The following is a 288,358-nucleotide window of genomic DNA, read 5'->3' as shown; positions in this document are numbered from 1 at the left end:
ATGCCGCCTGTTGCTGACATGTGAAAATTAACCAAATAGGTTCAGTGTTTATAGAAAATAAAACTGGGGAACAGTTATGTTATGTGCGTGAACATAGTGTAACACTGGGTATAAGTTTGCACTGTGTTTCTGAAACTTTTGCAACTACTGCGCTACATTTTTCTTTTCCAAATGGGATTGCAGTACACATTTTAAAAGCTAATGGTCACTGTTGTACATATTTTACATACAGTATATCCCCCATTCAAATGTTCCCTTGTGGCTGTAATTAAAGTTAGGGTGACCCTGCTTGTGTGGGTGTGTGAGAGTGGGGCAGCATGTGTCCTCTGATTGGTCCAGTCATCAATGTTTATTTAATTGAATCTAGAGGAAGCAGATGTTCATGTCCAGCAAACAGTCATCCCTTACAATTAGCTTACGCTCTTTTACTTCCTCTGGTGTTTTGTTCCTTCCACTAGCTGATACGTTATCTCAGTGTGTGTGTGTGTACTTGTATTTGTTACCTCTTTAGGACCTTTTCTGGCATAAACACTGACCTTGTCAGGGCCTGTAGTCCTCATGGAGACCAAAACCTGGTCCTAATGAGACAGAACCTCATTTCTAATGAAATGGTATAGGTTTAGGGCTAAGTTTTGAATTGTGGTTAGATTAAGGCTAGTGTAACCCTAACTGGTTAAGGGATGATGCTTATAGGTCCTAAGAAGAATAGCTGCAAACCTGCATGTGTCTGTGTCTGTGTCTAAAAGCCAGATCATGTCATCAACATCTCCAAGACTGATCTGTTACAGACTGTGACACACTTAAGATGTGGCATTTTGTTTGTTGAGCAGATGCCGCTTTATCAGTCATCTAAAATGATCACTCTTTCTCATTTTAGTGTCACATATCCACCATCACCCACACACACAGGACACAAGTGTTTATTATTAGCAGCATTATACTTGATGACTTTCTACGGACTATATTTCTCCCCAAACTCGTCGAAGTGAGGACAAGCACAGCGTCCTCACCTTGGGGTATTGTCCTAATTTCTGCTGACCTTGTGAGGAAGTTTCAGCTCAATAAGGATAGTGAACTATTCCATTCAGTCCTCAAACTCTCTCTTTAAGCATGTCATTGTGTCAGTGAAGCCAGGCTGGCCATTCAAGGACTTTACTGCATTTTGAGAACTATATCTATGTATAAATGTGTTTGAAAATTGAAAGAAAAAAAAAACTGACTAGTCATGAAGAACGTTGTGTTTTCTTTGGTCACTGTATTTCTATGAAGTTTTCAGTGTGATCTCTACAGTAGAGATGACTAGATTTTCTAGACCAGATGCCCTCCCTGGCGCAATCTATCCGGTTTGGGACTGGCCGTAGGAGTACACACTGGATGTGGTGCCTTCCAGTGACGGGTGAATTTAGAGTGTCCAATTAACCCAATCAATAGAGAACAATGGGGATTGGGTATCTTACCCAATCATTTTGACCATTTATTTGCATTTATCAGTTAGAACTTACATTTCTGGCATCTCCACCTTTTTAGTGATTCTCACTTCTACTTCTTATGTCAGATCCTGTTGTGTCAAGCACTCACAGGGAAGCCATTTATTAAATGATCTAATTCTGCTATGCTACATGCTGATATGCCTCCTTTCAGCGTCTCAGTATTAGGTATTTTCCAGTTGATATTGTCGAAACCCAAAACAACTTTAGCTGGTGGGTAATTGGTAGCATATCAAGCATAACTCCATGTCTTTGTACCACTAACTTCAATCTTCTTTCAGCTGACAGAGTATAAATTTAGTCTCCGTGATAGTCTAAAACTGGTCTGGATTTCTCCACATTTTGGGTTTGGTTTTGGGTCCAATTGAACATAAATAGGCAATAGTAATTCACCTACCAACCATATTATCTCGGTGTGTTATGGCGCTTTTCCACTGCACAGTTCCAGAACGACTCGACTCAGCTTTATTTTGAGATAATAATAAATGTGCGTGTCTTCATGTGCGTTTGAAGAATCAAACCAAACAAAAAAATAGTTACGTACACTGCCACTGCACATTCTGTTTATATGTTGTTTGTACCGATGCAAATAAATGGTGAACATGTAATTACTGTGTGGGCAATTATTATTCAAAAAGAAAACTAATCACTAATGGGTTAAAAATGATATACATATTTAAGAAAGGGATACCCCCAGTGACAAGTATTTGTACTTTCAGTACTTTCAGTGTAATTATCGTGGTATTTTGTAAAAAAAAAACATGCCAAGACTATTTCTTCAAGTTCTGCCTCAGAAATAACTCACATATCTCAAATGTCAATACTTTTTTTCACTTCAGCACCACGGACAGCGGCCTGTTTGTGCTCAGCTCAGAAAAAATGCTATTAATAAAAAAATATATTGAATCAAATCAGCAGACCATACTCCACTGGAGCATGTATTCATGGGTATTTTCTTGGTCATGCATTAATCTACAAACCAGAGATTTCTGACCAAATTTGTTGAAATGCATGCCAAAATATTCTAAAATGCTGGTATATGTCTCACTATAGTCACTTATTTTTATTAGGTTGTTTTGACTACTTCTGTAAATTATTGTTTAATATATTCTCTTCCATCTGTTCCATCTCTAATTTTTCCCTCCCCTGCCCACTTTTTCTTTCTCTCTTTTCTTTCTTTTTACACTATCACACAAAGACGTCAGTTGTGTATTTTTGACTAATCCCATAAATTATCCTTTCATCACAAAGACAAAATGACAAAGACATGTGCTCAATATTTAATTTCCAAATGCATTTAACTGCACACGTCCTCTCTGTCATCGAGTGGTTATCAGGTCTGGAAAAGTACAGACCATAAAGCTCGTGCGTCTTGCATGTGTTTATGAAATGTGATGCAGTATTAGTTGATATTGAAGGGCAGCGTGTTTGGAAATGTCCTACATCAGTAATAACCTTGTTTAAAAAGGACAGTGTTTGTTTGGACTCGCGTGGTGTGTGTGTGTGTGTGTGTGTGTGTGCATGCGTGCGTAAATGAGGCGGGCACGCCCAAACCATGCTGTTTAATGACGCCCTTTCGTTGCTTCTTGTTTATAGTCTGTGCGTCCTGTGAAAATCGGAGGACATGAGACAGTAAAAAGTACCCGGCGGAGGCGCGCCGTGGGCGGGTGGAAGGCCTGTTTATAAACCCACATCTCTCTTCGTGGGCGGGAACAGCAACAGTAGGGAGTGAAAGTAAAGCGCAAGGAGAGAGAGAGGAAGACGGCGGAGGAGAAGAGGCTGTGGCGGCTGCTGTGGTTGACCGGGGTTCGCGGAGGGGCCGCGGCGGCCGCCCCTGTATGCGTCTGCAGCCGCGCATGGACGACCACCTCAGCCTCCTGCAATCACCCCCGCCGAGCGCCACCAAAACCCGGGGCGACAACCTGGTGAACCACGGATACACGGAGACAGAGGCGGACGTGATGACTGTCGTGGCGTGTGACAACATGCTGGAAGAATCGGCGGCTCTGCCGGGCCACCACTCTCTGGACCGATACGAACCGGACCACGAATGTTGCGAGCGGGTGGTCATCAACATTTCAGGTTTACGCTTCGAGACGCAGCTGAAGACTCTCTCCCAGTTTCCAGAGACGCTGCTGGGAGACCCCAAAAAGAGGATGAGGTACTTTGACCCCCTTAGAAATGAGTACTTTTTTGATCGGAACCGACCCAGCTTTGACGCCATCCTCTACTACTACCAGTCCGGTGGGCGCATCAGAAGACCTGTGAATGTGCCCATTGACATTTTCTCCGAGGAGATCCGCTTCTATGAGCTGGGTGAGGAGGCGATGGAGAAGTTCAGGGAGGACGAAGGCTTCATCAAGGAGGAGGAGCGGCCGCTGCCCGAGAATGAATTTCAAAGACAGGTTTGGCTGCTGTTTGAATACCCGGAGAGCTCGGGACCCGCCCGGGGAATCGCAATAGTGTCTGTTCTGGTCATCCTCATCTCCATTGTCATCTTCTGCTTAGAGACTTTGCCGGAGTTCAGGGACGAAAACAGGGATCCGATCACCGTCGAGCCCGTGATTAACGGCACACTCCCGTATTTCATCAGCCCCTTCTCTGACCCCTTCTTTGTTGTAGAGACGTTGTGCATCATCTGGTTCTCCTTCGAGCTTCTCGTGCGCTTTTTCGCGTGCCCGAGCAAAGCCACGTTCTCCCAAAACATCATGAACATCATAGACATTGTGGCCATCATTCCCTATTTCATCACCCTGGGCACGGAGCTGGCAGAGCGGCAGGGCAACGGGCAGCAGGCCATGTCATTGGCCATCCTGCGCGTAATCAGGCTCGTTAGGGTGTTTCGCATTTTCAAACTCTCACGCCACTCCAAGGGGCTTCAGATTTTGGGACAGACCCTCAAGGCCAGTATGCGTGAATTGGGTCTGCTCATATTCTTCTTGTTCATCGGTGTCATTCTCTTCTCCAGTGCTGTTTATTTCGCTGAGGCAGATGACCCAGAGTCCGGTTTCAACAGCATCCCAGACGCGTTCTGGTGGGCTGTGGTCACCATGACCACTGTGGGTTATGGGGACATGCACCCGGTGACAATCGGAGGAAAGATTGTTGGGTCTTTGTGCGCAATAGCCGGTGTCCTGACCATTGCTTTGCCCGTGCCTGTCATTGTCTCCAACTTCAATTACTTCTACCACCGAGAGACTGATGGCGAGGAGCAGGCTCAGTACCTGCACGTGGGCAGCTGCCAGCCTCTCGCGGACACGGAGGACCTGATGAAGACGCGCTCCTCTTCCTCACTCAGCAAAAGCGAGTACATGGTGATAGAGGAGCACGGCATCAACAGCGCGTTCAAGCAGCAGCAGCAGCAGCCAAACTTCCCCACCAACACCAGCGCCGCGCAGAACAACACGCAGAACTGTGTCAATATTAACAAAAAGATTTTCACCGAGGTGTAGCCAGTTTTAGAGTCACGAGGGGCCTGATGTGTCAACACACAGCTGTGTGTGCGTGCGTGCGTGAGTGTGTGGACGTAGATGAGATGAAGAAAGGAATAGACAGAGCAAAGGTGCTTCATGCTCCATGTCATTCATTTATTTCAGTGATCAGAAGTCATAAACATGTTCTGGTTCCATTCGCACTTGGAGAGGAAATGCTCCTGAAAGTTTTTAGGCCAAATATTCCTCCCCTGCTGAGGAGGGAACTTCACCTGTTGGGCGTTTATTGTGCAGTGTTATCATCCCAACAGGTGTAAAGACATAGACGCTTTGTTATGTGACAAATGTAGAGACACTCACGTTGTATTAACATGCGTTATCAGTCGTGATTCATCAGTCCAGTCATAGCCTATGTACAATAAAAAACAGTAATCATTTTTAAATATGTGTCTGTGTGTTTAAACACATATGTAATGTCAGACTATATAATCAATAGAGCGTTCTATATATGCCTTTATTGTGCGTTTAAGTCTCTAGTCCAGATTCTGCTGTATTTAAAAACAAAAGTAACCCTTATATCACCCTGAAAGTCAGCTGACCTTATTTAATGGCGCCATGTAAACAACAGAAAGGGGGGGGGGGCAGCCAGTGTTTCATCTGTCTGTCTGTGTGCGTGTGTGAAAGAGAGAGCGAGAGAGAGAGAGAGAGGGGGGAAGAAAGAGATCAAAGATGGAGCACACCTCTCTTTGGATGCCTCAAATATAGACCGCTGTGATGCAGTCTCCATGGCGACGGTCGTTGCCTCGGTAACCCCCCCAGTCATGTTACCATGGCGCCTCTTGTTTCCACAGTAACCTCCCAGATGGCACTGATGGTGCGTATTTAGTCTCCAAAAAGACGGTGGTGGAATTATGTTTTGATGGAGTAAAAACCAAAAAATATGAAAGAAAAACCGCCTCACGCACCCAGCAGACGCCACTGTCACTGATCTGCGAGCTCGCTCTATGACGTCATCATAACAAACAAAAACAAATTAGAGTGAAGTGGTTAGTGGTTACAAATTGACTTCATGGACTTCCACCCAAAAGAGAAAGTTGGTGGGAAAGCACAGCGCAACAAACAGGGAGCCAGCGTGTGAGGAATTATGAATGGACTTGGACCACGTGTGCGTCTGGATGACCTAAATGCGCTACCGCGGGTACTCACCAGAGGCCGCTGTTCTCCCACTGATGAAACGGGTAAGTTGAGGTCGTTGTCCCGTGTTTTTGTCAAACACCATTTGCCAAACCTTTGTTCCCATACGGTAAAATATGTAGAGTGAATGAGAGAGAGAGAGAGAGATTTATATAATCTGCATAATTTCCATATTGGTTTGTTTATTTGTTTTTAATCACCTGATTTATGTGTTTTATTGACTCAAGAAAAAAATAGGAAGTTTAGAAAATGACACTCCATGGAAATGTCAAGATATCTTCAAAACAGTTGATGATAATTGATTTAATTCCTTACACAAATGCAGATATTATATCTGTATCGTGACATGAGATAAGATATATTCATCATATCGTGATAAGGTATCTGTGAGGCATTTTCCTGGTTTTAAATGCTAATAATCATTATATTTATCACATATAATATATTATATATGTTATATATTTATTACATTTGAGTTTATATATACTGTATATTGATTAAAAAATAAACAGAATCAACAAAATTATACTTACAATTACTACTTTTTTTTTATTAAAACCTCTTTAATTTTATTTACACTTTATTAACACAAACATCTCCAAAGAAAACATTTCCAGAGTCCAGAGAAACAACCTCCCTGCAGCATATGGAGATTTATAAGCCATATCACCCAACCTTACAGAAATAATGATTTAATTTATATCATGATGTATATCGATATCAAATGATGTAAAAATGTAAAATAAATTTCCCATATTGTCCAGCCCTATTACATTTCCATATTTAAAATGAGCATTAGGTAAAAACAAATATGACCTACAGTGACATATATGTATAAAACATAGACAAACATATAATATACAGGTTTTAGGCCACCATTAGATTTGTTGTTTTAGCACTGCTATAATGAACATAAAGTGTAATTATTTCACAATCACTATATTAGAACATATCCAGAAAATATGGGGAATCTACGCAGTTTTTAAGTAAGACATTTTTTAGAAGATAAAAACCCCAGCTTCTACAGGTTAAGGTGTCAATTATTTAGTGTGACCTACCCTTACACTTGAACAACAGCACAACCCTGGCTTTCTTAAACCTTTACCAGACAAAGGACTATATTTGGTAACTTCTGCAGACATCCAAAACAGTTCTGAAAGGCAAGAAGTACGGTCATGCGCCTCAGTCTTCTCCTGCATCTACGGTTATATCTCAGAAACTAATAATGGTAAGGTGATGTTGGAGCAGGGAAACCATATATTGTATGTTCATGGAGCTTAATTTTCTACATGAAAATAACACATTTTGGAAAGAAAAGTTCTCAATCCTGCAAGTAGTTCAATGAGTGTCCTGTAAGGGTTGAAAAAAAAGAAAGACAAAAAAAAAATGATATTCCTAGTAAAACCTGTTTTCTACTAATTCATGTTGACAAATATCTGCTGTCAAAAAGGTTTATTACACCAGATTTATTCAAGACATGCTTGGTCATCATCATTATTATTATTATTATTATTATTATTAGTGTTATCATTATTATTATTGAGTTAAATTCTTTGACAGTTTGCTATAAGACCAACTTCCAGTCACATCATTCCAATCTAAATGCCAATGATCACAGAATTGGTCCAACATGACAGCAACAAACCTGGTAGTGCCCTCAGTATTATACGCACATATACATATACATAGAGTGATATAATGTTTTATTTACACAATAACAATCTGTCACTATATAGGTGACATTTATGGCAGTATCTCTCTAGAAGAGGGCATGTACATTTCAGAATGGGTAGAAAAGTCAGGAAATGTCATTTAATCATTCACGTGATAGAAAGATATCTTTAAAAAAAAAATAAATAAATAAATAAATAAAAATAAAGTGATGCATCAAGACTAAATGACCTCGACGAGTATGTTGGTGCTCCTGCTGTGCAGCGCTGGTTGTCTTTCACCTTCAGGTGACTTTGTCTCGATATGAAATGAACCAGGGCAGCGTGCTCGTCAAGCCCGTCTCAGGGCTGCCACCACGTGGCCATTGGAAGTGCAATGACAGCAAAACCATGCAACCATCCTGTTGTGCTATACATTTGACAAAAAAAATTTTTTAGGGCAACTAGTGGAACTAATGATTATTATCATAATGTATTAATCAGTCTAAATTTTAAATGAGTTCTGTCGTTGAAACAGCTTCCTACAGATGTGTGTGCAGAGTGTTGTTCATCTCTGACTGTGATGAAAATTAAGCTTTAATGTCTCTTACACATGTTGTGTTGTGGACTAATACGTGTGTACCTTTTCTGTTACGGTTGAGTAGTAATTACATGACAGTCTCATTAGCTGTGGGACCCTAAAGGCAAAGTGGGAGGTCCCACAGAATGATTTCTTCATTGATTATTTGCTCCTCTGTTGACCCCTGACCTTGACTTCATGTTTTGTTTTGTATTTTCAGTGAAGGTCTCCATATTTGTCATCAGTTAAAGGCCTGTTTATTTCTTCTTAAAAGTCCCATTAAAGAGAAACACGCGTCTATTGATCAGTGACTGAGATATTTTACCAAGGAAAAAGGAGCAACTAATTTTTCCTCTCATAAGACGGGTCAGTCTGGGAGATGAGCAGAGTCATCATGTTAACGTAAAGTGCATCACCCAGACGATGAAAACATCATCTCTCGCACAATAGGAAGGTGAAATAGTTAGATAAGTAAATAAATTAAACGTTGCAGTATAAAAAGGAAACAGCATTGCACTTAAATGATAAGAAATATTGCACTGAAAGACAAATTGTAATTGTGTGGCTGACCATTTCAGCTGCTCTGCTTTATCATTCCGATGGTAAAAGCTGTTTTTGTGTCTATTTGTCTGTGATTTGAAGCTTCTATATCCATAAAGGAGCAGTCCTTTATGATTTTTCTGGCTCTGCAGCCTACCCCTCAGTCGGCCACGAGGAGAAACACTGACGACTAAAAAAAAAAACTGATAAATAACCTGAATTCAGCAGATGTAAATGATGAATTGACAGGCAATAGTGATACTGTAAGTGTAAACAAAAAACAAAAAAACAAGCAGTATTTACACAAGGTACACATAAAGTACAGAAGAGCAACAAACAAAACTTAGTAACCACACTTGGTCTGTATCTGCACACCTATCTGTCAAGAGTTTACGTGATTGATTTGAAGCTGATCTTAAAAACTGTGGAGAATTCTGTTTTGATACATAACTCTTCTCTACATTATGTTAGGCACCTAATTACATTTCTTCTATCAGACTATAATAGATTTTCCTCTTTGAAAAAAAAATATAAAAAAAAATATTCTCAAATTTATAAAAAAATTTCTTGTTTTAACAAAAAAGAATCTGCCAATGGGGTCAGTCTGTACTAACCTGCTCCTCCTTTTCTTTCCCTCAGGTGAAAGTTGTTCCTTCATTCTGCCCAGAGCTCCTGGACACCCTGACAACCCCAATTCCATGACCCCTCCCATTTATAGGTAAATAGAAAAGTAACATTCACTGATTTTCTCATTTAAACAATACCATTAACCGCAACTGACCTTTCTTCTCTGTAGGGGCTCAGTGACTCTGGTCTTCCTGTCGGCCTGAAAGTTGAGCTGAGATAAAACTCCCTCTGCCCACATTCTCCTCATCTTCCTTAAACTTCAAACAAGTGGTACAAACTGTTTTTGCCCTCCTTCCCCAGTGGACGGCACTTCAATCCAGATTGGAAGAAAAATGCACAATATATATATATATATATATATAAAAATACATATATATGTATATAAAAGAAGTATGTGTAACATATTCCACTTATAGTTTTGTGGCTGCAATTTACGACTGATTGTAATCTTTAGTTACATACTGTTGTAATCATGATAGAATCCAATATTGGGAGAACTGTGTGTTGCAGACATTTCCTCGTACGACTTTAAAATTCAAACTATGATGGGGCCTCAGGAAACATGTTTTGCAAAGTACATTTAAATCCTGAACTTAGCAGAATTTCTACATGCTGTTACTCAAGTGTCTGGCAAATAATGGACAGTAATTGTAGTGTAGTTACAGTAATTGCCTCGAGTCAAAAGTCATAAAGAAAGAAAGAAACTGAAGCCAACCATGATTTGCTGATACAAAACTGTGACACAAATCAAAGACTGTTAGCCATATGCCTTTGTTAGCTCTGTGTGCTATGTGAAACACACACACACACACAGACACACACACACACACACATAAGCGCGCTGGTTGCTGCTATTCCCCTGACCTACACACGGAGAACTAAACCAAGGGTACACACACACAGACACACAAACAACAAACGTCACTGGATGGCTCGCTTTTATCCCAGAGTGCACTGGTGTTTTTTTGGGATGGGGCTGATTGTTGTCAGGGGAAGACTGTGTGTGCCAGTATTTGTTGTATGTTGATTTGTGCTGTCTTTAACATGACCCATATAAACAGATTATTACAAGGTGCAGTGTCTTTATTTATGAGGAGCTTCAGTCTGCTTTTACTCAGTTACTGAAAGAATAGTACTCGATTACGGAGATACAGACCCGGCTATCTATAATGATGACAAATATGACTAGACAGGGCTAAAACATTATAAAGGATTGTCAGTAAATAGGGCCACACGGTGGTGTAGTGGTTAGCACTCTCGCCTTGCAGCGAGAAGACCCGGGTTCGAGCCCCGGTTGGAACAAGGGCCTTTCTGCATGGAGTTTGCATGTTCTCCCCGTGTGTGCGTGGGTTCTCTCCGGGTTCTCCGGCTTCCTCCCACAGTCCAAAAACATGCAATGTGGGGATAGGTAAATTGGACACTCTAAATTGACCATAGGAGTGAGTGTGAGAGTGAATGGTTGTTTGTCTCTATCTGTGTGTGTTAATTCACTTGAAAATGCTGCCTTTTTCAGAGAAAAAAAAATCAATTTATTACATTTACTGTTATTTATGGACAGGGAAATAAGATCAGTGCACGTTTTGCACATAAGAGGAAAAAGATACATGTATATATACATATACTGAAATATTCATTATTTAAGCTGAAGCCGGAGACAGGTTCAGGTCCCCTGTCTACAGTATGACAAGGCCAATATACAGAAGCACATTCACACCTCAGGTCAATTAACATTCACTATCATTAAAGTTTGTAGTGATCTATATGGGGCAATAGTGGCTTATAGGCCTAATACATACGTAAACAGGACTCTCCCTAAACAATATGCCATTGTTTCAAGATATGTCCTAACGCCCAAAATGACACTAAATGCTGTAGCACATATATGCCAGGCCCGTACGTGGCGCTGTAACGCGGTTACAGAAATACACCAAAAATGGAGAAGATGATGGTGAGCAGGCGCGTAAAGCGTGCGAGCTGTGTGCAAACTTTTATTAAACGAGTATACGACTAAGGGAAGAAAATAAGTTGTCACAAAGAGAACAGGCCAAACAAACTCCAAACACAAGACAAGAACACGCACGGATGGTGTTTTGAGATTTCCCCTCTCTGGCACCTGTTTCCAAAAAAAAAAAAAAGCATTTCACTGCTCCCAAAACGCTGTTTCCACTTGGGTAAAATGGCAGGATCAATTGCCACTATAGTGCACACTTGCTTCTCAGATGCGCTGTATGAATGTGTGAAACTTTGCGTCACGTCTGTGTCATTAAGTTCCCATATTTAAGGTCATGTCCCTTAAGTTAAATTCTGTCATTTCCTGCTTTAATTTGAAATTCACATCTTGTTTCATTTCAGGTGTCTTCACTTCCTACCCTGCTGTGTTTCCCGCCCCTTTGATTACCTGCACCTTCCCTAATATTTTCCACCTGTGTCTAATTGTCTCCTCTCACCTAGTGTGAATATATATACCTGTCCTTCCTGAAGGATCGCTGCCATGTGTGTGTCCTCTGTGTCAAGCATTTTTCTTTCAGCCTCTTCTTAGTATTTGACACGTTGAGTGGTCGTCAAGTATAGGAAAGTGCTATATAAATGTTGACCATTTACTATTTCATCAGTTGGATCACCCAAACGATGGATTTATAGAGAGACTGAGGTAAAAGATGCAAATCAGTAATCATTTAGGGCTATGGTGTTTGTTGATTTAGTAACTTCACCAGGTTTAAAAGTCCTAGATATACCCTCAAATTGTAGGGGCTGTAGGGCCAATGTGTTTTTTATTGTATCAGTGTTTTATCCACATGGAAACTGTGTTTTTGGGAGCACTGAAACACTATTGTTTGTGGGGAAAATCTCAAAAAGCACCTTGAGTTTCTATGTAGACAGTCGATGATGTTATAATCCCTATACTGTCACTATCTTCATTGTTGTCGCTGTCCTCTTCTTGTGTTTGGAGATTGTTTGGTCCGTTCTCTTTATGATAACATTTCTTTTCTTTCCTTAGTTGCCCTGACTTTCTTCATTCTGTCTATGTCTTCTGTGATTGTAAACATTGTAATGTAACTCATTGGAATAAAGCTTTATATAAAAGAAAATGTGCACACCACGCGCATGCTTTATGTTCATGCTCAATGTCTTCCTCTGTGCTTTTTTCATTAAAAACAGCGTACACAGCTGCAGATACCCTTCCATCTCTCATCAGATAGCTTTAGATATCTAGGGATTGACATTACCCATTCATTTCAGGAGCTACATAAACACAACTTTGTTAAACTGCTAACCAAGGTGAAAGCGGACCTACAAAAATGGACCGGGTTACAACTCTCATTGACTGGCAGAGTGCAAACCATAAAAACGAACATCTTGCCGAGGATTTCGTTTGGTGTTGTTAGTACTTTTCTTTTCCTCATGATGTTGACAGTTGATGTTCTGATTTTGTGAATGTTGCCATTATGTGTCCCTGAGTATGTACAGTATTTGTTTTTTTTGCTGTGCTTGTCAAAGCACTTTGTAAATTTGTGTTTTTAAAAACTTCCATATTAATTATCACCAGTTTGAATTCTGATTATCAGATTATACCACATTGCTGCAGAGTTGGCTTCTGCCTGCCTGAATTGACATAGTCCTTAAAGAGAACTGAAGAGCGAGCTCAGTGAAAAACTATTTGCCCCCCCAGAGCCAAGGAGGTAAATATTAACATTGTAACTAAGGTTTACAACCATTCAGTTGTCACACTGTGTATGAGGAAGTGTGCTTTATTGTTCCAGTAAAGCCCACCAACACGCTAATAATGCCATCTACCCAGGGTAGACAGTGTTTTTTTTTCTGTTATGTTGGCCTGATATTGTATTGTTTCTACATCCAATTTCCTGTTGGCGATATCAGTGAAAGGTACAGCGCTGTCTTTGGGATCACTAAACTACAGATGATGTCATCAAAGCTCACAGCCAGCCATGGCACTACAACATGAAATCTCCATAGCAACAAGGGAGGGTTGCTGGTGAGATAGAGCGTATAGTCTCAAAGAGGAGATTTGGCTCTCTGCAGGTACACTGGAGAGATCACCACTCAAATGGCCTGCAGCATTTATCTGCACCCCGTTGGCAATGTGTTTAAATGTCTGTTATGTGTGCCAAATAGTATCCAGCAGTGCATCAGTTTAGTATAGACTCCCTTCAGACAGCATGTCTAAATACGTACTCGAAAATGCAAACATAGCATCCAAGAGCCACAAGGAGATTGCATTGCACTTGCACACATGCAATACAGTAGATGTATTATTGGACTTAAGCTGATGCCTGTTGTTTTGTCTGAACACAACTAATTAGAATACAATCTAATTCTTTAATGTCATAGCACAGGGTGCAACAAATTGGTTGACAGTCCCCACGGTGCATACATAAATAAACAGCTATAAAATGTAAAAAAAAATAAGTTCAGCCATCAGCATATCCGTTTAGCCATACTATACATACAGACATAATCTCCCCCACCTCCTCCCCCATAGCCACTCTCACATACACACACACACTCCCACAGGCATATGTAAACAATGAGGTAGCATATGTTTTGGTCTGTGCATGTGTAACCGGGTGGTTATTGGCTGTATAAATGTATATATTGTATTTCCCTTCTGTGTCTTTTAGTTATGTTGCAGCAGGTCTGGCGATTGCAGCAGATGTGTGTCACGCCCCTTACCGGCACCTGTAGTGCAGCCGCGTCATGGGCTGCTAATGCAGACCTGTTCATATAAGTCCCGTGGTTGTTCAGTCTCTCTCTCTCCTCTGCCAAGTATGTGCCATGTGTTCGCTCTCCAGGTTGGCGTGTATGCCGTGATGGTGTGTGTGTGTGTCCCCTTCCGGTTAGCCACCGCTGCCGCCGCTAGCTTCTGACGGCTTCAGTATTTATTGGTGCAGGCTGCAGCCCGCCATGCAGCCTGCCTGGCGTTAGGTTGCTGTAGTTGCCCTGCCTTGCCTCTTGCCTTTATCTCCACGTTTTGTTTCTTTTTGTTGCCTTGCTCATAGTTGCTCTGCCCTCGTCAGTTAGACGCTCGTTTTAAAGTAGTGTATTGTAGTTCAAGACTGACTGACCGCGACTCCTTAGTGGGGGGGTGGGAAGTAGCACAGCTTTGAGGACCTGCAAAAGTTATGCATGTAGCATTATGGTTTTGTTTTCTTTTGTGTTGGTTTGAGTTTGTTTGATATTTTGTTTGGTTTCTTTTCTCTTTGTTTGCTGTGCAGGACCTCAGCTTAGTTATTTCCTCAGTCTCAACTTAAGCTGAGTCTGTGGTACAGATTAATGTTGTGCTCTTTGGAAATAAAAATAACTATAATTGTTTTTTACAGTAGATAAGTAACTTAAATAAATTAATGTTTCTATTTGTGACTAAAATAAAACTTGTTAAACTTTCTATAAACCGTGCCTGTATTCATTTGTGTACCGACCTGTGCTCTGAGAAAGTAAAGTTTGAAAAAGAGTAAATTCTTTAGGTGCAAGTCCTAAGGTGGCGTTGTTGGTGTAACTCCCTAGATCATCCTTTTGTTTATCGCCCCCACCACACATGCATGCATACATTCAGCGACACAGTCCTGATACAGTAGTGCAAACTGTTGCAGACAGTGTGTTGTTAAAGTGACTGGCAGTGTTCAATTTACATATACAGTGGGGTACACAGACTTTGACAGTTTGACAGTTTAATGTAAAATAATTCCCAGTTTGAAAGATTATATTTTATTTTAAAGCAATTCTTTTTCTTCTCTCTACAACAATCAGCCGACATTATATAACTCTCTAGTCACCAATACCACTATCTTCTGACTGAGTACAAGGACGATTACTTACATTTGATAAGAACATTTTTTATCAAATTTTATTTGCCTTAAAATAAAATATTAAACATTTACAGTCCCCTCCAAAAGTATTGGAAGAGTGTTCTCTTGGATGCACACTAACACACACACACTGGTACACAAAGGGTTGATGCTGCGAGTCATTTCCTGTTTTGCTGTCAAAACAAGCGGACAGATGGTGAAGAGGGTGATAAATGAGAAAAGAGAGCATCAGACAGAGAGATTGTTATGCTGCTGTGCTTAATGCTTTATTCTGCAAATCATGATATTAATGTTGCATCTGTGCAGTTTGTCCAGAATTTGAAGTTGTCTGAATCTAGGATTTTTTGAAATAGATCCATATTGTCATGTCAGCTGCAAACAAACTTTTTGTCTGTTGTAATGCTGTTATAAAGACGTCCCATCATAGTAACTGCTCAAGTCAAACACCAATGCCATGGCATTTGGCTATAGTAGCTGCTAAGTGCTGTGAGTTCTCCTAACAGGAAGGGCATGAAAATAAACCAGTAAAAACCAGTGCCCCCCTTCAGTGCGATAAAAGCACATTTTCAAAATGCAAATCATCAAGCCACTTGACAGCAAATTCTATTGGCAAATGAAGAATTAACACAGTCAGAAGTTTTTGTGATCCCACTATTTCAAGATGGCTGCATCTCACTACATTCATGTTGTTTTATGGCTTCATTTCCTCTTTACTGCTGTGACACAGTGTGTTGTAATGATTTTGTGAGGCCACACTGTCAGAAATAGGGGTATATTTCAAGTCCATTTATGTATCACAATTTACAATCTATGCTGATATAACCCCTATTCTAGGTATTGTAGCGACCCAGTTGCTGAGTAACACAGGGCTGGTCATCTCTCAGCCAATCAGGGGAGCGCATGTTGCATGGCGAGTCCCTGGACCGGGTCACAGGCTCTTCATTGTTCTTCTCCCTGGACTGCTGATATCACCAGGTACCATTTTCCCCCAAAGCAAGACCCAAAACAGCTTTCTTTGCTGGGCGTGGATTGTGGCAGTTCAGACTCCTCCCCTTCAGACTCTGTAATGCCCCAACCAGCTTTTCCAGGCTTATGGACCATGTGCTCAGCAATGTGCCCCTCAAACAGTGCCTGGTATACATCTTGTTAACATCTTGGCACATGGGAGCTCCTTCAACTCCACCTTAGACTCCCTGAGAATGGCACCCTTTAAAGTGTCATTTCATGCAGAAGGGGGTGAGCTTTCTGGTTACCTCTGGTTACCTGGGGGGGACAGGATAAAGTTCAGGCAGAGATGGAATGGCCCATGTCTGCCAATCAGAAGCAACGCAGCTGAAGAGCTTCCTGGGGCTTGCCTTCTATTATAGGAGGTTTTTTCAAGGCACCCCTTTTTTGGTTACTGCAGAAAAGATTAGACTTTATATAGACTTTACATGGACTAACATGTGTCAGGAAGCTTTCAAAGGCCTAAAAAAAGCTCCCTGCTGTTCATCGTAGACACCGATGCCAGTAGCGCAGGTGCTGGTGGTGTGCCCTCCCAACAAGGTCCTACTACAGCCGGCCTTTCAGCAAAGCAGATAAACGCTATGGTGTGAAACGCAGGGAGCTCTTGGCTTCTGTCAATCAGACACTTGAAGTACTACCTCTATTGCCCCCCCTTTGTGCTGCGTTTGTACTACGCTGCCTTGCAATGGTTCCTTCAGGGAACCCGGAAGGGCAGGTAGCCAAATGGATTGAAGCTACAGGTACCAGTCATGCCAACACTGACAACCTCTCTTGCCACCCCTGGGCTGCAGATGGCTGAAAATACTGCGGGAGGAGGGAGTGGAAACAGCAACAGGAACAATATCCAGACCTGGAGTCAGTGAGGCAGTTGGTGAGGGGCACAATAGCACCCTGCAAAGTGGCACTAATTACCAAACGACTATGGACTATGTTTAAAACTTTGCGCCTGTGCCAGGGGGTTCTACAGAGGGTTTGTCACAGATGTGACCCCTATATGGCACACAAAGGCCCCTCTTATGGCTCTCATGCACCCCTACTGTAGGCCCATGGAAAGAGTGATTAGATACGGTGGGCCCCTTTCCTCGCTCTGACAGGGGGAACCATTACATCCTAACCACATTCATTACAATCATCACCCTCATTTCCTCAAAAGGAATACATATCATCGAGCTGTAATGCACGTCTGTAGAACGTACATGTAAGTGAGCACTGTTCTGAAACGTGAGCTCACATGTCTATGCGGTTTGCAGAACATGTGATCCTGACGATTATGTTGTTTCACTGTGACCGAGAGTATATTTCCTCCTCATCCTTGCATAATGTCAGACTCCCTCATATTATTATGTTCTGGTGTCATGTTTTGTCTTCCCAAGCAATGTATGTATGCATCTGAGCATGGCTCGGACACAGTGTTATCACACGAGACACGCTATGGACAAAATGGTAGCAGAAGCCTGTGGCTGCCAGACGGTGGTGGTGTACATTAACTCTTGATTTGATTGAACTGACTAGACAGGTAGCACTTAACTGTTGCCTGCAGAGTGGGAAAGACACATTCAGTGGACATTTTAAGCTCAGCATATACTATACCTAATCAGTCTTACATACATACATACTGTATATGTATCTACTCATGCACTATCTATATTAATATAAACAAACCCATGTGTGTACGTCCTATAGCAAGCCACAGCCACAGTTATGCCATTGATTTTTCCTTGTTTTCCACTGTGGAGAAAACATCAGAAAGTGAAACTACATCCAGAATCAATACCACAGTACTCAACTCTGAAGGTGGGGACATACATCTAAGAGTGAAGCAGCTATCATCATCATCATCATCTGGCTGTTCTCAGCAGGTAGGTGCATGCTTCCAAGGTCAGTCTCTAAATATAGGGGGACCCCAGATGGAGACACATAACAAGTGAGAGGTGAAAGGCAGACTATGTGGGGGGAAAAAAGAGGATTGAAGGTCAAAATAAGCGGTGGAATGATATGTTACATGCCACAATTAATTATGAGTGGATGGACTTGTTATGGTCATAGTGAAATTAAAGGTTATGTAGCAAAAGGCAAAAGAGCGTGTATGTTTTCATGTTTGACATAGGGCTGAGAAACAAATAAAGAAATACAACTACAAGGTCATGAAATGACTGGAAAGACACAAATCTCCTTCGTGTGGCACATCAAAATAAATCACTACAACTGTATGCTGGCGAGCTAGACAGGATTTTCAAGTCATTCCCAACTACCCTGATAATAAAACTTCCCACGACCCCCTTACTCTAAGTGCTTGTAATCAATAGCCCCAATGTAATTGTATATTGCCCCATCCCAACTTTTTTGTATATAAACTGCATATGGATTCTACTTGTTTATCAAGGTAGGGTCAGTTTTTCTCTCTCTGCCTAAAATATGGATATAATATAGATTCTATAACTTGTATACTTGTGTGTGTGTGTGTGTCTATCACCTGCTGCAGCACCCACAGAGGTCATTCAGAGCGACACTCCTCCCCTGCAGTCTGCTGCCAAAAGTTGGATCCACGCCCTCTCTTCTCCTTCACCCATCTGCCTCTTTCTCTCCTCCTCCTCCTCCTCCCCCTCTTACTTTCACTCCACTGTGCCCTACTGCATAGAAAAGGGTGGGGATATTTAGGTGTACAAGTCTGCTGAGTCACTCACTGACACACACACACACATATTGTTATCTGTCACATCTTAACAGTGCTGTTGTGGATGGACTGCACCGAAATGATGTGTGTGTGTGACTCCTGCATAACCTGGATGGAATACAAATGCTTCACATGAATGCCAAATTAAATTAAAACAGAAAACAAAAAAAAAAGTGTTAAATGGTGTCAACATTGCTCAGGCATGGTTGATGCAATGATGACGTGGGATCAGTAGTTGGAAAGAATTCTTAAGTTTCTCTCTTAGGTTCCAGTTGGTCAAAACAGAATCAATGCTCCCACTTTGCTGAGATTTGGCTTAACCTGAAGGTGAGAGGGGAACCAGAGACAGAACTAAGATAGTTGGAGAATAAATGGCCTTGAAACCTGTGAGCAAAGTGTTTGCCAGTAATATAAAACTCTAATAAAAACTTAAGCCAGAAACTAAGCTTGTTGATATTTAGATAAGGTTGGGAGGAATGTAGATTTATGGATAACCATTCATAATCAATACTAGGAGAATATTTGTTTCTTTAAAAAAAACTTGACTGCATCAAACTATTAGGGATGTAACAATTCATCACTGTATCATTGATTTATAAATTACTAAAAATAAATATCAATTTACAGTACTTTGTCAATGAGCCCTTATTTTTGAGTTAAAGCCATGACTGGAGGACCACATGGAGACATAGTGGCTGACACTGTTGCCTCACAGCGGGAGGGTCGCTGGTTCAAATCCTGGTTCAACTGAGGGCTTTTTTACAGTCCAAAAACGCTCTAAATTGACTGTAGGTGTGAATGGTTGTGTGTCTCAGCTGGGATTGGCACCACGACCCTCATGTGGAGGATAAAGAGGTAGACAATGAGTGAATGAGCCAAGACAGGACTCACATAAAATCATGTTTTAGCTTTTTCTGTACAAAAATAGGATTTGTTTTGTTGCCCATTTAATTGATGTCATATTACATTGTGATGAAACACTGTAAGTCATTGTCTGTAGTGGAAGTGTGAAGCTTGGCAGCAGTTTCTCAATTTTTCTCAATGACTTGCTTGCCAACTTGCTATGTTGCAGCTATAGGTCCATTCATTTACGGAAGAATTACTGTGTTCTTTTAGTCTGGATGAACCCAACGATTTGATTTTGCTGTGCAGAGACGTCTGGCGAGGACGCAATTTTGGCCAAATCCAGAATCTCCTTAATGACAGAGAAACAACGTCTTGCAGATACAACCAACATTGCGACCACCGATGAGCACCGATGTTGCTTAGGTGAGATGCAGTCTGGCAGGCTCAGCAAAAGTCATTAGACGCCATAACTAGACAGACATCACTCATAGAAAACTACATCAAGCACATGTGTTGACACATTTCCCTTCGCTCTGCATTCATCATCCAAATCATTGGTTTGATTGGTTGTAGGTATATCCAATTGCGTACAGAGGCATTTTCATACACATCTACATCATCAACTTGGTCACGCCTCTTGCTAAGGTCACTACATCCTTTCCAGACTCAGACTCAATGCAGCCTGGCCGTAGCCAGGCTAGTGTGGTTTAGGTTATCCCCCTAATACCAGCTGATTGAGGTGAGGGAAAAGATCATGGAAAAGGTAAAAAACAACAACAACGCAGAATTTCAAAATGTATGAATGGTGCATGCAAGGGGTAAATGCAAAATAATACATTACATCATCACGACTCACCCCTCCCCCATGTCTAATAACCGCAATCCCTTATCCAATCCTCTAAGTGCCTTATTTTCCATCCAGCTGTTTTATATATAATTGCCTTGAATGTTGTGGTGGATGATAAATTGTTGCACTATTGACACCAAGCACTGCATACTGGTGGTTGGGCTCTTAGCCGCCCTGCATTTAGAAATGGGGCTTCTTCATTTACATTTTATGGACGGCAGGGATTTGAGAGTTCCTGGCCATCAATCTGCCTGCTCATGTTCAACATGAGAGACGGTCAGCCACAGAGTGGAGAACAGTTGCAGAGTGAGTGTAGAGAGTGTCTTATAGTGGTCTGTTATAATGTCTGCAATTCCATGTCATCATCATCATCATCATCATCATCAATATTTGACATATTAATTGAACAAGTGTTGCATATCAAGTTGAACCTGTGCTTGGCAGAGCAAGGACAAAGCATGGGGGAGGACATGTGGTATTTCTCTTGTATTCTCCAGGGAGTATAATGGAGTCTCTTTTTTTTTTCTCTTTCATTTGCAATTCCCATCTCAGCCTGCAGACATATCTGGGCTTTCACCTGGCCCACTTTCAACTTCTAACCAGTAGAAGGAAAGAGGCCAGGGAAGACTGTCTGCAAGAGACATTCACTGCAATGGTTAATTTTGACCGTAAAATCCATGGACTTATGAATTTCATCTCATTAGAAGTTGCATTAAGAGCTGTTAAGAGCCTAAGTGTGTCTGCGTGTCCTTAATGGGTGGGTGCAGTTATAAGTGATGCAGTATGATGGTCTGCAAATGATCTGATCAGCAACTCAACAAACTATATTTGTTCTGTTTACAGTGGGGTACGTCTACATTCCTGTCCTGTACAACCCTGTGTTCTGTGAGGTGACGTTGTTGTTTTTATAAGTGGTTTAAGAAAACTTAAGTTTCCTCTCAGAAATTTTACATAAACATAACAGCAAGGTGCAGTAATGAACATAACCTAATCCCTTCTCCAATGTTCAAATTTCAAATGCTCTTGTATCAACACATATCCATAAATCACCATTAAATATTGTTTATACCTTTTTGAACTCTGCACTAATGTAGTGTAGCATTTAGTGGTCAATATGTGGTTTTTCAACCGAATGGTTGTGGGTTCGATTACTGGCTTGCTTTGGGCAAGACACTTAACTGGTTGCCCCTGATGGCATGGCATGGAAAAGTTTTGAATAAACTCTCACAAGTCAATGAAAGTGGTGATCATACAGCACTTTTATTCGTTCAGATGTTTAGTGTGGAGGATATGATGAGGTCTTGAGGTATTCCTGGGGCTATTTTAGCAGAAATCAAAGTCGCTATCCATCTAAATAATACCAATGTTGTATAATTGACACGCCATGGTTCTATAGAAGCCTGACATGGACAAACCATAATGGCCGTTGCACTTGGAGGTTCTGATTCACCTGACATTACACTGACACACTCACCTCTGTTACGGCCTCCCTTAGACAATATGGACCTGGCTCAATAGGAGACCGAACAATGAAGGACGCCACAAGTTTACCCAATTAATAATTCATCGTTTATTACTTTATTAACTCATCATTTCAAAACCAAAGTAAACAAAAATTGGAAGATCTCGGCAAAAGTAACAAAAGGTGGGTAGTTCTGGACCAGCCAAGAGAAAAATAGATAAAATAACCTAAATAACTAAAATAACCAAACCATCTGAGGAGGGAGAAAAAAAACAAAGAGCCCTCCAGCTGGCAACCCATTCTCCGTCCACTCTCTCTCTTTCCTCCTCCATTTAAACTTCACTCCGATGTTGCCTTCTCCCTTGAAATGAAATGAAGCACAGATGAGTGGAGAGGAAAGAGAGAGAGAGGAAAGAGAGATATTTCAATAAGCCGCACATAACAGCCTCATTAGAATAAAGGGACTATACCGGCACTTATTTTTACACACTTCGATTCCCAGTCTTGCAGCTTTACGTGTGGAGTTTTGCATGTTCTCCCTCCCACCATCAAAAACATGGATGAATATTAGAATGTTAGACACAGTCAGTCAGTTTGGTTGCTTGTGGCTTAGTCGCAGTGGCTCTGATCGACCCTCCATCTGACCTCCCAATTTCAGTTGACAATAAAGATGCTGTCCTTTATTTTCAACAAGAGATCTGCTGTCTGTCATGTCACGGAGTGGAAGGAGAGGAAAACACACAGCTACATACCATAAATACAGAGGTCCGTTGTTGCTGTGAGGCTGCAGAGTGGAAAATGACTTCAGGAGTGCTGTTCAAAGGCCTGATGACCCATGACACTTGTGACCACTATCCACTGACACCACACACAACTGAATGTGTCATAAGGAGAGGGTGGTCTCTGAAGTGAATGCTGCATTTTAGGCTTGGGATTCAAATATATCCATAGCAGAAGTTCAAATTGTTCACATTTTCTATTTTATAGAATAAAGTGTTTATATTTTATCTGTGGGTAATAGTGGGTATATTTATACTTTTGACTGTGTCCGCTTTAGGGATGGATGCTCTGTTCCTTGAATTTCATACTGTACCTACTGTTGACAATAAATGATCATAGTACCACTTCCTATTGTAGAAAGTTAAAAAAATATACAATTGTTATACATTTTTACAGACTATGACAGTTTTTTCTACATTTTCTACAAAACATTCAACATTAACTCTTGTTAAGACTTTGATTTGTCCTTATTTTTAGTCTCTAGAGCATCCACTAACCAGCGTATGACCAGCATAGGATTCTGATTGATGCTGGTTAACCTGCCCATGCTGGACCAGCATCATAACATGATGCTGGTCACCATGTGCTGGTGACCAGCTATGATGGCCACTGCTGGTTTTTCTAACAGCGCATCAGGACTGCTGGTGCTGAAAAGGTCAGTGTTAATGACCAGTAAAGGTCCTGGACCAATTCACACAAGTTCACACAAAAACACACGGCGATACTTGCCCTTTAATGTGGAGCGGCGCGAGGACAGGAATGCCAGGAAAGGGGGGGGCGTGCGTCGCGCAGGATGGGGCGAGGCGCGCGCGAGATGCTGTTGGTATGCGCTGCGATGTCCAACTGCAGCCCACGCATCCCCGAACTGTGCTGAATTACGGTGAAATAGAAAAGACGTGGGAAGAGATCGGCAGCTCAGGCACACGCGTGTCGTGATGAGATGACACGGCCAACTGGACACACTGCGTGGTCACTGCAGGGACGTGAGGGGGAAAATAACAGACATGAAGGGAATGGACTCGCGACCTAAAGACACCTTTTAAGAGGAAGACGAAGAGAATGAGGGTGAATTCCTGCATGTCATTATCTGAAATGATGCTGTGTAATCCCACAGATGAGATGATGTTATGCCGCTGCTTTGTTTAATGCATAGAGTCTTAACTGTGGCTGTCCTTCATTCCACTCAGCAAAGGGACCGCAAAACGGCTTTTACATGAGTATGTCTGACACCTGCCTCTCCAAACTAACTCAATCGCGCTTGTCAATCAAACGGCACAATTGTCATTTGTATAATGTGTCAACATCCCCGTGCATGAACTTGGTTGTTTTATCAGAAATCTTGGAGAAAAAAAGGATATGTTAAAAACAACAACAACAACAACAACACACACACATTTAAAGGACTGTGATATTTGATGGAACATCAGCATCCAGTAGTAAACCCACTAATGGGCATCACTGGTGTGTTATTGTGGGTATTCCCAGTAAAGAAAAAGATGGTGGATTATATATGAGAAGAGAGATTAATGAGGTAAACAACAAATGTGGACGCGTCTGTGGATCAAACAGGTGATTTCTATTTAGAATGATTCTGAAATAGTGACAATATCGCCTCCCACACCTCCCACAGCCTCCGTCCTGAGTACAAGTGGCTGTAAACCATTTAACGAACATGCCTCCACCACCACCTGTACCAACTTCAGCCACAATAAGCTTCTAGCATCTGTCTGCAACACGCAGACAGGGACAGCATGTATCCGCTGAGGCTAAACAGGGAGGTAACTCCTGCATCCTCACACCTTGTCCCCCTTCTCCCACTCCCCAATGCTGCAGGCTGCCGATTTAGAGCTTCTGGTGATACATGACAGACAGAGACAGAGAGACACAGAGAGAGACAGAGGGGGAGAGAGAGAGAGAGAGAGAGAAGGAGAGAGACTGCTGTGACTGTGGATATGGAAAATTGAGCTGGGTCCAGACACACATCACCAGAGGAAAGACTGTAAACATGCCTCACAAGTGGCAGTGGCAGTAGGTGGGAGAACTTGCTGATGTTTATCCAGATATTTGCTCCTTTGATTACACCTCTGTGGCTGTGTCTCCAAAGTAAAAGCCAATACTCCTGTGCATACACTGTAGCTTTTATGCAGTGGTCTGGGAAGTTTCAAGGTTACTGCTCTGCAGAGCTCTGCAGAGATGTACGCTATTCGAATAGACTGACCATAATATGATCTGCTATGTTCACAGGGTAACTCAAAATAGGATACACATTTTAATAATTATTACAAAATCGCTGCAGCAATCCACAGGCTCATGTTTCTGGGGGGGAAATGACATAAACATAAGGACTGAGCAACGTGTCTACTCCAGTGTGGGCTTGGGAGTCGGAGAGAACGTTGACCAAACCCGACCCGAACCTGACACCTGTCCTGTTTTTTTGTCCAAGTCTTACAAATACCTGACATCGTTGATATCATTGACGTCATTGATTTACATCATCCAAACGTTGTGGTTTATTTTGAATTGTTGTGGAGGAAAATGATAGCATCTACCGGGTTTAGCAGCTTCCATAGTGTTTGTAACGTCTGGGGCTGCTTGAGCCAGTTGTGTGGGGAGGAGAGGGCAGGGACAGTGTGATGTACGGATAAACTTGGCCAGACGTCTGTCACCTGATGTCCAGCGCGTATTCTGCAGTCTGATTATTTCTCTTTTTGTGTCTTCCGGTGGAAACACTGATGTTGTTAATACATGTCGCTCAATTTGTGGTCGTCTTCTGTCCAGATGTCCGTCGGCATCCCCTCGACATTCACCTGAGCAAAAGTGACGTTTAGCTGCTAATTAACTGCTTGCATGTCTCTGTGTCCAGCGAAAGGCACCGCCTCGACACAGACGCGGGTCATTGTACTACATCTTTTGCTGACACAGGTTCATATGCAGCACCAGTATTATTTAGCTCTTGAGCTGTCCTGCAATGGAATGTAAGCCTCATTATTATCTCTGCCAAAAATCTTGTATAATGGGCAAAACTGTAAAAAAGAAAAAAAGAAGAAAAACCATATCCGTCATTGGTTTTGAATAAAATGGGGCAATTTGTTATGATGTGTATCTCAGTGACATCTTAACAGATCAGGATGCATTTTCTCATGCTTATGTAAAAAGGTAATATCTATAAGCAGGTACATTTCTATACAGATTGTGGATCCAGTGAAGATGTAATCATTCCTGTGCTCTCTGAGTGCTGGGCTTTTCTGTGGTCTGCTGTGTTATTGAGGGGATAACAACAAAACCAGTTGTTAGCTGTTGGTGGAGCGAAGTGAGCGAGCTCAGATCTGGGGGGTGACAAATTCTTTGAGGTACTGGGGGCGTTGCCATGGATGCACTGGAATGTGAGGAGGGAGTCTTTATATTCGACCCGGGCAGAGATGGGAAGCCAGTGTAGTGAGTGGAGAATGGGTGTGATGTGTTTGTGTTTACGTACTCTCAGCAGGATCCTAGCGGCACTGTTTTGAACGTGTTGTAGTTTTTGGATGCTCTTGCTGGGAATCCCACTGAGAAGTGCGTTACAGTAATCCAGTCTGCAGGAGACAAAGGCGTGGACGAGATTCTTAGCATCTCTTAAGGTAAGAGTGGGACGGAGTCTGGCTATATTTCTGAGGTGGTAAAATTATATTTTGCAGAGGTGTGGGCCTCAAAGGTTAGATGGGGGTCAAACCTGACACCGAGGTTGGTAACTGTTGATGATAGAGGGATGTCCTTGCCGGAGAAAGTCATACAGGTTATGGCGGAGTTTTGGATCTGATGAGGGTAACCAGTGCGGATGGCTTCAGTTTTGGAACTGTTCAGCTGGAGAAAGTTATGCCTCATCCACGTCCTAATCTCCTCCAGACATGCAGTGAGCCTGGATAGATGTGATGTTGCTGATGGTGTTGAGGGGGCGTCCGTCCTCATGTATAGTGTGTGTCATCTGCGTAGCAGTGGAATGATATCACAAAGTGACTTCTGACTTTTCCAAGAGGGAGCGTGTAGAGCTTGAACAGGATGGGTCCGAGGACTGATCCTTGTGGAAACGAAGCACCTGGTTAGCACCAGGGAAAATATTGTGAATTTTCCTTACAGCGTCACAGAGTAATTAAAAAAAAAAAGCATCACAGGGTTGAAACATACAAATGTTCATTACAGCTGGCAGGATGGTTAAATTTCATCTGTGTCCTGTACTCCTTTCATCATATACACACAGACTCTTGACCCTGTGGATATTGACCCATGTATTATTGGTGTTTATTGTCTGACTCTCTTATACACTTGTTTTAGATTTCCTTGCATAAAAAATCACCAGCAGGGACCTGTATCAGAGCTCTACTGTGATCTGATTGGTCAAAACATCCCATTATGCAACAATGTGATTGGACGTTTCTTCTTTATCTGTTGGATGGAATATATTCTCGTTTTGCTCTTTTGTATGTTTCAACACTGCATCACCTCCTTTGCGTGTGAACCAGCTATCTCTCAGTCAGGGTTAATTCAAAGTGCCACAGACTATAGACTGGAGGCGTGTGGTTACAGGGATGACTGAAACCCTTTGCCAAAGCGTGTGACTTTTTAAAATAATGTGAGCGATAATTATGACCTGTCGTGGTTGTACCCCAGCATTTGCCCTGTGTCAGCTGGAATTGGCTCCAGTGACCCGTGGCCTTCATGCGGAGGATAAAACGCTAGACAACTGATGGATGGGTGAACAACAATTATCACGTATGTCAAGTGTCAGAGTAAATCAGGGTTTCTCAAAAACAATGTAGTGACACTGGCAAGTTAAATCTCTTTAGAGAGCTGTTTCTGTATTAAAATTACTTATTATATTATATATAGAGGGATAGCAGCAAAAGTTAAACCCTTTAACACCTAAACCTCAAAATGTATGGCTGGACTTTTTTTATTTTTTTCGTTATTTTAACCATAAAAGGGCCAGAAAATGCTTTTGCCCATTTTTTCACAATAACTTTCAATATCTGGCAGTTATTTACAACTTAATAGAATATTTTAACATGTGATGCAGTAACAATTTAAAATAAAGAAAAATAAAGTTTTATTTAAAAAAAACAAAAACACTTTTGTGTTACATGAACACCATATTTTACGTGTTCAATTTGAAATTTGAACAGTATAAAACATAAAATAACATTTGTTTGAGTGTTTCGTGTGGTAATTACTGTAATAACCACATGTCGGCTTTGACTTCTCAGCTTCCGGAAACCATTGGAATTTTTTTGCTGTCTGCGATACACTCGGTGTTCAAGGGTTGAAGGGTTAAAGGGACGGTCTACAAGGTAGACAGCGTCAAAACATCCCATAGAGCATATTCGAGGGACAGCTCGTTTGGAAATAAAGTGAGAGAGACAAAGTTGAAATGGTTGGTCATGTGCAGAGGAGGGATAGTGATTATAATGGACAAATGGTGTGGAAGATTGAGGTGTTGTGAAGAAGGACACGAGGACACAGATGGTGCAAGAGAGGAGGACACAAGGGCGAGGGCAGAATGGAGTCGGATGATCTGCTGTGGCGACCCCTAAGGGGATAAGCTGAAAGAAGAAGATATATTTATAATATTCGATATTTGGTACCATTTAGCTCATGAGTCATGATGATGACACACTGCCATATTTACCTTTTTATCTCACTCCTATATACTGATGAACTATTCATATGATCCGTGACTTGACGAAGGTGTGCATGTTTAAGGGAGGGAATGGTGATCATATCACACATACACAGAAAGAGGAAAGACATCAAAAAGATGATATGGAGCACTCAGCATATAATCAGATTTGTTTGTTGTAACTGCTCCCTGTGAGAGCTGATACAGTATTACTGGCTAGCATATTGATCCTGCACTCTGCTCAAATGAGGGAGAACCCATAACCTAATACACATAGACACAATGGAGCCAATGCAATGGTTCAGCCACTCCTGCTTGTCTCAACTGCCCTGAATGTGCATGAATGTTTTACAAGGAGGCTTTGAAATCAAGGGCAATGCAGGGAATTACTGGTGGGTTTTTGTCGGCGGTGAAAGATGTTTTTTTTTTTTTTTTTTTCTCACACATAATACAAAAAAAGGGTCAAATGGGTTAGGGTTTTGATTGTTATCACAGTATTCAAACACACGTTTCTGACGACGTTTCCTAAGTCTGTATTGTGTATTCCTATTACTGCATGATTTAGTTAGGTAGTTTATTAATAATAATGAATAATGTCTTCGAATAATTATTGCAGCCCTAAAATTAGCAGCAACTTGTTACGGTGTACAAATAAGATTAAGACCCTCAAAATGTGCGTATGGTGATTTTATATAGTAAATACAAAAGTGAACACACTGTAATAACTTTAATCTCACACCTTTGCTCTCTGCCCTGTCCTGCAGCTCCTCACTGGTACGTCTGCCAGCAGCTGAATCCACAAGTGTGAAGTGTTTTTATTCCCTCCTGCCCGACGTGGCCCCACCCTGTCTGAAAGCTGCAGGTCCCATTTTCCTCCAGCATGACGGTTGCTACCGGTGACCCCACGGATGAAGCAGCGGCACATCCGGGACAGCCTCATGAACATTATGATCCAGAGCCAGACCACGAGTGCTGCGAGAGAGTCGTCATCAACATCTCAGGCTTGCGCTTTGAGACACAGCTCAAGACCCTCTCTCAGTTTCCGCAGACACTACTCGGCGATCCCAAAAAAAGGATGAGATATTTTGATCCTCTGCGGAATGAATACTTTTTTGACCGAAATCGTCCCAGTTTTGATGCTATTCTGTATTATTACCAATCAGGAGGGAGGCTGCGTCGGCCTGTTAATGTGACCCTGGACATTTTTTCCGAGGAGATACGCTTTTATGAATTAGGTGAGGAGGCTATGGAGATCTTCAGAGAGGACGAAGGTTTCATAAAGGAAGAGGAACGACCTCTGCCAGAGAATGAATTTCAGAGACAAGTGTGGCTGCTGTTTGAGTATCCAGAGAGCTCAGGTCCCGCTCGTATCATTGCCATCATTTCTGTCATGGTGATTCTTATCTCTATTGTCAGCTTCTGCCTGGAGACACTGCCAGTTTTCCGAAACGATGATGAGGAAATGTACAAATATGCACACCAGTCTATGTACAACATCACCTCTACCTATGACAGCTCTCCATATTTTACAGATCCCTTCTTCATTGTGGAGACCCTCTGTATCATCTGGTTCTCATTTGAGTTCCTAGTCAGGTTCTTTGCCTGCCCCAGTAAAGCAGGATTTTTTGGCAACATTATGAATATCATTGATATTGTGGCAATCATCCCTTACTTCATCACACTGGGCACTGAGCTGGCAGAGAGGCCAGAGGACAGCCAAGCAGGACAGCAAGCTATGTCTTTAGCTATTCTCCGTGTCATCCGTCTAGTCAGAGTGTTCCGTATATTCAAACTCTCACGTCACTCCAAGGGGCTCCAGATCTTGGGACAGACTCTGAAGGCCAGTATGCGTGAGCTTGGACTCCTCATCTTCTTCTTGTTTATTGGTGTGATCCTCTTCTCCAGTGCTGTCTACTTTGCCGAAGCAGACGAGCCAGAGTCCCAGTTCTCCAGCATTCCCGAGGCCTTTTGGTGGGCTGTGGTTTCCATGACCACTGTAGGCTATGGAGACATGGTCCCAGTAACTATCGGTGGAAAGATTGTGGGGTCTCTCTGCGCAATCGCTGGTGTGCTGACTATTGCCCTGCCTGTACCTGTAATCGTGTCTAACTTCAACTACTTCTACCACAGAGAGACGGAGGGTGAGGAACAGGCACAGTATCTGAATGTCCCAAGCGTGCCTAAAGCCAGCTCAGCTGACGACCTGAAGAAGAGCGGCCGGAGTGGCAGTGGCTCCACACTCAGCAAATCTGACTATGTAGAGATCCAAGAGGCGGTGAACCACAGCACCGAGGACTTCAGACCAGAGAGCATGAAAACTGGAAACTGTACCCTGGCCAACACTAATTACGTAAATATCACTAAGAAGCGTACAGATGTATAATGTGAGCTGGTAGTGATAGTAAACTTCAACTGGGTCTACAGGGACTACAGGGACTACCTGGGGTGACTAATGTATGGTGCCCAGGATGAGAATCCACAGCAGATGAGTGAGATTCTCTCAGAGAAAAGGCCAAGAGAAAGACCTCACATTCTCCTAATATCCTATGGACCTATCATTGCATATTATAGAACTACTCCCTGTCTTCTTTAGGACATAGTCAGTGTGTGCATGTAGTTAATCTTTAACTATACAACAGTAGTCGTCCTGCTTGCAAAAGTAGCCAAATAGTAGCCTAACCAATACTAATCAATATTAACAGTGTAATGGGACCATACGTTTATACATTGTTGCTCAAGCTGCCGTTGGGTGAAGTTGCAAGATAGCAATAATCATGTAGATCAATGTAACTTTTCATTTTAAAAGCACTTTGTTAACTTGTGATTAAAACAAAAAATAAATAAATAAAAAAATGTATTATCAGCATTCATGGGCAACTGTAATCAGCTGCTCTAACTGCCAAGGTCCAGACTCAGAGAAAAAACTAAATCAAAGACCACAGCTGTTCTGTCAGGGGAAAACATTCATTGTGACCCGTGTGCACTAGCTTTACTCCCTGGGCCTGCTAGATATTTTCTAGTACAAGCTAGTGTCCTCTGTCGAGACCAACAGATATGACACTCTGTAGTTGTGGACCACAAGAGCACATCACCCCTTTTCCTGCCATTTTACAGAGTAGAGTGGATTTTATTGTAGAATACGCACTCACCGAGACTCTGCCTTTTTCCAATAACTGGAGGCTACAGCAGGTGGACAGAGGAAATGTCCCTCTAAACAGAGTGAATGTCCTATTTTTTGCTGTATGTTCATTTGTATGTTTTTTTTAAAGTAACATGATGAATGTGTGCTTCTAGCTTACATTTGTATGATCAACCACCCGTTATAGACCTTAACTTCTTAACTGTACCTTCAAGTGTCTTGTCCGCTGCCACCTGCTCCACTGTAATAGCAACAGCATTAATGTCACGATTGTTGACTTCATAGCATTCCATGTGTGTAGAAATAGATCTGATGAGATTAAGTAGCATATCTAGGGGGGGGAGTTTTGATCACTGTTGTTCTCTGAAGCAACGTTTCAGGTTTTCTGTTGCAGAATCGGATGCACAGCTGTACGTTTTCTTGACCATACAAATCTCACATGAGCGATCAAAGAGAATCACTGAAGCCTGTCATGAGCTCTCTGTCATAGACTCCTCGCTAAAGCTAGGGTTGGCAATTTGTCTCTGAAACACTTGTTTGTTCAAATCCTCTTCCGTTTGCACTATAACCTGATGAGAGTGGGTGGGATGCATTGGTTGCATTTTTGTAAAATGAAGCCTTTCCAGTCTTACAAACTATTGGTTTAACAATTTTAAAGTGTGGGCTTTTCCAGACTTCTCATTTATAGCTTTAAAAATCCAGTAAGATCAGTAAACGTCTCCTTGCCTCTGGTTCAAGTAATTCAAGATATTGCTGTTGGATTTAAGTGTATTAAATGTTGCTAGCTGAACTATTAGGTCACCAAAGACACCTGGAATATAGAGAACGTGTCCTTTATTACCATACAAAAGATTATCTTCTGCTATTGTAGTGATGCATGCCCTGTGAGGTTCATCATAGCATGCATTAGTATGAACAATACATAATCAAAAGGCAAATTTACTCCAATATATCCTTCTATTTGTAGAGGTACTGGCTCTATGTGCAATCTATGAAACCAAGTGGTCTTTGCTTGTGGAGTATGAGTGATGCTTTGTGTATGCATCTTTCTGCCAGTGCTATCGCAACCTATGTTAAGTATTTACCCAGAGAGGTTGTGTGTCCATGAGAAGGTCTGTAAACTGTCTCTAACAAAAGGATTTAGGATTTCTGAAGTGTGGATTTATGAGGTACTGGCACATTGTCAGAGCTCACTGCACTGCGAGTGCTCCCTTCGCCTTGAATTAAACAGACATGCTGCCAGTGAAAACAGGGCTGCTAATGTGGACACATGGAAAAACAGATTTAAGTCAAAGGGCACACGTGATAAAATATTAGTATATGTTTCCCACTTTATCTCATTATTAGCCTTTCCCAACTGGAAACTGAAGTTGGTGTTGCTTTGCAACTCACTTCCCTTACCATGCATAGAAGAAAATCAGTGATTTTACATCAGCACTTGGATCAACAACACATGAGTGCCAAACTCATGTGTTGTTGATCAAAGTGCTGCCTCCATCAACAAGCTTCAAAGTTTTGTGACTTCATTCATTTAGATTTATCTAAGTAACGCAAACTTACCAAATGAGGCAGCAGTAGACCAGCAGCTTTTGTGTCCCTCCAAGCTAAAAACATTGATTTGATACAGGAGAGTTTCCAAAGCAAAACAAACTGAAGGTTCCAGTTGGAAAAAGGCTGCCTAACAGTGAGATAATGTAATTCCAGCCAATGCCAAAATGTGGGCTGAGACCTGAGTTAGGGCAAGGAGAAGTTGTCTAGTAGTGACATCTGACACCAAGTTGCAGATGTCTAGCCTATCAATGCCTCACACCATCCATCAAGAAAGAAGGGGAGGAGACTGGGACAATGAGCCTCAATAACAAATCAAATTGGTTTCGGGGTTTAGTCAAGATAGCGTGCACTTAAGCAAGTGTAGATTTTATTAGGTGAGCTTTTTGTGTGCACGTATTCATTGACGTGTGCTTGCCTAATTCTTCGCTGAGGGGATGCACACGGTGCACTCAGTAGCTCACAACCACACATGATAAACATAAACTATGATTTTTAAAGGAAACGAGGAAGGTTTTGACAGGCTTGTGTCTTGCTCTTCTCGGCTGTAAAGTCCTCATATTCTCATGTATGTCTCAGAGTGAAAGCACAACAGTGGCTACTCCTGTGTGTGCTGCCAAACCCAGTGGACTATTCAAGCAGTTGTTCCATCTGACATTGTGCTCAACCAAGTGCATCATCACGCTCCAAGGGACTGCTGGAGTGTCTGTCTCTGACATATATGTCCATCACGCTAAGTGTTGTCTCTGATTGTGCGCAGAGTGTCTATAAGAGACCAAGAGAGACAGATGGACAGAGAGAGAGAGAGAGAGAGAGAGAGAGAGAGCTTTTAGACAGAAGCGGAGAGTGTGTAGCTTTTAAATACAATGTGGTAGCAGTTCTACAACACTCTCCTTGACTCCATGCCGGAGTGACTATTGAGCTTCTCCACCTTTACAGGCTGTTTACACACTATATACACTGAACACATGCATGTAGTATATTAAATAGAAACTAAAGGAATATGTTGCCACGCTCACTTGAGTTGAAGAGAGGAAAGAGAGGAACGATTGGGGAAGAACAACACGATGATGAAAGTGAGGTAAACACTGCCCAGACCCTCTGATGTATTTATGTATTTCTCCACACTGTACTGGAACACCTTAATGTGACTTAATGTGATTGAAGGCCTCACATGGACTGCTCTGTTTCCCTCTCGTTAGCAAGCACACAACTGATGTGACATGGTCTGTCAACACAGACAGAAACCATTGAGACACCACATGGGGATCTGTACCAAGAAAACACACAATTGCTGTATAATTTACAAACAGAGACAAGAAGTCACATGGCACACACACTGGACTTTGGGACAGCTGCTGTACACACATGTACACACAATACCTGCCAATGTACACCTGCTAAATGCTGTCAGGACAGAGATGCACCCGTCAAAATTCAGTACCCAAACAAAAACTGAATGGACTGAGAATGCATGTAAAACAATAGATGTACAAGTTACAGCTGCTGCCATTGATGTCATAAACTGCCTGAAGCTTCAGCTTTAACACACTCTTGCCATGACGTACAGACTCTCGCGCCCGCAGGGAATCCGTGTGTGCTAAATGAAATAATGCAAGAAATTAGGTTTCATAGGAGGTGAATTAGCTTTTAGGTTTGTGTGCTAAAGAGAAAGGATGGATGTGTATGAAGGAAATAACATTTCTGAGAACTTTTACCTTTATGTTATGTTTGTCATTCATTTATTGTTTGTTTATTAACCATGTTTTCATACTTGAAAGTTATTATCAGCTCATATCAGTGAGGTCTGACTGAAACACATGAGTAGGCCTTGGTCAATTGGCTCCTTTCTTTATTGTCTGAACACATACTGCATTTAATTTGCCTTCTTCAGCCATTTTTCTGATTGTTTCTAGCTCCTTCATTGTGTTGTGTTGTCATGGCTGGATTCTGCTCTAACTTTATGTATGAAAACCTTTTTTGTTTGTTTATTTGTTTTTGTACTGTTGTAAGTTAAATGCTTAACCAAGATGCATTCTGTCTGTTGTTACATAAAAGGGAAATGGATCTGGACACTTGACATTAGAAAATGTCATGAAAGAGACACTTTTGTCATTGAAAATCATTGTAAAAATATAAATAATAGTATGATGATTAAAACAATAACAACATCTTTACAATAACCTTACGTGTCTGTTTTGCTTCTTGTCATTTTTGGAACGTAACATTATGGTTGTTGCGTAGTACCCTGCCACGGGGGCGTTACCTTGGTTGTGGGATGTCAGCTACAGGAGCTCTATTAAATATTTCATACATTTGTATGACTGAATTTGCAACTATCTAAACAAAGCAAACATAAGATGGTGTCTGTGAGGGAGATCTCATACCAGAATGAATGAAGATTTGGCCACTTGATGATCCATGCTGCGCAGTATAAATGGATGGGAGCATCACTGTAGCAGCCCCTCTCATGTGCATTACAGCAGGTGTATTTGAATCGACCCCTGGATGGTTTTGTGTCCTGCTTCTCGCTTTGCACTTTGTGGTTTACTGAGAAAGCAAAGTGGTCTATTTATAAAAGCAGTGAGCTCCTGTAAAGTGTGTCAAGAGAAAGAATAAAAAAGACAGAGGAAAGCAACACGTTCTTCCTCTGTGGCTCAAGAGTGTGGCAAGTACAAACAGTTAACACTACAACTCATTTGCCTCTCCCCTCCTTGGGGTGATCATGACATCGCAGTCATGTTCAGTAGATGATGTCATTCTTCTCCCAGACATGTCTGAGCAGGAGTATAATGCTCTCTTTATTATGACGAGCGTCTAAAGATGGGGATGAAACAGGCTTCCAGATAAAAGAGTGGCCTTGTCCACAGACAAAAGCAAATGGATTCATACCTGTCATAGTAACATTTCTAATGTGACATTTCACAAGTTGTATGAGGCCATTGTTGTCACTGGACAGAAGCATTTCAAAGGTCACAGGCAAAAGTGACCCTGGGGCCCTACACCAAAACAGAAGTGACGGGAACTATTGGCTGTATTCTCCACTGCTCAGACATGTCTGAGAGAAGAATGACATCATTAACTGTACATGACTGCGACACATTACTAGAAACCCTGAATAGACCACCATGCTAACCACAGATTGTAACCCCTAATGGCTGTTGTTCATGCAGCAACAGTTTATTCATTTATTTATTTGTAACCTTTATTTAAACTAAGAAATATATTGAGGAGCAACCTCATTTACAATAGCCGAGACAAAACACAAAACATAGTATATATATATATATATAACGTAATCGTTAGCCATTACTAACTAATACAGGTCAAATTCAACAGAGGGCACCATTGTCCCATTTAGTGGGATTTAACGCAAACCTATACAACTATGTTTCATTTGTATCACCTCATACATGTTCGTAGCTTTGTGTGTACTCACACTAAGTTGACGGTGGATCAGTGGTAGAGCAAATCGTCTTTCAGCTGAACGGATTTCGATTTGATTCCTGGCTTCGCTGGGCTACATGCGTGCTTGGGCTTTACCCCGCGTTTCACCTGACAACCCTGGAGAATTGTGTCAATGGGTATGAAAATAATATGCTGCATGTAGATGGGCTGCATGACTGTGTGAGTGAATGGGTGTGAATGGGTAAATGGCAAAACTGCAGTGTAAAGCAGCTTTGAGTAGTCATCAAGTCTAGAAAAGCGCTAAATAAATACAGACCATTTACCAGCTGCACGTCTGCCGTGTTCTTGCACTGTGTCTGTCTTGTCTCCACACACCACAAATTTGATTATGACTTCACTTTTTGATTTATCTCTGACAGAAAAGCTAATTCAATTCAATTTTATTTCTATAGCCCAACATCACAAACACAATTCGCCTCGAAGAGCTTTACAGTCTGCACAGCAAGTGACACCCTCTGTCTTTAGACCCTCACATAAAGTAAGGGAGAAACTCAGGAAGAGCCACAGAGGAGGGAAACCTTTCCCAGGATGGACAGACGAAGTTCAATAGATTGCAGACAAAGCATCACATTTACAAAGAGAAGAAATATAATAGACCACAAGTATTTCACAAATCAAAAACATTCATGGCATCTCATCCAGGGTGTGACATGTGCTATCGCCATCTGGGATTGGTTGCAGCTCCTCATGAGACCCCCCCGAAAAGGACAGGGCATGAATGAAGGATGAATGAGGAAAATATTAACGTTAGTGATCAGTAGCTATATATAGTAATCAGTATAGTTGCAATATTTGAGCTGCAGTGTTGAAGCTCTGGAATCACGAATACCTGGGAAATAAGAAAAGAGAGAGATATAGAGAGGAAGAGCACAAACAAGGGGGTGAGAGAAAACAAAGTTATGATAAAGCGCAGAGAAGAGGAGGTGAGATGGGGAAGGAGAGAGAGAGAGAGAGAGAGAGAGACAGATGGGTGAGAGCTGAGGCACAAGCAGGCCTCCATTTTCTGACCGGAGTGGTCTCTTTACAGGGAGCCATTGTAAAGAGCTCAGCGCTGGAGTGATGAGATCTCTTTTCCTGGTTCCTGTCAGTTCCCCATGCCACTGCATTTTGAACCAACTGAAGAGTCCTCAGAGACATTTTACAGATTTATAACTTGATTACTGTCATACAACGTCACGGAAATGTACAACTGTGTGACAACTGCATAACAATTTAGATTGTGTTTTTTAATAAAAATGACCTACAGGAAGCATGTGTGAGGTTAAAAAGTATCGGTCTGAGAACCGACCCCTGTGGAACTCCATGTTTAGCTTCCACACTGGGAACTCTCCGATAAGTAAGATTTAAACCAGTTTAATGCAGTTCCATTGATCCCAATAACACGCTCCAGCCTCTGTAATAAACTTTTATGGTCAACAGTGTCAAATGCAGCACTCAGGTCTGTGATTTTGTTTACTCAGACAGGGAGAGCGAGAGAGCGCACAGCTGCTAAAATAGTTTAAGAGATAATATTTATGTTTTTCATGTATTCAGATTCAGCTATTAAATTCAGATATTAAACCTAGACTGAGAGGTGTCAGTTTGATGTAATCACGGTGGCAGGATGTCAATATCATTATCAACAGATCTTGTCTCTTTCTATTTTGGCTGGGAACCATGCACTGTATGTCACACGGGGGAAAAAGGCGAGACACTGAAACTCAGCAGTGACACACAGTATAGTGAAAAGTTACACACAAGTTCTCCCTCCCGTTTTCTCTGACATTTTTGATTGACGTGACCGGTTCGTTTTTGAACGTCACATGTGGCACTGGTGAATGGCTCACATGCTGTGAACATTTACCGCTGCAGTGTGAGCTGATTTATAACCTAATACACTCACCAGTTAACGGCCTGTCAACATGAACTTTCTTTATAGAGCACCATCTTCCACAGGGGAAAACCTGGGAAACATATTATTGTGAACACATCTTCACACACATTTTCATGAATGTGTGTGTGGAGGAGGGGAAGCCCTTCCTTTATCACTGCCGCTTCAGTGGAAGCACCTCACCTGTTCTATTTATAGCAGTGGATTTCCCTTTGGTTTACAGGGAGAGCCTCCTCCTCCTAGTTTCAAAGAGTTTAACAGCCAGTGAGTTGTGTTTATTTCATAATGTGTCTTAGTTATACGCTCGGAAAACAAAGAATCCTATTTTTTAATGATGCAGACTGTGCATACATCACATGCAGCTGCTGGAATTTTAAAAAGATGAGGAGGTGGACGAGGAACACCACTGGGGAGCCTCAGTCTGTCAATGGTTTTAACGAGCTGAATTGATCCATGGGTTTGGCCTACATTCAGTCGGCTGGCTGTAAGTAAAGATGCATGATGGAGAACAAAGCCAGCACTGCTAGCTCCTTAAAGTGATTTTTTTTTTAGCACAAATCCGTCAGCTGTGTATGAAATAATTATACTGTGTCTTCATTAGATCATTTCAAGACATTGTTTGTAGACATAGAATTTTGCAGTTTGATGAATAAATGATTTCATCTTCTTGTTGTCTTGATTACATGCATATAGAGCATAATAATAGCACAGCATTTCCCCATCTACAAAACAAAAACAAGGCACACCCTAAAAGCTTGTCTTTTCTTGTCTATAAGTAGGTTAGAGTCAGCATAAATCACATAACATGGAATCCATTAAAAAAGGGTATTTTTGTATAACACAAGAGGTTTGTCCTCTCCATCAAGATAGATAAGATAAGATAGCCTTTATTGTCATTGTACTAAAAGCCATACAATTAAATTATGGGTTGTTACAACTGAAGTAGCATTTGAATAATATCAATTAGATAATAAAAAAGAATAAATAATTAAGTAAACATGTCATGTGACAAGGAAGCTTGCTATTTTTATAATATACTGTACAAATTCATAAAATTCAAAATATAGGACAGTTCAGGGTCAACAGACACAGGACCTGGATGCTAGTAAAAGTGTATTTTAGAAAATATCTATATTTACATCGAATATGAGAAACACAGTGATCCAAAATAAAAGCAAACACCTTCATTTCACAAGTCAAACATATAAGATTACTTCTGTGCACACTTCTCTCTGACATCTGGGAACCCTGCTTGGTGGAGCTGCCGAAAGAACATACATGCACATAATATTGGACAAAACTACAAAATACAGCAGGCACACAACGATTCAAAAATAAAATACTGTATTATTATATTTTCCAAATACTAATATTACTTATTTAGTCTACAGCTGAAACTCATTGGTGTGTGCACAACCTCTATGAATGTAAATACAACAAAACAATATCAGCTCCTATCTAAATGTAACATCATCTTACTATCGAATGCAATCATTTTAAACAGTAAGTGCTTTAATTAAAAATCATCCATATGTTAGTATTTACCTAATTTCAATATAATTTCTGGTTTTATTATTAATAGATTAATGTATGGTTTTTAGTGTGAACTATACACTATTTTGTATGAAAACAAATGTGTTTACTTACATTTTTGCTGAAATATCTTCATGGATATTGTTATTGCAGCATCACGATGGAATATTGTGAAGCACTCTGAGGCAGGAAGTGACCTTGTCAAGTTGTGCACACCATAGCACTCAACCATTTGAAAGCATTGAGAACATACACAGCTTTTACATTTCAAAGATCAATTAACACCAATGACTAAATGGAGAACAAAAAAAAGATACATTAAAATAAGATTAAGCTCAAGTGTGGCAATGAAAGCTTGTGACTTTGTGTCTATTGTGTGTTTATTTGTGTGATTTTAAGTCCGGGCAAATAAAAAAAAAAAATTTAAGTAGGCAACACGCATGAAGAAAACCAATCTGTGGCAGCACCTCGCGTTATGTTTTCTGATGATGTCATATAATACAATATACAGTATTTTTTACAGTATTTAAGTAAGTGCAAAAATACAGGACATTGAAGTATTTTCATCATCCCAAAAAAATACAAATTATAGAATGAGATTTTGTGTTTTAAATACATATTTTAAATACATTATCTGTAATACCCCCCATCCCTATACATGCATGAGGACTCCTCCCTGAACGGCTGTCTTCCCTTTTTGGTCTTCATGGAACTTTCCATTGAAAAAAGACTTACTGTTAACCCTAATCTGCCACCTAGTGTCCATGAGAAGACATTACTCTAAGCTGGAATCATTTTCTCACCTAGTTTGTCTCCATTTGTCACAGACATGATGTCAGGGGCTTAAAATATCTCCACTGGATAAATAATTAATGAGAGGAAAATTTGAAGAGTTTCTGTTTCCTTGCTATTCTCTCATCTTGTATTTTGTGTCCTTTGTTTTATTTTGCAGTTGTGAATTTAGACTTTTGTTTGCTTTGTTGTCCGAATGGCTTGGATCTATTAAAAACAAACAAACAAAAAAAAGGGACCACACTCTACCACTAGTTGGTAGTGTACTGATCAAGTGTGCATCAGAAGTGGAACACATGATGAGTGGTTGACTGAAAAGCATTAGCAGTCAACAGCCACCTAACATTAACGCAGGAGCCCTTTGACTTATCATACTCCATCTGCCTGCTTGCACAATCATCAAATCTGTTATGTAGTATCCGAGACCATTCTCTTGAACGGGAACATTAGTTCATATTGGATGTGAAGAAGAATCAGATATTGGAATGTAATTATAATAAAATAAAAACGTAATTATTAAGCCTATCGGTGGTGGGTCAAAATATTGATTTGATGATATGTCATCATCCTTTCTCGTGCAATATGATCGATATTCTAATAAACAAATTAAGGCGCTCTAAAGTACACAGTGTCTCTTGTCGTAACATAAACATAAAAACATAAATAATTAGATAACTTTAGATATATAAATAAAAATCTACAGAAACATGGCATATCATGTCACAAGGAATATTTGAGTGTAAAACATATACAGTATAATCAAATCTGAACTTGTAGTTGACATTATCAAGATAAAGATAACAGTCCATTGCAGGGCCAGCATACAGAGACAAACAACCATTCACTCTCACACTCAACTTAGAGTGTCTAATTAACTTCTGCATATTGTCAGGACCAGTAGTCCTCATATACAGTACTTGGTCTTAATGAGACCTCTGAACCTCATCTCTGATGAACTCATTATGTTTATTTGAAGTGTGATTAGGTATTCACTGATTATGGCTTTGTTTAGACTGTCCAAATGAATGGAAGTCAATGCAATGTCTTGAGAAAGATAACTCGTGAAAACTATGTTTTACTGCAAAAGATTAGTCTGAAAACCTTTAGCTAGTGATACTTTTTATGCAGGAGTTAGGCTGGTGCTTAACATACTAGACTGAGTAAATATAATTAGTTACTTAACTGTAAGTAACATCAGTAATTGTGAATTAGGATCAAGGTCAATCTCGTGGCTTTAATGCCTTTAAGCCAATCTTTGATGTTTTGATTTGTCTCTGAATGTTCAGAAAATGAAAGAGAGCAAGAAGTAAGTGCAATATGTTTTACCAACTACTCCACTATCACCACCAACGTAACCAAAAACCAAGCCTGGCCTCATTTCTTCTGTTGTCCTTGAGGATTTCGGAAGTGGAGAAAAACAACAGCGAACAACGAGTAAGAAACCATATAGAGAGAGAGAGAGAAGGGAGCTAGAGCAGCAAGTACGATTTTCAAAAACTGTCACATTTCTGTTGCTTCTTTCAACTGCAGTGAGGTCACTCAGTGTCTTTTGGGGGACTAAAATAATGTAGGGCAGATACATTCAAAATTCAGAGAAAATCTAGATATTTTCCTAAAACAGTTCAGATCATCACAGGTTCAGATCATTCCTCATGTATTTTGACCTTTGCATGCATCATGTATTGCAATCTGCTCATATGATAAATGTGCTGTGGCAGGTAAATCTAGTGTTTCCTTTAAAATGCAGTGAAGTTGTAAAGTCTTGTTAAGTTTTTCTTTATAAATACAGCACTGTGCATACATTTCAGGCACCACCAGCTCTGTTGTTTTTTCTGTCTGTCAAATTCTGTGATCATTGGACTTAAAGCTGGTCTTATATATTAGCAAGCTGTCAATGAGTTTAACTCATGCAACATGTGTATGTAATGCTCAGGCATGTCTTGAATAAACCTGGCGTAATAGTTTTTTACAGCAGATATTTCTTTAAATGAAACAGTAGGACAAACACAGGATTTACGCTAAATACTTGACACCTGTTGTTTTTTTGTTTTTTTTTCTGAATTTTTTTTTTGTTTGTTTTTTTAACACCAAAAAACTGCATACATATTTTCTGGATGTGTTCCAGTAAAGTGAAATAGAAATAATTCTCCTCTATTGTCGTTATATAGCATTGCTAAAACAACACATCTAATGGTGGCCAAAACTTTTGCACAGCACTGTATGTCACAAAACCATCTTCCCATCAATGTCACAGGACTTCAGACATAGAGATCATGAGCCACTTCAGGAGAGACAGTGGAGACCGAGCAGCAAACGCCTTCCAGTTTGGTTCAGTGTTTCAGTGCATTATCGAGGAGATGGATCAAGAAGATCTGATAGATGTAGCCCACGCTGCTCTCAATCAAATGCTGGCAGCTCCACCCAACCCTCTCCGTGCTGTCCCTGCAGTAGAGTTTGAATTTAACAACACCGCTCAGCCAGTGAATGAAGACCTGAATGGAGTTTATGATAGCTACCTTCCCATGGAGGCAGCTACACTTGGCTTTGAGCATCCTTTTACAGCTGCAGCAACACTAAGTGTTGAACAGCCTGTTCCCAACAGCTACTATCTAAATACCATGTCAGATGACCTATACAACCATGGCCAGGTAAGATAACAAGTGTCGGGTACAGATAGATTCATAAGAGATGTATCAGCAGATACTTGTTACCATAATGCTGGAAGCTTTAGGTCAACACAAGCGCAGCAAAAGACTGATGTTATTCTGGACCCACTGTATTTTCTCAACAGTTGCTGAATCTAATGAGTTGAGCAACATTATTGTAAAGCTCTGTTTATTAATGACCTTACTGCCCACAAATATAATTCAATGAAGCAGTTAAACTGCATTGAAGAAGTATATAGCAAATAGTAAATATGCTGTACTCTTCACCTCCACTCACTTTCATAAATACAGCAGATAAATACAAACCCTACCTTTCCCGGAAGGCCACCCATCCTTAGACTCATGAGGCTAGGATTATGGAATATCCCCATTACCTGTTTATTCTGATTTTTTTTGTTTATGTGAAATTGTATTGGGCAACTGACTAAATTATGAATCCAGTGGTGTTTTTGAAAATATGTTATTGGAGTTTACATGACTGATCAATCGTCTATGTCTCTCACTGATGCAGCACCTTCCATATCAGTGGCCTGAATATGACGCTCCTCCAGCAGCCATCAGAGCTCCTCCACTCTCGGTAAGACTCTGTTCAAACAATTCACTTGCAAATGAATTATAAGTTGCTTCATTCAGCAAACGAGCTACATTTACAACCATGTATAACAGAAACATCCACCACTTATAATATGCTGACATAGGGGTAAAGACGGAGTACATCCTGAACAGGTGGCCAGTCCATTGCAGGGCTCACACACTAATGCAAAGTCCACACATAAAGGCCCTCAAACTGGGACTTGTACCCTTGTGAGTCTCTGCACACGGTGAAGAAAGAGGAAACACTGACACCTGGTGAGCAGATGAAACAGATGATGCGGTTTATCTTATCAGCTGTTTTGTGTCTTCAGAATCTGCCGTCAGTGATGCCGCAAGGTCAGGAGCAGAACATGAAATCTGTTGGGATGGTGTAAGTAACAAGAAACAGAAATTTAAACACAAACACAACTATGAGCAAATGGTTGGATCGTCATACACATTTTTTCTGTTAACAGTGTGTGTGTGTTTGTTTGTATGTGTGTGTTTACTTTCTTTCTTTTATTTGTATTTATTTTTTATTTTTGTTTCTTTCATAAAAAGTGTTGAGAAATAAAATGCTGATATGTTCTCTAAATTCAGCTTTACTAATGATTCTAAGTGCTCGACAGTTACCCCACACATCAACACAAAAGCTAAAATAGTATAATTGAACATTACAACATTGTCATTGTTTTGAAATGAAAAAACATGCTTAACTTTGTACCAAATAAGAATACACTTCAAAAAATTTTTTTTTAACATATGATAAATGATTTCCTTGATGTAGGAACAGAGAAATGGTGTATGTGATCATTCCCACCTGTAGAATCTGGTTTTCCACAGTTCACATTGCCGCCTCGGTAAGGCAACTTGAAATGTTGCTGTTATTTGAATAAATGAAAAAAAATAAACTCACACTCACCTTGTATTTAATTTCTGGCAGCTTCATGTGATATTTTTCACTCGCTTTTACCGAACTTCTCGCTTTTTCAACTCTTCTTTTCCTCACAGTTCTATGAGTTCCCATGAGTTTCCACACAGAAAACGCAGGTGTAAAGGTCAACAGGTAGACGATCAGCCCTATGTGAAGAAGCCTCCCAACGCTTTCATGCTGTTCATGAAGGAGCACAGGGCAAATGTTGTGGAGGAGCTCAAGTTGAGTGATAATGCAATGGTGAACATGGCCCTTGGCGATCGGGTGAGCATCTTTTGGTCTGTGTGCTTGAGAGTCACTGTGACAAAAGCTTCATCCCAGTTTGGAAAAAACGATTGGCATGTTTTCTTCAGTCAGGCATTGATCAGTGTCTGAGACAGCACTTGTAAAAATGTTCCTCTGATGATAAACTTTAACTCTTTCACGGGTGATTTTGCTCTTGTCTCGAAAGCAAATTGTATTAATAAAAGTAATAATAATAATCTGAATGTAAACAATGGATTTATTTCACAAATTCACTGGGAACATAAATATATTGTTGCATGTGCATAAGTCCTAAGTGTGCTGATGGTTTGGTGTTGTGTGTCCACAGTGGAGGGTCATGTCCGACACACAACAGGCCAAATACTACGAGGAAGCTGAAAGGCTGAGGAAACTCCACGCAGAAAAATATCCATGGTGGACGACCCGTGACAACTACGTATGTTACACTGTGTTGCGTACATACAACTTACCCATGTTTACACCAGTACAACAAATGATGGAGTGCAGTCACTGAGAAGTGGAATGGTTCTGTTTTTGTTTAGGGCAAAAAGAGGAAAAGGATCAGGAGGAGGTGCCCCGTTATTTGTGAAGAGGACGAAGAAGAAGAAGAAGGTGGAGAAGAAGAAGAAGAAGAGGAAGAAGAAGAAGAAGAAGCAGTCTGAGGCCCCATACATACCCCCTCCTCCCATCATTGCACTTATTTTACTAAAAAGTCATATTGAGATTCAGAATATCTTTCAAGTGAGAACTAAATCTAGTCAGTGTATATTAATTTAAATATGTAAATAAATATGGTGACATTTTACATGTTGGTGTCTATTAGCAATTAATAGTATCTTTCCAGTGGTTGAGAGGCTCTTTCCTCCCCATCCTCCCACTACATGTATATCAACATGCTACCCTCTTATTTCTATTGTAATGACGAAGTAATAGATTGGTAAGAACAACAGGAAATGTGTGTAGGACATAAGATATGCTTGTGGTATGTTCATGCAATATCGGAAACTGAGAAAGATCGGCATGAGCTGATCAATGTGAAGGTGGAAAGCGCAATAACACAGAGGGCCATGGTTGGGCTGCGCTCCGACGTCTCCACAACCCTCGAGCATGTGAAAAGAATGGAGAAGCAAAGCGAGGCGAATCCTACAGATGAGATGGATGACTAAAGGAAAAAAAAAACAAAAAAACAAAAAACAAACGGGCTCTCACACCATCCAACTCAATAGTTAACCTGATGAATTTACCTCTATTGTGACTTTTGGGAAGTTGAACATACCAGGCAACAAGTCGAGACTATCACTCATGACGGAATATTATGGACACATGTACAGACACACATGGAGTCTGATTGACTGTATAGAGCTAGACTACATCTCTGAGTGCGACCTGATGCTGAAACATGTTTTTGTCAAAATGTCATAAGAAAAGAATAATTATGTATTGTATGATGAAAATATGTATTCTGTGGATTTGCTTCTCCCACTTTCCCTTTCGGTTATGTGTATTGTGTGAACTACACTACGATGATGTGTGATGAGTGATCTAACTGTCATGACCGAAATAAACATATTAAATAAATAAATATGTATAATATGGTAATTAATAATTACATATGTTTCAAAGGTATCACACTGATTGTGGCCTTAAGTGATTTCTGTAACATGACACAATAATTGTGTCATTATTACCACACTGTTACCGTTGTTTTTCACAAGCTAGATATTGCATTAGAAACAACATTTTCTGGCCAGAAGTTAACAGCTGTTATTACATCAAGCTTGTTGACAAAAAAAAAACACAATCAAACATATCCTCCTGGTGTGTTGAAAATATTTTTTTATGAAGAAAGAATAAGCCGCCACTTTCGTTTTCAGTATAATATTCATAGCTCTTTGTAACATCAATCATGCTAACAAAAATCTGAGAAACTATACTGTCATTTATTACACGAAGGCTGATATTGGAAAGATAAACAGCATATTATATAACAAAAAAAACATTTCAAAAACCAAGGGCATTATTGCATATTGGCCGACATTAGAGATTCTTTACAACCTGCATTTCTTATTGGTCAAACGTTTCCTGTTCGATGCGTGATTGGCTGCAGTTGATGTCCATCCGTAGTGTAGCCACGCCCTCACACCACCTACTTCCGCTTCTGTGTCAATCCAAGGCTATAGTGAAATCCTGTTCATCTCTCTGTTTTTCCTCAACTTTCCTGAACACACACACCTGTGAGGTAAGCTGGTAGACATGTAACCGCTCTCTCTGTGGTCTGCTGTTGTGTTTTCACGGCCACGAATGTTGACTTGCCTTTCTGTACGAGGAAGATTAGTAGCTGCGTTAGTTAGCCGCCTTATTAGCCCGTCTGCTAACGTTAATGCTAGCTGTCAAAAGGCTACCTGATATCCTGTCAGAGTTTGGGCACTGTCCGGCTGGTGTGTGTTGTTAAGGGCAAACCGTATCCCGGTTTGTTTATTTAACTTTATTATTCAAAATAGTCGTCGAGTTTAATCGAGTTTTTATTTGGAAAGGTATGTCAGCAGCTGGACGCTAATGCTAGCAAGCAAATACTAGCTTTCTCTGTGGCATTTGTCTGTGATAACTACTGTTAGTCCTTGGAGTTTTTATAGTACTATCATTTATAGTTATGTGTATGTATATATATGTGTATGTACGTATATACATACATGTATATGTATCTGTCAAGCTAATACGGGATGACATTGGTTCTACTGTCATTACAAAACATCTGCGGTAGATATGTATATATATATATATATATATATAATGCGTGAAAGTCAAAACATTCAGAAGTGTAAGACTTTTGTAAGACAAGGTGAGAGCTTAAAGTAAACCCTTATCGTGTTTAACTGTCATGGCAAACATTGGGAATGTTCTCCTGCCTGTTTAGCTTCTTACTGCCTACATCCTCATCTAGAGCTAACCCGCAGGAGACTAAACAAACCTTTTGTGCAGTAAGCTTGGTTAGCTGGAGGTCATTGACACTGATACAGGAGGCCGTTTATTTCCCTTATAGGCATACCCCTCGGAGACAGACGTACTGCTGCATCAGCTGGCCTCCAATCACCGATTAGGCCAGGAAAAAAGTGCAGTCAGTTTGAGAGACCTATTGAGAGACCTGTTGTGTAGTATTTTAAAAATGCTTTGACTAACATTTAATATTGTTTTTCAGTTTGTTGACATACTACTGTAAAATGTAAAATCAGCAGCACAAATGTGAAAAATACACCACTTTTCTAACATATGAATTAAGCCTTGGTGCAGTTTTACATTTACAAAATCAACAGTTTGTGTTGAACCAAGTATCATCAACAAAGTAACATCTTGATCCATTTGTCAAATAAGCTTGTGCCTCACAATGTAAAGTGCACACCTTTGCCGATAATAGGTTTATTCTCATACTATTTTCATTTCAAAGTGATAAAACACACAAACATACCTATGGTAGTATATTCAATTTCTGCCAATACCATAAGCCATCTTAAATATTAAACACTGACCATGACATTATGTTACAAGATTACTACATGATTTTGAAGGAAAATACTTATCACTGCATTTCTTGAGACATCAAGCTGCATGCAGGTATGTTCTGTTTTCCTCCCTAAGGTAATGTAATTAGCAAAACAGGTAGTTGCTATGATGAAGGTCTCCTTATAAAAATCAAAACATCATGGTGTACAGTCAAACTGCCTTCATATTAGCAGAACAACAGAGTGAAGCAGTTCTGCATTGATGGGAGATTTTCATGTTTGAGTTTAGTGCTCTAATCTGATAGTGATCTAAAATGATGTGCCAGTCACCAGCAACCAGTCACTGTTTTCCATGTAGTGGTAGATTGTTGTGTTTCAGTTATGCAGTGTATATGTTTTTGAGTTCTGTGGTTTAATTTAAGGGAAGCAGAAAGTGATTTTCGCAAGGCATGCTCTAAAAACTGTTTCAACACAACTGAAAGGGATGTTGCAGTAGTGACTGGATGACCAAGACAAGTTAAAGGAAATGCAAGTAGAGTCATTGTTATTAATTCTTTTGGCTCATCTATAATTGGTTGTTAAACATCCAATGATAAAATAAAGCTTTATTTAAGTGTCGAATGTGTATCTATTCCTCTTTGTAAAAATAGTCACGTTCACATATGCATCATTGATGTTAGCTTTTTGTGTGTCTCCTATCGGCTGTGTGTTGGTTGCCACATGGGGATTGGGCAAAGTTTGAGCTAACAATATTCTAGGCAACCATCCAGGCAACAGAGAAACAATACTGTATGTATAATTTATAACAGAGATCAGGTAACCAGTCATGGGCCTGTTTGATGCACAGCCATTGTGTTCTCTTCGTTGTGCTTTGATTGCCTTATGGCCACAAGGAGGGCTCATTGGTCTGCAGGGACCAAGTTAATACAAGCCTGCTACAAGTGTGTCATTACATCAGCATGCTGTCTTATTTGCCAATACTGCCAATAGTCCAGTTTTGATGCAGCCCTTTAAACAAAGTACTAAGTTATATAGTTGGTCATATCATGTCTGCATCCGATCTCTGCCAAATGTGGATTTATTGTTATATATGGCCTTTCTGAAATATTTTTTGATAATTTGTAGCTGCAACTGACCTACTCTTCCTTACTTACAAATATTTGTGACCTAATTTGTCAGCGCTGAGTGAAGCCCATATTTGAAGTTGCACTGCTGATATTCCAGCAACTGCATGAATGTGAAAAGTTATTGTTTGCTTTGGTACATGCTGTCTAAAATGAAAATAACACATGTTACTTGTTAGTCTCTCCAACTGGTCAATAGTTATTAATTAATAATTAATCATTTTGTTCCTATTGGTATACATGTTCAAAAAGCCACAACACTGAAGTAAAAATCCAGCTGAACCAGATTTTCTCAACTGAACTAGTAACAAACAATGCTGAAAGACCTGCTTTTGTACATGTACTTAGTCATTAGTTTGTTTGTGTTTGAGGGCGGACATTTTAAAGATGTTTTTGAAGCAAGATGCTGTGCTGGTTTTCTATCTATAAACCCTTTTCAAGAATGATCATACATCAGTTGGTATGGCAGGAGCATGCTGACTCACACTAAACTGAAAGGCAGTTTTCACTGAAAGTGTGAGACTGTGCCGCTCAGTATCCTGCTCAGAATGAGACAGTTCTGTCCTGATTCTCCTCCACACAGGGATTTATATTCATTTGAGAGTACAACAAAGAAAAATGGTCCACTGCTAATTGGACTGCTTTTAATTTCGCTTGGAAATCTGCTTTAGCTGTTGTTTTCATTTAGTGACAGAGGGCCTGACTTGCATACTGTATTCTTCAGTCAAGTCTTTTGTCAGGATAAAAGTCAATTGTAATCTTGTAACATGTAATCTTTTACAAAGGGCTATAGTGTCTGCTGACATGCAAAATAGCACCAGAACATGAAAGCTCAACAGGAGGCTTCAGTTTACATTATCAACAGACAAATCATGAGTCCCAAGACTTCTCTCATCATACAGTGAGCTAAAGTTCAACTTGTCTTGCATTTGAAATGTTTATGTAAATTGTTTTTCTCACCACAAATCAGAATACAATGATGCTTCAGACTTAGTTCTCCTATAAGGCTTTTTAATGACTAATATTACAGCAGGGATTTTTACAATGGTTCACCATATAACCAGCATCCTCTTTATCCTCATTAAACCAGTACCCACTTTATCCCTCAATGAAAGACAGAAAAGTTTTAACACAAGGTATTAAAACCATTTAAGACACAAGGTAGTTTACTTAACTAGTCCTAAATGTGTGTGTGTGGCAGTGGGAATCAAATTGTTCCCTTTTAGTCATACTGGTCAACTGCCCAACCCTTAATTTGTTCTCATTTTTGCAATCAGACACAAATTAAAACTGTTTTCATCAAAAGTGTGTGAAAATTACACAGTGTGGTACTCTCCTTATGTTCTTAAGAGGGGTGTCAACTAATGAGATAGGTGTGTATAAAAAGGAAAAAGAGGTATGTGTGTGAAATGATCATTGCTCACACAGCAACAGCTCTTGTCTCATAATTTCATTCTTGTCTCTCTCTTTGCTTGTCTCTGGTCCTCCCTCTCTCTTTCCCTCTGTGTCTCTGCAGCTTTGGATGTTTTTTTCTAAATTTTAGAGGATAGACATACATTGCTTGGCCTTGTTGTAGCTGGACACTTGACACCAGTATGTTTGCTTTTTGAGCTTTGACTGATTTCCAGTCAGATTTCCAATCATATTATTTTTACCACTGGCAATGGTAGATTGTTTCGTTGGTGTGGTTTGGTACAGTCTCTTTGAGAAGGCAAAATAAATAGATGTTAAAAAAAAGAGAAAAGAATGCATGATGTGATGCAATCGTTGATGTTTTATAGCAATAGCAACATCAATTGAAGTGTCTTTATTTTGTTTTATATAACATTTATATTGTATTTTTACTTAATATTTATTAATTTTTAATTGGGAAAACATCGGTTCATAAAGTCAGTTTGTGGTCAACAATTTAAAACACTAATTACAATGGTGAAGCTCTATTTAGCTTTTCTTCATTACTTTTATCTTCTCTTTCCCTGACATGGTGGATTATTTACTTTATTTTATCTAATATTTGACCCTCAACCTGAGGTTATTTGTCTGAAGGTATTGCCCAAGCATGGAGGAGTGTATTAGTGGTGTCTATATGGGGCCATGTTTGTCATAACTACGTAATGGCTCCTAGGCATCTGAGACAGAGAGAGCAATATGATTTGAGAGCTTTTTGCAGCCAATCAGAAGTCTCTCTCTCTCTGATAAAACAAAATAGAGATTTAAACAGCAAGTCAGTTTGTACAAATATAATCTTTGTATTGTCTAAGACTAGGGTTAGAACAAATTAGGGAAAACTGGGAAATAAAAAGCAATGAAAGTACACGTTGAAAAATCTTACAGCAGGTATTTGTTGCAAGTGAGCCTCCAAAACTATGCTTCAAAAATATTTCAGTCTTTGTAACATCTTAAAAAAATCAAGGGCAACCCGAGGGGCTATAGTTTAAGTACTGGCTCTCATACTTCTTCCTCACATATTCAGAAGGAATTTTCTAATTTTCTGCTTGGCTTTTGTGTGTTCTTTTGCACTTCTTTATCAATGGGTTTGAAGTTATGTTGCGACTGCTGTAGGGGTAATGTAAATCTGTTGTTTAATTAACATTCTGGTTGACTACTGCCGTTTTGTTGAACTGGGTTGTATAGACATAAGCTTAAGCCGATACATTTTGCTTTATTACCATGGCAGGCAGCTGTACTGTGGAATATTTTTGAAAGCTTAACCTTCTAAAGCAAACTGATCACCTGTTTTTCACAGTTGTTTTTGTCTGTCACTTGGGACAGTGCTGCTGGTCAGATATTTGTACTGTCCATTTGTGATCTTAAAATAATTTCACCATTATTTGAATGTCTCTTTTAGTTCCACAGCAACAGGGATGTAAAGTGCGGCCCAAAGTGATGAGCACATAGTGAGCATATAATAACTCATGCAAATCTGATTTTATAGCCATGTTTCTTGTTTACACAGACAGAAAAGTTGCCATAGCTTGCTTTCTATCATCTTTCTAAGATGTAGAGTAGCAGAGTAGACTATCCCTACTAGTTGTGGGAATGTAAAAGAAGACATGCGGAATGCATGATAAGGACTTTCATATCTCTCTGCCAAGTCATGTTTTGGTAAACAAACAACGCAGTTTGGTTTGGTAAAGCAGTCTCTGTATTTTAAACCTGGACTAACACAATGTACCCCTCAAAGTAATACATTGTTGGGAGTGCCCTGGTTTGTGTGATTATGAGACCATGTACTGGAAATCACACACTTGATCTTGATCTCTTGGTTGGATATTTTACGTGTTGAGCAGCAATTGCTGTTTACATGGGTTAGTACAAGAGTTTGTGATAAAAAAAAAAAAAGAAGCATTATTAGACAAAGCACTTCAGAAATGTTCATAGAAACAAAGCACATCAAAAAAGACTATTGAAGGTGTTAGAAGGTTGTCATAAATTCTGTTCACCTTATCTGATAATGGACACTGAGGACAAAGTTCATTGCTGTGCTGAAGGCGTTACCTCTCTAAGCTAAAACCCTACCACTGCTCAGAAAAAGGCAGAATGAGAGAAGGATAAGAGATCATTTTCCTTGGATTCAGCCACTTTCAACTTGCAAAAGAGGAACTCAACACAATTTGTTGCATCTTTTGGGGGATATAATCATACTGCAGGTATGCAAAGATATGTACAGCTGACAGAGAATCTGTGACACCTAAAGCTTTGTCTGAATATATCATTTAGGATTATTCAGGATTATTCAGTGATATTGTTTTAAAGAGAAATTAATATAGACTAAATATGTTTCATAAGAGTCATATTGCCTTGAATGTAAAACATCAGTAGCTTTAATTGGCAGGGAGAGTATTGAGAATAAGATTAAAACTTTACATTAAGGCAGAAAGTCAAGTTGCTGATTGAAACTTATGCGGTTCTCAATACATCAGTTTTAAGGAAATAACTTTCAAGGAATTAGATGTAGTATGTCATGAAACCACTGCTGCGTGATGGCTTGTTGACTATTGCTGAGGCACTGCTACAAATGAACAAATGATTCAGCCAGTAAGTCAACATTTATCATATTTGCAATGTAGGTGTGTCATTGTGATGAAAATGTTGCATGCCAGTCAGGTTTTCCTTCCTGTGTTGTTGTGGATTATAATGGTGAGAGAAAAAGTGGCCATGATATGTATCCTCATGGAAAATATTTTTTGTCAGTGTAGGTATATATATTGTAATGTTGTGTTGTAAATGTTATGCATTTCCTTAACTGTTAATTGAATCAGTTAATAAACTATAGACCATAACAATAAATGATAAAAACACATGTCTATTATTAGTTTGAACTTAAATTATTGAACATCAGTGGCACATAAATGATGCAAGCCTTATAAAACATTTAGGCTGTTGTTTGAAAAAGATGCTTGTGTTGACCTGTTGTTAAGTCAGGCTGCAATTCTCTCTCTCTCTCTCTCTCTCTCTCTCTCTCTCTCTCTCTATGTCTCTCTCGCTCTCTAACACAGATTAACTGTGATGCACAGATATTAGCACATATTTTTTGCCAGTCAATGGGATTTACATTCAGAGAAGATGGTCTGTCATGGTTGAAGTTTTCTTTTCATGGTTTCACTGCTGTCAGATGCATTTGAAGCTGCATGCCCGTATCATGACTGTAGCCGCACCCTCCTCTGCCCGAGTTGGCAAAGGTGCATCTCAGAGGTTGACACACCAAGATGCACCTCTATGCACTTGACTTCGTCTCCTGTTAATTACATTAGTACTTTGGTTGCTGATTGGTGGAAATTGTTGCAACAGAATGCTGAAGGTGGAAATGTGCATCACTTGTATTGCGTCTCCGTCTTTCTAATATTTGGTGCTCAATAGTAATTAGATTTTTTAGAGATTAGAGTGACTATAACTTAATTATGCTGATTGGTCTTGTGAATATTGATATAATGTGTTAAAAAATCCCAGACCCTAACCCTAAACCCTTGGATTTGTGAATAAGAGATGATTCAGGGTCATGAGTTTATAACCTTGAAAAGCCTCTGTACCAGCTGGAATGCCTGTGACAGTGCTGTCCAGATTATGTAACTAATTAACTCTGTGTTTGCACTCAGTGGGCCATAGTGGACAATCCTGTTGCCCAGCCTGCACAGCAGATTTTCAGATGGCAGGCTACATGGCTTTGAAGGAGCCTTAGCATTTTGTACACAAGCTTACAACTGCATTGCAGTAGTTTATTTTTCCTTAGAGTATTTTTTTAACACAATCATAATCTTTGATATTTTTTTTCATAAAAGGCTGGTTTCGCAGATCATGTGTTAATTTTATTGTAAATTTAGTAATTTAGTAAAAGATTCTGTTTCAAACATCTTGAAGTTTTCAACCACCTGGATGTGGTGGATTTCTTTTATTCTTACTCTGCACTTTAATTGTCAGTCCTGATTTTGAATTTTAAATGCTGTGGTCAACACGTGACTTACTTAAGTGGGAATAAATAGAACTAGAATTAGAAAACTGACTTGTTTATTTTATGTTTTTTTCTACAGGTTACTCAAATTACATCAGCTGTACATCTTCACCAACGGACATCAACTGTTCACCATAAATAGGTGCAGGGGACCTTCTCTGGATATTGAACTTTGGCTATTGTGCTGTTGCTGTGGTGACACTCCAAAGACACCTTAATAGACGGGTCTCCCTCAGGAACCTTGAGGGGTTGCCACCAAAAAGAACATGTACTAGAAGTCAAAATACTTTTCTAAACAACTGGACAGCTTTGACTCTTGAAGATGAGCAATGAGGATGAGTTCTATGACGCCGTCACAGGTATGTGCTCTGTAAGTGTGTGTGTGTGTTTGCTTTTATATGTCTATATAAATCTGTTTTCCCAGAAGCTCAAATTTGTTTTCAAATGTATGGATTTGTTGATTTAAATGTAGTATTAAATGGGTGATGTTTTTGAGGTAGTTCAGAAATAAAGTTAGATTTTTTTTTAACAATTACAGTTGAATCTATAAAAAGAAACCTTTGACCAACAGTCCAAAATATAAATGTGTAGAATTTTTCTCGTATCACTTAAGAAAGCAGCAGTCCCACACAATATACAAGGTGGAAAATGGACATGACATCAGCAATTAACACTCTTTTCTTGATTTTTTTTTTTTTTTTACAATTTAATGTGTTTCAGATTCCTGCTACTGTGGAGAGATTAGATTAGTAGTCCTAAACACCTGTGGAATGCCATAACGTTACACAGTTGGCAAACTGAAGTAATTTAATAAGTAAATCGTTAGCACTTGAGGTTAAGGATTTTTTAGTTGACTGGAGTCAGAGAAACGTACGAGAAATGCTGGGATGAGAATTGATTCTGAGAATTTGGGTTTTGTTGGTGGTGGTGACTATTTTACAGTAGTAAATCAGAGATTAGTCACCAGTCTATTGTGCCTGTATGACAGCTCAAGTGTTCCTCTTTGTTGCAGGCCAGAAGGGAAGGGAAGGGAAGGGCAAGGCAGAATGGTGTTCTGTGTCAACAGACAGCACCACCTTTTTTGCTTGTTCCGTCCTTGTATAATGTCATTATTGTGTCGCTATTATTATCTCTTTCACTAGTTGTTGTTTCCATGCAGTTATAAAAAAAACTTTGTTTGTCCCCTTGTCGAGTGCAAGGGTAAAGTAACAATATATCTGTACTCTGCTTAGTGATTGTTTTTTTTACAGATACGTCTTGATCCTTGAAAGCAAGTCTGTGCTATTGGCTTAATACTGTATATCACAGCTTGATTAATGACAGATACAGTGATACAGAGGATGTCATCAAGGTATTATTTTAAGCTATTAAAACAAGACAATTCTTAGATGAAATCTTACTCCATTTTTGTCAAAAAGAGATGGGTTCTACAAACTAGTTGCTTAACGTATGATTTTCCTGAACCTCTGACATAATACAGTTGATTAGGTGTGTTTGCTGAATGGTCAAAGCAATTTGGTCTATTTTAAGCTGCTGGTAAGGCCCCACCTTGATTCATCAAACCTGTAAGTGCCCACCGACCACGTTTACAGTCTGCCTACCACTTAGGTGTATATCAACCCCAGCATGCATGTTTACTGTTGTCAGGCTCCGTTGTGTGGCTTTATTTACAACAAATAGAGAATAAAATGAAGACGAGCGACTGTTTGGACAGTAAACCTGCTAGTCCATGCTGTTGTTTGCCTTTTGTTGTATCTTAAAGTTGCAAACAATTTAACAACCACGCCATGGTGTCATGTGGCCACACAATGACAGTTCACATGCTCTAGTATCCTGATGTTCCAGCTTGCACTCAATGTTTCAGTCACATGTAGAAACATGTTAGAAAACTTGCTGTGGTCCTCAGCAAGACAACCGCCAAGTTTTGAAGATGATTCAATAAGATGTGGTTAGGAATATTGAATGACTGACACAGAGAGTTTTTAAAAATACCCTCTTCACTCTCGGTGGAGAGGAAGTCAATGTAAACCGTTTCTGGCAATCAACTAAATTTGACAGTTAAGCAAATGTAAGTACTTCCTTGTGCAAAGCAAAGCAACATGCAAATCCATGTCATCATCTGACGGACTATTGTTCCTGATAAAACACGGCCTGTGCATCAGACTCTAAAACAATTACCACTAATCTGTGTCTGTGTCCGTATTTGATCAGAAGACACATTTATAACGTTAATCTTTCTGATGCAAACGTAACTGAGCAGGTATTGTTGCACACATTATAGGCTGTCATGGAGATTTGTTGTAACTCTATCCTTGTGTCACATTTTCTCCCCCGATAGGCCTGGAATCTGATGAGTCGTATGAAGGGGTGTCGGAGGCCAGTTTCAAAGATGCGCTGGTGTTTAACAACAGCAGTCAGAAAAAGAATGGATCAGTGCCACAGGAGAATGGCATCAAGAAACACAGGTACTGCTGCGTTCCTGGTCCACATTCTTACAGCTGATTGTGTATCTCCAGTGTTTTCACCTGCATAATGTTTTGTCTCGAGATTATTTGATGCCTCCTTCTTAAACCAGTCCTGGTCAGTGTTTTGTCTTTTACATGACTAGGCATATGAAAATGTTTGCATAGCTTTATGATGTTTATTTTCAACCTTTTTGTTATCTCTGGAAACTTGTAAAACATTAGTTATTGACAAACTTAAGTATGGAAAGTAACGCCAAAATCATGGCTACAGGCTGAACAGTTGAGTCTGTTTTATAACCATAACAACTACGGTAACTTGGTAAGTATTCGCTTAAACTGTGGTCACTGTGGAGGTTTGAAGAGCTTTTTCATAGACACACATGAGGAAAGAAAGCTATGATGTGCATATGTTTTGGTTTAGCAGTGCAGTGAATTTTACCAAGACATCATGACCATGTTCGGATCTAATAAAGTAAATGTGAATTATGTCTCTTAAAAAAGTTAATGAAAAAGAAAGAAAGAAGTTGAAGGTCTTTTCATGCCTGGTAGCAAAGGACTGAAATGGTTGACTCACACACAGAGAAAATATTTTGCATTTGCTGCCCAGTTAGTTTTATTTTACTGCAGCAAAGAGAAATATAGTCGAAATTATTGAAATTGAAATTATAGTCGAAACAATTACTGGCTTTTGTTTTTGTGAACAGCTCATACCAATATCAGATTGGGGTTGAATCTTTTTCTTCCTGATTTAACATTTGCCATTTCTTTCTGATCTGCATGTCACGTTTCATGGTTTTCATTCTGATCATTTTGTTCAAGGAGATACTGTTGGTACTGTTTTGCATGAAGACACGAAGGATTGGAATGACATTCTTTATCTGTTTCTACATATATAATCATTATCTCTGTCAATCTGTGTGTGAATGCCTAAGGCTTAAAAATATAGTTGAGACTCTGTGAAGCCTAAGGCACTGGCAAATACAGTGGTTAATGTAAGCAATACAATGTGCAGCTGTTGGGCAAAAAATTACATTTGTTTATTTTTCTCTCTTATGCCCAGTATTTCCTGCTCTCTTTTATTTCAGGACGGCATTACCTGCACCAATGTTTTCCAGAAACACGATCAGTGTTTGGAGTATCCTGAGAAAATGCATCGGACTGGTAAGAACCTGAAGATCAAATGCTACTTTTCTTTACAAACAGATGTACTGTATACACTGAATACATGTCAAATTTGATTATGTAATATTTAAATGATTCAATAACCTATACCAGTCTTTGCTTTAACTGCAGTTTGTAGATATTATCTGAGCCAATCACGACCCTCAGTCAGACTTTGTACAGCCCGCAGCTTCGGTTGTATAATGTATTATTTATGGCCCGGGACAGACTCAAACCGAAAATCTGCCCATATTTACATGTCATCCCCATTAGCTCATCTGGTAAGGAGTTGCTCTTTGAAACCAGAGTCCTGTGTTTAAAACAGACAGATACATCCATCAATCCTTTATTATGTTATTATGACATCTGACTCCAGATGTGACAGAAAAGCAGAATTTTTCTTCATTTTTTCACTCCTGCGTGGCTTCAATTAGCTTACATTGCCATTTAAAAATGATAATTGTGACAATGAAAATACTATTAAACAGTGTATTTGTATGTAACTTTTAGTGTTAAAAAAAGGTCTGCATGGACCATTGACCCCTGGAAATCTTCACATTATCAAATCTGGCCCTAGTAAAAAAGGGCACCCCTGATCTAATCTGTTACATTAGTATTTTTCTCTGTCATTTGCCAGATTAAGTAGGACAAAGATGGACAGCATATCTTATCATTATGATGTTAAAACTGATTGCACAGTGTAAAAGTGATAGAAAAACGCCAACGCAAAATTGTTCCCCTCACTAAACAGGATCAGCTACAGACCGGAGTCGTTTGTTGCTCCTTTTAAACAACATATTGCATGACAGAGTACAGACCCGATGTTTATTTCTCACAGGAACTGTCCAAGATCACGATGCCCATTGTCTTCAACGAGCCTCTGAGCTTCCTCCAGAGAATCACAGAATACATGGAACACACATACCTCATCAACAGAGCCTGCACGATGTCTGACTCCATAGAGCGCATGCAGGTTAGGGACACACACGCACGTGCACACACACACATGCATGCACGCACACACAGACTAACATAGTCTTTATTGATATTTGTCTTCAGGCAGTAGCTGCTTTTGCTGTGTCAGCAGTTGCGTCTCAGTGGGACAGAACTGGAAAACCCTTCAACCCTCTGCTGGGAGAGACCTATGAACTCATCAGGTAAACATACCTACACACATGCTCACATTAGAATCCCTGGTTTAGACTTTTCCATTGACTTTTCTTGTCATTTGTTTTCCTCCTACAGAGAAGAGCAGGGTTTCCGACTGATATCGGAACAGGTATCCCATCATCCACCAGTCAGTGCCTTCCATGCAGAGAGCCTGGCCGGAGACTTTGTCTTCCATGGCTCCATCTATCCTAAACTTAAGTTCTGGGGCAAGAGTGTTGAGGCCGAGCCAAAAGGAACTATCACACTAGAGTTACTCAAGTGAGTTTTGGTGAAAACCAATGTGATCTTAGCACAATTTGAACTTTTCTCCTTTCCATTGTTCTCTCTGTTTGCTTTGTTCTTTCCCCCTCTTGAACCACTCCCTCCCATCGTTCTTCTTGTCTGCTCCCCTCCAGGCACAATGAGGCGTACACATGGAGTAATCCTTACTGCTGTGTCCACAATATCATCCTAGGCAAACTGTGGATAGAACAATATGGTACAGTGGAAATAGTCAATCACAGGTATGTGAAGGATGTCTGCATGGTGTTCGCTTAGTATCGACAAAGCTCTTTCTTAGCTCTTTAATGTTGGATTTTTCTGTGAGCAGTGATTGCTTTGTGCCACACATCAACATGTGTACGGTCTTCCCCATTAATGACCACTGCTACTGTATGGGCCACACAGTGGGGTAGTGGTTAGCACTGTTGCCCTGCAGCAGAAAGACCTGGGTTTTATCTGGATAATCCAGTTTCCTCCCACGGTCCAAAAACACGCAGAGGTTAATTGGACACTCTAAATTGACCGTAGGTGTGAATCTGAGAGTGAATGTTGCTGTTCATCTGTGTGCGTTGGCCCTGCGATGGACTGTACACCACTTTTCACGGAAACTCTAGGCATCAGAACAGAATTGTTCAGCCTTCCTGTCGTCTTTCTTTATTTACCGTAGTCACAGTATTTACTCAGATGACTAAAACCCTGTGACTGGATCACTTTGTAAACCTTTATTTATCTTGAGGAAGGCCGCAGAACTTATTATATCACTCTCAGTCACACTCACTGTCTTATTCAAGCTTTTGCATTGAAGCGGTCTAATCATATTCCTAAAGTTTGCCATAGTGATGAAGCTATTTCACTGTTTCTGAAAACAAAAGTAAAGAGGTGAAGTGCTCAAGAAAGTTAATATTTATTAGTACAATTAAATGATCCCCCTAATGTTGTTAGTAACAGCGCTATATTCTCTTGAGAAGCACACACTTATGTCTAAGAGACTTTAAGAGACTGCATTATTTATATGAACTTTAGTAAAGCAAAGATCCAATATACCACTGTACATTTTGTGTTATCAAAATGCATAAAATCTGTCTTTCTTCTTTTCTATTTGCAGCACTGGAGACAAGTGTGTGTTGAATTTCAAGCCTTGTGGGTTGTTTGGCAAAGACTTGCACAAAGTGGAGGGATACATCCAGGACAAAAGGTCTGTCACCTACAGTTAAAAGGATCTAAAGGATTTAAACATGTTAAAAATGTTAAGTTTCAAAAAGTTGATAAACTAATTGGATTTTATCTTGCATCTCCCTGTTCTCCACACTTATTTGTCCTTATCTAAAATTGTCTTCCCCATACTGCTTTGCCTTTCTTGTCCACTTGTGTCATTTTTCTTGCCTTTCCACTGTTTTTACGCCCCTCATCTTTCCTCTTCTTCTTCTTCTTCTTCTTCTTCTTCTTCTTCTTCTTCTTCTTCTTCTTCTTCTTCTTCTTCTTCTTCTGCCGCCTCTGTCCTGTGTTTCTCTGTGCCTAGTAAAAAGAAGCGCTGCGTTATCTACGGGAAATGGACTGAGTGCATGTGGAGCGTTGACCCTCAGGCTTACGAGAACCACAAGAAGTCCGAGAAGAAAGGAGACAACAAGAAGCAAAAAAACGTGAGAGCAAATTTGAAAGTGATAAGTCAATTTCTGAATATTATGGTTTTCAGCTTAAGAAAGACATCTATAAAAGCAATCGAGAAAAACATTTTTAATGATACGTCAACATAGAGTAATAAAGCATATGAAAAAAAAATGTGTGGTTGCTATAGTGAGGTGTATTATTTGCAGGAGGAGCCGTCGGGAGCTGATAACGATGATGCGGATGACATGCCTGAAGTCCAGGAGACGGTGTCTGTCGTACCCGGAAGCACTCTGCTGTGGAGGATAGACTCCAGACCAGCTCACTCTACTATGGTATGAATATACAAATATATAATTCAGTGTCATCACTGAAGAGAGGGCTCCTCCCCAGTTCATCTGCTGATTCAGTGCCTTTAAAGGAGACTGAGAAATGTGACTGAATTAAGATAACACACGCTCAATATGCTTCTCTTCCTTCCCCAGATGTACAATTTTACCAACTTTGCTATGTCTCTCAATGAACTGGAGCCTGGCATGAAGGGCACCTTGCCTTCCACTGACTGTCGCTTTAGGCCTGACATCAAAGCCATGGAGAATGGCAAAATGGGTAATTTGATTTTCTTGCAGCATTTTTCATTTAACGTAAATAAATCAAACATCAGCACCGTGATAGTCAGCATTTAGGTTATTCATAAATGTGGTCGTATGTTGCATTCAAATGACTACCGCAGTTGCATATTAACCCAATGCTACCACCTGCTGGATTTTTATATCATGGTCTGTAATTGACATAAGGCCACAAGCTTGATCCACACGCTACATGTTTTAGTCTTTAGAGGTTGTGACGTGTTGTGTTTGTGCAGATGAGGCCAGTCAAGAAAAGGAAAGGCTGGAGGAGAAACAGAGAGCTTCCAGAAAGGAGAGAGCCAAGACTCAGGAGGAGTGGAATACCAGGTACAGTTCACTAAATGTACAAGTGGTAAAAACCACAACATTCCAGATTGAAATCAGCGTAATACAACTGTATATCGGGTGCATCATCTTATGGAAACGGGGAAAAACTTGTTATTTCCAGACTATGTTGTCGTGTCAACAAGAATTAAACCGAACAATGCCAAACTGAGTCCTGAAAAAGTTTTTTATTTAGCAACTTAAACAGCATAAATTTCACTAATGACTACATTATGATATCCATATCCTAATGGCTCAACTCAAGAAGTACACACAAACATACACATATAAATCTTTAACTTCCTGCAGTAAAGCAAGTCAGCGTATTTCCACTGAGATCAGTGGTGATGTGACATTGAGATGTTTAAGTCCAAGAGCAGTCAAGTGAACAAAACATGAAACTTGCAGTTAGGTTTTTACTCGAGTCAAAGGTCCTGTGTGTAAGAATGATATCTTTAATAAAGACTAATAAACCCTCTTAAATGTTACACACTGGTATGAATTCAACACAAAAAGGCTGAACAAAATGAAATGGAAACGTCCAACACAACTGAAGTGATATTTTAAAAGTTTGTTAATTGTTGAGGTTATGATCGACTGACCCGTGTCCATGTCTTTCAGTTGGTTCCAGATGGGTACCAACGTGTACACCAGCTGCCAAGAATGGATCTACACTGGTGGCTACTTCAATAGGAACTACCAAGACCTGCCCGACATCTACTGATTGCCAGCAAGCCTTTATGTGTCGTCTTCCTCCTCCTCTTCCTCTGTAACCTGCAATTACCTGCCCTGTCATGAAATGGAGAGAGAGATTTCCTGAATCCACACACCAACCTTTACTTTCCTCGTACCTTCATCTAACTGCCTCCAGATGCCTTCACTCCTCTCGAACCGTGGACTGCTTGATGTCTTCTGGTTTTTTTCCTTCGTTATTTTTTTTATTTTTTACCACGGATTTGTTCCCAATGTTCTCAGATTTTTGATTAGGTTTTATGTTTTTTCCACTCACATGTGACCAGCAAACATTTCCCATCTCTCTGGCCTGACAATGTTTGGAGCATAATATGCATTTTTTTCTTGGTTCCTGACCAAATCCCAGTGGCAGAGAGTTGGGACATGTGATTCAAATAGCAGCTCACAAACTCACAGGTCCAACGTGGATGTTTTAACATTTTCATTTTTCTTTTGAGAAGCTGTCGTGTCATTAATGAGTAAAAGCAACATGAAGTCAAAATGGAGGTGGAGGAATCACAGTGACGGCTCCATGGACGGACGCTCGGTCACCGGGGAAATCAGGGATGTGAACGCTCCTGCGATTGAGGATGATTGTTTTTTTGATTTTTTTCAAAAGCCTTTTAAGACTTCAACAAATAAATATAGATGGCAAAATTATAAATAAATATACTTTATTGGTTACGTCGGTCAAGACAAATTGAATGCAAGCTCATAACCATCCATGTGTCATGTCCCGTAAACATTTAGTAACCACAATTACTTTCCTATTAACCTTCTACTTAAGGCTTTGTGCATCCAAACGAACCAAGATCTAAAGATGTTTGTCGATCATCGCCAGCCTGGTGGAATGTGCAGCAGACCTGGGATCAGAGAGAAACAAGAAGCACAAGACAAACAATCTGTCAGTGATGGGCAGACTGGATATTATGAAGCTTAATACAGAAAGAGACAGAGAGATGTTTTGAACTGTAAAACTCATTAAACACCAGAAATGAGCGACAACATCGTGACTCCATGTTGCGCCCAGCCAATATTTGGACTTCAGCTGCTTCTTGACGTTACAAATACTGTCCGTGATACTTTAGAGCGCTGGCTGTCAATGTTTAGCCTTTTTGATCCAGCTGAGCAGAACGTGCAGTGCATTCCCCTTTTGTTTAGTGTTGTATATTCAGATGCGGATGTAAGATCCAAGTTATATTGGCCTGACACTAAGCCCCATGTTATGTCACCTGTGGTAAAGCGGCACAAGGGGTCGGCTTACACGGATCTCACTTTCATTTTTATCAGGATTTGATGTTGAGTTATTATGAATGCTGGAATTATAATAACCTTTTCCAATAAGTCTTCAAACATTCCTCTCAGTCTGACGTTTTTATTAGAGATGCAGCTGAAGATTTGACGCCTAAACACGAAAAGCATTAAAAATCTCTCTAAATCTCACTCAAACGGCTGTGTTTTTTTTCGCCCTAATCCTACACGACCTCGCGAAACATTGTCACAGTGAATACGAGCCGTTTATAGTTTTTGTTGAAAAACGTCGCCCCACAAGACTCTCAGAAATATGTTTTAACATGACTGTCACACATTTACTGTCCCAGGTTTTGAATGCCAGATGTTTAAAATTTGCTTGTAACATCATTTTATAATTTTACAATATTCTGTAGGTCTGATCCGTTTTTGTTTACTCGCTTTACATTCCCCAACACACACACGTACATATTTCCAACCTCAGAGTTACTAAGATCAGTTAATTATGATGTTACCCCAACAATTAATCTTTATTATATTCCAGATAACTAAAAAAAAAAAGATTAGAATGTGTTGAATAACTTGGCACTACAATTAGACTTGGGTCATTTGAAGTCTGAATTTCATGTCATGTCCTTGTTTCCACCTTATTATTATTGTTATTATTATTCTCAGTGTCTGGATGTTTGTGTTTCTCTCTAATTTTTGAACGTGTTTTATTTATGATGTTTGAGGTTTTATTAAACCCTTCTGTCGTTGAGTTGACTTTTTTCCTTCCTTTGCCTGTGTCGCTAATACAAACTGCTCTAAATTGTGTTTCTGTTTCACTTCATCACAAAGGTGAATTCACCACTGTCATGCTTGTATTTGACTGCTGACATTGACAGTCCACCTGAGTCCACTTACCTAGAATTTTCTTTTATTTTCTGTGTCACAAAGATGAACTATACAAACACTACTCAAGTTGCACCGTCACATACAGTTTAGGTGAAGTCATCGCAGGTCACCAAGAGTCTTAATGAGCCTGTTGCATCCGTCAGTGCTGACTCAGACTCTCCCAGTTACACAACTAATGCTCTGTCACGAAACTACATCTAGGTTTTATTGTTGCTTTGAGGTTGGTTCTCTGTACGAAAATGCCTTCTGTTGACTTTTAGCCTCCTTCTCTTGGACTGTATGACGTGGTTGTTGGTGTAAGTGAACAAGTGTTGCACAGAGGTAATCACAAGCAAAATAGCATATTATTTTGTGCAATTGATTTATTTTTATAGTATTTAAGCAGTTTTTTTGTTTGTTTGCTTTGTTTTTGTGGTGAGAACATTGCACCAGGTGTTGTATTTTAATGTGGGGGACTGCCGGGTCGTATCAATACTGTGCACAAATTGCTAGATTAATTAACAAGGGGGAAATGTAAACTAATAAAATCCTAATTTCAGTCTTTTGACCGAGTTTCATTCTTTTATATCGTTAAAATGCCCTGGCACAGTTTATATGCCCTGGAATGAATTAAAAAAAACAGGAAGTTAGAGTTGATGATACATGATAATCCGTGTATCATTTGTTTATTTGTTTTTCAAAATAAAACCAGAATTAAAAAAACGACTTGTTTTCTCAATATTTGTTTACAAAATAAATATCAAAAAACGGATAACGACTCGTTTTTCCCATTTCCGATTTTGTGCTGAATGAAATGAAAAATAGAAAAAACGGACAACGAGCGTTTCCCTTTTAATCCAATTTTGATAAATGCAAGTTACGTGACCCGGAAGTGGCAGTGACTGGACAATACAAGAAGAAGAAGAAGACTACCTGTGATCGGGAAGGGAAGCATAAGCTAGTGTTGGGACAACGAAAAAAACGTAAAAAAAATGGACATTTCTGTTCTTTTTAATGGGAGTAAGAGAGTTACTCTGAAGCTAGAAAATGCGGTCAAGTGAGCTGTCATTCGTCTTCGTGTGGTTGAAAAAAGTCATAGTATGTTGTCCAAAATCACCTAAAAACAAAGTCATAGTATAGTATGTCGTCCAAAATCACTTAAAAAGTCATAGTATAGTATGTCTTCCAAAATCACCTGAAAAAGTCATAGTATAGTATGTCGTCCAAACTCAGTCAAAAACGTCAAGTATAGTATGTCGTCCAAAATCACTCAAAAAAGTCATAGTATAGTATATCGTCCAAAATCACTCAAAAAAAGTCATAGTATAGTATGTCGTCCAAAATCACCAAAAAAAGTCATAGTATAGTATGTCGTCCAAAATCACCAAAAAAAAGTCATAGTATAGTATGTCGTCCAAAATCACCAAAAAAGTCAAAATATAGTATGTCGTCCAAAATCACCTGAAAAAGTCATAGTATAGTATCTCGTCCAAAATCAGTCCAAAAGGTCTTAGTATAGTATGTCGTCCAAAACCAGTCCAAAAAGTCATAGTATTGTATATCGTCCAAAAACCACCTGAAAAAGTCATAGTATAGTATTTCGTCCAAAATCACCTGAAAAAGTCATAGTATAGTATGTCATCCAAAATCACTCAAAAAAGTTATAGTATAGTATGTCGTCCAAAATCAGTCCAAAAGGTCATAGAATAGTATGTCGTCCAAAATCAGTCCAAAAAGTCATAGTATAGTATGTCGTCCAAAATCACCTAAAAAAGTCATAGTATAGTAAGTCGTCGAAAATCAGTCAAAAACGTCATAGTATAGTATGTCGTCCAAAATCAGTCCAAAAAGTCATAGTATAGTATATCGTCCAAAATCACTCAAAAAAAGTCATAGTATAGTATGTCTTCCAAAATCACCTGAAAAAGTCATAGTATAGTATGTCGTCCAAAATCACCAAAAAAGTCATAATATAGTATGTCGTCCAAAATCACCTAAAAAAGTCATAGTATAGTATGTCGTACAAAATCACCTGAAAAAGTCATAGTATAGTGTGTAGTCCAAAATCACCTGAAAAAGTCATAGTATAGTAAGTCGTCCAAAATCAGTCAAAAACGTCATAATATAGTATGTCGTCCAAAATCAGTCCAAAAAGTAATAGTATAGTAAGTCGTCCAAAATCAGTTAAAAACGTCATAGTATAGTATGTCTTCCCTAATCAGTCAAAAAACTCATAGTATAGTATGTCGTCCAAAATCACTCAAAAAAAGTCATAGTATAGTATGTCGTCCAAAATCACTCAAAAAAAGTCATAGTATAGTAAGTCGTCCAAAATCAGTCCAAAAAGTCATAGTATAGTATGTCTTCCATAATCAGTCCAAAAAGTCATAGTATAGTATGTCGTCCAAAATCACTCAAAAAAAGTCATAGTATAGTATGTCGTCCAAAATCACTCAAAAAAAGTCATAGTATAGTAAGTCGTCCAAAATCAGTCCAAAAAGTCATAGTATAGTATGTCGTCCAAAATCTGTCAAAAAAGTCATAGTATAGTATGTCTTCCATAATCAGTCAAAAAACTCATAGTAAAGTATGTCGTCCAAAATCAGTCAAAAAAGTCATAGTATAGTATGTCTTCCATAATCAGTCAAAAAACTCATAGTATAGTATGTCCTCCAAAATCACTCAAAAAAAGTCATAGTATAGTAAGTCGTCCAAAATCACCTAAAAAAGTCATAGTATAGTAAGTCGTCGAAAATCAGTCAAAAACGTCATAGTATAGTATGTCGTCCAAAATCAGTCCAAAAAGTCATAGTATAGTATATCGTCCAAAATCACCAAAAAAAAGTCATAGTATAGTATGTCGTCCAAAATCACCAAAAAAGTCATAGTATAGTATGTCGTCCAAAATCACCAAAAAAAGTCATAGTATAGTATGTCGTCCAAAATCACCAAAAAAAGTCAAAGTATAGTATGTCGTCCAAAATCACCTGAAAAAGTCATAGTATAGTATGTCGTCCAAAATCAGTCAAAAAAGTCATACTTTTTTGACTGTATGTCTTGTATGTCGTCGAAAAACAGTCAAAAAAGTCATAGGTTAGTATGTCATCCAAAATGTGACAAAAAAGTCATACTATAGTATGTCGTCCAAAATCACCTGAAAAAGTCATAGTATAGTATCTCGTCCAAAATCAGTCCAAAAAGTCATAGTACAGTATGTCGTCCAAACTCAGTCAAAAACGTCATAGTATAGTATGTCGTCCAAAATCACCAAAAAAAGTCATAGTATATAGTATGTCGTCCAAACTCAGTCAAAAACGTCATAGTATAGTATGTCGTCCAAAATCAGTCAAAAACGTCATAGTATAGTATGTCGTCCAAAATCAGTCCAAAAAGTCATAGTATAGTATATCGTCCAAAATCACTCAAAAAAAGTCATAGTATAGTATGTCTTCCATAATCAGTCAAAAAACTCATAGTATAGTATATCGTCCAAAATCACCAAAAAAAAGTCATAGTATAGTATGTCGTCCAAAATCACCAAAAAAGTCATAGTATAGTATGTCGTCCAAAATCACCAAAAAAAGTCATAGTAAAGTATGTCGTCCAAAATCACCAAAAAAAGTCATAGTATATAGTATGTCGTCCAAACTCAGTCAAAAACGTCATAGTATAGTATGTCGTCCAAAATCAGTCCAAAAAGTCATAGTATAGTATGTCCTCCTAAATCAGTCCAAAAAGTCATAGTATAGTATGTCTTCCAAAATCACCTGAAAAAGTCATAGTATAGTATGTCGTCCAAAATCACCAAAAAAGTCATTAATATAGTATGTCGTCCAAAATCACCTAAAAAAGTCATAGTATAGTATGTCGTACAAAATCACCTGAAAAAGTCATAGTATACTAAGTCGTCCAAAATTAGTCAAAAACGTCATAATATAGTATGTCGTCCAAAATCAGTCCAAAAAATCATAGTATAGTATGTCGTCCAAAATCACCTGAAAAATCATAGTATAGTATGTCGTCCAAAATCAGTCCAAAAAATCATAGTATAGTATGTCGTCCAAAATCACCTAAAAAAGTCATAGTATAGTATGTCGTCCAAAAACAGTCCAAAAAGTCATAGTATAGTATGTTGTCCAAAATCACCTGAAAAAGTCATAGTATAGTATGTCGTCCAAAATCACCTGAAAAAGTCATAGTATAGTATGTCGTCCAAAATCAGTCCAAAAAGTCATAGTATAGTATATCGTCCAAAATCACCTGAAAAAGTCATAGTATAGTATGTCGTCCAAAATCACCTGAAAAATCATAGTATAGTATGTCGTCCAAAATCAGTCCAAAAAGTCATAGTATAGTATATCGTCCAAAATCACCAAAAAAAAGTCATAGTATAGTATGTCGTCCAAAATCACCAAAAAAAGTCATAGTATAGTATGTCGTCCAAAATCACCAAAAAAAGTCATAGTATATAGTATGTCGTCCAAACTCAGTCAAAAACGTCATAGTATAGTATGTCGTCCAAAATCACTCAAAAAAGTCATAGTATAGTATATCTTCCAAAATCACTCAAAAAAAGTCATAGTATAGTATGTCGTCCAAAATCAGTCCAAAAAGTCATAGTATAGTATGTCCTCCTAAATCAGTCCAAAAAGTCATAGTATAGTATGTCTTCCAAAATCACCTGAAAAAGTCATAGTATAGTATGTCGTCCAAAATCACCAAAAAAGTCATAATATAGTATGTCGTACAAAATCACCTGAAAAAGTCATAGTATACTAAGTCGTCCAAAATTAGTCAAAAACGTCATAATATAGTATGTCGTCCAAAATCAGTCCAAAAAATCATAGTATAGTATGTCGTCCAAAATCACCTGAAAAATCATAGTATAGTATGTCGTCCAAAATCACCTGAAAAATCATAGTATAGTATGTCGTCCAAAATCAGTCCAAAAAATCATAGTAAAGTATGTCGTCCAAAATCACCTAAAAAAGTCATAGTATAGTATGTTGTCCAAAATCAGTCCAAAAAGTCATAGTATAGTATGTCGTCCAAAATCACCTGAAAAAGTCATAGTATAGTATGTCGTCCAAAATCACCCCAAAAAAACATAGTATAGTATGTCGTCCAAAATCACCTAAAAAAGTCATAGTATAGTATGTCGTCCAAAAACAGTCCAAAAAGTCATAGTATAGTATGTTGTCCAAAATCACCTGAAAAAGTCATAGTATAGTATGTCGTCCAAAATCACCTGAAAAAGTCATAGTATAGTATGTCGTCCAAAATCAGTCCAAAAAGTCATAGTATAGTATGTCGTCCAAAATCACCTGAAAAAGTCATAGTATAGTATATTGTCCAAAATCACCTGAAAAAGTCATAGTATAGTATGTCGTCCAAAATCACCAAAAAAAGTCATAGTATAGTATGTCGTCCAAAATCACCTGAAAAAGTCATAGTATAGTTTGTCGTCCAAAATCACCTAAAAAAGTCATAGTATAGTATGTCGTCCAAAATCAGTCCAAAAAGTCATAGTATAGTATGTCGTCCAAAATCACCTAAAAAAGTCATAGTATAGTATGTCGTCCAAAAACAGTCCAAAAAGTCATAGTATAGTCAGTCAGTCAGTCATCATCTACCGCTTTATCCTCAACCAGAGGGTCGCGGGGGGTGCTGTGCCAATCTCAGCTACATCGGGGTACACCCTGGACAGTTCGCCAGTCCATCGCAGGGCCACACACAGATAGAGACAAACAACCATTCACTCTCACACTCACTCCTATGGTCAATTTAGAGTGTTCAATTTACCTATCCCCACATTGCATGTTTTTGGACTGTGGGAGGAAGCCGGAGAACCCGGAGAGAACCCACGCACACACGGGGAGAACATGCAAACTCCATGCAGAAAGGCCCTTGTTCCAACCGGGGCTCGAACCCGGGCCTTCTCGCTGCAAGGCAAGAGTGCTAACCACTACACCACCGTGTGGCCCGTCATAGTATAGTATGTCGTCCAAAATCACCTAAAAAAGTCATAGTATAGTATGTCGTCCAAAATCAGTCCAAAAAGTCATAGTATAGTATGTCGTCCAAAATCACCTAAAAAAGTCATAGTATAGATATCGTCCAAAAACAGTCCAAAAAGTCATAGTATAGTATGTCGTCCAAAATCAGTCCAAAAAATCATAGTATAGTATGTCGTCCAAAATTACCTAAAAAAGTCATAGTATAGTATGTCGTCCAAAATTACCTAAAAAAGTCATAGTATAGTATGTCGTCCAAAATCACCTGAAAAAGTCATAGTATAGCATGTCGTCCAAAATCACCTGAAAAAGTCATAGTATAGTATGGCGTCCAAAATCACATGAAAAAGTCATAGTATAGTATGTCGTCCAAAATCACCTGAAAAAGTCATAGTATAGTATGTCGTCCAAAATCACCTGAAAAAGTCATAGTATAGTATGTCGTCCAAAATCACCTGAAAAAGTCATAGTATAGTATGTCGTCCAAAATCAGTCCAAAAAGTCATAGTATAGTATGTCGTCCAAAATCACCTGAAAAAGTCATAGTATAGTATGTCGTCCAAAATCACCTGAAAAAGTCATAGTATAGTATGTCGTCCAAAATCACCAAAAAAAGTCATAGTATAGTATGTCGTCTAAAATCACCAAAAAAAGTCATAGTATAGTATGTTGTCCAAAATCACCTGAAAAAGTCATAGTATAGTATGTCGTCCAAAATCACCTAAAAAAGTCATAGTATAGTATGTCGTCCAAAATCAGTCCAAAAGGTCATAGTATAGTATGTCGTCCAAAATCACCTAAAAAAGTCATAGTATAGTATGTTGTCCAAAATCAGTCCAAAAAGTCATAGTATACTATGTCGTCCAAAATCACCTAAAAAAGTCATAGTATAGTATGTCGTCCAAAAACAGTCCTAAAAGTCATAGTATACTATGGCGTCCAAAATCACCTAAAAAAGTCATAGTATAGTATGTCGTCCAAAATCAGTCCAAAAAGTCATAGTATAGTATGTCGTCCAAAATCACCTAAAAAAGTCATAGTATAGTATGTCGTCCAAAATCAGTCCAAAAAGTCATAGTATAGTATGTCGTCCAAAATCACCTAAAAAAGTCATAGTATAGTATGTCGTCCAAAAACAGTCCTAAAAGTCATAGTATACTATGGCGTCCAAAATCACCTAAAAAAGTCATAGTATAGTATGTCGTCCAAAAACAGTCCAAAAAGTCATAGTATAGTATGTCGTCCAAAATCAGTCCAAAAAATCATAGTATAGTATGTCGTCCAAAATTACCTAAAAAAGTCATAGTATAGTATGTCGTCCAAAATCACCTGAAAAAGTCATAGTATAGCATGTCGTCCAAAATCACCTGAAAAAGTCATAGTATAGTATGGCGTCCAAAATCACATGAAAAAGTCATAGTATAGTATGTCGTCCAAAATCACCTGAAAAAGTCATAGTATAGTATGTCGTCCAAAATCAGTCCAAAAAGTCATAGTATAGTATGTCGTCCAAAATCACCTGAAAAAGTCATAGTATAGTATGTCGTCCAAAATCACCTGAAAAAGTCATAGTATAGTATGTCGTCCAAAATCACCAAAAAAAGTCATAGTATAGTATGTCGTCTAAAATCACCAAAAAAAGTCATAGTATAGTATGTTGTCCAAAATCACCTGAAAAAGTCATAGTATAGTATGTCGTCCAAAATCACCTAAAAAAGTCATAGTATAGTATGTCGTCCAAAATCAGTCCAAAAGGTCATAGTATAGTATGTCGTCCAAAATCACCTAAAAAATTCATAGTATAGTATGTTGTCCAAAATCAGTCCAAAAAGTCATAGTATAGTATGTCGTCCAAAATCACCTAAAAAAGTCATAGTATAGTATGTCGTCCAAAAACAGTCCTAAAAGTCATAGTATACTATGGCGTCCAAAATCACCTAAAAAAGTCATAGTATAGTATGTCGTCCAAAATCAGTCCAAAAAAATCATAGTATAGTATGTCGTCCAAAATCACCTAAAAAAGTCATAGTATAGTATGTCGTCCAAAATCACCTGAAAAAGTCATAGTATAGTATGGCGTCCAAAATCACCTGAAAAAGTCATAGTATAGTATGTCGTCCAAAATCACCTGAAAAAGTCATAGTATAGTATGGCGTCCAAAATCACCTGAAAAAGTCATAGTATAGTATGGCGTCCAAAATCACCTGAAAAAGTCATAGTATAGTATGTCGTCCAAAATCACCTGAAAAAGTCATAGTATAGTATGTCGTCCAAAATCACCTGAAAAAGTCATAGTATAGTATGTCGTCCAAAATCACCAAAAAAAGTCATAGTATAGTATGTCGTCTAAAATCACCAAAAAAAGTCATAGTATAGTATGTTGTCCAAAATCACCTGAAAAAGTCATAGTATAGTATGTCGTCCAAAATCACCTAAAAAAGTCATAGTATAGTATGTCGTCCAAAATCAGTCCAAAAGGTCATAGTATAGTATGTCGTCCAAAATCACCTAAAAAATTCATAGTATAGTATGTTGTCCAAAATCAGTCCAAAAAGTCATAGTATAGTATGTCGTCCAAAATCACCTAAAAAAGTCATAGTATAGTATGTCGTCCAAAAACAGTCCTAAAAGTCATAGTATAGTATGTTGTCCAAAATCACCTGAAAAAGTCATAGTATAGTATGTCGTCCAAAATCACCTAAAAAAGTCATAGTATAGTATGTCGTCCAAAATCAGTCCAAAAGGTCATAGTATAGTATGTCGTCCAAAATCACCTAAAAAATTCATAGTATAGTATGTTGTCCAAAATCAGTCCAAAAAGTCATAGTATAGTATGTCGTCCAAAATCACCTAAAAAAGTCATAGTATAGTATGTCGTCCAAAATCAGTCCAAAAAAATCATAGTATAGTATGTCGTCCAAAATCACCTAAAAAAGTCATAGTATAGTATGTCGTCCAAAAACAGTCCTAAAAGTCATAGTATACTATGGCGTCCAAAATCACCTAAAAAAGTCATAGTATAGTATGTCGTCCAAAATCAGTCCAAAAAAATCATAGTATAGTATGTCGTCCAAAATCACCAAAAAAAGTCATAGTATAGTATGTCGTCTAAAATCACCAAAAAAAGTCATAGTATAGTATGTTGTCCAAAATCACCTGAAAAAGTCATAGTATAGTATGTCGTCCAAAATCACCTAAAAAAGTCATAGTATAGTATGTCGTCCAAAATCAGTCCAAAAGGTCATAGTATAGTATGTCGTCCAAAATCACCTAAAAAAGTCATAGTATAGTATGGCGTCCAAAATCACCTGAAAAAGTCATAGTATAGTATGTCGTCCAAAATCACCTGAAAAAGTCATAGTATAGTATGGCGTCCAAAATCACCTGAAAAAGTCATAGTATAGTATGGCGTCCAAAATCACCTGAAAAAGTCATAGTATAGTATGTCGTCCAAAATCACCTGAAAAAGTCATAGTATAGTATGTCGTCCAAAATCACCTGAAAAAGTCATAGTATAGTATGTCGTCCAAAATCACCAAAAAAAGTCATAGTATAGTATGTCGTCTAAAATCACCAAAAAAAGTCATAGTATAGTATGTTGTCCAAAATCACCTGAAAAAGTCATAGTATAGTATGTCGTCCAAAATCACCTAAAAAAGTCATAGTATAGTATGTCGTCCAAAATCAGTCCAAAAGGTCATAGTATAGTATGTCGTCCAAAATCACCTAAAAAATTCATAGTATAGTATGTTGTCCAAAATCAGTCCAAAAAGTCATAGTATAGTATGTCGTCCAAAATCACCTAAAAAAGTCATAGTATAGTATGTCGTCCAAAAACAGTCCTAAAAGTCATAGTATAGTATGTTGTCCAAAATCACCTGAAAAAGTCATAGTATAGTATGTCGTCCAAAATCACCTAAAAAAGTCATAGTATAGTATGTCGTCCAAAATCAGTCCAAAAGGTCATAGTATAGTATGTCGTCCAAAATCACCTAAAAAATTCATAGTATAGTATGTTGTCCAAAATCAGTCCAAAAAGTCATAGTATAGTATGTCGTCCAAAATCACCTAAAAAAGTCATAGTATAGTATGTCGTCCAAAATCAGTCCAAAAAAATCATAGTATAGTATGTCGTCCAAAATCACCTAAAAAAGTCATAGTATAGTATGTCGTCCAAAAACAGTCCTAAAAGTCATAGTATACTATGGCGTCCAAAATCACCTAAAAAAGTCATAGTATAGTATGTCGTCTAAAATCACCAAAAAAAGTCATAGTATAGTATGTTGTCCAAAATCACCTGAAAAAGTCATAGTATAGTATGTCGTCCAAAATCACCTAAAAAAGTCATAGTATAGTATGTCGTCCAAAATCAGTCCAAAAGGTCATAGTATAGTATGTCGTCCAAAATCACCTAAAAAAGTCATAGTATAGTATGTCGTCCAAAAACAGTCCTAAAAGTCATAGTATACTATGTCGTCCAAAATCAGTCCAAAAAAATCATAGCATAGTATGTCGTCCAAAATCACCTAAAAAAGTCATAGTATAGTATGTCGTCCAAAATCACCTGAAAAAGTCATAGTATAGTATGGCGTCCAAAATCACCTGAAAAAGTCATAGTATAGTATGGCGTCCAAAATCACCTGAAAAAGTCATAGTATAGTATGGCGTCCAAAATCACCTGAAAAAGTCATAGTATAGTATGTCGTCCAAAATCACCTGAAAAAGTCATAGTATAGTATGTCGTCCAAAATCACCTGAAAAAGTCATAGTATAGTATGTCGTCCAAAATCACCTGAAAAAGTCATAGTATAGTATGTCGTCCAAAATTAGTCAAAAAAAGTCATAAATCACCTGAAAAAGAGTTTTAGAGACAAACAACCATTCAACACATTCACTCTCACACCTTTAGAAGTCTATCAGTAGTAGATTACCCATGACTCCACAGACCTCAGCCTGATTGACCAGGTCAGTTGGTCAATTTAGAGTTGATTAAAAACAGATTAAAAACATCGGCAACAACAAAAATCCCCAAAGTTACGCAATACAGCTTCAAGGGATTTTCAAGCCAGTCTTTTCAACCGGGTTTCACTCTACATTCATTCACATCCATACAGCTACTTGCTTTGTTATCACAGCCTCACAACTGTGTACCAAACACAGTAGCGGTCCAACAAATGATGTTGAGATATTTCACAGCAGAGGTTAAAAAAAAAGAAAAGAACAGCCTGATTTTTTTCGTATTTCTCATTTATTTATATTTCCTGATTGAAATGTATTGTAAGGTCATTATTTGTCATTCATCACATTACATGGCATGATGCACCAGTTCTACTACACCCATTTACAGGAGGAATACACGGAAACATACACAAGGTTTTACAATGGGGGAAACAGGGAGTTTAGCTCATTGCACTTACAACAGTGAATGGAACACTTTGAAGTCATTTGTAGACTCTCAAGCTTTTTCTGTGTTATATTTTCACCCTCTCTTCATCATTCGGTGGGTTTATTATTATTATTTTTTTCTCTCACACATCTCCATTAACCAGGTCTTTCTCTCTCCATCCTCATAAATACATTTGTCCACCCAAAAAAAAAAACAACCCTTTAAAATTACATGGAAGCCAGAATATTTTTCCCTTTTTTGTTTTTGCTATCATGTCATTTTACAAACACAACATGTATAGAAACTCTACACAGACCAATGTTTTTTTTTGTTCTTTTTTTTTCTATTTAAATATCCAAATACAATTTTTTTTTTGTTCTTTCTTTTTTCTTAAATGAGTTTGAAACAGTCCCGCACGAGCCAGCCACACAACGACACAATGAGATCTTTGTTATTTTTTAATGGTTCAAATCAACAACTGCGCTCTGGTTTTGTTTACGCGTCTGCGCCGCGTGTGTGTGTGTGTGTGTGTGCAAAGGCCTTTCTCACGTGCCCCGTGTGTGTGTTAGTATGTCTGAGATTTATACATGTTGTACAGAACATGTCCTCCATGGCATTTACGTACATGCTGTTTTCTGGTTGGCTTTTGTTTGGTATTTACACTGGGGAGAAAAACTAAAAAAAAAAAACAACTTGGCAGACCGTGAGGTGGGAGATTAAAAAAGGATGTGTTTGGAGGGAGTTCAGGTCATGCACTTGTAATTTTACTCTCATGATTGGTTACAGGTGAAAGATGAATAAACGCTCCCTCGTGGTTTGACAATGGAATAATGGGGTTTTTGCACGTCTCAACTGTATTCCAGTTTTAAACTTGTTCTCTGGCCCCCGACTATACGACGACTGGACTGTCGGCACGACCAACAGCAAGAGCAGCGGTGGCGACGACTACTGCGCTGCACGCTATGCTACCTTTTGGTTAAGAACACACGCACACGTGCGCACAGTCTGGGTTTCCCAAACGCGTTCAAAGCTGCTTTTAAATGCAGTCAAAAATCTTTTTTCTTTTGTTTTACTCTTGTGACACTAAAAGGTTTGTCCTTTGACAGTCGTCCTCACGTGTATGACAAACAAAATGTAAATGTTCACCTACTCGCCACAGAGAAACACCGGGAACAAATGCATCCTATTGTTGTTCTATTGCCAAGTATCAACAAAAGAGTTAAAATAAACAAACTTGTGTCTAAACTGGGAAGGAGGCTATTAATTAACACTTAGAGCGTTGTGCGTCAAACACCTCTGAGAAACCAGGACTGTGGCTTTGTGATTTTTGCCCACTGGTGATTGCTGTGGTCTGACCTGAAGTCTACTGTGTTCCCGGGAACAGACGGACGGACGGACGGACACCTTTGCACAGCATAGACGGAGACCACGACCGGCTCGAGGGCAGTAACAGGATGGCTTTCGTCAGTAACTAGTATTGTAGAGTAAAAGCCCTTGCTGCTATGCATATTGAAGTCACCTTGAGTGGCTGCATTTACACTGGAGCAAAAAAAAAGGTGGTGGTGCCATTCAAACATTAGCCGTCCCTTTATTTAACAGCAGCCAGGGGAAGGAAGGATTGGCGGGGAAATCGGATTCATCGCTCCAGCGTGGACGCAGCTCTTATTTCTCCACTGCGATGCTTCATTTAGTCGGTGTGTGCTTTCCTGAGGAAACGTGATTGAAGAACAACTTTTTTTATATTTTTGTAAACTTCCTAAAACATTTGATGTGTCATCAAGGATGTCGGTATTGAAACAAGTGTCCTAAAGCTGAAATCAACCAAAAAAGAGATTGTTTTCTGGTTCGGATCGTCTCATTTTGGCTGTGCATATTCCAGCGATGATATAACATCTGTATAAACATAAATCCTCAGTCCGTGTCTATAGAACGTAAAATCTCTCTTCTTTCTTCAGCCGTATCTTTCTATTCCCCCCCCCCTCTCTCAATATGATAAAAATAAATTCTCACACGCATAAAATGATCTGATACATCTTTCACAAAATATATATATATAGATATAGAGTCTGCACAGGCGCAGTGATTTGTTGAGCTGTGCTAAAATAAAACCTTTTGAGTATCGGGGGAGTTATGGGATGTTTTCATACTGCAAAGAACACATTTAAAATGTGAATTCCCATAAATAATTTCTTTTTATATATCTATCTACCTATATATATGTTCCCTTATCATAGCATGCTGCTACCAAACTGTGGTGTTTTATGAGGTACACATATCTTTGCACAGTGTATTTAGATGATATCTGGTATCGTGTCGTGGTAGTGCACCTTGAGACACTTGCATTCATTTAAGCACAACAACCATCTATAGCGTGTAGATTTTGGCCCATGGTCATAGAAAGAAAAGGAAAGAAAGAGCGAGGGGAAGCTTTTCATGATCACCCCTGAGCAGACACCAGTCATGAAAGGGAACATATTCCATCTATTTTATTATCTAAATATGTCATCTATTCATATATAGCTATATATTGCTCTATAAACAACTGTTTTCTATATCTATGTGATTAAAACTCTGCTTGCAGCAAAAACTAGACGACAAGCTTCTGTTTTGGACGTGAGGGATATTTCACTGCTGCTGCTTTTGGGGAAAAGGCTAATTCTCAATTTGTAATATGAAGAATTGACTCTTTTTTTTTTTTTGGTTCCAGTGGAAAACGAAGCGATCAAACTTTGTCCGCCCATAACTCCAAAACCGTCCTGAATACACATTTCGTAAAGGGGAAAGGGGGACCCTGAACATGCCAGGAGAACACAATACATAAACCTCTCTTATTATTATTATTGTTATTATTATCATCATCATTATTATTATTATAATATCCTAACTTACAGGTGACTTATACACAGACAAATTCACAGAATCTTCTTACTTGGATCTATGAGTAATGTCAAAAACAAAACACTCTTGACATTTTGAACAATGTGATAAATAATTATTTGCGTGACTCTTCTTTTTTCTTTTTTAAAAAAAAACAAAAAAACAATTCTCCCTCTTTCGTCATCATGCGTCTGTTTTCCCAAATATGATAGATTGCATAGAACGACTGGAGATGAGAGGTCGCCTCTTCTGCCCACCATATTTGTTGATTGAACTTGTGTTTTTTTTTTTTCCTCTTTTCCTACGTGAGGTGATGGTCATTAAATACACGCATACAGACCTCCACACACATACATACAAACATCAGGAACAGGAACAATATAGAGGTGACTTTGAAGTTTTTCTGCGCCGGGTGGCATGCGAAGGTTTCCCAGCGAGCGTTCACACACAGACAATATACAGCAGAAGTTGGTTGGTTCGTTGGTTTTGCTTGAAGGCCTTGCGTCGTTTTTGGCCCCCGACAGAGTATTTTTTTTTTGGAGTACTGAACCGCAGATCCCACAATGCACTGCAGGAGCGACAGCAGGGAGAACACTGACCTGAGAATTTTCCAAGACAACTGACAGTCTGAGAGAGAGAGAGAGAGAGCGAGAGGGGGTGTGGGGTTTTCAGGGGGTCGGGTTTGCAGGTTCTGGACGCCACCACAGATAGAAAATGAAGAGTTTAAAAAAAGGTGAACGACTTTGTGACACAACCAAGTGTGTTATTTTTGGTTTCTCAGTCACACGAGTGCTGATATATATATTTATATATATATATATATTTTTTGTTTTTGCTTTTTTTTGTTGTTGTTGTTGTTTGTTGACACCATTACTGAGTGTGCTTTCTCGTGCTCTGTGCACATTTTGACAGACTGAACACACACACACACACACATGCTGATACACTCTGATGTGCAGGGAGCTTGATGAAGCCTTTTGCAGACTCCTAATATAGAAACGTCCATCTCGGAGGGTCAGAAGAATCACATCCAAAACCCGAAACCCCCTTCCGGTGACGACGTCGAGTCCAGTTTCCTGTAGACTGGTCTGCGTTTCAGTGCCTCTCTGCTGCCCTGCAGTGCTTTCACATTAGGCTCCGGCTGATTGGTCGGCCGCTTGACGACGTCAGTGTTTCGTTGTTGGTCGGAGGAGAAGATCTGGTCGGAGTGGACCCCGTGGTGTCTCGGCGAGCTCCTGCTCGCTCAGCGGTGGTACAAGGTGGTTGTACGTCTGAGATGGTCGCGCTAAAGTGAAACTCGTGGTCGCTCAGTGGTCAGTTGGACAAACAGGCAACACGTTTCTGATTCCACACAAGATTGTGCTCTTAACTTTCTCTCCCACTATTGCTTTTATAATTATTGATCCTAAATAAGAGTCGGGGGGGGGGGGCCTTGATAAAAAATAAACAGAACATAAATAAAAAAACAAAAAAAAACACACAATATCAAAAGCAAAGAGAAGTGAAAAAGTATAAATGAATCTCACTATGGCCAGTGTTCCAGCTCCAAAAAAGAGAAAATGAAACCTTCACAAATGATTAAGGCGATTCAGGTAACCTGCGACATAAACAAGAGGCAACGAAATCAAGAATAACGAGAACACGATAAATGGTAACGACTGGCGACAGCCGCGATGTGGGTGGAGCGTTTGGAGGAACCCCGCCAACACCAGCACTGCAGGTAAATGTTGTTTCAATGGCTTGTAATGGCTGAAAAACAACCCAACCACATATACTTTGATCCCAGTCAAATGAACAAATATAATAATAAACAAAATAAATAAATAAATAAATAAACTAGAACGTCTCTCACTCCTGTGGCCATGTTCCTGTGTTGCTTCAGTAATCTCTCTTCTTCTTTGTCATTATTTGTGTCATCGAGCTTGGACTTTTTTTTCTTTTTTTTCCCAGTGTCTTTATGGCCTTGGTTAAGTCATGATGAACAGTGTTAGGTCTTGGATATAAAGTTTCATGCATTCCAAATTCCTACTTTTTGTTGTTGTTTTTTTTTAAATCCACAATACACTTTTTTTTCTGTTTTCTTTTTAAAGACATGGCAAGTTGAGGATCGTCGGGTGGGGGATTAGAAAGAAAGAAAGAAAGAAAGAAAGAAAGAAAGAAGACTCGGCATTCAAGAAACACAGGGAGGTGAGGAAGAGGGGGAGCAACAGGTTCAGTTCCCATCTGGAATGTAAATAGAAACCGTGGAAAGAAAATGCTCGCCGTCGCACTCCGTCTGTGTCGGCGACATCGTTGTCGTCCTATTCATTCAAAAATGACACTTCCATGACTTCGCTTCCCTCGTGTCAGGTGATGCAACAGGAGGTCTTTAGTACCAGAAAAACCTGCAGGACTTTAAGAGAAAAAAAAAAAAAGATAAAATCCATTCCCACTTTTTTTGCTAACTTTGAGACGAGATAGAAAAGAGGAGAGGAGCTGGTTGATTGCAGTTATTCCATCTATGAGCACAGGACTGTCACACAAAGAATCCTCAGACGCCACCTCGCCTGTGGTTAAGTGACCATTCTCGAGTTGTGGAAGAAGATCATCCCTCTGTTTTCCCTTCATCATCGTTTTAGAGCTAAATCCTCGTAGACGTTGGTACATGGACTCCAATGGTGACATCTGTGTAGGTCTCTGGTGATGTAAGTGTCCCCTGCCTTTTCTTCTGTGGGGAAAGAGCAGCGCAGAGAAACCTCTGCTTCTCTGGATCTCGCAGCCTCTTTTGTTCACGGATGGATTTAACTCCTACACGATGTGGATCCAGAGTCTGCAGCTGTTTGATTTGAAGTCTTTGCCTGAGAATGCTGGATGAATGGAAACAGTCCTGCTGAAGGTGGATGTTGACTTGGAATGATCTGTAAAATAAACACAAAGAAAGAAAACGCTATTATCAAATCGCTATGGCTGTGATTTAATTGTTCAGTTATTTGCCAATTAAAATGCGACGCATACATGTTGAAACAATTCATATCATTCAATTCATTTTTTTCATATACTTGTTTTAAATCTATAACACGGTAACTATTGAACTGAAGCTCGACTTAAAAGACTATGCAGCATTCACATCACAATCAAAAAGTATTATGCAGACTGTTCGCCCACAGAATGTGGGCAATGATTCACGATCATTATCTCAAAAATAACGATGTTCTCAAAGGTTTTAATGATGTCTTCATTACATAGAACAAAGAAACCAAGAAATATTGGCATTTAAGAAGATGAAATAATCATAGAAACTGTTTTATATTTAAACTTTTAAGCATTCATGGATGACCAAAATAATTGACAATTAATTTAGTAATCAATTAACTGTGGATTCATCGTCAGAGCCCTTTTAAACACAACCTTTTGGATAGAATGTCTTTATGATTTGTGCTCACAAAGTTCTCTGTGTATAAAAGAGTCGACAATAAAGACTTTTACAGACTCTCCAATAACAAAGGGCAGTATAGTTTCCTTGTGTCATGAATTACAAAAACACATACATGAAGGTGATGGTAGCATTGAGCTGAGACGGTGTAAAAATAAAGCTGGCCACTAGGTGGTGCTTAAGCTGAAGAAATGCACCATGGACCTACTGAATGATTATATTCAGGCTCTCAGGTCACACACAGTAGTGAAATCTTTGCTACCATCAGAGGCAGTACAGAGTCCAGACTGTGCAAAAGTCTTTCAGCACCACCAGCTTTGTTTGTTTACCTCTGTCAAATTCTGTGACTGTGGATGTTTACACACAACTCCTTATCCTGGCCGTGTGTGTGTTTATGGGTCACATGTTTTTTTTTCATCTTCTTATGTGTTGTTGAGTCAAAGTTATGATTCATTTTAGTAGTGATATAAAGTAGCAATCATTGTGCAGAAGTCACAAAATAGAGCGTTTTTACTTTTCTTTGTGTTCATAAAACAAGCCAAGTGAACTTTGACCTGTGACGTTATTTCCAAATTTTTACAAATTCAATCCGATTTTAAACATTTGGAGTACTCTTTGGTCAGGTGTGTTTATGTAGTTGGGGAAAATGAAAAAGAGTTTTCATCAGATTGCAAAGGATGCTGTGTGTTCTCAGGGTTAATGATGTGACTTATCGTATCAATGTCAATGAGTTGAACTCATGCAACATGTGTATGTGATCAGCTCAGGCCTTTTACCAATAACATTCATTTGGGTTTCACTCCAGGTTTAAGAGTCTCTTCACACTTTGTTATTTTAAAACTGCATACAGTACATGTTTCCTGTATTATCTGGATGTGTGACCAAGAAATAGTTATACCGTATGGTTGCTATAGCATTGATAAAACAACATATCTACTGTATTGGTGGACTAAGAAAATTTAAAATCTCCTCCGTAATTAATAATGTGGATGATAATACTTGCATTGGTCTGTTTTTACCAATTTGTCTTGCAACATTTGTTAAGATAAATGAGTAAACTGTATTTATTCTCAGCAGTCACCGCTCACAGAAAACGCAGTGGAAGCTTCTAGCTTGAACAACAGCAAGCATTTTGTTGTCAAATTTATCAAACAGAGCTGACGGAGAATCTTAATTCATTTTTGTTTTTTGGTGTTTTTTTTATTTTTTTAAATCAAATCAATGTCACTTGATTTATGCTCCTCCACTAAGCGTGTCTCTGGATAATGCATCTGGTTGAAGCATTGCATTTATTAATTACAGGAAAATAATTCTACCCTCTGATCCTCCTACATCCGTCTGCATATACAGAATAAACAGTGGGGGCAGAAGTCGAGGTGAAAAGAAGAAAACTGAAATTCCTGTGTCACCTGTGTTTTTTTTTTTCATGTATTTGACCTTTGACCTGTGACCTTGTCCTCCTCCTGCGTGACACCACAGTGTATAGAAACATAATATCAACACTACAGTTATTAGTATCAATGTATTCGACCACCACCCAAAGCCACAGCTGCCCTAAATGAACAGAATTGGTAATTATCAAAATCATTTTGTTATGTTTTATTTTTTCATGGTTAATACGCCAGTATGTAGAAGCTCTTTAATCTTTTTATCTTTTTTTAATGCTGAAATACAACAGAAGTATTAGTTTGATGTTATGCTTTATTAACCCACCAACCCACATTTTGGCTGCTTTTCCCCATTTCTATGTTTAAACTTACAGTATATACAGAGGCTATAAGAAAGTACAATGAAGAGTTTCTTATATCCTTTTTTTTTCTCAGCACAACCTAAAGATGTATTTTATAAACACACCTGCGCATAAAGTACTCAAAATCTTTAAAATTGGATTGAATTTTTATCAAATGTGGAAATACGTCACAGTTCAAAGTTCTCGTTTCTATGAACAAAAAGTAAAGAAAAAAACTGTCTATTTTGTGACTTCTGCACAAGTATTGCTCCTTTATATCACTACTAAAAATGTGATATAAAATGAATCATAACTTTGACTCAACAACACATAAGAAGACGAAAACAACGACTCCTGAATATGTGACCTATAAACACGCACAATAAACAGATCTTTGCCTTTGTGCGTCCGCAGACTGTCGGGTGAGTGTCAGGTGTGTGAGTGAGAAAGAGAGTGAGGCAGAAAGTGCAAGACATTTCTAGAGGAGGGATGACGGTAGGAGCAGCAGATACAGAATAAAAAAAGAATAATTGGGTAGATTGTTACAGTTACAGAAGGCGTGAACGAGACAGCTTTAGAGAGAGGAGTGAGGATTGACAGGAAGTGAGAGAGCAAGACCTCAGCAGCAGTCAGTGAGCACAGGTCGGCACAGAAAACACACAAACGGTTCAAAAACACCAGCTCGTCGTGCACATAACGCAACACTGTGCACACGAGGGGTATTTGGTGATACATCGTTGACAGAGGAAGCTACATTATGTTGTGAATAAAAAGACAAATCCTGCACTTATAACTTTTCAGTTTCGACAAATATCGGGATGTATCACTATATGACTGATAAACTGACAATCACAGAACCCTTGTATCGTGATTATTATTGGTATCGTGGACCGTGTATCGTATTGTGAGGTTCTGTGGGATTCTCAGCCCTAGTGCACACGCTAAAATACAACTGCACCATACGCGTACGTCTGCACCGGGGAAAAACACAAAGAAGCCTGTGTAAGATTTTCCTTGTGTTGCTGCTTCTATTTTTACTGCCTCACCACCACATGCCACACACACACACACACACACACACACATCTGCACCTTTTCTCAGAGCCATGAAATGAACTGACATCAGTGTCAGGAAAAATGATAATTATGTGTGGCTCATTTGCATTTCCTTTATTCACCGAAGATTTAACGGCAAAGCAATCACTCTCAGCATATTTCATACTGTCCGTTCAGACACTATAAACAAATACAGCGGATACAGTGGATGTGTTTTTTAATCACAGAACACTAGATAAAGTTATTCAATTTTAGCAGATTTAACGAGTTTATGTGGGTCACTATAACACACCATGTATCTGGACTGCATAAGACTATGCTGTGCTCATGAATATGGACGGAACTATAATGGCATGAATTAGTCTTGTGATTATAAAAATTATGAAAGAGTTATGAATACCATGCATGTATTTTATGTACTTCAACTTACACAGTAATATAGAATATACTGCCCAGCCTCTGTCGTAATAGTAGTGTAGTAATTGCCAGTTCAGATTTCATTTATATTAATGTCAAAAACTGGATTGTAATTGCAAGCTGGACACAAGGAGCTGGGTCTCAACCATCCTCAATTGTCTGGACTGAAATTGTTTAAATGATCTAGTAAAAAATCAGTTGTTTGCAAGATTGAAAAACTCACCAGTGTGCTCAGCTCTCCTCTCTGCTCCCCCAACTCCCCTCTCTCTCTCTCCTTCCTCTCTCTTTCAGTAAAACAAAGGGCAGAGGAAACTTCACAGGTTTTTCTGGTACGAGGCCTCGTGACTTTATCGCTTCAATATTTATATCATCCTGCAAATGCACACACACACACACACACACACACACACACACACACACACACACACACACAGAGATTTCATATTAGAGAGATCAGCAGTTTTGTTTGGTGCCGTTTGTTGTGGTTTAGTTTCTTCTCTGGTGTGACTGTGTTTGTTTAGTGTGAGCGTGTTTTGTTGGTTTGGAAAGAAAGGGGGAAAGAAAGGGGACACACTTGGACACAGACAAATTGTTCTAGGAACACAATACTGCCTGTTCCAGTGTGAACAACTGTGCTGTCAGCTCTGCTGTCAACGTCCTGGTCGACTTTGATCTTGCAGCATCTCAAAGGTTTATTTTTATACCTCACGTGTGAGATACAAGTTCACCGACGACGTGAAGGCGAAATGTTTCCATTTGCTTCTAATACATGAAACACTGAAGAAGAAGAAGAATACTGCTGCTGTGACGCAGGTGGCTGCTTTAGTCTTTGCTTGTGTGTCTTCTCCGTTGTACAGTCACGCTGTGGGCCAAATTCAGCCTTTTGTCCATGTGATTGAGGCAAAACAAAGTTTTCTTTGGGAATAATGAACTCACAAAACAAACTGCTCCGCTAAAATAAATGTTTTTTTGTGTGTCTGGGCCCTTATCTTTCCTCTGATAATTAGAAAACCTACCTTAATCTTAGCACCTTAGAAGAGAGAGGTGAACTTCTTGCCAAAACCGGTGATAGCTGCGGAAAATTGGACAGGAAAAGGACGTGTTAACGTGTGGTGTGAAGTGACAACTTGACGGAAAGATGTGTTAGCATTCAGGAAAGATTGTTATTATAAAATCATATTTAACATATAGACACTTATAAGCTCTATCAATAATCCACTTATAAGACGTCATAAGATGCTAATTCATTTATAATACTAAAAGTATAATTGTTTGTAATGTTCATAATGTTACACAGATACTTCTTGTAAATCTTTGCCTCAGCTTTGTGTATGTAGTTTTCGTTTTAGCGGATATTTTTTTGTCTCTTTGTTTTCATTATGTTGTACTCATTTGCATATTATGTACATTCAAAGCAAGTAATTATAGGCAAAAGCAGTTGCACACATGGCTTGAGTGCTTTATTACTAAAGACCTAAAGAATTTAAGTCTGGAGGTTCTGAAGTACAGTATGTTGAAAACCTTTAATGTGCATACAGTATTTTCCAAATTCAGTCTAACGCCTAACAAGGACTTCACATTTTGTTTACTGTCATTGAACGTGTCATTTGTCGTTAAATTCACCGTCCAACAAGAAATATCTCTTAAAACAGATGTTTGGAGGTTGGTATGTACAGGAAGTCATGAAATGAGGAAAATATTACAGTACAGTAACAAATATAAGTATACTTGATTATATATAAATGTATATATATATATATATATATATATATACAGTATATATATCTCCCAGTTTGTTATACCTTCTCCCAGTTTGCCGGCCTGCTCAGCAGCTCCTCCCGGCAGGATCTTGGAAAACACGTTGTCTCCCTCCATGCCCGGCTGACCTGCGGCTGCACTGCCAATGCCTCCTGGTCTAGGTGCTGCCTTGGAGCCTGGAGACAAACCGTCAGTGGAAGACGAAAACAAGGGAAAGACGAAAAGATCCAAAGGAAATATGGAATCAGTATATCAGTGTACTGATACAGTATATAGTATATATCAGTATAGTAGAATTGTCCGTAAACAGTGTCCGCCATCTTTGCTAACAGTTACGCTATCGGTGAAGTATTCCTTTAAGTTTATAGTGTCATCTGCAAGTGTTATCATTTTTTTCTTTACTTTCTTAGTCCAGTGTGTAACATTTTGTTGAAATTATTTTCATTTGGCAGAAATGTTGTAATGAGTGTACAATCACCTGCTTGTATGAATTGTCATTTTTCTTCAAAATTAGCTTTTATTTTTTTCATTCTTTATGTCAAAAACAAAAACTCAAACAAATGTTATTTTAAATATGTTTTATACACCCAAAATCGGGCCACACGGTGGTGTAGTGGTTAGCACTCTCGCCTTGCAGCGAGAAGACCCGGGTTCGAGCCCCGGTTGGAACAAGGGCCTTTCTGCATGGAGTTTGCATGTTCTCCCCGTGTGTGCGTGGGTTCTCTCCGGGTACTCCGGCTTCCTCCCACAGTCCAAAAACATGCAATGTGGGGATAGGTAAATTGGACACTCCAAATTGACCATAGGAGTGAGTGTGAGAGTGAATGGTTGTTTGTCTGTCTCTGTATGTGGCCCTGCGATGGACTGGCGAACTGTCCAGGGTGTACCCCGCCTATCGCCCGATGTAGCTGAGATTGGCACAGCCCCCCCCGCGACCCTCTGGTGGAGGATACAGCGGTAGATGATGACTGACTGACTGACACCCAAAATCTGGTGTTCACATGCAACTCCAGCGGGGTTTTTTTGTTTTTCTTTATTTAAAATTGTTAATACACTATTTTAACATGCAGTAAACAGTAAATAACAGCCAGATATTTAACGTAATCCTGGCAAAATAACATTTTCTGGTCCTTTTATTATTATTTTAAAAATCCAGAAAGACGTTTTGAGGCTTAGGTGTTCAAGGGTTAAAGTCCTTCAGTAGCAATAGTTGCCCCATTTAAGTTTTCCTCCAGCCCCGTGACTCTACAGATTCAGCCACTTCAGCCTGTTATTCTTGTATTGTCTTGTTCTGACCAGGAAAATGATGGATTTATGGTAACTGACTTTACTAAGTTAAAGTCCTCAAAGGCAAATTTATTCACAGATAAACCGAGCATGAATAAGTGTCTGTAGGACAGGATGACTTTAACCCAACATGCCAAAAAGAAGTGTCGGAAATGTCAGAAAAAGGTAAAGCACATATATATCGACTGGACTTTTAATTACCAAGGAGGCGTCTGTACATAAGCATCTACTCCTTTTACATACCCCACAAATTAACTAAACCACTAAATACCATATTGACTAGTGTGACTAGTCAGGCTGATCAAGTGTCATGGCGTGAAACCTGTGTTTTCCAATGTGGGATTATTTGAAGATTAATCTCAGATTAGATGAGACAGCACACAGCAGTTACATAATATGGACACAGTGGTTTGCAGCTGGCAAAACATGGGGATGTGTGTGCGTGTGTGTGTACCTATGCCTGTGAGTGGGGGCTGAGCAGCTTTTGAAGCCATGACAGGTGCTGCCTTTGCTCCAATTGCTGTCACAGGGGGCGTGTCAATCTTGGCCTGCAGAAAAAGATGCAGGAGAAAAAAAAAGGGAGAGAATGTGAAGAAAAACACAAACGCCTCAGTGTTTACCCTCGTTTATAGTACAGCATTTGAAATGAAAGACAGAGGAAGCTGGTGAATCATGAAAATGATTCACAGAGACGTTACTTTTGGTACGAGGACGACTGAGAGAGAGAGAGACGCTCGCCTCCAGTGTTGTGACAGTTTACTGACCGCTAAAAATGATAAACAGACCTTGTCAACACGGTCAAATTTGTGGGAAAAAAGAATATCAGTTACCTATTTCTCCTTTCACAGGGAGCAGCGCCTTCTCTAGGAAAATCATATGTGGTTATGGCTAAAATATCTAAGATGGGGAGCGAAATATTGAATTACTGCAGCAGATAGTATATTGACACAGCTGCCCTCAGTAAACAGGGATTCACACACTTGATATGAGGACTATCACATAATATCATACAGTAACATTTCAGACACTGTAGCCAAACAGCTAAACACGGCACATGATACATTTACTGCACTACCAGAGAATAGCCTCAGGGAAGATGTACAGCAGATCTTTCCTGGAAACCATCACAATTAGTTATTAATGTGTGTGAACGCAGGAAATATGGTCAATTTGGCCCATTTCTCTGTATTTATTACTACGAGTGTATTTTTACCAGTGTCATCCATTTTCTCTTTTATGAAATAAACCTGATGTGACAGATGCAGGACTCTTACCACTTTGTCATATATAATTCTAGATTTGTTTGCCACAGACTCCAGTTTAGCTGCAGCAAAGCAGACGTGAAGCCTTATCATGCAGAGTGCAGCATTTTGCCATTTCGAGCCACTTAATCAATGCTTTTAATTACACAATGGACCGAAACATGAGGGTGCAAGTGAAAGAGTTCGCAGACTGAATAATTGCCCATGCTAGAATTTACATATACTCTTTATGGCTTCCTGTCACAATGACGCTTTCAGAATAATTTCAGGAGAACTTGATATCGCACCGTATGAATTATTTCAATTTGCTCTCAGTGCCGCAATATGGAAATCATGAAAACCTTTCAGCAGTGGAAGTGAATGTCATGAATAACTTTGAAATACTTCTGTAACGGTTCACGATACCTAATGTTTTTTCATTATTTTAGCGCCTGATCACAACTCACCATGGTGACTGGTGTGGTTCCCACCGGACCCGTCTGCCTGGTCTGCCCCATGGGTCCACCTGCTGGTCCCATCTGCCCTGGCTTAGGCTGGCCTTGCCCCATGCCCATGCCCATGCCCATGCCCATGCCTTGACCCTGGGTTGGGGTCTGCTGCTGAGGGCCAGATGTTGCTAAGGCGCCAGGCTGACCTGTCCTTGCAGCTGATGTCTGAGCTTGTTGTTGGAGCTGGGCCCTCTGTCCTAGTCCCCCATCTGTTTGGGAACCAGGACCCCCCTGTCGTCCTGATCCTGTGGGCCCACCAGCTGGGCCCTGAGCTCGTGAAGAGCTGCTACCAGATCTGGAGGAGCCTGAATGGAGGACAGGGTCATTAACTCATATTTTGTGAAAGGTTTGCACTTATTTTTCATAACTTAAACAAGAATTAGAGATGGTACAAGGAAGGACGCAAGACTGAGCAACCACATCACACACATACTATGAGACAAAACAGATAATTTGCAGTGCCCTGAACCATACTTGGCTATCACCACAAGTCTGAACCTATTAGGGTTGAAAAAATATAGCAGGGGCCAAAGAAACTGTCTAAGCTGAAAGCCAGACATCTTAAATTATGAATTAAAGAAACTAAGAGAGAAGTCAAATTTAAAATAAAATATGTTAAGTTAAGATTATTAGTGAACAAATACTAAGGCTGTTTTCTGCGTCCATCTTTTGTCCGTTTTTTTTTTCTTTTTCATGAGCAATGATCATACCAGGCATTTAATGACTTTGCTACCAAAAACACAACCATGGTGATCCTCTGAAAAGTTGCACTTACTGCAGTTAATTTAAAAGCTGTTGATACCTGAGGAGACAGTTGATTTTCAAAGAACATCAAACTCCGTCCGCACAACAAGGGATATTAAATATTTCTGCCTCAGGCTTTCATAAGAAATTAACAGGAACGATCTCAACTACAATGCCTGAGATGCCTAATGTCTGTGGCGTACATAAACACAATCGACTATATGCATGAAGCGTCAAATACAACTACTGCAAAAATATAAGCCAGCCCCTTTTACTACCAGTCAGTTGTCTTTAAGGGGAAACTTTCCAATATAGATTGAAATCATTTATATTGTCTTATCATATTTGTATGCTATTATTTGGCCTTACAGCAAAAAGGGTGCTGGTTCGCGCCCGGTCCGATCCTTTCTGTGTTGAGTTTGCATGTTGTCCCTGTGTGTGCATGCGTTTTCTACAGTTTCCTCCCAGTTAAAAAACATGCAAAGGTTAATTGCCCTGTAGCTGTGACTGAATGATTGTTCGTCTGTATATGTTGGCCCTGCGATGGACTAGCAACCTGTCTAGAGTGTAGCCCGCCTTTTGCCCTATGTCAGCTGGGATCGGTGCCAGTAGCCCCATAACCCTCATGTGGAGGATAAAGCGATAGACAATGGATGTCTGTAGTATTACAGTAAATTTTAGCCCACTGATTTACTAAAAAATTTGGAAATAAAATTTCAAATGTCTGCAAATAACTGAATTATTTTACATTAAGACATTTTGGCTTATCTCATCATTCTGGATGGGTTCCAAACCACCTACACTGAGAAGAATTTGAATGAGGTCGAATTTTTTTAATCCTAAAATGAAAAGAGCAGATCATTTTGCCAAAATGACGTAACAACTAGCAAAACAGCACCCATACCCTTTCCTTTGCATTATTGAAACAATGTCAAAGTTGGCACTGCATACCATGGTGCCCTTAATAAGTCACCTTCCAAGTAGACAGCCAAGTTTGAATCCTGTCATGTGAACGGTAGGACAGTTATGCAATCGACAGACAGAGCAGATGGAACAGACGGACGGACAGACAGACATTGAATTAAGAGAGAGATATATTGTACATCATACCTTTGTTGTCTTTGAAGAGATGCAAAATCAATTAAAAATGGTATTGTACAAGTAGTTGGATAACATGTGTTCTGTAGTGTCAAAGACTTTGAGATTTACAAAAAAACGAATTTACTTTTATTATTATTATTATTATTATTATTATTAATATTATCATCAATAATAATAATCATTATATACATATATAAAATATAATTATAATAATAACTTTGATTTACACTGAGATGTAAACCTGATGTTGGGTGAAAGGATGTCCTGTGTACCTGCTGGTTGGCCCTGCATGTCAAGTGGCTGCTGGGATTTGCTGCGTGAGGATCTGTGTGGCTCTCCCTGCCTGGAGGAGCGCTGGCCGTGATGGTGTCCGGATGGATCCCGTGAGTAGTCAGAAGCGTGGTAGCCCCCTGATCTGGATTCGCCACGCCTTCCCGAGGAAGAGGATCTTCCTGATGGGTCGTGTCTCAACGATGGGTCTTTTGGGTGTGCCTTGGATGACCTTGAGGACCGTTCGTCTGAATGACGTGACGAGGTTGAGTGACGACCAGTGCTACCATGGTGCCTTTGGTCACGGGACGAAGAGTGTCGCCCTCCATGGCCATACTCATCCTGGGGCCACAGGTCTTCCTCGGGAGGCTCATCATAATCATGGTAGGTATGTTTGACAGCGTGCCGGGTTCTCCCAGTTGAGTGGCTCCCGCCGTAGTGTCGAGAACTGGAGCGTGGCTTCTCAAACCAGTCTGTTTCTTCCTGGCCCAGGTGGTAGGCTTTGGAAACCGAGAGCAGATCACAGTCAATCTCCATGTCGTTTGGAGACAGCGGCATGCAGGCTGAGAGAAGAAAGGAGACAGGAAGAAGACCAAACGCATGCAAAAGAAAGGAAGAGGAAGGAGAAGACAGAAAATAAAAATAAAAGGTTTTACATCCATGCAATATATACACGCCATAATGCCTTGACACATTAAAGACTGTATAAAGAGGACAAAACAAACACTGCTAAACTGGCCATTGTGGCAGATGTTTTGGTGCTCAAATTATTTTCAGCTTCCAAACAACTGCCCTGCAAAAGAGCAGTCTTCCTTTGAAATTATTGATGCCATGAGTATGATTATTGCAGTGAGGCAATAAAAAGTAAAGCTTATGTAGAATTGTTTGTGAGGGACAGTTTTGCAGTGTAAACAATGAATAAATGAAAACATATATAATACCAAAGACATAATTATATATAAAACCCTGTAAAGACAACACAATGCATCTGTGTCGTGCAAAGAAGACCTTTCAAGTGAATCAGTGCAGCGAACGAGGAAAACGACCACGTCGAAGAACCATGCGAGTACTGGACAGACAGACGATTGGACGAACAGGCGGAAGTACGGACAGGCAGGCAGACAGACAGACAGCAGTCCACTGATAAGAGAGCTCCAAGTGACTTAGGAAGAAGAAAACATCAGCATGCAACAGCTATCACTGTCTTTCTTTTTCTTTGCTAAGCCTAGCCTCTGGGTGGGTGGGGGACGTTTAGATAAACGGAGGGGGCAGTAGTAGGAGGGCGTTCATCTCCCAGAATTACCTTCACTGTCTGACACAGCACAATAATAATCGTCTATAATGTATGTATCATCCGATTTGTAGACATGTGTCCTGGGAAGGTCCCGTATGTGGTCTTGTACATCTGGCAGCGAGTGGCTGGAACCATACTGGCCGTCATAGTAAGGATATTTACTGCTGTGACTGTCATATGGGTTGGGACCTAAGCTTGATGATCGACCAGAACCCATGAACCTCCCCAGTGGACTGAGGGGACTCTCCTCTTCAGAGTACTGTCGGGTTGGGTGGCGCCCCTGGCTATAGCTGGATCGATAGGAGCGATCATCCCTTTCATAGGATCGGCTGCGATAACCAGAGTAGTCCCTGGCTGAGATCTTGTCCATGCCATAGCCAGTGGAACGGGAGCGGCCAGTGGAGGTGTAGTAAATTCGATCATCGTCGTCCACCATCGAACCACAGTATCGACTGCCATGAGTAGTGCCACTGCCACCATCAAAAGCACTCCTCTTGAAGCCATAATCCTCAATCAGCTGGCGCCCTCGAATGTGGGAAGAGGAGTATGTCCCACCTGTTCCTGAGGCATAGGAGGCCAGGTCTGCCTCAACATCCCGAGCCTCCTCAATGGGAGAAAACTTGGAGATTTTTTGCTCCATACTCCCCAGTTTTCTGTGCTTGCTGCGCTTGGAGGACATGACAGCAGGAGCCATAAGGCTTCTGGAGGATGGCGAAGGTTTCTGTACCCCGGAGCGAATGCTGCCATGTTTGTAGTCGTAGTCATAGTAATAGGAGGATCCCCCACCCATGCTAGAGCTCACGCTGCTGCTGCTGCCCCCTAGAGGTCCGTGTCTGTAGCTGCTCTTACCCCTGCCATGGTGGTCGTACAGCTCTTCCTGCATCGCTGCTTCCTCCTCGGGTGCCCTGCCATACGAGGAGCCGCCACTTCCCCCACGCGTTGTGCTGCCAATGGTGCCGCTGTGGCTATGGATGTCACCTGGATATCGCCCACTGCTGCCATGATGCATCATGTCCACTGTCGTCGTGCCCAGCCCATCTTTTGCCGTCAGCTCGCTTACATCGTCGATCATCATGTAGTTCCTTGGGATGTTTTGCTCTAAGCCAGGAGCCCCGTACATCCCCTCTGCTGTGCTGTAAGTTGAGGGACTGTCTACAGAATGCCCATAAGCATTGGAAACTGTAGAAGTGTACTGTCCATAAGAACTGGCTGTGGTGGTAGTGTAGCCATAAGTATTAGCAGTGGTTGTGGTATACTGGCCATATGAACTAGCTGCAGTTGAAGTATATTGTCCATAAGTGCTGGGTGGCACAGTGGCATACCCACCATAGCTGCTGGAGACTGGTGCTGAGCCATAGGGGCCATAGGAGCTGGCCATGGTTGTTGTTCCAGTGTACTGACCATATGCAGGAGCTGCACTGGAATAAGTAGCATCCTGGGCTGTGGTTGTGACCACAACTGTGGGGTTGCTGATTGTCTCATAGTTGGTGGGCATTTTGTGTTCCAGATCGGCTAGTGAAGTCTGCCTCGGTCTTCCAGGATGGACAGTCAGGATATCGGCTTGGGGCTGCACAGGGTATGGGGCGGTCTGGCTAGGGTAGGACACAGCACTGGGATATGGTGAGCTGTGGGTGGGGTATGGAGGCTGACCTGGTGGTGCAGGCCCAAAACCTGTCTGCCCTGGCTGAGGTTGAGGTGCAGCTGGTAGCCCCATGTCTGTCTGGGGGTATGGGGGCTGAGGTTGGGGGTAGGTGTGGGAAGGATATGAGGTTTGAGATTGGTAAGCAGGTCCTGGAGGGGGGATGTGGCTTTGGAGGGGTGTAGGCTGTGGCAATGCCTGGGACTGAGACACTGTTGGATAGGGAGGCTGGTTGAATGTTGCAGACTGGTATGGCACACTTGACTGTTGAGCGGGTGCTGCAGGTTGGCTCTGGGGGTACTGACAAGAGAGGAAAGATGAGGTTGGTGGGTACTGGGCTGCTGTGTTCAGTTCACCAGTGAACTGGCTGAGGGGGGCAGTACTTGGCCTTGTTGTCAGTAGCCCATTGGTCTCATGTGATGCAGCAGCTGCTGCTAAACGCAGATTATTCAACTCACTATCAGACATATAGTCCCTTGCATCCCCCATACACCTCAGGTAGGCAATATCCCTCCTCTCCCTTTCCTTGACCAATGTCTCTTTCCTTTGGTGGATTCCCAACTCTAAGTATCTCAGTTTAGCATCAATCTCCTTCTCTTCCTCCTCCAGTTCAGCCTGCTGCTTTCTCAGCTTGGTCGACTCTTGCTCCACAGCCTTGAGCTCATGAGTGAGGTCTTTGAGGAGGCTGGCTTTAGCTGCCAGGCCAGACCGAGAGCTGGGCTTGAGGCTGGGCACGGAGGGCAGATAGACCTGTTGAAGGGCAGGTGTCATCATGGGCAGATGAGCTGATGCAGTAGTCTCCTCTGGAGGAGGGCTGGGCAGAGTTCGCTTGACCTTTCGGAGCAGTGAGCTCTGTTGAAGGGCTGCCAGCTGGAGACAGAGACAGGGAGGGAGCGATGGGAGCACAAATGAAGTATGGAACGAAATGGGTTGGAGAACAAAGGAGTGTAGAGAGTGATTAATGTGATTACAGTGAGCGAGTTGAATAAAAATAAATGTGAGATGGAAAAAAGTCAGGGTAAGAAAAGTTGTGGAGAAAATAAGATATTTTTTTGGAAACCGGGATTATAGGATGGCCCAAGACAAAATAGGTTCATGATGAAGGAAGAAATTATAATTAAGAGATTTAGGACAAAAAAAAGAATGAATATCATTGTGAGGGGAGCAGTAGGATGAAGTGAGCAGAGTAAAGGGGGATGATGTGAACAGGTAAGATGAAATAAAAGGAGTAAAAAATGGTAGAGAAAAGGAAATATTGTTGAGGGAGGTTAATTCAAATGAAGTGGGGTTGAGATGAACAGAACAGGAAGGGCAGAAGGGAGGAAAACTCAAAGAGAAAAAAAAGGTCAAGGAACATAAAAACAAGAAGAGGACACAACGGTAGGATATATACAGAAGACAAAGGAGACACAAAGACAAGGACAACAGGAAACAAAGGTGGATTTGTGTTAGAAGACACAAATACAAACTTATTAACATAGCAACTGTTCTACAAATCAATCTAACAAATTAATTATATTTCTTTTTATAAAGACAATTGAAAGATAGCTGTCAGCCACATACTGTGAAGGAGTCAGAAAATTTATATTTTACTCAAATGCGTACAGATATTACATTTTTATTATTTTCTGGTGCAGTTATATATATGGAAATTAACCTACAAGCAATGTGTTTGTGCAATTTTGTTCAGTTGAATTTGTTTTCTTGGCCTTGAATTGTGGACTGCTTTGACTGCTTTTGCCTCTAGCATGCTCTGAAATGAATGTCTGAGTTAATCTTTTCTTTTTTCATATGTCACAGCATTTGGAATTTGAAAATAGATCATGTTGTGTTGTTCATCATGTCGGCCTGTGTATGTGGAGGCGGTGACGTATTTCAAAAAAAAATCCCCTCAGGAACTTATTAATCATATAATCCAAGCATGTGGGCAGTGAAAATATACCCCTGACACTTCACAGCATTGGAGGAGAGAATATTTTATAGTATGAAAAATCTATACTAACAAAGGAATTATTTTTCACACAACTACGATGACTCAATATTGATGAGGGGAAGTTAGACCATGACACTTATTAATCGAGGGGCTTTAATCCAATACATCAGCAATTCATCTTGCAAGCACTAGTGCAGTATTGGAAAAATCTAGTTAATTACAGAAGCATCACTTTGACAGATTTGACCACAGAACAAACAAACAAGAGTTGCAGTCAGGGCTAGAAGTAAGGCTATCTTAAAACACGATATATACATATATGTATATGTATATGTGTATATATATATATATATATATATATATATATATATAAATATACATATATGTATATGTATATGTGTATATATATATATATATATATATATATATATATATAAATATACATATATGTATATGTATATGTGTATATATATATATATATATATATATGTATTTTCACTCTCTGGGTAGTTCCTCCACAGTCAAAATATATACAAATAATTGGAAACTCTAAATAGGGCTGCTGGTGACCTGTCCAGGGTGTACCCCACAATTCATAGTCAGCTGGGACTGGCTTCAGCCAAGTTGCAACCAGTAGTAAAGTCACCCATCAGAATCAGAACTCCTGTTCTGAAGCCTCGGGTTTCACAATTTGGTTAGCGATTTAAAAAGGGAAGTTCACAGAGGTCATCTGCAACCTGCTTTGTTGCTGTTCCCCCCTAAAGCACAATGTCGGTGTATTATGTTGGTGTTACACAGTGATTTCAGTCAAGTTAAAGTATTTTAATAACTAGATGATTGTAAAAAGTAAAATGAATTAGCTGCTTTGTGTAATGCAGCTGTGCACTACATCAGCAGAGATCAGTAGAGAATTTCTCTCAAGGATAATGAGAGCCTTATTAATTCAGTCTTAGAAATTAATCATTTTACTCAAGAACATTCTCACATGAGAGCAGTTTACCACCTGCCATTGTTCCCTGTAATAGATTTCATGCATACAACTGTAATTTTGTAGATGTATTGCTCCTGCTTTATAAGTAAATACGCCATACAGATACTGAAGTAGCAATTAAATCACAGAAGTACAGTTTTTTTCTATGCTATCATCTATCAAAGTAATTCATCGATGTCCTTATCATGGATGAACAAAGGTATGCATTTAGCAGATGATCACCAATGAATATTAGGGTGCATCATCATCATTATCAACGTACAAAAAGTAAAATGAACAAGCAGAAACATTTTCAGTCTACCTTGTGAAGAGTTAGTTGTAAGTGGGCAAGTTGTTGAACACGTTTCTTGGACAAAATATGTAGAATAAAAGTAAAGTTGATACTGCATATTGGTTTGCTATTTGGCATTTGTAGTAAATTTGGAATGGGTGAAACCCAATAGACTGCTTGCCCTAAACAATATAGAAAACAAAACAATCATAAAATATGAAAACTCCATAACAGAATCAGTCATCATAACATTCACATAAAACATTCATGCACTCACAAAATAAAAACTGTAGATTTAAAGGCATTGTCCTGTAGAGGCCTTTCAATATTTATGCCTGGTTATGCAAGTTTCCACTGAGCAACATAAAAGTCAAACTATTGTCTATGTCTAAAGCAAGTGCAGTCCAAGGGCTCCCCATCCAATCAACAACCTAATATGTTTTATTCTATATTTTAGTCTATATTTCTACTTCTAGATTTGTTTCTCAAATGTATCTGATCTTGAACCTTGGACATGAACTTCCTCTGTGGACTCTGTGGAGCAAAACAGTGGAGTACACCACATCAGCTGTAAGTGAGTTATATTTGTTTTTGACTGAGCACATGCACTTAAGAAATGTCCATCTCCTCCTTTAATGGAGGTCAAAAGTGTTGCAGTTAATTGTCAGTACATTTTATTCTCTTGAGAAACACTTGAAGTAACAGTGAAATACTCCGCCACTGCCTCAAGGTAGGAATGTGTGTGACGCCATCTCATTTTCAGACCATCACTCACTCACTCACTCACACACAGTGGATATGCTTTTGCATGGTTTGTGTTTGTTAACAACAAACAGCTAATGCAACACACATGCAAATGTTTTCTATAAGGCCTATTTTTCATGCATCTGTCTCATAGCAAAAATATTAGCATAGTATGAAGCTTAGCAGAAACATACATAGAAGCTTCACAGTAGCTCCGTGTTCATTCTGATTGTTTCTTATTTTATCTTTAATGTGTGTAAATAACAGCATGAGTTAAGTTACTTTACCTGGCTCTGAAGGGCTTGTTGTTGATACAGGGTCAGCCTGGCTTTGGTGTGTTCATCTGTAGTTGGGCTAAGGGACTTAGGATCTGACATGGATCTTTGGGTGCTCTTGATGGGTCGGGGCATAGATGGGTGTCGCTGGGGGGACTCAGCTGTGTAGGACTTCTGCTGTGGTGTGACATGGGCCTTGTTCAGCCGCTCACTAGACAGAGAAGTCTCCAGCAGGCGGTGAGGGGACACCGGGGAGACAGGAGAGTAGAGGACTTGCGGAGATTTGGGATTTGTCTGCTGCTGCCGGATGATGCTGGAGATGGACTCGTTGTGGAGGTGGTTGTGAGGCTGGTAGTTAATGTCAAGTGGGTCAGGGCGACGTCGCTCAAACTTGGCTGCATTTGCTGCAATGTGCTGCTGCTGGCGCTGCTGGGTCAGAAGGTCTGATGTACTGGATTGTTGTGTTCCACTACTGGTGGAGGAAGAATAAGGACTGACTGTAGTTGGTACACTAAGTTGTGGAGCTACAACACCTTGTGACTGGGCTTCTGGGTCAGTTTGGCATGCAAGAGACTGCCCTTTTTGGGTTCTCTCAGGACCAGAGATGTAGTGTACAATCTCCACTTTATTTGGATCTGGTACTGTCACATGGATTGCTGGGGAGACTCTCCCTAGGTGCTCTACTTCTGTCTGGCAAGACATTTCCCTGATGGTCTGTACAGCAATGCTGGAAGATACCATCTTGGACGTGTCTGTTTTTGTGTCAGTAGCTGTACTGGTTGTAGCAGTAGTGCTGTTGCTGGCGGCATTGGACTCAGAGTGCCTAGAGAAACGCGAGCGTCTTCGGCGGACCGGGTGTTCTGTCTCAGTTTTCTCGTCGTCGTCATCTGTCTGGACTGAGCAGTCAACGCTGCGACCTCTCCTCCGGGTGCGATGACGCATCATATACCTGATGATTAAGAGAAGATAAAAAGAAAGGATTGAAGTAATGCTTTGTTAGTCATTATTTTGTCATAGTAATGTTTTAAAAAAACACGTTTTGTATTCAAAGTATACACATATATATGTTTTCTTTCCTGAGCTGTAGGTTGGACTGAGCAAGTTGGAGGTGGAGTCTGGATCCTGCTCCCTGCTGACACACCTGCATCTCATCAAGCTAATTAACGAAGCTGCTCTTAAGGATGTCTCTGCTAGATTTTCTACGTCTCCAGCATGGTAATCAGGTTACTCGTTGTCAGTGCCTAGCTTGTGCTGCTACTTATATTTACCAGTCTTACCTTGTTTCTCCTAGTTAATTCCTCGAGTTCTGGAAGTGACGGCTAGTCCTGTGCTCCTGACCTGCCAATCTCCTTTGAACCTGTTCCTGCATATGACATCCTGTGGATTACTCCTCTGCCTGCTCACCCTCGTACAGCTCAAGCAACCTCCAAGTATAACCAGTGGCTCCCCTCAAAATCCTGTCAAGTATCTACGACAGTAAGATTTAACTTCCTGACATACATACCCTTGTATGAATATATCTATGGACAATCCTCAACCTGGAAATAACATATCTCCTTTCTCCCAGAGGCTTTCACCTCACTCCTGGACAATCCCTTACATCCACTGACCCCTTGCATACCAGCAAATGTTCAAATAAACCTTTTTATCTAAACCTCAGTCTTGGTGATGTTCTACTTTTTTTTCCGCTTAAACTTGGCTTCATGAGCCGCGACGCATTCATTGTAGTAACTAACACATCAAATAAAATTCAGTCACAATCGGTGACAATCGAGTTAGAATACTATTTTCGCTGGATAAATATGTCTGTATATGAGAATAATATTGAAATCCTTTTTCAGATACTCTCCATATCTGTCAGTGTGAATACTGAATTTCCTGCATAACTGTGTGAAATATGACATGTTTCTGGGTGAAATTATATTCAGTCATTACGACGAGCCAAATTGTTGTCAAAACTTACTTCCTGTGTGGTCCTCACAAAGATGTACACACATACACACTTTCGGGGCAAACATGGCTCAGTGGTAGAGTTAGTCATCCTCCAACTTTAAGGTCAGGGTTCATTCTACAGCTCTGCGTGTCTACATGATGATTGCTAATGGTGGCTGTACCAGCAGTGTGTGAATGACTATGACTAGTGTAATATAAAAAAAACATGTGCAAATGTGCTGTATGAATGTATGTGTGTTTGAGTGGGTGTGAATGAGTGAATGACAAAACTGTAGTGTAAACAGCTTTGAGTTGTCATCTAGACCACAAAGGTGCCATACAAATACAAACCATTCACCGCTATCTAAAAACAGATGTGCTACCTATTGACCCTTTCACCCCACTCATTCACACACACATCTTTACCTCTCCTCCCCATCTTCGTCATCTGTCTGCACACAGCTGTCCACAATCCTGCGGGGGGAGCTGTAGAAGATCACGCCATCACCATCCAAGATGTCCCTGCTCAGCCTGGTCATAGAGCTGTGCTTCCTGATGTTACTCCTGGTCTCCATGTGCTCTTCCTGGCTCCTCAGACACATCTCTGATGAGGAGTTGGGAAGGGAACGGGAGCCCATCTGAGAGTCAACGTAGGGGTGCAGGGGCTGTCCGTTTGCATCCAGCTTTAAAAAAAAAGGAAACTTGTTTCAAGATTGATAGGTTCTTAAAGTTTGCCCACTCACAGATCATTGATTCAGTTGAGAGTGAATGAGGTTTGTGAGTGCATCAACGTATCAACCCTAATGGTACATGAATAGATACGCATACAGTACATGCAAAGTAATTGAAATAAATACACCAAGCATGATGAGAGGAAAAGACTGCATACAATTTGGTTTAAAGTTAAATGTATTATTATTATTATTATTATTATTATTATTATTATTAATACTACTACTAATAATAATAATAATAATAGTCAGATTATAGGCTAGTGTCTTAATGAACAGAGATATTTTTGCTGCTTTTTGTGGTGAAAAGTATTTCTTTCTTTTTTTTTAAATGACAATGCTAGGATAGGTAGAATTGTGTCAAGGCAAGGGGACAGCCATGTGTGAGTATACAGATGTAAAAAAAAAGGGCAAACATTTAGTATTAAGAGCTTCTTGAAGCATGCTTCTGTATTTGTACACTCTCTCCTGACATGTAAAAGCTTCAGCATCAATGCCAAAGGATATCACATATGTCATACAATGTTACCCACTTTACCTGGACGCTCTGAACTGCAGCTGTTTTCTGTCTCTTTTGCTCTTCAAGCTGTTGCTGGAGCTGCTGTTGTAAAGACTGGATCTGGTCTAGCTGGGACTTCTGCTGGGCCAGCTGCTCCCTCTGGATAACAAGTTGTTTCTCACGTTCTTGCTGCTGTTGCTGCAAAACCTAAATAGAGTTGGTGGAAAGGAGTCGGGAAAAGTGCACATGAACAAAAGTAGAGAGTGGACAGACGAGACATGAGAGAAGAGAAGATTGAGAGGCGATGTGTAAAAATAAAAGGAATTGAGAGAGAAAGAAAATAAAGACAAACAAGAACAAGGATGTTGACTTTTGGATATCTGGTTTTATACAGTTCACCAATGCAAATTAAATTGCAAGACTTAAAATTGGATTTGGCATGAAGTTATTCTAAAGCTGATGGATTAGTTTTGATAATGGTTCCAAGTTAGTGGAAGTTTTATACAGTGCAAACCACAAGAATGGAAGTGAAACATAAAGTGCAGCGTGTGCTGGTCATTGTGTTTTCCAGTCGCATGATGCTCATAATTACATATTTAATGCATTTTCTCTGTTGCTTAAATGGCAGGCTGGAGCAAATAAGGAGTCAGCAGTTTGGCCTGGTAGGCTATGAGATGCATATTGAGCATTCCATCTCTAGATCATTCTTATTAAGAAAGGCTACCACACCTGTTTAACAGAGTTAACTTGAAAGATTTTGAAATGCTTGTTCTATCAAAAAAGAGGAAAATAGCCATGTTAGCTCTCATGTTAGTTATTATAACATCTCCACAAGTGTATAAGGAGGTGAGCAATACGTGAAATTCAAATGTAACATAATGTATAGTCCTAGGTGTTTAAAAAATTATGTAAATGATTTTACCTCTACAAATAAGTCAGCAAATGGAACATGAAACCACTTTATAAACAAAACTTGAACATCTTGGGTTTATATCGTCATAAGGTATATGGGAAAGGCATGCTCATGCATACGTCACAAGCAACAAGTTCACAACATAACATGCAGATTATAGAATTATATATATTTTTAAATCAGGCTGGATGCAAACGTGACGAAAAAGTCATCAATCCCTACATACCAGTAGTAGTTTCACTAATTGCCTCTAAACAGATATCTATTAAATTGATAATAAAAGTGTTACAGTACTTTCTTGAAAAGTCACCCGATAGCTTAGCGTACTGATAAGATTAACATTAAAGACAGGGACATTACCACAGTAACAGAAAAACAACAAAACACAAAAAATATCCAATGCAAAATGAAACAACTACAAATCATCAAACAATACATCAATCAACAAACTCTTTTTGGCTTCTTGTTTCTCCCTCTACCTGTTCCTTGATGGTCTGCAGCTCCTGGAGCTCCTTGTGTACCAGCATCTGCTCCTTTTCCCTGTGCAGCTTTAGCTCTATCCTTTCCCGCTCCAGCTCCTCATGCAGGCGCATTTGTCGAAGTTTCTCCAATTCCACACGTTCTCTCTCCATCTGCAGAAGCTGCTCTTGCTGCCGATGCAGCCTCTCTGCCTCAGATTCACCCTCCTTGTGTATGGCACCTGGTGGAGGAAACGGAGGAAGACCCCCTGGAACAGGCAAGCCACTGGGAGGGCCAGAGGGGCCGACAGCGTGTGATGTCCCTGAGGGTGGATAGGCATGGGCTGCTGGAGGAGGCTGTTGTGACTGCTGAGCATTTGTCACTTGTTGTTGTTGATTGTTCAGGTGTGCCTGAGACAGGTTTATTGGTTGCTGCTGTGGCTCTGTTGGTATGACAAGTGTTCCTCCAACTGAGGTGACTTCACCTGATGAGGAAGACACTGTGGCACCTTTACCAAGGTAAACTGGTTCGTCTTGGACTGCAGAGCCAGCTATTGTCATGGAAACAGACGCAGGAGCACTTCCTGTTGCTGAAGTTGTTGCAGCACCGCCAGTAGTGGCAGTGGCTGATGTTGTTTGAAGAATACCCGGTGATGGGTAACGAACTGGGGGTTGTCCAGCTAAGGACATTCTAGGGTTCAAAGGTAGTCTGGTTAGACTGGATAGGGGCACAGGTGTCATATTGGCAGAAGGGTATGGCCTATAGACCCCTCTTAGTAGTGGGTGTAGAACAGATGCTGGCTGGGTTGTGATGGGAAGTGTGGAAGCAATTGGGGTCTGAATGGTGGAGTAAATCATTCCATCAGAAGACCTAATAGCAGCAGGGTACATGGCTCTGAGACTGGCCTGTCTGGCATTGATAAGGTTGGTTAGTGCTTGACTGTGAGAGATTGGCTTCCCATCTAGTCCAAAGAGGAGGTTTTGTCTTATGCCAAGACCTGCTGCAAGTCTGGAGGACCCAGGCCCAGTTCCTCTGCCTAATGTGCTATATTGCATCAAGTCTGGGTTACTGCCAAACCTATCCATGGAATTGAGTGCTGCACACATACGACTGATCTCCCTGGCAGTTGTAGCACTGTACTGAGCTAAGTTAGCTTCTTGGAAGCCAGCAATGTCACGGGCTGAGTAGCCATAGTCTGTACTGATGTTTGACAAAGAATTATATCTTCTTATAGGCAGTGTTTGGGTTGGAATGTCTCCTCCATGACGCAGATCTGTATAGGAGCCATACTGCATCCCTATATACCCTCCGTAACCCTGCTTCATCGCAGTTAAATCCACAGCAAGTTCTCCTGACACTTGGAATTGTGGCTCTAGTTTAGAATGGTACGACTGTAGCCCTGCTTCAGCGAGGTTTGTATCAGACATTGAAGGCTGGAGCTTACCAGGGAAAGGTAATGTGTAGGCCTTCTGCCCATCCATTGGATACTCATGGTACCTTGCAGGTTGCGTTTCTTGGTCTGACTCATAGGTAAGGGGTGGTGCAGAAGGAGGCCTTATGCCCTCTTTCTCAGAGCCACCAACACAGCTTCCACCAAATGGAATTCTGTAGACAACATCACAGCAAGCTGGTTGGTTGTCAGATTTAATTTGGCCACCTAGTTGATCCAGAGCATCCTGTCCTTCTTCGACCTTTACTAACTGAGTTACTGCCCTGGCCTGCTCTTGTCCTCCATCCATCTGTACGATTATGCTATGTGGTGATTTACCACCTATCATTAAACCAGGAGGACTGGGCTGCCCTTTTAGCTCAATGGGGCCAGTTCCATACAACTCAGGGTTAATGGCTGGTAATACAGCACTGACAACAGCTGGGGTGGTGCCTGTCTGGCTGATAAGCAAGTCCTTTTTATGTAAAGGTGGCACCTGGCCAGCAATGTTGAACCTGACCAAAGGAGGTGGTTGTTGCTGCTGATGGTGCTGCTGTAACTGCTGTTCAAGAAGCTCTTGTTGTTTTTGCAGTTTCTCTTGTTGTTTCTGCAGCTCCCTCTGCTGTACACTGAGGTCTTCCAGTTTGGCATCAATTTTTGGTATTGACGGGTCAATTGGTGGTGAAATTTGTGGTATGTTCTGTGAAAGACACACAGCTGAACCCATGCCTTGGCCGAGATCAACCCAGGTTTGATGAGGGTCACCATAGACTGTGGGTTGTTTAGGCTGGGTCATGAACATTGAAGCAGCCACCGTGACACTCACAGTGGTTGGTGTCATAGTCTCTTGGCTGTTCAAGTTCATGATCAGTGGCTGTACAATTGTTGAATGTCTGCTACCCTCTGATCCTCCATGGTATTTCCTGCTTTCCAATGAGGTGAGATCCATTCCTTGGTCAGTCATGATTATAGGGGCCTGTTTGGTGGCTGTTCTAAGGTCCACAACACTTCCACCTTGGATCATATGACCTTGTTCTACTCGTGACGTGCCAGGAACTGTGGATATTCGACAGAGGGAGATGTTATCCATTGACACAGACCCTCTGGTATAAGTACTGGCTGTGGTGACCATACTTGTTCCCACATTTACCTTCTCAATTCTTTGTGTGTGGTAGAAGCTACGTGTAGGAGAATGCTGGAAAGGTGGTGTATCTGGAGGACTACCACATGGGGAGTAGGTTTCAAAAGTCGATTGTCGGCTAAATCGAGTTGGTGAGGAGAGAGGAGAAGTAGCAGTGTTGACTGTCATTGGTCTAGCTGGGCTTGGAGGTGGGGAATATGGGGCATCCTGGGAAGACTGCTGTCTATACAACCGGGGGGAAACAGATCGATGTGATGTTTGTGTTCCCTGAGCCATCACTGGAGATGAAGGCCCAGAGCCAGCTGACTCCAATCGCATGGCTGAACTGAATGTCTGTGTAGAGAATTCTGCTGTAGCCCTTCTTGAAGGTGATCGGGTGGGACTCTGCAGTGGAGGTGGGGATGGAGAAAGAGGAGGACTGGTGCTCCTGTAATAAGTTGTATATTTGGGAGAACGTGGTTCAATAATTCTCTCAGTAGAGGATGTTGAGCTGTCTCGCACTTGGACACCCCTTGTCTCCCCCACCCTGCGCGTGATCACTTCTCTTTGACTGTAAGCTTGAGTAATCTCTGCGATCTTGCTGCATACACTAGAAACAGTTGCTGAGGATGTGGCAGGACTGCCTGTGTGTCGGCCATATATTGCAGACTGAGTAGACGTGATAGTGTGGCTTGAACTAGTCTGTGAAATAGTTACTGCATCTCTGGCATAAACTCCATAAGCTGCAATAGTTGTGGCAGCCACCGTGGGTGTAATACCATTCTTTCCTGCTTGGCTTTTCAGCCTATCTTTGTGACCATCCTTTCCAGAGAAATGTTGTGTTACACGTACATCAGGGATCCGCCCTCCAGTCTCAGCAAAGGAGACAGGAGCTGAGATCTGGGTGGGGCTGGTGCCTGGGGTCAAAAGAGCATTGCTTTGTTCCAGCAGCTTAGCAAAGGCTGAGCCTGTATCGAGGAGCTGCTTGTCTGGGTATGAGCTCTCTATCTCAATATCTACTTGTTCATCGCTGGCCTGCTGCATCTTAGTGATGTTTTGAGATGTTTGTCGGATCTCCTCATAAATATCTGTTTCTGTCTCTGCTGCCTCGTTGTCATATCCTGTTTGATCTTGTTCATATTCATACTCGTCATCATAAGCTTGTCCATTAATGTCCTCCTCGTAATAGTGCCTTCCATGTTGTTGCTGCTGTTGCTGCTGTTGTTTTTGAAGCTGCTCCGCCTTCCTCATCATTTCCTCATAAACTTCTTCAGCACTCTTGAGAGGTTTGGAAGTTGATGATGGTGCTGTGGTAGTAGTCGTAATAGATGACTTCTCTACTGGTGAGTAGAGAGACATAAAGGTAGGCAGATTATACTCACTGCCTGACTTGTAAAGTTTAGACTCATATCCTTCAGCCTCTGAGTCCAGACTCTGAGGGGAATATTCAGAGGCAGAAGATCGATGAAGCTCTTCCATTTCTGCAGCTTGTCTCAGCTCCTCTGTTGGAGAAGCATCTTCAATGGGTGAAAGATTGCTTGGCGGAGTCTTGGACCTTTCTCTGCGCCTCTGAGCCCTCAGCTCTTCTTTATCCCTCTTGGTCTTCCGTGCTGTACTCCTTATTCTCTGTTGTTCCACCTCTCTCATTTTCTCCTGCTCTCTCAGAAGCTCTTCTTCCTCTCTCAGTTCATCTTCTTCTGAAGAGTCTTCAATGGTGGGGAGGAGAGGGCCATGGGAGCGATGGCGTGCTTTTCTTTGCTGCTTGGCCTCTTCTAGTCTTTGTCTTCTGCTTGGGCTACTATCACTATCCTCCTCCATTGATGAAATGGAAGTAGGAGACTGACCAGAACCATATGATGATGAAGTGGGTGGCAGAGTGGAGGAGTAGTCACCTCGAGAGCGCTCCTCAGGAGATCCTGTCAGACTCTCCATCTCTAGCTCTGGTTCCCGATCAAGGCTCAGATCATTTTCACTGCTCAGCTCCATGTCTCGGCTGTAGCTATTAGTGTTATTGAGTTCGATAGTTTTGAAGCGCCTTAGGCCCCCTTGTGATGCCATCACATCTTCCTCACCCTCCTCCACTGAACCTTTATAAACATCAGTGGTGCTCTTGGTTTCCTCTTCAAAACTGCTGGAGTGGTGCTGAAGGCGTCTCTTCTCTTTTCCTGAGTCAGAGAGGATGTGCTTGTGGTGGCTTTTCTTGGGTTTGTGGTAGCCATATCCTTCATCTTCCTCATCCTCCTCTTCCTCCATCTCTTCCTCCTCTTCGTTTTCTTCATCGGCACTCATCTCCATTATTTGTCTCCTCATGAATTCCTCATCTGTCATTTCTGTGGGCTCAGCCTCTTTATCCTTCTTTTTCTTTTCCTTCTTCTCATCCTTTCCTTCCTTCCGTTTACCTTCCCAGTCTCCTCCATCTTCTTCTTCTTCCATTATGTCCTCTAATTCCTCATCAGAGTCGTACGCGTCTGGAGGGATTGACAGGGAGCGTGGACGCTGCTTCCCTCTATCATCTAAATCTCTGTCTCTGTGCTTTCTTCCTCTCCTGTCTGCCTTGTCTTCAGAGAGACTCTTCTCCAGCAGTGGCCTCATGGAACTTTCTAGCTTGGTAATTTCAGAGGGACTTGGAGGGGAGCCCCGTACACTGATTCCCCGCTCGCTTAGCTTCATCTCCTCCTCTTGGATTAGACCTGTAATTTCGCTGTGGGAGCTGGAGATGCCATCAGAGGAGTAGCCAGTGTCACTCAGGCTCTGGGGGCTGCGTGACAAGTCATGGGTACTGTTGCTTTTAGTATCCTAAAAGAGAAGAGACAAAGAAGGAAAGATACATCAGATTTGGAAAAGCTTTAGTTTTTTCCATTAAAGTCAATTCATGCAGTATTCACACAATTTAGGCCCACATAAGTTCAAAACTTGATTTTTGAAAATGTAAAATCAATATGTTTATAAAATGGAAAGTAAAATAATATAAATACATCTGTGCTATCGCCATATAAAACCATTTTTTGTTTAAATAGACCCAGGTTAAATTCTCTAAGGAGTTGTTTAATTAAACAAAATTACTAAATGCATAGTTTACACAATGAATATAGAATTAAAAGAAATTATAAACTGCATTATACATCAGACTGACCGACAGCTCTCTCCCCTTTGAACATAAATAAAGGGCAATGTTATGACTAAGCTGTTAGTTAAAGATAAATAATAAGGCAACGATAAAAGTTGATCACGTATTGTTTCTGAGCCATTGATGGAGGAGGTTAGTCCAAATTATTTCCCTTTTAGAAACAATGATCTTAATATAAGAGTATGGAATTAAAATGACTGGAATAACAATGGATGTGGCACAAAAACTTTTCAAAACTCATTCATCAATGGCTCTGTCTGGGATGTCAGTTAATAACATTTTAAATCATAGACTCAAATGGACTAACCTGGTAAGGGAAAGGGGGTGGAAGAAAGAATACAAGGTTTTTAGAAAGCAACTAACAATAACTTTCACAATCGATGAATCTGTCAATCATTTTCTGGATGCATCGATTAGTTGTTTGATCCGTAAAATGCCAGAACATTTTGAAAATGTTGATCAGTGTTTCCCAAACCTTGAAATGATGACGTTCTAAAATGTCTTGTTTTGTCCACAAACCAACATTATTCAGTTTTTCAGTTTTGTGGAGCAAAGAAACCAGAAAATATTCACATTTCAATTATTGAAACAAACAAACAGACTAATTGGATATCAAAATAGTTGGTGATTCATTTAGTAATTGATTAATAATCAGTTATTCATTGCAGCTCTATTTTCGATACTGGAAAGCCCATTTTTCCGCTCGTCACAGGACGTCAGAGAAGAACTTAACTTTGAGTTCTCAGCAATTAAAATTCAGAGCAGCTCCCCAATTGAGTCAGGTCTGCATTGCATTTACAAAGGCCCGCAGCAGTATTAGCTCAGCTGAGGGCCTTGGTGGTTTAGCATATTCATGGCATGCCGATCATATTTCAGCAGGAGCTACAGCTGCCTCTGTCTGCAACTGTTTCACACATATCCCCTCAATGTTCGAGTCGAACGCTCTTTCTCCCCAAGGTAAGCCATGAATACCTCTCTGCCCCTCCAGCCACACAGTCTTACCATTCTGTGAGAAGGGAATCAACAACATGCTTTCCAAATAGCCATAGACATCCAACACTGAAGCAGAAAGTTAGCAGTTGAGCTCGTTATTCAAAATAACCAAGACATTATCTCATGCCACTCTCCTCCATGCCAGTCAGTGTTGTGTAGTTTTCTTTTCTTTGTTTCCTGTTTTGCACACAGGTTGAGTTTGATTTCAACTTTGTCAAGTAACCAAACCCTGAGCTGTGATCATCAAACTATTAAGAAACATGGTACAATTCATAAAATACTAGGTTCATTCTCATGTAATTCTCAAAATTATCAATAGAGGACATGCATAAATGTAATGATCTGACTTACTAAAAAAAATACAAAATAGGAACAAATGTCACATAATTTGTGTGTAAATTGTGGTTAAGATGAAACACAATGCAATATAATCCTTCTGTAAATTGTTACCTTATCACACTTTACTGTAATCATGAATTTGCTTTGATTCAAAAAGCAAATTAAATGTATAAAATAAAGCTAATCATAATGAAAAAGCAGAATGTCTTGTGATCTGTAAAGTTAACATATATTTCCCAGGTATCAGTTTAACCCTCAAATCAAATACACAGTGAATAGTCTCTGTGCATTTTAAGTCAAAAAATACAAGTTGAGTCCATGATTTGAAATACTCGAAGTATTTCCTCCTCTCCTGACACTGAATGTCTGACATTTCATCTCATTTTTCAGTTTCACTTGTGCTCATCAACGAGCATGGGAACCCCACTTTTTCAACAGAGCTGTTTCAGCTAAATTCCTGGAAAACAGCGACATAAATACGTAAATGAGTGGGAATGGGATCATGCAACGGTGCATGTTTCTGTAGGCTGACTTGCATAAACATATTTCTTTGATCAGCATGAAAAAAATGGCAGATGTTTCACTCTACTGGGCTCACAATCATTGACCCTGATATGAATACACAGCACAGTACACGATGACTGTTTTATTATTACACATTATTATATTATTTTAGTTAAAAGCTGATTATTAAATATTACACACCAGTTATGGAGCTCTAACTGCATACTGTACATGATTCGTTTTGGCCAAATTGTGATAAAGTGATCAGGGTATGAACATAGAATGGCTCAAGAGTCTGAGTCTGAACCGAACCGTGGATTCGGAGACGCCTTCTTTTTGCCTGCTTCACTCGTCACTTGTGCTTTCTCTGTAATGAAGAGGAATCACCAGCCCCAAGCTCATTAAACTGATGGGAAAAAAAATATGTATATGAAGCAGGGCCAAGCTTATAACAGCCAAACATACTCACATAACCAAGACACATAAGCTGCAGTAAAAGCTTGAATAATTACACAACAGTAGCATGTTTTTGGTCCATGTATGTTACACTATGGTTTAAATGTTGTAGCATCCCAAATCCTTTCATTGGTGCAAAAATGATGTGTATTCACTTTGTATTATTTTACTATTATATACATTTTTGCCATAGTTTAACATACATACAGTGGACTAAAATCTTACTTACATCATAGTGCCGGGACTTCTTAATTTCCTTGATTGGGGTAATTGGCTCTTTCTTCTGCAAGGGTTTGCTCTCTTTGGGAGGCTGGGTCTCAGACTCGGTCTTTAGCTTTGTCTCTGAGGACTTTGGTTTCTGGGAGTCCATGGTTGTTATAGTTGCCGTAGCTGGAGTCCCGGTCTTGGTGTCAGTCGGTTGTTTGGCAGCAGCGGGTGCAAACGGTCCACTACTGCCTGTACCAGCCTGCGGTTTCTGGGCCTGGCTCGGCTTGGACCCCTGCTGATTGGTGGGTTTGTGGAGAGGGCTTTGCTGGCTAGTCGGCACCTGGTGACGAGGTGAGCCCATTGGCTGGTGCTTTGGAGAGGGATGAGGAACGGGTAGAGGAGGTTCCTCAAGGGGTCCTCCAGACATCAGCCGCTGGGTCTGGCAGTTCAGACATAGCCACTCCTTTTTCTGAAACAGAAAGAGAATAAAAACAAGATAAGACATCAACAATGAGCAATGGTTTTAGAAGAAGAAAAAAAAAGCTTTAAGATGAAATATTGTGGGGTTTACAAAAGAGAATTAAGAAGTCAACATGAATGCTGTTACTACTACCATTGCTGTATGTGTGTTCGTGTAAGTGTGTTAGACACATACAGAGCATTAGCGGCTGTTTTTTTCCATGACTGTTCAAACGTACTGTGTATACAGAGCTATAAGTATGTGCAATATTGAGTTTCATTTTCACCAACTACATAAACACACCTGAGCAAAAAGTTCTCCAATTCTTGAAGGTCGGATTGAATTTGTGAAATTTGTAAATACGTCACAGTTCAAAGTTCACTCGGCTCGTTTTTATGAACAAAAAGAAAAGAAAAACGTACTACTTTGTAACTTCTGCGCAATTATTGCTGCTTTATATCACGAGTAAAAATGCAACATAAAATGCATCATAACTTTGACTCAACAACACATAAGAAGATGAACCCCCCCGCATTTTATAAAGCCTGAATATGTGACCTATAAACACACACCCCTAGGAATTGTGTATTATCCCCATGGCAAATTACCATGGGTAAGTTAACTTCTTGGGTTAAAAAACACTGAGCCTTTAACACACCGATTGATATTTTTAACATGATAGAGCTGACTGAAGACACAACTACATGCACACACAAACTTGTTTTTTTATATCTTAGTGAGGACACATGATATGCATTCCCCAGCCACCTAACCTTAACCATCACAACCAAATGCCTAACCCTAACCCTTAACCTAGACCCAATTCTAACCCTAAACCCTAAAACTAGGTCTTAACCCTGAAAAAAAACCTCTTTAAAGTTGTGGGGCCCAGACAAATGTCCCGAAAAAGAGAAGTGTGGATGTTTTGACATACAAACACACGTGGCATACACTGGGCTCAAACACACACTTGTAAAAGGCACTGCACACACGATAAGATAGATTGAAATCTCCACTCAAAATCTATTTCAAACTTTTTTATGCTACTACTTATTCATGTGTGACTGTTGGTCCTGCACAGGAGGGTCCAGTACAAGAGGCTGTTGCTGGTGGTTTCTTGGGAGTTGGGAAGGGGGTGTGTCCACGTTCATGTTACGATCAGGTTTTCCCCGAGGCCTTGTCGTGACAGTGACGGTTTGAGTTTGTGTTACTGATCACCTGGTCATTTAAATCTAATATTCAATTCACCACTCTTTTAGCTCTTGTCATTGGTCTGTGCCAACTCCTGAGGGTAAAATAAGGAACTTCGGCTTTCTCGGCTTCTATATTTAGAAGCCGAAGAGCCTTATCTTATTTTTCCCTGCATATTCAGCAGCTAGTCATTACTACGCCTGTCCGCTGTTTGAAGCTGAACAGGTAGTGCACAGTGAGGGTTGACGTTGACTGTGTTGACAGAAATTACACAGGAGCAGCCAGAACTGTTAAGTTGTGGTTCCAGCCACTAAAGTCTGAGATTAAACTCACTGTAAAGCTCTGTACAGCTGTAAGAACATTTGGAGGACTTGGAAGATGATTCTCTGAATGACGAATCAGGATTCATGCAATGATATTAGATGGTTAGATTTCCTTTAATACTACATGATGTTAAATGTTGTGTCTCCTCACCACCACTTTACACGCACAACAGTTTATTATTCGCCTGTCTCTCCCTACCTGTGCAGGACAGTAGTTATTGTTGTTTAGAGCTGGAGAGCAGCTGCATTACTCATCTAATGAATAATTGACAGATGCAACCCCTTCCTCCTCGACACTTATCTTCCATCTCTGCTCTTTTCCACCCACTCACTGAATCCTCTCTGTCTCTAACAGTCCTCATTCGGTCTCTTCTGTCTCTCCTCTCTTTATCGTGCTCCAGCGTCTCTCTCTCTCTCTGTCTGAATCCCCTCTGAGTGTTTATCTGTGGTGAGGTGTTGTACAAAAGACTCCATCTCCCTCCATCACAGTGACTAATGTTGTTTTAGGTTGTGTAGTGCATGGGCGAGTATTTAAATTTAAGATCCAATTAATGGACCCTTTTCATGAAAGAAGGAATAGGAAGGCCAACGAAAACATTGGAAATATGAACAATAATAATCTGTATTATTGTCAGACATTTGAATGGCAGTTGCATTATTGCGTCTTTCATTGCCACCAGAGGTCTGTACTTAAAAGCCTTTTTAAAAGAGTTCTTTCCTGTTGAAACCCAAATGTGGAGCAAAAGAAGTTCAACAGAAACAATGAATGAGTCAGGCTGCAAACACGACCCTCCCTAAGGGATACAAAAAGTCAGTGTCTGAGTGAATATATTCCTCTGCTGCTTTTGCTTCGACTCTTAATACCAGCACATCTTTATCCTCCCAATATAACTGTAGCATCCATATACAGAAAACCTTTTTCAGTTGAACAAATGGCTTCAGAGCAGATTTCATTGAGATGCTGTGTTCTCTGAGCATGAAAAAGGAAGCTGTGATGGGTAGAAATAAGTAACACCTGAGAAAAACAGATTTAAATGAGTATGAAAATAGCACATCATTCCTTCACTGTTGATCAAATAACACATTTATACACCAACTCTGCTCTAGAAAAATACCAGAAAATCTCATTTTTAATCTATTTCATACATAAGAGAAGAAGAAGACCCAGGTTTGTGATTTGCGAGTTCACATGTTCTCCCCGGGTTCTCCAGTTTCCTCCCACAGTCAAAAAACATGCAGATTTGGGGATTAGGCAAATTGGACACTCTAAATTGACTGTAGGTGTGAGTGTGAGAGTGTCTTGTTTGTCTCTATGTGGCCCTATGTGATGGACTGGTGACCTGTCCAGCACGTACCCCGCCTCCTGCCCTATGTGAGCTCCTGCCCCCCCCCCAAAGCAAGAATGAATGAATTAGCTACTGTATCTCAACTGAATATGATGCAAACTCTTACAAAGTGCTGACCCTGAGACTGTCATTAAATCATTCTTAGACGTAAAGTGAACTGATTTTTTTCCAAGCAAGTATATTCAGTCCAACACAAAGGATCGTGTGTGTGTGTCTGTGTGTGTGTTCCTGCAGAGTACGCCATTGCTCCTCCACTTAACCTACATAGCACCAACAATCTGCGCCTTTCTCCTCCTGTCAATAACGCTCATTAAAACGCTCCATCAGTCCTAATTCTCTCTGCAGTTAGTCTTTTATTTCTGCTCATTTCATTCTAACGCACATTATACATCCAAACTCAATCGTCTCTCCAGCTCTTGCTCGCTAAATGTCACTCCTTTTGAAATTTGCTGAGTGTTGTGGAATTGTATTTTTACTCTCATTTCTCTTACTTGTGTTGTGCACTTTTGCTGTCCGTCTTTCTTTTTGGTGTTCCATAAAGAGAAAAGCAATAGATCTGTTTTCCATTTATATCGGTCTAATACACGCAATGTCTCTTCCATCGCTCAAAGGGATTCATGACAGAAGTGTGGAAATAACTCCACCACTGTGCTCAACCCCTGTATTACTCCTCAGCCATGAGGAGGCCTCACTCTTACTCATCAGCCAATGTAACACACTTGTCACAAAAGAAAGCTGCATTGCCTGTAGGGGAATTATGGTATTGACTTCTTTCCCTTCCCCCCTTTGATGTTCTGCTATTGCCACCACTACTACTATACTACGCTTCTTTAAAGAAAACAAACATGAACTACAGCTGCTGTCTACTGTTACAGAGGACCAGAAACATGAATATCCTACTGACAGGGATATGAATCATGTGTCAGTGTCGCATTATGTTGTTTTCAAAGAACCTCCCAGGCGACACAAACGGCTGCGCCAAAGTTCACAGTAATCCGTCGTGTACTTATGTATGTGATATGTTATGGAAAATGCAGAAAGTTATTCTTGTCTGGATCGTAGTGAAGACATCATTTCACCCTTCACTCACATCCGCTAGTGCAGTGGTTCTCAAAATTTTATACCAAGAAAATATTGAGCTGTCGAAGTAACACCATTATCACCAACGTTAAAACACAGTGGCGAAAACAGGCGGAGCAAAGTCAGCTACGCACTTTTCACAGGAGGCCGATTTATTCCCAATAAGATCATTTGCCCTCTCATCCTCCTCCTCTTCCTCACATATAGTTCAAACACTGGTATAGTGAAATAAGATTAAGATTGAGTGAGAGATAAGGTGACTGTAAATTGTTAATATTTCATTTATTGTTATTATTTTGTGATTAGTTTCCTTTTCTCTTAACTTCTGTCTCTCTCCATTTGGAATACAGTACAAAAAGTGTCTCTGGGCTTCTCCAGATCTGTCAGTCTCAGTTCACTTCAAGTGTGAGTCTCCTCACACATGAGCTCCTGCAGTTCATCTCTCTATTGTCTCTTCACCACATGATAGCGAAACATCTTCCCCTTCCTCATAGCTCTCTTCTCTCTCGCTCCCTTGTCCGTCTCCTTTTCTCTCCCTCCAACAGCGTGTTGGGGCTATTTTTACCCAGAGTGCCATTGTTCTGCTTGAACGCACCCTTCTCAGGCACTGGCTGCTGCTTCAGGCTGCACTCTACTGCAGTGCACACATGCTTTCATACTTACACCAGCACTCTCTCTCTCTCTCTCTCTCTCTCTCACACACACACACACACACACGTACATAGACACATGGTTCACGTCAATGCAAAATGGAGCAGGCCTGTGCAGCTGAAGGCTAACCAGAACGACAAGCAGAAGAAAGAGGAGGTGGAAGAGGGCAGAGAAGAAACGGCAAAATGACACGCCGTGATAAACAGTGGAAGAACCCGGGATTCAGATTTGAGTAATGACAACACTTAAAGATCTAGTGTGTAAGAATGTATGACAACTACTGGTGAGGCTTCAGATCAGGGAGCTATGGTGCCGTTCACGAACCAGCAAGGATTTTTACAATTTTCTCCACATTTCCACTCACTCAGTTGTTTCCTTTTTTTTTCGACATTGGTTGATACATCAGCGTTATGTGGGCAAAATGGAGATCTGTTAACGCAGCTGCATAAACACTGCGGCTCAAGATGGTGTCCTCTGTAAGAAAAGGCCCTTAACCCTTAGAACACAGAGCATTTTGACTGATTTTTTCCATTACTATAGTTAAACATACACTATGTACAGAGGCTATAAGAATGTGCAATATAGAGTGTCTTATATCCTTTTTTCAGCACAACCTAGGCAATATGACAAATAAACTATATAAACACACCTGAGTAAAAAGTACTAAAAATGTTTAAAATCGAATTGAATTTGTGAAATTTGGAAAAATGTCACGGTTCAAAGTTCACTTATGAACAAGAGGAAAAGAAAAAAGGTCTATTTTGTTTCTGCACTATTATTACTACTTTATATCACTACAAAAAATGTGACATAAAATGAATCACATAAGAAGACGAAAGGAAACACAATTTTTAAAGCCTTAATATGGGACCTATAAACCCCCCCATATTACTATAATATACAATATTTCGACAAAAAAAACTATTTTTAGTCTAAAGCAATTACATATATAATTGTAGTCGTATATTCAATTTCACGTGAGCTTTTTAGATTGTGGTTATGCTAAATACATATAAAAAGCCATCTGTCATCAATCATAATACAGTATTTATAATCCGACTTCCTCCCACAGTCCAAAAACAGCCAGGTTGACATATATATTTCTGGATTGCCTGTGGGTGTTCGTGTGAGCGTGAGCGTGAGCGGCTGTTTGTATCAGTATGTCAGGTCTATGATGGTTGGTGATCTCTCCACTGTGTTTGCCACGTCAGACGAGAATGTATCCAGCTCCCCTCAAAACTGTCAAGGGATGGCCTGAATTGCCCAAATGTAATAATAAAAAAGTTGATTGTGATTTTAATTAGCAGATATTGTTGAATGAAATAACACGTGTAACAGTTGTAGTATAGTTGTAGCATGGCTTAAACCTGTATAGATGAACCTTTCTTTGGATCAAAGTGTGGCAACAAACTTAGTCATGCAAAGACAGAATTATTTCAGGCAATCTCACCTTTCACACAGAGCTTATTGAACGTTTGTTCAGGTTGATGGGTGACCTCATTTTTCCAACATTAGCCACTGCCGTCAAATAAATATAACATTCTCACTTAATCTCATCGACATCCATCAAAACCAACAAGAAGTCTAATGCCACCCAAATCAATGTGGTGGTGCTCACAATATTAGACAATTACTGAAATGCTTCCCTTTGAAAAACTGAACATTCACCGTGATTATAGTATGGATTTTATAGAGAAAAGCACTTATTAATATCCCCAACTCACCCCTGAACCCATTAGCTCTCTAATAACAGGCCTCAAAATTCACAGGAATCACGTCCCTCAGCAAATGACACAAATGACGCATCATCACTATTATCATCATCATCATCCACCTCGCAATAAATCCACATAATATAATACTTTACCGTAGCAACACACAGGCTAAAATATAGGTGAGCTAATACGGGTTCAGGTGGGAGTTATGACTGACGCTTGGTTGGACCTATCAGTTCACTTGAATTGTAGCTGCAGTATCTGCTGAGCTGTGCACTTTACACAGCAGACGGTAAAAGCCCAACAGGACACACACATGAATGTGCGCTGTAATGTGTGTCTCATCGACACACGGTATAAAACAAACAAATAAAAACACTCTATACTTTACTTTTTGTCATTACAGCTTGCAAATAGAAGACTGTGCTGTACACTTTTTTTTCTTTCTTGTGCTCGTACATGTTCTTATTTAAATAATTCATAATCCATCCTCCCTTGTTGGAAGCTTTCTGGTTTCTTCACTTTCTGAGTCTTGAACCAAATTGACATAGTCGGTTTTGAGGCCCGTTTCACCCCACGCTGCAGAGTTTGCATCATGTGTCTTATTGTATGTAAGGCGTTTCACTTTTATGGGACAATAAAGGCCGCCCACATCAACACTTCCCGTTCTTTTCAGAACTTACTCTTGTTCTATGGCTCCACCTACAATCGATACTTTCTTTTTCTCTAAATATTTCTTCTCTCTGTATCATATCCGTGGCCTGTGGTCTCCACCATTTACACTAGAGTTTTGCTATTCATTCAGTGCATTTATGTGCAGCACTTTTTTTCTATCATTTCCACCAACATTCGACCTTCCAGTTGAAAGACTCATACTCCCACAGTCGTATGTCCGTTAAAAGAAGTGAGCCAAAGGTCAGGAACCACGACACACACACACACACACACACACACACACACAAACAGATTAACAGTGGAGGATTTCATCCAACTCAACACTCCTTTCCCACTTTTAGACGGAAGAAAGCCGGGGATAGAGGGAACAAGAGGAGGAGAGGGAAGGAAATGAATGAGCAATAACAGCAGGAGAGGAAATATTGGACAGAAGTTTAGAGGAGAGCGACACAAGCAGGAAAGTGGGGGAGAGGATAAAGTGAGACTTAATGCTTGAGGAGAGAGAGAGAGAGAGAGAGGAGGGCATGAATTAAAGGTGCAGGAGGAGAAAACATAGGCGGGGAAGAAAATAGAGGAATAAATTAGAGAAGGGGGAGGTATAGAGGAGTAAGGGAGATGCTGGGGGAGGAGAGTTGGGAGGGGATAAATTATAGGGATAGAAAACCAGTGAAGGAGAGAATGGGCAAGAGATAAATTGGAAGCAGAGAGGAAGAATGGATGGGGATAGAAATAAATGGTAGAAAAGGGAGTAATTGGAAATAGGTACTAGAGAAAGAAGAAGAGAGGAAAAGAAAAGCAGAAAAGGAAGAGACTCTTCTCATTTTACACTCAGATATGTGTCTCTTTAAATAAGTAACCTTGTTGTGAGAGACAGAGGAGTGGCCATGAGGCTGGATATGTGTGTACACATCATGTTTTACTGCCAACATCACACCTCCTTCACTACCTACATATTTCCCGTCTCCATCCGACCAACTAGGCCTTTTTCAACCGGACTGATATAAAACTCAAATGAAGTTTATCGTCCCACGTCCTTCCTCTGCTAATACCACATGTGGGAGGAACTCATTAGCATATGTTGTCATTTCCTTGCTGCCAAGATGATGAATCCTGACGCCGGCTAAAACGCTCACTAATATAACCGAATTGACACTTAAAACGAAGAGGAACCTATGGTCTATTTATAGGACAAATAATGACAAAGGCTCTTTTGCTCCAAGAGCTTTCCTGTATGTTCCCCACCTCGACAGTAACCAACACCAAGCCCCCAAAATGTTCACTTATTCACTTAAAGGTCCACTATATAACATTTAGCAGGCTATATTGGCAAACATATTGAATATACTTCCTGTGAGTATGATTGTACAAGTGTTAAATTGCTTTAAAAATAAAGTTTGGTTGGTTTTTGTTGCTCATCGGTCTCCAGATCATTTGAGTTTGACACCCCTGGACCCCGGAAGAACCAGCCAGAGTGTGCAATCTGCACTTTAAAGCACACACTAACTACACAAAGAAAAAAGTCTGATATGCTAAGGCCCCCGTAGTTCTCTGGCACAGTAAGGAACATGGAGGAGTCCTATGCTTGTGTGCAGCCTGCATTCTCACTGTCAGATGTCACTAACTCTTGCACATTGAGCCTTTAATGCAGTGTAGGCTACTGTAGAAAGTCGTCAGTGCATTGTTTCATGTCAGCTGAGATTGCCAGGTGACATTTTTACATGGAGTGGCTTCTGACAGTCTAGGTGTTTTTTTTGGATGTATGTATGAGGGAAATGTGTAGATAGGCTTTTGGTTCATTCAGAATTGAAGCATTCTAATTAGTGACTGTTTACCCTTCAGGTTAACGAGTCGTTTTTGATGCCACAGGGAAAACAAAAGCAATTGTCATTTGGCCAAAGGCTTGACTGTCAGGAACCACTTGCTTCCACTGGAGCTGTGATTTCACACTGAAAGACTTTGTTTGCAGAATCATCTGAATGATGAACAGTGACTCACAAAGCTTTAAAAAGACCTAACCCCCACCCCGAACACAATATTGGTGCAAGTGTGTGCATCCCTGCAATAGATGCTAAACACACTGTATCACTGTACAACCATTTGTTTCCCCTATTTAATAGATAATCTAATAATTACTGGGAATCATCACCAAATATGCAGTTTTTTTTTTTTATCCATTACTAGCTTATTGTTTTGGTAATTCACAACTATCAGCAGCAGTCAGCTGTTTTCAGTGAGGTAGTGCTGTTGAATCCATTGTGTGTTTTCTGTCCCTGGCTGGTACATTAAACAGCTGAAGAGACATGTTTCTCAGGAAAAATGCCAAATGAAAATTAAAAATGAAAAGACATGAACAAAGTTCTACCGCAGAAATAAGCTTCGTCTGGAGATACTGGTTACTTTACCCGCTGTAAAGAGACTTCATTTATTTTCAGCCTCTTTGGGGAGTCAAATTTGACACAATTGAACCTCATCTTCAGTGGTGGGGGCCAAAGCCACGCACACACGGGGAGAGCGGACATGAACTCATGCAGAAAGACCCTTGTGCCCATGATATGGCATATCAGAGTTAAAACTAACAATGACTATATTGGTACAATGCTAAAGCTGATTGGCAACAAAGTCCTTTTTTTATTGATATATGTCTCTGATTTCAGCCTTGTGTCGGAGAGAAGTGGAGAGGGAGGTGAACAAGGGAACAAGAAGTAATCAGAGAGTAATCTGAGACGCAGGCAACATGTCAGAGTGAAAGAGAGAAGCAAGGGGAGAAGATAAGGATATTAGTGAATTAGGAGGAGAGATGAGAGGGAAGAGAGGAAATAAGAGGAGAGGAAGAGGAAGAGAGAAAAGACCACATTCCAAAAAGGTACAGTGAATGAGTTCTGCCTCATGAAACTGGCAGTTCCGGCTGTGAAATGCTTTGCACTAGGATTTCTTTCTTTCTGTCTCTCACACTCTCTCTCTGTCTCTCTCACTCTCTCTGTGTGTGTGTGTATTGTTGTGAGTGTGAGTTCCTATTCAGTGTTTGTGTCTTCGCATGAATATTCATCTGTCGTTTGTGTGTATGCTGTGTGTATGCCCCAGTGTTTGAATGGAATGATGTGTGCTCAGTCAGTCTTTCCTGCTTGTGTGTGTTTGTAAAAGAGTATCATTGCCTCCCCAGAACAGACCTGACGCCATGTTGACATTTAGACAAAAACAAAAGCTCGGTCTTCTGAAAGAGCAACTGTGAGAGTAAAGCTCGCACAGAAGTGACAGGGTCAGGCATGACAGCTCCTACTGCTGAGTACAAAAGAAAAAGACAAAAAAGCTGTGATGTACACTCTCTGAAATCACATAGAAACATATTACTGGGCTAAAATACAAAATTGGGGATTGGGAATTTTGATTCACCAACTTATCTCAATGATGAATTGAAACGTGATTGTGCCTCTCCCCATCAGTCGTTGGTTATTGCTTTTTCCAGGGAGTGACAGCAGCTCGGCTTTACCGTTAAAACGACATAAATGCTTAATTTACTTTGTAAATGGCATCTGTGACAGCTCATTTTCAAAACCCGCCACCTGGAAAAGTGGGTGTTTCAGATGCAGTTTCACCTTGAAATTCAGCAATAAGGGCTTCACGTTCCACATTGGTTTTGGTGTGACTTCTTCCTTCACTATTTTCCACAATTGTAGGACTATCTGTCCTAATGTTTGGCATTTTGCTTTAAAAGTGACTGAACTTTCACTCTATGTCACACACTTTCAATGCAGGGGCTGTGTAGGTGAGGATAGATGAGAAAAGATCAGTAAAGTGTCCCTTCGCCTGGGTGTCAGCCAATTTGGCACAAGCCACAAGTTGTTATAAAAAGCCTTTTTATACTTGTTTGAAGAAGTGATGCTGCGTAGCTTGATATGTCCCTCTCTTCTAGAAATGTACATTAACGCTGCAGCGAAGCAGATCAAGACTATTTATCTGCACACCCATGCTTTGCAGGGTACAGACAAGGCCACATATGTGTCACCCTCCTTATACCACAGTCAATTAAATTCATACACACCAATTCCTTCAACAGCTTATGTAAAGAAGATTATATATTATTATTTTCTCTAAAATCCTTCATAAGAAAACCATGCAAGAGAATCTCTGGAATATGGTGGAGGAGACTTAACAACATCTGTCCAACTCCATCATTACTGAAAGATCTTGCAGTAATGAAAAATGGATGCAATGGTGGATTGAAATAAATGTTATGAGGTTGCATAAGCCTATTGAAGTGATGCCATGACAAGTGCTTGTTGTAGTCCAGGCAGTACAGATAGTATTAATGTAGAAAATGTGATAAATGTATCAAATATTATATTATACTATATTATGCTATGCTACTATATAGAGCTGAAACAATTTGATTAATCGATTACTAATCGATTATGAAATTAATCAATTATTTTGATAATTGATTAATCGGTTTGAAGCTTTTTTCATGAGCAAGATTTCTCGATGAATCGTGAAAATAATCGACAGATTAATCGATTATGAAAATAACCATTAGTTGCAGCTCTACTACTATAGTATTATATATTATACTAAGACAGTAATTGTATGCATGTTTAATACATGTGAACATGAGAGGGAATGAATGGGTTCTCCGGCTTCCTCCCACAGTCCAAAAACATGGATGGATGGATATTGCTGATTCTAATTAAGTCCACCTTTATGGGATTTTTAAGAGGAATATAAGAAAAGAAAATCTGTCCAAAATAAATAAAGATGATAGTGTTTGCTGTATTTGTTTGTATGTGCGTGCATGTCCGGTGGTTGGAGAAGCTGCAGTACCTGCAGGGACTACACGATGATTACATGTCATCTCTGAGCAGTGATGACAGGACGCCTGTCTCTGCTGCTCAGATTGGCATCGATAAGGTGTCAGTGTCGATGCTCTTCCCCCCTGTCATTTGTTCACTCAGCAAAACAGAGAGGCCTGTTGTCCTCCTAGTGCAGGGGGTTGGACACTCTTTAAATGTAAACTGCCTATATTACAACTTTGGTGACACTGAGACAAAAAGATGAATTAGGCAAACTGATCACACACCTATTAACAAATCCACTTAGATTATCAAAAGTTAGCGAGGGAAGGCCTCCAATAATGATGTTATCAACAAAACTCGTCAGGTAGTGCAAAGGCGGGTTTCTGTTGCATTTAGCCTATTTGTGTTTGGCTTTGATCTGAGGTACTGAATGGAGGGGACGCGGCTGTTCTCAGATCAATAACAAATAACCATTAATCCACACATGACCCCTGACAGGACAATCAATACAGAGAAGATGGTAATGGAAACTGGGGAGAATGGAGGACGGCAGCAACCATCTGAAATTACACACTGAGGACAAACAAACATGGAGGCTGACTTTGACTTTTCTTTGTTTCCTGAACATACCGACAAATATACGATGTTAACATCGTGTGACAGAGGTTTTGACATTACACTTTTGACACACGTCTGCGATACGCTCGGTGTTAAAGCCTTAATGTGAAAATGACACGACACCCCATTGTCATCAATATCAAAACATGAGCTGGTCCACATATTTAGCTTAGTCACTAATAAGTCGGTTTTCATGCGGAACATAATAATTAACAAAGGGTATCACAGCGAGGAGGGGATCAATGGGTTGGACAGAGTAAGGGATAGAAGTGGGTGAAGGAAATTAGTGGACTAAGATGCGACTATTTAGGTGACGTCCTCATGTTTTCACACACTGAAGTTAGAAGCATACATTCTCTGTATTCATTGAAAAGACCATTCGCAGTGGCAGTACACACACACATCGCTGGGTAAACTGAATGTAGTAATCATGTGAAGTGATGCCAACTGAGTCACAAACACACAATGTGTACTGGATGTATTTCAAACTGTGCATCAGTGACACCAGATAGAGACAGAGAAGCGCGTGCACTGGGTTAGTAATCATTCAGCCGCACTCAGCTGACCACAAGGCTTTTTCCGACGGAGAAGATCAACAAACGGAGAAGATCTTGGACAGTATCAGGTGGCAGATTCCAAGTCCTCGTGTTTTTCTGTTTTTGAGAATTTACTTATTTTTGAATTGATTATTCCTAAAGTCAGAACGGAAAACCGTGACGAGGCATCATTTTTGATACGGCCCACGTTTGTGGAACAGCCTCCATGGACAGTGGAGCTCACTTTTTTAAATCAGGCTTTTATTGAATTTCTTTTTTGTCTATTAATGTGTTGTTATTTTTTATGTCCATCTCATTTATTTTCTGCTTATTTACATTATAATCTCTTGGACTGTTTCCATTTTAGTGCGCACGCACGCACACACACACACACACACACACACACACACACACACACGCAAGTCCCCAAGAGTGCTGTTTGGTCAGTTACAGGGCAGAATATACTGTGATTGGTCCAAGAGAAGCTTTGACTGTAATTTGATTCACAAAATTTCTCTCAGGTTTTTTTTTCCTAATGGTTGTCAGCCTGTGTGCACAGCGGTGTTTGTGTGAGCATGTGTGCACGTGTGTGTTAGCGAGGGTGGTAGGATCGATTTACTCTCCTTCCTCCAGGGGGTTGCAGAGATGGTACGAGTGCTCTTCTCTTTCCCTCATTTTCTCTTTGCATGAAAACTCTGTCGTTCTGCTTTTATTTCCTCCTACCACAAGTCTTACCCATCATTTCACAGCATTGTTGCAAATAACTATGTTATTCGCTGATTCGCTATCACCGATGTCTGTGGGCAATGTGTAGAAACACTTTTTCCCCATTGTTAAAACTGCCCCTGGCTACTGACAATATTAGCATAATAAAATGGAGGAAAGTACAGTATGTATTTGTGGAGATGGTAATTCCAGCTGTGGACATGGAGAGGCTTGGAGTTGACATGATGCATATACATCACTGCAGCAGGCATTTTTCTTTTTAATTTATCTCAGTTTTCTCCTCTTTTCTACACCGTGATTATTATCATGACTCATTCTCAATTTGTTTTTTTTCTAAGGGAGAAACTGACAAAAACACCCTGAGGCCACATTCCACTTAATGATATTTGATTGTGAGTTACAAACTAAAAAAGGATGTGACTGTGATTGTGTGGGCAGCTCACTGACACAAAGTTTCAGTGATAAATTAAAAGACATGTGGGGGAAAAAAAAAAAAACCTATGTTAATGTTTTTTTTGGGAAACATCCACGTCGTCTTTTGAGTTATTAAAGCTAAATTGTACACTGGATGTAAGCTTGACACATCTAAATGTCACTCTTTTTCTTTTAAAGCATAATTGCATTTCCTATGAGATAAGGGTAGATCCTTTCAGTGCAATAATTAAATCTTCAAATTATAAAAGGCCACCAATTATTTTGTCTCCTCCTCTAAACGTGTGCTACTGTGGCTCTTTTTTTCTACTTGTCTTCCAGTTATTTTTTCCTTAAGAAATCATTAAAAAAATAAAAAAATAGACTAATGCATCATGGTGTGACCCCTGATACAGACTGAGGCTGTTTTAAACCATAATCTCACATAACAAGTGTTAACCAGTGTGGAAAATGTTATAGTACATTAGTTTAAATTGCTCTAACACTCCAAATCAAAGTATCCTAATAAATGTGATCCACCAGTAACAAATATTCATCCTGACAACAGCTGAGATCAGCACCATGGACAGAGGAAACGGCCAGGTGTAATAACCACAAATGACCAGCAGGGGGGACTGATTGCTCCTGCTGATGTAAGCGCTGTGCTACTGATTCACTGGAGTCTGGAATAATGGAACATACTATGCAGAGTAATGTGGTGCAGTTCTGTCAGAGTGACAGAGAGTGGGTGGGGGGGTGGGGGGTTTCATGTTAGTATTTTACAATCACAATAGAAGTGATTCAGAGAAATGAGAGAGTGAGGGAGAGAGAGGGGGAGAGAGAGAGAGAGAGAGCAGCAGTAGAATACAAACCACTGAGCTGCTAGTTTCAGCTGGATTTTTCTAGTTACACACACACACACACACACAGTTGTGCCTCTGTGTGACTTCAGGGAACATTATATTGACTTACATCAATTTCCTCTAACATTGACTACAACCAACCTGAGCAGAATTTAAATTCAAAACTTAATGTCTTCATCTTACAATGTAACACAACCTGCCTTATGCCGACTTGCTTTTTGAAACCACATGGACAAACAATCTCCATTATGCCAGAATGTGACAGATGTTGGTCCAGACAACATGAGTAAACCCTCGTCCTAAAACCAAATTCAACTGCGCAATTGCTGTAAGATATTAACATAAAAAACGCTTTCTTTTACGCTTTCTCTGCCCCCCCGTCCGTATCTTGGTACAGTCCAGTCCTAACCATTTTTGCTGGTTCCCATCTCGTCCTCCTTGAGCCATCCATCTCTTTCTCTCTCTTTTCCCTCTCAATGTGTTCTTTGCTCGTTCCCTCGTGGCATTTGTCTGGACCGTTATTTGTCACCATGAATGCAATAACTGTGCAGCCATGTGTGCTTGTGCATGTTAGGATGTATAATTTGCATGTGTGCTCTCTCTCTCTCTCTGTTTTTTTTTGTGAGCGCTATTATTGTTCATCTTTGTACAAACAAGATGGAGGGTGTGTGTTTGTGTGCGTGTGGGTGTGCATGCGGGTGTGCATGCGTGTTTAAGTGCTCATTGGTTGCTCCGAGCCATCATGAGACACTGCATGTATACATAGAGACACACACACACACAGTCACCATTAGTCATGATGTCCCCTGCTGAGCTGAGCAGATGAACAACATGCTAGTGACAGAGTTAATTCCACAGCCCACGCCTGAATTTACACGGGCACAGAGTTCATCTGAGCATGTGTGAGTGTGTTTTCCTCAGTGAAATATGTTGCTGTGAGATCCAAACAGGGCTCTAATATCTGCTTATAAGTCACTCTCTACTTCCATCCTCTCACGTTTTGTTTCTCGTGTGGAGAGAGCGAGAGAGAGACGCTGATATGTTATTAAAGAAGACCTTTAATTACCTTTTTTTATGACGACACACAACTCATTCTTGATGAGCACCGCTGTGTCATTAATTGCAAACCAAAAGCCATATTGTTTGATTAAGAGAGACATATATATGTCAATCTGCAGTTGTTACAGCTCCGATCGGCACGTTCTCTAAAAATAAAGTTCCCAAACTGTCAAGTGTTGACATGCTTTAACCCTCATTTGAGCATTTGACCTATAAACACACACCCCCAGGATGTCCATATAAGGAGTTGTGTATTATTCCCACGGCGATTTACCATGCATGCACCTATGGATCCGTGCCGCGGGTTAATAATTAGCTCCAAACCTGTTTAATATTTTGCTTCATTAATGTCAAGAGTATTTTCTTGGTGCTCTGTTGACTTGTGTTTCCAGAGGGATGGAAACACTTGAGGTGCTATAATCAGAATAGAATCATGCGTGTTGATGTTTGTTTATCTTTTGAAAAGCCATTCATTATCACACATACATGGTAAGTGCAACAGCTTCAAAAATGATGAATTGTCAGCGCAGAAGCGAATGTGCCCAGAAAAGTGACTAAATTGAGTGTTTTGGTTGCATCTTGTTTTAGACCTTTCCTTTCACGATGTCGCCCAGTTTCTCACTTAGCGTTTATAAACGCCTTCACTGATCTTTACTGTTCGCTGAAAAATGTTGTGTAAGGACACATAGCCACACGTACACACATTTTGATAGAGCGAGAGAGAAAAGCGGCAGAGGGAGGAAAAGAGGAGAGGGATGACAACAAGTCTGAGTGAGCAGAGGAGCACGGCCGCAAGAAAGGAGTGAGAGATGAAGGCGGGAGATAATGGAGCAGAAACACATCAGGCTTTAGTATCTGAGGCAGGACAACCAGCAGAGGAACAAATAAACACCCCTATAAACACTGAGAGAATGGTACAGCCCACTTGGGAATCATCTATTCAGTGAGTGGCACAGTCAAACTAGACGAAAACACAGTAAATAGATCGAGCCGGGTGTGTGGCTCCGTTTTAAAAGAACACATTATTGTTAATTTTGTCATTTTGGCTTGACCACACGGATTTAAGGTGCACAGTGCAGAGTGGAATATTTGAATTGTACATGATCCAGTGGTTTAACCATATAACACCACACACCACTTTACAGATTTGATAGCCTGTTTATGTATGTTTCAGTTTTTGAGCATGTGTGCATGGGTGCATGCATGTACTGTCCGTGACATCTTGGTAGCTGTCAGCAAAGGGCAGCCACATATGCAGGACCATGATTTGACAGCTGATTGGCGGATGGACTCCCCCCCCCCCCCAACATTTGTCATGGCAACCACAAGGGACATTGTCAGGCTGTCAGCTCGTACTCTCACACTGGCAAGCACAGGTCCCATTTGGGCTGTACAGTTCTCTTCAAAACCGTAAGTTTTGAAGAGAACTTTCTGTTGATTCAGAAAGTTGTAACAACAATCCAACTGTGTTGTTTGCAAGGAATCCAAACCATGCTCGAGCAGTGTTAGTGCAAAAGAAGAGGAAGTTTGTGGACGCATAGGGTATTTTTTTGGAGTCACATCTGGCACAAGACTACAGCTGACTATGGTTGTGTGTGTTGTCGTATTATAAATGTGTCCATACATGTCCATACCGTTTGTCTTTGATATGAAAAATGTGTATATGAAAATGTTTGTGGGTGCAGAGAAACCTTAAGTACTTAAGTCCATGTTTCCACACAATACACTGAGTCGAAATCTTCTTTCAGAGGCTCTGTAGCTAATCACAGTTATTGGTAATCAAACAACAGCTTCTCCATTAAGAGTTCAAAGTAGAAAACTTGAGCAATACAATCCCAGCGCGGGATGTTATAAGTTTCCAACTGTCTGCCAGCATTTCCTTTCCTCGAACCATTACAGAAACATTACTCGAGATCCATTTCAGAGACACATTTCTCACAGCAAACCTGCCGTCTGGTTCTCCTACAACCTCTAGGGATACAAGCTCCATGTCACTTTAAAATACCTCCACTACAGCGAAACCATAGTGACCCAAAAGATCAAGCCTCTACTTGACACATTGCTCAAAGAGAAGCAGCTAATGCAGTTCTTCATCTTATCATTGTCCTCGGGCACCGTCTCGCTAAAAGAGTGCTTGTGTTGTTTTCTATCACAGGCAATTGGCAAAGCTGTTCCAGAGATTCAGAAACTTAACTCTAATTTGGTTCTTCTTTACTGCTATTTCATTTCACCACCTGCACGGTGATTCTCAAACAGCAAACAGCTCTGATCCCAGCAGAGAGATGAGCTCGAAACAAGATCCAGACTTATAGGCTGCAGATTCTTCCCCCACAGTACAGTCCACCATTTTGTTTTTGCCGTATCAGTGGTAATGTTGTGCAGGTGTGATGTTGCCTTGCCTTGTACGGACCTTTTGTGACAGGGCTGATGTTTGCTGATGCAGACCATTACCAGTGTTTCATCCATCCATCCATCCATCCATTAACTCCCCTATATGGAAAAGGTCTCAGCCTAAGATAAGGCTAACATACAGAGACAAACTCACGCTCACATTCACACGTACAGTCAATTTAGGGAGTTCATTCGATATAAAGCCTCTAAACTGTGGAAGAGACATTTTATTTGTTAATAAAAATGGACAAAAATCTTATGCTAGGAAGTAAGAAAAGAGAACATTGAATAGCCTCCAGGATGGCCGTTTGAATGAAAGTCTACGGGAAAATGAGTCTGAGTTGATGTATAACGTCAGCAGATGTTCAGATGTCTCAATCGCTATAGTTTCAGGTCTTCTTCAATATTTTTTAAATAATGTCCCGATGGTGAAACATGGCACATAATATGAGTGGACACCAGCGTGTTTGACAGCCGGTGTCATCTGATAGGAGCCTGGTTACAGGTGACACCTCTGAACTTGTCTTTGAAAAGCACCAACATGACATGTTTCTGGAGGCTTCAAAACACGAGATCGAATTCTTATGATGACATAAGGTGACATCTCAACTGATTGCCATTTGGGAAGGAAGTCCCAGTACCGGGAGACGTGCATCGCTGCACCATAGGTGCACTCGATGTTTCATGACATCAACAACACGGCAAAAAAAACAGGCAGTGTTACAAGAGCCGATTACTCTGTAAGAGCTGATTATGATGTGACCTTTAAAGAAAGCCAAACCTGAACACTCTTGAACGCACTGCAAAACTGAGAAGGCTGAAAAGGATCGTCTTAAATGTTTTTTGATATTTTAGGGAAGGCCTTTTCACCCACTCTCAATGGCTAACTGCTCTAATTGATACCTTAAAACAAAACTGTGGGAAAAGACTTCATGGATAATTATATATACTGTTTTAGTAGGTGCTCTCTTCTAATGAATCAATGAAATTTAAAAAAAAAAAAACACAACACATTTGAAGTTTAAATTTTGTTTTTTTTAAATTAGGTTTAACTGAACAGTTACAGGCTGTGTTTTTCAAAAATCTCCATCACAGCCCTACAACAATCAACTAAAAAGTGACTCCAAGCAGCTTCGGCTTCTCATTCTTTCAGTCAAATATATTTCTCTCTATTGTCCAAATGCCTGTGGGGCCTTTACCTCAGAATCACACATTCCAGTTTTGTGGGAGTCTCTTTTTTCTGTGAGGGGTGCTGTTCATCCGTGTGCAGCTGGGGAACAGCTCTCATCACTGACCCATTTAAACACAGTGTGGTTGCGAGAGAGTGGTGAAAGTAGGACAGAAAAAAAAAAAGTTTCAGGCGCAGCGTGAGAAAAACTCACAGGCAAACACATGTGTAACACACCTTTGTGTCTTACCTCCCTCGAGATCTGCTGTGTCTGCCCTTTAGGTTTGTTTCTCTCTGTCTTCATCTCTGCACATTATGGCCTTATATCAAACCTCACCTTCAGAGACCATTAGAGCTTAGTTTTGTCTTAAAACATGCATATGGAAATGTAGGTTTGTTTTTTGTTTTTTTAAAGACGTGATGGCTATAACTGAACTACAGCACATCAGTGACAAACCTGATATACACTGAAGGGATTCAAAGTTGCAGCAATAATAGTTGATTTAAATATGCACAATGCCAAAACAAAAGGACAAAATAAACTAGCATCTTAGTAATCTTGAATGAATAATATATGTGTATACATATATATATATATATATATATATATACACATATAGTATATACATATACTGTATATATACATATATGCATACATATATAAGACTACAAATACCTGGTCACACATTCTAAATTATTTGACTATTTTTTACGTTTGCTCTTTGTAATCAAAAAAGAAAGATACAGACACTATTCTGTTCTTTCACTTTCTCTCACACTCTGATCAAGGACTCCTGTGTTCATTGGGGGACAAATCCATAGATAAAAGTGAGCTCATGTCCTCTCTATTGGTCTGTGTGACTTGCGACTGTGTGATTTATGTTTACACAAACTGCGAGAGACAATCGGTCTGGAGAGACGGCTGTGTAAGAGGCAGGTGACAGAAGCACAGAAGGATGGTGGCAAATACAAGAGGAAGGAGAGAGGACATTTAAAGCAAGATGAGACAAGAGAATGAAAAAGGAGAGGAAGTACAGGCGGATTGTGCGTTGGAGACAGACCAAAGAAGGAAGGATGGAGAAGAAGAAATGGAAATATGAAATATTTTTTAACCCCTTCATCACTCGTGCATGAAAATTGACAAAGACAAAACAAGTACCTTTCCACTAATCTAAAGTTGATCAAAACCCGCATGCATGAGTCATTTGACTGGAGAGTGAATTCCAATTAAACACATTCCCACTGGTGAAAACCTGCTTAAACCCAGGTTTAAATGAGGTTTTTGACCAGTGATAATTGGGTAGAGGGAGAGAATGGACAAGACTGATGACAGGGTTGGAGGTGGAGTGATTGAAAGGAGGAGGAGTTCACTGAGAGAGAACCAATGCAAGGTTAGCTGAGGTGGAAAACATCACTCAACTCCATCGTAAATAAAGACTGGAGAGAGTGTGTGTGTGTGTGTGTGTGTGTGTGTGTGTTTGAAAGAGAGAGGAGATTCATGGGGGTGCATTAATGAAGCAACTGCAGATGACCTGAAATACCTTATACTGCAAAAGTACATCACAACCTGAGGATGAGAAATACTTTACTAAGATATAAATGCTTTTACAAATGTTAAAGATAAAATAGTTTCTCTTTCAGTCAGTGCGTTTACATGCATGTTAAAAATCAGATATTAGTTGGACTTAGATCATAATTTGGTTTTCTTAATGTCATAAGCGGTCACACAAACCAATGGTTATGTTTCTCATGTGTTTCCTGTTTGACTGGGGAAAAAGGAAGCTTGCTAGCTTCTAAAAGGACTATTCTTACTGCATGAATTTACACAGAAGTCAGTGGAGTTAGCTGCGATGAAGCATCAAAAGATGAAATGTGATGCAGCGTAGAAAGTTAAAGGATAAGGAATCACAGAATGAACCCTATGGTCAATTAACAGTCACCAAGTTACCTAATCCCACGATAATTAATCGATTACTAAATTAATCGATAACTATTATGATAGTCGATTCATCGGTTTGAAGTCGTTTTCATGATTAAAACAAGATTTCCGATTGCTTAAGTTCATTAAATGTGAGTAATTTCCTCATTTCTTTGCTCATTTAATCATAATCCTCAGTTAATCATTTTGGTTTGTGGACAAACAAGACATTTGAGAACATCACCATTTCCAGGTTTGACGAACACCAATCACCAATCTGCCGATTATGAAAATCATCGTTAGTTGCAGCTCTAACTCAAAGCAGAACAGTTATCAGAAAGTAAAACCAGGTAAAAAAAAAAAGCAGCAAGCAAGGAGGAGAAATGAGGATAGCGAGTTGTTGTATTATTAATTGTAAAAGTACAGAAGTGAACTATGCTTCCATTAGTGGATCTGTCGTTCCTCTTGCTGCTCTCATCCTCTATTTTGGTTCCGACTTCTTTCTGAATGGATAAGCATGACTCACCCAGTCTTTAACCTCCTCCTCTCTCCTTCTCATGTCACCTTGTTTCTGGCCCTAAATCTCACATCTCAGTCTTTCTTTTTTTGCTGGTGTTTTCATTTTGGTATTTACAGGTAGAAATGGAGCAAAGTGAGAGTGTTGGGTTCTTAGAGACCCTTTATATATATATATTTTTTTTTTTATCCTTATTCTATACGATTCATGGTGTGCATGCATGTACATGAGTGTGAGCAGGTGTGCATGTGTGTGGAGTTGTATGTAATTAGCATGTAACAGTGAGCAGAGTAATGTGATAGTGTGAACATAATGTATATAATCTGGTTTGCATGTGTGTATGTGTGTGTGTGTTTGCATAAGTATAGAGAACAAATGTAGGGTTATATGTGTGTAGCACTGGTTCCTATCTTGTCCGTGTGTACTGTAAATCTAAATCAGACCAGTTGCAGATGTTCCTTTGTGGCATTTGTTTGTCTAGAGTTTACTAAATGTCACACACTTTATGGAACATTATGCAGCTTCTGTGTTCTGTTAAATTCTTCTTCTGGCTGTTGCTTCGCTTCATTACCCTGTGCCTCTGTGGGTGTCTCCCTGCACATCAATTTACAAACTGTTATTCTCAGATTTCTTTCTCCAAGCGAGATAAATGAGTGGTGGAGATAGCGGGGAGAAATTAGAAGTGGGAATAAGGTAAAGGGACGGAAGAGGAGGAGACAATACTGAAACTGTTACATAAAACAAACAAAACACTTCTCCATTAGCCCTAATGGCACCCACAGTGCTGACACCAACCTTTATGGCAACCAATCAGCTCTGTGGAAACCCATCACACATGTGCGCACACATAATTAACATCATACGGAGAAACTCATTAAATTACCAGTGTTAACCATTTGGCCACTGTGGCATTTGCCTGAGGCAGAGTGTTCAGCGAGGCTGTGTGAGCCTGAGTGAGAAGCCACACTAATAAAATGGTTACTATAGCAGCAAACAATTAATCTTGTGTGAATATTAATAACATCACAATAAAATCAACTGGCAGTGAAGTCAATTCTGAAGGCCGCTCTAGATTGTACGGCAGACTTATTCTAGCTTTCTACTGATTCTGATCATGCACATCAAATACCTGCACCTACAGAGATTAAAGGCCACAGTCCTAAATCAGTGCCCTTAAGTTGTAGACACACACACACACGCACGCACACGCGCACACACACGCACATGCACACACACACGCACACGCACACACACACACACACACACACACAGGTGGACTGGATGTGTGTAATAATTGTTGAGACAGCAGTGAAGGCATCTGTGAAAGCCTAACTGACAGACTGGACACAGAAATGGCCTCATTCACTCATTCACTGGCAACTGCTTATTGGGTGAGTCGCATATGTGTGTGTGTCATGGTGTGTCATCACTCTGACCTTCATGCGGCGGTTGTTTTCACCATCAGCCACTCGCGTATTCCTTTTCATGTATTGCTATGTTGAACCCTGAGCTGAGAATATACTGTAGATGTACAGACAGTAATACGGCAAAGAACTGACCGCCAAGAGAAAAGTGGTATAGGAAGAGTGCGCTGACTAAACTGGGAAGGAAGCAGGTTAACGGCAAAAGAGAAAAGGAAGAAAGGAATTAAGTAGAGAAGCAGAAAGGAGGTAAGTCAGGGTGAACTGTATGTGTTTGCTCCGAGAGACTCTGCCTCCTCCTTACATATTTTATCTCTCTGGCTATTTATATACTCACATATATATATATATATATATATATATATATATATATATATGAAATTTGAAGAAAAAACGTTGTTGAATTGTTAATAATTAAAGCAAGCCCTTCCCTCCATTTATCTTGTCCATTTTTAAATGTGCAGCACATCAGCACTGCAAGAGAGTGACCAACAGAAAAAGAAGAAATAAGAAGAAAGTGGTCGGCTTTAGCATGACACACGAGCCTGGGTCACATTTACATCCACATTTAAAATATTAAACAGCATTTTCTTATCTTAACTAATCTATCTAAATAACCTAATTTGAATGAATGGGCTTTACACCTGTTATAAGTGTTCTAATAAATACTATTATGGTTAAGCCTGCACCCCCTCCTTCTTTCTCTACTGTTCCACTTCCCATCTTTGTGTGTGTGTTCGCTTGTCTTCCCTCTGGACTGGAGGCTACGCATGATTCAGTTCAGTTCATGTCTGGATTCTCCCCAGTCTCTATCTGACTCTCCCTCCATCTGTTCCCACTACACCCTTGCTCCTTAGTTAATGCATCTTCTGCTATTTCCTCTGTTTCTCTAAATGTCTCATCATCCACCTTATTTTTCTCCATTTTAAACACTTCTCCTGTCTGGTCTCATTCTAGGAATGTGGTCGATAGTACAGTAGGTGACGTCTATCCTCCCTCGCTTCTCTCCTACTTCATCTTCTCATTCTGTTTCATCCACTTCTTCTGGTGAACTGCAGGGCTTTACTTCACTTTGTATACACACACACAACATGTTGTATTTGGAGCTGAATGTGTATGCTAGCGTTAGTGGTCAATTTCTCACGGTCTAAATAATGTTCTTTCTTTCTCCTGTTCATGTGTAGTATTCATCACTGTCCTGTGCACAGTAGTAGTAGCTATATTTAACGCCGTGCATTATCTCCAGGTCTTTACTGTACTGTGTCATCAACAATGCATTACAGTACAGTACTATGAACAACTGCACTCCCCAGAGACCCTGAAGGCATCGTGTTTTCTCAAAGGAAACTCGTGCTGAGACTCACTCTCAGTTTGCCTTGTGACTGGCAAACTGTGACTTATTTGCCTCTTTTGGTTTTTTCTGTAATCAGTTTCTTCCTTCCATTCTTCTTCATCATTCTCCTCATGCTTTATTACTGCTCCAACTTTTCCTCCCTTCCTTCCTTTCTCCCTTCCTTTTTAATTTCCTTAATGACTCCCTTCTTTCCTCATGCAGTCCTTTAGTACTCTGCATGCACGCACTGCATATCTTTCTATACCTTGACATCCTTCCATTCCTTGGTTCCTTGGTCTAGGAAAAGGTGAACATTTCAGATAAATTCCATGCTAATGATTCATTATTGTACACTTTGTGCATTGACAAATAAATATGATGTGATGCAACATAAAATCTGACAAAGGACAGAAGTTTAACTTTGATTAAAAGCCACAACTGCTTTCATTCCTTACATGCTTCCCCTCCCGCTCTCTGTCTTACTTGTTTTGCCTTTAATCTTTTGTCCTAATTCTCTTTTGAACCAATTATCAATGTAGAGATTAGGGTACCACTCGTGTGACTGGCACTGGATTATCAGGGGTCATCTGTTTTATTTTTAAAGGAAAACAGAGACTTTGCAAATGTTAATTAAGGGCCCACTTTAATGCATTTTATTGCAGTAATCACATTTGGCTTCTCCTATGCCATTCTCCCACCAGGTTTGTTGGAGCTGTTGCTTAGTCAGGAAGTACAATAAATAAATGAAGCTGTAACTCTGATGAGAGATTTTGATAATTCTGCCGATTCTTCATTTTACAGAATCACTCGGCCTGTATCAGTTTAGACTTTGCATTATGTTCACAGTGCAGCGCGGTGTGTTCACCTGCCCAACACTAATAAACTGTCTTTATGAAACATGTTCTCCTACAAGTGAAGCTGTTTTATTAACATTTCTACAGTAAACTTTGTGTAGCCTCAGGTGTATTACACTTCCTTTGATTTTAAAAACGATCAAAGAAATCTAAAAGTCAAGTTCTTAAAGTAACTTTCTTTGACTTCATTTGATTCCCAATTAAGATAAGAGTTGCTTACACTGCTAATATGGACTTAAAACCAGTTGTAACAAATTGATAACATTTTAAAAGTGTGACTAACTGCGAAGAAGAAAATCTTTTTTTTGTAATTTGTTATTTTCATATTTTATGAACTCAGTCGCCTGTTAAGAACCACTGCTGCCTTGCCATGATGGAGGTCATCTCCTGGACCATTTACAAACATTATATTAATTGCACAGAAATACATTATCAACACGTGGCCATGGTTTAAAAATATACCAGAATTTACCTTTGTATTTCTAAAAATGCCTTTATAGATACCACCCATCGCTTAGAAGCCACAGCTGTTGCATGGTCATTGTGCATTTACCAAAATCAAGTGAAAACCTGCATGTTGTTACCGAGCATTTCTTCAATATGTTTGCACTAATTAGCAGTAGCAGAATACCAATCTCTTCTTTGGAAATTGTCCTGTGACACGCTCTTTGGAATTAATGGCTCAAAGTGACGGCAAAGAGGCAATGATATTGCATTACTTACACTAAAAGAAAATGAGACATCATACTGTATACAGGCCTTTGAGAGGGAGGCTTGAATTATTTTTTTGTTGTGAAGTTTAAGTCAAACCAAGAAAAGAATGAATTTTGATTAAAATACTAATAACGTGGGAAATGATTGGCATGAGACCCAGCTCAGTTCACTTTCAAGGTGCATGCATGTACATCACTTCATCTATACTGCACTGTGCCCACAGACCTGCAGAACATGGGAAGTTGAGGATTGAAGAGAGTAATAGAGGAGGCCAGAGAAAGTATTGAGAACTTAATAAATAAATAAATAATGAATAAAAATGTAAATGGATGGAGAGAGATGGAGATATTTAGGAAGACAGAGAGGTAGTTAGATGGAAATCAATAGCGCAAAAACCAAAAGGGCTTCGAGCACAGAAATAGAGAGTGTGTAAAAAAAGGGAAAAACGAATTCAGACAGTCTAAAGTCTGAAATTACATATCGGCTTCGAAACACCGACGATGATAAATGAGTTAGAATGGACAAAAGAGAGGATTTCTCAAAAGGGAAGACAAAGATGAGAGGTCCTGGCCTAACTGCATCCACGCAATAAAGAAGTTCAACAGTGGAATGAATAGCATTTTCTGTTTGGGTTGAAGGGTATCGATTGTCTGGAAGGAGATGACTCAGAATGTGTCTGTTCTTAACTACAACAAGCAGTCATTGTACAGTATGTCTTAAACACATGCATATGTGTACACTGCTTTGTGTGTATTGTATAGGTAACAGTGCTCTTACCTCGACCAGATGTGGCGTGGGGTTGAAGCCACACAGGTTACACACTTGGCTTTGACACTGCGTACAGGTGTTGTAGTTGGGTGGGTCAGGGCTGTTGATGTTCAGCTCCGTTTTGCAAAGCGGGCAGTTCACTTTAGGCTTCACAGGTTCTGGAGCGGGTACAGGGGCTGCCACAGGCTCCTGCCTCTGTGTCACTTTCTGCAGATGAGCAGGTGTTTGCTGCTGTTGTTGTCCGTGGGGTTGAGGATGTCCTTGCTGCCCTTTTTGATGATGGACAGGTAACTGCTGTTGCATCATACCTTGTTGATGGGGAATGTTCTGATGTTGCTGCTTCTGAGTTGGAGCATGAAGCCCGCCCATTTGGGGACCTCCCATTTGTGTGGGAGCATGAGGGCCTCCCATTTGAGTTGGACCATGAGGGCCTCCCATTTGAGTTGGACCATGAGGGCCTCCCATTTGAGTTGGAGCATGAGGGCCTCCCATTTGAGTTGGAGCATGAGGGCCTCCCATTTGAGTTGGACCATGAGGGCCTCCCATTTGAGTTGGAGCATGAGGGCCTCCCATTTGAGTTGGAGCATGAGGGCCTCCCATTTGTGTGGGAGCATGAGGGCCTCCCATTTGAGTTGGAGCATGAGGGCCACCCATGCCAAATGGTTTGGGTGCAGCGGTTCCTTGTTGAGGCTGCTGCCTGATGTCAGTAGTTGCATTGCTGAACACCACCTTCCCTCGTGCAGGGCTTGGCTGGGTGGAGGCAGTGGGCAGAGGGTCAACACTGATTAGTGTACTAGCCTGATTGAGCAGCGATGCTCCGAAGCCAAAGAGTTTGGTCAGGCCATCCTGGGCAGGAGGTGGCCCTTGACTCTGAGGTCTGTGGGCTGGCGAGGAGCCGGCACTTCTGGTATGGTCATGGTGCCGAGCCATTGGCTGGTGCATTGGGGAACCCCGACCCAAATCGGGCTGAGAGGGCGCTTTGGCCAGACCAGGAAGGGGAACAGCCCCAGGGTGGGGAATCCGTGGACCTCCAGGCTGACTGGGGCCTCCTTTGGGACCAGATCCTGTTGCTCCAGGACCCCTGTGGGGTAGTGGGTCAGACCTCATGCCCTGCTGAGAGGGCCCTATCTGTGTCTGGGGGCCGCCAGGGCCTGGGTGTCTCTGTAAGCCTGGGGAGGCCTGAGGCTGAGTCTGCAGTCCTGGCTGGGATGATGGGTAGGTCTGAGACTGAGATTGGGGATACTGCTGGGACTGAGAGTATGGCTGGGCCTGGGAATAGGCCTGTGTCTGGCTGTAGGGCTGAGACGACGGCTGCCGCTGCTGCTGACGCTGGGTGGACTGACTCTGTACTAGAGGTTTTGGCTGTGCTGCTGCTGCTGCCGACTGCGTTGGCTGAAGTGTGGGCTGCTGCGGCTGGACGATGGGTTTGGCCTGGTGGGAGGGAGAGTGAATCTGCTGTTGGCTCTTAGAGCGAGGCGTGGTCATATCAATGCCAAGAGCTCTTTGCATCTGACAGTTCAGACACAACCACTCCTGGACCTGCAGACAGAGAACAGACAGGTTTGATGTTATTATATCTGAATATACACTTACTCAGAGAAAGCCGTTTTATTTTGTCTGCATAAAATATTTTAAACCCAAGACTTAGAAACTGTTCCAGTTTATTACATGGAAATATCCCTCTATATTTCTCTACATCTTAGCAATATTTGCAAACCCCATTGGAATTCAAATATGGTTCTACACTTACACACTTTATACCAAATATAAAACAGTGCTTTGCAGAGCAAGGTTTGTTGATTAATGTCAGAAAAGTCTAAACAATGACAGATGAGCATAACACAGAGGAAAATCAGAGGCAGACAAGTAAAAAAAAAAAAAAGTAAGCAAAAGATGAAATGTAAAAAACACAATTCATCTCTGTAAAGACAGAGCTAATTATTAATATTGTCTATCTATCTTGCCCATAGGCCATTGAGTTTCTCTTTCAAAGCTGATTGCTATTGATTACTTTAAGTGTCACTGATGACTCAGACAGTTTAGTCCAGTAACTCTAATCATAAAAACCACAAGAACTTTCTCTTCATTTATCTAACTTCAAAGCTGGACATTATGCATGAAAGTAAATGCATTTGGATGGTTAAACATCAAATATGGTCACATTTTCTTGCTGTGAGAAACACAAGTGCAGAGAAATAGTTGTAATCAACCAGAAATAGAGAGATAGATAGAGAGAGAGAGAAATAAATCAACCACAAATTGACTGCAGCACTGAGTGATTGCCGAGCTGAAACCACAACCTGAGTGAAAAGCATTACATCTCTCACAGACACTCATACATTACGCAGCGCACAGGTATACACTCAGAAATCAAGTGCAAGCACAATCAAGACACACAAAAAACACATAGGATACATTGTCGAACGGAATGAAGCGACAGCAGCCTTCGCCATCTACAAATAAACATGAAACATCACCCCTCCTCCTATTCCTCTTCTCCTGTCTTCCTCGTTCCTTCTCTTCTCCTTCTTCTTCTTCTTCTTCTTCAGATGAGAGCTGATACTCCCTCGTGTCCGGACCTTGGCTTGGCTCTCTAATTTCTCCCGACTGCTTAAAACACACAGCTCCTCTCCAAGCTGTGTCAGCCTGCTCTCATCCTGTCTGTCCTTCCGAAGCTTTGCATGCACCACTGCAACCCAGCTGCCATTAACAGTGCTATTTTAGCTCCCCTGAAGCCAGAGCAAAGATAGTAAATCTCTGCACGTTTCAAGGGTTCCTCCCATCTCCTCCTTACCCACAATGCAATGCACAGCAGTACTGTATCACCCCCCGTCTGCTATCAACTAATCACCCCCCCCCACCCTGTTATGAGACAAGTTTACTCCTTGAACTGAGGGGATGTGGAAGCACAGGGGAAAAAAGAAGCAAATACTGAGCTTTTTCTGTCTGGCATTTTCTAGCTTGACAGCATCACTGATCCCATGTTGTTAACTCAGAGGCTAAACCCACTGCTGCGCCCTCACATATTCATTTCCTCCTTAACATATTCCCTTTGTAGCTCTCTCTCTTCGGCTTCTGCTACTCCCCCCCCCCCCCCCCCCAAACACCCCATTTTTACACTAATTTCTCTGCTCGTTCTCTAATCAGGTTGAACATGTAGGTCTTGTTCCCTGAATGGCTGAAGTGGAAAGATATCGAAAGTATAATTTTGCTGTCCAGGCTCCTCCCATGTTGGGCAGCCATAATTACATCTGATGAGGATGGCAAGAGGGAGATGGGGAGCGGCGTAGGGAGAAAGAATGGGGGGTCTGATTTTAATGAGTCCCTGTCTGCCCCACCCCTGAAGCCAGCATCAGGAGAGAAGCGTATACAAATGAGGGATAAAGTGAAAGATGGAGGGATGGTAAAGAGCGGAGAGAAAATGGAGAGGGAGCAAAGCACAGTGGTGAAGGAGTCAGCAGTTTGGGGGTTTTTTTTAAATCCAGGCAGCTCCTCTGCTCTCATCATGTCAAGCTTAATCAACAACACAGCAAACACAGAATAGCCACATCTGTTTCACTGTGGTTAAAACCAACGGATCCTTTCATGTGATGTTGCTCCCACGTGAGGAAGGTATGGTGAGGGATGAAGAGTCATGGATTTACCCCTATACAAACAAAACCTTCTGCATAGTTGTTGTTTTTATAGGTAAAGTGACCCCTAAATGCAGACAGATATAACAGGACACAGAGTAGATGAACAAATCTACAACAGGTTTGCACATGGAGGTCAGCGAGGACACAATGTCTCTGTCTTCCATCATAAATTACCAGCCTGCTGCCGAAGACAAAACACAGACAAGAAAAAAAAAATCAAACATTGTCAGCGTAGTAGCCATCACTTGACCCTCCAAAAACCGCCTCGCAGTCAAATTAAGAGTGCTGATATTAATGTGGAAACCTCTGCTCTGACACAGATTGATAAGCCTGTCATAGGACATCTGCAATAGGTGTCTCATGTCTCAGTACAGGCATCGCCTCAAGTTGTAGCCCATATTTGCCCCTGTGTGTGGAATCTCGATGTGTGGGCCACACTCAGTCAATTTAATACAAATATAAATAGATGTCTGTTTTGAGAGGAAGAAAATAAGCCATGAGCAAACGTTTGACTCTCCACACTTCAACAGGAGGGAAGGTACTGATAAATATTCCTGCCTGTTTTTGTGTTTTCAAACTTCTCAGTTCACACACTTAAAGGGAAATGGACACATAAATGTACTTATATGATGAATGGAATTACTATAATAGTATTCATGAAAAAATAGTAAAGCACTAAATGTGTTTCTTTTGTTTGTAGCATTAGCATTTTTGCAAACTTGTGAAACCATGCTAACATCTTTCTGAACAATAAATAAATCAATGAATAAATCAATGAATGACACTGAAATTTAACCTATTACGATTTTACTTTTTACAAAATGCCTTCCACACACTCGTTGCATTAGCCTGACTTAAACCAAACATTTAAAATACACGTCAATCCAAACGTATTAAGGCATTAAATCAAATTGCTCAAAACTCAACATTCTCAACTGTTCTGTAGCGAGTGGTCAATTATCCAGTTTAAAATTATAACATTATATTCCATATTCATGATATTTCAAAACAATTCAAAATAAAAGTGCTTGTCTTGATGTGGAACGATGTATATGTCCCAATAAAAACACATTTATGATGCAAATGAATCAACATGAATGTAATGTTAATAATGTGGCAATTACAACCGTGTGTCATTATTATGATAACAAAAAGCATCACTAGCAAATACAGTGTATTTAGTATTATCTTCGTTGCAGCTGTGCCTCAGCCACACTCCTGTTTTCATCATGACATGATATTAAGTGTGGGCTGCATGCAATTGATTTGGGGCCACATGTGGCCCGCGGGCCGCCAGTTTGACACCTCCGCACACCAGCAAGATGAAAGCATGGCTGGACACATGTCATTCAATAAAATGATTCCCCACTAGTGCTTGTGGGAACAGTAATTCAATGGAATGGCGTAGTATGATCCAAAACACATTGACTCAGTAGCAACTGGATTAATATGAAGCACAGCGCACTTGGTCTGTCCTACAGATAAACAAAGTGGAGAGTGACACAAATAAATGAATTACACTGTGTGCCAGCTACAATATCTTTATATCCGTTATAATTTATGATAATTAGTCAACTTCATTCGGCTTCACTTATGGAGTAGCTATAAGCGAGTGGAAGTTCCACAGAGCAGAGTTCACTTCCACACGGATCAAACATGTCATCAATTTGCCACCATTTTGTCATGATAGAAGCTCTATTCTGCGACTGCCTGCCACACACCGAGTGTGACATTGACACGCGCGCACACACACACACACAGACACACAAAACCACACTCACATTGTGACCAGCTGCTGAAGTATTCACATAACACATCTCCAAACACGGAGCAGGTGTTAATGCTGTTTCATGGAGAAACCTCGAGGTGCGATTCACGACACCAGCAGACATTTCACCTCTTGGTTTCACTGAAAATAAAACGACAAACTTCAAACTACTTTCCACTCACGCTCTTAGTTCTCGTTTCAGTTTTGACAATGACTCCATATTCGGAAATGGTTTCTGGCAACATTCGTCTTTGCCGTGACGTTGCACAGTCACATATAACCCAGAAATTGAAATTGTGCAACCAGGCATAACCAGTCGTGTGCCGCTGGCAGCTCCACTGGAGCGTTTGGATGATTAATGCCTTATCCAGGGGCACCTCAGCAGATTCATTTAATGACACCTCAGACGCGAAGACAATCCTAGTGTGGTTTCTCCTTTCAATTGACCATGGCGCAAAGAGGCTCCAGTCTCATAAAATTAGTGCAGCAAATTGATCTCTGTGGTGTTCTTAAAGCTGCAGGCAAGGTTTCTGTACATTTATTATAATATACTGCTTTTACTGTACACTCAAGATTTGTCTCAGTTATGCCCAAGAACAAATACAGGCTTCAATCCATTTTTTTTTTTGTACCTTACTTTGTCAACAGTGTTCTGCTATATTATACAAATGACAGAAATCCTCACCCACCCACCCACTCACTCACTCACTCACTCCCTCGTTCCACATTGAATTCTAATTGGAAAATCATCAATGGCTTTTAACTTAAAACAACATGATGTTTTTCCTTCTGCAGTCTGCCAGACTGTCCCTTTCCCTAACCGTTGACAATAATTATTCTATCCCATCACAACAAAGACAAATTTATTTATAAGTATCAGTACAACATGTCCTCTTCGTTAAAGTATATCAAATTACCTATCTGCACGGGTAGATATCTTGGTTATGTTTGTGCCCCATCTTTTAAACACTGATGCAGGAACAAAGTTCCTGAAGTTGTGTGTTTTGTGTTAGAAGTGACGCAAAAGACTATTTAAAATCCGATTTGAACAGCCAAGGCATTCAGGCTGAGAGGCGTGTGGCTGGTTTTGCTGTCCAGACTTTCAAACCCAATTTGGTTAAAACCTGGATTGGCAAAAAAAATGAAAAGCCTAAACAAAGTGAAGCTGATTTCTTTCATAAAACTGTGGGGTGAAACAGCACCGCAGGAGGTACAGTCGATTATATTTTTACTGCACAATTACGCACACTCTCGAGAAACAGTGGTAGGTCTTTCATGTAACATGAAAGTGAGCTGGAATCAACCTGCCATGAGCTGTAATTGGCTCAGAGTGGCTGAAAATGTCACATGTGATGTGATGTCGTGTAAGAGAACGCCTGTCGTCAGCATTAGAATCTTTTTGTGGTCTGGTCTGGTCTGGTCTGGTCTGGTCTGGTCTGGTGTTGTGGTCCGGTCTGAGCGGCTCACATCAGCCGTCGTGAAAAGAGGCTGCACGCACATTCACATACACACATGTACACTCCATACACGTATATAAACACACAAATAATGACATGTGGTGCAGTACACGGCCTCTCATAGGGACATGCACACCGCTTTTAATAGAGCTGTCCATCAACGCGGCCTGCAGCACTTCAACGCATACGCTGAAGAGGGAGAGAAGGAAGGAGGGAGGGAGGGAGGGAGGGAGAAATGCAGCTCAAGGGTGGAGGTAACTTGAATGTAGTGGGATAGAGATTACCAGAGCAAGACAAGAGAGGACAGGAACTTTTGAGGCTGAGTCGTGTTCAATTCACAGGCATTTTTTTTTTGTTTCAAAGTGCTTCTGTATCCAGTACATGATGGAAAGATGAAAAAGAGCAGCTTTAAAAAATGAATGTAAAATAAGCAATTATGCAAATGAATATAGTCTATATCAAAGCGCGATGTAATAAGCCACAATAAGTCTTTTAATGTTTTACTCGAACTGGCGCATGTCTCACATCTCGCTTTGTCACACACCATCCCAGACACAATTTAAATCATTCTGCCTTAAATACTTGAAACATGTTTAATTCTAACAACGTAAGAATGTGGTCAAATGTTTGAGAATGCAATTTTTGTGAGAGAGGATTGACTCGTAAGATCATAGGTGCTGTAATAAATGGTTGACCAGAGCCTGACATTGTGTTCACACTGGCCAGATTTCTTTATGTAGTAAAGGTAAAGGTACCGTTTGTAGTTTTTTTGGCCTAAACATTCATCGAGGAGACTCTCCGTCCTTCTGATGCTGTTTGCATACAAACATAGTCACGATTGCTCGGAGCAGTTCACAGATCAATCAGTGTCAAATGGAAATGTATGCATGTATAGCACTATGTGCAAAGAATCAAAACAAGAAGACTGTATTGAGGACAGTACAGGACATGTACATGAGGAGATCCAAAACAGTAGCAATATAAATTTTAGTGACAGATCATTATCTGTGCTGTGTATGTGAAGGGTGAAGTACATGGGATGTAGCTGTAATTAGCTGTGTTCATTGCATGTGCTGCATTTATCATTTACTTTTAGTCACTGAGTGGAGGCTCTTATGCAGAGTGACTGCAGTGAGTGAGTGAGTTAACGGTGTGTCTGGCGGCTCACACTCATAGCAGCAGACTAATGTACTGATCAATATTCCACACAGAGAGAGGGCGTTCCAGGAAATATTCCCATGATGAAGATGCTACAGCTAATTATGAACACACACACACACACATGCAGATTCACACAGGAATTCTTCTTAGGGCACTACATTCACTTCCATTAATTTGGACAGCCGAAAACAAAGTGTCTTCATAACCTTAATCACCTAATGCTTAACCTTGACCTTGACCTTAATTAAGCCACACTTGAATCTAATCTTAGCTAAACTCAAGCATTTCTTTTAAAATTAGGAACCAGGTTGTTATTTGAAAAAAAATATTATGTGGATTTCACTACATAAGAGACTAATAGACTTCTGCAGAAAATTGTGTATATGTACATATATATGTATATATGTACATATATAGATATAGATATATCTATATATATATGTATATATATATATATATATATATATATTTGTTGCCTATATATATACCTCTATTGTGCTGAATTCGGCGTCAGCATGTTGCAGTTGTTTCAGCCATGTTCCAACATTTATGAGCGCCTCCTGTTTTACTGTTAGTGCACGCATGACATCAGCACACAAGTACAACGCCTCACATGTCACAAGCACAGTTGACCGCAAAGGTTTGTTCGTGATGTATTTTGCACAAAACTGATGCAGAGCCTTTGCCATAGCCTGTGTGGCCTAAATCAAGCTCAAGGAGTGTCCATGGAAAAGAGTGAACTCCAGCTTTGTTCAATTGCAGCTCTTAGTAAAGGTCAAGCTCTCCCTTTCTTTTTAAAGTTTGTGATCGGGTCATTCACGCTTTCATCTCCACCAGACTGGGTGTTAGCATCTCTGCACTGGCTCCCACTCTATTTTAGAATTCATTTTAAAATTCTGCATTTTACTTACCTCAGTGACCTTTGACATGCATATTCACTGTCACAATCACTGAGGTCTGCAACAAAAAAACAGTAAACTTGCTCCCACACTGACAGTTATTAAATCTGGACTAAAAACTCCTCTTATTCTGCTTGGTGTCCCCTGACTATGTATAAGAGTTGGCAGTTCTAGTGTGTTATATTTGTATTGATCTTTTACTGTGTGTTTTATTGGTTTTATATTCTGTTTTTATTGCTTTTTTTTGTTGTTGTTGTTTTTTAAATTTACATCGTTTCATATCCTGTCTATTGCATGTTGTTTTGCGATGTACGGCACTTCGGTGAAATAAATTTGGACCAGACTGGATTGCAGAGCTCTGTAAGGGGAGGCCCACAGAGTCAGAGTTTACAAAAACTCCTGCACAATATAACGTCTGAAAAACAAAAAACACAAACCTCGAAATGTAACATCTGAAGAAAAAGAAGAGGCTCTTCACTCATTGAAGACCGTATAGCTCTGCAGCTGACAGTTAATTCTCTGCTCGTCCTGACGAATGGACTGCTCACAAGCACACACACACACACGCACACACACAGACACACAAAATGGCCTATATCTCAGCTTGATTACATCAGCAAGCCAGGAGGAGAAAATCATAAAACACACTCACCTCTCACTTCTAAATCTACACACACACACACTCACACACCAACTGTGTCATTCATCCTTTCATCTGTTGCCTCCCCTCGCTGAAAAACTCGGCCTGGTCGATTGTATTGACCACTATCAGGCTATAATGCAAGTTGTTTAATTAAAATCTGCCTCAGCACTCTGAGTCTCATCCAGCATGATCACAGCCTCGGTGTGAACTCTGTGAGACAAAAGCACAAAACCTGTGCATATGTGGGTTGATGGTGGATAAATGGACGGACAGACAGACAGACAGTGTACGCACACATATATGCACACTTGTGATTAAAGATCTGGGCTGTGCTGTTAGATCAATAGTAGATTTGAGTCAACAACAACAACAACAATACCACTGGGTATTGTAATGGATGGATGCAGGAAAGTAAGACCTCATACAACACTTGGAAGATGGACACACAAATGGGAAGAGTGAACTGAGGAAGATGTTGAATAAGAAAAGAATGGAGGCAGGTTAGAGGGAATTAAATGAAGGGGGGGGGGGGGGGCTGTCAAAAGAAACAAGAGGACTGAGATAAACAAGAAAGAAGCTGCATGGATGCATTTTTTTATGAGATGATAAACAAAAAAGTCATGTTTCCTGATTGATTTGTGATGCATCCCCCACAGTAAGGAGAAAATAACTCCATGTGAATTTGCATACAGGAACTGTGTAATACGTTAAAACAAGCTCTATCTGGTGATTCCAACCACACTTCAGTGTTTCTTTTGGTCCATTTCTATGCCATGAAACAAGTAGTGCGCTTTTTCAGTTGTGCGATTATAGTCGGATTAATGTTTTAGTGGTCATGGCAGTTCTTTATAGCACTGGAGTATGGCCTCAGTCACAATATCACATTATTTCCTAACACAGAAACTCTAAATGACGTCTTCATGTGTCTAATTATTTTTATAGCGTCTTGATATGAATTACTTATAAATATAGGTGTGTACATTTTGTACATACATATTAAATAATGTATAATAAGGGAAAACGCATAGTGCCTGTATGTAAAGGTGCAGTAGAGAGGACGTATACCCTCTGAAATGACGAGTTAAAAATTATTTTTGAACTGAAAAACATGCAGCAGAGAGAGAGAAACCTACAGAAGACTTAAGTGAATCTCAACGTGGCAACTGTTTATTCAAGCTAAATACACTTCTTGTGTGGAGGGATGCACACCTGGTGCATTTTTTGACTGAGGTTTCCTTTTCGGTCTAACAAGGTTTTGAGAATCAGTGCAGGGGATAGTGCGACGTCCTTCATGATAGATTTAGATTAAAAGTCTTTAGTTTTTCATGGAAAACTTAAAAATTCTCATCTCCTCTCATCGCCTGCAAATAAAATGTTTCATTCTGAGTGGCTGCTTCATCCTCCAAATGTCTCCAGTCTATGTTGCATGTCTCTCTGAACAGGAACTGGAGAACAGACATGAGTAAACGTGCTTGAGTTTACTGCATGCGTGTCCCCAAAGACAAGTTGTACAGAGGTTAGCTGGAGGAAAAGAAATTAAATAAAATACTGTGTGTTTGACACATTTCAACAGCTTTAAGTGATTTAACATTTTCATATCTTCTTTGATTAGATTCATTAAATGACTTGAAAAAACCCCTGAGGCAGACATGATATCGATGACACTGCACCAAAAGAGTGTCTGTCGTCTTCAAGAGACAGAGAGACTGATACGTCTGTCCCCAAAGGAACTCAGACAGTGCAGACCAGTTTGTGGAGGTATGAGGTGTGAATGAGTTGTACCGCCTCCACTTCAAACAGCCTTATCGTGCAGGGACAGCACCCAGCCAGCTTTCTCGAAAACATCCTGCGGCCAGTCTCTTCATCCGCCACTGCTGTCCACCCCCCTCACCCCCACCTGTCTTCTTTTTTTCTCCCCATCGGCGTCGTCGGCATGTGTTTGGGTCTGTTTCAGAGAAACGACGATCAGAGAAATGTGCGGACATGCACTGACGCACAGATATGTGTGCGTGTAAAGGCCAGTGACAGCTGCAGACTGTGTCCTTAAACAACTTCTTTCCGTTGAGACTCGCAGTTAATAAGTGGAAGTGACAAGGCTGTCCTCCCAGGAAGAACAGCAACATCACTCGTTCCAGGTAACTTTGTTTAGGTTCAAGCGACAAAGACCTTTACATGCTGTTAATAAATGATGACCTGTTGTTTTGCATGTTATTTTGCCAACAGTCAACATTTCTTTCTTAGACATGACCACAAACGGTCCCTAAGGTTAAATAAAGGGAAGGGAAGGGAAGGAAGTTTGCTGAAGTTTGTCCTTTTTACAAACGGACTATTACAAAGAATGGTACACAGACGGTGAAATACATTGGATGTCATCTACGACAATACCAATACCACACCATTTCATCACTGGTGACGTTAAAAAGCAAAATGTGATGCTAAAATGCTGTCGTCTAATGTACTCGCGGCATCTAAAAAAAGGTCAACTTCAAGACTTACAGAGCAGCACAACATCTATCAAATTTGAATCGGTCCAGGTAAAGCTAAACGCTCGCATCTGTCTCATCTCAACGTTTGTTTTTCTTCACTCAGTCACAGTTAGAGCAGGTTCAGTCTGCTTGTCTATCTGTCAGCACCTGTGAGAGGCAGCAAAACACATTAATCATTTAAAGCAAATCATTATGAATTCTTGCACTTGAACCCCTCTCCTCGCTACTGCACTAATGACACGCCTGTGTGTGTGTGTGCGCACGTAGATGTGCAGAGTATGTGTTTGTCCAGGTGTGTGATATTTGCCTCGCTCTCTCTCTCTCTCTCTGTCTCTCTCTCTGTCTGCTGGCTGTAGTCTCTTCTCTCATGGTTTATGCATATGATGGAGAGAGAGAATCCTCATCCCTCCAGTTCTCTCCCCTTCCTCTCCCTCTCCTCCCCCATCCCAACCTACTTAGGTGGAATAGTCCTGTAACTTCACCATACATGAGGAAAGATAACTCCCATTCCTCCCCCATTTTTTGGTGCATACCTTTGACAACACAAGTGAAAAGGTGGGCAGATAAGGAAAGAGAGAAAGGGCAGAAAGATAAGAGGTGAGGAAAAAGAGGGAGGGATGGGGGGGGGGGGGTGATAAGAAGACACAGGGCCGTATATTAACGGCAAGGTGAGTGTGGAGGGAACTACAAGAGGTACAACACTATATGAGAGCAGAAAGAAACTCCGTGTCTGTGTCTGAACAGAGCAGCATGTGCTTATAAAGACATCCAATAAGATCAAGACTGAAACACTCAAGTGTGTAAAATGTCCTGTTTTCAGGGCTTTGTCAGTGCTAATTTGGATTCAACCAAGTCAATAATAAAGAATAATAGACATTTTTATATCCACCATGGGAAGATTTCTTCTGTTCTAAACACAGAATGTGATGAAAGTCCCATTCAGACCTAGTATTAACATCCATCCGCAACGATCTGATCGCACCTGATGGTGGAATCACACGGGGGGATTAAATTGCATACTGTATCCACATGAGATAGGATCTGGCTTACTCACACTGTGTATTCAAATAAAATGATGTTTCTGACTCCAAAAGAGGTTTTTGTGATGACTGGGAGCATTCAGACTTGTGTGTAGGGTGATCTGGGTGAATGTCACTGGATCACTCAGGAAGGATGTTAATGCCAGATCTGAACGGGGGTCATTGTATCACATAAAGCCCTACACTCTGGTTTTGTTTTCTGGTTCTATTCCTATTTCAGTGGGTCACTCTGCTGTAACCCGTGCCAGGTAATAGAGGCATGACAGATCCATGCGCATGCATGTGCACACTGGCAGGGGAAGCTATCACTATGATGCCTTTGCTCGGCTACATTAGCAAATCATCCTGCTGTGGCCTTACTTGGCCATTTGGCAGCCGTTCTTTTAAAACCACCTCACTGTGCTACGAGTGTTAGCTTCAATTCAACAGGCTGCAGCAGGAAACAGATCAAGTTGTGAGTTCAGCGCTGGCTTCTGTTATCACAAAATCTTCCCAGCCTGTGATCTGACAGTGGGTTTTCATTATTACTAATTATGAAGCTGAGTGAAACAGAAAAGAGAACGACAGCAGCCTCAGCATGAGGCCTGAGTGACACAATAACACTGTAGATAGTATTGATGCAATTTCAGCGCATTACATCTAATCATTTGGCAGTATTACAGAGAGCCGTACATCTGTAAACACCAAAGCTTCAGCACAGATAACTAAGAATTAAGTGCAATGAAATGACTGATTTGCTGAAATGTTGATAGGATTGAATCAATTGTTTTGTTGGAAATGGCGACGCGGTTATTTGACCCTTATGTCGATGTGTTGTAGAGATCAGCTGTCTGCTGAGCATATGCTACCACTGCTTAAAATTTAATCTGTGAGTCGAATTCTGATGAAGCGCATCTGGTCGAGTATTGTTCTGCACTTGTTATGTTATGGCAGGAGCATAAACACTAAAACCATTGTGTGGTATTGTACGTATACCTTCTGTTGTTTATGTGGAAATCTAATGTAAATCAATACTGTGCACTAATTCTGTGCGATAATTAGCAGCATAAGCTACTTTTGTAACAGTATTCAGTTTCTCTACACATCTAAATACACAGTGTTGATGTAAATTGCATACCTCATTTTATTTTATTTTATTTTATTTTATTTTATTTTATTTTATTTTATTTTATTTTATTTATTTTATTTATTTTATTTATTTCATTTTATTTTATTTATTTTAATGTTTGTTTCTTTAGGTAATCTATGCCACAATCTAATCTAATCTAATCTAATACAATTGTATGATTAAAAGAACAAACACAAATGTGTTATTGTGTGTTAAGGTAGTCCTGGGAGCAGGAGAAAACACTTGGCCAGCTACGAGTGCGCGCTGTGAGGAAAAAAACAAAAGTGGTTAGTCTACTTTGAGTTTCTGAAAATAAAGTTTTGCTAATGATTCTGTCATAACTTTGGTTATGGTCTGGTTTGGTCTGGTTATTTCCTTTGTAGGGGGTTGGAACAGACAGTGAAAACCGTGGCCTGAATGGCCTCCTCCCATACGTTTCTGTGTTTGTGTGTCCAGTGCACGTCTCCTGGTGACGCTGATAATGCTGTTGCCATCACAGCAGCTCTAATACGCCCACAGAGATTCTTATATGGCAACATACAAGCGTCACCTGGTATCTAAGGCATATACACACACTACAGTGACCTTTTCTGGGGCTGATTTTCTTTCTATGAATCATAGAAATAATATTCGATGGCAATAGTTGTCTGTCAAAGTATAAAAAAAAAAAAACACTATTAAGGACAAGGACCGAGAAAAGTAGAGGGCGTATTGGGAGGAAGACTATAGAAAGAAAAACTGGAAGATAAATCAGACGACAGCAAATGAAAGAGAGAGCTCAGAGGAAAGCTGAGGAGAAAGACTGCTTCTGTGTGACTAATTGGAGAGAGGAGGGTTGTAACAGAGACAGGGTTAGAGATGTTATTCCCATCGGGATCACTCTTAGTCAGAAAGAGTCTAGTAAGAAGAAAAAAAGGAGCACTACTATTGTGAAAAGAATATGTCAATTCAGAAAGCGTCTCTAGCAAACATCTATGACAGACGCTGATATGTGAACATAAACTAAATGAAAATATTTTCATTTATGTTATTGTTTACTGCGTTGTGTGTGTGTGTTATTCCACACCTGAGCACCGTCGTGACATTTCCTCGACAGAAAGCAGCAGACAGCGAGCTGCTCATTTTAAATAAATCACTTTTATCTACGCACATAACCTAACTTCTGTGCAGTTGTGACGTGCATTGACTAATCCCCAGGGGAAATCTGGTTAGATGTAAATAAATGTCCATATTGTATGTAGTACGTGCACTCTTTCATGTGCTGATACTATACGAGGGTGTTAATGTGCCTACATAGGGGAATTTACATAAATAAATGCACACATTTCTCGTCTCAAGCACATTTGTCCATAAATGTGTGGGGGCATCCATATGTAAATGTCACTCTGTGTGTGTGTGTGTGTGTCTCCACTGAGCTGCCGATGCAACCGGAGGCTTTCAAACAGGATTTCCACTGCTTGGTGGAGGTTTATGCCAATGCTGGAGCTTTTGATTTGCCGCTCACTCAAGGACAGCCAAGCATAACAGACTGCATCCTCATACCACAGAGGAGGAGAGACGGGAGAGACGGAGGGAGGAGAGAGGAGGGCAAAGTAGGAAGAAAGAATTATTAAGCTACAATGAATGGGGGGGGGGGGGTTACTGAGAAATGGACTGAAGAAAGAAAGAGCCACTTGCTCTTGGTAATCTGGAAAATAGGGGGGGGGGGGGGTAAGGATATTTGCAGTGGTACAATTCAGTTATGCTGGAAGTTTGAGTTTGAGAAGTGATTACTTTCAGCACTTTATGAAACTTAATTGCATGTCAGGATTCACGCAATCACTTTAAATTCTCACTGGCAGCTTGGTAATGAGTAGACTAATAAAAAAAAAATTCCCAGTTTGATCAGCATTACGGTTTTACTCGAGGCAGTGTTTCTAGAAAGTAACTACTACTGTTCTTCAACTGTAATACAGCTGGCACGGTTTCTGCTCCGAGAGCCATTCAAAAGCTATTGTATTAAGATTTCCACAGGAGTAGTTAAACTGAAAGGTCAAAATGGTTCGATCCTTATTCGTTGTCTTTACTCTATGTGTTGCAGGATCTCAAATGGCTTGATTGTAGCCTCCACAATTACCTTTATACCTGCTACTCAGTTCAGAACATTACATTTAATGAGAGTATATTTGCACATTCTTTATAAAATGCATACAAATGAAACGTGAAATCCCGGATGTAGAATCTGTGTACAGAACACATCTTCCCTTGTTCCTCGCATCAGTGCAGTTCAAAGTCTTTTAAATAATAATAGGTTTGTTGTGAAACATTACAGAGAGATTTGGGCGGCAGTTGTTACTCAAACTACAGAGGAAAAGCGGGAGACAATGAGGCGCTGATGAGCTCACAACAGGCACTCTATTTATTTCAGTTCTAGGTATCGTCTCGGAATTATAATCATTACGCTCCCGTCTGCGCTGATGAAAATACATCTCCTCATTTAGGCCCACGTAGTCATGTCAGTCATTCCAGAGAAAACATCAGCACTGGCACAAAACTGCCATTAAGGTGATGAATATATCAAGTCTTGTGCAAGAAATGTAAGCGATAATTACTCGTGTCATATCTGTAACTTGTTATCAGTGGCATTATTATTGTTGTCATCATCAGCACTGCTGTAAGGAAAGGGGGCGGCCCACTTCACACATGCTAGACTAGGATGGGCACAAGTGTTCATCACAAAGTGAGTTTGTTCTATACGACCAGATAATGACTAGTAATTACTAGTAAAGAAAACTAGTAATAACTTCAGGAACAGTGATTAACGTTGATGTTTGTGTGTGTGTTTTTCTTTTCTTTTCTTTTCATTTCTAATAACCTAATCTATAGGCCGTCTGTGGACAGTGTCATAAGAGCGATGGCATAACCATAAGAGTCTGTCATCAGACTCTAAAAGAGCTTGGAAGTGGAATAATCAGTATGTCATTTGTGCTGTCTCTCAATCAAAACAATAACGTAAGACCTTTAGTTTGATAATGTTGAGAAGCAGCACGGGATTATGTGAGCCGCTGCATTGTTGTCTCGTTTCTTCATTACGGGAAGAGAACACACGAGAAGACAATATTTCCATGACGCTTTGCTCCAAACGACATTTAAAGTGGATGTCAAAAAAAAAAATGAAAGGATCTGTTACCTTGAAAAGAAACTGATTTCTATTTATTTAAAGGCCACATAGACCGGAAGCTCCAATTAACGCTGCGTTTGTGTGTGTATCTGCGTCATTACCTCGTTTATGAAACCCTAAAGTTTCAGAACAAACAGTTCAGCCACTGCTGAGAAAATAGGGTTTTATTGTTTTCCTGGGCTCTGCGAAGCGGATCGGCACTTCCGTAGTTTGATGTCGTCATCAGAAATCCTCACCACTCCTCTCACCACCGTAGCGCCTCCCGGTGCGGGCACTAGTCCGGGCACATCCGGTTGCGTACATTCAACCGCAGAAGAAGAAGAACTACTCTCGTTGTAGCTGCTGAGATGCAGAGCATCCACCGTGCCAGAGGGGGAGCTGTGTATCTGAGAGCTGGCCTATCTATTACGTCACTTCCAGGTACCTGGCCAATCACAGGACAGTAGGAAAGCTCTCGTTGGCTGGCCAATCACAACACAGTCCACGTTCTGGGGGTGTGGTTTTGGTCTGAAACAGCGCGGCTGACGAGAGCGTCAGTGAGGAGATATTTTGATCGGCTCGTTTGCAGCGATTAGTAGGTTTATAACCATGAAAACAAGTTAATATATGTAAGTAGACCTCCATAACTAACATATATGTGTGATACAAGCATTCTATGTCGCCTTTAAAGAGTATTTGGAAATGTTATGGCTCACATATATGTAATATTTAGATCATTTGGTGCCATACTACTAAATATTGTATCTTTAATTCTTGATCATTAATTGACCAGTAAAATGAATGGTAAAAAGTATAGCATGTTGTCTACATCATGTGATCGTAACGGAGACAGTTCTAGACACACAAACCGTAGTATGTGCTTCACAGTTCCAAGACTAAGTTATATTGCTAGAAGGGGAACATTTACATATTATATTACGTATAATGTTTTTTTGTTTTTTTTTTATAATACAAACTCAACATTAGTTCATTGTCAGAGCTGCAGCTTAAATAGCTTAAAAGAGTCTGTAAGTGGATATGTTCTTTTTTCTGTTGCTCCAGCTGTGAGTTAAATTCACCGTGATAAAGTCGTAAAACAGCTCTTATGAGAAATGGGCTGGAAGGATCTCCGGATCAGACGCGACCTGTGGTGATAACATGTACTGACGTCCTTTACCGTGTCCATGTGAATCTGTCTATATCCATGTACCTTGTTCTTGTTGTTTTTCCTCAGTCCCTGTCAGTGTCATGGCTTTTTCCAAAGGGGAGAACTGTGTCAGAAATCTGAAATTAAAACTGTTTCAAATAACTGACATAAACCATGGCGACATATTCTCAGTGCTCCTGTTTAGCATCATAATGTGCACAATTTTAATCAGACAGAGTAACGCTTAATATATGATATTGTATAGTATGAATGGAATTATATAGCCAATGAGTTTCTATCATCCCACTTTTTATCTTTCTAAATTGTTGCTGCTTTTGACCTTTATCAGGTTCACTTGTAAATAGTAAACAAGACCAACACTGTTATTCCTGCTCTGTTTCCAAACAGTCAGACATGAATGATTTGTTCTGATGAAGCTCAAAAATGTTCAGTAATTTATGAGTTGCACATAAATAGCTATTAATCTGCCGAAAATTGAACAAACTGTTCATGCATCTGTCTGTTACACATAAACACACGCACACGCGCACGCACATAAAAACAATGTGTGACAGGCAGATGTGAAGATTGGAGAGACGGGAACAGAGAAGCGCAATTTGCAGATTTTGCTGGAAACTAATTAATCCAACTAACACACACACACACACACACACACACACACACACACATACACGCATTTCCATTAGCAGCACTATGTGCACGCTGAGTCTAAAATTAGTGCACAGTCTGTTCAACAACAAAGGGGCTACAGGGAGGAAGACGTGCTGCCAAAGGGCTTAGATAGAAAATGGCTGAGAGGGAGAAGATCAAGTTAGTGTGAACGACAGTTGCCACAGGAAATGGGAAACCTTTTCAAGTCGCACTTGTTTACACACTATGATTAAGTGACTTGATTTGAACTGCTACCCATGCAGCAAAGATCACATCTGGGGCTGCACAAAACAATAGAAATGTTTTTAAAATATCTGTTTATAATAATACCAACATCATGTATGTATACGCCTGATGTTTACTTTATGTAAACACTTCACATTGTGCTGCATATCCAGATGAGTTTGATGCTGAAGGGTGTTTTTCAACATTTTCATAGCTTTTTATCATACAAGTGGATAAAGAAGAAGAGAATACAGGACCAGCGATTTCTGGTCATGTACAACTCTTGCAGCTAGCAGCTGCCCACTCAGGGCACTTTGGATAAAAGCCTCCATTAAATTGCTGAAATTCCATTTCACTATGGCCTGTAGAGTCATGTTTATCAACATCCACACATCAAGGTTCACACTAAAACACACTGTGTGAAGAATAAAATTAAACTTAAAAATAACGAGGTAGGCTGTGATATCTTTTTTGTACAGCCACGAACTGCTGATACGCAGTATTTTCCATCTCTAAGACTGAAAGCGGCTAAAGTTCCATCCCTCATTCATCATGGAACACACAGAAAGCTGTGTTACCAAAAACCCACATTTGCTGAGTAAAAATCTCTCTGATTCTTGAACCCCCTCAAACACTAATTACGTAATTCTCCTTCAATCGAGTCAACACAATTTAAACACGACGTATATGGCAGGACTACATGTGCGACTCATTCAACAGCTTTAATGAAACATCTCTGGCCTGTTAATATGAAATAATCTCTTCAGCTGTGCGGGGTTCAGCCTGCTAAACATGATGTGGTGCAAATGGAATGGAAGCATAGTTTGTGGGATATGGAGCCTGGCACTGCTTATTAGATTATCAGGACACACAGCGCATTGATTAACTGTGATAATAAAGGATAATGTTCAGTTTAAGTATTAATCCATAGCAGCAGACACAACAAGGCGGGAGTGCTGCCATGCATCTGAGGGACTTTTCTACAGGTTTTTAAATGACAAAAGTTTGGCATTTAAAGTTAAATAATGCAGTAAATATGACCTGAGATTTATATATTTGAGTTTTTTTAAATCTAAAATGGGGGGGGTGGTCTCTCTTCTCATTTTATTTATTTTTAAAGGTCCAAGCGTACATATTATTCATCAAATTTTACAATCTAAATAAAAAATATTCCCACGTTTCCGTATTTTTTTTACTATCGCAAACTCTGTGAGGTAAATAAATAAATAATAATAAATTCTGTTTTTTTTTTGTTTTTTTTTAAGATGATTGAACTTTATGCTGATGTGTTGCATTGCATAATATGTTTTCCATATTTCCTGTGGGCTTTTGCCCTTAATTAACATAATCATTTATTGCACAAGGTTCTGGCATAAATGACAGTAAGACAAGAGGCTGTGTGTGCGTGTGTGTTCATTTGTCACATGTACAGTCCATATCATATAAGTCAGAGGCTTATCAACTCATCCCCTACATTTTTAACCTGCAGTAATCACTTTGTCAAAGTCTTATGTTTTCACAGATGTAAAATTCAAGTAGCATATATTGTTTGTTCATACCGTTTGCTAAATAACAGTTATAAATAAATACATAGAATGGAGGTGTAGCATAAGCTCAGTCAGGAAGATTAAAATGCAGCATGCTTCCCTCATAGTCTCATTCACATACGACCGGCTTACATAACGTCCTCCTGCATGTGCATTGTCACTCCCCAGCTATCACTTTCCGGGGTGTTAAGACAACAACACAACCACTCTTGTTTGGGTGCTGCATCATCTATTTTCTCCCACTCTATCCTGTCACGATGGGGCTGGAGCAAATCCCAGCTGACATAGGGTGAAAGGCAGGGTACACCTTGGACAGGTCACTGGTCCACCGTGCGACCAACGTACAGAGAAGAACAACCATTCATGCACACCTATGGTTGCTTTAGAGCGTCTATCCATCTATCCATCCATAACCCGGGTCTTCTTGCTGCAAAGGCAAGAGTGCTAACCACTACACCAACCGTGTGGCCCGCTTTAGTGTGTCCAATTAACCTCATTCCCTAACCTTAATCTGCATGTTTTTGGTCTATGGGAGGAACCCAGAAAGGACCCATGTGCACACAGACAGAACATCCAAACGCCACACAGAAAATCCATTGGGCAAATCGGGATCCAAACTGGTGACTTTCCTGCTGTGAGGCAACAATACTAATCACTGCACCAACATATGAACATATGACTTTAGCTTCTGAATGGTGTGTGGATGCGTTCCTGTTGCTCCATGCTGTGCTTTCTGGACATGGAGGCTTAGACATAGACCAGCTGATTCTTTGAACTCATTGACGTGGTGGAGAGCTGGCCTGCGATCTGTCCTTTCTTTCTAAACCTCTCTATTTCTACTTCCTCTCTCTTTCTTTTGAAAACAAAACGGTGCAGCTATTCTTCTGAGGACACTGGATTGACTTCCATTCATTTTGGACAGCCTAAACAAAGTGTTCTGCCTAACCTCAAACATAACCTGGTAATGTCTAAACTGAACCCAGCCACAATTCAAATCTTAGCCTTAAACTTAAAGTTTAAGTTCAACAGAAATGAGGTTCAGCCTCATTAGTACCAGGTTTTGGTCCCAATGGGAAAAACTGATCTGGACAAGGTCAGTGTTTCAAGTATATAAACAAACACACACACACACACACACACACACAGTCAAGTGTTGTGTGTCTTGTCTCTGGACATTAATTGAGATTCTGTCAGAGACTCTGGAAGGAATTACTGCCACTTGCTATGCCTTTACACTTGCTGTCTATCACACACAGACAAAGACCTCCACTTCACATACACACACATACACACACGCACAGTTTTATGTGCTGTCTTGCTTTCCTTCTTTCGCTCATTCATTTATTTTCAATTATTTAAATCATTCAGTCTTTAAATTGAATTATCAGGACATACACATAATTAAAGCGTGTCATTATCTTTTTATTTTCACCATGCTCTTCAATTCTACCTCTCTCTCTCTCTCTCTGTCTTCATATATCTCTGTTTCCTCAATCCATCTATCTCACGTCTGTCGCTCCCCTGACTCATTCACTTTATTCACTCACTATAATTGAATCTCATTCAAGTCAAAAGTGTGTTACTGGCACGCAAAAATAAAACAAAAAGCCTCACACCAAAGCAAAACATCTCCCTCTAGCCTTTCTCTTGCCTGACAATAGGCCAGAAAAAATCTTCTTTTCTGTTTCAGTAGGACCTGTTTTCAAAATCCAACTTTCATTGTTCACTTTTTCTTGCTGTGAGTTATTTAACACTTGTATGTGCTCACTGGATTAAAATATTATTCATACACAAATGTCTCTTAATATAAATCCCCATTACATTTTTATTTAGTCATCAATATATTAAGGTTACAGTGTAATAAGTATTATTAGAACACTATGACATCATTCCTATTGTTACAGACAATTACAGTAGAAAAGTGAAGACAGAGAGAGTTAAGAGTTTAAAGGTCCAGTGTGTAACATTTAGGAGGGTTTATTGGTAGAAATCGTACACCTTAAAATGTTCTATACATTCACATGAGCACAGTGAAAGCTGACCTACCTCAGTGAGGTGTGGGTTGGGGTTGAATCCACACTGGTTACAGACAGTGGCCTTACACTGGGTGCAGGTGTTGTAGTTGGGTACAGCCGGTGGGTTGGACAGCTCTGTGGTGGTGCACACTGGACACAGTTTGCTGCTTGGCATGGGAGCAATCTGGGGCACCGAGTAAGGTGAGGTGGGCGTCATGCTGCGGTCAGGAGAAGCCGATGGAGATCTGCCTTTCCTGGAGCCACTGAAGTCGACTTGGAGGTTTCTACGAGATGCGTGCTGGCCGGGACTTTCATGGCCTCCCATACTGGACCCAGTACGGCCGTGACCCGTACCGAGACCAGAGCCCTGGCTGGACTGCATATGTCGGGGAGGAGTCGTAGTCTCATGAGTTGCCAGACGGTAAGGCTCGCCAGTTCTGGACCCTATTCCTCCACCTGTACCCATACCTGCTCCTATTCCTCCTCCTCCCATTCCCCCCATTCCTCCACTTCCCATTCCGGCCATTCCTCCACCTCCCATTCCTGCACTTCCCATTCCGCCCATTCCTCCGCTTCCCATTCCGCCCATTCCTCCACCTCCCATTCCTCCACTTCCCATTCTGCCCATTCCTCCACCTCCCATTCCTCCTCCGCCCATTCCACCCATTCCTCCGCCTCCCATTCCTCCTCCGCCTCCCATTCCCCCTACTCTTCCTCCTCCCATTCCTCCTCCTCCTATTCTTCCCATCCCTCCTCCTCCATGTCCTCCTTGTTGCATGGCAGGCTTGGGGCTACCCATTTGGCCCCTAAAAGAAAGGGAGGAAGCACAAAGGACAAAAAAAAAAAGCATTATTATCTATCAAATGGGCAAATAACATTTGTTTCCCACACACACACATACCTTAACCATAACCAAGAATTGAGTTAAGCTAACCTAAACCCAATTCTAACCCTAACCCTAAAACCAGATCTTAACCCCGAAAAAGCAATAAGGACATCCAAAATGTCTTCACTTTGCCCAAATGTCCTCATTCCTTACGGTTTATACGGTTTTTGGTTCTCACAAAGCCACAAATACAATAACCCACACACACAAAGTCTTCACCTTGTGGCGCTCACAGCTCTAACAAGAAAGTTAAAAATGAAATGATTCCTGGGTAAGACTATGGCAGGTTTTCTTAGTCATGCCAATTAATAGTCACAACACCAGTTGCTGTTTAGGCTCACAGTAATAATTGTGCCTTGCAACATAATCTCCTCCAAAGAAAAACAAACGCTTTTTAAATGATGCCCATTGATCTTATATGGCTCATCAACTGGAAACTGAATTTTCTATCTGGGACATGTTTTAGCATCCATGTCAAGTTCATATATCCATGAAGTGGACATGAAATTGCGTGGCTGCAAATGTCATCTTGGAGAAAACAAAGACTTGTGAGGTTCAGCTAGACAAAACACATAAACTACATTGTTACGTTGTGATTCTGTGATATGTTGCCCATCTATTGTGAATGGCTCTTTTGGCATTTTGGAAAAGTGAGGGTAATGATAACATGAAAAGAATTTTTATAGATGTAATATTTCCTACATTTGAACAACGAAGAAATAAAGTTAACTTGACACAATCTAATTTCTTTAGATTTTTCCCCTTCCTTCAAGAGGAGTCACCTATGAAATCTGTCCTCTCCTTGAGAGGTGCAGTTGCCTTTATTTATAAGTGCATTGCTAATTTACAGAACCTATCCCTGGAGACTCTGAGATCCATGTGGGAGACAGACCTGGGCTGGGGTGTGGGGGGGTATTTCACCAGAACAGTAGGGAGCAGCGCTGCAGGGGGTGCACTCTGCCTCATTATGTGCCTGGCTTGGAGTAATTCAATTTAAGGTGTTACATCGCCTTCACTTCTCAAAAGCCAAACTCTATGGCACTGTCCTAGCTTGTCCACTTACTGGAATACCATCTTCAAGACTCTGGCAGACGTCTTCCAATTGCTATCTTTGGGGTGGCAGGGGTCAACAATAAGAATCTAGTCGGTACTAAACGTCAAATAACAAAATCTGTCACTCTGTTGGCCAAAAGGAAGTCTCCCCACTACCCGAGCTGGACTCCATGGATGCAGGATGTGTTGCACCATCTCAGCCTTGAGACACTTTTCACACCAAATACTGTAGTCAGCTAGACTCGCTATGATTGGGGACTCCTCGGTTCAATTCGGGGTTGCAACATTCAACAGGTCCGAGTTTGCTTTCACACTGCACTTCAGTGAAACAAACCGAACCTTTTGAATAACGTGTCCCCCTCCTCGCCTGAGGTGGCGCTGCATCAACAATTACTGAAGGAGAAGACGAGACAAACAATGAACAAGAAAACTCACTCATCTGTGTTTAAAAAGAAAAAGGGCGAAGCAAAACTTGCCTACTCTAGGAAACCTAACACTGTTGTTTCTACTGCTGCACAATGACAATAAAGTTTCTTGATTGTGAAAAACGTGAATCTCCAAAAAAAAACTAATCAGTCAGTCCATCACAATGCATACCATAACATAATCCATCCTTGTCCTTAAAGCTTCTTCAAAAAAAACACATCACTGAAATTCGATTAACGACTTAATTGCTGAAAGCTTTTTTTTTTTTTTAATTCATTTTCATATACTGCTGGTGGGGCAAAGTAAGTGTAATGAGAAGAGTTGTTTATTGCCGACTGATTGTATAATGGAAAAAAAATATCTATCTGTCACTGTATTCTAACACATTCAATTACCTGCACCGGCAGAGACGGAAAAGCAAAAATAATAATAAATAAACCAGAAAAAATAATTACTGTTTCATTCACTGCTTGCTGCTGAAAGCCGTGAAAGGAGCTGCGAACATCCAGCAGCATCAACAAATTAAAGTGGAATATAATAGTCAGTGGAAAGACACACATTCACAGACACACATTAAATACACGCAGTAAATACCACATTCCTGAGAGGAGGTTAAAAAGTACAAACCAATGCCTTAGGACACTATCATTCAATTATTGTGACATTAACCCTTAGTGCTCATGTGGCGCTAAAATGAAGAAAAACATCTTTTTCATCAGATTGCCTATAGGCTGTGCTGTCGGTGTACGTTTTGACCGACAACATGAGACAAACAATATGTGAACATGCTTGTTCACATGGTTGAACACGGCCCCGACTATTCTTTCTTTCCATTTAATTTATCATTCTTTTTTTCAGTATTTTTTTCCAAAAAAACCATTAATTTTTTTGTCCTCCTTTCTGTTAAGTCTCTCCTCTCTTCATTGCCTCTCTGCCTACTGCCATTATTTTTCAGCTGGCACTGACCATGGCCTCGCTCCCCTGATGGTTTTCTTTTCCTTTGTTAAATCGCTCGTTTTTTATTTCCACTCTCTGAAGGCAAGTGAACCTTAAACGATCCTTTGTGTCTTTCTAGCAACAATTCCCCCAATCAAGGAAAAGTCCCTTTGAGTTATGACTGACAGTGACAGAATAAAAAAAGCTTTACATCACTACTAACATGATTGTAAAACTTCAGATTCAGGTTCAGGTAAACTTGAAACCTGAAAAGATAAAATGTGGCTTTTGCAGGACAGAGTGATGTTTTTGATCTAATAGCAATTTTTAAATCCATCTCTATTGTCTCACAATGACATATTGCACACCCTTTAAACACAATTGCAAAGAGCAACACAGTTGTGTGTCCTAAATGTCTGAAGGAGTGTTATCGCAGGTCGTTCCTCCCTGCAGCTGTTAGACTGTACAACAAACACTGCTCCCAGTAGACCACACATCACCAGGCTCCTCATTCCTCACTTCCATGTTCAATATACTCATTCTTATACAATTTCCCATGTTCAACCTTTGTCTATTTATACTGTAAATATCAAGTCCATACTGTGTATATTCTGCAAACTGTCTACAATGTACATTCCACATTCTATTTTACCTCAATGTTTATAGTCTTAGTGTTAATATCTTTATATATTGTACCTTTTTGGTAATGCTTGTTTATTATTTATCATCTTTACCTTTACTGTCCTTGCTGCTGTAACATTGTAAATGTCCCCACTGCAGGACAAATAAAGGACTATCTTATCTCAGGTGAGTACATGTGTGAGCTCTACAAAGAAAAAAAGGGTGATTCAACAAAACGTTTGAGTGTGAAACTGAGGGAGAAGGTAGAATTAGAGACTTAGAGCTGACAGGGACATAGATGATGGAAAATGAAAAGGTAACGTGGAGACAGACCAACTCATAGGTTTGCAGTTTCATTTCCCGTTAGACTGTAGCCCATATTTAGGGTTCTCTTCACATACTCTTTCATCCACCCAGTCCAAGGACACACAGCAACAGCAGTTTCTTGTTTGTATAAATGTCTGTGTGTGTGTGTGTGTGTGTGTGTGTGTGTGTGTGTGTGTGTGTGTGTGTGTGTGTGTGTGTTCAGACGGTTCAAAATTGGTTTTGCTCCTGAAGGAATGTTGAAGAAACTAGTCCATTGTGATTATAGTCCTTTATAGACATAAGACCACAGTAACATTTCCCAAAATGTGAGGCAAAAAATATTCACAGCATTAAAATGATTTGTGTTTCAAGCCTTATTGACCTACTACAGCTTCATTTACATACAATGTTTCCCACATGTAATCTGATCAGCCCCCCCCCCCCGACATTAAGTAACTCCGTGGTTAAATCTTTGATGGCACATTCTGAATGCTATCTCTCTGGAGAATAATATTTTTGCAGTTTATTCTCAAGGTCAGCACTGCAAAAAAATAGCATAGAATAATCCACATGAAATGAAAAGGGGAAAACCAAACACCAGAAAAAAGAAAAAAAATAATAAGAAGAAGAAGATAAGGAGACACACAACAAAGAGACATCTGGTGACTCATTCTCATTTTCAGGAAGACACCAGCACTAATTGCTGTGAGAAAGTGAGGCTAACGTAAGTGACAGCCCAAATATTTTAGGAACAGACTTCACCTCAGCATCTCACTGGGGACAATTATCAGTGTCGCAACCAGCGCTGAATGACTCAGTGATCATGCTTGTTCAGTCAAAGTGATTTCACCCACATCCCATTATAACCATTAATCTGTTGTCTGGAGACAGAGATAGTGTTTGTTTACTGGTCATGTAAGAGTGACATTGACAGTTAAGGTTGTGTGATTGTGAAGATGAAGACAAAAGCTCTAGAGCGCCCCCCAGTATTGGTATTATTCTATTATTAAGTACTGTGGCATGAGACATAAGACTAATGTCTGAAAGAGGCCTCAGTATCAGACTCAACTTTCACCTCCATCAAGTCTATCAAGTCAAAACCACTGTGTCCTACAGAAACCGAAACATATACGTCATTCAATATCCCACTACACAATGGACGGAAAAGCTAAGAAGCGCTGCCACATACTTCTGTCGTTCGTGACTTTAGGATGACGCTGGGACAGTTTTGGGTACTGTTGCTGATGACTGAGCTGCATCTGAGAGTCTCCCCGAGAACCTTTTAACCCAGAGCAGCATTTAGTGGTGTGTCTGAGGTCGTTTTATACTCTTAACTACTGTCGCGTACAGTGATCAGTCGATGCTTTGCTATTCACACTGGGAAAGCTCGTAAAATGTTTAGGGTTGTTAGGCTTTGGTGGAGTGACATAATGCTTATATATCGCATATTGAGTATGATAAAGAAAATGTGGGCAGGGGGGAATCTCTTTTTTTCTTCTCAGTCTTAGTCATAATATCATTTTCTTGGTTGATATGCAGAGAGAACCTGATTGTTTTCCCCCTGGACCAGTACATTCCAATATGAGCAGCGGCAAAACAGGTCTGTTTATGCTGTTGGTGGACCCAAACTAAACATCTATTTCTCTTCTTCCTCCATTTCTTCCCACAAAGAGCTGCTGACAAAAATGCTTTCGTACGGCCCATTTATTCCCATCTGCCACCTACTTCATCCTGCTTTCCCTCCAGTTCAACTCCCATTTATTTTTTGCATCTCTTTTTCATTCCTCTTTGCTTTGTTCCCTCACTCTAAGGCTGATTCATATTAACTTTTTGAGCTGAAGTTGCCTTATTTTCATTCATTTTTGATGCAAACATCTGTGAGGCTGACGTTCAGCAGACTAGAAACCAACTTGTCTGGTGTGACTTTGGTTTCTTTGATCAATTAATACTCAAAAATCAAACAAACAAAATGGAAACAAACTTGTTTCACTGTCAGCAGACAATGTCAACAAGCTAGTGACAGTCAATTGACGTTTGCACTTGATATTTATATATCTATATGTAGATATCTTGTTAAAGACAACAGACAACTGACATGATATTAAAAGAAGATATAGAAAACTGTAACATCTAAAAGTTTCACATACTTGACAATATAACATTCATGCATTTTCTGTTGTTAGACACTTACACTTATTATTTTAGATGCATAAAATAAACCAATTGTGGCAACATGCAGTGCCTGGAGGTGTACTAAAACCCATGGGTGCATTTGTGTTGCGTTTGATACATTATTTTAGCCAAAAGTATGCAAAATAAGACAAAGTCATAATCTTTGGAGCTCAGAAAACTAACAGTCATACTCACTTGGCTAGAGTTAAAGTTATAGTTTGGCTTCTATATTGCAGGCTTTGTGCTGGGGTGCTTCCCCTCTTCAGTGACTTCCTTCCTTGTCTCAGAAGAGCAGTCACTCCTCTCCACCTCAGACCGAAAACTCATTGTCTGAACGAACAGTTTGCTGGGTCGCCTTCTGAATCATATCTCTGCTCGCTCTGTCCTCTTTTCCTTTCTCTTCCTCTCTCTGAATTCACATGAATATTCCCAGGCTCTTGTTTCCTTTTGTTTCTCTGACTGATTCACTGAATAACAGCAGCCAATTCAAGCACTTTCTATTATCGGTCTTCAAGGTGAAATATATTAAACGAGCACACGTGAAGCCGGTCCATCATCTATGTTAGAGCGCTCACCTGTGTCACAGTGCAGCTGCTGCTCTTTTCTCTTCCTCAAAACAACACTGGGGTTACTATGAGACCAAGTCTATTGGGCATCTACACGCAAACATACAGCATACCCAATATAACTAGACATATACGTATTATATGGTATTCTGCATACATTTGGAATGAAGAATCAAGCTTTATGGGAAACATGGCCCTTGTAACAGCAAATTAAAACAGGATAAAGCAGCTGATAAAGAAAATATGCAGACATGCCAACATGCACACAGTGAGGATTCACTGCCTGTCAGTTTTTAAGAGAGACTGGTTTCCTGTGATAATTCTCTCTATTTTTCACAATTTTAATAAAGGGAATAAGTGACTGTAGTTGTTTTTGTCTCACTCAAACCAATGACTGCACCAGGTCATTCATTTGAATACCTGCCTCAACCCACTGTGGCACAATTTAAACTAATCTAGTTGTGTAGTAGGTATCAACAACCTCTCGCTTTAAGTGCATTGTTTTATTTCAGTCTGGTTCACAAATATTAGTTCATTAATACATTATATTAATAGTTAATTACATGAAAAATGAATACCAGCTTTCATTCAGTGAACACCACATTTGGCACGGGGCCTATAATTACAGTAATAAATCGTACAGTGAGGCTGTGATCTCACGTGTCACTTAAAGCTTAAGCTAAAGTTACATAACAGCTGCGACCGTTATATGCATTCAAGCTCCAAAGCACATAATCTCCTCTTTTCAGCTGATGGTGATGATAATGCTGTGTGGTAAAGAAGGAATGTGTCATTAAATGGGAAAAGGAGAGGGGGGGGGGCGGAAATCTCATCTGTTTTGTGACAGAGGAGACGGCACTGTTTCATGTTTTAAATCACTCCTACAAGCATCACAGTATAAGCACTTCTAAAACGGACCAACCACAACTAATTCAAGCACATCTGTTTGTCATGCAGCTCGGGTTTTTGCAGCTGAAGTAGCATGGAACTTTTACATGTCCAAGATTTCTAATTCTTCCCAAAAAAAAAAAAAGAACAGTGTTCATATCATAGAGGAGTAACAGTCATTATTATATATTATTATTATTATTATTATTATTATTATTATTATTATTAATTAAATGAGGTCAGTGGTTCCAAAGAACTGAAGCTTCAAATACTGAACATTCACATCAACACACAAACAGACTTGGAGGCATGAACATTCATGAACATTCAATCATGCAGACAAATATTAATGCATAGGGTCAGGAAACATGGCCCTCGCCATCTACAGTAAATGCACACACATGCTGTGCTAACGTCAAGAGTAGTAATGATAGTTCATGTAAGGCACAGGGAGCCGTGGTAACAAGTGCTTTGTAATCATGCCGCATGGCGCTGAGTGAAGGCCACGAACACTGACCTGGATTTAAAGAGAAATTGATCCTGAGGCTTTGAGATGAATTTTGCTCTCCGTCACCTTAAAAACTGACTCCTGTCACTTAATCTCTTATTGCAAAAAAAACAAGATGAGAAGCAGATACTAAACACAGACACTGGTCTTTGGTCATTGGACAAGATTCAGGTCGCCAGTCCATCACAAACAACCATTCACTCTCACATCTACATTCAATTTGGAGTGTCCAATCTGCCTAATCCCAAAAAGCTGCATGTATTTAGAGTGTGGAAAGAAACCCGAGAACCTGGAGAATCTGTTTTATTTTCTAGCGGTGTGTTGATCGTCAAAATGTTGTAAGTATGCAATAGATTGAACAGTAGACCGTCTAATCTGCTGCGTAAAGAATGTCAACATTTACCTGAGAGTTAAGTTAAGTTTTTAACCCTTGAACACAGAGTGCAGACGACACGATTGCACACGCGCACTTTGCATCACCGTAGTTATGCGGCAGTTTGTGCCATTGGGAAAAAATTCCAGCGGTTTCTGGAAGCAACTCAAAGCCAACGTGTGGTTATTACGGTAATTTCACTCGCGCTGTTGCAGGAAGCCGGAGAATCAGCGTCTTTGTCACCAGAGAGGAGAAAGTCATCATTTTTTTTGGCCTGTTTTTGGACATTGAGACAAAAATGAGTTATATTGTTCAAATTTCACATTTAACACACAACATTTAGTGTTTCTTTTCTTTTAAGTGTTATTTTACATGCAGTATATTGTAAATAACTGCCATTGAAAAATGGGCAAAAGCACTTACTCACAGGACATTTTCTGGCCCTTTTATGTTTAAAATAAGCCACAACAAAAAAAAGTCCAGACGGACTTAGGTGTTAAAGGGTTAAATCTATACTTCAGCTAACTACTGAAGATGACTATAACCTGGATGACTGAGAACCTTCACAGACAACAGTAGACAATCCATCACTTTCACAGTGTAAATCCAACATGAAAGTCATATTGTATTGACACTGAGCTGCTATTCATATAAAGAATGTTATCATTTGCAATTATGCAGGTAAGTAAATGTCTCCAGCGTCACCACAGCTACAGTAACATTTCTCATATTCACTTTGAAGCAGCACATGCCCAGCACACCGAATGTCTGAGCGTTGTCTTTTGATTTACAGCCAGAGAGGCTGGAGACCAACAGTTAGAGCGCTGGCTGTATTCTACAACACCCAGGTGTTGCAGCAGTGTCAGCCAGATGTCTAATACGTTTCTACATCTATTTATAGCTTTAGCTCACACTATGTTTTGGTAACCTTCTAAAGCATTTTCAGCAGGTGGCTGCAAAAAACAACCGCTGTTCATGTCGTGGGTTTCCGTGCAAAGGTGAACATTTGTGTGTTTCAAACGTGGACAGGGTTTTTTTTGGTCCGTCGCTTTTCCTTGACGTGTCCGTTTATGTGCGTGTCCTGGCAACGATCGTGCACACACAGCGTGTGTTTAATCTGATGTGCTCTTCTATGTGAACTGAGTGATGAAATAACACATGTACACACCTGTCCACAGTTACCTCTCTATATGTGAACAGGCTGACGTTTTTTTCAATGACTATTGATGCCATCAACACCACAGTGCATAACTGATCGTTCATTATGTAACACACACACACACATACAGAGACATTGATCGAGGAGTAGGATGCCTCATCAATTCCCCTCTAATTCGATTCAAGTCCACAGCAAAGACAAATAAAGGCTATAACAAAAAAAGGAACTTGAAAATGATGTTTTTTTTTTTCTGGCCGATCGGTTGCTTGACTCACTAACCTGCTGTTGACAGAATCAGTGCTTGACTGTTCTGATACTGGCTGTCTGCTGTGTGATTTGCCATGACTGGTTGGACGGCAGCATGAGTAATAAATGGAGTAAAACTTGGAGGTGCCAAGGCTGGGTGATGTGACCAAAACCATGATCAGGATAATAAATAAATACATAACTGACTGGCTGTTAAATATGACAAACTATCCAACATTTAGCCACATAAAAAAAGAACAAATGACATTAACACTGATTTAAACTTACAAACAACAAGTGGCCATAATCCCAAGACTTTGACAGGTTAACTTGCTTCTAACGTATTGAAAGATCTATGGTACATGCCGACTGAATACTTCACAACCTTGATGACTGTCTGTCTGCCTCACTGCACTGACTGGCTGTCTGGATACCTTGATGGCTGACTGACTGACTGCAGCCGCTGCCTCGGTCATATCAGGAAAGCGAGGAAAAGGGAAGCAGTCATGTTCTGACAAAGTGATGCTGATGTGAAAATAATCAAAGGGAAAAGCAGTGAGGGAGAGAAGAAAATGGCTAGAGAAGAAAAGATGGGGGAGAGGAGAGGGAACGGTGCTCAGGGAGGAATGACCCTGTTTAGAATGCTGCCCCACCCTTATTCTCCACTCTCTCTTTCACTTTCACATTCCCACACACACACACACACACACACAAACACACTCGTATAAAAGTGAGGCATTTGCAGTAACATAAAAACTCTCAGCATAGATCTTGCAGCATGGCTCCGGGGATGTTTGTCAATATCAACAACCCCTGGATGGAGATATTATATAAGAACTTTAAAGGAAATAAATTGAAATCCACATTTTTAAATTTAGCATTGTATCGTTTAACATAATATAAGCCTTATTAACAAAATACAATGGGATGACTACAGAGTAAAATTAGCAGATGTCCTCCAAAAGCTTTGAAAGTTACCTGGATTCTAAAAAAGGCAGAAGCTCTCAGAACCAGAAGCTAAAAATAATTCCAAAGGCTTATACATAAATGTGGCTAAAATTACTTTACTTAAAAACCGCAAACAATGACAATTGCAGTTAAATTCAAAGAAAGGTTGGGAGAAGCATTGTTCTCACAAATGAATTCAGAAAGATAAGGGACAATCTAAAATAATCTCAGAGATAATCAACATTCCAATCCATTTATTTTATTACCCAACAAAAAGTAGAGTTTAGCTTTCTTGTAAATGTCAAAAGATCAGATTATCAGATCTTGTCTTTCTATAATTGAACCTAACCTAAACTATCCTAACCAGAATCAGAATCAGAATCAGAATCAGCTTTATTGGCCAAGTATGTAACACATACAAGGAATTCGACTCCGGTTTTTCAAACACACGCTGTACATGAAACATAGACATCAACATAACTTAACATACATTTGACAAGAGTGAATAAAAAAAAAGGTGACCAGAGGTCCGGTTTATTTTTAAATATATATATATATATAAACGATAAAGTGCAGATAGTGAATATATAAGTAAACAAATAAACTGGTCAAGTGTTCAGTAATGTGACGGCCTGGGGGAAGAAACTGTTCTTGTGTCTAGCAGTTTTGGTGTACAGTGTTCTGTAACGCCTGCCAGAGGGAAGAAGATCAAACAGGTTATTTCCGGGATGTGATGGATCTGCAGAGATACTACCTGCCCGTTTCTTGACTCTGGATGTGTTCAAGTCCTGGATGGTGGGCAGTTTGACACCAATGATTCTCTCTGCAGTCCTGATGGTGCGATTCAGTCTGTTTCTGTCCTGTTTGGTGGCTGATGCAAACCAAACGATGATGGAGGTGCAGAGAACAGACTGGACTATTGCTGTGTAGAACTGGATCAGCAGCTCCTGGGGCAGGTTGTACTTCCTGAGCTGTCGCAGGAAGTAAAGCCTCTGCTGGGCCTTTTTGACTATGGAGTCGATGTTTGGTGCCCACTTTAGGTCATGGGAGATGGTGGATCCTAGAAACCTGAAGGTTTCCACAGCAGACACAGTGTTATTGAGGATGGTGAGGGGGGGCAGAGCAGGGGAGTTACTCCTGAAGTCCACTGTCATCTCCACAGTTTTGAGCGTGTTCAGCTCCAGGTTGTTCTGACCACACCAGAGGACCAGTTGTTCCACCTCCCGTCTGTATGCAGACTCGTCACCGTCCCGGATGAGGCCGATGACTGTTGTGTCGTCTGCAAACTTCAGGAGTTTGACAGATGGGTCACTCGAGGTGCAGTCGTTAGTATAGAGGGAGAAGAGCAGTGGGGAGAGCACACATCCCTGGGGGGCGCCAGTGCTGATTGTCCGGGTGCTGGAAGTGATTTTCCCCAGTCTCACCTGCTGGCTCCTATCTGTGAGGAAGTTTGTAATCCACTGACAGGTGGGGGCTGAGACGGAGAGCTGGGTGAGTTTGGAGTGCAGGATGTCCGGGATGATGGTGTTGAACGCCGAGCTGAAGTCCACAAACAGGATCCTAGCATATGTCCCTGGGGAGTCGAGGTGATGCAGGATGTAATGCAGACCCATGTTGATGGCATCATCCACTGACCTGTTTGCCCGATATGCAAACTGCAGGGGGTCCAGCAGGGGGCCTGTGATGTCCTTCAGATGGCACAACACCAGTTTCTCAAAGGCCTTCATGACCACAGACGTCAGGGCCACGGGCCTGTAGTCATTTAGACCTGAGATTGCTGGTTTCTTGGGGACCGGGATTATTGTAGAGTGTTTGAAGCAGGAGGGGACTTCACACAGCTCCAGTGATCTGTTGAAGATCTGGGTAAAGATGGGGGCCAGCTGGTCGGCACAGACCTTCAGACAGGAGGGTGACACGCCGTCTGGGCCTGGAGCTTTCCTGGACTTCTGTTTCCTGAAGAGCTGACACACATCTTCTTCACAGATCCTGAGTGATGGTGGGGGGTCAGGAGGGAGGGGTGATGGTGGTGCAGGGGGAGATGAGGGTTGTCTGATGTTGGATCGGGTGATGGGTGTGAATGTTGGCTTCTCAAACCTGCAGTAGAAGACATTCAGGTCGTCAGCCAGTTCACGGTTCGCTGCTATGTGGGGGGATGGTCTCCTGTAGTTGGTGAGCTCTTGTAGACCTCTCCACACTGACGCAGGCTTGTTAGCTGAGAACCTGTTTTTCAGCTTCTCAGTGTAACACCTCTTTGCCACTTTGATCTCCTTTGTCAGTGAGTTCCTGGTAGTATTGTACAGGACTCTGTCCCCACTTCTGTAGGCCTCCTCCTTGGCCTGACGAAGCAGCCTTAGTTTAGCAGTGAACCAAGGTTTATTGTTGTTGTATGTGCAGAAGGTTTTGGTCGGCACACACATGTCCTCACAAAACCTGGTGTAGCATGTCACAGTGTCAGTGAGTTCATCCAGATCTGTAGCAGCAGCCACAAAAACACTCCAATCTGTGCAGTCAAAGCAGGCCTGTAACTCCAACTTTGACTCTGTGGTCCATCTCTTCACAGTCTTCACTACAGGCTTAGCAGATTTGAATTTCTGTCTGTAGTTTGGGAGAAGATGGATCATGCAGTGATCAGAGAGCCCCAAGGCTGCACGGGGGACAGAGCGATATGCATCCTTTAAGATGGTGTAGCAATGGTCCAGAGTGTTTTTGTCCCTAGTGGGACACTTAACATGTTGTTTGTATTTTGGCAGTTCACGGCTGAGGTTTGCTCTGTTAAAGTCCCCAAGAACAATGAGCAGGGAATCTGGATGTTTCCTCTCCATGTCCGTTATCTGGTCACCCTATCTTAACCCTAAAACAGACCTATAAAGAAGTCAGTCAAAATGTACTCAGAATGTTGGTTTATCAACCAAAAACTTACAACCTCAAAAAAGACACTCACACACACACACACACACACAAACACACATACACAGATGTATACACAGAGTATATATTCTTGATTATTTTACAGAGATAACGGGAGGTTAATCGTCCACTGGCCTTCTGAAAGAACACTCACACCCCCAGGCGAAGACTGACCACCAATCACTGGCTGTGTGTGCGTGTGTGTGTACATGTGTGCAAGCATGTACCAGCGTCCATAATATTAACAGTTATCTTTATAGTCCTGTGGCTTCTATTCCTCATTGACAGTATGCGCTACTTTAAGCTTTTTTTTTTTACATGTATAATAATCAGTTTAATGTAGTAAAAAAAAACTCTACTTAAAAGATTGCTGTGCTGCTGTTAATTCTTCAACTACTAATGGTTTGTATGTTATATACATTTAATCCCATGATGTAGTCTGAAGCATAATAACTTCAACATACGCAATATCACACTGTTAATGTGATTTTTTTTCAGCTCAAATAGCGGAAATTTAGGGTGTAAAGTCATGCTTAGCGTCTTTGTTTAGTGAATACCAGCATTTGTTAATGAGCTCTATAGAGCCTCAGCTGTTTTGGAGATAACACAGGGCATTTGATGAGAAGCTGCTTCTGCTTCCTCTGCATGACATTGTGCCAGATACATATCATTTGCTTTGATGTTGTACAATCAGATTTTTTTTTTTTTTTACCTGATTAAAAAGGTTACGAGAGCACCAGCGTTATTACTAGTCGTGTTAAGGAGGAATATTATATTTCATGGCAATCAATCCAATAGTAATCAGATCAACATGTCCATTCATTGAGCCATGTTGCTCAGTAACGACATGGAAAATGTTCAATTTTTCAATGAGTCCCTTCCACACTCAGCAAACATGAAGTACATCCATCTGTGCTGAGGCTCTGATATCACTGCATCTTTGAGAAAGACTGAGAGAGAAAAAATGCCTAAAACTGCCGCTCAATGTGAAGTCAGTGTCTGTCATCATTTCTAATCATTCATTATGGAACAAATCATTTTTTTCTAATGTGATTTAATTTACAGTCAAATTCTCCATCACACTGATTATTGTTATACTCAAAATTGTCTCCAACCCTTTGTCAAATTGCATTTTGCTGGTCTTGTTTTCATCTGATATCATTTTATTATCTATTCCCTCCTCACATTTCAACTGTCGTCTTTTTCTACGACAACAGCATCTATTTCATGTTGCATGTGTAATAAAAGGACTAATATGTTCTGCTGCTCACACTCGGAGATGACAGTAACAGGACAGAGGAATATTAAAAAGGAACTACCTCTGTCAACACTTTCTATTTCCTGACACAGATTGCTGCTAAACTCGCAAAAAAAACAAAAAAAACACCTTTGTTAGCGAAATCCTCTCTGCACAATCGTGAACCTCATCTGATGATGATGTGTTTGCTACGATCTTAAGTGAAGCTTCTTGTCTGTTGTGATCACATGTTTACATGACATCATGAGTAAATGCTTATTCAGTATTGTACAAAGACAGCAGGTCAAGAGGGGGAGACTCATAGAAGCAATCTTTTTCAGATTTGCTCAAACTGGTCTGTGTTCTTTCATGGAGATAAAATACAGCCAGTGTGTTTACATGCGGTCCAATTTTAGTCAGACTAAGACAATACTTTCGTTTTTTTCATGTAAACACATTAGTCCAACTAAAATCGAGCTAGTCTTAGTCGGACTAACATACCTGGATAGTGCGATTCATGGTCTGATTACTCTTGCGTGTGCATATGCTTAGTCGGACTGGAGCTGGACTTGTTCTGTGCGTGAACCAAAATTCTCTCCCAAAATAATTTACAAAGAAATTATTATAACTGTGTTATCGTAAAGTGTATACTATTAGCTATTATTCATCCGGATACATTACAGTGCTTTAAGTGGTATTACTTTCACATTTACATTCAGACAATACGTATTTTACTTATTTGATATATACATATATTATAATAATGAAACAAAAATAAAAGCGAAGAACACATTAACAGGGTTTTACGAGGCGACCCTGAACGCAACACTAAATGCTGCAGCGCTAGACTGCGCACTAATTAAGCTAGCACGAGCCCCCAAACGAAGAGGCAAAAACAGTAGTTCACACACGCTAACAAATAAAACATATACAACTGACACAGAGGGGCTCAGAAGTATTACCTGTAACACAGCATCACAGTGGAATGACGATTGGAAAATCAGCATTGGTCTCAAGATAAGCCTGCATAGCACATGGAACAGGTGCACATCATTATGCTAGCCTAACACCGACAACGCACATTTGAATCTATAAAATGTCACATACAGACAAGACAGATCATGGACTAGGGTCCTAACTGTCAGCCAAAGTTATTAAAAATACATAACATCATAAATAACATGGTAAATAACGAAATTATTGCTATATCCTGGACCATGCCTAAAACACGACTTACCATAGTGCATTCCTCACAGCTCTGTGTGTGCTGAACCAATTATATTGTACTCTGTTACACCTGTCTTAGTCGGACTACAGCCTTGGATCGATTAACCTGTGCATGTAAACATACTGAGTGAATCCAAATGCGTAACTCTTTTGAGTAATCAAACAACTATTTTGCCGTGACATCATTACAGTTTTTGGAAAGATGTAACATTTTGTAACGTAAGTCATTTTAATGAGTCATGATCATTTTCCTTCTGAATGACTCTGATGAACAATACAGTCTTAAGTGGTGCATTAATTAAAGGAAAATGTATTTGTGCTTGGCAATTCAAATTCCTGAATGTCAGGTGATCATGTCCGGAACGAGATCCTGGGTTTGCACATGGCTGCAGAGGCCTGAAGGTCGTGAAACTTAGTGAGCACACACAGGAATCTGTCTCGGCTCAATACAAAGAGAATACGATCAATAAGGATGAGACGGCTGGAGTTATGAGGTTACTGTGTGACAGAGAGGATACGCAGCCTGTCCTTGACAGAGCCACAGTCTGCCCTGCTAACCTCGTAGTGTCTGTCTTCTTAAAATGCTCATTAACTGTAATACAAGACTGTCAAACAAAATCAGAGACAAGGGGACAGACTGCTCAGAAAGGCCCTCACTCAGAAGGATGGAGGTGTTGTAGAGCTGCAGGCTGACAAGCGGCTGTTCACTTCACCACAGAAGCAAAGCCTACATTTATCATCTTATCATCAACAGCATATTTGGTTACAAATAAAACGTTTTTATGGCTGAAGCAGTTTCATTGTCTATATTGTTAATTGATTTTCATATGTTTGGAGATTTTTGTTTAAAGAACAAGAAGTCATGTGCAAACGCAACCCTGACACACTTCACTCACATGATACATTGACAGTCTATACTAGGTATTTGGGAAGAGCTGCACGTCAAACAGATAGAGACAGCATTGTGCTTTATCATCATTCAAGATTTCTTTCAAACAGCAGTACCGTAGCCTCATGACAGTGTAGATATATTCGATCCAATTAGGTATTTATAATCTAAAAAAAAGACTAAAGAAATGTAGATATAAAAAATTATTTACAAATACATGCACGTAACAGCAGTGACGTCGTTTTGTATGCAACACACACAGAGTAATGACGAGCAAAGCAGTTCTTTTCACTGTACTGAATCATTAGAATCAGTTAATTAAAAAAAGGTTAGTTCAGTGCTTCCTGCATGACCGGGTACAGACTCCATTTGACACAGTCACTGAACTAAAATACGGCTGAACGGGTTGTGATGCGGCTCACGGTTGCCGGCTTTACGCAGTGCTGTCGCTAAATACAACACATTTTAGAAATTCCCTTGCTAATTGTTGGAGATTTCACACATTTCAGGAGTTGTTAAGTGTTTTCAACTGAACTGATTGTTTGGTTTGATTCTGGTGTCGGACATTGTGCTCATGACTCTTCCAGTGACGACACTCTGGCCAATCAGTGGCCGGCAGACTGTTGACATCACATTTTAGTACCAGCTCAGCTCCAGGTAACAGACTGACTTCTGATCCCATGCTGCACTACGCTCAGCAATGACTGAGCTAATGAATGTAAACAGTCCACTGCTGACATTTATCGGAATCATATTCCTGTGAGTGACTCTTTGTAGTTAACAGTGATATAAGGTGTTATTTCACACATTCTGGAAGCTGTGAAAATGTTTGAGACCTGTTCAAGCTGCGCTCAGAAGGACAGTTACAGACATACTGTAGCTACACTCGCACTGCTCCATTTTTGCTTAAAAACACATAGATTCATAAATTCTCTTCTGGTTACGCCCACCATCCACATTGCCCCGCTGTTTTAGAGAAAATGAAGACATTTAAAGCCCCAGTGCGGAACCTCTATCGCCCCTGTGGACTTCAGAGTAATTACCAAAACAGTGTGTTCTCTATGACCTACTTTTATTTCCCACGGCCCTCCCCACTCTCACTAATACAGAGAGAGAGAGACAGAAAGAAAGGAGAGGAAGACACGATGCTGTCTTTTGATGTTTATTTTGATAATTCTTTGTTGTAAATCTGTCTTTTAACCCTTTAACACCGAGCACATCGCAGACGACACGTTTGTGCAAGCGCCAGTTTCTTTCCAGCGGTTTCTGAAAGCTGAGAAGTTGCACGTCAAAGCTGACATGTGGTTATTACGGTAATTTCACATGCGCTGTTGCAGGAAAACAACGAATCAGCGTCTTTGTCTCCAGAGAGGAAAGAGTTGGAAAAAGCCCAGGACATAGTTAGCAGTTTTTGGACTTTGAGACAAAGATTTAATCAAATGTCCTTTTAAATGTGTGTTATACTGTTCAAATTGTAAATTGTAAAATCACTGTAATCACTGCCAGATATTGAAAGTTATTCTTGAAAAATGGGCAAAAGCACTTACGTACGGGACATTTTCTGGCCCTTTAATGGTTAAAATAAGTCTAAAAGTCCAGACGGACATTTTGAGGCTTAGGTGCTAAATGGTTAATGTAGCATTACTTGTCCAAACTGCATCCTGAAAAACTTGGAGCTGAGCGGTGAAGGAAACAGCAGCACAGCGTGATCAGGAAGCTCTTGATTTGCGCAGAATGTGAAAAGCCAAAATTGTGCTTGTGATGGAAACACAACTGTGAAGTCCTACTGAACATCCAGATTTGTTTTTAGCAATACAAATCCACTTCTACAACCTTTCATTCTTGCGTCTCACTACACTAGCAGCTTCCACCTTGCCTCCATTAGTCATGTTATAAAAAGGTGAAAACACTGCAGTACTGAGACACAGAGAGAGTTGTGTGGAGCTGAGAGGCTTAATCAGCTGAGTGAACTCCTGTGACAATGGGTTGAATGTGATCGACGCATCAGAAAAACCTTGCTATGAAATTCTACCATTGTTTTTTCTCATTAGTTGTAAATTGTAAAAAGAAGCAAACATCTACAGAGGAGAGAAAATCAGAAGCTCTTACACTTCCCCTTAATCACCTCTCCAATGTTTTTTTTTCTATTCACTCTCTCAAGCTCGGAATATTTTTAGCTCATTTTGGTTTCTTAACAAACATGTTTGAATCAGTTTTTGAATGTGCATCTTGAAAGTGTTTCTAATAATGGACTAAACAGCTGCGTTTAAACGTGCTCGAGCATGTTTTAACTCAGAATAAATCAAAGGCCCCTTTTTTGAAAAGTGATGAAAATCTACAAACATTTGATCACGTCAGCCAAAGTGACCTAAATTCAAAAATCCCATTTTCCCTAATTTTACGCTGTTAACAACAACATCCAATCCAAATGTCTTGCTTTTTTTGCCAGACCCCCCACTGAGTGCAAATGACTGCAGGAGCAGAGCTGAAAACTGTGCCATCCAGAGGAAAGTGTCGCTCTGCTCTGCTCTGTCAGCAAACAAAGGAACTCATAACTGCTAATACAAAAAAAGACAAATTAGAGGACTCGATTTGAAATTTCCTGCTCACATAAAGCAGTCTGGATTACAAAGTCAAGAAGAACAGATTTCCTTCCCTTTTTAACCCACTATTTATGCATAAACATGGTGAAGGGTAAATGACAGAGCTTTAAATCTGTTTAAGACTAACCCAAAATAGATTTTCATCAATAGGATTCATAATATGTCAGGAAAAGAATCTGCGAAGTAGCAAAAACCGCACATACTACGTGTACTACTCTACTTTGACAAGCGCACACACAAACACACACTCAGGCAACATTTACTGCCAGGTGGCGACAACATAACGAGAAAACACAACGTGACCTTCACTCGAGCAGTTGCGAAAAATGGCCGAGCACGGCATAATATTCTGTGACAAACAAATGAAAGTCCGGGGGAAACATATCCCCAACTGAACAGTGAATGCGGGCCACAGTTTTCCCATAAGCTTCATCACAGCGTGAAGAGAAAAATAAATAAATGTACACTTCAACAACACCAGGGCAACAGAGTGACGTACAGTACATATTCATAACAGGAGGGATTTTTAGAAAAAGTGATATAATTGGTGAATGGCTCAAAAAAAGAGAAAATGTAAGTGACAAAGATGTTAAACAAATGTCTCTATTCAAATAAGTGTAATGCATATGGTACAGAAAAATTTATATTTTTGTTTTAACACGGGAATGAATTTACAAAACCAAGTTGTATCTGACTTTCTATACTGGAGGCTCTATCCATCCACTTTCTCCCGCTTTACATGAGGGTTTGTGGGGGAACTGGAGCTAATCCCAGCTGCCGTAGGGTGGGATTAAAGGTGGGGTACACCCTGGACAAGTGGCCAGTCCGTCCATCGCAAGTCCAACATACAGAAATGAACAACCAGTCACACTTAATTCCGAATCTGCATGTTTTTGGACTGTGGGAGGAAGCGGAACCCACACACACACACACACACACACACAGAAGATGCAAACTCCACACATTCTATGCTAATAATAAATAATAGAATAAATGCATGCGCTGTTTAGTGCCAAATAAACTTCAGTGCATCCTGGGTTTTTTTTGTCTCTAATAGCCGCCAAACTGTCCTTGATTCAGCATTTGGACAAAAGCCATCCACTGAAACCAAGACTAATGAAAACATTTATTTGTGTAAAGGTCAAATGGCGACAAATCCCTTCTAAATGACCTTTTGTCAAAAAGGGAACTAACCTTATTGACTTGAATTGCTTTTAACGTTCTTTTGGCCTCAACGGACTTGCTCAGGGAAGGAGCAGCTTTTCCTGTTTTAAAACTAACTAACTTTGTCGCTGTAATGTACAGGTTGATTTGGTTGGAGAAGTGCCAGACTCAGAACTGAATGACTGAGAATTAACTTCTGAAACTTTGTGTTCTCAGTCATACTCCAAACTGTTTACAGCCGTCTCACTTTACTAGCACAATAATAGAGAAGAGATGTGTGGAGTTGGCACTTGCATGCAGGTAAATCTCAGTGCAGGCCACTCTATGTCGATGTCTGCCTCGTGTTCTTGGGTTGACGAGACCTGGTTTATGAATTATCTCCCATTGTGTGGGTTTCTGGCAAAGGCAGAGGAGCTGTACGGTGGTGGTCGTCGACCCTGCAGATGTTCAGAGCGCGCTGGGTTGTCGCTCCCCTCCTGAGCCGATCAATTTGTTAACAGCAGAGCTTTGCCCAAAAAGGATTTCTTGGCAGCAGAGCGAGAAGACCTCTCAACCTGGAGTCAGATCACATGACACCAATAGTTGTGAAATTGCTCTTGTGATAGTGAAGATCTATGTAAAACAACACTGAAACCGTCATTCTGGAAGCCTTCCAAAGGTAATATAAACGTCTCCAGTGTCTGTCAGCGGAAATGTGGTCACATGCACCAAAAAAAAAAAACCTGGCTTTCTTTATTTAAGATTTACAGACCACAGATTTACATGCAGTAAAAACCCTGGTTTATGTTTCATTCCATAGCCTCTGAATGAATAATTGATTTTTTTTTTATTTTCAGAACATTTTAATGATTATGTTCCGCACCTTATCTGATGACTTTGTTATTTTTTACAGTGAAAAACAACCTTTTTCTAAAATAACAACAGCAGAGTGAGCCTGATAGAGGATTAGATCAGATGAACAGAGTGTAAGTCCTTCAAAGGCCTGTCTGACCCGACTGTAGACACATGGACCCACTGTGTTTAAGGTCTCAGTGTCCCATCGTGGCGTCCTTATGGAAACCAGCAGCAGTGCTCGCTGAGGTGCTTCACACTTGACAGCAGCGCTGCCCTCTGCTCACTACATGAGGTCAGGGCCGACTGTATTGGTATCTGTTACAAATCCCCACTGAGCGCTGCTCTCTAGGACCAGGGAGCCTCAGTCATTTTGATCCTTCCTCGTACAGATTTAAATGCGACGTAAGCTAAAAAAAACTCAAACGCTCAAGCTGAAACAAAGTCAGAATTCAGACTTTAATCTCAGAATTCATGCTGTTTTATTTATTTTTTATTTTTTTCATGCAGTCGAGCTTCCTCTGGTGGTAGAATCCGAAATACTGTTCTACTGTATATGCACCTCTCGCTCCATCTTAATCTAATTTCACTATACCAGTGTGTGAAGTATATGTGAGGAAGAGGAGGATGACGAGAGAGTAAATGATCTAGATTGGGAATAAATCTGCCTCCTGTGAAAAGTCTGTACCTGACTTCACCCAACCTATTTACACCACTGTATTTTATCATTTGCGACAATTAGGTTATACTTGAAGAATAAAACATTTTCTCAGGTGATACTTGGTATAAAAAGTTTGACAATGAATTAATATAATTTGTTTTTAACACCTGTATAAATTGACTTTGGGACTGTAGTTGAGTGTTTCCCCCCCAAAATCTCCTGGTTACAGAATCAAACAGATTATCCAATATTCACCGGTTATTCCACAGATTTCCACCCTCATCCTGTTCAGGCCTCATCTCTACTCAATCTGTTCCTGCAGGTTTCACTCATAAGCTCCAGCGGCAGCATCGATTTGCTGAAAACTAATACTGTGGCTGGGATATTGTTCTTATTGCCATCTTATCTCTTGTTGCAGCCGCCCCAAACGCGTTTAGTATTTGGAGGCTCCTGCAAACACGGCCTCCTGATAACGAGGTGTGTAAACATATAGAGAGAGCCTCTGTCTGGCTGCCTCTCGCCTGCTCTCGCACACATTCACACACACACACACACTCCATTTGTGAAAATCTCATCTCTCAAGCTCACAAACACAGCAACACGCCCACACACAGAAACATGCTCGCTCTCATTTTCGTTTTGCACTCTCAGACCCCCGATCATCATCTGTGTGCTCATTTTTAACGTCATTATGGAGATGACTTAAAATCAGGCAGTTCAGGAACCGACTGTCAGTAATCAGCCGACTCAGCAGATCACAGAATACAGTATTTGTTTCCTTTTGCCCCCCCCCCCCCACACACACACACACACACACACACACACACATTGCTCTGATAAGAACTGACAGCAAAAAGCCTCTCAAACTTGGTTGAACTGAACAATCACAGTGAACACAACAGAGAGAGAGCGAGACTGCTGCTGCTCCACATGCCCTGAAAAGATTAAGTCACACATAATGTTCACAGGCATGCGCGCACACACACTCACTCACTCATTCATTCACACAGGCACACATGTGCGATAGATCAATACTTGTCTGTCTCTCTCTCTCTTTCTCTGGAAAGTGAAAATTGGTCTCAAGTGTTCAGCAAGTCAGAGGGAGAGAAAAAAATCCAACACACTCCAAGTTCACACCCTCCTTTCCTGTTCGAAACGAATACACATTCACACTCTCCTCTCGTTCTCTCCTTCTTTCTCACTTAAACAGATAAGTACTGTCAACAACGTGTCGCTCGGACGCTCGCCGATGTATGTACGTCAATAAAACGCATGCAAAACACTCACACATGCACACATTCGTCGACACTCATTTACATAAATGCACACACTTTTTTTTTTTTTATCCCACATTCAAGCCCAATACGTGACAAATAAATCTGCAAGAATGAGTCAGTGTCAGCAGATGTGACGCCACAGGAAGGTAAGGGGTTGTTCCACGTGTGCTGCAGATCTACCAGCCCTCCACTCTGTATTCATAACACTGGCTGATTCATTGTCTTTATTCAAATCTCCATATTGTCTTTATGTTGTGCCCGTATATTTATCTTAAGCACATTCTGTCACTTTACTCGTCCGTGCACTCTTATATTATCACACTCTCTTTAACGGTCCAGATGGACATTTTGAGGCTTAGGTGTTAAAAGGTGTGTAAGAAATGTTGGCATCTAATGGTGAGACTGCAGACTCGACCAAACGGAGGAATCCTCCGCTCGCGCCTTCCTTTCCCAAGTGCATCAGGCATCAGGTTTATCTTCATTGGAGCAGTAAGAGTCTGTTATAAAATGCAAAACAAATACCCCAGCTAGTTTGTCTGCTTGGGCTGCTGTAGTAACACGGACGCCTTCGGAAAGCAAAGCCCTCGTCTTAAGTGCATATAAAAGGGCTTATTGTAAGGCCACAAATAAATAATACACTTGAGCACACATTCTTAAGAGTCGTGTAAACATTGGACCTTTATTATACACATTTAGCGCAAACACGTTTAAATTGCGAGAGCACAAAAAGATCATATAACGTAGTGAAATGTTAATGTCAAATAGGTGCTACTGAACAAAAAAACATGCATCCACGCGGTCTCTCAGGAAACGACACACGTGTCTCCAGATGTGCGGCTGTCTGAGCTCTTCAGTCGACGCTCACAGGAAAGAGAGGGAAAATGACTTCTGACTGAAACTGGAAAACATCCGGCAGCGTCATCAGCATAGAACTGGCACAAACCAGTCAAGTTCTGCTACATCCATCTGGAGAAGTCCGCTGTATCAGTCTTTATGAAAGACTTACAGACACAAAAAAAAAAGCTGTAAATTCCTGTGATGTGGTAAATAAGCAACACCGACTCACCTGTGCATGAAATCACAAGGACTTGGGTGCTGTGAAAGTGAAGGTTTGGCATTGTTGGCTCAGATAATGGGCGTCCTGTTCATCGAGGCGATGAAGGGCACAAATCAGATGTGTGTTTGCGAGAAAACAGTGAAGTGTGGTGCATTTCTGCAAATGAAGTTGTCGTCAGACGTAGTGATGAACGCATGGGCACCAGAGGGAGATTCAGGGAGGAGTGCGATTGATCTCAGTTTCATCCTGCATCCTTCACGACAATGGCCCCAAACACAGACCTATGTAGTCTCATAAGGAACAACCGTGGTCCTGTGATCACAGCATCATGGAGTCAGTCTGGGAAAACATGAGCTGGTAGAATAGATTGAATCTACAGTACAAGAGAGGTAAATTCTCACGTCTTCTGTGCTGGGTTACGTCCCTGATGTTTTGCGAGTAAGTAAAGTAAGATGTCTGCATCAGAAGGAAAACTCTGGTCTCACATGAAAGTGTTCCTCTCTGAATTTGGCACGTTACATCATTGTGAAAGTCAGTTCTGGGAATAACTGAACTTGGTTTCATATGAGTTCAATGCAGATACAGAAATCTGAAATACATTATGACAGAATCTTTGTTTTGCCATTTCATGTTAGGTGATTTTAAGATGATAGACGACATGAGATGTTTCGGATAGTGATCAGTCGGGATGAGACGATCACATACAGGTCAAAATCATTCAGTCAGATATCAGGAAAAAGTACAACAACGATACGATCCATTAAACCTCAAGGAGCAATGTTTTTGGAAAAGGCTGAATATAAAGATATATTGTTAATACATATAAAAGAGATTGCATTAGGCTGATATCACTATCACGAGATAGTATCAGCTGGACATTTTTTTTAATCAGTATAATCCTAATTTATTCATTTATTATTTTTTTTTCCTGTCTAATGATATATGATGACGTTGCAAGTCATCTTCGCGGTGTGTTTGAACAAAACATGAAATGTTTTCAGAGCAGAAGTGAAAAGAGGAACATCTAGAGTTTTTAATCCAACCATCTATTGTTCGGATCACTGAAACCAGCCCATGTATCGGATATGAAAACCTTTTATAGAGCAATCCCGTCTGATCAGTATCTTTCTCTGACCTTAGCCCCAGTCTTCATGTGCAGAAAAGAAATGAAAAAATAATAGGAAGAAGAATTAAACGGTGCTTCGTCATTGTCAGAGTATTTTTGACTGTTAATAAGTAAAACTATAAAATAAGTTTTAAATTGGTGGTTCAGGTCATAGATATAAATCAGGTCAGTTGTTGTGATGATATATGATGGATTTTTGTTGATATTGCAGGGTGTTCTCATGTGATCCCAGACTGGGGATAACAGGTTTACACACCTTTTGATTAATCACTACATCATCCCCCCCACCCCAGTATTCCTTAAGGTTTTCTACCATTGTATCGCTGACTGCACTTGATCTATTTCCAGCAGATTCTATTCCCTCCTTCCTCCATTCCTGTGTTCCCATTTCAGTTCCCGCTCGGTTTTTCCCTCTTATTTTCCCTCACTTTTAGCATCCAGCTCTCCTTATCTGTACTTCACTAACCTATATAGCACTAGGGTCGTATCCCATTATAATGGCAGAGCCATTTATGGGCTTGTGGTTACTGGTTGAGAGGGGCGTGAGGAGGGAGCGAGAGATGGAAGGGGAGGAAGAGGAAGTGTACAGTATAACAGATGTGCAACAACACCATTGCATTTGAGGAAAAGTAAACACATACTGTATGTTTTTTGGGGGGGTATTTTATATAATATTACAATCTTACAGTGTGTGCATCTTAAAACCTGATTATTAATTTATGCAAAATATTTTATGGTAACTATACAAAAGATTAGGAGTCACAAATATGCCGAATTTCTTTCTTTCTTTCCATGAAATATAATATTTGTAACTGAACTGCATCCCACTGATTTAACAAGATGAGCTAATTAAAATAAAAGAGAGGAAGAAGACAAGGACTGACTGTCATAAGAGTAAAGAGCATAAAATAATACCTGGAGTAGAATGTTACAGTAATTTTGAGACAAATGGAAATAATAGAGTGTGGCAGGCAAATGTGCAGAGATTGACTTAAAAATAAAGAGAGTGGCTATGAAGGAAGAAGGGGAGCATGAAAGAAAAACAAATGGGAAAAAAAAAAATGTACAGAGAGATGGAAGGAGAAGTAAAGTGTACATGTGTGCAGAAGAGACGGTGGTCGAGGGAGAGGGAGAGAAGCAGGCAGCCAGAGCAGTGCAGAGGAGAGAGGGAGTGTGTAAGAGTAAGAAAGGTGGGGGGGGTGGGTGAACACGCTCTGCACGTGATTCAATCTGTTCACATGGCCTTGCATTACGCCAGTAAAGACTTAACGTGCAGGCTCTGCATCCTGCAAAAAACCCTCGGCTTTTATTCCGAAATGCAATTGAAAGGATGGACGGCGACGGTTGAGACTGCAGGTCTGCACAACCAAACAGTTTATAGAAATAGCAAAGGAAGAAAAAAAAATCACAGTGTATGTCCTGGACACAGTAAACACACAGATAATGCATCAGAGCACGACCAGCTGTGTTGTCATTCATCAGGAACAGTCATTTGCTTCCCTGTGTTATATAACCGTGGATTGGTCTGTGCTGCTCTGCTCTGCTCTGCTCTTCTACAGAGGCATGAATCAAACCCTGGATATGTCCGTGACTGCGGTGTGTGTGTGTATGTGTGTGTGTGTGTGTGTGTGTAGGCCAGCTGTAGCCCTATACTCCTGTTTGTGTCGACTGTACAGTTATGTCAGGACATCATGCTATATCAGGTTAGGACACATGCTATACATGTTATGCAATGACGTGGTACACACTGGATGATGATAATACAATGCAATGTATGTTGTGTCTCACGTGCACGGTGTGATATGATATAGGACCTGTTATGATGATGATATATATATATATATATATATATGAATGTTTGGATGTTGCATCGCTGCACTGACACTGCTTTATCATAATGATGCAAAGGCTGCAAATGTCACACCCAACATATTGATCCATTCTGCTGCTCTCCATTTTCAACATACATACATCTGTGGGTTTCTATCGTTTTTCCATGTATAGGCACGTACTGTAGAGAGCTGTGAGTGTGAGTCAAGGTATATGTCGCTATACAAGCATCATCATCTGTCTGTCAGGCGCGTCTATACGTCAGTAGCGGGAAATGGTGGTATTGCTGATAGTACCAGGACTACACACACACACACACGCGCGCCTACAAAGCCAGGCAAGCCCCTTTAACGGGGACACACACACACATACACAGAGCGCACCCTCCCCTCGCCCATGCGGAAAGAATGGATAGTATATGGAGGCAAATGCATCACATCTCTAACATGAACCACAAAAACGTTTCCAGTGAAAGATTTTAAAGGACAATCAGGGGCGGGGGGAAAAAACGAAGGCTGTCAATGATGTGTGTGTTTGAAGGAGCATGGAAATACTATCACAGCACGACGGGGTCAAAAAAAACAAAAAAACAAAAAAAAAAACAGCACAGCGTTTTCGAGATGACACTGAGCACAGTGGCAGTAACCTTAACCTGCAATGTCAAACCTGTCCTGTGAAACCCACGCGTGTTCAGAATGAACCGCTGCTAGTATATCAGCACCACGGACAGCTCTCTTGCTTTTTTTCCCTATCTCAGCATCCCGAGGCTGTCAGTCCTCTGTCAGTCATCTTTAAACATCGCTGCACGGACACGGGGAAACACTTTGAAACACCGTCGTAATCCCATCCCAATAACACCTGGCACGAATCACATCTATGCTCCCGCTCTCCATCAACCGTTTCCGCGTTGGGATGCTGACTATTGAGCCCCCTTCACCCGAAACACGTCCACCACTTGTGCTCCTACCTTGTCATCTCCATCCCGGGGCCTCCTACTCCCATCCCTCCGCCGGCAGCGGTTCCGTTCACCGGCTTCATGTGCTGTCCTGTCCCTGGTCCAGCTGCGGGTCCTCCGGGCATCGCTGTTCCCATCATCACGGCGGATCCAGGCTCACCGGGCTGCCCGCCGCCCTCCATGCTCGCTTCGTTCCCCATCTCGGTCTCGGCTAGGGAGACAGGAGGGAGGCGGCGAACGGTATCAGGTCAAGTCGGCGGTGTTATCTCTTATGTCGCTATTATGTGTTTTAAATGTTATCAAAATAAAAAAAAGGCAGGAGTGGGAAAAAGGGGGAGGGGGGAGAGCGAACTCAACGTTGCTCCTCCAACACCGCCATCATCATCTTCATCCTCCTCCTCCTCGTCAGCTTCAGCACCAGAAGGGCTGCCTCCTCCTGACGTGTCGACGGGAGCGCGCCGCGCGGCCACGTCGACGCCAGGTGGAGATAAAAGCGTGAGAGGCGAGAGAGGGAGAAAGCGACTTTAGATTAGATTAAATTAAAGTAAAATGACACCCGGGGGAGGAAATGGGTCGCAACAGAAAGATAAGGATACAACCAGGACTGAGGCATGAATTAAAAGGAGTGCACATATGAGAATCTGACACAAAATCACAACATTCACTGTTTTTGGCATGTCCATATCCACTTAACTCAGTACTGAGGTCAAATGTTGATCCTAGAAAAGTGACATACAGGTGTCATCATTGTGATCATAATGAATTCAGTGAAACTGTGGCATATTCAAATAAGCATTTCATGTGTGGGGAGGAGCTGAAATCCCAACCAATAGTATCCATCTGCAGAGAGGGGGGCGGAACTTGTTGTTGTTGTTTCCATTCATAAAATGCAAAGAAACAAAATCATCATATTACAATCACATTTCATGACATCTTTAATGATGCAACAGTTGTTGATGAAGAATATTGTGAATTGCCTCCATCTTCTCCTCATGGCCGTCAGAGTTGAAGGTGTAAAACCGTAAGACATAAAAGGGAGTTAACGAAGGGATTAGATCTGATGGGAGAGAACCCCAAACATGGTGCCATTGTCAAATGTGTTGTCATGCATTGGAAATTTATGTTCAAAAGAGTGTGCAGATATGGAGGAACTAAGCCAAGGAGACGCCTTATAGCTTAATAACAGCCAGTGTGTGTGTGTGTGTGTGTGTGTGTGTGTGTGTGTGTGTGTGTACACTCAGAGACGGCCAGAAGATCAAATGAATGGGTCTCACTGCAACCATATGCTGTCAAAATGTTTGGTCCTCAATGCAACATGAATCCCAAAACATACACATTATGTGACTGCTGCAAGAATGAAGATTTCTGTCAGATTCACCACAAGCAAAATGGTTAATGTTAATGTTGTAATGTAATCATGTTCAGTGTTTCACGTTTTGTCATGTCTTGATTCGTTCATGTCGGTCCTTTGTGTCTCTTTAGGTTTAGTTAAAGTTGTGTTCAGTCTTGTCATGCACTTCCTGTTTTATTTTGTTCTCATCCTTTTCCACTGTTCTTCGATCCTGACTTCCTCCCTTTGTGTGATTTTTTCCCGCCATTGAGATTGCTAAGCCCGCCCCTCATTGGTTTCACCTGTGTTCCCCTATGTCATGTATAAATAGTCCTCGTTTCGTCTTGTGTCAGTTTGTTTTTGTATGACTTGCGTCACAGTCCTGCCGTCTAAGAACCACGTCACCAAGTAAAAGTTACGTTTTTGAGTATAGATTTTGATCCTCCTTGAGAGCGTGTTTGGTTTGTGGGTTCATGGGCCTGTGACATCACTTGTGCAAAAACAGTTTATCCAGTTGTGAAAACGGACCTATAGGTTTTAATAGACTTTATCGTTCTTGCCATATTTTATTTAACACAAAACCTGATCAGCATCTGTTTGAGTTAAAGCAAAACAGCTCCAATGTGAGCACATACAGAAAGTTTTGGTAATCTGTGAAATGCATATTTAAGAGGAAAATGTAGATTGAGGGAGAGAGAGAGAGAACGTGAGAAAAGTATATTAAATCTACTCAACACCACAATAACATCAGAGCCAGTCAGATAACAGCGTGCGAGCAGTGTCCGACAGCCTTAGAAACTGGGAAAGGGTCCACTCTCTGTTTCCACGCCAAGTGTCTCCCTCTGAGGCCAGGTTTTATAGACATGAATAAACCCTGCCAGCAAACTTCAAGGCTGCATGTGCAGTGTCTTTCTCAGCATAGAGGGAAGAGACAAACTAGTGCAGCAGCTGTAGAAGATAAAGAGAAACACGATTCCCCCTCTAAGCCTCTTTCAGCTCCCAACATTTCACAATTTGTTTTGGTTTCACACCAATTTTATTTCGGTTTTGGTCACACTTTTTAATACGTCTGTTGCGGCTAAAAATAGACAGTGCCTCGTTCACATTTCGGAAATATCAAGGGCCTGTGTTTCCAGCTGTGTTTGCAACAAAAACAGTGTGACATGCACAGCAAAAACAAGGTCATTATAAACACTGAAGAAACGTCCGTATAAGCTCAGTCAGCAGTCTACGACTGCAAAAAAACAGGTTAGTGAAAACATCGGGGTTTCCACAGTGCAGTCAAGTAAATGCAAGTAGCGGTGTTAGCATGAGATTGAATAGAATAGATTAGAATGGAACTTTATTGTTTTCCTTCAGCTCACCAACAAAAAAGGAGACACAGACAGTTCAAATAAGTTAAACGATATTCATAAAGACAAGAGATCAAATATATAATATATATCTATATATATATAGATATATATATATACATCAAATATAAGACAATATATAACAAAGCAGTAAAACTGACACCGACAGGGTTAAATTACATTAGAAATTGCTTAGTGGTCACATTGTGGAGTTGAGAATACAGTATTCCACTTGGAATGAAGGATTTCATTTGTATACATGTTTTAGTTGCCAAGGGAACTCTGTAGCACCTCCCACAGCTCACAGTCTCAAACAGGGGATGGGAGCTACAGTATCTGTCACGATACATCTTTGTAAACAATGGAAAAAATAGGGCCGATCACAAAAATATCACCGTGAAGACCTTGCAGAGGTTTACTCCAAGACATTACAGAGTAAATCACCGCCACTGAAATGTAACAATACTGAATTTATTCAGCACACTGACCGTAAACTATCCACAGAGTGGGAACTCAGCTGCACTTATCTACCTCAGTTAGATTTAACATTTTGTATGAAAGAATAAATACAAACATATATATATATATATATATATACATCTCCATGAGTATGAAATATGAACAAATCTTTCTGTTAATAATGTCTGTGATATTTTCTACCTATTCATTTCACCCACAAACCAACAGACTTGACAATATTATGACAGCACAGAAGCAACAAGGTAGATTAGCGTTTGAGAGCCAAAGGTCTGGTGTCCACTTCTCTCTGTGCACAGTTGGAGTTTTGTGGATTACAGTGAGTCACTTTGATGCATGAGCCGGGATATAATCATGAAGAAGAATCTAATGCCAACTTATGTTGACTTCAGAGATTTTTTCTACATGATCATCACTATTGTATTATTGTTGTTGCATGCAGATGTTGTTCATGAAATGTCACGTCAAGTATCATAAAATCAGCAAATAAACATATATATGTGTATATATATATGTGGATATGTATATATATATATATATATATACAGATACATATATGGGGGGCTGAAATTGTATGTGCATGTAGTAATGAAACAATGAAAAGTGTGACAATAGTGTTCATTCAAAATGGACACTGATGTTTACTGATGGTAATCAACATCAGTAACAATGACGATGTCAGGATTAGCTCGATCTGCTAAATTTAGCAGTAATTGTGCAGAATTCACAAAATAGACTGTTTTTTCTTCTCTTTTTGTTCATAAAAACGAGCCAATTGAACTTTGAACTGTGACGTATTTCGTAATTTCACAGATTCAATCAGATTTGAAACATTTTGAATACTTTTTGCTCAGGTGTGTTTATATAGTTGGTGAAAATGAAAGAAATGTTTCACTAGATTGCCGAGAGGTTGTGCTGAAAAAAAATAAGGATATAAGACACGCTATACTGGACATTCTTATCGCCTCTGTATATACTGTATGTTTAAACATACAGCCAAAATGCTCTGTGTCCCGAGGGTTATAGTGTGCTGGGTTTTCAACACAACAATTCACCTATAAAATGATTTTAGTCATCCAGCTTTAAGGCAGGCGTTTCCTTGTCGAGTTCTCGCTGACTACAGTGAGCACAACAAACCACACAACAGCCAAATTCGTCTGTGCAATAATGGCAGCAGTCCCACTCATCTCTTTTCAATCTGCTATCATGAAGGGGCTGATGATTTGTGGAATCCAGCACAGGCCCTGGCCCCTCAGGAAACCTGCGACTGTGGAATTGATCGCCCTGACAGACTGACTCATTGACGCGACGGAGGGTTTGAATGCTTAAGAGGATTAAAAAGAGCAAAGTGCCAGCGCACCACTTCACTCCCGAGCAACAGTCCGGGGCAGAGAAACCCTATTGGTCAGCCTTGAATGGGTGACTGAATGACTGATATGTGGAGTGGAGCTCAATCAGCATTTCCACTGCCTGAGTCTGCGGGTAGCAACAGATGAAGCTGTACGTGTCATGTCCACATCATCTTCTTTTCCTTTCAACTCACCTTCTTCTCTAAAACACCTTAGGCCTTAATAGTTATGACCATATGCTGTTGATGTTTAACATTTGTTTTTTCTCTACCTTTCTCTCCCAGCAGCAAATACATTAGATTCCCTCTGTAGTAGGACTGAACAGTTCGGAAAATGTATTGAATTGAAATTGTATTTGTGATATTCTTTTGACCCTTTAACACCTACACTTATTTTAACCAGGACCAGAAAATGTCCCACAAGTGAGTGCTTTTGTCCATTTTTCAAGAATAACTTTCAATATCTGGAAGTTATTTACAATTTAGACCAGATTGTGCTTGTTAAATTAGAAATTTGAACAGTATAACACATATTTAAAATAAAAAAATGTGAGGTTTTGTTTCAATGTCCAAAAACAGGCCAAAAAATGGAAACTTTGTACAGGTGTTTTTCTCACTTTTTCCCTTTCTGGCGACAAAGAAGCTGATTCACGGGCTTCCCACAACAGCGAGAGTGAAATTACCATAATAATCACATGTTGGGCAACTTATCAGCTTTCAGAAACCATGGCTGCCTCGACAGAGTTGACCCAGCTACTCATATAAATATAACAAAGGCTAAGTTTGGTGTAATAAACAAAAAAACTATGTGAGTTATTTTAAAAAAAGAAAAAAATAATCTTTTTTTAAAAAAGACCTTTAAAACATTTAAAAATAGAACAATTAAATTAACTAAAAATTAGTAAATGAGCCACCAGGTGGAACATTTATCTGCTCTTATTTTAATTGAAGCTGTATTATCACTGTTTGTTTTTAACTATATGTAGTTTGACATTGAAAGAAAAGCATTGTGTGAAGTCCATGCTTTGGAAATTGTAATTTACATTTAATGGGTTAAAAAACGTGAGATTATCACTTAATCCGATCATAAACTCCACATATAATAATTCACTGTCTACAGGAATCAGGATGGTGTTGTTGCTCTATGTTTATGACCATGAATATGTGGCACTACATCAGTGGCCTTTACAACAAGCAGAGTTCCTTCTTTTTATTCCAAAATGGCTTCAAACACAAATATGTCATCCATGAAAGAATATTTGACTCAAACCTTTATTTCCTAGTGATGGCAGCATGATTATTAAACTTCAGCTGCCGTCTATTGGACAGACGGTTTCAGTCTTTGTCTTTGTTTCAGTCTGGGTCTTAAAATGAAACTATAAGACAGAAACTCTGGGTCTTTGTACTTCTGAGAGAGTTATTCACACAACAGCTCCTGTTGTCTTCCTCCCTTCCTTACTTTGCTTTCCCCATCTGTGATGCAAGTTATTTTCTGCAATTATAAACCACATAATACCTCAGGAAGGATGACAAAAACCTGATCTTGTTCATCTTTTTTTTTATTATCTTCTCCCTCAGTCTCCTCCTTGCCCTGTGGAAGCATGACAGCAATAAGCTCGATGACATCTGAGCCCAAAATAAATAATTCATTTCATTCAGAGCTAAATAAAACCCCCGAAAACAATAATAATACATTTACATTTCAGACCCTGATTGAATTTGTCGCTTGTTACTCAAAAGGCGAGTCATCACTTTATAATTCATTGTGCTCAAACTATTTTTACGCCGCACAAAAGAGTTGCGCCACCTTTTTCATCCCTTTGAATGATGTAGAGTTAATTAGTGTAATGTGTGTGACGGGAAAGTTTGGTCTTTGTCAGCAATCTGTTTGGGCCGCGTCCCAGCGAATCCTGCAGCACAGCAAACTGAGTCAGGTCTATGATGACGACAGTGAAGAAAAGCTTGTGATCATTATAATGGGGGGTTTATATACAGTACATATGCAGTTACTGTGGGTGACTGTTGCTGTCGTTTTTCTTCAGCTCAAATAAAATTAAGGGGCAGATTTTGAATCCAGAGTAATTTTGGTTATGTCGTAAATATTTCATCCATAAAGTATGGTAAAGTAAAGTGTTTAAAGCAACATAGTTGACCAAAATGCTGTACAGTAATGAAATAAATAAACGTTGAAAAAACACAAACAAATCACAGGACATGCAACTGCACAACTCACACCGAGTTGGATGCCAAAGGGAAAAGATGTGTTCTTCAGACAGACTTAAAAACAGGAAGTGTTGCAAACCAGTCCACATTTTCTGGGACGACGAGAGCAGCTGATGTTAGGGACCACGAAGGAGCTTCACTTTGTTTTTTATTTATTTTCCTTCATTTTTAGGTTGAAGTGCATAAATCAGTGACCATATTATAAACCGCTGCCAAGGAAAATACCCAGCTGTGTGAAGAGTTTTACTTCAATATGAGCACAGTATACATGCCAGAGCGATCGTGTCTATACAGAGGTCCACTCCCACTAAAATCACTGATGACTCAGAGGCACAATTTCCTCAAAGAAGTAATAAAACCATGTTGGCAGACGGAGGTTTCCTTTCAGTGTGAGGCAAAAGGATGGGAAATAAAATACTCAGTGAGTCATCCTAACAGCAGCATTCACATTTTCCTTTTTTTCCACAGAAGAACTCAAACGGTGAAACAAATTAACAGACACACACGGACAAAACATGTTTGCAATGAGTGACGTTTACCAAAGTCCTTGCTGCGCACTGTGTCCTGCGCTTCATGTCATATCTGCAGGCTGCACGAGTCTGAAGGTAAACAAGTCTGCCAAGCTGTAAGCTCCTGTTCCATTATATGCCAGCCTTAATCAGAGAGAGAGAGAGAGAGAGAGAGAGAGAGAAAGAACAGATGGCTGACAATGAAAGAACGAACCCTTCAAATGAACAAAGACAGGAATAGAAACATAGAAGCAAAAGAAAAGTAAGAAACTGTGAAAAACACACACACACACACTGTAAATGCACCGATTCACAGAAAGAGTAGCATCACACAGGGACAATTCTGGCACGTCATCATCATCATCCAACTGCAGGTTTACCTTGTTGTTTCATGTGCTAGTTTACAGAAAAAGTTCTGGGTTTTTTTGCTCCATACAGCAAAGGAATCGGGCTTTGTGGACAAAACAAGGCATGTGATGGACTGGCGATCTGTCCAGGGTGTACCCCGCCTATCACCCTGTGTCAGCTGTGACCCTCATGTGGAGGATTAAGCGGTAGAAGATGGATGGATGGATGCAGAAATGACTCCTTATAACTTGATACCGTTTGGAGGGCCACACGAAATCTATTGAGGGCCGTGAGTTTGAGAACACTGATCTAAAGAGTAGAGCCATCTGCACAAAGCCGAACCTTTTTTCAATGTGTTGCAATAAATGGTTTAATTATGATTTTTATGTGTTCCTGACTGGTCTCAAGACACAGCAATGGTAGAGGATATCAAAATAAGAGTGGCAATGATATTACAATATTCTCAGTGTTTGACCTGATGCTGGAGGTAAAGTACTTCTCTGCAAAGAAACCAGATCCACTCAAGTTTTTTGTTGTTATTTTTTGCTCCTGTTAGATTGGACATAAGGCCTCTCAACAAGACTCTGCTTTTACATAAAGCAGCATATGGCAGAGCTGATAAGTGAGCAGGCGCGATGACACGTGATTTCCTTTCTGCTCCACCAAACGCACACAAACGAGTAAGCACGTACCATGAGAAAAGGATGATTGAGATGATGTGCATACATGCAAGTCCAGTTCAAAGTGGAGTAAAGCAACTTGGTAGACACTTTGAGATGTTATGGCAAGAAAAGCACAAAGGGTGCAGCTCACAGCATTGTCAATAAAGTCACTGATCACGCTTTGTCCAACACAGATCCCTACAACAATAGTGTGTACACACAATGCAACCTTAATACCTTTGATAAAATGTCTGCTGGTCACTTCTCAGTTTCACTGTGTCTGCTTCCACAATGCCAGTGTTCTGTTGTGGTGATGATGGTGCAGGAGGTCACTGCGAGAAACCTGGGTCAAAATATCCATTTGGATGTATGCCATTATCCATTGTTACGCCAGGGCAAACACTGACATTTTCATTAATAAATTAAGGCGCTCTAAAGTCAACAGTCTCTGCCAGTTTCACTCGCCAGGCATCACATGTCATGGATGTCATGGCAGCGCTGCTCAAATGAATGAGGGAAACTTAGGCAGAAGTAACCTGGCTGAAGAAGAGGGCATTTACAGTGGGATAATAGCAGAGAATGCTATGCCCTATACACATTCAATACATAGACTTTATGCACTTTGTTCGCTTTGTTGTGAATAAATACAGAAAATCCTGCACTTTTCACCTTCTTTTTCACAGACATTTTGATTTGACAGAGCAGAAAAAGCAGAGGTGAGAAATAATCTAACCATAATTTAACCCCCGAGATTGAAACACAAACACTTTTTAAAGTTGTCCTGGCACACTGCATTTTTAAAATGTAAAAGTTTCCCTCTTAGATTATAAGAGGGAAACTTTATGTCTCTCTGAAAAAAACATCTTTAAAAATCCAGAGTGCAAAATTTAGGTGACCTATTTCCATTTGGCGGAAATTGAAGACAAAATAATCTTTCTTATTTTTTTCACAGGTGCACCTGATCACCTGGTTGTATGAATTGTTGATTTTCATTATCCCTGAATGAGTCAGTTCTACAGTAGCACAATGGATAAACTAAACATCTTTTGAGTTTGATCAATCACCATCAACACAACCAGTGTCTGGACTGCAGCAGGGGATTTGTCTCATTGCTGCTCAGGCCAGATGCATTCAATCCCTGCTGAGTCCAAGTGCCAGAAACTCTATTACGACTAAATAATCACATTTCAGTTGTACCATCTGTGATAAATAATTATTTTTGCATTCATTTGTCTCCTAAATGAAATTGCATTCACAATGGTTCAATCCTCGTAAGTGCTGCACGTACAGCAACCTGGAAGTAGTCTGGAATCTGCTTTTTTATGTTTATCTTTATAATGTTGGATTATGTGCTTTGATTCGTCTTGTGTTCATCCATCCCTTTTAATTATGTTTCTCTTTCCAAAATCTTCTTCATATTTAACCACCAGACATGTGGGTTATTATTTTTAAGCAATGAAAGAAATGTTGTTAAACCTTTATCACGGGAGAGACTAAAAACCCTGAAGCATTTAGAGGGAGTACACAGTGCTGAATAACCTGGCAGGTTTTGCATGTACAGCAACATATGATGATGATGATGGTGGATGCATGTGTTTTTGAATGTAGGCGACCAGAACTGTGCAGCATTGCATGGAAAGTGGCTCCACCTAGTGTCCGTATGAGGTTAACACAAAGTGAAGGGCCAAACTAAGTTTGCCTGATTGACTCTTGTCTCCCCACAATTGACTGCTGTCAGCATCTTGAGCTGCAACAAGTTTTCCCCTTTTTCAGGGTGGTGATGGACATCTGTAACTTATTATTCTTACAGATGACCTCTTATCTAAAATAGGGATGGGAATCGGTATCGGTCAGTGTTGATATTGGTCCGATAATGGTCAAAGTCATATATATTGCATGCTTCACTATGCTCAGACTGTTTTAGCTGAGTCATGTTTGGGCTGTTTCTTTTAATTGGGAGAACAATATTTGTTACACAGTTGGAGAATTATGTCTTTGCAATGACTCAGCACAAATGTGTTGTGTTAAATGCTCCATGGTTCATAATGGTCCAAAATTACTCCATCGGACTAATATCGGTATCAGTAGATAGATTTGTGATATCGGTATCAGACACAAAAATAGTGGTATCGTTCCATGCCTAATCTAAAATTATCTAAAATAGAGCTGCTATTTTTTTTTTTTTTTATTATTATTTAACCCTTATTTAACCAGGAAAATCCCATTGAGAATTAAAAACCTCTCTTTCAAGGGAGTCCTGGTCAAGATAGGCAGCAGCAAATACAAAACACTTGGCAGTGACAAATGTACCCAGTTTAAACACAAACAGAAAACAAATTTCCAACAAAGAATCCAAATTAAATTTACAAGCACATTATGACCTCAAGAATTCTCAGTTTGGAATGAAATTAATTTTAGTTTCCAGTCTTTCTGCAACATATTCCATGCAAAAGGTGCAGTCTGGACAAAAGCCCTTTTACCCAATTCAGTACGGGCATGTGGAACAGAAAGCAGTATTGCCTTATATATGAAAGTATGCCAATGACTGTTGCTTTTAAATCAAATAGCCACTGCTGATATGTGTGATGTGGGAAACGGAGGCATTATATAGAGTTTGACTTTTGAGAGATTTTGCGTTGATACATTTGAATGTGTATCTGTCCATATACATCTGTGTGCTTCAATATTTTTATAACATCGAGCAAATCCTGTTGTTAATGTGCAGATTCAAACAGGTTATTCAGTCATTTCAGCCCCTCGACTCATGGCCGACTCATAAAATTGCATAACATAGTGTTACGCAAAGCACTGTGCACTGCTGGCCAGTAGAGAGCGCTATAAGAGTGAGGGAGAAAAAGGGAAGCCACAACACTGTGGAGCAGCTGTCCACCTGCTGAACAATGTACCAAGTATGAGGTCACATAGGTCTGTTTAAAGCATGACATGTCACACAACAATCATGAATCGTGAAAAAAATATAGCCCATTATACATATGTTGTATAGTTTAATGGACTGCATTATTAGACTGCATAGCCTGACAAATAATCTCATATTACCAGTGATTATTGGATGCTTCACTGCACATTAGTTTGGACGATAAAAGCAGGAATGAAATATTTTAGATCTTTTTATTCCCCTGTGGGAGCAAAAATAATGAGTTCAGGCTGCTGGGCTTGAGTCTCTTGAAGCCAAGGGTGTGGTTTTTATTTCACTTTTGTATCTGAAATGTTGCACTGAGGAACGATATTCCAAAACGTCTGTGTTGGAATATTTGTAGAAAGCAAAGTGATGCAACAGCGTCACAATGTAGTTTGGCAACACTTGATGCTGCCGATTCCCAATGCCGAGACTGTCATTCATCTCTTTTGGAAGTAGATTTATTCTATAATTATAATATCTTCTGTGACATCTTTGAACTCTTAGTATTTTGTAATCAACCGTATTATGTTTTTAGTGAAATTTCATATTCACAAATTGTAATTTATGAAGAAAAAAAACCTTTATTTGTGTTTTCATGAAATAATTTGAATTATACCTTAAGACGATATCTTCGGTTAAAAACCAATAGGCTGTAATGACTGTAGATTTGTGCTCCCATCTCAATATTTTCTTTATGAATACATATTTTGTTTTCTTATGTCCCCATGTAACCCCTGACTCGCTTTTGTCTGCTTAATTTATTTATTTTCGTCACATGTTACTCCTAAATTCTGTTATTCTCTTTGATATAATTTGTTTGATTTCACATTGTATCATTTTTGTCAATCTTTAATAAAAATAAATAAATACACTTGATGCTTCTTCTTCAAAGTGAATGTATTGTATTGATGTATTTGTACCGCCACATGTAAAAAAACAAACGAAAAGAAAACAGCATGAATTCTGAGATTAACGTCAGAATTCTGTGAAAAAAATCACAATTCTGATTTAAATCTGAAAAAAAGTCACAATTCTGAGATTAACGTCAGAATTAGATTTTTTTTCTCAAAAATAAGATTTTAATCTCAGAATTCTGACAGTTTTTTCTCAGAATTCAAGCTGATGTTTATTTCTTTCCTTCTACCAATTTAGTTTTTGAATTGTGGCCCTAATACTCTTCCGTATATTTCTTATACATTGGAACTTTAAAAAATGTATCGGCATATAAGGTTGTAATATCAATCGGTCAGTCGATCAATAACAACAACAATAATGACGACGATGATGATGATGATATCTAAATCTAGTGGAAAACGTGGTGTCTTTGACTTGAGATGACATGATGTAGGTTTTGTTGCTTCTTCTAACCAACAACACTTTGGATGCTCGTGCACTTCCGGAACTTTCGTAATGGCTGTTCTTGTGTATGTGTGTGTGCGTGTACGTGTGTGTAGGACTAAAAGGACCGAGCCTCCTCTTTAAGCCTGAAACTGATGAATGAGAGTCTGAAGCAGCAGATTCTGCCCCGCATCTTTAAGCTGAGCACTTGGAGGGACTTTGCTGCAGCAGCGAGGACAGAAGGTGAGAGATGTAACCGACTGTTTTGTTAAAAAAAAGAAAAAGAAAAAAGAAAACCCTCTCTTCTTTGGTTAAAAACCCTTTTCATCCTCTTTGCATCTTGTTAGTGTGGAGACAATAGAGGAGCATGCTGCTGCTGCTGCGCTTGTGCACCTCTGTTTCCGTCCTCCCGGCTGCATTTGCTGATGCAGCTTCTGTTCCGTGTTATGAAACGGGCAAACACACGCTGCTTTCTCTTCAACCTCTTCACATTTGACTTTTTAAGGACTAGTTTCTCTCACAACAAGCCCCTCGGACACTATAGACGTGACCGCGGCAGTGACGAGAGCAGCGGGACGTGACACATGTGTCTGCGGGCTTAGAGAACGTCGCTCAAATGAATGAATGAGCAACTCGTTTGTAGCATTGTGTCCCAACAGTCGTTTATTAGGCTGGAAGGCCAAACTAACTAACAGAAAAACGAAGTGGTTTTATGCAAATAGTTATGTAAATAAAGGCTGAACTATCTGTTGGACGTCTTACATTTCCACAAACACTTGTTTGTTGTGTTTTTCAACAGTAACCCGGGGAACTCTGTGTAAAGTGAAGCCCAGAGTTTGTAGTAGAGAAGGTGAAAGGTTAAAGGGCAGATGCTGAGTCTCAGGCTGCCTCATGACTAATACATTAAAAGGTCCAGTGTGAAACGTTCAGATGAGCAGAACTTGATTATATCCGCCTTAGAGTGTGTTTGTATACATTTGTTATCACTTTAAAATAAAATAATAGCATTTTATATGTACTTAAAGGAATACGTGACCCATTTAGCTTCGCATTACTAGAATAGGGGTAGTATTTTCCCAACCTCAGTTTTCCCTGAGTTGAGAAATATCTTCATTCTCGTAGGGGGACGGGACCGTGCTATGACAACCCTGCCCACGTTGAGGAGGTATTATAGTGATGGAAAACAGCGTGCCTGATACATTTCTGGTACACGAAGGCCACCGTAGTACCCTGGCATCCTTGGGAGAGGGAGAGTTGAGCAGAGGACTCGTCGAATGTTTCACAACCAGAGACAGCAAACCTCCACCAAAGCCGCTCAGTTTGGCTCGGTGTCAATTTACTCCCCTTCAAGGTTAACGATTCTGTAGATGTTTTCCTTGGGCATCCCCAGAAAATGTCATCCAAAACTATTCTCTACTTCTGAGTTACACTCAAACAGACAAATATAAGTCGCATGTAGGAGACTTTCAACCTGAGACTAACTCGTACTGATGAAAACCACGTAGCATCCATCAGTGTGACTTATTATTTAATATTTTATTTTATGGATCACATGGACTGTATAAAAGGTTTGAGTAGTGCAGTGTTCCTATATGTAAAGCTGAAAGTGCATAAAAAGCTGAGTAATACCTCCTCATTTTGATCCCGCGCTGGCTTTTCTGCCTCTGGTGTGATTAAAAACGTGCTTCAGAGTTTGCTTCCATTTCCCAGAATGGCTTTTGACAAGTTATAGAGACGTTGATGCATACAGTAGGAGAGAGAGATACTGAGAGGTGAGGAGTTGGAGCACAAGATGTTCCAGCTGAGAGTTGTGCCCCTTAATCAATACCCAGCATGCTTTGTAGCTGCAGTGATTTCTGGTCAGTTGACGCCACAGTGGGTGTTACATCTTGTAGTATGGATTGTAAAACTGCACCTTAGATTATTAAAGAGACTCTCTCATTTTTCTCTTTTTATCAGAGTATCAATTTATAGCTGGATGTGTGTGAGGGTGCACAACACATTCATCAAATTAACCTTTTGTACAAAGATGCATGGACGGTACATGAGTTCCCTGCTAAAAGTACTTGGGTGAATCTTCCTTTAATTATGAACTGTCAAGTGGTGAAGTTGCATCAGATGTGTTTATTATCCTTTTTTCTTTTTAGTCACTATTTTTCTGTCTGCTTCTGCTTTCAGTGTTGTTTATTTTCCATCTGACCTTGGATTGAGTATCTATCCACCAAAATTTACCCCAACCAGACGCAACCTGAGCTGATGCAACTGTCTTGTCTCTTTGTGTGTATATTGTGTTTTTTGAATCTTTAACCCCGTGGTAAGAGACCATCACTGCTTTGCCGGTGCTTTTAATGGAGCCAGACTTTGATGTGATGTAACTCACACAGTGCATGTTTGCTCACATCTGTTGGATAAGAAGCGTGATTCTTTGGAGGTAATGAACACTGCCAGCAGAAGTGGTTATAGTTTAAATATTTACATTAGGCTGCTGCATTTAATAATGATTGAATAATGGAACTGTACATCTAAGGTAAAGTTGTCACTTCTACACTCAACAGCCACTTTATTAGGTACTCTAACAGGACACCTACATCCATTGCGGTTTTCTGCTGCTGTCGACCATCCGCTTCAAGGCTTGATGTGTTGTGCGTTCAGAGATGGTCTAATATGTTGTAATGAGTTGTTAACTGAGGTACTTTTGCCTCTCTTGTCTCTTTGAACCAGTCTGACCATTCTTGGGCACCAACAAGCTATTTGTGCCAAGGGACCAATCACTCTAAACTCTAGCGATGGTTGTGTGTGACAAGCAGTTTGTGAAATAGTCAGACCAGCCCGACTGCCACTAACAACCATGCCACGTTCAAAGTCGTTATTTCCCCTCATTCTGATTGCTTGGTTTGAAATGAAGCAGGTCGTCTCGACCATGTCTACATGCCCTAATGCTTTGAGATGCTGCCATGTGATTGACTGAGATGCACTTAAAGAAGCGGCAGTGTGGGTCCAGTTTTCTTGATGTTCTTTAAAGGAACATTTTATGTTTACAGATGCAAACACGGGTCACGATTAGTCTGATGTGACTTGTGTTCAACCCAGAATCTCAGATGATTTTTGAAGGAGCACTAATGTGGCGCTCTCTTTTTTTCATCCTTACATCCCACCGTCAGTCTGTTCCTGCTAATGAGCTCAGCGGGCGGCTGAGTGCTGCAGCGCGGCACAGTGGTGATGGAGGGGGAGAGAGAAGAGTGGCTACTGCCGCCCTCTTTGACATTTATGCACATTAAATGCAGTTGACCCTCAGATGAGATTTCATTTATGAGACGGGAGGAACTGAATAACGGCAGTGTCAGTCAGAGGTGCTGCGTGATATTAAAATAGTTCAAACTACTGATTTTGTCAACGTGAATGTGCCACGGCAACATTTTCATTGGTTACATAAACATTTTATCATTCCTCAGTAAGTTTTGCAAACTGAAGGTCAGAGGTGTCAGCTGCTCTATCGTCTATTCTCCTCAAAATGGGAATATAGCAAAGCTGGCGTCATGTGTGATTGAAGAAGACCTGAAAGAAGTGACTGAGGCCATTAAATCAAGTGAGCAGTAGGCATGTTTTCCCCACAGACTTCCATTCATAGGAAATTCATTTTTGCAACCAACAGTCACCCCCTGGTGGCTTTTCAGTAGATTTGTTTGAACAGAGCATCATAAACTTAATTCATCAAAGGGAAAATGGATTTATGCAGTCATTGTTTCCTGCGCATGCAGACGACGCTATCAGGGTGACTTTTCATATTGTCTGTGAAATGAAAAGAGGCTTTTGTAAGTCATCACGTAAGTTGTCAGATGAGCTCCTCAAGGCTGCCTGTGTGGGCTGTCCGCTGCATGAAGTCGGGTAAATGACTGAGCACATTTTTAGCCCTCTTTGAATTAAAAGATAAAGTGGGTGTTTTGGAAAATCCCTGATACTGCTGATGCGCTCCCTTCAGGGCCTGTCCTGTGGGGAATATCTGAAACTTAATCTTTTTTTAATGATTCAGCACGTCTGTCTCAGAATGTGCCGCGCTACCTCCCAGAGATGAGGCTTTTATCGATGTGCACAAGCTGTTGTGAATGTTGCCAGACTTGCTCGAGCCATCTGAGAAGAATGACGGTGTCTGTCTGTTAACAGGCGTACTGCATCTGTTTTGTAATTTTGCAATTTGATTTATGAAAGTTTGATAGTCCCTGTGATGTTTTATCTTTGCTGTGACTAATGGTATCATGTGCTTGGATGTATTCACACCCACGAACCATAACCCAAAAAGATAACTTTACTAAGAAAGAAAGGAGTGTCATAACATTTCATAAGCAAAAAAACAGCATATTTTTTGCTTATTTCTGATAAGCCATGGTTGTTTCTGTTTGTGTTCATGCCGGTCTGCCTGTGTCCATTGCACATTTCATGTGTATTGTTTATACTGTTCTCGCTGCCTCGCTTAAATTACAGCACTGTATACGCCCCATTTGCGTGTGTGTGTGTGTGTGTTGTTACCAATTGTCAGATTACGTGTGAGTGACACCTACAGCCAGTTGTCCATTCAGCTTCATGTTGAAACTGACACTGTTGTGCAGCAGTTGTCAATTTGAGTGGGAACATCTGTGTGAATTTTGAAATGTTTGATCCAGTCAGAGCAAAACAGTGGCAAATGCAGATGTTGCTGTCAAAAGCCATGGGAGTTTTCACCTGGAATAATTGCAGGACTATGCTCTCCAAACCATATTTCTGATGCACAATGTGTCTGCTGCACAGAGCGTGGTTTCCTGACCACACTCCTTTGCTATGTTTTTCATCCGTCTGATGATCCTGACGGTGTTAATAAATGTTGGCAGAACAACCAGTGATTCGTCATTGGACAAAATTGCACAGGACAAAACATTGCCTGTATTTTAGTATTATTAGAGTGGGATTGTTTTTTGAGTACAGCAAAAAAAAAAAGGATTATTCAATTCCTTGTGTTTTAGAAGAATTCCAGTTTTGAGACTGTCAAACATTTTTCTTCTCGCGTTCTGTTCGCCAGCCAGCACTGTAAGCTGCTTCCTTACACTGATGTAGCACTTATAGATTAAGCAGAGGAGACCCTTCCCCTCAATGACCTCAATGAACCCAGTACACTCTCACTGATTGGCTAGCAAACCGCCACCAGTGTCCAATGGGAGACGGTTTTTCTCCTCTGATCCTTCACCTACTGCTTCAGCTATTTCCCCGTCCAAGTAGTATTGATAAAGTGTGTAAGTGCCTGCATCACAGGTGCTAATCCTCCTGTTTGCAGTGATCACCATGTTTTAACTTTGGTTGTTGATAGTATCAAACACACAGTAGAATTGTGTAAGGAATATGAGGTGGGCAGGGATTAGATAGGACTCTCACAGGTGGGATTATCTGTTTAAAAATATCCTCAGAAATGTGCAGGTCAGAGGGTTTCCACTGGATCCAGGTCACCTTTTCTCTCTCTGTGTGTGTGTGTGTGTGTGTGTGTGTGTGTGTGTGTGTGTGTGTGTGTGTGTGTGTGTGTGTGTGTGTGTGTGTGTGTGTGTGTGTGTGTGTGTGTGTGTGTGTGTGTGTGTGTGTGTGTGACCTCTTGCTAAATTAGTAAATGCAGGCTGCTGCTGAATGACCTCACACATGTTGTGTGTTTTTCACATGTTTGTATATTTGACTTTGAGAATCACCAGAGGGGATGTGTTCAAGGTGGGTTCTGTGGACAAATGTAGATGAGCTGTGAACTGCATCATATGGTGTATTTGCACTGGCTCTACTCGCCTCGCCACGGTTTAAGTAGTGTTTCCACTGAGCAGGTACTAAAAATAGTACCTGGTACCAGGTACTATTTTTAGTACCTGCTCAGGTGAGGTTCCAAAAGCGTGCTGAGTAGGTACCATGCGATGATTGGTCAGACTGCCGGCCACTGACTGACGTCAGTGCCGTCACAGGAAGAGACGTCCCACACACAAATCAAGCCGAACAGCGCCAAACTGTAGATCAGTTAAAACTACTTAACAATCCTAAGAACGTGGGTTAATCTCCAACAACTACAGGAGTCTGGTGTAAAGTCACTTAATCCCCTTCTCCACAACATAAACAAACACAGTACCTGGTATCTGCTACTTTTTTTAGAACCTGCTCTGGCGAGGTTCCAAGGGAGCTGAGCCGATACTATGCGTGACGTGACGTCGTCAGACTGCCGTCATACTGATTGGTCAGAGTGCCGTCACTGGAACAGTCATGAGCAAAAGTCCGACACAAGAGTCAAACCGAACAATGCCAAAACTGTAGATCAATTAAAGCCTCACAAGCCCTGCCTTTGCAGCAAGAAGACCTTAGCATGTTCTCCCCGTGTGTGCGTGGGTTTTCTCCGGGTTCTCCGGCTTCCTCCCACAGTCCAAAAACATGCAATGTGGGGACTAGGTAAATTGGACACCCTAAATTGACCATAGGTGTGAGTGCAGGAGTGAATGGTTGTTTGTCTCTATGTGTGTGTGGCCCTGCGATGGACTGGCGACCTGTCCAGGGTGTACCCCGCCTATGTCAGCTGAGATTGGCACAGCGACCCTCTAGTGGAGGATAAAGCGGTAGATGATGGATGGATGGACTTTGTCAGACGGAGTCTGTGCTCCGGCCATGCAGGAACAAATCTTTCTAAATAATTGGGTCAAATGATTCAGTTACACTGAAAACGACTGCTTTAACAAGTCACTAGTCACCAGTTTGTGTGTGTCGCGTATAAAACGAACGGCATTAGTGACATCTAATGGTGAAACTACAGACTACAACAAATGGAGGATGACTCCTCTCATCCCACCCTTTCCCAAAAAGTATACTGTAGGGGAACTACTACATCAGTGGTCTTCACATACCAGAGAATTCTTAAAGTACATATAAAAGGCTTACTGTGAGCATTACAATACACAATGGATTTCCATTGTAGGGGGATTATATACTTATACAAACATACTTTGGTAAGTTCAGTAAACACTCACTAAACAGGCTGATGGGAATGTTTTAGTTAACCCTAAAATATTAGGAGTGCATTTTGAATCTTGGATCTGTTGGTGACAGTAGAGAAGAGCAGGATATTGAAAGTCTAAATCAGCAATACTTTTAAGAGTCTGTATAATATCCAATCATACATTAAGTTTCCAATTAATGATGGTGTATATAGTTTTGTTATAAAATAATAATGTAACCAGTTCCCTCCTGATGCTAACTCTTTAAACTGTTTAAAATCAAATGAACCTTCAACAAAATCCCTTTTTTTTCCCCTGCTCCACAATTACAAAGAATATGTTTGATTTGTACATATAAGAGAAGAATTCTGCAAGTATGAGCATAAAGTATGTGTTATGTTGCCTTAATAACAACCTGACTTGATTGTTAACACCCCCCCCAGCATCACCAGGCTCCACCATTGTGTAATTCTGTTACACAAGCAGGGATGTGATGCCGACTTGCGGATGCCTGAGAGCCATTCCAATGAAAGGGAAAGATGTTATACAATAACCATGTGAGAGCCATAAATTGGAGATATCATTAATATTATTATTATTACCATTTATCTGGGGAAACAGGCAGAGCTTGGTCTGTCGACATCAGTGTTCATTGTTCCGTCAGGCTGTGAGTGAACGTATCGGGAGTGTTTTCTTGTTAGTGGTTGTAAAATTGCAGACACATCTCCGTCTCAAGCCAATCGATCATACACATGCGAGTGTGTTGGCCTTTTGTCTGTGTTTATTCATTTTTCCCCAGTTACATCTTGTCTCAGAATACAGTCCCTTTGAGGGGAAGGCCGCGTGAAGCTCAAAATTCCTTTTAATTCAAACTGAAAATTGCGATTCGGCACTCGCATCTCATTGAAGAAGTAGCTTTCCTGGCTGCCTCTGCGAAGCTTGACGCAGGAAAGTGAACAGGACGGTCGGTGCCAAATTAGACTTTCTAGAAAAGGTTGATAAATGCAGTTGATGATAATTCTCCTCTGTGTCTGCCTCGTTCCTGTTTTAAATCAGCCTTGAGCCCCTGGTGCACACTGTTCAAATGCCGACTTATGAACTTACAGGCCTGTGTGCGTGTGTACATGTGTTCGAAACTCCTTGGTAAATGTTGTCCTGTCGTCCACCTCTTCAAAGAGCTTTTGTGTAAAATGAGAATGACGGTGTTTTAACGTGTCTGTGAATGTGCGCGTGGGTTCACGTTGCTCTCCCGTCTTTGGCTTGTCTTGTATAACTTATTTCAGACGGCTGAACAGTGGCATTATTATTTGGACCTTATGTAAGGTGGCTTATGCAAGCACTTGTCTTTGTATTGCCCTCCTTTTATCATTCTTTTTTCCCATTTATTTCTCTCTCTCTCTCTGTCTCTGTCCTTCTCCCTCTCAAGAAGTAATTGCATGGTGTCTGCGTGTGCATACATAAAGAAGAACTCCTCTGTAATTGCCTTCCGAATTTCACTTCAATCACTAACTGATGCTTACGGAAGCACAGGAGCAGGAAATGGACGATGAACCATGTGAAATCACCTGGCTTTTCTGTGTCAATTGATGATACGGATATAGACGCAGTTTGTGTTCGCTGACGTCACACACTTATTTACAAGGTTTTTTAATGAGTGTGTTTATCAAAGATCGCTAGTGCTGGTGGAAAAAAATGTAAATTTACCACAGGGGTTATAGCTGCAGCTTCTGGTTTAAAGCGATGAGAAGAACAGATGGGCTGTTGAGTCATCGTCTCAGCTGTAACTTAGTCATTTAATGATGACAAGCCTTTGTCTGTGAAGAGTGTCGGGCCCACGACGCCGCACTCGATATCAGGATGACTGTCAGTAACTGGATGCTGTCCAATTTGTCCAGCGTGCCACGAAGACGAAAATAAATCAGGTTATGTAATAAACGACTCAGTATACAAACCGATTCACACAAGAAGATTTCCTTCTATCACAGCCGCCCCAGGTCATCCCACAGCAAAATGGAACCACGGTTCATTAAAACCACAGTACAATCAGGTAGCTGCACAAAACTTTCATTTTCATCATTGCAGTTGATTTTGTGAAGAATACTTCATGCAACGATGCAACCTAAGGTGCTTTACACAGGCAAATAAAATTAAGACAAAACAATAAAAAAACACTGGTCATCTACATAGGTCATATATATACATGTATGTATATGTATGTATGTGTGTGTGTGTGTGTGTGTGTGTGTGTGTGTATATATATATACATACATATATACACGTGTGTGTATATATAAAATATATATGTATATATGTGTGTGTATATATATATATATACATATATGTGTGTGTATATATGTGTATATATACATACATACATGTGTATGTATGTATATATATATATATATATATACATACATACATGTGTATGTATGTATATATATATATATATACGTGTGTGTGTATGTTTGTATGTATGTATGTATGTATATATATATATATATATATATATATATATATATATATATGGGGGTGATAATAAGAAGTGCACTTGAATGGATGTCTATGGGAAACATTCCCTTTTTCCCACTTGATTTATAACTGCAGTAAACATTTCCCTGAGGAGTTAACAGTCTCAATGTCTCATGTCAGATCTTCTTAAATAGCATTGTAAATGATCCCACTTATTACACGTCCCATTGACAAGAAAATACACAGATATAGATGGCCACCGGTGTGATTGACAGCTGTTCGCCGGTGATGCCTGTGAAGGTTCAGTTGTTAAACATCAATATGGTGCTGGAGGCTTCAAAGCGGACGGGTGACGTCACAGCCAGTTGCCCCTTGGTCTCGTGTGTGTTTTTGTTCATAACACAGTGTTTCGTGCCTGCTGTGTCCTTACTGGCTTCTGTTACCAAATATTAATTTAGACCTGGAACTCCAACAGGACCACAAAAGTTGTGTTTAAGTATTCATTTGTGGCATAATTTGTTATTTATTATTATTATTTGTAGTGATAAGATTGGTTATTTCCTTCAGCTGTCTTTGCCTCTACGTGTGTCGTGAACTCACGGGGGTGTTTTAAGGTCACCAGACAGACCAGCAAAAGCAATATTGGCTGAATCTGAATGTTTTTGGAGCACTATCTTGGCCTGTTTTATGAGGTTATGTAAGGTAAGAGGATGTGGGGGTAAAATGGGATCACTTTGTACCTTTTGTAGCTTTTGGGTTTATGTTAGGTGCCGCAGCACAAATGAGCTTTTTCTTTTCATTGTTTTTTAAAGTCTGTTTAACCAAAGTTTTTTTTAACACCAGTAGTTACTGTGGTAACGGCAATTATGTTTAATAATACAGATCCCACGACCTTGTTAGTGTATATATATTTGTGGGATACTACAGAGAAGATTAAAAAAACTTTTCTGTGATTTTCCACCTACAGAGATTGTGTGCAACACTTCCTTTGTCCAAAATAATCTAATGCATTATCTGTCTCAGCATCATTCTCATCTCATATCTCATCATCATTCTCTATCCATCAGTGTGATTGTGTAACACAGACGGTGGTCACTATTCAAAATCTACCACAGGTTGAAAATGACACATGACATCAGGGAGAGCAATCAAACCTGTAGTTACTGAAGTTATGAGTTCATTTGACTTCATCAACTGTGAATCAGGGTTTTTTTTTAAAAATAGCAAGAGAGATTTAACAGTGTGGTTATAAGCCTTTTTAAATAGGCTAAAATAAGTGGAAAGTGCACGATAATAAATTTTTACCTTGAAATTGTGGAGTTATGTGTTTCAATTTTAATTAAATTGTTCTCTTTTTTCATTTGAAAATTCGTTTTTTGAACTAAATATTCTTTGATCAAAATGTCTGTTGTGATACAGTGTAAATCTTTTGCTTTTTAAAGCTTGTTTTTCTTTTTTTTTAAACTGTGCCATGGATTTATACTTAAAATGTGTGACAAATATTTAAATGTGTTATTTGGGGTGAGAGAATGCACTACATTTGAAGATGTTTGTACAATTTTGATGGAACTACACCAACATATGGTTTAGAGAAAAGTTTAGTATAAATATGACGTCATTGTAGCAGAACTGTTGATATACCACGCTCACATTCAGGCAGTTAAAATGACGTTGGGCAACAAGAGGTAGAAGCAAGTGTTAAACCTAAACTGAGTTGCTCAGAGAAGCAAACGTACACTGCACTCTGTTATGCAACACTTCTATTACAGGCCTAGCATTACCAGAGTGTGTGCAATGATCTACAGTATGTGGTTTTTGGCTGGCTGATTTCCAGCAAAGTTATGTAGGTTAAAAACAAGCTGCAGCGTCTTTCTGTCTGTCTGTGTGTGGAAGTTTCATGTGACCTAGTTTTTAATATACTGTATGTAGTGTAAATGAAGTCTTGTGATGTTTAGTTTTTTTGTTTTTAGCATCATAGATTTTTCACAGTGCCTTTTAAAGTAGGAGACATGCTATGCATCTCATGTTCTATGTTAAAGACGTGTAACATACAGTATCTGCATTAAAATGTCTAAAAACAAGGAGACTTGTGCTTACATTGGCCAAAGTCCTTGTTCAAGGTGTCATTTTGATCGCCTTTTAGTGATGTCACCCACTTTACCCATCTCTGTGATTGTGAAATGACAATTTAACAAGCACAAACACTCAACTAGAGCTGCAACTAACCGTTATTTTCATAATCGATTCATCTCTCCATTATTTTCTCGATTAATCAAGTAATTGTTTGGTCCATAAAATGTCAGACAATATTTAAAAAAAAAAACATTGATCAGTGTTTGTCAAACCTGGAAATGATGATGTTCTCAAATGTCTTGTTTTTGTCCACAAACCAAAATTTTTCAGTTTGAATGATTTCTTTGCAATGAAGACGATATTCACATTGAAGAAGCTGAAACAATCAGAAATCTTATTTTAATCATGAAAAAAGGCTTCTAACCGATTAATCGATTATCAAAATAGTTGACGATTCATTTAATAATCGATTAATAATCAATTAATCGAGTATGTACCTTATCTCCTATGACTCGCCTGTGTATTTCATAGTGTTAGCTGCATGATTCCCTCTGTCTACCGTAAATCAAATAGCAAATAAGCAACCACTACACCAACAGTGTGGCCTATATAACATAATGTTATATATAATCCAAGCACTGTATATTGTTCAGAATTGACCTAATGCACTTTCCCAATGGTTGTGTCATGGATTGTGATTTGTGCGGGCAAATGATCAGCTGAAACCTGAGTCCGTCAAATGTCTTTCGATTTTCTAACAAAGGATTTTTGTGCAGTGTTTTTTACTGTCAGAGTTCTGCTGCCTCAATACAAATGCATCCTGTTAATGTTGAGTGGTATTTCATCTTAAATTGTCCTTGGGAGGAGATTGTGTTTATTGAGGTCTTGCAGAGAGACTGTAACCACAGTGATGACGACCGGTTTCTTCAAACCGTCTCTCTGAACTTTTGTGTTAGGCAACAGTCGTTTTCTGTGAGGATCAGTGTTCAGCTGATGGTGGGGAGGACACTCATGATTTACTCCCTTTTTTAAACGACTCAGAGAGTTTAACGTTTGTCTTGCTCGCGGCCTTACTGCAGTGTTTCACAGTTTTACCTTAAGAAGCCTTCTTCTGTGGTGAGACACATTTTTGCGTTCTCCAGGTCATCACGGCTTACTGGGTTCTGAGGCGAGTTGGATTTACGAGTCTTGTAGAGCTGCACTGTTGGACCAATAATTCAAGCTGGCTGTAATCTGCCGTGTAACGTTATGCAAGGTGAGCTGCAAGTATGGCTCACTGTGATAGCACAGTGTGTCTGGCCTCGTCTGAGTGGGAGTGCATATTAAAAGCCTTTGTTTTTAAATAAGAGAAACAACATAATTCCTCACCGTGCCAGTAGATGTAAGCCGAGGAAACTTTTTGTTCACAGACCTTATTGAATGAATATGATTTATATAATTGTTTCATAGAGAAGCTTTTTCTCTTCACACACAACATGCATTTGTTGTGACCAAACTGGGCACGACGGTCACCTGTGGTTTCACTGCTGCACAGAGATTTTGCTGCTGCTGCTTAAAGATGGAGCTTTAAAAGCGTTGTAGTAACTTGAAAGAGCTCTTCACCTCTCTCACTGTGTCTCTCTCTGGGACATTTCCCTCTCTCTTTCATCTCTAGGTCATAATGGGTGGATTTTGAAGTGCTCTGTCCTGTCTTCTGACAAGAACTTTTACATCTACTGTGCAGCGGGAACAAAATAAAACTGAAGCGTTTCCTTCTCTCGATAAACCCGCGGCAACCATCTCCCTAATGAGTGAGCCACCGCCATAAAATGCGGTCATGTCTTTTGGCCATTTAATTAAAGTAGTATTGATCATTTTTACCTGATCTCGGAAAACAGTAGTTCCTGAAGTCACGACGAGTTTGTTGTCCGAGGTTGGTCCATTCATCACCTATACCACTGACAGTTGGGGAAGCCGGAGCCACTTTTGGCTGACATTTGGACATTTGAGGCTACAGCACACCAGCCTATTACACTCACCGCCTTTACACATTTAAAAATCTCACAATTTAGTCTCAATTCAACCTCACCACCTCAACAGTGCTAATCACGTCTGCCACTGGTAAAAAAAAACAAAACCAGCATGTAGGAGCCACACATTGCTTGCGGGGGATTATTTGGGCTTTGATTTGTTCGGTATGGTTGCCACGGTGATATGTGAGGTTTGGGTCACGTGGGCACCGTATAAGGCAGTCGTAGGTTATAATTAGGGGCTGAATCACCTGCACTGGGAGTAGAGAGGAGAGTCAGGTAGCCGTAACTTTTGTTGACCGCTTTATGTTCAGCTATGATACACATACGCAAACAGTGCACGTACTACATCTTACCTGGGTGTGCATTTCCAAATAACCGCTGTAGTAGCTGTTGTGTTTATTAAACATCCTGAAACTTGCTTACCCGGGCTCAGCGTGCTCCTCTGTACCGGCAGCGCGTCATACAAACAAACAGGACCTATCTCCTCTCAAGCGACGTTAAAGGGCTGGAAAGTCGCAACACAGCATTCACTCCCAGGTCCAGTGACTCCTCCAGTCTAGACCAGTTTGTATCAGCCTTCAGTCATTGGTAATGGAAACGTGACACCTGGGTGATGGCGGTCATTTCTTCTTCTACCACCCCCTTCCCTCGGAGTGACGCTAGCCCGGCTCCACTCACGACAGTGAGCTGATTGGGCGACAGGAAAGGGTCACTCCCCTGCGACCGGTGTTTCTTCAACGCCCGCAGTCTATTATCATACGAAGCTCGATGTCGTGTGGAGAGAAAAAAATGACCCTCCATTGTTGTCTGTTGTGTTCAGTGTCGTCGTTCATTGTTGTCGCACCAGTACGACGACGTCACGCTACATGACCGCACCTAGCATGTTGAGCTAGTGTATCTGTAGATAATGTACTCTTGCTAATTTTGGTGGAAATTATGAACATGCCAACCAGCAGATGAGTCATTTGTTGGCCGTGAAATATGAATTATTTTTGCTCATGTTGTCTGCACTCGTGGATTTATTTATCAATACTCTCTCTCTTCTGTCTTTGTCGTTACAGGTGTGTGTGAAGTGTGGCCATGCTGAGGTAGCAGCAGCACATCAGGATGTCTGACAAAGACGAGGCACGGCTGAATGGGAGGAAAACGGAAGTGGCGTTCTGTTACGTAAGTGATGAAGAGGGGGACGATGACGCCGACGAGGATGAGGGGATTTCCGGTGAGTCACCAAAAACAAATCCACCACAGACAGAGTAGTTGGATGTTGTCAGTTAACATCATGCGTGATGATGCTGTGTGGGGGAAACACCGTCCGGTGCAGGACTCCCTGTTCTTTCAGTCACTGCTGATTGTTCTCTGATTGTTTGGCCTTGTGGCATCTCTCAAGCCTGTTTGGAATTTTTATTATATACTGTACCTTTGTAAACCTGGGATTTTTGAACCCTGGTGAATCTGTCGAGAAAGTCGATCAGCACCATTTCAGTCGCCACTGGTCGTCTCGTCATTTATACAATAGCAACTACATAATGGCGATCGGTGACAACGATAGAGTTAGTACTATTTTGTATATTTTACGTCGAGTATCACTAATAATATGAAATGAAAACGACATGCTAACTAACTTCCAGAAGAAGAATTTGCTGCCAATAATAAAGATGACTTCACCTGGGTCACATGCCTTTTAGACAAAAAACAAAAGCGTTTAATATAGTATAACAAAAGAGAAAAAGCTTGTTTAGTTACAGTCACAGTTTAGTTACAAACAAATGTCAAAAACTGGAAACTGTAAATCTGGAGAAGGAAAGTCATTAGAAATAATCAAGAAACAAAAAGGCTTATGGGTAGATCTCAATATTTTCCCACAGCTGCCAGTCTGCTGAGGTCCACTGTGATGTCAGTGTGCAAACCAGAGACGATGTGTGTGAATTGAATGTGGGATCAGATGCACCTTTATGGAATGCCACACTGACGCAGACCCTTATTTTTATCTTAGCACGAGTGAAACCACAGGCATGTGTGTGTCTGTGTGTGTCTGTGTGTGTGAGGCGAGAATGTTTATGCACCTTTCTGCACACACAGAAGGAGGCAGATCTTGGGTCTGTCTTCCTTCCATGGATAAAACACAAGGAGAAACTCGGCACACTTTGGCTCACGGCTCAGTTTCTGTTACTGTACTGTACTCTACTGTCCACATGTGTGATCACACAGTCTCCCCTCAGCAGCCTCTGTGGCCTCGTGTCCTTCCATAGGGAAAAAAAGTCTCCTCCTTTCCTCATTTCTTCTGTTGCCAGCACATGTTGCATAACCCAATGAATCATCTCGTTCTGTTAGAGGCTAAGTTTGTGTGTGTGTGTGTGTGTGTGTGTGTGGGCAGATGTGTCTCTAGCTGTGTGTTTTTGGGGAGTAGGAGGTAAGATTTAAACTTTAGTTTGGTAACTTGACTGGTCTTGTTTTTCAAGAGAAAGGATTTGTTTTTTTTTGTTTTTTTTAGTTTTTAAAGTTTTATAACATTTCTTTTTTGCCTTCATGTCCATCCACAATTGTTAATGAAGGGTTTTTTTCAACCTATAGGCACAAAAACGTTTTGTTTTTGGCTATGACTCAAAAAGGTGTCCGTTTACATGATAGATTTTCATACAAATTATTTATGAGGTAAACTAATGCAATAATGACATTTTATATCCAGGTCAGCTTCACTGTGACATCATTTTTCAGGAGCAGAATATGAGACGGGGACCTCATTTCCTGCAACTTGACTTGTCGGCAGAAGCAAGCAACGGCGAGGGGGAATTCTAGATTTGAAAGGAGAGATGTATAGAGGAGCTGCGACACAGTCAAAAGCACCTTGCTGACTTAGATCTCTGAAACTGGACCCATAATTGTTGCATTTCCCTCACTCTGAGTGCTTTTTTATTTGATTTGAGACAAAAGAATGAAAGGTTTAACTGCCGGAATAACAAATGTTTTTAGACTTATGTTTACATTTTAGGACTTTGAAGGTGCAGACATTAGGGTTTAAATAAGAATTGTGTGAGAGTTCAGAGAGTTATATGATAGGTACTGCGCTATGTAAATGAAGTATATAATTATAGGTGCGTATGATTTACACTTTTTTTAACCACTGTAGAGGTCACATGAGTGCAGTATAAGACCTTAATTCACCCTGCATATGCACACACGTCTTCTCCAAGATGTCTTCATTATGAATGTTCTGTCTCGCGGCAGTTTTGAGAACATAAATCACTTTTATTGCACCAAATTATGCCATTGAATTTTGAAAATGATGGGCCTGTCAAGGGATTTTGGGGCTCCATGAAAAGGCATCGCACTGCTTCTCACCAGAGAAGGCCAGACCACCTCTAAAAATATAACACTGTGTGAAGCTGTATGTGATATTCTGCTTACATTGTAATTTGATGGAAGACGAAAACGACTCAGTAAGTTAGGTCATTTGTTATTTCTGTACATCTGATGCTAATGGTGCTGAATTATTTCCAGTAATAAATAACTTAAATAAACATAGACTTTGTCTATGGAGTGATAGTACAATCAATCATTAGTACAAAATTATAAAAGCAGCAGACTTATACATGCCAACAGGAAGTGTGTTAGAGCACAATTAAGTTAAGTGGCCTTGTTTATGTAACCACTGTGATTGTGTTGGTAAGTTTACATCTAAAGGCTGCAACGAATAATCAATTCATCAATTACTGTCAACTATTTTGTTACTCGATTATTCGGTTCCACTGTTGTCGATAAGAGAAAACAAGTTCTCTGGTGATTTTTCAGCTTCTTAAATGTAAATATTGTCTGGTTTCTTTGCTCCATATAACAAAGAAATCATTCATCCTGACGAGACATTTGAGGACATCGTCATTTCCTGGTCTGGGAAACGCCAATCAGCATTTTTTAACATTTTCAGACATTTTATGGACCAAACAAATACTTGATTAATTGAGAGAATAAGCAACAGATTAATCGATTATGAAAATAATCATTTACATCATGCAAAATTACAGTATTGCTTAAAAAATATATATATATGTGTGTGTGTATATATATATATACACAGTACGTGTGTGTATATATATATATATATATATATATATATATATATATATATATATATATCTACATATAAAATGTCTGTGCATGTCCTTAGCCCATATACATTTGTCAGAGGTTTATTACAGTGAGTCTGTGTTGCTTGCTCAGACTTAACGAGTAACGAGTACAGACACACACACATATGCACTTAATGTGTGTGTCACATGTGTTTGAGGGAGAGAGTTGATGATGAGCCTCGTCCTTGTGCTCTTCCTGTTTAATGCCCAGGCTTATAAAACATGTTTGCCACAGCAGTTGTGCAATTGACCCAGCAAATCAGCTGTCATCTTGAAAGTCATCTTTCAATAATTGTGGGGTTTTTTTAACGAAGTATGTGACGTTCTGCTCTTCTTACGTATCTACAAACACACACAGCGAAGATAAAGTGTAGCGAAATTACAGAACGAGCATGACATACTGTACCTAAATGTTGTAGCATGTCTCCTAGTCCCCAAAAGATTACAATAGGGAAGGATTGTCTAACATGACCATGAGCCCAAAAACACAGCAAAACCTCACAGAAGAACAACTTGATACCAGTGTTGAACTCAAAAAAAATTTGGTTTACTATCGCTAATGGAAACGCAAAATAACCGTACCATGGCAACGCGAGGCAGGCGAGTGGAAACGCGCTATCTGAGTTGTGCTAGCACTGTATAGTGGAAATGCACCATTATGTCATTTCTGCCGCTAAGTGTCTTTCAGTCGGAGCGATAAACAACCTAGTTTGAGGATGACGTGAGGTCATGGGAATTATTGTCTTGTTTGCTTTCCTTATGCATTTTGCTCTTTACAAGGAACGCTGCAACGAGTAAGTGTGACGCCTTAGTGACAAATACACACAATGAAATGAAAACACAAACGACAACACACTGGCTAACTCGTAGTGCTGAATATTTCTTTCCTCACTCACGCCTTCATTAGCTTCTACAGGTTAAGGTGTCAAGTATTTAGTGTGACCCACCTTTTACACATGATAATAATAGCACAACCTTGGCTCTAGTGGACCTGGAGTGCAACCCTAATTAAAAATGTGCCAGTTTTATTCAAAACATGCTTAAGCATGACATACACGTGAGTTCACCTCTTTGAAAATTGTCTAATATATAAAGCCAACTTTCAGCCACCTTGTCCCAGATCCGAATGCTTAAATGCTCACTGAAATCAAAACAGACAGAGCTGACGATGCATTCAGATTTAAACACAGTGCTATATGTAACATTAGTCTCGTCGGTTTTAGATAATTTAATGCAAAAATGTTACATAATCTGAATGGGATTATGGATGAAATCTTGTTTTGCTGCTGAGACTGTTTACTAGTTTACTTTCGAGGGCAAAAATGGTGGGAAAGAGTGTCGAGGAGAAAAAAACACATGCAAGCTTGCCTTCCTCACAAGTCAGTTTTGCTCTTGAGACATCATCACTCCCCGCTGTCTCCTGCGTATGTCCCACTGTTACCATAACAACTGTCACCAGGACGCCAGCCCTCTCAGAGTTGTGACAATTCCTTCCCTAATGGTTGACGTTCCCCCTTTCCTTCTCTTTCTACACGGTTTCCTTTTCTATTTATTTTTCTGAGAGCCTTTGTCTACTTTGTTTTGTTTGATTTTTTTCCACAACTGTACTATAAATGATCTGCTTTTCAGTGTTTCTGTTCTTAACTTACTCTCTCACAGAACTTCTTTCATTAATCTACCATAAAAACACAACACCTGACTATACAAAGCAAAATAGGAGTTTGCATGTTCTCCCTGTGTGTGCGTGGGTTTTCTCCGGGTTCTCCGGTTTCCTCCCATAGTCCAAAGACATGCGGATTTGGAAACTGGTGTGAAAGTGGATGGTTGTTTGTCTCTACATGTGGCTGTGATCTGTCCAGGGTGTGACCCCGCCTATCGCCCGATGTCAGCTGAGGGGAAGAAGGTGGATGGATGGATGGATGATCATCCCACACAGAAAATGTATTAATGGACATGGAAAGAAACGTGGATTGAAGATAGATTTACTAAATGAATGTTATCAGTAGGTTTAGAATTTATCCATTTTTTTTATCTTTTAAGAACACTCATTGTTAATGTACAAATTACGCCTAATTAGGGTTCGAGCAACAAGGTTGCAAGAACCCTATTGAAACTGGAAGGATTATTATTATTAGTTGTTTTTGTTGGTGCGTCTTTGTGTTTAAAGTCATACTCCAACCTGTTGGTAGTCACTTGACTTAGGAGATGTTGCCATTTCCTCCTTCTGTCTTGACCTAAAGTAAATCCCTTGTTATGTCTTAAGGACCTTTCCTGACCTTGTCAGGACCAGTAGTAGTAATAGATTTAGACCTAAACCTGGTCCTAATGAGGCAGAGCATCATATCTGAGGAACCAGTTAAGTTTAAGGCTAAGATTTCAGATTGTGGTTAGATTTAGCTCAAGGATACTGCTTCGTCATGACTGTCTACTGAGTGTAAATCAATGTAGAGTGCTTTAAAGGAGAGCTGCACTAACCTGTGTGTGTGTGTGTGTCTCTGTGTTTGCACATGCGTGCAAGCAAGGCCATTCTTCAGAGTGACATTGAGAAATGGACTTGTATAGGTGGGACGAGTTTCCCAAAATAAATCGTCCTCTTCAGCATCACAGCACTGTTGGGATGCCTGCACAGTTAATTCTAGGTTACGCTCACTTTTAGGTTAGGCATGTAGGTGTTTGCTGCAGTGCACCAAATTTGTAAGGTCAAATGATTCAGCCGACAAATGCACATGCAAGACTGCATCTTAAAAAATATGGGCTGCACGTGCAGGGTCCGCGATATGTGACACGAAAGTATACCAGGGCCTTGAACAAGCACTCATGTCCAATGATAAACATCTCTCTTGTGAGACAACACGAGACGCTCCTGGTTCACGTATACATACATGTGCACCAGGTATTCGATAAAGGTATTATGTGTGTGTGTGTGTGTTTTATTGCGATGAAATACTTGACACTTCACAGTACTTCCATGTTAGTGATGCATGCGTTGGTGTTTGTGAGTCTGTGTGAACAGATTGAAGGGTGTGTGTGTGTGCGTGCGTGCATGTTGTTGGCCCCCCATAGCTAAGATGATGCTGTAACGAGGTTTAGTCACACACACACACTCTCGTACATAGACACACACACACACACTCCAGAGAGCAGGAGAGTAATAGTCTGTTAATTAGCTTGTGGCTCCCCTGCCTGTGTGTAGGCGTGGGTAAGCAGAGAACACTCAGAAAAACAAGTTAACATGTTTCCTCCCACGAATGTTGCAGGCACCTGGTGGTTTAATCAGCTACAAGATGCATCACTTCGCCAGCTTAGGTCAGAAGTGGTCAGGTGGAACATTAGGTAGTTACTGTTGAAAGGGAGACTACTAATGTTGTGTTTTTCACTTTCAGTTTTCCACTCAGAAATGAACAGTGGAAGCAGGACCGTCTCCTCAGTGCACAATGTTTGCAGAATCCTTTGAATTGAGCAAACAAAATGAACCACAAAATCAAAACACACAAAAAAGAGATTTAACCATTCAAAAATATTGTATTTTATTTGTTTGAAAATACACTTTTTGATCACCCTGTGGGTTTTCTCTGGGTTCCTCCCACAGTCCAAAAACATGCAATATGGGGACTAGGTAAATTGGTCACTCTAAATTGAGCGTAGGTGTGACTGTGACAGTGAATGGTTGTTTGTCTGTGTGTGTGGCTCTGCGATGGACTGGCAAACTGTCCAGGGTGTACCCAGCATATCGCCTTATGTCAGCTGAGATTACCTCTTGGATGATGGATGTATGAGCTGTATTGCTTTAATTGTGGAATAACATCAGTTGAAACATTTCATATTGTGTGTGTGTGTGTGTGTGTGTGTGTGTGTGCGCGCACATGTCTTAAATAGGGTGTGCTTACCAATTGTCAAGCAAACCTATCTTTGTGAGGACATGTTGACCTTGTGAGGACATTTTCTGCTCGTCCACACAACTTTAATGGGCTTTTTGAGGATTAAGACCTGGTTTTAGGCTTAGGGTTAGAATTAGGTTTAGGTTAAAAAAACAGCGTATGTGCGTATGGATATGTATATATGTGTGTGTATGTGTATATATATGTGTTTGTATGTGTATATATATGTGTATGTGTGTGTGTATATATATATATATATATGTGTGTGTGTGTGTATATATATAGTATATATATATATATATACTATATATAAAGGTCTTTGTTTCTGTCCATCCATACTTACATGCAGTTCTGCAGTTTTTAAACCAAAAACTGTACTTCCTGTCAATGGATCTAATTATTCACGCAGTGATCCCTGACCCAATACACAAACACACACACACACACAGGTTTGCACAGCCTCACTTCTTCGTCAGTCCAAAAGTGGGTCTTCTCTGTAGCTTTTGCTCTTGCCAACGCTAATTATTACCAAATTATTGTCTTAGTCTGACTATAGTTGGATTTACAACATGTAAACGCACCAGGTATCCCTAATCTTAACCATAACCAGTTAATCCCTAACTCTAACCTGAACCTAAATATTAGCCCCAAACTAAACCAGTTCCTCAGATATTATGTTCTGCATCTTTGAGTCTTTGAGACCATTGCAATCAGTGGTTCAGCTAATATTCAGTCCCTTTCATTTCGTGTACTCTGTATTGCGTGGTAGATTTACCACACACATTTAGAAATGTATGCAAATTAATTAGACAACTAAAACTAAAATCTCCTCAGTGTGGCTCCCCAGATTTTTCCTCACTTACATTATATTTGCTCTAATTACCTTTCTTGTGTCAAGAGCTTGATTGGAGTCCCACTTGTGGCAAATTAAATTGATTTATGCCACAGCAGCTTTATTTTAAAGTACTTTGAAGTGTGAAAAACATGAACGTGCAATATGTGATGAAGCCACTGTAAGGTTTGGATTTAAACGTGCGTTGCAGACTTTATCTCTGCTCTTTATGAGTTCTCCTCCCTAACTTTAAACAGTTTACTGCGTGTATTTCAGCCACGCCTACATGCCTTTATTAAATGTGTATTATAAGTTTATAAAAAGTTTTTGGATATGCACAGGCAAAGGTTCTCTCATGTGGTCTCTCTGCAAAAACTCAAGTGATTTTATATATCTTGAAATATCAAGTGTCACACGTTCAGTTGTACTAGACCTGGTATTAAGACGTTTCCTGAGAACTCCATGTGTATGTACATGTATGAACACAACTACATGTATTTCCGACCAATCATTCAAACCGTTTTCAGAGGTGGTTTGAGACACGTGGAGTTTTAAATCACAGTTAAATTATTTTCATACACTATTGTCTTTTATGTGCATCATCTGAGACCACATTCATATGACTCTGTTCTCATTAAAAATAGAAAAACAGACAGAAGTTTGAAAATGCTTCTGGCTGTTTTTGAGTGAAAAACAGAGTGGAGTAGAGTTTTTACACACGATTCACAGTCGTGCAGAGTCCACTCTGTTCGGCACAGTTCCGGACAGTCAGGCACAGAAAGTTCTGCTAGTGTGTGAGCGGTAAAGACACAACCCGGCAAGTGTGTGAGGGTGAAAGATCCATCCCAACCTCAGTCACAGTCAGTCAAACATGTTAGAGCCAACTCTGGACGCAGTCTGGTATTGTGTAGCCAATGAAGAAGATTAGGTGGGACACAGGAAATAACGCCAGAAGACGACAGGAAGTAGCGCAAATATCTCAACTTCGATGCCGACGTCGACTTCCCCCATAGCCGTCTTTTCTTCTTTGATTTGTCAGAGCTGATAGCTGTTCAAACAACAGCAAGGGCAAACTGTTTGCTGCTAAATGGAAAAATCTGCTGAAACCAGTCGGTTAGTGTGTGCTCAAAGTCTCTTCAAATTTGGTGAAGTCTGTGAAAGTGATGTGGTGGGATGACCAGAAATACAGAGACCTTTGCATGTGAAACATTCAGACGCTCTAATATACTGTCTGTGTGTGAGAGTGAGGAATGCTGGGCTGAAATGTTCACCTGGATGCAGAGAGATGCAGAAATGAAAACATAGTAGTTTGCATGAAGCCTCACTCTGGATTCTGATGCAGAGCAAAATCACACAGAGGAAGCAATAAAGTGACTTATTTGGTTCGATGTCAACAAGTAAAGGCTCTCGCTCTCTTGCTCTCTCCCTCGCGCTCTTGCTCTCTGCCTGTCGGTCAATTGAGGTTATGTAAACAGTGAAATGTCAGCTACTTTCCTTCCTCGCAGGAGGCGTGGCTAGAGACCAGAACCATGGTAGTATGGCAAAGGTGAGAGTGTGTGTGTGAGTGAGTGTGAGTGAGTTCATATGTTGCCAGGCAAGCTCCACTTCACACTGCTGCTGCCTCCCCTCTCCTCCTCCCCCACCTCAGTATACTCCTGCTCTGACGCCCCTCCCCCAGGCTCAGGAGAAATGTAATGTGGGTTAGTGTGTGTGTGTGTGGACATGTAAGACTGGGCTCTCACCTTCCACCAGTCTGTGTATGTATGTGTGTATGTATGTGTGTGTGTGTGTGTGTGTGTGTGTGTGTGTGTGTGTGTGTGTGTGTGTGTGTGTGTGTGTGTGTGTGTGTGTGTGTGTGTGTGTGTGTGTGTGTGTGTGTGTGTGTGTGTGTGTGTGTGTGTGTGTGTGTGTGTGTGTGTGTGTGTGTGTAATCCCACACCACCAACAAGGGTTTAAAGGACAGTGGGGTTCATAGGATTGTTTTGAACCAATCGTCTTCTGCCCTCATTGCCCTCTCACTCTCATGTCCTTCTTCTACTCCATGCATTCACATTTTACCCTTTTTGGTCAAACACTTTGAATTACAGCACAATAACAACATGTTAATAATAATAATATAATGCAATTGTTATTTGAGGACGACCATGTTGTTCTTTATGTAATGGTCAGGGAGCAGCTTGGTAATGATAATCAGTAAATGTTAGCATCAGTGTAAGGCCTTCACATAAAATGTACAAAATAAGATAAGCATATCATGAGATATTATTACCATAATATTCCTATTCTCTTTTCCATCCCTTTTCCTTTTCTCTCACACATATCCATCCTTCTGACTTCAGTCTACTTCAATGTTTTCATTGGAAACAGAATATAATTCTGGTTTGAACGCGTTAACCCACCGAGGTCTTCACACCAATGCCGATCGGAGCCAAACCTGCAAGCACCGCAGTGTCTTTTGACCTGGAAGTTAATGTCAATTAAAACCAGATTTAAATTGGTGTTTTCATAAGTGATAATGGGGTTTATGTGTGAAATATTCAAAGACTTAACCCGCGTGGACACACCACTGTCTACCCAGGGCATCGCAAATGCTTGAGTCTGTGACAAATCGAGCCAACCCGCCGTCCATGCTGGGAACAGGACTGTGTGACAGAAGTTGTGAGGTGACATATCCAATCTCCAACTGTCAGTGCTAATGTAGTGTGACTCCAGAGACTCCAGATCACAAGGCAGCGTGTTGTGAAGTGTGGGATCCTCCAACTCTCAAAGTCATGTCGTGTGGACTTCTCACCTTTGATGGCTTTTGCATTCAGTTGATTCTGAAATCTCCTCTCTGTGGCATTTGTAGCATTTATCGGAATCAAGTAAAGCTTTCACAATTCAGGGAATATTACTGAATGTGAACTGGTATTGTTAGTATGTGTTGTATGTCCTGGGAAGGTAAATGACAATGTTCCATCTTGAACACTAACCTGATGGTCCTAGAACTTGACTTCAGCTCCACCTACCTTCTTCCCCCTGCTCTTAATTGGTTATCACATGGACATGTGATACCATATTGGTTTATAAAGAATATGTCATATAAAAGAAAGCTGTGTGTATTAGTTTAGTGCATTAAATGTACAAAAGACATTACTCTCACCAAGAATAAATATGCTTTCTACCAGTAATTTTCCATCTGTAGTTTCCAGTCAGATGAACAGTCAAATAAATAAACAGAATGTTTTGGGGGGGGGGGGGGGGTTTTAGCAGGGAAGACTCTGTTAACAGGAACTAACACCAGAAGCTTCTCATAGAGGATTTATTTTGAACGTGTCAACGTTCTTAACTTAGAAAGTCAGCCATATTTTAAAATGCCCATGAATTTGACTTGTGGTCGTGGAGAGATGCACTTGGGTCCAAACTAATTAAAGGTAATAATATTGGTATTTTTGGTCATAAAATGAAAGAAACAAAAACTAACTTTATTATTTTTTTACAGATCACATTTCTGAAGGATTTAATATCTCTTTAAAATCCACTCATATTTCATTTAAATTACCTCAATTTAACAGTATTGCAGCTGTATTCAGTCTGTCACGATGACCAATTGCCCTCTGCACTGCTGTCTTTTCCTTGTCCTGGTTGAACCTCATTACCCCTGTTACCTAAGGCAGCCCCTCTGGAGGGGGAGTGGCTTGCTGACATCACACTGTGTCAGTTGGCCAGCTGGGAGGGGAGAGATATAGAGAGAGAGAGAGAGATGGGAGGAGGATGTAGACAGGAAAAGCAGCACAGAGGAGGGGGGTTCCTACACACGGCTGGCCGGGGGAAGCTTTCAGCGACTCATTGTTTTGTAATTGTCCCAGTGGCCCTGTGTCCTCACCGGAGCGCCCAGAATGCTGCGAGACAAGGCTACAGCTAGATGTTGAGAGCCTCACACTCATTCCCTTTCTTACACACTCACACAGACACGCTCGGTTGAGACGGGACAGTCAGGGACGTGTGTCAGCAGCATGAGTGTGAAGGACAAACACACAGCAGCCGGAGGAAGTTTCTGAGAGAGGAGTCATGGATCTCTCACCAGAGTAGGAGAGGAGTAAAAACTTTGAACCATATGACATGGGTGAGTAGCAGGATTCTCTCTGGAGTTACTCACTCTCTGTTAGAGACGAGGTTTCTTTTTTGCTCTCTCTCCACACATGAGTTTCTTCCTGTGTCTCTCTTGTTGTGTTCCTTCTGCTGAGCGTCTCTGTATCAGCGAATGCCTACAGGCTCAAAGGTGGGGTGGGGGGGGGGGGGGGGGGTCGGGGTGTCTAGCACACTGACCTATATGTGGTGAACTGGTAAGTCTTTGACTCGGCCATGAAGGCAGACTACTGTGCAGAGGTTTCACAAGGCATAGTATGAAATGTATTCTTATCTCTCCATGAAATGAAAGCTCATCCTTTCAGAGAGTCTTTCAGAGAGTCCCCACAGTCTCTGGGTGAATGAGACGTCAAATTCAGCATGAAATGTTCCCTGTAAAGTTTATTATTATTATTATTATTATTATTAATAATAATAATAATAATAATAATGTTTTCAAAATCTTTTTCAAATACTTGCCACCAGTGTGTTCATTTTAACTGAAAACGTATACGATGAGGGGATTAAAAAAATGTCTTTACGAAGACGCTGACAAAGCGACAAAGACAAAATGACACATATACGACTGGTCAACAAGAATTTATCTTCAAAAGATAACTGATAAATACTATTGGGTTTTTGTTTTTACTATTTTGCTCTGTTAAAACAATTCATAGTCACAATAAATCCAAGCAAAAAACCGTAGTGTATCTTTCCCTTTTAGTTACAGCCTTTGGTTAAAACTGTGTGTGATGTGCACACATGTCAGGTTTATTACCTCTGCCATGAAGGTTGTGTTTTTGGTCTCACGTGTCTGTCTGTGAGTAGCGTAAATGACATATTTGGGGTGAATATTTCCAGGGCTGGTGTGTTAGATTATAGTGGCGATAAAGATCTGGATTCATAACCAAATAACACAAAAGAACAATGGTTACTCTTGTGCGATTTGGTCGCCGTGGTAGAGGTTTGTGTTGTGAACGCTTTCTCTCATCTTAGACTTCATTTCCTTTTTTTATGTACACTGAACTAAACATAGGCTTACTAATCTATGTGATTTTTACATTCCAGCAGCCTCCCCCCCCCAGTCATTTTACAAAGAGTGTAAAGGCAGAGTAGGTTTGCAGCATTACCACATTCCTCCTGTGTGTCCTTTTATTTTGTCATAGACACTCAAGCCTGTCTGTCTGTCTGTTCATATGTGAAAGTTGAAAAAAAGATTCTCTGACAAAGTCCTTGAAACCCATAGTAAGTGTAGAGGTGGTTATTTTAAAGTTATATATAAGTCAGTAGTGTTTGTGTTCTGTGACCCTGAGCTGTCTCTCAGTTACCATGTAACGTGTATGGATTTGTTGTGTGAAGTCTTACCCTTTACTGAGGTCACGTCAGTCACATGTGTTGTTGCTTTCATGTACACGTTTCCTCTTGTGTTAACCTTTCAGTCATTCCAGACAGAGGTGTTTGAAGCCGATTGCTTCTCCCATTATCTCACTTTCTATAACGATCGGCGATACATACACAGACGGCATGATGTGGGTGGCTGCTTCCGTACATGCAGTTTTCTTGTGAGTGTTTTTTTTTTTTTTTTGGGAGGGGGGGGGGGGGTTGTGAAGGCTGTTCCCCTGTATGTCGGAGTCCCCCCTCTGTGGGGCCCCAGCTCCATCATCAAGGCTTATGTAAGTGTTTGAGCAGCCAGCCCTCCTGCCTGCCTGCCTGCCTGCCTGCAGCCCCACCATTCAAATTGTTATTGACTGTAGAAAAGCATGCAGAGCAGTTCTCCAGTGGTCAGTCAGTCAGTGACTGAGGCAGTAGATTAAACAGGCTGCGGAAAACAGATAGACTTTTTGTTGACTACTTTTTGAAGTGAAGAAGAGGAAGAAGAAGAAGACAGAAGCGCTTTAGAGAGATTGACAGGGAGTTAGGAACCAATACATAAGAGGAGGACGAAGGGAAGCAGCTCATTTTCTTTGCTCGATAACTATGTTGCTCCTGGACGAGTCAGAGACTTTTTCAGGTAGGTGACACCATCTTCCTCCTGAGGCAGGGTTTGAATCCCTGAAGAAAGTACAGTAGCAAAAGAGAGCATATGGAATGGGACCATCGAGATGGGTCGATGGGGTTTTTGAGATACACTGTAAGTCTGATGAGATGATGGACACTTTTGTTATTTTAACATAAGGAGATGCTGTTCAGCTGCTTCCTCCTTAAAGAACAGGGGGAAATTCAGTGAGTTATGCGACAGTGGGAAGAGAATGGATCTGTTTTAATAGTTGAATGTGCAGCTGCAGCTGATTGACACTTGTGAAGTTACTTAACCCTGTTTTGTAACACTGAGTCCACACCCCCTTGAGCACACTCTCTCCTCTTTTCTCTCAAATCGCGCCCTGCACCTTTGTCTCTCCGCTCCTTTTCATCCACACTCTTCCATTCCTGCTCCCTCTGTTCTGTTCTGTTCTGTTCTGCTCATCTCATTTTTCTCCCTCCCCATCTCGGAGCCGGTCTCTCTCTCTCTCTCTCTGGTGTTGTCATCATGGGGCCCACCCTCCTATTGGCTGTTTCTACGGTTACCTAAACCAATGCTGCAGCGTGATTGGTGGATGTGTGTAGGATTGGGCCATGCTGGAAGCGTGCAGGCAGGAAAACATGTGGTTCATCAGAACAGTGTGTGCCACCACTGGCTGTCTGCAGAAATGAACGTAAAAAGATGGTATTACACCTTCAGTCACGTCCGCTCTATCTTCTAACAGTCTATTTTTACAAAATAAATGATCATGGTAGAACCTTTGACCCTTAAGAACCTTAAAATGAGATTAAATCCCTACTTGAATGTTTGTAATCGCTCAGATTTTTGCATCTTTTGGATGAATGTAACAATAAGGTATTTAAAGTGCGATTAAATTGAGGTGCATGTGTATATTTATATAATCTTATATGAAGTCAGCTGTAAGGACAAATGTGGTGCAGTCGACTATACGTAAACTGAGGTGTGACTGACGTTTTTATTTAAAAATCGGAATATTTTTTGACTGTGTTCACATGGCCCTGGGGTTCCAAAGATCTTCCATTTGTCCTCTTAAAGTAAAAAAAAAAACTCAGTCACCGCTGTTTCCTTTAAAGTCCAGTGTTGCAGAGTACAGACACAAAATGAAGACGTGTTTCTTCCCCGTGTAGCTGCTTTTGTGCCACATTTGCAAAGAGATTGTTTTGAAAAGATGTGCCGAGGATCTCTGGATTAAGCAGTCAAGCATTTGGACTTAAATGACCATAATAGTCTGTCGTCTTTTGTTCAGGTTATTCTGCGGTGTCTGTCTGTCACAGTTTTTTCTATATGGAGAAATAAATAACGTTCCCCATTCTCTTAATTCTTGGGATTACACTGTGGTTCGCTCGCTGTGAAAAAGACACACTAGATGCCTTATGTCTGAGTGTGGCAGTGAAAAAAAAAACCCACAGCCCTGCCCTGCATGTTTACACTCCTGTTAGTACAGTGTGTTCCTGACTGATACACAGTCAAAGAGCTTTTTCATCAGCACCCGTGATGCCATACAAGGGCAGAGATCTTGTTATATAGCCTTTATTTTACACACGTGCAGCACTTCATGGTGACTTCACCTTTAATTGGCTTTGGCATGCCAGACGGGAACAACCTGTCCTGTTCAGACCGGTGGAGTCTGGCTGCTTTCATAATTCTACAGCACAGAGGATGTCGGCTCCACTGGACCGCTGGCCACATGGCTCTCATTTCGGGACTTTAGCGTCTCTTTTCATAGACCTGAACTCATTTTCTTTGTTCTCCATCAATGCAAATTCCCTTTTTAGAAACAGAGATTTTTATCTATCCTTTGGTTGTTTGTCTAACGCTCTGTGCATTTCTCAGTCTTGTATGAATTTCTATGTAAGTGCCGTTTTCGAATGCTATTGCCTTCTTACGCGCATCAATAACCTTGTATTCTTACCCAGGAGTGAGATATATATTGATTTTTTTATCCGTTCTGTGACATGATGGTGTTTTTAAAGGCTCATTGTGTGTCAAATAGCAAGAGTTAATAGCCCTGATTATTTGTGTTACAGCAGAATTTGAACCACATCCAGTAGCAACGTCAGTCTTTCATTTCTTTCACCTGTAATTATCATTTATGTAACTATAAGAAGCCAAAGAAATATAGTAAGTATCTAAAAATGGAAGGCAACAACTATACTTTAAGTATGTAGTTACTATTACTGTTTTAGAGTTTAATACAGTACCTCGTGGTCCTGTGAGAAGCACAAAGCTCTCAAAAACTTGCCCTGATCTCGGAGACACAGCCTGTGGCCAGAACCTGAATAATAACCAAGTTCATGTTCCCATGATTGTCTGACAAGTAAAATATCACTTTTATTTAAAGCTTCAACATTGTTCTTTATCACCTACATTTTTTTTTATTTTTTTTTTTTTAATTGCCTTAATACTGACACCAATCATGTTGACATTATATCCTTTGGTTCATATTCATAGAGAAGAGTGTTGTGGGTTGTTGTAGTCATCCAAAACAGAGAAGTTCATCAATGGCAAAATGACTTGTACGACTCTTAATAACCAACAATGATGGCAACGGCAAAACAAATCTGCAACAGCACCAATTTTGAACTGTGACATCAGCTGGTGAAAAGAAGTGCTACAGTCCTCTGAGTCGTGTTTGGCTCAACTTCTCCTGTGTGGTTGTTTCCAGTCGTTCAAACGCGGGAACACATATTTGCGCCCTTTTGGCTTCTGCTGCTTCTAGTTTGCTCATCTTGCCGAGACCGCTGGTTCAAAGCTCTTTATTTGAGCCGCTTGACATTGAATCACATACCTGATGTGAAGGCGTGTTGTACGGTATGCTATTAATTTCAACGTTTGAAAGAACCGCACGGAGAAAGAGTTCCTTATCCTGTCTCGTTCATGAGCCTGTGTGCTGCGTTCACTGTCCACCGTCATAAATAGCAACCCCAAAATGGAACCATGAGGTCGTTCATTTATCAGTTTCTACTTATTAGCACTTATTTTAGTAATTCAACACTTTTCGAAGACCCAGTTTGTAACATCTATGTGTTTATTGGCAGAAATCTAATATACTACCCATAACTATGTTTGTATAAGTGTAGAATTGCTTTAAATAAAAAAAGTTTGAAGTTTTTTTTAGCTTTAGAGTTAACCTTTTATATATTTAAGGTGCTTTGCTTATGGAGAGGCCGCCATTTTGTGCCACAATTTTTCTCCAGTGGCCTGAAATAAACCAGGCGAAATGTGTGTGTTTCACATTTGAAAGCAATTGCTCTGTACGTAAATTAAGAAGAAAGACGTCCTGTTGGTTGCAATCTCACCATTAGATGTCACTAATTCTTATAGATGGATAATAATACAATTCAGCTCGACAGTATACCTTGCGGTAAAACAACAGCAACTGTCGATGTTCTGTCTTCTGCCAACAAGGGTTTATGTAACAGGCTGTGGTATGATCAGTCTAACGTGCGTGTGTGCGTGTCTCCTCCTCCTCCTCCTCCTCCTCCTCCTCCTCCTCCTCCTGCTGCTCAGCAGCAGTGACACACTGGCCTAGTAACAGCCCTTTTCCACACCCCTCCACTGCTCTCTCTCTCTCTCTCTCTCTCTCTCTCTGCTGTTTTAGTCGTGACCTCTCCATGTTTTTTCGTGTTTCTCTCTCACACCCATTTCACACTCACGCACACACAGGCCAATGGCAGGAGGGTTTTATAACTCACCTGCTTCGCTCTAATAAAGCAGCCTTAATAACTCATTACGGGCAGTCTGTTATATAAGAGGTGTGTTTGTGTGTGTGTGTGTGTCATGTTGAGAGCTGCTGTAGTCTTGAGATCTTTCCTTTCTCACTTATGTAAAGGGATGTAACCCAGTTGTTGAAAACTACCGCTGTTTTTCTTTTCTTATTCTGTTTTTTTTTTCCTTTTACAGTTAAGTCCTGCAAAACAAACCAAAACAACTATGAACAACTGTTGTCAAGTGTGTGTTTGACCTCATTCGACCCTTTTCTTCACTCACACAAGCATCTGACCAGAGAAGCAATCTCTCATCACTGTCCTGAGTCCGCAGTACAAACAACTTTGAACACGCAAATAGCTTGGAACAAACAACACGTCAACGCGCGACTAAAAGACGTGACAAACCCTTGTCACTCGCCACGTAATGAACTGCGGGAACATTTCTAATCTAAACGACATATCTTATCAGTCATTTTTCAGTTAATTATTACAATTGTTTTACATTGAATGGCTGCACCTGTGGCCTGGCTATTATCACTGACGTCACATATAACTCAAATCAGTTATTAAATTGGTCAGGTTGACTCTGGCAGCTGATTATCCACGTTTTTCAAGCAGAAATGTCAAACATTCACCGATGTCTTCTTCTCAAATGTTGGAATTGGTGTTTAATTTATTTTTTTAATTTCTAAACCAATCTTCCGATCTTAAGGAAACTTTGAACATTTTCTGTGACTCAAACAGGAGATTTAGTCCACACATGTAGACACACAGGAAAGTTAAGTATCAATGATTTTACTTTCACTAGTTTTTTGTTTTTTTTTCCCAGTCCGATTGACGCCTTGTTCCGTGTGCGTGTCATGTGTCGTCCGTCAACTTGAGTCACTCCTGTCATTGTTCTTGTTGCTGGAATTTGGAAAACAGTGATAAAACCAAAGGAACAGCGTGAACTCAAGTCCTGACAATAACAACACACACACACACACACACACACACACACACACACAGTCACGTGTTGGTGCCTAGACATGCTTGTGTTCATACATACACACCCGAGTCAGGCACACACCAGGGCATGAGCCACAGTTGAGTTTACAAATATTAAACTCTCAATCTTCTTTAAACGCCACTATATTCTGCTCTTGCTATTTTGTTCTGTCGCAGTCTGTGTGTGTGTGTGTGTGTGTGTTTGTGTGATGGCTGGGTTCTTGAGAGCGTGTTGTGTAACAGCCAGAGGCGGCGGTTACATAAGCGTCCCACCTCGTCTGACTAGCCTCAGCGCTGGTGGCCCGTCTGTCTTTTGGAGAGCAATTCTGTCTGGGTGAGACTCTGCGTGTGTGTGTGTGTGTGTGTGTGAGATAATGGCTCTCTAACTAAATCAGGTCGTCTTATTGGGCCCAGAAACCTCTGTGCAAGACCAATTCATCTCACTTTTTACCGTGGTGGTATTTTGACATCCCATTGTGTTACTTTCCACACAAACACCTGCTGTTTTGATATGTCGATGCCTACATGTGTTACATTACAAAGCGCCACGTGTGTCGCGTACGTGCCTCAGTCATATTCTTCTTCTTTGTCAGTCATTCAAATGGGAATTAAAAAAATCTATTTATAAGCAGTCGAGTGAATCGGCCACAGTCCAAGATTATATCACGTTTAGTTATTATGATCTGCCAAGCTTTACATAACAGTTTTTTAACTCTGGGGAAATCCTGCTTTACATTTGGATCTATATTTGTTGTGGATATTTTTGCAGTGAGTAGCTCTGCGTCTCTCGGGTTCCTCCGAAAAATTGAAGTGCAACTGTAATTTATTTGCCCTGCTTCTGTCAATATATATTCATATGCATTTCTATGTTTAAAATGTTAATATGGTTAAAAGAAATGGGTTTCAATGCAAAATAACAAACTCCCTTATGAAATACCTGCGTGTGTTTGACATATTAGGTCTTTATAGGGTCACTGATCACTGATTACGTGGCATCTGTCCTCGTGCTGGCATTTCAGTCTGTTTTTTTAAAAAACTTGTTGAATAATAACAAGATTTATTCACGGTTTGCAGAGGAAGGAGTGTAACATTTACAAGAAATATCTATCTGATAATCTCAACGTTGTTCTAGATAAAATGTTTTAATGATTCTGTGTTGCCGCTAACACTTTGTCCCTTTCCCTGGGTACTTCCTGGAAACCCCATTAGTGTTGAATAAACACACTGAATGTGTCCCTGTGTGCAGAGAGACGCATTGTAGTAAATAGCGCCGTCATCTGTAATCTGCTTACGTAGATGGCATTTACAAGACCAGAGAGCATGAACCGATTATTAATGTGTTTGCTCTTATTTTTATTACACAAAGGTCAGTGATTCACTGGCACAGGACACAGAGAGAAAGTTAAGACGCTAAACAGATGCCCCTGTTTTTGAGGGAAGCCACAAGGAAGAAAAACATAAACACAAACAGTGGATCCCACGTAAGGGAAAAAAGGAACCATATAGAGGTTATTTAAGCTCATAACATCTTGTATTTTAGGTGTGTGTGTGTGTGTGTGTGTGTGTGTAAATTCAGGATTAATGGAAGCCTAAATGTCACGCAGGTATTAGGTTTGTGTGGGAAAGAAAGCTTCAACGTGCAATTATCTAACGCCAGCTTTGCTGCAGGCCATGACCCAAAAACAAGTCTCTGACATTTTCACCGAGATCCCACATAGCAGAAACAAAATCCACTCAAGTTTCTTTGGCTTTAAACCGAACATAAAAACTTAAAATGACGACGTACCCACAGTCCTCACAAACTCAGTCGACTCAGGTTCATAACGAAGGTGGGTTTATCGATGATAAGTATTGACGGCAGGTAAAGGGCACATTCATGTCTATTCCAACCGATGAAGCAATCGGGATCTTCCAAAAAAACAAAATACATATTTTTTCCTTCTACCGTATTCCCAATGGTCAAAAATCTTGATGGATCCCGAGTTTTCACTACTACAAAGTGTGTAGCCGCTTTGGAAAATGTTACCGATGGACTGTTTAGATTCAAATCCTAACGGCTTCTAAAATAATTGTTCTAGTTTTGATTTGTTGACACTTAAAATACGCTACGTATATAGTTGTGTTACTATTTACTAACTAAACATTCAAAATCAGAATCTGCTATTGAACTACGATGATACATCTGTCATATCTACGTCTTTATCAGAGTTGCAATCAGTTTTTTTCCTCTAATTATGTAACACCGTGGAAAATGGAACCTCACCCATGCAATTTACATGCCATCGTGTAACAGACTCTTGTGTTCCTCATTGCTGTCTTATATAAACACCCAATGCACTGCATGCTCAGTTGTTGCGTAACCCTTGTGGTTGCAGACGACATTTTTCTCAAAGCGCCCAAATCCCCCGCACACACTTACCATTATTTTGTTCCCGACGGTTACTGTGGAGAGCCACATACTGTACATCCTCTCATGTTCATGTGAGGACAAGTGAGTCGCAGACCTCCAGGGGATCCATAAAAAAAAAGAAGAAAAACTAATGGCTCAGAAAATTAGCTGTGGCTGCCATTAACTCACTGACGGCGGATGATTCAGCATTTTACAAACACACTCTCACTTCGTCTACGTCCAGGAATGAGCGTTTTACCGCACTGAGCCGGCCTGCTCTTACGGGTTCAGACGTGACTCGAGTTCAAGGATGCTTTTCGGGAGATTATAGTGTTTACATTAATGGACTTTGTCTGATCAGTTTTATGATGTCGGGATTATCACTCAGTCGTCAGCAATAATAGTAACATAAAGCCTTGTTTAGTGGTCATCGTACAGTTTATAACCTCCCGACTCTTTTCTCTCAGGTTGCCTCTCCTCTGGCAGTACAGTACATGTGACAGTACATGTGAGCTTTTGACCACTGACTGTGCAGCAGCATGACATATCCAACTCGTACATGGATCTTGAATTTCACAGAGAGTTTGCCGAAGACAAAGTATAGTAAGACAACTGTATTTTGTCTTCACGTACGGTCGTGAGTGTGGGGATGGTTTGCAATTTTATGCGCTTTTCAGATAGAGCTTGTTTAATTTGTATTTGCGCTACTTGGGTATTAAGTTTGTGAGTTGATGAAGAGATGTCAACTAATCCCCTTTAACACAAAATAGAAAATAGGACGATGTGACCCAGCTCTTCAATGTTTGGTCGTTGGCGGCTGATTGAGTTAGTTATTGTGACCGGTCTGCAAATAGCCTCTTTATACCACTATATTCAGACAGAAAATCATGTGCAGAGTATGGTCATCAGTTTATTTGTTCCTGTGCAACAAGGAACAGGAAACATAAATATCAAAATGATTTAAAAAGATGACATAACACATACTAAAATGTTGTTGTGTTTCATGTAACACTCTCGCTTTCTCTCTCTTTGGTAAATAACTTCTGGATTTGTCATCTGCTGGACAGGAAGAGGTGGCTCTGGTTAGGTTTCCCAGAATCTGTGTGTGTGTGTGTACTTGTTTATGTCACCACCGTGTTCTTTTTTGTGTGTGTAGCTCAGGAAAAGTTACATAACTGTTTTGTAAGGTAGAGTTTAAGGGAGTCAAGGTACGAACTTGGAGGAAAATTAGAGGACGATGAGGTGATTGGGTGAATGTTTCATTTAATCTGTGACTTAATAGAAGAAAACCTCTTTGCTGAGCTTGTTGCTAATGTTGAGACACGTACTCTCTTCAGGCTACAGATATTACATTGTCAAGTTTCTCTATTGAGTGTTATCACTTAAAAGTTCAAAATGTGAAAAGTGATAAAAAGCTAAGGTTCTGGTGATAGTTAAGGGATAAGTTAGGGATGATGCTTTGTTAAGGCCGCACAAATTAATGTAAGTCGATGCCAAGTCCCAAGAAGAATAGCTGCTCAAACCTGTGTGTGCGTGTGTGTGTCACTGTTTGTGTCCTGTCTTGTGTTTCGTAAGCCGTCCATATTTATGATCCAGCTCTTACATAAGCCTCAGATCGAGTTCACTGTGTCTGTGTGAGAGCAACCGAGAGAGCGAGGAGGAGCGGGAGAGAGGTGAAAGAAAAATCAAGGCAGACAAAGGGCAAAGTGTGTACAAAAAAACAAAGAGGAATAGAAATAAGATGAGCAGAAAAAAGTAAAAGGTGGGACATTGGGGTATGAAAGCTGCAGCAGCTAGAATGAGTCAAACCAGTTTGATGGAAGGTTCCATTTCAAATGCTGTAAACAGGCCTGATGAAAGAGGGTGAGTCAATAATACAAAATCAAGTCCTTGTAAGAAACGTCACAGGGGTGACATTGGTAATAATGCAACGTTTTTCAGAACACAGAGTACGGACGGTGCCGCTTGTTAGATTTAGTATGTGATCTTTCAGTGTGAATGTAGCCTAATCACAAGCATTCTGCACCACACACTATATACTGTATACTGTATACTGTATACTGCACTGCCCGATTAGTGGCATTTCCTTGGAAAAAGTAACATGCAGAGACCTGGTGTGTGGCTTATAACGATGGCATGAGACGGCTCCTTAAATTGCCAAGATGGAGCAGTGCCAGTCAATGGTTTGTCCGTAAGCCATGTGAACACAAACTGAACAAAGAACAAATCATGATGGAAACATAATACAGTCCTAATCCTGTTACACTGGCTGCATGAGTGGATGGGAGGATCTGCCTTTTTGACCTGGGATTGTTCTATTCGCCCAATGATAGAATTATGTAGTTTGTGCCGTCCTGATTCCTGACAGTTCACGAACATCTGTTAGTTAACCGAATTTCAGTGTGTCAGTTTGAATTCGTAAAGGGTTCCGTCACTGACTAGATTGTGCAAGGTTGGTTCTGCTTTTGTGCCCTTCGTCTTTAAAATTGTTCCTTTTGCGTCGAAACTGTGCTTGCATTAATATTAGAGCTGAAACAATGAATCGATTATTAATCGATTACTAAATTAACCGACAACTATTTTGACAATCGATAATCCATTTTAAGCTTTTTTCATGATTAAAACAAGATTTCTGATGGTTTAAGCTTCTTAAATGTGAATATTTTCTTCATTTCTTTGCTCTGGATAACACAGAAATCATTAATAGTGAATCATTTTGGTTTGTGGACAAAACAAGACATTTAAGAACATCATCATTTCCAGGTTTGAAGAACACCGATCGAGATTTTTTAAGGTTTTTTGATATTTTATGGACCAAACGCTTAATCGAGAAAATAATCGACAGATTAATCGATTATGAAAATAATCGTTAGTTGCAGCTTTAATTAATACGAAGACGAAGACCATGCAGTTAGATAACCAGCCAGTTATGCAACAGTATTAACACAGAGCAGCAAACTCAATAAAACCTGCTTTCAATACAAATCAAACTAATAATGTCCTAATTTGTGTTTGGTTGCTTCTTCTCTCCCTGTCGTCCTCCCACAGACCAGTCCCACAGCGCCCCCTTCAGCTCTGAGAATGAGACTCAGGGAGGCAACCCCGCTGTGTGGCAGTGTGCTCCTCCCCCATCTACCTCACCCTCCGGGGACACGCCAGCTCATCATCCCCATTACCAGCCAGCGTCCAGACCCCGCGCTGAGCCGGCCAGCCAAAGGCCCTCCCCTCCGTCTGCCTCCGCCCTTACAGGAACCAAGAGCAAAAGCTCCAAACCAGCACACATGAGACGCAACATCAGGTACTGAACTCGTGAACTGTCACATCCATCCTATACATGAGGGTCACTCCCAACTAACACTGGGCGAACAAAGGCAGGCTACACAGCACAGGTCGCCAGTCCATTGCAGGGTCAACATACACTCTTACTCACACCTATGGTCAATGTAGGGTCCAGTTACCTAACCTCGTCCCAATCTGCACGTTTTTCGGACTGTGGGAGGAAGCCAGGCCACCCATACGCGTCCCTTTTGGTCTCTCGTTTTGTCTCCACACTGTGTTTTAAGTCCCCTAGGTTCATCTAAACGTCTGCTTTATCTGCTGCTCCTGGAAGCAACATGAACCAGCGCTGTGACACTGAAACGAGAGTTAATTTGACGCTACGTCTAAGTGATGAGCTGAAAGTGGCCGATAAGCTATCCAAAAATCCAGTTTCACACCTTTGAAGCAGGTCTCACACAACACCAAGAGCAATCTGATTCCCTTTACTGATTAACACAGCTTTAAAGAAAGCGCTGTCATAACTAACTCATCAACACAGTGTGTTTTCAAAGAAAACCTCCTGTTTCCAAATTCTTTAAAGAGTCCTGTGACAATTTGTAAAACCAAACTTTTTTCTGTATCCGTGTAGGAAGATACTGAGGGAGCATCAGTTGGAGGCAGTGACCAAAGCCGTCCAGCAGGAGGAGCTGGAAAGGAGGCGACGTCTGGACCAACAGAGAAACCAAGATTTTCCCGTACCACTGCTGCCTGAATACACGACTGGTGAGAACGTGCCTCCTGATCTAAATGCCCCATAATTAAAACTGGTCAATTGCACACAGACCCTTAAACATGAGAAGGTGTGTGACATTGTGACGTGGACCTGGTCCGAGCTGGCGTGAGCGGACGTCCATATTGATAAATGCCGATCTTTTGCGTAGAAATGAGCGTACAACATTCACCGTCTTAACCTGTTTGCGTCATTTCTCTCCCTCCCAACCCTCCCTCCCTCCAGGAGAAGTGACCAAACACGCGTGTTCGTCATCAGCGTCGTCGGCATCACAGCAAGAAGTGAAGACAGCCAGACAGGAAGTGATCACCCTGAACGCCAACAGCACTGGCATCAAGGACAATGAGACCAGCGTAGACGTTAGTGCGACGACAGAGCACGGACCTAAAACAGGTGAGGCACACAGAAAAATGTTTACATTTTTTAAATACATTTACAGTTTGACACACAGAGGAAGTAGCTGTTTTTTTTCTTGCTTTATTTTAGAAAAAATATCCTTGAAAAGAACCAGGCTATGGATATATTTAAAGACAAGTGTCGTGATAATATTGCAGCGAGGGAAATGCTGTGCTTATTCAGGGACAGGTATCTGTTTATTAACTTATACAACGCTATACGGGTCTATGTAATACCAAAATAAAAAAGAAATATGCATTTTCTGCATTATTCAACTTGATGTTAATGAGATAGAAAGTGCAGGTGTCTGGCTCAGTTTGCCCTTTGACATTTTTATGATTGTATCAGTGGGCGAGTGAGTCAGATTGCTGTGGGAGGTGATGAAAGCAGAGACGGACATGGAGTTCTAAAGTAGATTCATTAGGCACCAGTTGTTTTTTTTAGCCGTCTGCATTGCTGGCCAATGCTTCAAGTAGCTGCATGCTAATGCTAAATGCATGCCCACTGGCCTTTATTTATGAAATGGCTGTGTTTATGTGTATGTATGATTATTCATGCTCATGCATGACCTTTTGAAATACTTTTTTGTAAGCACTTTTTATTCTTTTTTTAAATATAATTTCTCATGGCTCACCTGCAGTACCTTTTCAGCCCACCAGGTGACCACAGTCCACACTAGTCTACAGTTTGTATAGAATTTCATGATGAGCATGTTTTCCCTGCAGTTGACCGCGCACTCGCACTGTGGAGCTAATCATGAATTGAAACTACTGTTTGAACATAAACTCCAACACTTAACCTAAGGGCACATCTGGATTTCAGGGACGGATTTCTATATGAAAGGGAAATAACACTAATAATAACAGTTCCAGTAGTTTGCCAGAACTCGAAAGCTTCAGTCTGTTTGAGCTTAAGTGAAGCAGTCTTTAATACCCTCATGACAGGCGTGAATTACTCACACTGTTTCCAATTGCTTTTGGAGCCTGAAGGTCTGAAGAGTTATTAGCTCATTAAAAGATGAAATATCGAATTATCTTGAATTTCTGATCAAATTAGAGGAGGGGAAAAAAACCAGCCCATGGTTTCTTCACTTCAAAGCCGCAGCATAACTTCTGTGTCAGTATTTCTTCTCTCCTGGAGAGAGTGGAGTGTGGAGAGTTTTCATTTCAGAATACTTCACAGGGTACATCATGTTCTGTTTCCCTATGGCCGGGACATGCATGCACACACACACACACACACACACACACAGCCACTGAAACACACTTAAAAACACTCAGTGATAAACATGTGTCAGCATGAGAAGTAAAAATTGTACATAGTATGTAGATTTAGGGTCTAGGAAAGACGAAAGCAAACGGAGGGAGAAGAGAGAGATGAAAGGAGACAGTCAGTGGGGCTGATCAGACCAAACATTCACCGTGGAGCAATAAAGCTGTGGCTAATCCTGGTTATGAGCCAGAACACACACTTATATATACGCACTCACATAACTAACCCACGGACACACCATAATGGCACAGTGGCATTTTTAGTTGGGGTTGCATAACTGGTCCCCCATCCCACCCCCCTGCTCTAATCCTACTTGTATAACTGGGCATTCACTGCAGTTATATAAGCTCTCACACACACACACACACACACAGTAACATACTGACACACACACTTCCATCGTGCCTTTGCAGTTTGCCAGCTTGTGTAACTTTGAACACTTTATATCACTGACTTTAAAGCACTTTTTATCAGATAAGGATTTTGGTCACATGAACTGCTTATGATAAATTAGTAACGGTTTAAAAAGGTAATTGCCCGCACTCTTTCATATTATTAATCAATTACTCACTTAATTTGATCATTGATTAATCAGTTTGAGTGTTTTTTTCATTAATTAAAGCAAGTTTTCAGTTTTTTTTGCTTTCTGGTGTCTTTGCTCCATATGACAAAGAAATCATTAAAACTGAATCATTTTGGTTTATGGACAAAACACGACATTCAAGATCCTCATCGTTTCCAGGTTTGGTAAACGCCAATCAACATTTTTTTAACATTTTCAAGTAAATAGACAACTGATTATCGGTCATTAGCAGCGCTAATGATATTTTGGTCCGTTTTCAGTCAAAAACCATACACAAACAGCACCATATTAAAACCATACACCTACATTCAGGAGTTACACAAATGATGGTCAATCAAGTACAAAAACAAATGTAAGCAAAGATACCAGAACATATTGAACAACATGAACTGAAGTCACAGAAAGTTTTTTATTTAATAAAACAAATTGAGTGATCATTGAATCGGCAATTTAATCATTGAGAACTAATCAGATATTATTGTATTGTGAGTTGCTGTTGGCACATTGTGATAAATATTACATCTTTTAGCACCCGTGCATGTAATGTGGAGAACTGAATTATGATTTCTGTCCATTTTATAATGTATAATTATGTTTTTAGAGTGACATTATTCCGTCTGACCAGGGATAACATTTATTGTCCCTGTTTGGCTCAACCACTAAATAAATAATTTAGTTAAGCCTAAAAATGGGGGAAATAAACATTTATACCATATATAATATATGAAAAATGTAAGTGTATGTCATTTTAAAATGTCTTCTCTGTTAAGGTTTTTATTTCCCTTTTTGAAAACCTTTAAGCTTCCCCTTTGCTGTCCACCTTTCCTCATTCCTCATCTCCTGCCTTCCTGTGCAGATGTGATCGATCTGAGCTCGGGCGAGGACGACGCCATCGCCCACATCGGCGGCGACTCAACCGTCGAGGAAGAGGAGAGCGAGTCGAGCGGCATACATGCCAACGACGTCCTCAACACACCCGACAAACAGGGCCGAGTGTTGGTAAACTTGACCCATTCAGCGGAGGAACCTGACATTTTCCTGTCGCCTCACCTGGCACGAGCCGTCAAACCTCACCAGGTATTTATGACATTTTTGAGTTTGATCACAACATCATTTCTCTTTTGCACGGCATCACCTTTCTCCGGGATTTCCGCCTTGTTTTCCTGCTTTGACCCTCTCTTTTATCTTCCTCCCATAACTTTCTCCTCCACCCCTTCTCTCGGCATCCCTCCCTCAGATCGGCGGAATCCGTTTCCTTTACGACAACGTGGTGGAGTCGGTGGAGCGCTTCAGCGGCAGCAGTGGATTCGGCTGTATCCTCGCTCACAGCATGGGCCTGGGCAAAACACTGCAAGTCATCTCCTTCATCGACGTCCTGTTCAGATACACCCAGGCTCACACTGTGCTGGCCATCGTACCTGTAAGCATCCGTGGTTTAATGCTGAAATAAGACGAAGGACTGAGTCAAAGCGATGCATATTGTGCTTTCTCAGTTCATTTGCATTCACACAAATTATTGTGATAGTCTGACTAATATGGGACTTTTAAAACACATGTACTTATGATGAATGCATCGACTTAAACCTGGAAATAATAGAAGAAAACCGGTACACAGTAGATAAGACAACAGTGACAAAAACATGGCAAAATCCAGGCTGGTACAGCTGACGTGGAAACTGATTTACAGTTCCTCTGCCAACAAGGAAGAACGTGTGTTTTTGGCACAATATGCTGGCCATATTTTCTACAAGACTCAAAATGTATGTTTGAATGAATGTGTGAAAAACCATGAACCAATAAGTGAACATTACATTTTTAAGAATGAAGTGTTTGAGCATGTGCATCATCTTTCTTCTCTCTCTTCGACTCAGGTGAACACATTGCAGAACTGGCTGTCAGAGTTCAACACCTGGGTCCCGCCCCCAGAGGCGTTACCTCCAGATACTGACCCCAGCCTGATAACCCCCCGCACCTTTAAGGTTCATATCCTCAACGATGAACACAAGTGAGTCACGGGAACGTGTTTTTTTTTTTTTATATATGGCTCCCCTGAAAAGCCTGAATGAGTTTATTGACAATCATGTGGCTGCAGTGACATTCATGTAAATCAGTGAGGACAGTTTTCTTCTCAGTTTCTTCTTCTTTAGAAAATTAAGACAGTACTGAACTTGTGACCTTTCTTTCCACTTTATCCCCATCTGGCCTTCTTTTTTTTGCTGCTTCTGCCAAAAGACTTTCTTATTCTCTTGTTTGCGCATGTGTGTGTGTGTGTGTCTGGGATTAGAGAGCAAGGATGAAGGAATGCTGTAGTAGCCTTGCTTGATAGTGACACACTGACCTCATTCTCTCTCTGTCTCTTTCTTTGTGTCTTTCTCGCATCAATGTTGGGGAAAAAAACAACAACAAACACAGAGCACTTGTTCTGCTGCTTTATTGATTTTTGTAAATAGCTGCTCATGTATTATTGTGCACTCCAGCGTAGTGAAAATGGATGTCAAAGGGACAAAGGTCAGGGTCAACGACAATGAGTTTTATCTAAAAAAAAAATGATGAAGTTACAATTTATTCAGAAAATGAGTTGATGAGTTGGTTATCTTTATACCATACGGAACTATAGATCAAACATGAAGCTTGTGTAGTTTTAAAAGATAAAACTGAACATAGATTCTTTTTTAAAAACAAGATGTTAAATAATCTGTAACTTTTGGAATGGCTTAAAATGTATTGAAATAATTGGACACATCAATAAGACATTGAGCGATAAAACGGTAAGACTAGAGACACCATCTAGTATTTAGAGTATAGAGTGTAATCATTTGTCATCACAGACCATAAATGATGTCTGGATGACAGCATGTCAAAATCTGTCTCTGTCGTCCTCTTTGCCTTTAATATATTATATTTAATATTTCTCACTCTCATCGCTGAGAGAACAAACAGTCTCAAAATGACTTAACGTTGTTTGTCACAAGGTTTGTATACTGCGTTGAAATAAATGTTATTTTGTACCGCCTCGGGGCTTTTTCCTAAATTGCTTTGGGCACCAAGCTTTTCACAGCAGAAATGATAGAGGGGAGTTTGTTTTCTTCTTCCATTTAACTGGAGCAAATGTTTTCAGAGATTAAAAATACTGTCCAATGTAATGTGAAAACAGCTAAATATTCTCTGTGACAGAAAACAACCGAGGGAAAAACTTATCCTTTTCTAACTCTGTCCAGAAACACAGCTGCCAGGGCCAAAGTGGTGGAGGACTGGGCAAAGGATGGAGGAGTGCTGCTGATGGGCTACGAGATGTATCGCCTCCTGTCACTGAAGAAGAGCATCGTGGCCGGGCGAAAGAAGAAGAACAAGAAAACCGCCGTTGTCGTCGACCTGGATGAAGAGGACAGGCAGCAGGAACTGCTCAAAGGTGTGAAGAGAGAGAGGCTAAGGGCAAACACAAAGCAACAATTTTGTTAAGGTTTAAAAGCATCACAATGACCTCAACTACCTCCTTCAGGTATCGAGAGAGCCTTAGCTCGACCTGGTCCAGACGTGGTGATCTGTGACGAAGGGCATCGCATCAAGAACTGTCACGCCAGCACGTCGCAGGCTCTGAAGAACATCCAAACTCGCCGTCGAGTGGTGCTGACTGGCTACCCGCTCCAGAACAACCTGATTGAGTACTGGTGCATGGTCGATTTTGTCCGACCAGACTTCCTCGGTAAGGAGCAAGAGCTGCGTTTTATTTAAGCCTGTAGTGCATAGATTTTAGATAGAAAACAACTGTCCATTGCATTCAAACATTTTCAAATGAGTTCACACAATTCTGATGTAGCCAATCGGCTCCACATCGGGCAGCAAACAAATAATGTTCCATTGTTTCTGTTCACAAAGACCAAAAAGAGACAGAATAACGCCAGCAGCAACAACATTTTGCCAAGATTATAAACTTTTCCAATGATCAAAACACTAACTGCAGGTTTTTACACCCTCTATGTATTTCAGGTACACGGCAGGAGTTCAGTAACATGTTTGAGCGTCCCATTCTGAACGGCCAGTGTGTGGACAGCACGTCTCAGGACATCCAGCTGATGAGGTACAGGAGTCATGTCCTGCACAGCCTGCTCGAGGGCTTTGTACAAAGGTGAGACATCTGCTTTCATAAAACCCCCAAAATCACTGTCCAAAGAAATCAAAACTCAGCTCCCCTGAACCATTTACACATAATCTACTGTAACTTGTCCCCATTCCAGACGAGGCCATGATGTCCTGAAGGACCAGCTGCCCCCTAAGAAGGAGCACGTTATGCTGGTGCGTCTGTCTCCTCTGCAGAGGGCGCTCTACACAGAGTTCATGAACCGCTTTAGAGAGGCGGGAAACACTGGCTGGCTCAGCCTCAACCCATTGAAGGCTTTCTGTGTCTGCTGCAAGGTGAGAAGTAGGACGTGTGTGTGCGCAACTCCAGCTTTTTGTTTGATATTCATTTATTTAAAGCTGCAGTGCATAAGTTTTGTTGATCTTACTATTCTGCCTCTGTTTGGTCTTGGCTAACAGACACAATGTAATATTAATCACACGAAATTGAATCATTGCTATAAAAGTTGCGCGCTGCAGTTTAAAATTATAATGATACAAAATAAACCTGCAGTTTTACATGTCTTAAACTGTCTCCAACTGTATGTTCTCACATTTCTGTGCAAGTAAACCTGAAAGCCATTGTGACGGTTTGACATCTGTTTTCACGTCGCTTACCTCCTGCTGTTCTTCAGATTTGGAACCATCCAGATGTGCTCTACGAAGCCTTACAGAAGGAGAACTTGGCAAGTGACCAGGACTTGGACCTGGATGACATGACCTCCACTGGACACACCCGATGTCCAACCACACCCAGTCCAAAGTCCAAGCCGCTGGAGAATCCTCTCCCCGCTGGTGGACTGAGTCTCAATCAGCTGCAAGAGAAAGCCAATCAGGTCATCACTTACGAATGGGTATGTAGACGGAGACTGCAATGCACATAACACATAAGTAATATTTAAGGGAGTCAAAATGTTGAGGTTCTCTACACTTACTCTCTTTCCCCAAATCTAATTTGGGTTTAACTTAACTGGTGCCATGATTTCTGATTATTATTTTAGCAAGTTTTAAAATGTGTGATGCAATTTGTGATGCATGATTTAAAATTTAAATTTTAAATCATGCATCACAAATCCTGTGATTTATGAGGTTGCCGGTCTTTGCTTGTAATGTAACTTTACTTATTTAAGTTGTTTTTTAAGGGTCTTCGTAAAAAGGAACATCTGAACAATTTAACCGTGGATGTAAAGGTATATGTTTAATGGGTAGGTGAGTTTTTAACCGCCTCTCTTGTCCCGTGGACAGGCGAAGGACATCATGAGTGACTACAAACCTGGTGTCCTGGAGAACTCCCCCAAGATGGTGATGCTGTTTCACCTCATAGAGGAGAGCGTCAGGAAGGGAGACAAGCTGCTCGTCTTCAGGTAAAGGATCAGAATTAAAACAAAAATTGAACTTACCAAAGCATTTATTCACATAAGTGTCCATTTCATTGTGTTTTACATTAAACCTTTTTGATTTCACCTGCAGTCAGAGTTTGTCCACACTGACAGTGATTGAGGATTTCTTGGCCAAGAGAGCGGTGCCTCTCTCACCAAACATGTCTGGCAGAGATAAATCCAACCAGAACTGGGTCCGCAACCTCAACTACTACAGTAAGTACTCACTTATTATGATGAGAGGATGATTTTTTTTGTATTAAACTTAGACGAAGCAGTTAAGTGAACGTTGGTCTTAACGTGTCATTCATCGAACCGGCTTTTCTGTCCACTTTGCTAAACTACTGATGCATTAAATCTAGTTGTTGCAGTGGTTTGGTTTTCTGCTGGTTCTCCTCTCATTGACTTACTCTAAGTGCTGCCACCTGCTGGTCTTTGACGATAACATCCAAGCTTTGGGTCGTTGTTCGTTACAAGGACAGAGAGGCATTCGCGGATGTTTTAAAGTGGGCGTTTGTGTATTTCAGGTGTATAAATGATTGTCTTAATAAAGAGGCTGAGAATCTAGTTAAAAGGCTTGGAGTTGGAGGATAAAGTGAAACCTCTGACATAGTTATGACTGTGATACGTCAGTGTTTGAGTCTTGCCAGTGCAAACTATTACAATAAATAAATAAATAAATACATAAAGGAGAATTTAAAGCTGCTTAAAACCTTGTTTAACTCTGCAATATGTCATGTCCTTAAGGATTGGATGGAAGTACAACAGTGTCAGAGAGAGAGAAACTCATAAACCAATTCAACGACCCATCTAACACGTCAGCGTGGGTCTTCTTGCTGTCAACCAGGTACATTTTCATCTCAGTAGCAACTACATTAATGTTAGAAAACAAACGTGTAGTACTGACATTAGAAGGTGACACATTGCTAGTATTTGATGGCACACCTCTTTGCTCCTCAGGGCTGGTTGTCTGGGCGTGAATCTGATCGGGGCGAACCGTGTGGTGGTATTTGACGCCTCGTGGAATCCGTGCCACGATGCCCAGGCTGTGTGTCGTGTTTATCGCTACGGTCAGAGGAAGCCGTGTCACATCTACAGACTCGTGTGTGACTTTACGCTGGAGAAGAAGATCTACGATCGCCAGATCTCCAAACAGAGCATGTCAGGTAAGCTGGTATCTAATATAGATATACAGATTGTGTGACTGTGATATGATCTGTAATTGGTACGACTGATCATTTTTGCACCATATTCTTGAAAATTGAATATCTATATCACTTTTGCCAAGAGGCTCCTCTCTGACTGAATAAAGTGTCTCAAGTGTTTGCCATAAGCAGTAGAAATCAGCCCTTTAGAGAGGTTTAATTCATGTCTCTTGTGCTCCTCCCTATCCTACCACCTTCCTCTTCTTTCTTCATCAGACCGGGTTGTGGATGACCTGAACCCTGTGCTGACCTTCACCAGGAGAGAGGTGGATTCTCTCCTTCACTTTGTGGAAGAGGAACCAGACCCCTCCCAGGTCCTGCTTCAGCCCAAGGACAGTATGGAGAGTGTCCTCAGAAAGGCACTACACCTCTATCCTCACCTTATTACCAAGGTAGATAAACACTGAACCCTATTCTTGCACAACCTACTATTTTTCATCATGCTCTAATGAAGCAGACATCTTAAAACACGGCCTCAGAGACAGCTTTCCAAACTAAACTGTCATAGTAGCAACTGAGTTCACAAGACTGAATCTATGAAAGCTCAATCACTGATGTAAACTGTCAACCTAACATGTCACCCTGTCTCCCTGCCGTCCAGCAACCGTTCCCCCATGAGTCCCTGCTGATGGACCGTAGGGAGCTGAAGCTGAGCAGGGCTGAGAAGACAGCTGCTAAGAAGGGTTATGAAGCGGAGAAGAGGGCCTCTGTGCCTTACACCCGCCCTTCCTACGCTCACTACTACCCCGCCAGTGACCAGAGCCTCACCAACATCCCTGCCTTCAGCCAGAGAAACTGGTAAGTGACTCAAAGCTTCAAAGATTGCCATTATTAAAGTGATGGAATAGAGCCTTTCATTGTATACAAACATCACAAGCTTAGCGAGAATGCACGCGCAGTTTTGTTTTCTGCAGAGTGTGTTTTCTGACCCCAAACTGCGCGCGCACATTTCTGTGACGTAGCTCTCGAAAGGGTCTATATGTTATTTGTATTTGTATGTTATAAATCATATATTGTTTTTGCCTTAGTAATGGGTACGGATGTAAAGGTTATTTAAAGGTAAAGGCATTTGTGGGCTGGTCTACGCATGCTCCCTGTAGCACAACACATTCCATTCTAGTTGTCCACTCTTTTTCTCGGTCAAAGGAGACAAAGTAGAAGACAGTAACCATGGAAACTGCCTTGTGGTTATATGAGGAGGTTTTCTTTATCTTTTTAACATTTTAACCTACCATTTAGGTTGTTCAAAAGTTGAAAATTAAAGTACTATCATTTTGTTCCAGTAATTTTTGTTACGAAGTGTTTACACAATGAACTGAAATGCAAAGGGATGTAACATTACCTGTTTTTGAAAAAACAAACAAACATTTTTTATAAACTTATTATATTAAAAATATTCAACTTTGTGCTCAGGCGGCCTCCCCCTCGTACTGAAGAGAAGCCAGTGGCCAGTTTGCGGCCAGTCCAGTCAACCCCAGGTCCCATGATGCCTCGCCAGACGTCTGCAGACTCCAAAACAGGAAAAGATTCACCCCAATCCAGCCCCGGAGTGTTCCCAGTTAACTGTCTGCAAAAAGCCGGGGTGATGGTACAGAAGATCGTCACCACTACTGGTAGGTAAACAGTAGTGCATGCACTCAAACGTGCACTGTTTGTGTTTAAGTCCTTAGTTCTTATTTCTCTTTTACCATTTTCCCTGTAATTCCAGCTTGTCTTATATAAACAATAATGTTTATATTTAGTCCTCTTAGAAAAGTCTTGGTTTTGTCTCTGTCAGACATCGTGATTCCAGGCACCAACAGTTCGTCTGATGTCCAGGCCAGGATCCCAGCTGGAGAGAGCATCCACATCATCAAGGGCACAAAAGGTAACCAATCACCACACAATGTTATAAAAGTACTTGTTTTTGAATATCTAAGTGTATTAATATTATTATTATTGAAGAACCATTTAACCATTTAAATGTTATGAAGGTGGTCAGAACAGAGACAATTTCAGCTGCTGACTTCCTTTATCTCTTTCAGGAACATACATCAGGACATCTGATGGTCGCATCTTTGCCATCAGAGCGGCTAATAAAGCCAAGACTGTAGAGGAGAATACTACAGCACCACCCAAAGGTAGGATGATTCATTTACCAGAGCTAAGCTCCAATAAAAGCATTTAAAATCCTGCTCTTCTTCCTGTTTACATATGAAACCACATTACAATGGCCTTGTGAGGTGAAGAAAATGCTATTGACATTATATTAATATAAACTTGTTTACTCTTACAATTTAATCTTGTGATTAATCACTTGTTGTTTTTTCCTCTCAGACTTGCAGGGCCCACCTGTTGAGACCTCGTCCAATGACAGTGACAGCTGTCGGTCACCTGATAAGAAGGAGCCGGAACCCTCCAAGTCTGTGCCTCGCCCTCTGTCACCTGACAGCCCAGAGATCATCAGCGAGTTGCAGAGCTACACGGGCAGCAAGGGAGCCGAAGCCACAGCAGTCTCTGAAGCTCAACCAGAGAGGGCAGCAGAGAGCAACACAAACAACCTGCCTTCCACCAAACTGCTTCAGACCAATGGCAGCAGTTTTCCCAGTGGAAACATGAGCCACCATGATGCCTCTGTTACTAATGTAATTCAGCACACCACTGACACCACTGTCGCTCAAGACCTGAGAACAGGCTCCAAGCGTAAAGCCTCCTCTCCATCTTTGGATGAGCAGCCCAGCAAACACCTCTCTGCTGGCAAACACTCCTCAGCCTCTCTGGTCTCACAAGGCTTCCCCTTCACCGGGGGTTATGGCCTGCCGCCACTGGGCCTCAACCCCACCATGCTGAGTGGGTCACTGGGGCACCCACTCTTTGCTGGGGCTGGTTCGCCTTACTTCCAGCCTCCGCACACTCAGCTGGGGGACCACGGTTACAGGTACGCAGATTTGTTCAGCTCGGGTGGAGCCAGCACACCTCCCACCTCCTCTCCCCCGGCCCCATCGATGACGACCGCACCTACTGCCATCCCATCTTCCACATCAGTTCAAGCTGCCAGTTTGGTTCCAGGTGCCCTGCCTCCATTCATGCTGAACCCCAACTTGGCTGGCATGGCTGGGATGCTCCCGCCAGGTTTCCCCCTTTCTTACAATCAGTCCCTGGCTAGCCTCTACACGGGGTCAATGCTCCAAGGCGGGCTCCCAGGGCCAGCTGCCACTCCTGGCCCTGCTGGAGCAAGCTTCCTCTCCCAGTATCCTCCCACTGCTGCCTCCAGCTCCACCTCATCTTCCCCTTCCTCTTTCTCCTCCTCTGCACGCTCAGAGGGCCACCGGGGTCCTCTTCTGGTGAACGGCAGGAATGTTAGCAGTGCCAGCAGCTCAGATGACGATGATGATGTCATTGAGGTGAGGGGACAGTGACAGCCAAATTATGAGGTCATTTGAGAATGCCTGATTCAATTTAATAGTAATCACAATATTTGCCAAAATACAGGCTTTGATGGGCCTGTAATGGAGGCTGTGAGGGAAATAGACACATAATTAAACAGAGTGAAGTGATGACAACTGATCCCCTGCTGTGTCTTGGACAAATTGAGTAGAACATTGAACACAGACTGTAGTTAGAGCAACACATTCTGATGCTGAATATCAGAAGATGAAACCGAAGGAAAAAAAAGAAAACTAGAGGATTTGCGCTTCCAAGATTTTTTTGTTTAATTATTACTGGCATCGAGATACCAATCACTGGACTTGTACTGCTGATCGTGGGCCTTCAATGACCACAAATGGCCACTAGTTGTCCTGTTGACTTTAGAGATTCTAGTTCTGCAGCTTTGTTAAATGTCAAGACTCTCGCATTATTCAGCTAATTAAATGATACCGTTAGGATGATGTCGCTTTATTAAGAACAAGGTTTGATAATTGAGTTAGCTGGTAGTAACAGTTGTTAAATATCAGTAACTGGATTGCTTTAATATGTCACTTGTCAAATATTGCTACTGAATATTTCCTAAAACTGCAAAGGTTAATAGATCAAACCGAATGTTGACAAAGCTTTTGGAATTGAGTTAATAATTCACTGCCAGGACAGGAGTATTGTACATTGATGATCTCAAAAAAAAAAAAAAAGGTGTGGGTCATCTTGAATTACTGATGGAGTGTTTAAGGTGTTGACGTGAAAGTCAATTATTGAAACCTTAAAACTCTGATGTAAGAATGTATGCTCAATCAAATGCCTTGAAACCAGGCCTTTTTGAGAAGACTTAGGCATCAGACTTGGGAAGATCTGATTTTTTTTTTCTCTTTTGTGTGCGTGTATTTTCTATTTATGTATTCTTTTATTTTTTAAAGAAAAATGATTGCCTAAAAACAGCCAGGTGAAAGTGAGAAATTACCACTGTATTGTAGTGAGGTGTCCTCCTCCTCGTAGCGGAGGAACAACCAACAGAAAATGCCTTTTTATTTCCTCCGTCTCTCTGAATGTGAACTGTGAGAGATGAGAGGTCAAGAGAGACAGACTCTCTGGATCTCAACAACAGTCTTACTGTAGCCTAGCGAAAAACGATGCAAAACACTCACTCAAGCCTATATATGTAGTTTGTACAAACCCCAGAGGAATTCAGCTTGTAGCCCCGAATTTTTGGTTTTTTGCTTGTGTCATCCCTGTGCGTACCTGTGCATCCTAAGGGTTACAAAAGGAATCATTTAAAAGAATAAATAGAAACTTTTGTTGCTTAGTTTGGATGCAGATTTGATCTCGGCTAAATTTTCTTCTTTGTCTCCACTTTTTTTTGCCAGTGTGAAACCAGTCTAATTTATTTTCAGAGACAAAGAGAAAGAAAGAAAGAAAGAAAGAAAGAAAGAAAGATGGTGTAGCTTTGCCAAAAAATGAAAAATGCACAAGCACATTGGCAGCCTCAATTGAAAAAAGGGTCTTCAGAGACCAAATAATGCTGTCAGCAAATTCACCACAGCAGCACACTCGCTCTACAATGTCCTCACAACCACAGTCCAGACAGTACATGTATATCCATCTCACTGTATGACCCTGCAGGTTACACTGTAAGAGACACACATCTGTAAACTGATGGGGAAAACTTGATCATGTGACCAAGTTCCGGTCGGATTAATCATAAACCATTGTTCTGCTGTTCCAACTGATTGCCTCTAATCACATTAACTGATCAGTAATGTTCAGGACTGTCCTTTTTATAGAGAAAATGTTCTCCTACAAAATGGCTGCTGGAAGAGCTCCAAGAACCACCAGCTCATTTATCAAAAGCGAATCTCTTTAACAGTGTCAAGCATTTCCTGTATTTTCTCTTCCATGTATTTGTTCTTCATATTGATATCGTTGGTTTACTTAAGTTTAATTTTTGTTCTCCTCTTTTTTCCAATGTTGGAATTTACCAAAACAATTTATTTATTCATGACAGTTGCATATTTATTCATGTTTATTTTTGTACAATTATATTTTTGTCTGCTTTTTATTGCTGTTTTGTTTTTTTCTTTTTTGGTTTGTACAATTGTGATGGTCATATGGCTATTGTTGTTACCGCTGATGGAAATGACGATCTGCTTATGTGACTCAGCAACACGTGAACTTGTGTAGAACTTGCACGAGGACCAACCCACTGGTGTGTTACAGTAAACATAAATATCTTAGACTCACGTCTTTAAGAAGGATTGTTTACAATGACAAATAAAGGACATTAGGGATATAGTGACTTTCAGTCATTAGAGCATCCTCACAGGTTTGAGATACATATCTAAGAGTTTGTGTTTGGAGAATATGAGCCATCTGTGCATGTAAATAAAGCCCATTCACAAGTGATGGGTTAGAAATCAAGGCAATCCTATTACTCATGAACTGTAAAGAAAAATGATATCAAGTGCTTTTCTTTCACTCTGCTGTTGTTGTTGTTCATTTCCATATCATCAGAAATATCCATCTGTGTCACCATCATGATGGAAAACTGTCTGAGTGAGTTTCCTCAGTGTTGAACTGTTGGGTCATCAGCTCTGTGTTTGCTGTGCTGACCAACTGCTCTTCTATTTCACAGCTTTCTACTTGAATTTACATATTTATTTATACAAATCGATTTGGCTTCAAAAGCTGAGCCAACTGTCGGAATTCCATTTTAGTCAAGGAGAAGATTAAAGCTGCTGTCTTTGAGGATTGGCTCCTGTCAAAGCCTATTGTGTGTAGTGTATGGATAATGTGTATGACCTTGGATTACTTTTAAATCCTCTCTTTTCTTTTTGTTTTTTGAAAGTTTGTAAATAAAAAGAAACTGTTCTGAATAACTCTTTCCCTCTTTTCTTTTGTGAATGATGCACATTGTACTTTGTGTTGTCTTTCCCCCTCATAAAGGGAAACCAAGTACATGTAAAGTTGAGATCTTTTGCACAGAATCACAGTCACTTTTGCTCTCTCAATCACAACTATATGAAATATTAGCAGATTTTAATGCACTAATCAAATCAACGTTATCATAAAAAGAAGAGAAAACAAACCACACGATGAGCAAGTACTTGGCATCAGTGAGAGAAAATATTGCCTTTAAACGGAAAGAAATCTTTGACAGAACCAGACTCAAAGGTGTGCATGTAAAGTTGTAGGGCAACCTTGAGAAGAAACTCATTCTCACTCGCCCCTCCTCCCTATTTTAAATGAAGTCTATACACAATAGAAATATTGCTAGTTGCAACTGTTTTATATTTATGTATATGTATCTGATCTGATCGGCCCCCTCACCAGGTGCTGTTTTACTGGCATTATACATTGAGAAATTGGATTAGTTTCCCATAGACTTCCATTAAAAGGGACGTCTGTTTGCCCCCTGTTGGCTATTTAAAGCACTTATACTTTGGCAAACGTGTCCTCCGGAGAACCAGGCAACGACATCCGCGTTTGTTTAAGGCACTGTGGTATAAAGTACACAAAACAGTAGCGCGACTGTTGTAATGTACATGAACCTTACTGAACAAAAGAATTTGTATGTGGCTGTTGGATACAGACTTGACCCCTCTGAGTAAAATATAGCCCATTTGTATATATGTATATGTATATATATATATATATATATATGTATATATATGTATATGTATATATATACATATATGTGTGTTTATGTAGGCTATATATATTATATATATATTATATATATATATGTATGTATGTATTAAAATAAATAACAACGATTAATGTACTGCAGTTTGTTTGTTTTACTCATTCTATAGTCAACCCAACGCCTTGCTCCCGTGTTCAGAACTCCGTTTCCCAGCATGCTGTGGTGTTGAAACGTTACGTGACTGGATGTTTTTTCACCGACTGTTGATGACGGTGGCAGACACAGCGCAGGTCAGTAGCTGTGTGCTGCTGCTGCTTCTGAGAGGAAGCGAAGGAGAGGAAGAAGGAATAACTGTCCGCTAAAAATTTTAATCTAAATGTTCCTGCCACACGAAATCCCAGAAGAACGGTAAAATCAACATATGAAGCGACTGGGGCAGTTTCGTTAGTCTCTCTTCTGACGCTGGTTCACAAACGTCTCTAACATTGTTTTGGAGGCCTGTTGCTAACTACGGGAAATCCTCGGGTTAGCCCGGTAGACACCGAGCCGAAAGAGGACTCAGGCGAGCCGGAACTAGAGCGTCGTGGTCTGGTGTGGTCGAAGCTGGTGTCTCAATTTTACACGTAAACGAAGACGGGACCTCTCCTGCTCCGTGCCGGATATAAATGAACGCAACGCGAGACGATTCCAGTTTGACAGCTAGCTAACATTAGCTTTGTCTCCTGTGTTTACAAGCTAAGTCGGTTGTTATCTACTTCTTAGGATTGACTATATTTGCTCGTTTGACCTTGTACTTTAATCTAAAGTGTGAAGGTCGCGAGCTCGACATCAAGATCGAAAGGTGTCCGAGCTAAAGTTACCACATCTGTTTATCTACCGCAGCGCAAAGTTTGTTAGCCTGTTGGATAGTTATGATCAGTCTCGTTGCTTTGTCTTCACTGAACTTAAGTGTTTGAATGTCAGAGAAAGTTAAATAATTAGTTCAACTGTTAAGTCGCATATCGATTTTTTTTTTTTATTATAACAAAGAGTGTTCAGAAGAAATTGGCATAAACTGAGTTGATTAATGAAAGCATCTTTGCTCATTTGAATATCCCGGATGAAGGATCAAAGAGAGGTGTGGACACTGATGCTGCCAGGTGTCACTTGTTCTGCTTGGCATTATTAATCTTACACCAGCATCCAACATCTGCTGCACCAGGAGCAACGCTTCTGCTTGAGCTGATCTGCTCAAGAAGGAACATCTTCACAACAGACCACAATGAATCGTTACCTGCCAGTGGCAAGGCAGCACTTCCTTGCTGCTCTTGCCAGCACCAGTGTGGTGGTGAAAACTATAAGTGCTGTGGTAATACTCCTGTACCTGTTGTCATGGGCTGTTGACACTCCATACTCACTGGGGGTGACACCGGGATACCTTTTTCCACCCAATTTCTGGGTGTGGACACTGGTGACGCATGGGGTAGTGGAGCAGCATTTCTGGGGTGTGGCAGCCAATGTGGGGACAGTCCTGGCCTGTGGGCGTCTCCTGGAGCCTCTGTGGGGTGCCCTGGAGCTCCTGATCTTTTTTGCAGTGGTTAATGTGTCTGCTGGCCTCCTGGCAGGACTCTCCTACCTCCTCACCTATGTGGCCACCTTTGACCTGGACTTCTTGTTTGCTGTGCGCGTCCATGGAGCTGCCGGGTTCCTTGGAGGTGTCCTAGTAGCACTGAAACAAACCATGGGGGATACTACAGTGCTCAGAGTGCCGCAGGTGAGTCCAACAAATAACGCAAGTTACTTCTGCTCTGCATTGGCACTTTAATGTCAAAGAATGTTCTGCTGATTTGAGCCTGTAAATAATAGCAGGCTACCAATGAGGAGCAGCATAGTTAAACAGAGAATATAGCATAACAAGAATGTAAACAACTAGTTACTGATTTGCGTTCAAGCCTGTGTCACCATTGATGTTCAAAAAAAACCAACTAAATTAATATGGTTTGCTTTGTCGAGGGCATGAATATGTCCCAGTATGTATGGACACTATACAATCAATTAATAATTACAATAATTACATAATTAACATCTTCCACTGTTAATAATGTATTATCAAGTTGTTACATTTGTAAAGTAATGACACTGTGGTAGTTTGTATTTGTGGTTTCAGTCTTGTTTGACTTCATTTTTGAGTTATATACCAAGGGTTGTGCACATCTGGGTCTATTCTGTATTTTGTGTATTTATGAAGTTTAAATAAGTTAATACAGATTATCCAGCAAACCTACAACACATTTTTCAGATGTTAATGCATTCTTTCTTTTAATTAAAATTTTCAAAAAATAAAAGGGTAATTGTGACATGTGTATGGGTGTGGTTATCTAACTTGTTAATTCTTGCAAGGATATAATTGTCCTCATGAATTGTCAGCCATAATGAAGCTGATCTGATAATGAAGCTAGTTGAAACCATTGTTAAATATAATGATAATGCAAGGAGTGTAAATGCCAGTGATTCAACTGTTGAGTGTTTGTCTTTAGCCTTTGTGATTATCTACTTAAAATGATCGATGAGCTGCTATAGTACACTTTAACAATTCATCTGATGCTCCTCTGGAAAACTCACATTAGCAACACATTCCTAATGTGTCTCCTAAACTTGCAGGCTACTCGGCTTTAGCTATGATTATTCTTGCTTTTTGTGCTTTGCATGACTTTGTATCAACCTTAGTCACTTCATGCAGTCATCTCAGGAAATGTTAATGTTTAATTGATGCTGAAGGTGCCAATCCATCACACCCCAGGTTGCTGTCAATAATTGTTAGTTACAATTTATAAATCTTGACTTGAGTGAGTCATTCACAGTGGTCCGTATGGACTAGTAGTTACTCCCTTTACCTAAACATTGTTGTCTCCTACTCCTGTCTCAGGTGAGACTCAAAGCAGCCCCAGCGTTGGTCCTCCTCCTCTTGGCCTTACTGCGTCTCTCTGGGCTGCTTGACAGTGCCGCCCCTCTGGCTGGGTACAGCTACGGTGCCCTTTCTGGCTGGGTCTACCTGCGTTTCTACCAGAGGCACAGCCGGGGTCGCGGGGACATGTCGGACCACTTTGCCTTTGCAAGTTTCTTCCCTGAGGCGCTCCAGCCGGCCGTGGGGCTGTTGGCAGGACTGGTACATGCAGGTCTGGTGAAGTTGAAAGTGTGCAGGAAGATGGTGAAGAGATACGATGTTGGGGCGCCCTCTTCCATCACTATCAGCCTGCCAGGGACAGACCCACAGGATGCCGAGAGGAGGAGGTGAGTCTGACCAAATAAAGTCAAATATTGTCTGTGTAGATACTCATTCATCTTAGTCATATTTCTCCAAAAGTCACTGAATCAGCAGCAGCTGGACTAACGAGATGTTTCACCTCTCATTCAAGACCTGTCTTTAGTTCATAGAAGTCCAGTTGATTTCTTAGGGAGCCAAATATTAAAACCTGTTAAACCTTTTCCCCAAACAAGAATATTTCAGAAGAAATGACATTAGTGGATATTTAGCAAATAGTACTCATGGCATTAAAGAAACCCGTCTTACCACAAGATCCATGTAGTAGCTACTTTAGAGTTTCATTTGGCTTTCATCAGCAAGATGTTCCAATAAAGGCCTAATTTCTTCACCAACAATGACAGACATAATGCATTTCCTAAACCTTTACCCATTACCGAACCATCCCTACCCTTTATCTACCAAAACCCAAACCTTTAAAAAGGGTCTTTAAAGTTGAGGGCACTGGCTGAAATGTCGTCCATAACAATGGTTTAGAGTCAAAATTGTCCTCACGACCATAGAAAGCCATCATGTGCACACTAGCTGAAACCCACACAAACTCCTACTTTGTCTTGTTCCAGTAAATGACAGTCAGACTTGCAAACTGTCACACGGATTCAGTTACAGATAGATGTTATTGCTCACACATAAACAGACTTGATCCTGTTATTGTCAAGGAGTCTTTTTATATTTTTTGGGATCTCAGTCTTTTGTGTGTGAATACAAATGTTGTTCTACCCTGTCATTGGAAACGCATCAAAGGACAATAAATGATCTCTCTTTCCTCCCAGGAGATGTTTGTTGAATATGCTGTCATGGCTGCACATGTTAAAGCTTCTCAGTTACTGAGACGCAGCTTAAAATATGACATCCAGCTTGTGTGGTTACATTGTTTTCACTTACTGGTTGGTTTTCATTATACTGTATTTCAGTCTGCATCGCTACTCATCCTATTAGTGTTTCTGTCCTCTAGCACGTCACATTTAAAACGTGGATTAATTCAAACATGAATTCAGCCTCACTTGATTCTTATGGTGTGCAGCCTCACTTGAATGCTTGATTTCAAGTTGCTGGTGATCAAGCGGTCAATGGTTTAATGAAAGGGAAATTAACCTAATGGTGATGATTTTAAAAGGTCATTTGTACTTTCCAGGGCAAGTGGGCCATATTTAATTGAAAAAATGATTGACTCATTCATTGAAATTATGTTCCTCTTGATTGCCAGTAATAAGGACTGTGTACTGTTTCAGTTATCTAAGACTCTTAACAAAGCAGGGAATCTCAGTTTCTCTCCGCCAACATTGTTTTTTCCTCTCTCTGTGTCTCTCTCTGTACTTACTGAGGAGGATATTTTGGCTGTGCACACAGTGCTCCAATATGTAGATCATAGTTGTGGTAAAATAAATAACTTCAGAAAGAGGATGAAAGTTGTAATACTCTTTATTATTAAATTAATATTATTAAAATGATTACAAGTGTTATATCTCATTTGAAACATGCTCACCCTCTTCCAACTCTGACTTCAATTTCTGTAGCAGCAGATATTACATAGGTCAAAGTAGAAAAGGGAAAATCTATTTGTTATTTGTGGGTTTTTTCAGGCATTGATATGCACCACAACGCGTTCCTCCAATTTTCTTTTACTAATTTGACGTACAGTGTTAAAGATTATAGGGTCACAGCCCCTCGTTGTCATTGTCAGTGAGTCATAACAGGTTCCACAGGTGTCGGAGAGGAATTTGTACAGATGAATTGGGGACACGGAACTCTTTCGTTTTAAGGGGAAATTAAGACATGGGACAAAGTCAGGATATGTAGTTACATAAGTCATTGATGTGTAGTTATATTATGAAAGTATAGCAATGAAGATATACTTGACTTAAGGAGATTAGGTGAGCCTTTTGTTAACTGGCTAAAATCAATTTTCCCCCACCATTTTGTGAGTGAGAGAGTGAGTGTCAGTAATGATGGCATGTTTGTTGAAGTCGATGTTGACAATACCTCATAACTGAACTATCCCTTTAACCTTTGAGGCTTGTTTACCTCTTTTTTCACACGTTTTTTGAAGCACAGTGATTCATTGGAAATATGATGAGATTACATCTACACAGGAGCACTGAAACAATCACAGCTGTGTTTCCCTCTGGTGTTTATGCAGAACAATCTCTCTCTCTCTCTCCTTTCCAGACAACTGGCCCTCAAAGCTCTGAACGAGCGTCTAAAGCGCGTGGAGGACCAGAGTGCATGGCCCAGCATGGATGACGAGGAAGATGATGAAGAGGACGAGGTCAGAACTGACATGCAGCCTCTCCTACCAGGTGGGCGTGACCCCTCTGCCTCCTCTGTGTTGAGACCAGCAGGGGGAACCATAGGCACTTCTCTTGCCTCCTCCTCCTCATCCTCCTTGTCACAGAGTGGCGGAGCACCATCCCCAGGCGGAGCACAGCACCCAGAGTCCAGCATTATCAGCTTCGAGGATGCGCCATCCAGATCGTAACAAATAGAACGGGCACGAGTACGGATATTCACGGCGTGTTTGATGTCACTGGCAGGTACTAGCGTTCAGTGTCTCTGGCTAGTAAACTAATATATTTGGTGTCAGCGATTAGGCATACACTCAGTATCACACACAAAAAAACGACACCTTTGACCAGTTCATACACAGCAGTCGTGTGCATACAAACACTCTGTTAAAGTCACCATGAAGCTCAGAGGGTTGATAACTGTACAGCGCTTTCAGTTTGTTCGACATTTTGGTTATAGATGCTCAGTGACACTTCATTCTCTCTTGTCCAGACTTAATGCTGACTTGCAGAGTTTGGTCCACTGCTTCGTGTATCTCTCTTGGTTTCTAAGTAAATAACAAAATGGGTTTACAATATTCTCTTTGTAAGTCGTGCTCAGAGCAGCCCATATTCTTCTCTGATTGCTTGCTACAAGAAAGTCTTCAGTGACAGACTCGTCATTTTTGATTCTAGATGAAATGCCAACTGTTCGCGCACCGGTTTGTTAAGTGCTAAAGCGACTTCCGCGTTGGGTTTACTGGTTCATTTGGAAAGCATGTGGACCAGGGGAAAGACGCTGCTGCAGGTCTGACCTGCTGAAGAACTATGATACAAACTTCAAGGTTTGAAGAGTTGCCAGGTGGGTCTCTGGAACAGCAGGCAAAGAAATTGACTGTGTAACCTATCTTTTCTTTTTCTTTTTCTTTTTATCCTTAACTGTTGCTCAGTTGAAATCTTTAAGCTATTTTTTTTTTCTCCACCATGTTCATCCTTGAAGAAAATCAAGAAGACAAACTTTGTATCTGTGCTTTAACAGGAAATGTAAAGGGTGTTCCTCTCACACACAGATCATTATAATCCCAGTGAATAGTGAGTTGCAGATTCATAGTTTGTAACCGACGTGTCAGACACTGAACGATGAAGATAAATGACTTCATAGACACAGGTGACTTGGTCACATCTCACATCTCACATCTAAACTTGCTCGGCTGAGGGCAGGGATGAATAATTTCTTTGAGAAGTTGAAATGATTAAAATGAATCACAAATTTCTTGCAAAGGAGAAGGTCAGTGATACAGTTGTTTTTCGGGCGGCAGTCACTGTACTGTCATATGATCATGGCACCTATCCTAGTTTTTCCTTGTTGATTAAGTTGTTCACAGCCACTAAATTATTCTAGATGGTGAGAAACTGAAGTGTGAGCCTGTGATCGCAAGGTTAAAAATGGCTGCAATTTAGATGAGAAGTTGCACGTCTCTACATACTGCACATAGGTAATTGTTTATGAGGTGACATTAAAGCCATCCTCGGTCCTTTAAATGCAAACTCAATCTTAAGCTGAGAACAAGAACAAGCTGAGTAAATTAGGTTTCAGGTTGGCTGGGAAGCCAAATTTCACAAACTAAAAAGACATCCATGCATACATACATTACAGCACCTTGCGTACAGAGGACTGAGAAGCAATATGACATTTTGGGAACTGCTCGGAATGTTTTGATTAAATCGAGAAAGATACCATTACATGTTTAAGTCAGATATATTGCGGTTTATTTTATATTCAGAAATGAGTTTTGTGCAGACTAATCTTGGAGTGGCCTTACGGATGTTTGTATTTTCACCAACCGAGGGGGCATGCAGTAAAATCACATTGACCAAATGACCAAAATCAGCAAATCAAATGGAACAAAAGACAGGGAAGGTTATTTATTACCTTCATGTGTTCTTGTTTTAACCAGCAGCTGGGATAGGATTTAAAATCAGCAGAACTTAAACAAACCTCCAGCGATTGTGACCCGAGTTAAACAAAAAACAACAGTTCACACGGGAAAATGTAGAGCTACGGAAATATCCTGCATCCATCCATCCAGAATGCTGAGATAATCAAGGCAGTGGTTTTAACTTCTTCTACTCTGGGAGCATAATCTAAATAAGAACTACAAATTCAGATTAAATATGTAGTGAATATATAGAGGAACGGTTTGCTTTTAACTGATGGAAATGTGTTGTATTAGGGAAGTGATAAGCCATATTAGTGTGATGAAGCTATGTGATCTGTCCTGTGTCTCTCCCCGTTCCTTCCTCTCTGTGCTCTTCTTAGCAGATGTTTACGTTGGATGAGTGGAGCCATTCTTTAAGTAAATATGGATGAATGATAGTATTTAAAAGGATGAATGAATGGACAGACTTGTCTTTCTAATGCAGTTTCACTGTGGAGAAGGTTGAGCTTCAGTCAAATATCTGAAATCTTAAACTGCCTCCTTCCCTCAAAAGTATTCACAGTAGAGATGGAGGAAAATGGTCAAAACAAATATGAAGAGAAGCTGCTGAAAAAAACATTACAATCACAGTTCATGTTTTCATTCGCATACATTTTTTGTCTTGAGCTCAGCGTAGCCTGCATCACACAACACATCGTAACATGGACGCATGCGGAGGAAAGGTGTGAAGTTGTGAAATATGGTCAAATGTTGTTTTATGATGTAGCAAAGGGTGCAGGGGGGTTTAATACTGTCTGCTGCATGGGTAATCTGACTTTTATCCTCCAACAGCCCCTGTTCTGTCTTCTTATTTTGTCATTTTCCCTTTCCATTCGTTCTGCTCTAAACATGCTCATAGAGAAGTTAGGAGTGTAGTCACAAACTGTCCGTATGAACAGTACCACTGTATAAGTACATAGAAAAGTTACATGTAAAGAATTATGTTCACAAGCAGTAGTTATGACACTTCAGTGGCCAATGAAAGTGCACCAAAATGCTGTCATTGCAGTTTGGTGACAAACCATTGTTTGCAAAAGTGTATTCCCCCCCCCCCTATACATCAGTATCGTGTCATTACATTTTATTAGGGTTTTTTGTTTTTTTTTATTATTTATTAAGTATAATTGGTGAAAAAATGGCTGTGGGGTTAACACCAGTGTCCATGATTTGTAGTTCTCTGTTTATCTGCTCTAAGATTCAAACTGATTATAGTGCTCTGACTTATGTTGGCAAAGCTGGACATTGAAACATTTTTCTTTGATTACAAAATAAGTTGTGACCCTACTTTTGCACCAACAGACCTTGTTGACACTAATGACAGTCTCTCTCTCTCTTTCTCTGTACTGTGGCTGTTCCACAGATTTCTCTTGTTGTAGTTTTCAGATATATTTCTTTATCTCTGTACAAATTAAAAGATGATTGTATGAAAGTGTTTCCCGCTGTCTACTGCTTTACTGCTGGAGAACTTGCTTTCCTGATGCGAGTGTGATCCTACTAGAAGGACAGGACCTGGAGTTGGAGGAGTAACTCGATGCCTGTTATTTACAACAGAAAAAAATGTGAGTATGCTTCCGTGACCTTGCATATAAAGAACAGTATGTTTGTACATTTTGACACTAGTTTTCACTTGAGAAGCTGGTGGCAGATGGATGTATTACTGTAAGGCCATTTTGACTTTGATTATGAGTGTTAAAACTTGATTTTAGGGTCTGAATAAAGTAAAGGTTGGGTTGGGGGTTGGGCTTAGGCATTTAGTTGATATGTGGAAGGTACAGGATGAGGAATGCTGTATGTCTGGGTCCATGGTGAGTACTGAGTCTAGTTATGTGTGCATGTGTACATGTAGAACTTTCTAGCAGGCAAAACTATTTGTCTTTCATTCTATTTATCTGTTCATTGTTGTAACTGGTATCAAAGCACCGTTGCCTTTAAAGGTGACATTGAATGCTTGTATCACACATATATGTTAGTTATGGAGGTCTACTTACATATATTAACTTGTTTTCATGGTTATAATCCTACTAATCGCTGCAAACGAGCCGATCAAAATATCTCCTCACTGACACTCTCGTCAGCCGCGCTGTTTCAGACCAAAATCACACCCCCAGAATGTGGACTGTGTTGTGATTGGCCAGCCAACGAGAGCTTTCCCACTGTCCTGTGATTGGCCAGGTACCTGGAAGTGACATAATAAATAGGCCAGCTCTCAGATACACAGCTCCCCCTCTGGCACGGTGGATGCTCTGCATCACAGCAGCTACAACGAGAGTAGTTCTTCTTCTGCGGTTGAATGTACGCAACCGGATGTGCCCGGACTAGTGCTACGGTGGTGAGAGGAGTGGTGAGGATTTCTGATGACGACATCAAATTAAGGAAGTGCCGATCCGCTTCGCAGAGCCCAGGAAAACAATACAACACTATTTTCTCAGCAGTGGCTGAACTGTTGTTTTGGAACTTTAGGGTTTCATAAACGAGGTAATGACGCAGATACACACACACAAATGCAGCGTTAATTGGAGCTTCCGGTCTATGTGGCCTTTAAAGTGCCTTTAAGGTGCATCGTCAAAGCCATGTTTTGTTATATATTGCCTTCGTATGCGCCTTTGTAAATCTATCTATCATCAGAACCTGTACGACTTGTCGGTTTTACAACCTAACAAGATGCTGTCTAACTGACTAACTTCAAACTAACAAACTGTCTAACTGCTAACTGACTGCTGCTTAACTGTGTATGTGGAATAAACCTTCAGAAAGACAGTCGAGTTGTGCCCGCCGTACTTGTTCTGGTTACCCTTTCCAGAAGGGAGTATTGAGCTGGAAAGACCAGCCAGCAGAAATCTGGACAGTATACATGTACTGAATGTGTGTGGATGCACACAAACGCACTCACTTTTGTTACCTTTACAGCAGTCATTCTCAAGGTGAGTTGGGGGAAATGTTTTGGAAGGGAAGAATAAATTGGCAGAATTTTCCATCCTATTCATTTTAATTATGTATTTGCATAATGCCAAATCACAAGGCAAAAACATTCACAACATTATAAAGAGCAGAGAAACCTCACACAATGAAAAAGCACGAGGCATCAGTGGAGAGAAAAAAATCTCCCTTTTAACAGGAAGAAATCAGAACCAGACTCAAAGATCTGCCCCTACCGGTTGGGATGAAAGGAAAAATGTGGGACAGAGGAGAGGTGGGGGTGGTAGTAATAAAAGAGAGAAACCAGGAGCAGACATACAATTGTATCACGTTATAAGTTTAGACAATTCTCAATTAGTTATGACATGTTTATAGTACTACAATGTCATTTATACAGGCAGCAGCATATACACACACAGTAGTGTGGTTTACTCATTCAAAGTTGTTACAGAAATGGCAGAGAATGAAAGTTGTAAAAAGAATCCACTTTCTTTTGCAATTTGCTCTTTTCAGAATGTATTAAGTGAAATGGGTCATCTATAAAAAGTGGCTCCCCATTTGTGTGTGTGCGTGTAGTGTATGCAATTTCAAGAGATGCCCAAGAGCCCTCTGGCATGCATACCTCAACTGGCCGCTAGGTGGCGCATGAAGCACATGCTATATCTGGACAATATTTCCTGGTTCATCAGACAACTGCAGTGACAAAAAGTTACAGCTTATTTGCTGGTTGGATGTTTGCTCAATTAAATCAAGTTGGGAGAAGAACATAACTGTTAAGAGAGATCTATAATTACTTTTTATAATGTTTCCCCTTGACTGATTATCCCATACTTCATAAATGTTAATAATGAGACATTGTTATTCGTGTGAAAAACACGAGGCGTGAACAAAACTTTACGGAATCCGTAAAGTCCACCTGCAATTATAAACATACAGCTTTACTGATGTTTAAAAACAGAACCGTTACATTTACGCACACGAGAAGCCCGAGGAAGTTACGCAAATGTCCGAAAATAGACTGTGTTTATAGCTCAGTATAATTGCACCGCTATTACACATTTCCACGCAGCTCATAAGATTTCAACTCAGTGTTCTGACATGTCGTGCCCGCGCAGGTGTGGCTCTCCGGCTCGTGCCCGTCACCCCTCCCCCTCCCCACAAGCTACAAACTACAAACCCAGGCTGCGCGCTCTTGTGAAGTAATTCATTGTATGAGACACGGGAGGAAGCACCAAACGATTCAACCGGTCGGCAAAAACTGAAAAACCCGTCCGTTAGCCACAGAAACTACAGGTAAACTACTTCCATATATTCCCGACGAATGTGAAGATGTGTCTTTTCAAAGCTGTCCACTTTAAAAGCTAAAGTCTTTGAGTTTTTTAGTTGTCCGGTGCTTTGAAATACCGTGTTAACAAAGCTAAAGGCTAGCAGAGTTAGCTTACGGTAGCCAAATTAGCCTTTCCTTTAATCGACCTCAGTCTCAATGCCGCCGCTTCGTACCTGCCACAGTTTCTATTAGGAGCAAACGGCGATTTGAGTGCGGGGTCCCACATGACAGAGACGCATTCAAGTGATTTAACAGAGAGTTGATATTTGGGGTAACTTCTACCGTGTTTGTAAACTGGACCGTAGTGACTGAGTTCGGGAGGCGATTCTGCTTTAACCAAACAATGAAGCTCTTTCCCTGACCTGCCTCCGACGAGCCTCTAAACCGCTCACTGGGGCGTCATGTACACCGTGTTTATTTTGCGCTAACATGGGTCCAAAACGCTCAAATCATTAGTATTATTAAGCCACGAGTGTACTATATTCTGTCACTAAAACCGGCTTTTTTGTCGTTTTGAAAGTGTTAAAAAAGTGTTGCTGAAAACAAGACACATGGTATCTGCTTGACAGGGGATATTTAAGTTTTCCCCCCACTGAAGATTTTTGTCTCATAGATTCACTGCTAAGAGGTCTTGTACAGTGAGAGCTGTAGTGTTTTCCGCTGGTGTTTAGTTTGGATCCGGGCCACCCACCCATTCTTCCACTGCGGACACACTAGCCATCTGTTGCCTCTGTGATGACGCCATCTTTCTGCTGACCCACCCAGTGGCTGTCTGGTTCTAAAACAATGTTTGCTTTAACACTGGAGGCTCTCTTAAGCAACCCATTATATTAATTGTAATATATACTGTAAATAAGTACTAGTACATATGTGTACAATTTATCATTTCAATTTGAGAATAACTAACAATTTAGTTCGCACTTGTCATGATTACAGGGGATTTTTAACTGGAATTAAAGTCTGTAAATGTACGGAAGTATGGATAGTGATGCTTTTGCAGATCAGCATTTGAAGGAATGCATTACAAACTCGTTGAACAGTATGAAAAAGTGATGTGATTTGTCTGATGAATGCTGAAGTAGTGGATATCTGAAATGACAAATAGTGGATAAGACAAATGTCATTAACGATATCTGAAGTGATCATTTTTGTTCAGGGAGAATTCAATTATGGCTACGTGTAATACCTATCTAGATAAGTTCACCTGGCTATGTTCTGGTTTCCTTGTTCCTCTGTGACAATGTCTCATCCTGTGAATGTCTTGGTCAAAATATTTGAAGAATGTGTCGCTTGAAAACATCGCCCTGTTCTGCCAAACAATTGATTATTAGGAAAAATGAACAGATGAATAGATAATGAAAACAATCAATTTGGTTGCTCCCTATATAAGTTATGCTATTCACACATGGAAAATGTTTATTCTTAATGATTATTTTGTGGGTATTTATGATTAATATATTTATTTTATTGTACTCTTAAGCTTGTGAAGCATTATTTAATACACTAACCCATGGCATGCAAGCATGATTTATTGCAGGTTTTATACACCGTTGTACTTGAAGCTGCTGCATATAATCATATCTTCCTCTGCTGGTGTATTGACTACTTGATCTAAATCCAAATTTACTTGATTTCCAATTGATGCATTTTTGGTGTATACATTTATAGTCTATATTTAATACTATTTGCTACATGCAGCAGTCCAGCAGCTAAGCTGAAATATATTTTTTACCATATTTGATGAGTGGAAGACGAAAAACACCTGCCGTGTTTTCACATGAGTTGGCAGTCGGTTAGCCATAATTAGGCCACTCTAATTTTCCACCCCATAGACTGTGTGGGGTATTTCTTGACATGATTAAGGTGCAACCATTGTCTGTGTGGGGTTTTCTATAGGACACACTCATGAATCATAAAGGACACAGTAACCATATTAAAAATGCAGTTCATGCTGTGGAAGGAAACAATGCAGAATGATTAGTGTTTCACTTAACACACAGGTCTCACAGGTGCTTTTGACAAACAGGTCTGTGGTCAAAAATATTGCAAGAGTTTGAAAGAGTTATCATTTTACTGTTTACCTACTGTTTTATCTCAATGATGGAGACTGAAGGAAAGGTCCACATTTTCTTTATTGAAATAAACTGTGGCTTATTGTATCAACCTGCAAATCAGAGTTGTAAAAGCTGCATCATGTTTTCAAAAGAAGTGTACAGATGTTAACGCCTGTCTCTGCTGTAAGCCCTCCACCTACTTTCAGTAGTGTTAGTGTTTGTGTCCTGTTGCCCCCTCGTCTTTGTACTGGGTTTTCTAATTTTGTCACTTTACCCAACCATTTTTGTGAAGCATCTTATCAAAAATAAATGTGTAAAACCACAATGATTTGGCCTCAACAAGAGAATATTCTTTATCAGGAAATTTGGATTTGTTTTCAGTACATATATTTTCGGTGTGGGTTCGGTTTAGGGTTCATAGTTGTACATTATGGGTTGTTCTCAGCTTTAATTTTGCTGGGCTACCAGTGGTTTTTGAGTCTGTACGATGTCGGCAATTTTTCAGTTGATCAGCATTCCATTATTGGTTAGTCAAGTGAGACCTGCAAGAGTTTGTGACAGCTGGTGTAACATGCTCTGCTGTCACAGAGGAAATACACTTGTCACATTTGAAAAAAATAATATTTAAAGCATCTCCCTTTACTGCAGACATGAAACAGAAAATGTGTCAGACTGCCAAAAATGTCTGTCAGTGTCACAAATGATGAACTCAAAAAGACTGAAGTGTGGAAAATGTTAACTTCCAGAAATAATTATTTGGAAAAAAAAAGATGCATGGGCCAAACATGCCTCACCACAGTAACTCTCAGTTGACAGATGGCCACTGAGACAGTGAGCTGGACATCAAGCCAAACATTTTTTTTTACCCACTATATATTTTTCAACTTTACCAATCGCATTCTCTGTTACGTATGGACATATGACAAATCTATCATCAATAAGTCCATTTAAGATTCATTTTCTTTCTTCCGAGTGTTCACGGTTTACGAACATGCAGGTGCTGGTTAACATGCCACCTGGTCCATATTTCCTAGAGCTCTAATTGTGTTAGTTAATATTTTACATGTATTTTAATATAAGCCAACAACATGATAAAATTAGGTCCTAGATCACCTTTAAATGTGGTTTGAGTAGTCTGATCTTAAGGGGCATTAGGATGCGTTCACACCTGTACTGTAAAAAGTAGCTCACTGGTAATTGGATCACTTGTGACAGATTTCAATAGCATGTCTGAATCAGGTCACTGACATTGACCACTTAAGCATGTCTCCTGTCACATCAGATTGTGCTTGGATTTGAAGCACTGACTCTCGGTTAGTGCTGCTGCTGCTTTTTATTACTACCTGTCTCAATTATATACTTAATACTATTTGTTGGCTCAAAGGACTCCAAAGGATCAATTAGAGACTTGCCTAGAGGCACTCAAGTGGCAGTTATTGAAACATGGGTATGTTGCTATTGTGTACTGAATGTTGCCGTCATTGACCATGTGCCCAGCTCCAGGCTAAAGCTGCTCCCAATTTTTATCCTTTTTTTTCTCCAGTCAGATGAAATGGATTTAATCTTTTTTGACACTGCTGTCCTACTTACAGTATTCCTCCACCATTTCAAGGATGTTTGCAGCAGCCCACAGTGGTGTGGTGCATTTTGGGATCAGAAACTAATGGGACTTGCAGGCATTAAAAAACCAAACTTGTTATGAGTTTTACTTGGTACATTTGTATTTCCCATCCCCTCATTGACATTTTCACGCTTAATGTGAGAAGTGGTGTTGCCAGGTGGATATAGCAAGTGTTTGTTTGGGATGTATGTATGTATGTATGTATATGTGTGTATATATATACATATATATATATATATATATGTGTGTGTGTATGTATATATATATATATGTGTGTGTATGTATATATATGTATATATATATATATATATATATATATATATATATATATACATACATACATACATACATACATACATACATACATACATTACACACACACACATACAGTGCTCAGCATAAATGAGTACACCCTCTTCGAAAAGTACCATTTTAAACAATATCTCAATGAAAACAAAAACAATTTCCAAAATGTACTATTTGGGCTTCAACCTATTATCTTCATAATTATTTGTCAATTAATTGAGTATTTCACTGAGGTTGGGTTGGCAGGGTACAAGTGACACAGCATCATACTACAACTTGGGAAACAAACATTCAGCAATGTAATGTGTTGCCCCTCCTGAGGTCCAGTCATCGACTACCTAATACATGTTTGTTTCATTTTGCTTCAGTACTGCCACCTTGATGAATGATGTGATTGTGTACATTCCCTCATCCAACAGCTAGAGCGTTTTGGACTTTATTCCTGTTCATGTTAAAAGGGGAATTCCTGCTTAGTGATTTGATTACACTGTTGACTAAAATGTAAAGTTATGCAATTGCAGTCTAGTTCAACAGAAGAACCAGACATTTTCACAAATATCTCATGTTTATGATGAATAGATCCAGTCCAATGATTCAAGGCTACATGTTGCTCATTTGCAGCAACTTCCCCTAAATAAAATCCTTAAGATTGTTTTCACACACCCACATCCGTCTACTGGTACTTGCTGTGTTGGAAATCACTGAAATTAAGACTGTATTTTACTGCTTGGTATCTTGTTCAGTCTATCCTGCCCACTTATACTTGATAATGAAGCATGAGAGCCTTTACACTTGAACTTAGGACTTTGTTGCTTTCAATTTCAAGTCTCCTAATCCCTGAGATGCTCTGAATCTTGCGTCACTGGTCAATACATTTTGATGTGTTTATTTTCTCTAATTAACTAATATAGACTCTTCTGGAGATATATTCTTCTCAAACTCTTTAGTAATTGCATGTCTTACTGTATTTTAATGTGCTTTTTCTGCATCATCTTGATTTTAACCTCCACTGCATTTCTTCCTCCAGGCATGGCAGCCATTCGTAAGAAGCTGGTGATCGTGGGGGATGGAGCTTGTGGGAAGACCTGCCTTTTGATTGTCTTCAGCAAGGACCAGTTCCCTGAAGTCTATGTGCCCACTGTGTTTGAAAACTATGTCGCTGATATTGAGGTGGACAGCAAACAGGTGAGGTCCTTGAGGTCGAAGCGTCTTTGCAACCCTGTGTCACTTTTTAAGATGTGCCTCCTTCTGTCATGATTTTTTTGACTCCAAGCAGTTATTTTGTGCTAGTATCTGCTAATTCTGTTGCCTAGGTGCTCAACCATGCTCAGTCTTTCTACCCTTTTGGCAGAGCAAGCCTATTTTTGTTTCTCTTGCAAATGTCAGAAATGTTTTTTTTGCCTCTCACCAGGCGTGGGGTGATCATTTTGAGTTTTCTAGCCATGTGTTCTAGGGCTGCATGATATCTTGTAGATCTATTGTCGTCGTGTTATCAACATGCCTCATGTACATGTCGCAAACAACTGCAATAAATGTTTCTCTCGCACTCGATCAGCCATGTGCCCCCACAGTGTGCAGCAACGCCTCGCTCCTAAACTTTCACACAATCATTAATATCCATGGACTCCGTGTTTCCTCCACATTCATTTAGAGCAATGCTTGTTTTATTTCAAGTTGGTGTGCATTTTTAGCATATTCCTCGTTATTTATCTGCCCAGTTCTATATCTCATGTCTTGGCACAGACACAATCACACACACACGGAGTTGAGTGAAAGTTAACTTGGGTAAAAGATGAGTTTAATGCTTCCTCCTAAACATAAAAACCAGGCTGAAATATCATCTTCTATACTATACTGTACAACAAAACAAATGCATTTATTTTTATCTCTTCAGCCCTACATCCCATTGACATATTGATGATCAGGATGGGGGTGCATTTAATACAAAGTCCTTGCATACCAGAAAGCATGTTGTCGTCAACAAGCACATGGATGTAGAGGTTATATACAAATCACAAGTCACAGCACGTTTCCCCCGGATCAAAAAGTTTGTTCCTTACAAAACACTTGCTCCATTAAAGCCTTTCACTTTAACCAACTATTATAGCGACCCGTGATTGCACACACAATAAAGTTGTTGTCATCCTGCCTGCTGCATAAGGCCAGTCATCTACTTTCCAGAAATAGCAAACTGGAAGTCTTGCACAAAAATAATGACGGGCGTCTACTTGCTTGTCTCTGCCAAAAATAAGTTATAGGCTAACCCACAAAAGCGTCTTAATGTCATGTAGTTTTCATACCATGCTGTCTGCTTGGAGAGCCCTTGATATGTCACTCACATTTCTTACTTGGAGTCCATGTATTACAAATGAACAGATAGAATGCCAGATGTTTTTGTAAGAATTTCAATTTAGAACAGGCTACAAAATGGGTTTGCTGCTTTTATTTGAACAAGTTGGTAGTAAATATTGTAAATATGTTTGTTTTTTATTAGATGAAGTTGAAGTTTTTCAGTCGCTGCACTGAGATTGTGGAACAATCTTCCACAGCATGTTAGACACACAATTTAAAAACAACTTTGGCTCAAACTCTCAGACCATGAATTAATAAGGGAATGTACTAAATTGCAGTTTTTTTTCCAAGAAGGTTATTCTGTCCTTATAATTCGGACAGTTTTCTGTCTGTTTATTTGGACAGAAATATAAGGATTATAAAAAAGGATTTTATAAAAAAAAAGGTAAATAATTGGTGTGTGTTTGTTTGGTCAGGTGGAGCTGGCTCTCTGGGACACAGCAGGCCAGGAGGACTATGACAGACTGAGACCTCTTTCCTACCCAGACACTGATGTCATCCTCATGTGCTTCTCCATAGACAGCCCTGATAGTTTGGGTGAGTTCACACCACATGCACATGGTCAGGCGACAAAAACCGACACACGTTAATGCACAACATAAAATACCACATCTCCTTCCTTCCTATGATCTCCCCCATCTTTCCGTTGTGTTATTTTTGGAAGCTGTACATGGCGTGTTCTTCCTGTTGTGACTACTTGAAGGGCAACTGCTTACATTTGCTGTGGAATGCAGCCATTAAACTGCAACAATGCGTTAAATCTTACAAGGAATTCTCTCTCTGATCATAAAAAAAAAACGTCTTTTCATAAAATAGAGCGATTAAAGATCATTTGATTGTAGTACTTTCACTGTACTTCTGTATAAGTGACAATTAAGGCTCATTCATTCAATCATTTCTGTTCAAAACAAGTAGTTTCTGAGATGATGCTCGGTGGATATATAGAAGATCTTCTTTTATTTTATTGTATGCCACTAAAGTGGAATTATCATTTCACTGACGCACATTTTAAATCAAATTTTAACTGTTAATTTAAAGATCAGTTTTATTGCTGCACAGCCAAATTTCCTTTGGTGTCGGGAGAAGAAATGTCTTCCAGCATTTTCTTTTTTCATTTTGCCATTAGTTAATTGCCATTTCTGAGATTATGAACGTCACCTTGTTTCCCACAGAGTTTTAAAAGCAGGTGTCCAGTTGTCATTAAGCTCTTCTTTCTTTGCAGAAAACATTCCAGAGAAGTGGACCCCAGAGGTCAAACACTTCTGCCCCAACGTTCCCATCATCCTCGTAGGAAACAAGAAAGACCTGCGCAATGACGAGCACACGCGCCGAGAGCTGGCCAAGATGAAGCAGGTACCTCAACTCTACTCCATGAGTCAAATGACTGTTAAGAAAATGTCTCTGGATTATAGACAACTGAATGTCGGAAGAGTTAAGTGAAAGTCCTTCTAAATTAAAATCTTTCTTTTTCTTTTCATCCCATAGGAGCCAGTGAAGTCAGAAGAGGGCCGGGACATGGCTGTACGAATCTCAGCCTTCGGTTACATGGAGTGCTCTGCAAAGACGAAGGACGGCGTGCGGGAGGTGTTTGAAATGGCCACCAGGGCGGCACTGCAGGCCCGCCGTGGAAAGAAGAGCAATAAATGTATACTGCTCTAAAATGGCCGATATATATTTGGACTGTTTTAACCCTGGGCTACTGTACACAGGACTGGGGCTTGGGAGGGACTGAGGGATTGGGAGGGACGGGAGGAAAAGCAGTAAACTTCTACCGCTGTAAAACGGCTGTTTGTTGGACTAAAATTACCCTGAGAGTTGTGTTTGGGAAACTCTGAATGACCGGGTTGGGCGGGTGGATGGATGGGGGGGGGACAGGGGAGCGCAGGAAATGGCTACAGTTGTAAACATTGGGCTCTGTAGCTGTAGGTTTACCATCAAGCTGGAAAATTCCACCAGCCTTGTCAAGTGTCACAAGCCACTTTCACTGATTGGGAAGATACTGGTCCTTTTTTAAAGAAGACCTTTAGCAGACTGGTGAGTAAATGTGAGTACCATGGTAAATGAACAAAAGTGGATTATTTATACCGAGGTGTTGAGTTTCTGAGAAAGGGACGGGAATGATTAAGTGGACAAATCAATATCTGTCAGCTGCTTTTATACAAGCTTTGAGTGAAATAACTTGTAGTGCAATTTCAACAGTTTGGCATGAAGAATATTTTCATCTCCATAGTGTTGTGTCCACAATATTAAAGCAATGGTCATGTGCTGTCAGGTGCTCGGGTCTTGTGTGTTGTATTACCAGAGAGGAGGAGTGGAGCCACATGCTCACATGTCCAGTTCAGTGCCATGCAGTCGCTCGCCGAGGCTCACAGACTCACTCTGAGCTGATTTGTCATTATTACTGGATAGTAAACGTTGTTTGAAGAGCCATCATCTCTGTGTGCAGCGCGAAATCACTACCAGTTGCTGCTTTAAATATGCATCAAACGTGTGCAGTGCAGTCAAGAGGAATGTGATGGTTGAATTCATTCAGAGGAGCAGCAGGGTTTAAACCGCTGCGGTGTAAGGACTAGGCGTGGAACTGTCCGCATGCTGGTGAATCTGTGGCATTTGTTTTAAGGCGACCGGCTCCATCTGAAGGTTATTCAACATTTAATAATTTCTTCATACCTCATCAGTGGAAGTGGCAGGGGAACTCCAGCATCGTACAATCTGAGCTAACTCTGCTTGTGGCTTGCCCCCCCCCCCCCCCCCCCCACATCCCTTCCTGTATCGCACAGCTGACTGCTGGTGCTCATCTTCCCCTGGTTTTAGACCAGGACAAAGAACAAGGAGAGGGAGAGTATTGTGTTTACATGCACACCACTGTTCTCCTGATGTGGGTTGAAGGACTTTTGTTTTTTGTGTCTAAGCATGTTTAAAGGTCAAATGTACAAGCTACATGTTAGGGAGAAAGATGTCTGTGATATATATGATGTTATCCATCTTCTGTGTGTCTCTTTCACCAGTTAGCTGTTTCTACCTGCCATCTAAATTTAACAGTTAACTTTAAAAAGAAGAAACATGATGTGAAATTACCTTTTTATTCATTGTCGGGTTTGGCAATCGGATAAATCTGGAGTGAAACATTCAGGTGATAAAGATCACTAATGTGCAGAGTAAGAATAAACCACCTGATATGAGTTGGAAACCCTTCATTTTAAGGTATTTTGTAAAGTTTTTTTTGTTTTAGAAATTGTAAGAGTGGCCGTTTCTATTGGAATTCAAAGTCGCCAGCCTTCCCTGACTTTTCTGTCTTATAATGCCAGATTGACACTCTCTTCAAAGTGTTGTACCTTCCTGTTCTTCTTCCTGACCTACAGGGAGGGAGGAGACTGTTCCAGAAACCCAGTTTTGTGTTTTTATACTTTTATTTTTTCTGCTTTAAAAAGGTATAAATATGTTGTCTATCAGTATTTCAGGTGGAAGACTGTTTTTGTTGCCACTAAAGTTCCTACTTTTTTTTTTCTGATGATGGTTGTGACGACTGGTCATCATCTCTGCCACATGCTGTTGTTAGGCAGTCAGGAGAAGGGCTGCCCCCTCGGCTGCTTGTCTAGAGCATCACTAGAACCATATGTGCTGACTTCTTTGTTTTCGATACAAACTCGGCTGAATACCTAAAAGGAAAAAAACAACAACTCTGGTTTCCTCAATGTACAAATCATTTTTATTTCTAGTTTTTATTGTATTTTTAAATCCTAATTTTGGATACTGAAGCAGTGGCGTAAACAAAGGAACAGGATAACCAAGCTGTATACAAATTCTGTAAATATGAAATGTGGGTTTGTTCATACTAGACGACACACATGCACAGGACTGGAAACTGTATTTGTAAACTAGCTTTGGTTTGTGTAATAAATTACTTTCTATACCACTCTGTCTAATTCATTGTGGTCGCGGTGGGTGAAGTCTCGTAACATGAATTATGGATGATGGGCGAGTGATTGTGATGAAGTAGTGGTCACACTACGCTGCGATAATGACGCCACCGTGACACAAGCAACACCAACTGAGCGGTGGTTGAAAATGTGGAAAACAGCAAGAGGATGGAGGGAAATGAGTCTGAGACACAGTACTATTCCAAATCTGTACAGCTGTGGAGCTCAAACAGGCTGGCAGATTTATAGACGTGCATAAAAGAAAAATTCTCGTTCAGCAACTTTCACAATCAACTACGTTGTAATTAATGTCTTATCACCCCCCGTAAAGTTATACCACTGCATTCCAAACGGTCAACCAGCCCTGCATCCATCCGCTCACTTATAAATCCGATGTACTTTATTAAGCACGACATGGCAGCTGATGTAGATCAATTTATTAGCGAGGCGAGTATCGTGGGTTTTACAGCAGTGCAGAAATGTGGCACATTGCAGCAGTTAAACTTCCACAGCAGAGCCTATTGATTGGATGAGAATTCCACATGAAGCCTCATCTCATCATGAAGCAGGTTGCACAACACGCTGTTACCACAGCGTGTCATCGTCACACCCTGTAATAATGCAGTGTGTTTTAGGTTTGAGCTAAAAATCAAGACATAACTGTACATCTGACATTGACATAAAACAAAGTCATTTCAGTACATCACTTCATAATTGCAGGCAGGAATCATCACATCTATGTAGAACACAGGTTATTTGGATCATTTCTGGTGGAAGAGCAGAACGGAACTCCAGTCCACTGAGTCTTTGCTGCAGAGAGAGAGAGAGAGAGTGGAGTGTGTGGGATGCTGAGGTTAGGCAGCTTCAGCCTGTGTGGGATGATGCTGGATGTTGTGGATTAATATGGAGAGGCTCTAAGTGTGTGTGTGTGTGTGTGTGCAAAGAGGTTGTATAAGGGGCAGCATGGAGGGATGGAATGGCAGAAATACCATGTGAGCAAGATGGTGCATTTCCATGAACCTTTTGCAAATGGAAACTAGAGGAAGCACTGAGGGAACACAAACCTCCTCCTAAGCTGCTCTCTTTCCCACAGTGTCAATACTCTTCCCTATTGTGTTGCAAAGTGAACAAAAGTCTTCACTGGGTCATTATCTTCATCCTCAGAAAATTCCATCCAATGGTCAGACATGGGCCAAACCAATTTCTATTTACATTTTTATTCATATTCTACATAAAATAGTATCCTTGTATCTAACGAAACTAATGAACACTGACATCATGATCTGCTTGTGCACATAGCAGGTGGTAATAGAAGATGCTTGGTGTTATAGAAGTAATATATTACCCAGGGGTGTCAAACCCATGATAATTGGAGCTCCAGTGGACCGGCCCAGTAAAATAATAGCATAATAACCTATAAACAACAAGAAACTCTACTAAGTTTACCATTTACACGTGTGATACAGATCACAGTGTGTCTACACAGGCACAACACATTTAGTCACAGGTTATCTGGAACTGAAAAATATAGTATTTCACATTATTGTGAGACATTTTTCCAAATTCAGGTTATAATTATAACAACAACAATACAAAATAGTATGGTAAAGTTGTTTTAAAACAGGATGTTGATGAAAGCACCAAACATTAGCTATGTTTCACTTGTCCCTGTTTGGGTTTTCATACCAATCCACAACGGATTTGATAACATGAGAGAAGAAGTGCCTGGAGCGACCTTTGGCAGCGTAGGAGACGTTATGGCAGGAAGGGGAATAGAAGGTGGGAAGGAAAGGTATAGAACGTACGAGGATCATAGTCGGAGGAGGCGCTGGATAATTGATCACCAGTGGTGTAGTGGGTGGATGTGAGTGAAAACAACACATCAGGCTGTGCTTCTCTGACTGAAAATTACTTTTTTGACAAAGCATTAGGCGGCTTTATATAAATATATACTGCACATTGGTGTTTGGGCATTGATCAACAAAAGTAAAGGGGGGGACAACTTGCAGTAGTTATACTGTTAGTTGGATTCAGCGAAAGCCAAAGAGATTATGTTTATCTACAGCACAACGATCATCAGAGAGAGTATAAAAGCTCTGATCAATGCAGCTGTAAATAACAACTCCAAACTGTGGTGGGCAGCGTTACACCTTTCAGTGTATAGCCTGCCAGAAATGACTATTAGAAGGAGGATCTTGCAAGTGTCATTGTTGCTGATTTTGTCATTAGAATCTGAATCTGGATACTTTATTAATCCCTGCAGGGAAATTGGGTAAGGCTATAAGAAGACTGGTGCATTTGAGTGTTTTCATCACCCACTCACACTCTGCATTCTGGCTGTTAATCATACTGCTGCTGCTGCTGCTGCTGCTGCTGCTGCTGCACTCTGTTAAAATCTCTCTGAAGTTAATGACACACGGTGTCTCAGCAGAACCAGGACTGACTACATCACGAATGACTGTGCATCCAAATATTTCAAAAATATAAGATTTTTTTTTTGTCCATCCTCTACCTGCATTTTGTCTCTATCTGTAAGCTTTTAGAAAATGTACACAGTTACAGACAAATGTGCAATGTGAGATGCACGATAATATTCTACATCGTCCCATCCCGATCTCTGATTAGGCTTTGAAGGTCTAGTGCAGTGTTGCCAACTTATATATTTAGTGAGCATTCAGACCTCCTAAGTGACCAAAGCGACCAGTGACAAATCTAGCGACTTTTTCTGGTGTTATTGAAGACTTTTAGTGTAGTGGCCAAGTCCCATTTTCAGCCGCTACTGTTTGCTAATTCGTAGATTGTTCAGACGTGTAACTCGGAGAAACTGATACTGAAACCTTCATAAACTTGAACTCAAAATGCATTTATTTATTTATTTTATTTTCAATAGGTTTTCCATACAAAGTCTTAAACCAAAAAAAATCCAACACGTCTCCCGAGTCTTCCAGAGTCTAAGACGGTTTGCTTCCCAAAATTAGCCACACCCGTGATCAGTGACATGTCCTTCTATTTCTTCAGGAGGAATAAACGGAGAAAATACAAATGGATATATGGCTCCTAGCATTTATTGTTTTACTTCTCAACAGCAGCAGTGTTGCCGTGGGCCCCTCCCGTGTCCCAAAGCACTCCCAGGCATCCCAGTCCTCTCCTTGCACAGCAGTCGCTCCCAGATGTTCACCCTCCACGTCCAGACAGCAAATGAATCGCACACACGAAGCCACCGATCAGCTGGCTGATCTGTAAATGGAATATTCTTTGTTCTGTTCTTTCTTTGACTGAAATAAATCACTGCATTTTTGGGTCACTTTTGCCGGTCACAGGCCCGGATAAAGGAAGAGGGTTGGGATTGTGACATATCCCCCCCCCCCCCCCAAAAAAAAAGATTGGCAGAAGAAAGTTCATATGTAGTGTTCTTATTTATGTATTTTCTTCTGCTTCAAAATGCAAAACCCAAGCTCTGGCTGGTTTGTCCGTTTGGGCTGTTGTAGAAACAAGGCAGCACAAGATGGCCGCCTCAGTAAAGCAGGGCCAGTATAGCACAGAAATCTTCATTTTAAAGCGAGTACACATACAATTTCTAGCAATAAACCCTCTTAAATGTACAAACTCGACCATAAACAACTTCTTGGGTCACTTCAGAGAACTATATTATGGCCTTAATCATTGTATGGATTAGTAATTACTCGAAGTCTTTAAAACAGTCACTTCTTTGCTCATGTCAGTTTAAAAGGTCTGAGTGAGGGGAAACCACGGGGGCTCACATCGAAACCAAAGAGCGGAAAAAAGGGGAAGGAAGGAAGGAAGGAAGTTCGTCACTGCCTCCTCCACCCTAACTGGTGGCCGGGCATCGTGTTAAGAGTCAGCGGTGACTCTGGTGCAACACTTGTGGAGGAATGAATTTCAGGGAGGCTGCACTGAGTCAGTGAGTGAGGGACGAGCCTGTTTCTCTCCCTCCTTCTCTTCCCCTCTCTCTGCCTCCTCCTCCTCCTCCTCCTCCGTCTTCCTCTCCCTACTCCTCCAGCTGCCGGTTGGAGAGGAATAGCGCACCAAGCAGCGCAACCGCCGGCTTTATATACCAATCTATTTTTAGCTCTTCACGAGCCCAACTATATTTAACCAATATGAGCTCATCGCCCGCACGACCTGTCCAATGGGATGGCAGGCAGTGGAGAGGAGCCGTCCAATGGGAGGGAGGAAGGGGGAAGAGGGGGCGGGTTACACAAAAGTAGAGAGGGATAGAGAGAGAGAGAGAGAGAGAGAGAGAGAGGCAGACAAGACGTCTCACTCTGCTGCTTTTCTACGGTACTACAAACTGAAGAGCGCCAGATGACTGACATTTCTTATCAGTAGCCTTGCTAACGTGAACAAAAACGTTAAGAAAACGTAGGTAAGACAAATACAGGACACAGGACAAGAGCTTGGTATTCCCTACAACCTCAATATATACAATATGAAACACAGTACATAGACAATACATTTTTATTGACTTTTAGTGACCATGTCCTTCATTTACTACAACGGCTGCTTTGTTGACTTTTAACAGCAAAGACAATGGACATTGACGTCCTCGTCATCAGAGAATCATTGTATCATGATATTATTGGTATCGTGGACCATATGTGTCGCGTATTGTACCAAATCATGAGGGAGCCTGTGATTCCCACCCCTAATGGACGTGTTTGAGATAGTGCTCTTTACGAAATTCTGTTGTTTTTTGTTTTTTTTAGCACAGCCCTACACAGGACACAAGTCACCTCAATTACAGCATATCTATGGCTATCCACTGAGTTGCTACCATGTGATTGGCTATTGCTATACAATCAAATCAACTAGAGAAAAGACGCAGAGTGAAAACCTCTGACAAGACTTAACAAATAAGGATAATCATTTCCCTCTCATGCCATAACCTACATCCCCAGGAAAGGAACTATTATTAAAATATGTCTTATTACTTATTGTTATTCTGCTCACAGACAAACAAACAGACAGACAAGGCCAAACAATAAACAATAAATAATATAATGTCTGTTTGAGTGTTCACATTGGATGATATTTTAAATGACTCAACAGGCCCCTCATGAACACTGCTGCTGCATGGATTTAACCTCTGTACTGCTCATCTTTCCATTAGACGATCTTTGGCGATGACTTTGGACCGGTCGGACTGACTGTGCTCTGTCCCTGTCTGGTGTGTTTTTTTATGACTTTAAAAGAAGACCATGACAGGGATTGCCCTAAGATTGTGAGTCATACAAACAC

At 40.5% G+C, this 288,358-nt stretch overlaps 9 protein-coding genes across 18 annotated transcripts; 7 read left to right on the top strand and 2 right to left on the bottom strand.

Annotated features, from left to right (window-relative positions):
- The first annotated feature begins 2,868 nt into the window (after positions 1-2,868).
- On the top strand, positions 2,869-10,579 carry LOC131469075 (potassium voltage-gated channel subfamily A member 3-like). The gene is made up of 3 exons (XM_058643920.1): positions 2,869-6,156; positions 9,521-9,599; positions 9,678-10,579. The coding sequence occupies exon 1, from the start codon at positions 3,326-3,328 to the stop codon at positions 4,937-4,939; it is 1,614 nt and encodes a 537-aa protein (XP_058499903.1). The 5' UTR covers positions 2,869-3,325; the 3' UTR covers positions 4,940-6,156; positions 9,521-9,599; positions 9,678-10,579.
- Positions 10,580-23,760: 13,181 nt separating this feature from the next.
- On the top strand, positions 23,761-35,461 carry LOC131468897 (potassium voltage-gated channel subfamily A member 2-like). 2 transcript variants are annotated; one of them, XM_058643587.1, is made up of 2 exons: positions 23,761-24,012; positions 29,362-35,461. In XM_058643587.1, exon 2 carries the CDS (start codon positions 29,478-29,480, stop codon positions 30,978-30,980), a length of 1,503 nt encoding a protein of 500 aa, XP_058499570.1. In that variant the 5' UTR covers positions 23,761-24,012; positions 29,362-29,477; the 3' UTR covers positions 30,981-35,461. The 2 variants fall into 2 exon arrangements, with proteins under 2 accessions (XP_058499570.1, XP_058499568.1); XM_058643585.1 differs by lacking the exon at positions 23,761-24,012 and adding an exon at positions 26,376-26,564.
- Positions 35,462-42,246: 6,785 nt separating this feature from the next.
- On the top strand, positions 42,247-46,581 carry LOC131468142 (transcription factor 7-like 2). Of its 3 annotated transcripts, none has more exons than XM_058642078.1 (7): positions 42,247-42,381; positions 43,202-43,595; positions 44,125-44,190; positions 44,519-44,577; positions 45,198-45,384; positions 45,713-45,820; positions 45,927-46,581. In XM_058642078.1, the coding sequence occupies exons 2-7, from the start codon at positions 43,221-43,223 to the stop codon at positions 46,044-46,046; spliced, it is 915 nt and encodes a 304-aa protein (XP_058498061.1). In that variant the 5' UTR covers positions 42,247-42,381; positions 43,202-43,220; the 3' UTR covers positions 46,047-46,581. The 3 variants fall into 3 exon arrangements, with proteins under 3 accessions (XP_058498061.1, XP_058498060.1, XP_058498062.1); XM_058642077.1 differs by having other exon boundaries at positions 42,250-42,428; XM_058642079.1 differs by lacking the exon at positions 42,247-42,381 and having other exon boundaries at positions 42,585-43,595.
- Positions 46,582-47,519: 938 nt separating this feature from the next.
- LOC131468775 (oxysterol-binding protein-related protein 2-like) lies at positions 47,520-66,487 on the top strand. Of its 3 annotated transcripts, none has more exons than XM_058643358.1 (14): positions 47,520-47,623; positions 55,534-55,813; positions 57,793-57,919; positions 59,005-59,080; positions 59,919-60,053; positions 60,140-60,237; positions 60,326-60,508; positions 60,646-60,753; positions 61,617-61,706; positions 62,031-62,151; positions 62,329-62,451; positions 62,602-62,725; positions 62,982-63,072; positions 63,691-66,487. In XM_058643358.1, the coding sequence occupies exons 2-14, from the start codon at positions 55,777-55,779 to the stop codon at positions 63,791-63,793; spliced, it is 1,416 nt and encodes a 471-aa protein (XP_058499341.1). In that variant the 5' UTR covers positions 47,520-47,623; positions 55,534-55,776; the 3' UTR covers positions 63,794-66,487. The 3 variants fall into 3 exon arrangements, with proteins under 3 accessions (XP_058499341.1, XP_058499339.1, XP_058499340.1); XM_058643356.1 differs by having other exon boundaries at positions 62,326-62,451; XM_058643357.1 differs by lacking the exon at positions 47,520-47,623 and adding an exon at positions 53,552-53,655 and having other exon boundaries at positions 62,326-62,451.
- Positions 66,488-77,768: 11,281 nt separating this feature from the next.
- Positions 77,769-164,736, bottom strand: bsna (bassoon presynaptic cytomatrix protein a). 2 transcript variants are annotated; one of them, XR_009241777.1, is made up of 15 exons: positions 164,083-164,736; positions 141,119-142,648; positions 113,607-114,053; positions 105,430-110,754; positions 104,077-104,244; positions 103,234-103,490; positions 100,888-101,824; positions 95,032-97,531; positions 93,731-94,228; positions 91,572-91,918; positions 90,318-90,411; positions 88,621-88,752; positions 87,835-87,890; positions 87,042-87,190; positions 77,769-83,102 (listed from the first exon to the last, which is right to left on the bottom strand). XR_009241777.1 is itself a non-coding variant. In XM_058644035.1 (14 exons), the coding sequence occupies exons 1-13, from the start codon at positions 164,731-164,733 to the stop codon at positions 87,850-87,852; spliced, it is 12,927 nt and encodes a 4,308-aa protein (XP_058500018.1). In that variant the 5' UTR covers positions 164,734-164,736; the 3' UTR covers positions 77,769-83,102; positions 87,835-87,849. The 2 variants fall into 2 exon arrangements, 1 of the variants encoding a protein (XP_058500018.1); XM_058644035.1 differs by lacking the exon at positions 87,042-87,190.
- LOC131468219 (rRNA 2'-O-methyltransferase fibrillarin-like) lies at positions 164,734-193,306 on the bottom strand (the record flags this gene model as incomplete). The annotated part of the gene is made up of 2 exons (XM_058642233.1): positions 192,916-193,306; positions 164,734-164,857 (listed from the first exon to the last, which is right to left on the bottom strand). Coding segments are annotated over exons 1-2 (312 nt in total), but the record flags the coding sequence as incomplete, so codon positions are not given.
- Positions 193,307-205,538: 12,232 nt separating this feature from the next.
- LOC131468539 (helicase ARIP4-like) lies at positions 205,539-260,292 on the top strand. Of its 4 annotated transcripts, XM_058642915.1 has the most exons (23): positions 205,539-205,653; positions 220,003-220,160; positions 244,058-244,307; positions 244,917-245,050; positions 245,283-245,450; positions 248,165-248,385; positions 248,546-248,728; positions 249,180-249,313; positions 250,527-250,717; positions 250,808-251,011; positions 251,296-251,434; positions 251,544-251,721; positions 252,060-252,278; positions 252,670-252,788; positions 252,895-253,019; positions 253,551-253,650; positions 253,764-253,969; positions 254,225-254,400; positions 254,610-254,806; positions 255,422-255,621; positions 255,786-255,875; positions 256,033-256,128; positions 256,325-260,292. In XM_058642915.1, exons 2-23 carry the CDS (start codon positions 220,049-220,051, stop codon positions 257,404-257,406), a joined length of 4,524 nt encoding a protein of 1,507 aa, XP_058498898.1. In that variant the 5' UTR covers positions 205,539-205,653; positions 220,003-220,048; the 3' UTR covers positions 257,407-260,292. The 4 variants fall into 4 exon arrangements, with proteins under 4 accessions (XP_058498898.1, XP_058498901.1, XP_058498899.1 ...); XM_058642918.1 differs by lacking the exons at positions 205,539-205,653; positions 220,003-220,160 and adding an exon at positions 231,577-231,880; XM_058642916.1 differs by lacking the exons at positions 205,539-205,653; positions 220,003-220,160 and adding an exon at positions 233,618-233,893.
- Positions 260,293-261,327: 1,035 nt separating this feature from the next.
- tmem115 (transmembrane protein 115) lies at positions 261,328-270,035 on the top strand. Its single transcript, XM_058643197.1, has 3 exons — positions 261,328-262,812; positions 263,965-264,329; positions 266,530-270,035. The coding sequence occupies exons 1-3, from the start codon at positions 262,321-262,323 to the stop codon at positions 266,837-266,839; spliced, it is 1,167 nt and encodes a 388-aa protein (XP_058499180.1). The 5' UTR covers positions 261,328-262,320; the 3' UTR covers positions 266,840-270,035.
- A 2,627-nt stretch (positions 270,036-272,662) lies between these two features.
- rhoab (ras homolog gene family, member Ab) lies at positions 272,663-283,095 on the top strand. Its single transcript, XM_058643060.1, has 5 exons — positions 272,663-272,812; positions 277,855-278,012; positions 279,596-279,716; positions 280,402-280,532; positions 280,665-283,095. The coding sequence occupies exons 2-5, from the start codon at positions 277,857-277,859 to the stop codon at positions 280,836-280,838; spliced, it is 582 nt and encodes a 193-aa protein (XP_058499043.1). The 5' UTR covers positions 272,663-272,812; positions 277,855-277,856; the 3' UTR covers positions 280,839-283,095.
- The last annotated feature ends 5,263 nt before the right edge of the window (positions 283,096-288,358 follow it).

The sequence above is a fragment of the Solea solea genome, chromosome 11, assembly GCF_958295425.1.
Source record: "Solea solea chromosome 11, fSolSol10.1, whole genome shotgun sequence".
NCBI lineage: Eukaryota > Metazoa > Chordata > Actinopteri > Pleuronectiformes > Soleidae > Solea > Solea solea.
This window is presented reverse-complemented; position numbering and strand designations above follow the sequence as displayed.

Coding starts and splice junctions, on each gene's coding strand:
- LOC131468897 (XM_058643587.1), top strand. CDS start 29,478: ATGACGGTTGCTACCGGTGACCCCACGGATGAAGCAGCGGCACATCCG.
- LOC131468775 (XM_058643356.1), top strand. CDS start 55,777: ATGAGCAATGAGGATGAGTTCTATGACGCCGTCACAG. Junction 62,152..62,325: donor ACAACAAGAAGCAAAAAAAC/GTGAGAGCAAAT, acceptor TATTATTTGCAG/GAGGAGCCGTCGGGAGCTGA. Junction 62,726..62,981: donor CATGGAGAATGGCAAAATGG/GTAATTTGATTT, acceptor GTGTTTGTGCAG/ATGAGGCCAGTCAAGAAAAG.
- tmem115 (XM_058643197.1), top strand. CDS start 262,321: ATGAATCGTTACCTGCCAGTGGCAAGGCAGCACTTCCTTGCTGCTCTT. Junction 262,813..263,964: donor CAGTGCTCAGAGTGCCGCAG/GTGAGTCCAACA, acceptor CTCCTGTCTCAG/GTGAGACTCAAAGCAGCCCC. Junction 264,330..266,529: donor CAGGATGCCGAGAGGAGGAG/GTGAGTCTGACC, acceptor TCTCCTTTCCAG/ACAACTGGCCCTCAAAGCTC.
- LOC131468142 (XM_058642078.1), top strand. CDS start 43,221: ATGAGCCACTTCAGGAGAGACAGTGGAGACCGAGCAGCAAACGCCTTC. Junction 43,596..44,124: donor ACCTATACAACCATGGCCAG/GTAAGATAACAA, acceptor TCACTGATGCAG/CACCTTCCATATCAGTGGCC. Junction 45,821..45,926: donor GGACGACCCGTGACAACTAC/GTATGTTACACT, acceptor GTTTTTGTTTAG/GGCAAAAAGAGGAAAAGGAT.
- LOC131469075 (XM_058643920.1), top strand. CDS start 3,326: ATGCGTCTGCAGCCGCGCATGGACGACCACCTCAGCCTCCTGCAATCA.
- rhoab (XM_058643060.1), top strand. CDS start 277,857: ATGGCAGCCATTCGTAAGAAGCTGGTGATCGTGGGGGATGGAGCTTGT. Junction 278,013..279,595: donor TTGAGGTGGACAGCAAACAG/GTGAGGTCCTTG, acceptor TTGTTTGGTCAG/GTGGAGCTGGCTCTCTGGGA. Junction 280,533..280,664: donor AGCTGGCCAAGATGAAGCAG/GTACCTCAACTC, acceptor TTCATCCCATAG/GAGCCAGTGAAGTCAGAAGA.
- LOC131468539 (XM_058642915.1), top strand. CDS start 220,049: ATGTCTGACAAAGACGAGGCACGGCTGAATGGGAGGAAAACGGAAGTG. Junction 250,718..250,807: donor GCAGCAGGAACTGCTCAAAG/GTGTGAAGAGAG, acceptor TACCTCCTTCAG/GTATCGAGAGAGCCTTAGCT. Junction 251,722..252,059: donor CTTTCTGTGTCTGCTGCAAG/GTGAGAAGTAGG, acceptor GCTGTTCTTCAG/ATTTGGAACCATCCAGATGT.
- bsna (XM_058644035.1), bottom strand. CDS start 164,733: ATGGGAGGCGGAGGAATGGGTGGAATGGGCGGAGGAGGAATGGGAGGT. Junction 97,532..100,887: donor AACAAGCCCTTCAGAGCCAG/GTAAAGTAACTT, acceptor CTCTGTCTCCAG/CTGGCAGCCCTTCAACAGAG. Junction 87,891..88,620: donor GGCCGGCAAACTGGGAGAAG/GTATAACAAACT, acceptor AATTTTCCGCAG/CTATCACCGGTTTTGGCAAG.